This window comes from Silurus aristotelis, assembly GCF_946808225.1.
Source record: "Silurus aristotelis genome assembly, chromosome: 14".
Lineage (NCBI taxonomy): Eukaryota > Metazoa > Chordata > Actinopteri > Siluriformes > Siluridae > Silurus > Silurus aristotelis.
This window is the reverse complement of record NC_139587.1, coordinates 3,298,555-3,558,857: the sequence shown is the minus strand read 5'-3', so window position 1 is coordinate 3,558,857 and position 260,303 is coordinate 3,298,555. Positions and strand designations below refer to the sequence as shown.

Sequence of the window (260,303 nt, the reverse complement as noted above, 5' to 3'; positions counted from 1 at the left end):
GCAAATTACAACTGAGCAGGGGAGGGTTAAGGGCCTTGATCAAGGGCCCAATAGTGGCAGCAGGATTTAAACCTGTGACCTTCCAATCCAAAGTCCAATGCCTTAACCACTGAGCTACCACCTCCCTTTTTATAGTCTTGGCAAGCCTAAGGGTTATTTCCAGACTGTCAGGCATTTTCCAACGGTCCACAGCAATGCCACACTAGCATTCTGAGGTGACATAAGTATGTTAATTGCAGGAAAACGTGTAAAAACAAAAATGGGGCATATTTATTGCCTGCTTATGCTGGACCAGTAACCAAATTCCACCTTGACTGCAAAAAGGAGTGTACTAAAGGAAAAGAATTGACCCCCAGGCATCCATCAATTTCCTACTTACTCTATAACCAAGCACATGGTCATCATTATCAGTGTCTGGCAGTATCCGTCTTGGAAGCAATTGGAAAAATGATAGCCAGGTCATTCCTTCAAAGGCTATATTCACATTACATAACAAGATTATTTAGAATAACTCGTGAAATGGCGCTGTGATTGTGAATTCTCAAGTCAGTCATTTTGTGTGTGTGGTCTTAATTCAAGTTAAAAAAAATATCGATGGAGAGCGATGTCATGGAGTTCAGCTTCCAATGCTGAAGCACAGCTGGCTGACAGGCGGCTCAGTCTCTAACACCTGACCTACATCTGATTTTGCTTTTGCTGGCGTGGCTTAAATAGAGTCTGTGGTTATTGTAGGCACTGTAGGAAGCCCAGGTTTATGTTTCCTGCTGTATTATGGGGCTGTGATCTTATGACTGGAGGGCAGGCTTTGGAGCCACAAGTTTCAAGGTCTTCAGGAAAGACTTATTTTAGCCAAGTCTTGAGCATGTGTCTGTTATTAAACACTGCCAACTTTGGTCCTGCCTTTTATTCCATATTTAGGTGCGCAAGCAAATGGAAGGAGCGCAGTGGAAAAGCAGAAATGGTCCAAAGAATGTTCACGTGGGTTTGGAGAGATATTTGACATCCTCAGGAAATGCCCATATAATGGGATGATGTCAGAGAAGTTTATACAATGCCGCAGTTACTCTATTTACAGTTTGCACTTCAAGAATGTAATCAGAAATACAGAAAATAATGCAAAATAAACAAATAAATCTATAAAAGAAATACATTTATAATAATCAGATTCTTCACTTTTATTCTGGTCTGAAGAATTTGAGTTGGCATTAAAAAGTTTAGAGACGAGCGCTGTTTACAAGAAAGTACATTATTTATCTATGTTTACACACTATCATCTTCAAAACAGTCCCCTTGCCCAGCAATACAGCACCCCCAATGTTCCTGCCATTCCTGGAACATGTCCTGGAAGTCTTTTTTTCAAAGCGTGTCAAGCATCTTCTGCGATGCATGCTGGATCTCCACAATTGTGTTAAAACTATGACCTTTGAACTGGATCTTCATCTTTGAGTAGAGGGCGATGTCCACAGGAGCTAAATCTAGCCACTAGGGTGGGGACTCACGTGTGAGGGAGCGTGGTGACACGACGCACGTGTGTTTAGAATAGCAGACGTGGTAACGTGGTCAGAATATCACCAGTTGCCCAGCTCCAGATGTACACAGGATGATGTCTTTTGGCACACTGACTTGTGAAGGTCGGTGCTCTTTGTGACTGCGCGTGCAGCCTCGTGCTGCCATCTGTTGGCGTGTTACAAAACTAGTCTTAAGACCTTTTGATACCACCTCATATTCCAGGAACAATGGTGACTAGAGGGAGTCCATGTCCATGTCCATGTGACAATACTAATTGCATGGCACAATACAGTACACATGTTATACAATTGTTCACATCTAAAATGCAGATTGGCCAATTTAGACTTACTGGAATGATGTGGAAGGTGGGGGGGAAGCAGAGAATCCTGAGGAAACCAATAATGACACTGGGAAAAAACTTTATATGGACTCAATAGGATATCTCTGGATGTGGTAGCATTACATTTTCCCTTCATCTGAACTAGAAGAACCAAATCTGTTCCAGCATGGAGATATGCTTTCCATAAGTTGGAGTGGAAAATCCTGCAATAAAGCTCTGACCTCAACCCTACTGAACACATTTGGTTGAATGTGAACTCTAACTGCACCTCAGGCTTCTCACCTCACCTGCATCAGTACCTGATTTACTGACACCTTGTGGTGAATGAATCTCGACAAGCACACTCCAAAATCTAGTGGAAACATCTTCCCAGATGAGTGGAGGTTATTTTATCATCGAATGGGGACTAAATATGGAATGGGATGTCCGGAAATGTCCACCATATTGTCTAGTCAGGTTGTGTCTACTAAATATTTTCTCATTATTGTATTCGTCTATAATTAATCCCAAACTTTCAGAATCTGAATGATAACCGTAATTTAAGGAAAATACTTAAACTGAATGAAACCTGATGCACATATATTATAAAAGAAGACCTGACTCGAATTTGAAATAAAATGGGGACACTGTACAGCCAAGGTAAAAAGAGGAAGGCAATCTCATCTCTCGCTCCCTCTCGTAATCCAATAATCCTTCCTTTTTATTTGCCCTGTGGCTCAGGCAAGCCCACACAGGAACCTTTAGCATATGCTGCTGATAGCCCATAAGCCGAGGTAGAAATGAGCGCACAGGTTCCCAACGTTTGACGTTAAGGCCCGTGAGAGATCTCTTCGCATTCATTCATCGGGATTACATGACAGTAATTGGCAGGAGGAATCTTTTTTGACTAATTTCTATGATTCTAATGCAAACCTTTTCCTGAAGTCATCTAAAACTGTTCAAATATATTTGTAAAAATTGATATATAGATGTGCTTATTCAGTAGGTTCTCTCTTACTGTGTTGTTATATTTAAGGATACATTAACGCTGATATTAAGATTGGAGCTCAATAGAATGCTGATTTTCTCATAAGAAAAAAAAGCTCTATAGTAACATTGACATCTATAGTATTTAACATTAAATGAAACTATGTGATATCCAGTATGGAACGATGCTGATTTAAGTGTCACAATCAGCAGTTAGGCTCAGAAAAGCATAATATGCTCTGGGAAATTTTCACTAGGAACGACAGCAGCTTTTTTTTTTTACATGTAATCTGATTTGATCTCATTTAACAAAATTTAGCACCAGGAATAAAAGCAGCCAATAGGATATTAATAAAATAATGAATCTAGCAAATCTGACATTCATTATAAAAGTACCTTAGACGCTGACGTTTTTCTAGCTGCTTGTGCCTCTTCCCCAAACTGTTGCCACAAAGTTAAAGACACAATTGTACAGGACGTCTTTGGATTACGAAGCATGAAACTTTCCCCTCATTTCAACTAGGAGACCCAAACCTGTTCCAGCATGACATTGTGCACAAAGCCAGCTTCATGAAGATATGCTTTAGATGGTTTGGAGTGTAATAGAGCTACAGAGCTTTGACCTCAACCCTATTGAACACCTTTAAGAAGAATTGGAATGCTGCACTCCAGGCCTCCTCACCCACGTCAGTTCTATCTGACCTCACTAATGTTCTTCTAGGTGAATGAGCACAAATGTATTTCTAGTTATAGTGAGCACGCATGCAAAATTGAATTAAAAAATTTTAACCACAGGTTTTTTTCAAAGCTAACTGTCAATCAATTGACTCTATGGGGTTGATAAGATTCACCAATTCGCATTGGAGCATCGGCATAAAAGTTACCAATGTGATAGATACAACTTTATTGTCATTGCATTGTACAGGTACACAGCAACGAAATGCAGTTTGGCATCTACCAGAAGTGCAAAATGTAGCAGTCGTGCAAAAGTGCAGATAAATATCTAGCATATTTACAGTGCAGATAACTATCTAGCATATTTACAGCAAGTGGTATATATGAAAGTATATACAGTGAATAAATATAAAAGCTATTTCAGTGCAGAGATGTGTGGACATTCAGAAGTACAGTGAATAAATATAGAGGCGTACAGTAATTAAGACAAATGTGCAGAAATGAAAGGTTACAGATCACAAGATTATGGCATTAAGGAGTAGCAAGCTACTCGATGAATCTATATAAGAAGTGTGCATCGGATACATGTTGGCATTTGTATCGCAAAGCATATTTTTTGACATATTTACAATTTAGTTATATATAATTATCAGTAGAGGCGCTATACTTCTATTACTTAAAAAGTGAGCAATAGTTTGTGACCAATATTTGATATGTAGATTGATTTCTCTTCGCTAAACTGTTTCTCGAGCGCGTTCTCTCAGCACCGCTGCTGCTACGTAAACATGACGTATCACAACACTACAGAGACCGAGGCGTGTCCTGAGAGTTACATAGAATACAGATTAACATGGCAGAGGTAGAGCTGTAACTTCCTGGAGACAGAACAGGAAAAGAACTTCTGCTTTTATTTTATTGATTTTCTTTCCTTTTTCTTTGCACTATGAAGGCATGTTTGTGAAAGGGAAATGCTTTAAAAGTTAGAAGGTACTTCAGTATATTTATGATTTGCTGAAATAAATAAAAGAACTAAAATTTAACTATCTGTACCATATTGAATTGCAAAATAATCTAAATCGGATCACACTGCATCGTAATTGGGGTGAAACGTATCGCATCGTATCAGTAGCTGCATCATATGTATCTTTAATGTATCGTACCATCAGCTATGCATCGGGATGCGAATCGCTTTGGCCTCAGTTATGAAGGTGCACATCCCTAATACAAGACTGGAATTGTACTGTGCATTGATTGTTTCCATGCTTCAACACTTTCAATATTCCACAGGGAAACATCACAAAGGGTAGCAGTTGTGTCTTGAAGCAAATTCTTTCTTTTTGACTTTTGGATACTGTGCAAAAATTCCAAAACTTTAGTAGGAAAAAGTGAAGCATTCGAATGGCAAGACACATGATGAGAATGAAGATGAGAATTTCTTTCATCAAATTACACTTAAGAATATTTTCGAAGCTAGCCATAATAGCAAAGGATATCACTTGTTTATTATAAAGATGCATGAAGCTGCATGAAGATGCGACGCGACGCAACGCAGCTCTTTTGTTTTTGCGCTTTGTTTTTGTTTTGCCAAGGATTAATAATGGCCTTGATTCTCTCTTCGTGGACCAATCACATGTCTCCCCGATGCACCTTTACTCAGTCTAAAGTGCTGTTGCTGAGCAACGTGCGGTCTGGTGTTGGAGCTCGCGCCTGTTTGTTCCCTTCAAGCGCTGCCGAGAAGAAGCGGAGACCCGTATACCCAGGGGGCTCTGGATCAATGTCTGAACAAACAAGCTCTGGCGTTGTTGCTTCCTCCGCTTCTCTAGCACACTGGCACTTTGTGTCCTACCTTTTCTATGCACTCGCCACACACACCGCTAGCAAATACGCTGAACTTAACTTTTAGAATTTACCTCAAAACGCTTATGCAGACAATGTCCATTTGCATTCTTTTCCACACAGTCAGCTTAGAGAGAGTTCATCCATCAGCTGAAGAGGATCCACCATCTTATCGACTTTATCACACACATGACCTAGTATGGAAGATAAAACCAATACGTTGATGTTTTCTGTGTGTGTGTTTAAGCAGTTCCAACTAGCTATATACAGTATCTTGCATAAGAATTCACTTCCACTGAACTCATCCACAGTTTTTGTAATGGCCTCTTCATTGCTTTCTTTGATTAATCCTAACCACCTCAATTAGCAGCAATATACTAAAAAAAAAATATTAACTAGCTAAACAAATACTGCTAATTTCTTATAAATAAGCAAGCGTAAAAGAGTTTGACAAATTGTGAAGTCTAGATGACTGGGTAAGAGCATCTCCATAACTGGAGCTCTGTGGGATGTTCCCAGTCTGCAGTGGTCAATTTTCTATCAAAAGTGCTCCAAGGAAGGAACAGCGGTGAACCGGCGACAGGGTCATGGGCAGCCAAGACTCATTGATGCACAATTTGAGCTACAGTGTGCATCAATGAGTCTTGGCTGCCCATGAACATGTCGCCGGTTCACCGCTGTTCCTTCCTTGGAGCACGTTTTTTCAAACCAGCCTCGTTAATTTAGTTTTAATCTTTTGGGTGACATGATCAATATTTATTCTTCCCATTGCGCACAGTTTTTTGGCCATCAACCTATTTCTTGTAATTGTGCATCTTTTTCGATCTACCACTGGTGTATCATTTTCTGTCTCTCACACAGACGTTGGCTAGTCTATGAAGATAACAATGTGCAAGGCAGAAGGCAACAAGAAGTCTGGGGTTAACATGGATGAGACAGAGGGAGTCAGTGATGTAAACATGACTGAGAACAGAGACTTTCCTGATCATCATCATATTTTCTCTGCTTGTGTTCTATATGGTGGATGTTCAGTCTAGATTCATTAGGTAACAAAGTTAGAAATTATTTTGTATTAATATATTAATATGACATGAGGTCCAGTTACCAGCGTGACACTAAAACAGGTTGTAGTAATGTTTACCTTTTACTTAAATACATGTCAGAGCCCAAACTTCTCTACTCTATCTTGAGTGAAAAAGTGGAGTTAGAACTTTTAAAACATGAGTATCCGTACTTCTACTGGAGTGAAGGATGTGTGTACTTTTGCCATCTCTGAAGTGGACCAACACAATATTACGCAAATGGTTTTACAATTATGCCTGATTGGTGTGTAACCAATGTGTAAGTATTCATATGATGAATATGACGAGATTTCTTTTTGGAGAAATGTGTGTTTACCATTATTATACTACACCATTAACCAACACCATTAACTTGCCTCATGGACGTTCCAGAAAACCAAAAGTAACAATAAATGGATAAATAACACAATGTATAAATAAGTAAGTTGTTAAACATTATGAGTGTTGGTGATTTTCTAGATGATCTATGGTCATCTGGAAATAATCCAATTCTGAGTGATTCAAGTCAACTGTGATTATTTTCCTATTGTTACAGAGAGACCACTCCTCTCCTCTGCTGGAATCCCCTTTCTATTTTTTTGAAGATCACAACTCTTTTGCAGCTGCTTACAATTCTGAACGTTGTTTTGATCTGCACACGTCTTTACACTAAACCCTGAGCCTATGCAGTTGGTCCATTCCACACATTCTTTCAATGACAGGATAAAATAAATAAATACCATTGCTAATTGTGTTTGCTGTAATTAGGAAAGTGATGTATTTAAACTTAACCAACGGCAAGAGATTCAGTCATTTTCTATCAGCGCCTGTTTTGGCCTTGACAGCAGGAACATTGGGGATTCATTAGCGTTTTACTGTGTGCATATATTCCTATTAGGTTATTATATTATTATAATAGATGTCATGAACAGATTTAGTTGGCTGTTTATTCATTATCTCATCAGTAGATCTAATACACTTGTAACAAGTTGCCTGAGATACCACCCAGCTTTATGCTCTTGTTGGAAACACTTCACTTTTATGGCCAATTTTATGATGGAATTAATTATAGTGATTATCTAAATCCGGATCATTCAAAGAAATTGATGAGTTTAGAAGAGTTACATCATTTGCTGAATGTAGGATTTGAATATTTTATCCAGTAATTTAGAAAGGATCATGTATTTATGAGCCAATGATGCAGCCTAATATTCTAAATAAAAATCATGTAGAATCATTTTTGGAGGTGCACCAAAACTTGATATGATGAAAAACTTATAATATATATATATATATATATATATATATATATATATATATATATATATATATATATATATATATATATATATATATATATATAATAATTATATATTTAAAAGTACTCTTTATATATACTTATATTTATGTGTTCGTTTTTCCAGGTACTTTCGAGCCTGTGAAAGGCATTGGATGCAATTCATTCAAAGACCCAAACTTGTTCCAGCACGGCAGTGTTCCTGTGCACAATCCCAGCTCCATGAAGATATGTTTAACATCAGTTGGAGTGAAAGATCTCCTGCTATAGAGCGCTGACCTCAACCCTATTGACCACCTTTAGGATGAATTGGAAGAAACTCTGCCTCCACACCAGGCATCCTCATCTCACCCATATCAATACCTGATTTTACTAATCCCCTTGTGGCTGAATGAGCACAAATCTTCACAAGCACAATGCAAAACCAACATAAAACATCTTCCCAGAACAGTGGAGGTTTTTTTTTACAGAAAATAGGGATTAAATGTGGAATGGAACTCAAAAATGTATCCATATTTGTTTAGAAGCAAAATAATCGGTCTGTCAAAATACTTAAAGACGAGACTGAAGCATTTCTTTAAAACATGTACCACTGAGGAAAATTTATTTACGTTTATATTCCAGGAGAAATTATAGAGACAAAAGTGTTGCCCATGCTCTCCTACACCACTGGAACACCATTCTCTTCATCTCGTCTCGCTTCGCTTTTACTCCGGTCACTTTTGTCCCCTTACACCACGAAGCCTTGAGGTTTTTAAACGACTGCACAGATGGACCAGACTATAATTAAAACATCTCTGAGTATTATACTTGGAGCACTTTTGTCAAAACAAACACCAAGGCCACGGCTGGACAGAAATAGACTTGAGGACAAACAAAACAAAGGAATGAAATGTGGTTTGCTGGACCGAAAATGTCATTCAACAGGATGTGTCCTCATAAGTAAGTTCATGAACTGCTTCTAGAGGACACATTTTTTCCTCAATGCTCTCATTAAACATCAAATATAATATGTTGAACTGAACATAACAAACTTAAATGATTTTATGGTTGTTTTTCCCAGTTCCAGATCATAAAGCTCAGCGCCTCCAGATGGTTCCAAGTGAGTACAAGACACAACTCTTACCCTGCCTGTCTCACCCTCTCACTCATCCCTATTAATCTTTCTGTTTGGATGAGGATCTCGTCCCTCCCAGCATCCTTCTGTCACTGCGTTGTGCTGTGAAGTTGTTAGTGAATGCTTGGGTTACGTACGGTGTCTGTATAAATCTCCAGAGTAGTTCCATATGCAAAGGAGTCTGGGGCGGAGAGCACACCACACGAACATAACAAGCCACAGGAGGAGCAGAAGGAAGGAAAAAGCTCTGTCTGTCTGTCTGTCTGTCTGTCTGTCTGTCTGTCTGTACGTCTGTATGTCTGTCTGTACATCTGTCTGTCTGTACGTCTGTCTGTCTGTACGTCTGTCTAGTTGGCTACTTATTTTGCTAAAATGTGCAGCTGCAAAGCCGCTGTTGAATGCAGATCTAAACCTTTTTTTTTTTCCTGAGCGATGCAAATAGCTTTTTGAAATTCCAAGAACGTAAATGGAATATGTGCTAAAACTGGACCGGCTTTGTGTTTATTCGTCTTGGATTTGAGTTTCACACACATTCCTCGTTGCTTTTCTCTGCAGTTTTGTGCACTCGCATTTGTATATTTAAATCAAAATCAGAATCTCTTTAATGCCAAGTGTCATGGGTTTGCACAAACAAGAAATGTGTCATGTGTGTTGATGCTGTAAAAATATGTAAAAACTGTTCAAAAAATAGGAAAATAATAAATATACTGTAGATAAAGACATTAACTAAACAGTGCATGGTATGTAATGGTATGTAAAGTGAGGCAGTGCAATGATAATTTTTCCTGAATAAGATCAGGTTGCAGGGTTGCAATATAGTATGTCCCTTGTTGACAAGTGGACGAGTGGAAAGTAGAGTTATAGTAAATATCCACATGGTAAAATATGACTCCAGTAAACGTGTCCCATTAAACTTTCACTTAAATAAAAGTACAAAAGTATTTGCTTTTAAATGTACTTAAGTATCCAAAGTACTGTGATTTATCATAACTATAATGTTCCCATTATCATTTTTGTCACAAGACTCTTCACTTAATCAACTCAGTTTATGTGAAAATATGTTAATTTAATGTTAATCTATTAATAAAATGATATTAATGAGTCAAAAACAAATTGATTTCCATTGAAATGATCACGAGCCCAAAACTTCTTTCCGACAACAAAAGAAAAATTGTGCAAATAAAGCCACTTGAGTTCAAGTCTGGAGTTTCTACCATAATTTATTCCTCTCTAAATGTTCTGCTTGCTGTTGAACTGATGCTGAACTGTATGTTGGTGATAAGTAGATACGCTGAGCGCCAATCAAAACAAGTTCAGAACAGAGAGCGTGCTCGATCCTGATTGGTCGCTTGCTGCGTGTTTGACCGGTTCGGTTTTTATCCTCATAAATAAAAAGGAATGTTGTTAAGTAAACTTTGAAGTTAAAGTGAAAGACTCCCCAAATGGAAATACTCCATTAAAGTACAGATATGCAAAAAAGTTACTTAAGTACAGTTATTGTTTATTGCTGGTTGTTAATTGTGTTAATGTAACACATACAGTATAAAATGAACTGCAATGTTTGTTTTTATAGATTAGAGATGATGATGATGGTGAATCCTTGGTGTTATTGATGAGGTCAGGTGCAGGTGGGAAGAAGATTTTTTATGGCTTGAGGTTTTCTTCCTGAAGGTCTGCAGCCTCCTGCCAGAGGGGAGTGACTCAAAAAGTCTGTGTCCAGGGTGAGAGGGTAAAAAGGGTCAACCACCATCCTAGTTGCCTGCTTTAGGGTCCTGGAGATATACAAGTTCTGTAAAAGTGGAAAATTGCAGCTAATCACCTTCTCAGCAGAGTGTATGACACATTGCAGTCATAGATCGTTTTTCCAAATCCCAACCCAGACGATGATACAGAGACTGACTGACTCCTGCTGAAATAAGTTCATGAGACTCTGTGACAGCATCCTGATCTGTGGCTTTAATGTACTTCATCTCACCAGTGGCTCTGGTTCATGCTGTTAATAATCACTTCAGTTAAATATGTCAAAGAAATATGTGTTTAAATCATTATTATTTTTCTCTATATCTTTGTTATATTATGTAGTTTATTAGTAATAATTATTTATTTTTTATTTCCTTAGGCCTTATCTCTTTATTTCTATCTCTATTTTATCTCCTTAAGTTTATCTCATCTTTTTCTAAATAAGCCATATATTTTTTTATATATTCTAAGCTGTTAATATAATAATAATTTTAATTATTATTATAATTATTATTATTTATTGTATTATTATTGTGGTTGCAGTATTAGCAGTATTGCTGTGTTGCTGATTGGTTCCTATCCAAGATTAAGTTCAATTGCAAATCAGCTTTAAAATTAAATAATTAATAACATTATTTTTATCCTTTCTTTTTTTTTTCTTTTCTTTTTTATTCACCAAACCTGCACATGTACGATATCAGGATATTGGGTTTTTGTCCTGGACTTCTGGCATACCTATCTGCTCCCCTGCCTGTCAGCCGAAGCTCAATAAACTCTCAGCGTGTGTTTTATGAGAAGAAGAACAAAAAAAGAGACGGAGAGCAGGAGCGAGACGAACGAGGACAGGAAAACAGTCTGGACTGCGGGATTCGGCCAGAACCTAGCTGACATTTTGATAATGAACTGGTCTCAGCTGAGAGAAATGAGGAGCATCACACAAACACACACACACACACACACACACACACACACACACACACACACACACACACACACACACACACACATTTATAAAGCATGGTCTCCTCAACATTATTAGCAAAGTAAGTGCCTTGTGTATGAGAGAAAGGAGGCAGCAGAAATATGGATTTCAGCCCAATTAGAGCGTTTTAATTAATTTTTTGGAGAACGGGAGAAAAACAGCACATAGCAACCGTGCTGATGTTTTCTCCACATCAGCACATAAACATGAGCATGTGATGCTTTTTCACTTCAGATGTATGTCAGTTAGGCATATTTGCCTGGTCTGATGGAGCACTATTGCTTTTGAGCAGGCGGAGGTCTGAAGCCGGTTAAGAAAAGTTGGACGTATAAAGTGTTTTGGGAGTGCTCTATTGGATTCAGGCTGTTATTGAACTGACGTGCGTATGATTCAGCCAAACACATGGTCAGGGCACAAACGCACCGCACGTGGTGTGCAGATGTCACCTGACTTGAAGAGAATTATCTGTACTTCAGGTTTAAAGATGATCAAAATAATGCAGACATGATAAATAAATCGGCTCATAAAATATTCAAATTTGGACATAATTACAAAAACAAGTCCCAAACGCTAAAATCGGACCTTTGAAGATGGGAAAGATCTGTCCAGTTTGGATGAGTTTGCTCCACACGCAGCATTGGAATCCTGTTCCTGACTGATGTAAAAGAAACCTGATGATGTCTTCTGCTTGTGTAGCTGATCCACCTCATGGTTGGACATGTTTTTCTACTCACCACGGTTGTCAAGAGTGGTTATGAGATTTTTCAAAACCTTCCTGTTTGTTTGTCTTTTCTATATTCTGTCATCCTGAAGAACTGCTTCACACTGGATGCATTTCATTCCCTTTAATTGTGGTTTGGGAGAAAATCACAAGAACCAGCACTTCCTGAAACGTTCAAAGCAAACAATCTGGCACCATCAGCCACATCGTGATCACTGAGTGAGAATTCGCATTCTTTCATTTCCATATATGATGGAAAAGAAACCTGATGATGTCTTCTTCATGTGTAGCCCATCTAACTCCTGGTTGGACATTCTGAGATGCTTTTCCACTCACCACTGATGTCAAATGTCAAACTGGTGTCCGTCATCCTAAAGAACTGCTTCTCACTGGATGCATTTTATTCTGCGTATCATTGGTTTGGGTCAAAATACCAAGAAACCAGCACTTCCTGAAATGTTCAAAGCAACCAATCAACTGCACTGCGGTTACTGAGTAAAAACTCATTGTTTTTCTCATTCTGAAATGTAAAGAAAAACTCTTGCAAAGCTCTTGATCTGTTTCTCCATGACTTTAAGCATGAATAAGCAAGTGTACAGGTGTTCCTAATAAAGTGTCTGGTATGAGTATAAGGTTAAAGTATTAACGTTTACATTTTATTTCAACTCCACTTACTAACGAGAGTGATCTCTCTGGGAAAATCTTGCTCTCCATGCGAGCGTGTCTATGATATAAAAGTGCTGTCGAATACCCTGTATAACAAGAGCTGAAGCGTGACCTTTATTTTTGACCTTGATTCAAGATGGATTGTTTTGACTTTCGGTTGTGTACATGAACAAAAGTGACCCAATGTTCCAGTTTACAAAACACACCCTGTCCTTGAATCCTCCTCCTTTCCCTCAGGGGTTTCCATAGAAACCAGTAGAGTCAGCCTGTGTGTGTGTGTGTGTGTGTGTGTGTGTGTGTGTGTGTGTGTGTGTGTGTGTGTGTGTGTGTGTGTGTGTGAATTCTGCAGGTAAGAAAACTTTGTCTCATTAAGGATCTTAATTTTAGTCAGCTAAAAAGTATTGGGACAAATGACTTTTCCAGTCGTTTGTGTTTCTTCCCCAAACTGTTACCTCAAAGTTGGAGGCACACAATTGTACAGAACGTCTTTAGATGTAATGGATTTTCCCTTGGAGACCCAAATAAGCTTGTAGATCTTAAGTGGCCTTGACAAAAGCTTGTGGACACCTGACCATAAGATTTAAATGTGATTTTCTGAACATCTTCTCAAAACTTCATCTCCAGGATCTTAGCTGGTCCATGAAATGTCTATGAAATGTCTGAACAGAAGCACATCCAAATGTTCTACTACATGAGCAAAAGTTGGTGGGCACCTGGTAATATGATGTGCATATGCTTTTTGAACATCTAATTCCACATTTTTGGAGCTCGTTGGCGGGAGATCTTCCACTCCAACCCATGTAAAGTATACGTTCATGGAGCTGGCTTTGTGTACAGGCGCATTGTCCTGCTGGAACAGGTTTGGGTCTCCAAGTTCCAGTGAAGGGAAAAGATTTCTTCTGATGACCAGAAGGTTGTTTGGTGTGTCTCATTTTAGAGGCGTAAACTCTACATTTGTGTAGCTCTAAACTTCTCTAAACTGTTGAAGCAAACTCATTCTTCATTCTGAAGAGCATTACAGTCAGTTAAATTTCAGATTGAGGGAAGAATTCTCTTGGTGTTGCACGCTGCTATATTTTCTCGGGTCAAGATGACAGGTAGATGAAGATGTTATCCTGACCTGGAAAACAATGCTGACATTTTCTCTTCAAGTTCTGCACAAAAAGTCAAAAATAAGCTTCAATCCACACAGAAACTGCTTCATAAACATTTTCATTTGGCTGCATGCAATGTTCTTCACATTTTTGTGACCTTAGGCTGGAGATTGGCTGTTCTTCCGAGAGAACCTCTGGGACAAACACGAGGATATGGTTCAAAGATTTTAGCCGTTATGTTGTATACCTTTCCAACTTTTTGTTTTCATCAGGATTTTCTGAGACTTTCTGTTGAGCTTTAAAGACCTTAAGCTGGATCTACTGACAAAATAGTCATAAATTGTAAGCTACAATGAAATCTCTGAGCTCTATCTGTGATGAAGTATGAACTGTGATGAATTGAATATCAACTGGCATTAGAAAGTACTATATATTGAAATAAAATACACTGTATTTACAAATGTATGTGGACACCAGACGATAAGATTGGTGTTAGTATGATGTTGCATTCCACATTTAGTTCCCATTTACTGTTATAATAACCTCCACTCTTCTGGTAAGATGTTCCACTAGATGTTGGAGTGTGTTTGTGGAGATTTGTGTTAATTCAACCAGGTACTGATGTTGGTGATGTGAGGAGGCCTGGGGTGCAGTCAGCGTTCACATTCATCCCAAAGGTGTTCAGTAGGTTTGAGGTCAGAGCTCTACAGCAGGAGATCTTCCACTCCAACCTGATCAGGTTTCGGTCTCATAGTTCCTATTAGGGGAAAATGTAATACCACAACATCCAAAGATTTTCTATACAATTGTGTGTCTCCAACTTGGTGGTAACAGTTTGGGGAAGAAACACAAATAGTGGAAAAGTCAGGTGTTTTAGGGCTTTTGTCCATACATATATACTGTATATATATATATATATATTAGGAATTTTGATAAGTAGAACATACAGTCTGATATGTAGCCAGTACAATTTGTACCATGTTTAGCTGAAGCTGACTCTTTTTTATAAATAAACGTTCATTCTATTAAAAAAACATTCGCCTCTCTGTTTTAATCTGATTCTTTTTTAAATAGAAGGTCATGATTTAAAGTCGTCTCTGCTTTTATTTAAAGCTGACATTTTAAATGATTCGTTTTATGTTAATCTTATATTTAAAGTTGACTCTTTTAAAGTAAATTTGACTCCTATCTATCTATCTATCTATCTATCTATCTATCTATCTATCTATCTATCTATCTATCTATCTATCTATCTATCTATCTATCTATCTATTTGTTTATATTGTATTATTATTATTGTTGTTATTATTATTATTGTTATTATTATTGTTGTTATTATCTAGTTATATTTGATTTTGAAATCGTTTAGATGACTCATCTGATTTGACTCTTTTTTGGTGACACTTTTTATGCAAAGTCATTTCCTTTTTCCGTTTGTATTTATTTATTTGTTTGTTTGTTTTTATTAATTAATCATTGAATTTCTTTTTGGTTGAAGCAGAATCTTTCTTATATACAGATGACTCTTTTGAGTCGACTGTCTCGATTTAAGCACGATTTTGTTTTGTTTTTTATCTAAAGTTTGGTTTTTTTATCAGACTTTTTTTTTATTGATGACTGTTTTAAATTGCAGTTCTGAGGACCATTTGCATGTTTCTATTTCTGCCAGTCATTTCATCTTTTTTCCCCTTTGAACAATTGTCTATTTTTTTTTACAAAAGCCTGTTTACATCTGAGATGTCGTCATGCTAACAATACATAACTAAATAAAATGTTTTTTTATTTGTGGTATTTTTATGAAATGTTTATTTATTTATGATGGACAGAATTAGAAATAAGAGTTTATTAGAGGGACAGCGCATGTAGGACATTTTGGAGACAAGGTGAGGGAGGTGTGATTGAGATGGTTTGGACATGTGCAGAGGAGGGACATGAATTATATTGGTAGGAGAATGCTGAGGATGGAGCCAGCAGGTAGGAGGAAAAGAGGAAGGCCAAGGAGGAGGTTTATGGATGTGATGAGGGAAGACATGCAGGTAGTTGGGTAGAAGCAGATGTAGAGGACAGGGGGGTATGGAGACGGATTAACTCTAGAAGACTCATTATTAAAAATAGCAATTCCAAAAAATGTGAAATAAAAAACAAAAAAAACCAGAATGCAATGATTTGCAAAACTGTTGAGAAGAAGAAGAGCCTCTCTTTGTCACATAGACAGTACAGCACAGTGAAATACTTATCTTTGCATATCCCACTTAATTTTTTTTTATTTGAGGTCAGAGCACATGGTCAGGCATGATAAAGCGCTCCTTGAGCACAGTGGGCTAAGGGCCTTTTTCAAGGGCCCAAGAGTGGCAGCTTGGTGATACCAGTGCTTGAATCCCCGACCTTAACTACTGAGCTTCCACTTCTCTCTCCTTTTTTATTTATTTTTTAATTGTAAAAAGAAGACTTGATGCTACACAGTGGCTTAAACATGAAACATGGCCCAACTTTTTAATAAAAGTAAAGAATCTTTTTGAATTGATTCGAATTTGATTTAAAATCATTGCATTTTGTTATTATATTTACGTATTACAAAGCATCCCAATTTGTCTGGAATTAGAGTCACAGCATCACACGTGGATTTGTAAAGCTCATTTATTTCTCTATTTCTCACCACGTCGACTTCTCAGCGCAAGACCTCCAGGTTGTTCTCGGTGCAGCTATCAGACTCTGGTTAGGATCGTTTGGGAACTGATTCCAACAAGCTGGTCCTGGTCTGTATGGGAAGACGGATTCTAGACATGCTGGATTGTAGTCACATAACTGCAGCATGACCAAAACAATGACATCTGTCGCCCATAAGACCCTGCAGAACTGCGACAGGCCCTCAACGCCGAACGTCCAACAACCCTGAAAATGAATTTCATTAAAACAATCTGGGGTAGAAAAAAAAAAAAAAGCAGATTGTTTGGGTTGTCTGTGGATCAAGTTGTCAAGCTTCATTTAATTCATGTTGTGTTGATTTATTTAGCGATATGAAATCAGGCCATTTCTATAAATCTGATTAATTATATAAGTCATAGGGCATTTGTAGGACAGTAACAGAAATATAATCTATGATGATTGGTTTAATATGGGGCCGAATTATTACTAAAGGAAAGTTTCATTTCAACACATCCTGAAGCGTTTATTTGAGCTCAAACCACAGCATGTCATACTTTTATCTGTTTATAGTTACATTTAATGTTATAGAGCATCCAGTCTTCACTTATTATGTTACTAAGAAACCAGAAAATGTAAAGTCTTCCACTTTTTACTGGCAGAAAAAATTTGCAATTCACACTGGAGACTCCTTGCGCAAAAAACATGCTACATAAACTCATCTCCTCATCATCTAAACTGTTGCTATAGAAACGCTAATGAGTAAAAAAAAAAAAAAAGTTTGTTGTTTTCATTCAAGCGGAATTGAGGTTTCAACAGCGCTGTGGTGTAAAATTATTAAATAAACAATTTTATTTAAAAGAAAAACATGATTTCTTTGATTTATATGGTTCATATGTGGTTCTTTAACAAATTGCTACCACAGAGTTGGAGAAACACACTTAATGTCTTTGGATGCGGTAACATGAAATTTTCTCTTTACATGATCTAGGAGACCAAACCTGTGCACAAAGCCAGCTCCTGAAGATATGCCTTATGGGTTGGAAAGTCAGATCTTCTGCTATAGAGCTCTGACCTCATTCAAGACTATAGGGATGAATTTCACTGTTCCTGCCCCTCTCCCCTCCATGGATCTTTCCACTTTGTCCAGGCCTGCCTCTGGATAGTGTTCTCTTCGACTGGAGGCCACTCTGTGCAGCTTGGGACGGTTTCTTATCAACGCCTTGTGTGGTTCCATGAAATTTCGGAGTAAGAACGGGAGCTTTGAGGATGGATTTGGACTGTAGTTAATGTCAACAGTCGACTCAGGACTACTTTTCGTTTCTGTTCATCATCACTGCACCCCGCAACATAGTATATCTGCTATAAATGGACATTCGGGGCAGCCCAGATGAGGATGGGTTCCCTCTTGAGTCTGGTTCTTCTCAAGGTTTCTTCCTTATCCCATCTAGGGTAGTTTTTCCTTGCCACAGTCTCCAACGGCTCACTCATCAGGGACAAACTTACACTTATAAAGAACATGTTCACTTTTAATCACCACATTATCTGTGTAAAGCTGCTTTGAGGCAATGCTCATTTTTAAAGCGCAACACAAATAAAATTGAATTGAATTGAATTGAATTGAATTGAATTGGAATACTCTCTGTATCTCAGGCCTCCTCACCTCACCTTCATCAGTACCTGACTTTAACAACATCCTTGTTACTGTATGAGCACAAATCTGCACAAACTTATTTAAAAATCTAGTGGAACATCTACCCAGAAGAGACCCGATAGTTGGTTTCAAATTGAAATCAACATCTTCGTTCCACTTTTAATAAGCAGTTATTAACTGGCGTAAATAAAGGCATACTGTATGTGTTATGCAACAAAAAAAAAACCCACACAGAATGCTTAGAAATGATTAGCTTGGTATCGTAAGCTATGTGAGTGAGCTTCATTTCGATTCATGAAAGCTCAAAAACACTCATTAACTGTGCATACAAACACAATATGTTCGCGCCGATGTTCCCTGCAGATAATGCAGTGTCTCCTAGCAGCCGAGGTAGAGGCATGATCAGAATGCAGCGCTAAAAACCAGCCACTAGCTCCTAATGTAACTGTTCTTTTAGTCTGCGCTCAATTTACATACAATTTAGATTCATCAGTAGCGCAAGCAAATATCGAACCCCCCCCAAAAAAATGCTAATAAGTCATTGTATGTATTGTAGGTATTGTATCCCCCTTGAACTTCAGCATTTACAGTTTTTCTCAGTTGCTTTGGAGCATTTTTTGAATCATCCTTAAAATTTGCAAACCAGTAAAGTGCATTTCTCAGAACAATTTGTACAAACAGCACCCTTTAGATTTCTTGCTTAAGCCTGTACTTTTCTCAAAATCCTTAGTTCATCTGTCAAAAGTATTCGTGTCAATGAGCATCTCATTCCCATCAGAATAAAAGATGGTCAAAATGTCATTAGTCGTGTTGTCAGTATGTTGCACGGTTTCTGTATTTCCTGATATAAACTACAGTTTGGATCGCAGTGATTGAAAATGGACAAGACTGAATTTCTTCTATGCATTTCAACAGCACACATTGTAAATCTGTCACCAATTGAAGAACCACAAGATTCACTTTTGACCTATTTTAGAGGACTAGTTGATTATTGGTTGATCCGATGGCGTACACTTGTAACATTAGTGACACAATTCATCACGTTAAGACATATTTACACAAAAAAAAGTTTTTAATAGAAGTTTAATCTTGACGGATGATGATCACTGGGTTACCATTTTGCATTCAATGATTTATGCAATGAACTGATGTTGAGATGTTTTGGGGGTTAAAGTGAGAACCAGTATAGTATTTTTTTCATCAACATGACAAAAACAACTGATAACGTAGCACCCACCCTACTCGCCAGATTTGACTCCCATGGACTTCACCCTCTTCCCAAAGATGAAGATGCAGCAGTCATTGTGACACCATTCTGGAGATCCAGCGCGAATAGCAGAAGGTTCAAAAAGAAGACTTTCAGGACACGTTCCAAAAGTGGCACGAACACTGGGGGCGCTGTATTGCTGTGCAAGTGGAATATTTTGAAGGTGTTGTTGTGTAAACGTAGATAAATGAAGTAATTTCTTGTAAACAAGCTTTCTTTGTCTCAAAGCTTTTTGATCTGAGCTCGTAAGCAGGACAGCAACCCTGTGCATACTAAGCTACATTGGAATGAGTCAATGAGGCATCTCTGTGGTGCTGGGGTTTGAACCCATGACCTTCTTATTAAAAATTCCAACATTCTATAAACGAAACTACCACTTCCCCAAGAAAAACAGGAGACTGTATATGAGGCTGAAGCTTCCTCAAGGATTCAGGAGTGGCAGCTCTGTGGTGCTGGGGTTTGAACCCATGACCATCTGATCAAAAGTCTAAAACCTCATCCATGGAGCTACAACTTCCCCCAAGTGAAATAGAGGCTGGATGCAGGCTTTATATGATATCTGTCACTGGTTAAAAACAAATGCCACCTTTCACCATCTCACTTCCATCCTCCTGAGCTCCCAAAATAAATACAGACTTTACTTAAGACTAAATATATATTATAATGTTACAATATAATGAAATGTTTTTTTATTATTAATGCCTTATTGATTTTGCATATCATTAAACGTGCAACAAGACTCTGTTGGGAGTTTCAGGCCGCCTTGGCTAAGCTTTATAGATGTTTCTGTCTGTTACCGTGGAAACCAGATAATGAAACTGGCAAGGATGTAATTTTAGAATGAAAGGTAAATGCAGCTCGATTTAATAATAGGCCTGGCTAATAAATTATTTACAACACTACATGTGTTCTGTATGAAATCTATTCATTCATAATCTGCCACTGACTATGCACCTTGTTTCAGACGAGCGTGTAGTTCAGTTTTCCAAACCGCTGCTCAAATTCGGTTTGCTCTGAAGTCGCTGAACTCCGAGAGCGTGAACTTGTGAACTTGTGAAAAAAAGAGAGACGAATGTGGAACGATGGCGAGGAGGCTGGAGCGACAAGGTGACCTGCATGTCTGTCTGTCATTAGGAGCTATCGGAGGATGCTCACCATGGAGACGAGACACTTAAGCGCCTGTGTCGCACCACTGGAGGCCCCTTAAGCCCTGACTGTTGTTTATGGTCGCTAAGGCGGCCTCTGCGTTCATATTTTACGCCATGGTTGCCGTGGAGAACCAGCGCTCCCGGATCACCCTTTGGCGACAGTTAATCCCTGAAAGTACAGGTGGCACTGGGTACCAAGGCGATGGCATGCTAACACCGGCATCTCAGCGTCCTGGATGCTGGTAATTAAACACAAGACCTTTTCATTTTCACATTTATAGCTGATCTGGCCCCGGAGAGGTTTCATACAAAGTTACGGTCATAGCTCATCTCAGGTAATGACAATATTAGTCGAGGTGGTGAATTAAAATGAATAAGAAATGTAAAGTATCATTCTTTTCACACTGAGACAAAATCTGGACTACTGTTAATATCTATGTTTATATACATACACATCCCTTGCTGTCTTATTGGTACAAGATAGATATATAATTACTTTTATTTTTATATATATATATACACACACATGTTGCAACAGTCGTATTTCACTACGTAACAAGCAGTTCTTAATGTCGTATTATGTATGCATGTTTTTGACAATATTTGATTTGATTTGATGCAGTAAACTGATCTCCGTATTGACAATAAGGTTGGACAGATTTAAAACAGCATGTAACAGTAAAGCGTGACTAAATCAAGCCTGGTGTCTTCGACCACATGGCCAGATCTTTTTATTATCATACTGAACTATTATTCAGACACTTAAACTAGTCTCTTCGCCTCCATCCATGTTTGTCCCTACACAATACACCCACTGGCTACTTTCATTTAATAAGTACATCCAATCAAAAAAACTAAACTAACAGTTGTCCCTGTGCCTCACCCTGTATCACTGGACCTCCTCATGTTAGTTCTCACTCTCCAGTGTTCTGTATTGTTTAAAGACTATAATCACACTCTTGATATCACCCAAATGAGGATGGGTTCACCTTTTGAGTCTGGTTCCTCTCAAGGTTTCTTCCCTTATAACATCTAAGGTAGTTTTTCCTTGCCACAGTCTGTTCATCAGGGATAAATACACATCGTTCACATTGACTGTTCATTTCTGTAAAGCTGCTTTGAGACAATGTCTGTTGTGAAAAGTGCTAAAGAAATAAACTTGACTTGACTTGTATCTTGTTCTTGGGTGACCAGAGGTGTAGTCTTTTGCTGGTGAAGATCATCCACCTCAAGATGTGATGTGCTGTTTATTTTATGCTCAACATTGTTGAAAAGACTGGTTATTTGAGTTAGCACAAAGTTAGCTGTTATATTATTAGTTAGCTGTTAGAGCTACGGAAGTAAATATACAGACTGGTGTGGAAAAATAATAATAATATTAAGATCTAAAGGAGGCTAAATCTCACATCAAACCTTGGAAAAAAAAGTAATTGATGCCACAATTTTTGTTAAATGTTTGCACATTTAAAATATTGTGATTTTTATAATTATTTACAGTACATGTTTATTCATTCATTTTCTCCCACTTATCCGTAATTCGGGTCGCGGGGGCACCGCCTTCGACTGCTGCCCAATCCTCACAGCACCGTCCCTTACGGTCCCTCCTGCAGGTGGTGAGCCCACAGGAAGGCGGCCCCACGTCACTCCGACGTCACGGACCTTGATATTTCCCTCGTAAGGGACCCCCGGAGCATAGAGGGTTAAGGGCCTTGCTCAAGGGCCCAAGAGTGGCAGCTTGGCGATACCGGGGCTTGAACCCCAGACCTTCCGATTGGCAACCCAGCGCCTTAACCGCTGGAGCCACCACTCCCCCCTACAGTACATGTTTAATGTCTATTTATAGTCCATTGTTAAATCAGCTTGCATTCAGTCCAAAGAGTTACTTATATCCATTTTTTAGTAGCAAGAGAATATCGGCAGTAATATCTAGAGTGGTGAATGATACTAAGTGGACGTGTTTCATAGACTTTCTCTTAATTGTAATAAATCACCTATTTATTAATCATTTCAATCTAACAACATCTTTAGGCCAACATTTAAACTTATCGAAATTAAACTTGCGGATTTTGTTTCTTGGTAATAAATTGTGTTGATTTAGCATTCTTGTGACGACTATACCTACCTGACTTCTCCAGCCATATGTGGATCTTCTTCAAACTGTTACCACAAAGTTGAAAGCACACGATTGTACAGGACGTCTCTGGATGTGTTAGCATGACATTTTTCCGTCACTTGAACTCTTAGACGCAAAGCTGTTTCAGCATGACGATGCCCCTGTGCACAAAGCCAGCTCCATGAAGATATGCCTTACTTGGGATGGAGTGGAAGATATCCTGCTGTAGATCTTCAGCCCTAATGAGCACCTTTGGGATGAATGTGAATGCTGACTGCACCCCAGTCCTCCTTACCTTCGCACCTACATCAGCACCTGACTTTACTAACACCCTTGTGGATGAATGAGAACAAATAAGAACAAATGGAGACTAGATGTGGAATGGGATGTTCAAAAAATCAATCATCAGGTGTCCACAAACGTTTGTTCATATAGTGATTATATACAGAACATAACATTTTAAAAGCACTGAATCACCATTGCTTTAGATTTGGAGTGTTAATCGTTTGTTAATGATATTTGGTCTGTTAATCATTTACAAATACTTGATGAGGGTTAAATCTGATCAAGCAAAAAAAAACATCTGGCATGAGAAGATTTTGTAAGTTTTGCACGAGTGCTGTGGTGAGAAGGCTGTCACTAGCAATCCACAGCTATAGACTTTATAGCGTTCGAGGATGTAAACTGAGGTCGTATAATCCTTTCTGTTATGAGCAAAAGACATTGATGAATGAAAGAAATCTCTTGGTGCCAGCTCCTGTGTTTGTTTCTACTGGAGAAGCAGGAGCTGTGGCTTTCCACCACTTGGCCTCTTTCCCATCTTGAGGGCCAAACCCACTGTATATCATGTGTGAGGAGACTAGGTCATGTTTTCCATCGGTGCCGGCATGAACTGTGGTCAGATGCAACAATAAAAGCAGTCGTAATTGAGGTGGGAGGGAGTCAGCATGTGAAAGAGGAGGGGTTGAAGAGGGGGATACATCTGCTAACGCTTACCGAGACGTCTCGCTGCCACGTCAGTCGCGAAGCATAAGAAAGCTCCAAACAATCAAAAGTGATCCAAATCATGTCTGGGAGAAAACGAAAAAACCGGTGAGAAAATGTGGCGTAAGCTACTGCACGACTTTCGAATAAATCATAAGACGTGAGTTGAAAAACATCAGAAGTCCATGTGTGCTGCTTGAAAATTAAAAATCGGACCAAATAACTTCTCGTTAGAATGATCCAGACTTCACAGAACGGCATTCAGTTCAAAGAATTTGCCAATAAATCCACGCCGACTTGAAAAGATTTTTTTTCCCCCACACACCCAGGCTGGTTTTATGGCTCTCACCTGCTTTACACCTGCACTGGAAAAGTTTCCCAGAATTTATATGAATACGTTGAAAATACACTACAAGGACAAACGTTTGTGGTCACCTAATCGTAAGAGTCGTATGTGCTTTCTGAACATCCCACATTAAGTGTCTATTTACAGATATAATAACCTCCACTCTTGGGAGGGAAGATGTTCCACTAGATTTTATGGAGATTTGTGCTCATTCAGCCACAAGGGTGTAGTAAAGTCAGGTGTAGGAGAGGTGATGACACATATATATAATTTTTTTTTTCCCCCAAAAATCGTTTTATGTGACCTCTATAATCGAGCATGTTCCCCTTAGTGTCCATGTGGGTTTCCTCAGGGTTCTCTGGTTTCCTCCAGCCATCCAAAGCATTCCAGTAACCTAAGGTTGACCAGTGCAATCTGCATTTTTGATGTGAACAATTGTATAGTGTGTATGGTGCTGTGTGACAGACTATCATCCCATACATGTCACACACACCCTCGCATCTTGTGTAACTGCATCCAACTTTGCGGTAACACTAAAGAAAAATTACATATGGCTAAAAAAAAGAGTCGTGTTTATTATATCCCAATATATTATATCCCAAAATTCTTATTTTCCTGCAACAACCCAACCCCTAGTGTGTTATTCTTATCTTTTGAAGACGTTTTAAATCTTTGTCTACCAGGTTAAAATCTATTTGGATCTCAATGAACACAACTGTTGCTTTAGCAGGTCTTGTACAATACTGATAGTGTTGGCAATTATTATTAGAACTTGAAATGCAAAACAATGAAAATTTAATTGCATGTCGAGCTGCTTGTCTTTTCAAGGCCATTCCTTTAAGCCACATGTACATAAACAGGACTTTATTTATTACTTAGGATCATTGTCTTCGCTTTGAGTGTGGACCTCTCTCTGGACAAAGAGCACCCCCTTGTGGATCAGGGGTGGAATTAAAAACACTAACCGGTCACAGGAATTAAAATGCATCTCCATCCAGTGGCGCCTGTCAGCAGATGGAATATATTAAGCAGCAAGTGAACAGTCTGTTCTTAAAAACGGTTTGGAAGCAGGAAAAATGGGTAAAGACAATGTGACGGTTAAACAACTGGATCAGTGTGCAGTGTTCCTGGTGTCCAGTGGCTAGCAAACTTCCAAAAGGTGTCCAAGACAACTGGGATGTGGTAACAGGATCTTGGACTTAAGGTTCATTGATGTATGGGGGGAGTGAAGGCTTGTGCGTCTGGTCCATTCCTACAGAAGAGCTAGTGTCACACAAATTACTGAAAATGTTGATGATAGAAATGTCTGAGCTTACCATGTATGGGGCTGTAACACCACATAGAAGAAATGGAGCAATGGAGGAAATGGGGAAGAACCCTGGTTAAAGGTGGAAGTGTAATGGGATCTTCTGCCAGGAAAACCTTGATTCTCTGCATTCACGTGGCGGTTACTTGGTACGTACCACCAAGCCACACCCTCTCATGGCAACCGTATTCTGGCCTTTGTTCAGCAGGATAATGCTGTGCGTTAATACAGCAAAAGAACTGCTCAGAACTGAGAAACATGAATTCAGAAAGCCTCAAAATGATCCAAATCTCAATCCAATCAAAACATCTGTTAAATATGCTGGTTTGATGAAACAAGTTTGATCCATTGAAGCCCCACGTTACTGCTTACAGGGAACACCTTCAGAGTTATTGTGGACTCCAGGCCTCAACAGGTCTTACATTAAGTTTCATCCACATTATATCATGAAAGTAGTTTTAAAGTTACAGCTGTGTATTTCTTCGTATGTTCTTTCTTCTTACTGGAGAGATGAATGGAATAATCAGTCATTTGAGGCTGAAGTAAAGGTGCTTGGCCCCTAAATTTCACAGCTCATGGAGAATCCGTGGGAGCTGAATTTATCGATGTGTAGAAAACAAGTGAAGGAAGCTTTTTTAAAAAAAAAAAAAAAAAAAAAACAGACCCACGAACTCTATGCACTCACGCACAAACACTCGAAGGCAGTGTCGTTTATAGAAAGAAAATATGCAATACACGGTTTTTTTATTCACACTTTACAAAAAGCCACTAAAATCTACAATCAGGGGGGGAAAGGAGTCATTTACAATACATTAAAAACGATGTGGTGCAGAAAAAAGTTGTTCAGAATTGAAAAATCAATTGTCCTGCTGGATCCGGAACTGCTAAAAACGATTTACAAATCAATCATGTGGTGGAAAAAAAAATAAATAAAAAAACACCGGACCGGTTCAAGCTAAAACAGTTACTAAATTCATCGGTTCGAGTCAACCAACAAGTGCTAACTGATGCGATTCGTCTAACTTTCTAAAAAAAAAGCGTAAAAGAAAGAAAGCGCGGTGGCGATAAACCCGCCGTCGAGGTTTACCGGACTGCAGTTTGGAGTTTGGTCCTAAAGCTTTGAACGTGTCGACGGAGATACTAGAAAACAATAATAAAAAACAAACAAACAAAAAAAAAAGCCCCTTGTCCCTGTCCACTTCAACAAAAGGAAGTCAAAGAGGGGAAAATCTACGCTAAATGGCTTCATAGAAGAACGCACCACGTGGCACTATACAGGAGGGAGAAAAAAAAACAACAACAAATAGATTATGGCCATACTAGAGCTACTACGGCAAGACACCAACAGAATCGGGATGCGGTTATTAAGCTGTTTGTAATATACGGGAAAAATAAATGAGGGCGAGACCTACGGAACATGCGCGGAACAAAACCGACGAGTGGCGTTTCAAAACTAGGTTAAGATATACAGAGCCCTACCACAGACGCTTTAGCTACAAAAATAACTCTTTTGTCGTAATATTACAGACCTGATTCCTTTGCGTAGTACAGTAGTTCAGGAAAAAATAAACTAAGTGTTATAAGGGAGCGGGAAATGACCAAAATGGTTTAAAAAAAAAAGGATGAGAGGTTGTACAGGTGTTCACTGGTAGTGCAAGATAAGGACACACCGAGGCACGATGCGGGTTTTTATGAAGGGTTGAATATAACAAGAAGGAACCCGGGGAGAACGAAAAAAACAAAAACAAAACAAAAACAAAAACAAAACAAAAAAAAAGACGAGAGTGCAAGTGTGTGGCGATGACACCATGGAACAACCTCTTCGACCCTTTGTTGTTGTTGTTGTTGTTGTTGTTGTGTGTTTTGTACAAGCTGGTAAATTTTATTCCTGTGTTTAAAAATGCAGTCACACTTAAACAATACAATCTTTTTTTTTTCTTTTTTTTTTTTTTAAATCCAAATCATAATTTATCCATAGTACAAAACCAAAAAAAATCTTAAAAAAAAAAAAAAAAAAAGTTCTCTGTGAGGCTCATATACAATCAAGTGAAGAGTAAAAGGTTTAATGTATGTATACATTATATAATATATATATATATATATATATAAAATTCGTAAATTATTTTATATATATATATATATATATATATATATATATATATATATAAAAAAAAGCGGGAAGGAAAGCATAAAACTACTGGCCGCATAAGACAGTGCTACACACCTCGAGGAGTTACGAGCGGATTGTAAGGGGGGAAAAAATACGGAATGTTCTCCACTTTTCCACAAAACACAGTGAACGGATGCTGGTTAAATACAGACCCGCTGAAGACTTCTCCCGGCATCCACGATGCCTCTCTTCTCTCCGGCGTGTGGGAGCACCACAGTGACCTCACATCCAATGTTTTTCGTAAAAGCTAAAACATTCCCAGGTGCATAGCTCAGTCACGCAAAAAAAAAAAAAAAAAAAAAAAGAATGATAAACAATTAGCAGAATCCAAAAAAAACAAAAAAATAAAATGGGCTATCAGTGATCGAGCCAATGGAGTCAAATACTTTGCTCCGAACAGAATTTCATGAAGCCAATCGATCGCTGTGTTAGTAACCCTTTCGGAATAAGTGCACTGGAGGAATTTTCGCGTTGGAGCTCGTATAAAAACGTTTCTCGCGGCTTTCGCTTTAAATGGATAGAATATTGCACCTTTTTAAAGGAGTGAACGTGTGAGAGCTCGAGACACTACTCCAGGAGTCCCACAGGACGATAAAAAAGAAAACAAAAAGACTGGCACCAACACTTCCGCTTTTTGAAGCTTCTCTAAAAAGACAATTAGAAGAAGGAAAGCTAAAATCTGAGCACACGTATATACAAAAAAAATTAACAAAAAAAAAAAAAACGGATGTGAGCTATTGCTTGTCAGATTTTTTTTTTTTTTTTATCCGTTCAGGTCTTAGAAAGGAACGAGGCGGTTTAATGCACTTGGGTGAGGATTCAGGAATCATTGCTGGCTTTAGATTATTAAACATCTGACTGCCATTGGCATTATGACCTCCGTTTCCTTCAGCCCGGGCTTCCTTGAAGTGTTTGTGGCGCACGCCGGTCACAAACCTGACGTGTGCGAGCTAAACTACACAAACTGCATCCTGATACGAGACCATGTGCCTACAAACTACTGACGCCTTTTTGTTTTGTTTTCCGGATGAGAACAGCGATACTGAAGCGATGTAGAAAAGTAGTGATCGGAAAAGAAACCCTTCCCCATGCATACGACTAGAAAAAGGAGTGTAAAAACCAATTGGGAAAGAAGAAACCGAGCCTCTTTTAGCGTTTAGAAGCAAATTTGGCTCCGTTGAGTTTTAAAAAAATAAAAAGAGAGAGAGAAAAGACATTCATGAATTGAAAAATAATAATAATAATAAGCACAAAGAAAATGGCGTAGTTAGAGGTTCGGTCGTTTTTCAGTAAGTTGCCAGAAGAACGTGTCGGAGCTGGAAGTGTGCAGTGGCGCCCCCTGACTACCTGCGCGCAGGCAGGTGCACCCCATTGATGGGGGAATGCTGGGGCAGGAGCAGCTCCAGCTGTGCAAACAGGGAGAAGTGATCCGACGGGATGTGGGGGTGCGGGCAGCCGCTGACGTTGTTCTCCAGAAGCCACTCGTGATCCAGAGGTCCCAGGACACCCAAAATGTTCAGCTGAGGCTCAGAGCAGAAGATATAATCAATCACACCCTATAGAAAGAAGAGAGTGGAAGACATAAAAAAAAAAAAAAAAAAGATTTTAAATGCTGAACAAGTCATAATATTTCCAAATGCAAATATTTACCAGGGCTGCTGATATCAATTATTTACTAATTGAGTTTTTGGTGATTATTTCGACTATTAGTAGAAATACTTCATTACAGAGCAACAATAAATATACAACAGAAAACAAGACGCGTCTCTTAAAATGAACAAGTTATTCGTTTCCTTTTTTTTTTTCTTTTTTTTTAAATGTACATTTTATTGATGAAATTGCACAAAACTAAATCCATTCTGTGCATTTAACTGCCACATTCGATCAAAATGCAAACAAATATATAAATAATAGACTTATAAATATAGAGGAAAACACACTGTACGGTATTTTCTTTACGTTTTAGTTTGAAATGATCCCAAACTTTGGAAACTGTGTCGTTTTTTTTGGCCTGAATCCTATGGAAGCCAGTTTCTGCGACTTTCCCCCCCCCCCTCGCAATTCCGACTTAATTTCTCGTAAACATCACAAATTTCTGGTGCATCCACCCTTAACCATGTTGTGGGGGAAGTTTGAATCTGTTGGTGTTTAAACAAAGCTCCACTGCTTCATTTGTCTTGTTCCGTCTCCGCCAGAGCTGATTCTTAGACAGAGTTCTCTCCAGTGATCGGAGGATTAGTTTCATACCATGCGATTCTATTGATCGTTGCCCATTTCATTTTTAATGTGTAAAATTTTCTGTTACTACAGAGAGGGTGACGGTGGCTGATTGGCCAAAAAAAAAAGGCGGAATTGTGAGAACGTCGGAATTGCGAGAAAAAAAAACTTGTATTTGCTAGAAAAAAGTGGGAACTAGGCAAGTTTTTTTTATGTGGTAGAAACAGGCTTCCATAAGAATCTTCTGCTCACCAATCAACAATATGTTTCAGCACCTATCTGATCAAATTCAGCATCTATACGATTCATCAATTCAATTCCGTTTTATTTGTATTGTCCTTTAAAAATGACAAACAGTGCGTGGTGTCAGTGACTCGCCTCTAGAGGCCGCTCTTGTAATGACAGCAGGCTGAAGCCCAGAAAAAAAAATTGTCCTTAAAGTAAAACAGAGATTTAAATTACAGTTTTCAAAATATGTCTCTGGCTCTGAACAGAGGGCTGTTCCAAAAGTGGGGCTGTAGTTTGGGGACCCATGCTATACAATATGATCCTTAATTAATCATAATAATTATAATAAGAAGCCAGACCCTACAGTGTAAGACCTGATGTGACTGACCTTAAAGTCGGCGGTGTAGTTGGTGTAAGGCAGGAGCCCGTTCTCGTAGGCACTCTTGAGCTTAAAGCCGTGCGTGATCCTGCCGGTGGATGAGCTGTTCTTCCCATTGCAGTTGAAGTTGGTCAGACTGTCGCTGTAGCGCAGCTCTTTAAAGTCTTTGTGCGTACAGTCTACGCCGCCTGTGCTCAGGAATTCCACCACACCTGGAAAACACACCGCGTCACACACAAAATCAAAACACAACCACTGACACGAAGCTGAAATCGATTTGACGTGAAGCCGTGAAACTGCGGCAAAAAATAAAAATAAAAAGTCTCCAGGGTCACAAACTTATAGAAATGATTTAACATTTGGATTCTAAATAAAAAACTACCACAGAACAAAATTCTATCATGGTTAACAGAGAAAAAAAAAACACACAACTACACAACAATCTTTATGTGCAATTCTGAGACATTAAATTTAATGAGTGAGGACAAACCAGATTCAGGCAGCGAGTTGAGATCAGCACACAGCACCAGAGGGATGGCGTTGGTTTCTCCAGAAATGGAGGAGAGCTTGAGGCTGCGTGTGGCTTTATCCACAATGTTCTTCACCTCAGACAGGAACATCATGGTCTGGACCAGCTTCACGTCAGAGTACTCAGGGTCCCAGTGCATGTGGGCATTGGCCACCAGAAGGAGCTGTTTCTCCAGGCTGAGTAGAGGTTTGCCCGCTATTCGCATGGAATAGAAAAAAAAGGGGGAAGAAAAAACATAAAAATTCGAACATAAACTCCAACATTTTAATTTAGAGAGACTTACATGACATCTCCATGATTTCCCTGCGTAGCTCCAGCAGCACCGCCACTCCGATGTTGTCCTTGGTCATGACGCGGTTCAACATGGCCTCCGAGCCCTCCGAGTTCGCCATGGCCAGCTGGTTAAACTCCACCGTGTGCTTCTGCACCACACTGAACCTGAACACAAAAAAAAAAATAGATAAATTGTAAAAAATATATTCACCGATATACATATTACATTATGACCTCCTGCCTAATATTGTGTTGTTCCCCCTTTCTGCTGCCAAAACAGTTCTGAACCATCGAGCATTTACAGCATCAACTTCTGCAGCAGGAGCTCATCTGTTGGATCGGACCACACGGACCAGCCTTCGGACCACACGGACCAGCCTTCGGACCACACGGACCAGCCTTCGCTCCCCACGTGCATCAATGTACAATGAAATTCTGGCTATTTTTTTATTCCTGGATCAACCGAGTTTCTGTGGTTGGGATTATATGTCTGGATTAAATGTCCGGTCAAACCAGCTAATAATGAGAACTCAATAATAAATATAATAGCAGAAATAACAATGCGGTTTGTGATTTTCACCACTGGAATGATAATCACTGGAGTGTATTTAAACTGTATATAAAAACCTTCATCTCATGAGTGTTATAGTACTCGTCTTGCAAGTTATAGGATCTATTAGAAATCGGTTGTACCCACTTCTCGGTCTTGTAGAATATTGCACACCCGTCCACGTGTTTCCTGTCGGACTCGGACATGGTTCTTGCTCGGGACTTTGGACTGAAGAATCCCTCGTAACCCTGCACTTTCAGCTCCACCAGGAAGTAGTTATAATACTGTTCCGTCTCCACTTCCTGAACAGCAGAAAGCAATGGATTTCGAGAGAAATGCATCACTCGGTATAATCACACTGTATCCTACTACTACACGCTGAATGTCCTATTACCAGGATTATAGCGCTATTAAACGCTCCATTAGAAACTCGAACCTGATTGATCAAAATGTGTGCATTAGATATGCATCACAGCACAGGTAGTTCTGGAAGATCGTCTGGCAAATCGGTGTGATAGCAGAATGACGCACTCGTTATACAACACGCATTTTAGTCGCGAAGTTTTTGCCTTTATCCGCTTAATTTTAGGAAATTAAATATTATAATCTGCCGTTCCAAACAGCATTACCCATTTGGAGTACCTTCGAGTCGCATCATACCACCCCCTATTTTCTAAAACCATTCAATACCTGTAGGCTGATGATGTCAGCATTGCAGCTGAGGATTTCTTGCATGATGGACTTCTTCCTGTACTCCCAGTTGAGAGCCCAGGGAGGGCAGTATCCGTAGAGCTGGCGCGTGGCGTACTTATCGCACAGTACGTTGTAGCACATTACTGAGAACATGGCTGTGTGCAAAAATAAATAAATAAGTAAATAGAAATTCCAGCGAGCATAAAAACAAATTTTTTTTGACTGTCTGCCAACCACCTGTTCAGTTAATACTTTACCACTGGCAACATGCAAATCTACAAGCAGTGTAAACAAAACACACCGCTGTGGTTCTGAGAAATGAGTACCTGCAGGTGTGACTCTCTCCGGCTCCTGCAGTACAAGCCATGACCTGGGCGGCGGTTGCTCAGCTGGGACTAGGGGGAAAAATAATTATGTAATATATATATATAGAGTCACCCTGGTTGTATAGCGGTGTTGTATTCTGCTCCGTTATTTCCACTAACATCTCCATTACTTTAATGATGGATCTCTTGTTAATATGGGTGTCAGAAAAGAGGCCCCTGCTCTTTAGTGCGAGATCGTGGAAATGTCAAACTAGCGGCGTCTCTGGGTGCTGTTTAATTATAGCCCACACATCACTGGATGTTTCTCGGATGCAAACGAAGTATCGATTTGCATAAATAATAATATTAAGAAATAACCCAAATAGTGCAGTGAGAAAACATACTGCGTTTTATAGCACCGGCAAGATTGTCCAAAAGGTAGTTCAGCAGCCGGCGGGTCCCATCTGGTTCCTGGTAGAGGCTCATGAGGTCCTGTGCAAGTGGATTTCCTGTAACGAAAAAAAAATATATATATATAAATAAATAAATGATTTGCACCATAAAAAAAAAAGAGGAGGAAAAAAAAAAAAAAAAAAAAAAAGGTAGCAGGATGCAGAAAGTGTTGCTCAACGTCATTACCGTTGTGATCCGTATAACCAAGGTGGAGGCTTCAGGATGGAGCATAACCCCTCTTACCTTTTAACCCCAGTGTTTGCAACTGAAACAGTTTCCCCAATTCAAAAGGTAGAACCCGCAACTGGTTGTTGTTTAAAAGCAGTTCCCTGGAGAGGACAGAGGGACATGGACAATAAGACAAACTTATTTCCAATTTGAAACAACTTGCTTTTATTTTTTATTTAATGCAGTGGTACTTAATTATTCATATATTATGTCAATGTTCAATGCTATAAATCTCATTAAAAGCACAGCGCTCTGTTCTACTCCGATTGGTCACGTGGTATCTTTTACTTAATAGCAGCTCTGACAGAAGTTCCAGCTACCAGGTCTATATTAATGTTCGTATTCAAATTCATTATGGTTTCTACAGTAAATCGTATGGTGCACTTTATGTATTCTGTAAGGAGGTGTTCATTTAACTAATGGAAGGAGTCTCTAGTGTCAGCTGGAGTAACAATGCAAACATGGTCAAGCTGAAACTTGGAAAGGACTCTGCTGCCTTAACTCATATTTTACACACAAAATTTCATACCTCCAGCACTGAGACATTTCGGTATGTTCTACAAACTCGAAAACTACAAACGTCTACGCCGTGCAGCTCACCTGAGAGACACCATGTTGCCGAGCTCAGCTGGCAGGCTCCTGATCTTATTGGACGACAGGTCAAGGTACACCAGGTTGTGTAACTTAGCGATGTCGGGGGGGATACGTGAGAGCGAGTTGTCACTGAGATACAAAGCGCTGAGGTGAGTGAGCGACCACAGGGCAGAGCTTAGACTCCGGACTTTACCTGAGAAATGAAGCGAGATAAAACAAGTATAATTATGATGCAGCCTGATACGAGGTGATATCAAAGAAAGTGGAGAGACTAGCTCTGTTTACAAGAAAGTGGTTTCTTCATCTAGGTTTACACGTGAAGTATTTAATACCACATTACAATAAAACATCTGGATCCTACATATAACATCATTTTATTTAATTTTGGATGAATTAATGGAGGAAAAAGAAAAACAAACAAAGTGTCTGACGATAATGACGATAGTTGTGTACTGTATATATCGTGATATTACTAATATTAGATTAACCAGGCTTTGGGGTTAAGGCATTTAGGAAACTGTCGCTCCTGGGCCCCTGAGCAAGGCCCTTAACCCTATAACACTCACCACTTATCTCGAGCTCGGCCCAGTGAGATTTTTTCCCACTTGCTGCCTCCTCGCTGGTCATTATCGTGTACATCCGCCTGGGATCCGGCGGCTCATATTTCTCCTTGGGCATCCCTAGACCACTGTTACAAAAAAAATAAATAAAAAAAATAATAATTTATTTACAGTACAGGATGAAGCACCGTCACATCCATCTACTAATGAGGAAATAATGCACAAAAAGCATTAACTGCTGTCAGAGAGCCGGTCTGAACCAAGCGAGATCTCTGAAAGCCCTGTATAGGATCTCTTCCCCAGTGGTTCCCAAACTTCTTTGCACCACAGACCAATTTCATGCAAAAACCGGGGTGGAAATAACTAAACAGAATAACGTACATATCATATAACTATTACACACATTACATGATTATATTATTCATTAGTGCATATATAATGAAATTGTAACTCAAATTACCATAATAGGGAATCGGTGCAAGCTTAATTAAAAAAACATTTCATTGGCATAGGCGTAAGAATTATTCAAAAATAAATAAAACGCTCTACAGACTGCACAAGTCAATAAAATGGAAATAAAAGGAACGTTAAAAGATTTTTATTTATTCTGTGTCCCCCTGCGACCGCCTGATCCATGGTCTGTGGGTTGGAGACCTCTGTACAACATGACCTTACACCATAATGCTCCTAAATTATTCATTCTGCCTGAAAGCATGAAAAATCATCACCGTCATTATTATTTGGACTTCACACCGCTTTATCGTTGAATACTTTCCTATACCTGCACTACCTGAGCGTTCAGCTTCGTTCGGCCCTTGTTTATTTGCTAAATGGTATTTTTTTTTATATATAATTTATTATCCTGGAGTTATCCTGAAGATCTCAAATGATGCTTTTTTTATTATTATACTTTTACATATTTATTTATTTATTTATTTATTTATTTATTTTCCCTTGCTTTTCATGTTATTGACAAACACATGCTTTCAAACCTGCATTAGTTTTGTGCGAGACTGAACTTGAACATTGCTGAACAAACAATAAATACCTGAAGTTGTTTGATAACTAAAATGAACAAAAAATTACTGAAAAGATCAATCAAATAATTTTTTTAATGCAAGAAGAAAAAAAATGAAGACAAATGTCAGAAAATGAAGAGTTTGTATTGTATTGTATTGATGGCTTCCTTTACTCCTATATAGTAAACTATAACTATATTCACTTGCACAATACATCTGAAATATCATATTCTTTTAAAAAATACTTGTTTTAATTATTTAAATTATAAAAACTACCATATTTTACACCAATTAATAACAAAAAAATACTCTAAATAGTATCCCTAACCATAAGCCTGCCCCTGTTTACTTCATGAAGCTAGCTGTTTATTTATCGAACTAACCCTTTTGTAAAACACAACCATCCATAAAATACACAAAAACATTTTATTCTAACAATAAAACGAATTATACGCTTAAAAATAAATGTATGCGAATATTATCTCACTTACATCAACGTTACGTAATTCGGCTAATCTTTAGCACGCTAGCGTTGCGCCTAGGGAAGCTGTTAGCATCCTGGAGCTAATGCTAATGCTACGAAACGGTTCGTGTAAACAAAAATCGAAAGAAAATATCACCTTGCTCGTTTTTATGTCGAATTAAAACAATTCTGGGTACATTAAATGTGTAAAGTCGATATAAGGATTATTATGTCTTGCTAGTCAGCGAGTGCGTTGTATTAGCAATCGACGCGTAGATTAGCTAGCTAGCTAGCTAACTAGCATATAGCTAAAGAGCTGATATCTACAACCAGAATCATACACGCAATTTGTAGAGTCGATTTGTTGATTTTAATAATGAAAGTGATTAAAAAAAAAAGGGTGTGATTTATGTTCGTGGATGAAAATTCGTGGTTTTAAGATGTTTTTTTGTTTGTTATGGATACCAAGAGCTAGCAAGACTGGTATCTAAAGAGCAGGCAGGTCAGAGATTAGCCGTGTTATTGAATGATAAATGTGTAGTGTTGGGTATTTACCTTTAAAAGCATGCCAAGCTCCTGCTGTGAGTGAGCTGTGTGTCCGGGTTCGGGTTCGGTGTGAACTCGTTTTTTTTCCGCTGCCTGGATTAAGGGTACAGTAAGAAGAGCAACATGATGGCGTGTGGGTGCTGTTATTTCTGCCTACATGGCACTGAAGTGAAAGGAAGCTCGCTTTAATTGAGCCCAATTCACTCAGGTAAAGCAGCAGGAGCATCATTATTATCATCATCATCATCATCATCACCACCATCAACATCATCATCATCACCATCACATTGGATCTGCTGCACATTCATAACTATATGCACTCATTATATTAGAAATCCCTTCTGGTTCTGCACACAGACTGGAAAGTCAAACCTGTCTAGAATATAGGTATCAATACTTTTTGGACCTCCGTATGGTCCAAGCACAGAGATGGGAGATCTTGCATATGAACAAGTTCCTCCTTATCTTCAGGATCATGTAAACAAATCAGGGTCAGGGTGGATGCAAAATCTATTAAATGACATCTGTATTATGGATCACCTATCCATTGTTTTGAGTGCAACCAGAGAACTCTGGGGGGGGGAATTAGAGTTAATAACCCACCATTCCAACATGGTTTTGGGAAGTCGAAGGAATCCCGTCTCAAGAAGGGAGGAATAAATACACGATACTTTGATCAATAAATCCAAAGATGTGCTCAATGTCCATGGTAAAGTCATTTTTTCTTCTAGTTTCAGAGCACATAAACATTTTGTGGACCTCATAATAATCTCAGCACAGACAGCACAGCTATTCATGTTGTTATATCCACTGATCAGAACAAGTTCCTCATCATCCTCAGGTTCATTTCTATAAGTCAGGGTCACAGTGGATGCAAGATCGAGCAGAGGACATGATGTACAATGAATTCCTTCACACCAAGGGGTGCGTTAGGACCACCAATCCATTTGCTTGTTTTCATGGAGTTGAAAGAAACCAGTGAACTCTGAGGAAACCCACACAACGAGAGTTCCAAGGGCCGAGTTTGGACCACCAATCCATTGGCTTGTTTTTAGGGAGTTAAATGAAACCAGAGATCTCTAAAAAAAAAAAAACACCTACAGGAACACGGTGAAGTAACCAGAGTTCCAAGGGTCAAGTTTTTGGGTTTTTTCAACTTCTTTTCAGAGTGTAAAAGAAAACTAGAAATCTGTGAAGAAACCCACAGAGACATGCTGAATAAATATTCATCAATGACAGGCTTTAGAGCATCATATTTCCCACACAAGGGAAATTCCCGACTAAAGTTACAAACTGTAGTTTCAAACTATAAACAATTTCAATTCATCCTCAGCCAGGTCAGGGTCATGACCAGTCCTGGGTCTGTCCTGGGATCACAGGACAACAAACACACGTTAATTCACATTTTATACACACCCATTAACTCCAAGGGGCAAATTAGAGTTAATAACCCACCATTCTACCATGGTTTTGGGAAGTCGAAGGAATCCCGTCTCAAGAAGGGAAGAATAAATACACGATACTTTGATCAATAAATCCAAAGATGTGCTCAATGTCCATACAAACAAAAAACATTAACTGCGTTTGGAGAAGCTGGTGTTTTGATTGAAGCGATTTGACTTTTACAAAAAGGTCTCACTAAAGAAAAAAAAACTCCCAAGAATTTTCTCCACACAGACATTTCCACTTTGTAAATAAACGTTTACTCTCGATTATCTCAATACAAAAGCATTTTATTTTCTTCGAATTCAGCAATTTAAATAACAAAATGACTCACAAATACTTCAAATAGAATTCTTTATAAAATTATAATACTATGTCCAAAAAATAATCTCATATCTTCATATGTACACGCTGATTTTTTTTTCTTTATTGCACAGAGATGCTCAGTAAGTGTTCCTGCAGCTGGGATAACGACTCTTGGATTTGTGAGGGGAGATCGTGGCCGAGATCTTCCACGGCACGGGACAGGAACGCCTCGCCCGCTTCTTGGACTGCATCTCGGGTCACCTGGTCGTTCTGCGTCCACATGGGAGTGCGGTTCAGCTTAAAGCGCTCCGTGATGGAGTAGCGGAGATGACCTGATGGAGAACAAAAGGCACATCGTGTATATAAACCTCGAGTTTGCTGATGGTACTGTATGAGGAGAAGGAAGGATCGAGTTACCCGTTATTACTTCTTGATAGCTGATCATGAGCATCCACACAAGCTGCAGGAGCTCATCCCACCTTCTCCATCTCTCCGTGCCATCCTGATAGACAAAGGAACGACATGCAGTGGCATGAGAAGTATTGGGACATCTGACACCAGCTGTGCGTTTCGTCCCAAAATTCAACCACAAAGTTGGAGGCACACAATTGCATAGGATTTGGATGGAGCTCACTTTGTGCACATTGCAATGGTGGAACAGGTTTGGGTTTCCAAGTTCAAGTGAACGCAAAATTTTATTATACAGCATCCAAAGACAATTCCCACTTCCTGGTAACATTTTGGAGAAGAACCACAGGCAAGTGTCTTTTGTGGCCTAAATACCGTCTATATATCGTATGTTCTCACCGATGGGTCCGGTGCCGGCGTGGATGTGCGCAGGAAGTGCAGCAGCAGATTAAAGGACATCGGCAACACTCTCTTCTGAGAGGAGGACCGGTCCAGCAGCAGCTCCACCATCTTACACCTTAGCAGGTTGCTCTGCATTGTGCTCAACAACAAAATCCTAACAAACCCACCAGAAAAAAAAAAAGTATGAAAAGGTTTGGTTTGTAGAAATAAGTAGGCATGAAACACAGATTTACATTCAGCCACAAGGGTTTAGGTCAGAGCTCTATAGCAGGAGATCTTCCACTCCAACCCATGTAAGACATATCCTAATGCTGAAACAGATTTGGGTCTCCTAGTTCAAGTGAAGGGGAAATTTAATTCTACAACATCTAAAGTCGTTCTATACAATTATGACGCTCAAAAACAGGTGATTCGAAATCACTTTTACTGTGTCTATAATTTCATTAATACACGCATGGAAGTGCTGAAAAAAATGTTCACCTCCTTTGAAACTCTAAATCTGCTAATTGTTATGAGTTTGGTTTGACCCAATTTAGATCGACTGATATAAAAGATTGATTTGCACATCATCCGGTTTGCTTCTCTTGCGTTTTTACCTGAGCCGCCGGCACGGCGCCATGCTGTTCAGGATGTTACACAGCTCCTCCGAGAGCTTACTGGAGCTGCAGGTGGGCCTGAGGTCCACCTCCATCGCCAATAAGAGCATCCTCTGCAGAATTAGCAGCATCCTGTGTACAATAAAAAACCCCAGCATATTTATATATCTGTGCTGATCATTTCACACTCTCAATGCTTTATAATGCATGTTTCAAAAGACTACATTTGGGAGCCAGTGTATGGGTGACGTATGAGCATTTGATATTGATGTATAGAAATAAATCAAATCAATTTTAATGAAAATATAACGATTACACGGAACTGTGCAAAATACATTTCATTTTCATGTCAGCCATACTGTGCATACTTAAGACAGCAGTCCCGCTCCTTTTTTTGAATAACTTCATCCTCGGAAGTACAGAATGACTGTTTAGCTGTATCTAAAAGCCAGGTCACGAGTTCCCTAAGAGAAACAAAGTTTAAGGAATTATTAAAAAAAAGAAAAAGAAAATGACAAACATATGCACAATATGTAGACAAAAGTATTGGGACACCTGACGTTTCCAGCCATTTACCACAACGTTGGAGACACACAAGTGTTCAGGATGTAGGTGTAAGTACCTCACCTACATCGGTACTGTACACCTTCCTGAGCCCAAATCTCCACAAAATCCAGCAGAGCGTTTTATAGGAACAGCAAATTAGGATTTAATGTGGAAAGCGATGTTACATATACCAATCTTAGTCAGGTGTCCACAAACTTTTGTTCATATAATAAGAACGCAGTCACTGTGATGATCTTTAGAGACTGGGACTCACCTGACCTGGCTCATCCTGTAATCACACGAAAACATTTGGTTAGCGATTGAGTTGGGAAGCTGCAGCTTTAGGAGCTTGAACTGGAAGTCGTCTTCTAAAACCTGTAGCACGTACTGAAGCAGCAGACATCGTACTTCACTGCGTAGCCTCCTCGACTCGTCCTGACAAACACCAAACCATGTAAAGCAAAAGCTTAAGAAATGCAGAAACTGTGATAACGAAGCCGTTATGCGGTTTCTAGCTTTATTTCCTACCTGTTCAGACATCGCTGATGATAGCAGCTGCCAGTCCCACGGGATAGTCGTCGTGTCTGCAGGATGGTATCTGAATGAGAAGTTTTCTTGATTTAGTGGCCCATGACTTTTTCATCATTCTCACACACTACTATATTCCACATATTTAATCACAGGGTTTACATTATCCAGCATTTAATATATGGTGTTTAATTTAATGCAAATCAGTGCACAAAACAACCAGTTTAAGGTGTACTGTTATAGAAAAGTAATCGTTTAGGTGGTACAATAAATAAAGCTACTTTTACCATCCGAAAGTGGATCATTTTTCCCATAGTAGTACCTCCTAAAGTGTGTTATTCATCCGCAGCAATTAGACAAGACACGGCAAACATTACCATACAAAATTCTATTATTAGATTTGCCATACAGGTCAGGTTGATACTAAAGAAATGGTAACATGTTTGTCGTTACAACATCGTTACATACTTATAGAAAAATAATCGACAACTTCTGACTAATCAGGATGAAGAATCAAATAGTACTGTGATAGTCTGGTATTGCTCTTCCTTACTAAATAGGGGATCTAATTTTGGTACAGTTGTTAAAGACTTAATATAAGTTCACATATATACATTTAGGGACAAAGTGGCCGAGCACAAACCACCTTTAACAGAGAAAGATTCACCTATTCGCATTGGCGCACAAATGTAAACAATGTGATAAAAAAAGTGTGCATCGGATACAAGTTGGCATTTGCATCGTTTTAAAAAATATTATTCATAAAAAATATATATTCATATGTAGGATGTGAAATTGAAGGTTATGAAATGTTAGAAACTACAATATTAAATAGGATCTGGAGATAATACCAGGAATACAGTGCCCCGTAATTTGGAATCACGTGAAAACGTGTAGAGAGGGAGAAAATGAGATGCACTGTTTAATCCGTTGTAGCTAATCTAGTGTGAGTTTCACTTCACACATACAGTGCAGTGCAAAAGTATTCATACCCCTTGAATAGTTCCACATTTTGTCACGTTAAAACCACAAGCTTGAATGTATTTTACTGGGATTTTATGCGAGAAACCAACAGAAAGTTTCGCATGATTGTGAAGTAGAAGAGAAATTATACATGGTGTTATAAAGTTTTTACAAATAAAAATCTGAAATATGTGGCGTGAAATATTCAGCTTTGCACATCTAGAGACTGTGCATTTATGCACATTCTTCTTTGCAAAACATCTCCAGTTGAATCAGATTGAATGGAGAACGTCTGTGAACAGCAACTTTCAAGTCTTGCCAAAGATTCTTAATAGGATTTAGGTCTGGACTTTGACGGGGCCATTCTAACACATGGATATGCTTTGATCTCAACCATTCCATTGTAGCTCTGGCTGTATGTTTCGGGTCGTTGCCCTGCTGAAAGGTGAACCTCTGCCCCAATCTCCATCCATCTTCCCATCAAATCTAACCAGCTTCCCAGTCCCTGCTGAAGAAAAACATCCCCACAGCATGATGCTGCCACCACCATGTTTCACGGTGGGGATGGTGTGTTTAGGCTGTGTTAGGTGTCCGCCACACATAGAGTTTTGCATGTAGGCCAAAAAAGTTAAATTTTGGTCTCATCTGACCACAGCCCCTTCTTCCACATGTTTGCTTTGTCCCCTACATGGCTTGTGCATGTCCCTCAGCAGGATCTTGCTACTTAGGTAAATTGATTTGAAAAAAAGATTTGCTATCATTAGCTATGATCAGTACCATACTGACTTGCAAAGCATCATATTTTTTCCAATGTATCGTATTACATTAAATTGCATTGTGTTGAATTGAATAAAAATCGCACTGCATCGTAATATTAGAGGATTGTATCACGCTGCATCAGTAGCTCCTTAATATGTATCTTTATTGTATCGTATCGCTATGCGTAGCGATGTGAATCTAATCGGCCTCAGCAATAGAGGTCTATAAATCTCTAACACCCAAATAACAATGCCAAAACAAACCAAAGTTATTGGGACTTGTAAATCAGGCTCTGCTGTCTAAAGTTCTATCTGAATAATAGTGTAATGACGGGAATCACCAAGACATCGCCACTCACCTCTGCGTCCTCATCAGCAGGTTGTAGGCTTCCAGTGCCAGCACTTGAGAGCAGCGTGGCTCCAGCAGGATTCCTCTTAGGAGGTGAGAGACGATATTATCAGGGGGGTAATAACAAGGCTGGATCAGGTCAGAAAGAAGCTGTAAAGTGCCCTCGGTGTAGTTTTCTTCGATGGTGCTGTAGACCAGACTCAGGCTCTGCCTACACAGAGGCTCGGCCATGCCGAATTGTTTGTTGTCCTCATCAGCTGTGTGCTAGTAGAGAGAAGATGATTTGATTTGACTCTTTTTTTTGTCTTTTGTCTCTTTTTTTTTTGTCTCAACAAAATCAACATTAAACATTGTTTAATCAGCATAACATTATGATCACCTGCCTAATATTGGGTTGTTCCCCCTTTCTGCTGCCAAAACAGTTCTGACCCATCGAGCATCAACTGCATAAACTTCTTCAGCAGTTTAAACTACAGGAGCTCGTCTGTTGGATCGGACCACACGGTCCAGCCTTCGCTTCCCATGTGCATCACTGATCCTCGACCGCCAATGACCCTGTCGCGGGTTCACCACTGTTCCTTTCTTGGAGAATTTTTTAAAAAGATACTGATCACTGCAGACCAGGAACATCCCACAAGAGCTGCAGGTTTCGAGGTGCTCTGACCCAGACGTCTAGACGTCACATTTTGTCAAACTTGCTCAAATCCCCACGTTTGCTCATTTTTTCTGCTTTAAACATCAACTATTAATATAAAATGTTCACTTGCTGCCTAATAAATAAATCCACCCACTAACAGGGGCCATGATGAAGAGATCATCAGTGTTCTTCACTTCACCACCCAAATTGTTGTGCCTGATCAGTGTACATTACATTCACATTACGCTACATTTAAGGTGAATTGAACGCGCATTCTGTGAAACATCAAATCTCCAAACCGGAGAAAAAAAAAGATCTTACGTCATTACTAGCCAGCTAATACGAGCAAAAAACATTTACAAAACACTCAAATAAGCAATGAAGATATTTACCGCATCCTGAACTCGTCGTCCCCCTAATAAATGCTTTAACTTCTTGAACTGCCCCAGAGAAATCTGCTGTCCATTTTCTGCGTGGAATTCAGACCGATCCTCGCCATCACCATCATCCTCACCGATCACCTGTAACACTGAATCTTCAATATCTGACACCAAGTGTAATGGTGAACAGAGAGTGTAAGAGGACTTTGAAGGACTGATGAGTGGACTCTCTATGTCCAGATCAGATCCTGTTTCTGGAGAATCGCCGGCGAGGAGCTCTGTAGAGGTTGGACTGGGGGGCTCAGGTGCTTGTTCTGAGGTAGGCAGGGTCTGAGGGGTGAGCTGTGTTTGACATGATAATGTGTGCAGTTTTTCTTGCGCTTCTTCACTTTTCCCAAACTCAAAAGGGGATTCAAGGGGGCACGTGGTGTATTTCTGGTCATCGTCATAAAGGATGAGGGATTCATCCGAGAACACGGCTTCGTCTATTTCACTCGGGCAGTAGTACGGACTGTCGAGGCTAAACGGCGAGAGCGCTTCGTTCAGCCAGCTGTGTGGAGATTCTGATCTTTTGTCATGGTCGAGGTCCTTCTCAGCAGGTGCTGACGTTTGCTGATTAATCTGTTTAGTGTTCTGTGTTTCAAAAAACTCCCGATATCCAAAAGAAGACTGAATAGCGAGTGAAATATCCTTCGGACTTGAGTTGTGAGAAACCGACCTTCGGTCTTGTAAACATGACTGAACTCTGTTGTGTTGGTTCTGGTAATACTTCTCCTGGTCACGTGACACAGGAACGGGAGACTGAGGGTCTTTTTTCCCGTCACCGGACTCCAAACAAATCACGTCTTTCTCAGGATTCACTGTAAAAGACGACTGAACCTTTCCGGCGATGCCGACACGTGATTTCGAAACGCTACTCAGATCGATGAATTCTATAGTGGAACACGGTAGTTTCTTCAGTCTTTGTAAAAGTCTTGGTTCGTCTGATGAGAAGGGGTGATCCGTGATATCGATAAGAACCTGAGATAAACAGGAACACAAAAAATATAATAGAAATATAATACAAACACAACAAATAACTGCACAGCACCGCTTTGGTTATAAAACAGTCCAGCGAACCACTGAAAAGTTCGGATTATGAGTCCGCTTTCGTTCTCAGGATGATTGTAAAAACTCTCCTTTTGAGGTTGATTTCACACACGGCTATGATAGGCCCATTGGAATATCTACCGGTAGTAGTGGATAGATTTTTATAAATGGGTAGAAGCTTTTCCAGTTGTAAGGAAAATCCAGAGTAAGGAAATAATTCCTAGATTTTGGATTCCACTGTCTATTGACTCAAACAAATTCACCTCCCCCCAAATAAGTTAATTTACAGCCTATTATGATAATGCTGTAAATAAAAATGTGGAAAGAAATGTGGAATTTTTTACGTGCTTTAATAATGACTTAATCGCTATTAAACAGAAACTCTGTATAACTGATCTCATACAACAAGAATGAATCAATTAATCTATCTATCTATCTTTCTTCAGTAATCAGTTCATTTTCTTTACTTGATCACATAACAGAATATTTAACACTATAATATTAGCATTTGATGTTAAATCATTCCTTTCCTTCACAACATGAATGAAGTCTCTCATGCAACACTACATATCGTGATGTAGTATATCGTGCATCTATATATCACGATATGATGTTTGGGGAAATATCGCCTAGTCCATACATGCTTCCTATCAGATGTAAAACACTTGAAATTGAAAGTCAGGAGTCTGGACATGTCGTGTGTCGTGAATATGGATGTTTTGTTTTTCAAAAAAGAAAGAAATACAACCGAACAGAGGATTTTCTGTCCACGTGTGTCATCAAGGAAGCAGGTCCTTATGAATTGGCGAGATAACGGATTGGAATAGGATTGAAAGCGATCAAAATCGGATTAAATGTGGATTTATTGGAGAGGATTTAGAGGGATATCGAGAAGGATTGGACTTACAGGTGTAACAGGCAGTAGCTCGGCTCTGATAAACGGAACGCCGCTGGAACTGTCATCTCTGGAACTACTCACAAACTCAATATCCGAGTCCTCTTCACTTCCCGAACTGAGTGAAATAACTTCATCCATTGTGGAAATGCCCGGTTTCGAAGTCTAGTGTAACCATTGAGCCTCTTAAAAGAGAAATCCACTAAACCGGGCTGTAATCGGGGTGAGCTGAAGGGCTAAAAACAAACGGAAGTACACTAAGCACTCCCACATACACAAACACATAGAGCTAGCATGGTAGTTCAGCTTAATACAAACCATTAAACCCATATGGTAATAAATAAATTGGGTTTTTATACACATAGCCTAGTCGTCACACGTTTTATATTATATATAAAATAAAAAAAAAACTCGGACATTTCGTTATACAATGGCGAAAAGGAGCCGGTTAGCTTGCTAGTCGACGGCGCAAGTTGTAACGCTATTAGAAGTGAAATTGAAAGCGACTGACTACAATGAATTCCTCCACTTTATAAAGTAATAAATTATAAAGTTTTATCAATTATTTTACGATTACGTTCATTAGCTTCAGTCTAGGCGCGTGCAATTAGCTTAATTTGTCATTTAAATATAATTTCTTTAGAATCTCTATGGCTGGGGATGTAGCTCAGTGGTAGAGCGCATGCTTTGCATGTATGAGGCCCCGGGTTCAATCCCCGGCATCTCCAACCTTCTTTTGTTGTTTTTTTTTTTTTTTTGTAAGTAGATTAACAAATTTTTTTAAATATAGATAGAAAGTATACAAAAAAAAATAACAATTAATCTACACTATAAAGACCAACGTTTGTGGACGCCTGATTTTTGGTATGTGTTTTTAGAATATACCATTCAACATTTATTCCCCATTTGCTCCCATAAAGACCTCCACTCTTCTGGGAAGATGTTCCACTAGATTTTGTGGAGATTTCTAGAGGTTCATTTAACCACAAGGTTGTTAGTAAAGTCAGGTTCTGATGTAGGTGAGGTGAGAAGACCTTAAGTGCAGCCAGGCCTAACTATCATATTAAAAAAGACATGTAGTAGCATGGGTGTAAGTACATACAGACAAATCAAAGATAATATTCAGGATAACATCACTTTTATTCATTTCCTCATGTTGTGGTAAAACCAGCTGCTTAAATTCATCGTAATTCCTACATTTAGACCCATTTGTGTTATTCAACTTGTAAGGCGTAAAAAAAAGTTACCAGGTGAAATTGATTATTTTCTAATAACAGCAGTGATCCATTTACTTAGTGTTTTATTCCACTTATATTTCACAAAAAAAGGCAATTAATTCAGTGCAAACTTTGCTTTTAAATGGGCATGTATGAAAATATTGGTTAAATATTGCTACTTGCATAGTATTTAGTATCTACATTATGCGTGTTATCTATCTATCTTTTTTTCTTCTTCATCTTTTTTTTTTTTAAGTTGCAGTAACCTCGTATGTGATGAGATGGTTTCCCCTCCAACACCTGGACCTCCGTTTAGTTTGACTTCTCTTCTCTCTGTAGAAGCCGGTTTATGCCAGTTTTAGATTGCACCTGCAGCACAGTAACCACATGTAATCCTGTCTTCACTCCTCGTTTGTGAGATTGTGAAATTACATTTATGAAGAACATGAAGTAAGAGTCTTCTGAATGGTTTTTGTATTGTATTTCCCAGAAAGTCTGAACTCATTTTTTTTCTATGGGAAAACACACACCTTTTAAAACACACCACAAAGCTTCTAGAGTTTATATTCGCCCTCCATCAGTTGGACAAATTATATATATTTCTATTATATATATATATATATATATATATATATATATATATATATATATATATATATATATATATATATATATATATATATATATATTATATAAATCAACACTGATTTAAGATATCTCTAAACAAATTGACAATTTGTGTACTTTTAATGCAAAAGATCTGCATCTAAACCTGCACATAACACGTCAGATTAAAGGCAATTAGGAGTTCAAAATTAAACATCGTTTAATACACTGATCAGCATAACATTATGATCACCTGCCTAATATTGTGTTGTTCCCCCTTTCTGCTGCCAAAACAGTTCTGACCCATCGAGCATCAACTGTATAAACCTATTCAGCAGTTTGAGCTACAGGAGCTCGTCTGTTAGACCGGACCACACGGACCAGCCTTTGCTCCTCATGTGCATCACTGAGCCTCGGGCCACCCACGACCCTGTCGCCGATTCACCACTGTTCCTTCCTTGGAGCACTTTTGATAGATTCTGACCACTGCAGACCAGGAACATCCCACAAGAGCTGCAGTTTTGGAGATGGTCTGACCCAGACGTCTAGACGTCACAATTTGTCAAACTCGTTTAAATCCCTACGTTTGCCATTTTTCCTGCTTCAAACATCAACTATTAAAATAAAATGTTTGCTGCCTAATAAATAAATCCACCCACTAACAGGTGCCATGATGAAGAGATCATCAGTGTATATATATATATATATTTACAGTACAGACCAAAAGTTTGGACACACCTTCTCATTCAAAGAGTTTTTTTTTATTTTCATGACTATGAAAATTGTAGAGTCACACTGAAGGCATCAAGGACTATTTGACCAAGAATGACCTGGCCTCCACAGTCACCGGACCTGAACCCAATCGAGATTGTTTGGGATGAGCTGGACAAAGTGAGTGAGGGCAAAAGGGCCAACAAGTGCTTAGCATCTCTCGGGGAACTCCTTCAAGACTTTTGGAAGACCATTTCAGGTGACTACCTCTTGAAGCTCATCAAGAGAATGCCAAGAGTGTGCAAAGCAGTAATCAAAGCAAAAGGTGGCTACTTTGAAGAACCTAGAATATGACATTTTTCAGTTGTTTCACACTTTTTTGTTATGTATATAATTCCACATGTGTTAATTCATAGTTTTGATGCCTTCAGTGTGAATCTACAATTTTCATAGTCATGAAAATAAAGAAAACTCTTTGAATGAGAAGGTGTGTCCAAACTTTTGGTCTGTACTGTACATTGATGATCTCTTCATCATGGCACCTGTTAGTGGGTGGATTTATATATATATATATATATATATATATATATATATATATATATATATATATATACAGTGAGGAAAATAAGTATTTGAACACGCTGCTATTTTGCAAGTTCTCCCACTTAGAAATCTTCGAAGGGTCTGAAATTGTCATCGTAGGTGCATGTCCACTGTGAGAGACATAATCTAAAAAAAAAAATCCAGAAATCACAATATATGATTTTTAAACTATTTATTTGTATGATACAGCTGCAAATAAGTATTTGAACACCTGTCTATCAGCTAGAATTCTGACCCTCAAAGACCTGTTAGTCTGCCTTTAAAATGTCCACCTCCACTACATTTATTATCCTAAATTAGATGCACCTGTTTGAGGTCGTTAGCTGCATAAAGACACCTGTCCACCCCATACAATCAGTAAGAATCCAACTACTAACATGGCCAAGACCAAAGAGCTGTCCAAAGACACTAGAGACAAAATTGTACACCTCCACAAGGATGGAAAGGGCTACGGGGAAATTGCCAAGCAGCTTGGTGAAAAAAGGTCCACTGTTGGAGCAATCATTAGAAAATAGAAGAAGCTAAACATGACTGTCAATCTCCCTCGGACTGGGGCTCCATGCAAAATCTCACCTCGTGGGGTCTCATAGATCCTAAGGAAGGTGAGAAATCAGCCCAGAACTACATGGGAGGAGCTGGTCAATGACCTGAAAAGAGCTGGGACCACCGTTTCCAAGGTTACTGTTGGTAATACACTAAGACGTCATGGTTTGAAATCATGCATGGCACGGAAGGTTCCCCTGCTTAAACCAGCACATGTCCAGGCACGTCTTAAGTTTGCCAATGACCATTTGGATGATCCAGAGGAGTCATGGGAGAAAGTCATGTGGTCAGATGAGACCAAAATAGAACTTTTGGGTCATATTTCCACTAAACGTGTTTGGAGGAAGAAGAATGATGAGTACCATCCCAAGAACACCATCCCTACTGTGAAGCATGGGGGTGGTAGCATCATGCTTTGGGGGTGTTTTTCTGCACATGGGACAGGGTGACTGCACTGTATTAAGGAGAGGATGACCAGGGCCATGTATTAAGAGATTTTGGGGAACAACCTCCTTCCCTCAGTTAGAGCATTGAAGATGGGTCGAGGCTGGGTCTTCCAACATGACAATGACCCAAAGCACACAGCCAGGATAACCAAGGAGTGGCTCTGTAAGAAGCATATCAAGGTTCTGGCGTGGTCTAGCCAGTCTCCAGACCTAAACCCAATAGAGAATCTTTGGAGGGAGCTCAAACTCTGTGTTTCTCAGCGACAGGCCAGAAACCTGACTGATCTAGAGAAGATCTGTGTGGAGGAGTGGGCCAAAATCCCTCCTGCAGTGTGTGCAAACCTGGTGAAAAACTACAGGAAACGTTTGACCTCTGTAATTGCAAACAAAGGCTCCTGTACCAAATATTAACATTGACTTTCTCAGGTGTTCAAATACTTATTTGCAGCTGCATCGTACAAATAAATAGTTTAAAAATCATATATTGTGATTTCTGGATTTTTTTTTTTAGATTATGTCTCTCACAGTGGACATGCACCTACGATGACAATTTCAGACCCCTCCATGATTTCTAAGTGGGAGAACTTGCAAAATAGCAGGGTGTTCAAATACTTATTTTCCTCACTGTATATATATATATATATATATATATATATATATTAGGGATATGCATCTCCATAACTAAGGCCAATGTGATTCCCATCTCGATGCATAGCCAAAGATACGATACATAAAGGACACATATGGAGCAGCTACTGATGCGATGTGATACGATTCACCCCTGTTACGATGCAGTGTGATCTGATTGTCGTTTAATGCAATGTGATGCAATGAAAGAAAATATAGTGCTTTTATTTCTTTGGTTCAGACAGACAGCTCTACCTCTGCCATGTTAATCTGTATTCTATGTGACTCAACATCAATGTTGTGGCCTAAGCCATGAATAAATTGCTATAAGGAAATTTCAGCTTCCCAAAGTCCACAAAAGAAAGCTGTTAATACAGAGTCTTCTTATTCCCTTTTCACTCTTCGCAACTCTGACCTTTATCTCCGGACTCATGAGCACATCATCCGTCTGCATCCTCATGCTGGTGTTTGCGTTTATCATTACACGTCATGATCGGTTACAGATTCGCTCGTTCTCCTCTGGTCCTACACATGTTGCCTGTGACACTCACAATGGCTGCCTATATGACTGCAGAGTTCCTCCTACAGCACTCTGAGTTGTTAGGGAGACCCGAGTTCACATGGTTCTTTGTGGCTTTTCGATCATTCTGTTTCTAACACACAACCCTATTCACACACACACTCTCACACACACACACACACATCCTGCCTTTTCAAACAGGCTTAAAATACAGTGAGCACTACCCTTTTGCCCCTCGAGCCGACGCTGACCTTTGACCCTGGTCAGCCTTGTCACCGGGAAGACAAGGGCAATAACGCAGCCTCTTAACAGAAAAGTGGTTTTATAAATGTGGTGTCTAAATGCTGTTTCATTATGGATACTCTGCTCCAAAATAAATAATACCTAACGTTCATTTAAAATAATGCTAATATTTATTGTACGGTTTGTCTCTCGGAGTCTCATCCCACTCGTTATCATTTGTATTTATAATTTGTCATAATAAATAATAATAATAATAATAATAATAATAATAATAATAATAATAATAATATAAAAATATTATAATTATAAAAAAATTTAATCAGTTTTCTATAAGTGTGAAGGTTATGAGTATAAAGAAAAAAACATAAAATATATACACAGTGTATACATTCATTTTCAACCTTGTTTCAGCAGCATATCCATCCAATTAAAAGTAAATGTTTTATTATTATTATTATTATTATTATTATTATTATTATTTTATTTAAAGTTTTCCAGACTTGCTTAGCTTTAAAATAGTGTGTTTTTTAAAGTCAAAAGTAACATGAACTACAAACACGTGTACTGTTTTATTGATTAAGCAAGGAATTGAGTCTTAGTGTCATTAACACTTTTGCAAATGAATTAGTGGTTGTGGTGTTTTCCACATAGAAAGTGGTTGGATCACTTTCAGTGCTCAAAGGCAAATATTTTAATATTAAAACCTTTTGGTTTAGTAAAAAAAGTCAAGTCAAGTCAAGTTTATTTGTATAGGGCTTTTCACAACAGACATTGTCTCAAAGCAGCTTTACAGAAATCAACAGTCAATGTGAATGGTGTGTATTTATCCCTGATGAGCAGCCGTGGTGACTGTGGCAAGAAAAAACTCCCTTAGATGTAATGAGGAAGAAACCTTGAGAGGAACCAGACTCAAAAGGGGAACCCATCCTCATTTGGGTGACAATCAAGAGTTTGATCATAAATCTTTCAACAATACAGAACACTGGAGAGTGAGAACTAACATGAGCACTGGAGTATAAGATTATAAGTAAATGTTCTTTCTACAGTCTTTGGTATAAAAGTAGGAGCTACTGAGCTCAACATTTGTGATCATCACAGATCCAGCATCTGCTTCTCCATGCCAGAGCCTTTAAACACTCCAGGAGGTCCAATGTCAAAACTCCACACATGTAGTGTGATCCATTTGGCACTGGTACGTCTCTAGATGGTTCAGGATGTTTGCGAGTTTGGCATCTACTTCTTTTAAGTCCATAATCTTCATGAGGAGGGACGTGACTGGAGCTGGCCAAACCTCAGGATGCCTCGGGATGGGGAGAGAAAGAGAAGCAGTGGAGAGAAATTAGCGTAGCTGCTGTTCATGATTCTGTTGATAATGTGCATGTGATCAGATGTTCTGGAGCACAAGGTTATGATGTGATGTGTGTTATGTGTAGGCTTTGCTAAAAAGATATGTTTTTAATCTACACTTAAACTGGGAGAGTGTGTCTGAGCCCCGAACACTGTCAGGAAGACTATTCCAGAGTTTAGGAGCTAAATGGGAAAATGCTCTACCACCTTTAGTGGACTTTGCTATTCTAGGAACTACTAGAAGCCCAGAGTTTTGAGATCTCAGGGAGCGTGGCGGATTGTAGCGTGTTAGAAGACTGGAGAGATACATGTTGTATAGTCTATTCGAAACTTAACCGGAAGCCAATGTAGGGACGATAAGATCGGAGTTATGTGGTCATATTTTCTTGACCTTGTGAGAACTCTGGCTGCCGCATTCTGAACTAACTGAAGCTTGTTTATTAATGACGCAGGACATCCACCTAGTAACGCATTACAGTAGTCTACTCTAGAGGTCATAAACGCATTGATGAGCTTCTCTGCATCGGATATAGACAACATATTTCTTAGCTTAGAAATATTTCTAAAAAAGAAAAAGAAAAATGTAACACACGGAATTAACCACTTGCCTATTAGTAGAAGTATCAGTAATAGTAGAAGTATTAGTAAGTGTAGTATAATTATTAATAGCAGTAGAAGTTGTAGTAGTACAGGTTTTAGTAGTTAGAAGTAATAGTATAAGTAGGAGTAGTTGTTATTAGTAGTAGTATTAGTACAAGTGGTAGTAGTTTTATAAGTATTTCAGGTAGTAGTAGTAGTTGTAGTATAATTACTAGTAGCAGTAGTAGAAGTAGTAGTAATATTAATAGCAGTTTTATTATTATTATTATTATTTATTATTATTTGTTGTTGTTGTGGTTGTAGAATAAGTAGTAGTAGTAGTAGTTGTGGTAGAAGTATTATTATCATAAGTAGTTGTTGTTGTAGTATAATTATTATTATTATTAGTAGTAGTAGTAGTTGTGGTTGTAGAATAAGTATTATTATTATAAGTAGTGGTAGTAGTTGTAGTTGTAGTTGTTGTTGTTGTGGTTGTAGTAGAAGTATTTTTTATTATTATCATAAGTAGTTGTTGTAGTAGTATAATTATTATTATTAGTAGTAGTAGTAGTTGTAGTAGTACTAGTATTTGTTGTGGTTGTAGAATAAGTAGTATTGGTATTATTATTATTATTATTATTATTATTATTATTAGTAGTAGTAGTAGTAGTAGTAGTAGTAGTACTAGTATTTGTTGTGGTTGTAGAATAAGTAATATTATATAATATTATATAGTAGTAGTAGTAGTTGTAGTAGTAATTGTAGTAGTAGTATTTGTTGTAGTTGTAGAATAAGTATTATATAATATTATATAGTAGTAGTAGTAGTTGCCGTTGTAGTAGTAGTAGTAGTGGTAGTAATTGTAGTAGTACTAGTATTTGTTGTGGTTGTAGAATAAGTACTATTATTTAATATTATATAGTAGTAGTAGAAGTAGTAGTAGTAATTGTAGTAGTAGTAGTTGTTGTGGTTGTAGAATAAGTAATATATAATATTATATATTAGTAGTTGTTGCTGTTGTTTTCGGTGTAGTATTAGTGATACTATATCCTCATGTATCCTCATGATACTATATCCTCCTTGTGTTTTTTTTCCAGGTTCTACATAAAGACATTTATCAAATAAGCTTCTGTGTAAGCAGCTTCCATCCTGCTTGGCTGTCCGGAGTGTGCTTTTCTGATCAAGCCGTTCCCTTCAGACTCACACACACTGCTGCTCTGCCAGAAAGGCTGACATCACATCTGGATTTACAATTATTCTGTTATAATCCTAAACTCATCCAAGAGATCATGTAAGACTCGAACATGCCTGAAATCACTTATCTCGAAAGTGCAGCGTTCAATCATTTCTGTCCTCTCTGTCAAGTGATATTTAAATTTATGGTTAAAAATAATAACGGAGAAATGGATAGTAAGATATGTAGCAGGGGTTTCGGTGAGATAGAAATATGTAATGCAGCAGATCAGATGAAAATCAATTTTCTCTTATATTTTAAATCATTTCGTTGAGAGGATTTTGGGCAAAATAGTAAATGCCCCCCCCACCCACCCACCCACACACACACACACACACACACACACACACACAGCTGCCCCTGTGTGTTCCACTGGGGCGGGGAAGCCTGTTTTTGGGGGGTGTTTAAAGGACTATTGTGTTAGCAGGGCGGTCGTGAGAGAGGAGGGAAAGAGCCCAGGACATGAGAGGGACACATCTGTTCCGAGAGACAGAGTCGGAGGGAGTGAGGGACAGAGTGGGTGAATTGAAGCCAAAAGACACAGAGTTCTAAAGACAGAAGGAGGGTAAGGGATCACTTGTTTTTTTGTGCTTGAGCATGTAGTTTAGTTTTTTCTGTTTTTCAAATCTTTTTTATTAAATTTTTTAGTTTTGATATGTGTAAAATTATTATTATTATTATTATTATTATTATTATTATTATTATTATTATTATTATTATTTTTCTTTATTTTATTTTGTAGTTTGGCATGCTTCAGATTTTATTGTCTTGGGGGTTTTTTGTATTTTGAGTCCTTATAATATAAATAATATTTGGCTAGTTGGAATAAAAACAAATTTCATTATATTGCATCATATTGCAGTACCATATCTGTATCTAATCAAGCAAATAAAAGCTTCAGGATGTATGACATTATTCACACCAGGCCCCATTACAGAAATTTAACTTTCGTAGATTTTGGCTGCAATTGAAAGTATTTAAAGAATTTACTATTACATTTTGTATTTTATATATTGTTACCTTCAACTTTTTGGAGCATCTGCGAAAATCACAAAAAATTATGGCATCTATACTCAGTTATTCTCTCAGTAGCCTCTTTTTTTTTTCTATTTTGAAGACATTATGATAAACAAATAAATCGCAGCTTTTCTTGTCATTGCCAAACTGGAAAGCACATCATCCCGACTCCATCCTGATGACTTTCCCGTGTCTGAAAACTTACAGCTCTGACTGTGTCAAAGTGCTGACACTGTGATCTTCAGGTTTAAGACTTTAGATTATGTGAATTCTCCTTTATAAAGTTTCTGCATACGTTTCTCTAATAGAAACAATATTATATTAGGTTATATTATCAGATATAAATTTAGGAATGGCAAAACTTTACACTAACATTATATGAGCAAAGGTTTTGGACACCTGACCATAAAATAGGTAGTTTTTGAATATCCCATTCCTCATTTTGTCCCAATGTCCTGCTATAATAACCTCCACTCTTCAGGGAAGATGTTCCAATAGATTTTGGAGATTTATGTGCTCATTCATCTACAAGTGTTTTAGTAAAGTGATGTAGGTGAGATGAGGAGGCCTGGGGTGCAGTCAGTGTTCATATAATTTATCCCAAAAGTGTTTAATAGGGTTGAGTTCAGAATCTATAGCAGGAAATCCTCCACTCCAACCGATATAAAGCAGATCTTCATGGAGTTGCTTTGTGCACAGGAACAATGTTATACTGGAACAGGTTTGGGTCTCCTAGTTCATGTGAAGGCAACATTTCATGCCACCAAATCTACAGACATCCAATACTATTGTGTGCCTTCAATTTTGTGGTTACATTTTGGGAATTCACATTGGCAGAGGAAAGTCCCAGTAGTCTATTTATAGTATATAACAAAAGGAATCCCAGGAATGCTTTAATTCCTTCTCGTTCCTGTCGAGTTTTACAGTTTACTATATAATTAATACGAATCATAATAAGTGCATTTTTATGTTCGTGTGTATAAAAGAGCTCTTATAGCAATCTCTCGAATGCTGCCGGGAAGTTTTGGTAGTAAAAATGAGTAAGTGGATTGAAGATGGACGGATTTGCATGATCGAGGAGAGGAGATGAATGGGTCGGAGGCGTAGTCGGTGGCTTTCAATTATGGAGAGGACAACATTGTGTAAGGGGCACTGAGAAAGCTTGTAGGACGTGAGGATGTAATTCAATTACCGGATTTCATTACGTGAGTAAGCATATGGCCCAGGTATAGGAGGTATGGGGGGAATAGTGTCTGCGAGAGAGTGTATGAAAAGATAGAGTTATAGAATGAGGGGAGGTGAAGTCGGAAAGCACCTCTTCGATGAGGAGGAGTGAAAAGAAAAAGGTGTGGTGGAGACACAAAGATACCATTGTTGGACCTCTTTCTTTCCGTGTGTGAGTGTATTCACTCTACAGCACGTCTAACAGCTTTTTGATGAGCTCTGTTCTTGTGCAGTATAAAGAATATAATATCGGTCGTATGTGTACGGGTAAGACATTTATTTGAACAATACACAAGGAATAAAACATCTGTGGGGGTGCAGTTATAGGAAACGAATCAACAATAGGGTGGTGCGAAACGGCTCAAACTAACCGCCACAAAAAATAAATAAATAAATAAATAAATAAATAAACACAACACAGTTTCGGCCATGTTAATCTCATGCTAATCTGGAGTACTTATAGCGTAGTATTTCACCCTTTATATCCTGGAGAGTTTTTTTTAGGTTTATACATGAACATTAGAGATACACACGGTCAAATATGACTCCAGTGAAAGCAAATGTGCTCCGTATAAACATTCACTCAATAGAATTTGCCTTCAAATGTACTAAAGTATCCAAAGTACTATGATCTATTATAGCTATAATGTTCCTATTATAATTTTTTGTCACAAAACTCTTGTTTAATCAACTTATGTGAAAATACTCTAGCTCTCAGCACAACATAGATTGATAGAATGATATTAATGACACAACAATGATGAGCCCAAATCTTTGTTTTCAACTACTTAAGTAAAATCGTGTGTCGTGGCGAGTTCGCGTCAAGAGTTTCTTCCATCATTTATATCTCTCAAGATGTTCAGCTTGTTGTCCACCTCTGGGCTTCTAAAAAAAAGATACAGCTTTACGCTTCTCTTCGCAACATTTGAGCTCCTGAGTCATCAAGAACAACAGAAGCAACAATGACTTCAACAAACTCACACATTCTTCTCCGGAGTCCTGTGCAGCGCTGCCGATGACTTCCGTAACCGAATGTATCGCTGTGATGGGCGTGCTTTTGCTCTCACTCTGGTTGCTTTTCCCAACAAGGAATTCTGCCATTCATGATGTCATGAAGAGCCATATTTGTTTTTAAATATTACGAAAGTTACGAACTTTACCAAGAAGTGTATCTGGCACAGAAATTCTCTGTCGTACGTCCAAGTCATTTTTCTAAAACTTTGGCTATGAGAGACAACTTCAACAGTGTAAATAACTCATGAATACAATGAAATAGTGATGAATTGTTAAATGGCACTTCAGGCTTTTTATCTGTTTATAGATGCCTATTCTAAACATCCATACCAGTTTGTTACTGTATAACATGTGCTTGAGGATGATGCCAGGAAGTGTCGTGAGGGGATTTTTCTTTCTATCACACTCTCTAGGATGCACTGATGCACTGAATAGGGGTCCTATGACATTTCCTCCTGCTGAGGACGGTGTTCTTCTTGAAGGGTTTCTAGCGTCTCACCATGAAGCTGCTGCAGTGGACAGTGCTGACACTCAGTCTGTGTGGATGCAAGTGGGCAGTCTCGGTCTCACTGGCTCGGCCCATTGCCCCAATAACACCGGAAACTCCATCCTTTGTTACGCCTACAGTGGATGATAGTGCACGACTAGTGGTGAGATTCTTTGGATAGCGTTCTTTTTTTTAGCTACAGTTCCTCAGGATCATGTGGATAATAATGGGGAAGTGGTAACTCACACTGCATGGTCGAAAAGGAAGTGCAAAAGTGCTCCCTAGAGTATTAGTCAAATGAAATATAGTGCCCTCTAGGGTGCCATTACATTGGAGAAAATGTAATGAGGTATAGTGATGAAAAGATTGGATCATTTTAGTGATTTGGGTCTTTGGGTCTTCGTCAAAGTGAACAAATCTTTTTTTTGAGTCGTTTAGTTCATTTCGTTCCTTTGATCAGAATTTAAATAAAATAATCAATTTTCCCCAACACGTCTACACGTACACCAATTTTTACAATAAACCAATTTGATAATAAACATAATGAGTAGCTCATCTCTCATTTCCTGTGGTCAGTGTCATTAGTTTTTTTGTCACGTAACTCCCCCAGTTATTATCAAGATTCAGACAAAAAAAAAAAAACACGTAATAAAAGAACGACGACTCGTTTCCTGTGCGATGCAGTGCATATCGTATATGGGAGTCACTTGACAAAGAAAAGAACAACTCAGACCAGAGGAATCATGAGATTAACTACTCAGTTCTGTTTCCTGTCTATAACCACTGTGCTGTAATGAATATGTGACAAATTAATGCTATTCTATTCTATTCTAGAGATTTTGTGACACTTTGCTCATGCGCCTCCAGTAGAAAATGATCGAATCACTCTATGAGACTACTCATTCTTCTGAGTCACATTAAAGACTTGTTCAAAATTAACAAAGCACATCATTAACAAGGTGCCATTTTATGGTGCTGCCTCATGCAGGAGAAAATAGTGGTGCTCTAATAGGTTTAAGGAATAGATAGAGAACGCCTGACAAAGTACACTATAGGGTAATAAAACGATCCTGAGTTTTCCAAAAATTTATTAAAAATGTTAAGTTAAAATGCTCTGCATATAAACCAACATTTCCTGATATACAAAGCAATAAGAGGGAAAACAAAACATTTCAATGTTAATAAAAGCTTAATAATAATCAAATGCCTCATTGTGGTCCTTGAACAGGATTGGCTTATGAAGTATGGCTACCTGCCCCCTCCTGACCCCTCCACAGGTCAGCTTCAGGCCTGGACTGCAGTCACACACGCTCTAAAGGCTATGCAAAGATTTGCTGGATTGCACGACACTGGAGCGTTGGGTAGGAAAACATACCTTTTTGTTCTCTCCTTAACCAGATTTGTATTGAACAATCACTTCTCTTTATCTCTCTCTTGTTCAGACGAGGAGACGCTGAAACTGATACAGACACCACGCTGTTCACTTCCTGATGAGGAAGACAGTCAGATTCCTGATTCAGACTCGGATACTGAGCTCCAAGGAAAGAGGGTGAAGAGAGCCGTATCGAGCTGGGCTCAGAGAAACATCAACTGGAGGTTTACTTCATTATGAGCTGATTTTTCTGGACGTTTGTACAGTTGAGAGGGCACGAGGAGGCTTCTATACAGAAATACCATTATGAACACTATGATGGACTTTATATCAGTTTTCCGGTGCACATCTTGGAAAACCAGGGGGTTGGAGATATGGCATCCATCTATCCATCCATCCAAATTTAAATACACCTATTTAAACTTTTATCAAACTTTACAATCCATATAACAAACATTTAATTTATGAATCAGTCTAATCCTCAGTTAATCCATTTACTCAGCCATACATTTCTCTGTATATCTGTTCATCCATACTTACATACAACCATCAACCAGTCCGTGCAGTCAGTTTCCATTTATCCTTCCATCTATCAATCAGTCAATCACTCGAGTAAACACTGCAGCTTGAATGACAGGAGAACTGTATAGGATGGAAGACACCAGTGCAAAAAGTCTTTAAAAAAACTTCTCTAAAACCTCTCTTTTTTTCTCTCTTCACACTCTATCTCTTTTCCTCGCTCCCAGATTGCACACCTATCCCACCTCCTCAGCTCTATCCCATGAGATGTTCCGTTCTCTGGTATTCTATGCTCTGAAAGTGTGGGCCGAACCAACAGCTCTTGAGTTTCATGAGGTCAGATGTTTCATATATCACAATCAGTATCAGAATCATTTATTGTAAACTAAAAGAGTAAAATTATAGAAAGGATTAAAGTAAAATAAAATATTAGAACATGTATGTTAATATGTTCATTACAATGTGCATCAAAATTGATAGGTTGGAGGACCAGATGGGGCAGATCTTCTGATTGATTTCCTGCATGGTTCACATGGTGATGAATACCCGTTTGATGGGTTGGGTGGAGCTGTTGGCCACGCCTTTTTTCCTTCTGACCCGAACAGAGCAGGTGAAGTTCATTTGGATGCAGAGGAAGAGTGGGCATTTAGACAGCCAGGTAACACACACACACACACACACACACACACACACACACACACACACACACACACACACACACACAAAAAAATCAGACCTTGAAACTTATCTGCTTTGTTTACTGAGAACTGCATGTTCTTAATGTACCCGCAGCTTCTGAAGGTACAGATGCATTCACAGTGCTGGTGCACGAACTCGGCCATGCTCTTGGACTCTCTCACTCTTCAGCACGGGGGTCTGTTATGAGGCCGTATTACCAAGGGCCCTTGGGAGACCCACTCCACTTCAGTCTGGGAGCTCCAGATCGAGAACGCATCACCGCTCTCTATGGTAACTTTCACCGGACCAATCAACTAATCAGCCAATCAGTTAATTTATTTATCCCTCCATCCAGCTATCTATTAATTTATCTGTTTTTACAGTGATCTACTCAAGCATTTTCTTATACATAATTAATCACACCATCCATCTATTCAATCCAGCCTAATCAACTAAACCAAAAAAATCCACCCATCTATACATCTATCTGGGTCATCTATGCAATCATCCATCTATCTATCCATTCAGCCGGCCAACCATCTGTCACTCTGTCTGTCTCTCTCACTATCTGTCTGTCATCTTACTTCCTAAATGCATCAAACAATACAACTATTTGTCTTTTACTTTTCTATCAATTAATCAATCAAACTTTTAACCCCCCATCATCCAACCATCAAATTAATCCACAAAACCATCCATCCATAAATCCATCCATCCACTTATTAATCCATCCATCCATCCATCCATCCATCCATCCATCCACTTATTCATTCATCCATCGTTCCACCCATAAATTAATCTATCTATCTATCTATCTATCTATCTATCTATCTATCTATCTATCTATCTATCTATCTATCTATCTATCTATCTATCTATCCACTCTTGCATTCATCCATCCTTTCATCCATCATTCCACTCATCAGTTAATTCATCTATCCATCCATCCATCCATCCATCCATCAATTCATCAATTCATCAATTCATCAATTGATCCATCCATCTTTTCATCCATCTATCCATCCATTCTTTTATTCATCCATCTATCAATTTATCAATTAATCCAGCCATCCAGTCATGCATTCATCCATTCTTTTATCCATTGTTACACCTATGAATTAATCCATCCATCCATCCATCCATCCATCCATCCATCCATCCATCCATCCATCTATCCATCCATTTACTCATCCATCTATCAATCTATCCATCCATCCATCCATTCATCCATCCATCCATCCATCCATCCATTTATCTGCTTTTCTCCATATCTACAAACACAAGTTTATTTACACCAAATTCTATACATTTCTTCTTTTCTAAGAGAGAATTTTCATATCATGTATTTTGTTTAGGGAGGAAGGGTGACCATCTACAGACTCATCTTCTACAGGCAGAAGCTGAAATGAAATATCCACATAGAGGCACACACAGACTCACACACCGTCACCGGCACACACACAGTCCCCTCGACAGGTATAATAAACATTCATGCAGGTGGAGTGCGTGTCTTTGTTAAAGTCTCTGATATTTGAGAGAAATTTCAACATGATGAATAAGAGCATATTAACAGTGTTGTGTTTTACTCCTTTTCTGTCCAAATTCAGTCCTTCTGAGGATCGCTGCAACACCAGTTTCGATGCGGTTGCTAAAATCCGAGGGGAGGTGTTTTTCTTCAAAGGTTTCCAGGAGCGAAAATTACTAAACAAAAGCCATTTCACCTCTTCACAAGCATGTTTAATGTGTTGTTTTTTTTTTTTTACGTCAATCATGTAGATAGGATTTCGTCCAGCCTGAAAAATTAGGGAATGTAAAGAGACACAGATTCATATCTGTGCTTCGGTCTCAGTATTATGGCACAGCTCTGCTGATTTCATACACAAAACAGTGTAAACGAATTAAAAACTCAGAAAAGTGAGCAATGTGGCAATTTTATTTATTTAAAAACATTATAATTTCTACAGTAGGCAGGAAATTAAGCAGCAAATAACATAAGAATAAGAAAAAAATTTTTTAAGAGACACATTTATTTATTTTGTGAGGAAAAAACTTAAATCACTTTAAATGCAACACTAAATGGATAAAAAGTCATTTAGTAATAAATTATAACTACATTTGCTGGACAACTTGGAGAGTTTTCACTTTGAATTTCACTTTTTCTAATAGCAGCATGTCCTGTTGAGTTTTATTCCTCACACACTTTACATCTCTAATACTCTATACCTCGATTGCTATCAAGATGCTTCAACTGGAGTCTGTTCCTAGGTATGAGTATGTGGAGGGTAAACACAGGAGGTCTGGTCTCTCGGAGAGCCGTGTCTGTGCGTAAACTCTGGGCTGCCTTGCCCACATCTCTGCCCCTACTGAGGGCCGTACTGGAGAGGCATGAGGATCATGCCATCATCTTCATCAGCGGTCAGTGTCTCCAAGCGTCATCATCCTGCATATAACATCTTACATCACATCTGATTGAGTGCATGATCAAGTTAAAATCATGTATGTTTTTTTGGTGAAGCTGTGAGAGCATTGTAGATGTTACTGCGAAGTGAACACTATATATTAGAGACGTGCATCTCCATAACTGAGGCCGACGCGATTCAGCAATGCATTAAAAATACATATAAAGCAGCGGATGTTCTTTTCCTGTTCTGTTTCCAGAAATGTACAGCTCTACCTCTGCCATGTTAATCTGTATTCTATGTGACTTTTAGGACACGCCTCGGTCTCCGTAGCGTTGCGATACGTCATATTAACGTAGCAGCAGCATTACTGAGAGAACGCGCTCGAGAAACAGTTTAGCCAGAAGAATTTACAAAAATCTGTCACAAATTATTGGTCACTTTCTAAATAATAAAAGTATAGCATCTACGCAGCTACTAATAACTATATATAAATAAAATTGTTTTTACCGATGCAAATACAATAAAAACAATTAAACAAATTCATACAACTTTAGTCCCCATTGACTAAAATGTACCAAATTTAGCTCGAAAAAAAGGAAAATATTCATGAGAAATTATAACGGGTTATGATTAACCATAAATATTTAAATAAAGTTTTACAATTAACGGTAATGGAATAAATGTTACAATTATTTGGTCTGTTCCTCCACCAAACAAACAGTATAATATTTTATTAATTCTACAGAAGGGTTATCTCCCCGGCCGAGAAAGACACGACCTCCCCTTTTACTTTATACCGTACAAGTAATTTAGCATGTAGCAAGATCACAAGTATGCAGTGACCTTGAAATAAGAGCGGCACTCAGATACAATCACTTATAAACATACGGCGTTTAATGAATTGAGACCATGCAACATAGAACTAAACTACACAAACATACATAAAAAGAAAGAGAAATTAAGAATATGTAGAGGGGGAAGAGAAGGAAAAAGAAGAAAGAGAAAGAAAAGGAATGGCAAGTTTAACTTCAAATTGACCACAACCTCAATAAAAATCATCAAGAAATTCATCTAGCAATCTATCTGTCTACCCATCCATCCATCCATCCATCCATACATCCATACATCCAATTATACATCCATCCAAGGAGTCTCTGGTATCAAAGTCAGAGAGGACCTTTAGGGTTTTCACTGGCTTGACTAATATTTAATTTTTTACTTTTGCACTCACACTAGTTGTATTTTACATGGTTATCTGTACAGGGTGTGTTAAAAACTTGATCACTTGCAATCCTTACAAAAGAATGTTTTTTTTAGGGTCTCAGTTCTGGATCTTTAAGGATCTGTCGCTGCAGGATGGTTTCCCCCAGCCACTGTCTGCTCTGAATCATACATCCTCGGACAGTAGAGAGGAACATGGTGTGCACTGGGATCCTGAAAAAGGAGTGGTGTGGGGGTCGGAAGGAGAGCAGGAACAGAGAGGACAGGTGTGGAAAGAACTCATTGACGGAGGAGTGAACGGAATTATTACAGAGAACGATGGTGAGGAAAAGAACCCTTTTCACACAATCAAATCTCACAAAAAAATCCTCAGACCCCTCTCACGCAATCAAACCTCTCATGCACTATTAAACCTCTCTTACCATCAAATATTTCAGACACTCTCAAACCTCTCTAACACATTCAAACCTCTCACGCACTATTAAACCTCTCTTACCATCAAATATTTCAGACACACTCAAACCTCTCTAACACATTCAAACCTCTCACGCACTATTGAACCTCTCTTGCACACCACCAAATATTTCAGACACCCTCAAGCCTTTGTCACACAATCAAACCTCTCACACATCATCTAAACATTCAGACACTATCAAACTTCTCTCACACAATCAAACCTCTCTCAAACAATCAAACCTCAAACCTCTCTCAAACATGATCATACCTCTCACACACCATCAAAAATTTCAGACACCATCAAACCTCTCTTACACACTATCAAATCACAACTTACTCTTAAACATCAATATACCTCCTACACACCATCAAAACGTTCAGACACCATCAAACCTCTCACACACATCATCAAACCATTTACACACCCTCAAAGCTTTCAGACACCATCAAAACTCTCTCAAACATCAAACATCTCACAAACACCATCAAAGCTTTCGGACATCATCAACCCTCTCATACACCATCAAACCTCTCTCACACAATCAGACCACTCACACACACACACACACACACACACACACACACACACACACACACACACACACACTCTCTGTCAAATCTCTCAAACATTCAAATGCAATCAAACCTGTGTGTTTTCTTTGTCTTATTTGTCCATCAGGTTCTCTCTTACTCTTCAAAGGCTCTCACTATTGGAAATTTGCCCACCCAGGCGTCGTCCCTGAGGATGGATTTCCCCGCCCTGTGGCTTTGGATTGGTTGAACTGCCCCGACTCTTCCCCTCATCATTCTAGTGATATCTCTCTGATATCCACTGCTGGTCAACAGGAGCTTTTAGAGAGAAAAGAGGAAGGAGCTTTGGAGCAGATGAGGCGCAGGATCAAAACCGCAACAAGACATGTGGAGAATCCTCAGGAATGTCCATGTTCCAACGGCGCATCACTAGCTAACACAAGTCTGCTTTTCCTGACGATTAGCCTGCTCTTACACACTCTGACTTCTCAGACATCTGTGTCACCTTTTAGGTCACACTCACATCCTGCTCAGTTTCAGTGAACCTGTGCCCACTGTATCACACTATTCAATGTGTTATGTGATGCTTTACTGCTCAGCACGGTTGTGAAAAGTGGCTGGTTGATTGACAATAACTTTCCTGTCAGCTCAAACCAATCTGAATGTTCCTAGACCTCTTGGATTACAAATAATAAGGTGTTTATTTCTGGCTTTACTTTAAGGGGGCCAAGCACAGAAGGAGCTTCGACACCTATTGATATTCTACCTTTTCTTGGGGCTGATGCGATTCGCATTTCGATGCAAAGCCAATGATACTATATATTAAATATACATATGAAGCAGCTACTGATGCAATGTGATACGATTCTTCCCTGTTATGATGCAGTGAAATCTGATTAGAATTGTTTCAACGAGTGGTAGCTCAGTGGTTAAGGTGCAGGCTTATTGATCAGAGGGTCAGGGGTTCAAGCCCCGGTATCGCCAAGCAGCCACTCTTGGGCCCTTGAGCAAGGCCCTTAACCCTGTGTGATCCAGAGGCGCCACCGTTTAATGGCTGACCCTGCACTCTGACCCAAGCTTCTGAGCAATCTGGGATATGAGAAGAACTAATTTCACTGTGCTGTAATGTATATGTGACAAATAAAGGCTATTCTATTCTGCAATATGATGCAATGGAAAAAAGGGCCATCTGACTTCTGATGCATGGCCCTTTCACAAAACAGGCATTTGTAGTGCAAAAAAAGAAGAGAGAAAAAAGATTCAATAAAACCAGAATGTTTTTTTCCTGTTTTGTCTCCCTGAAGTTACAGCTCTACCTCTGCCATGTTAATCTCTATTCTATGTGACTCTCAATACACGCCTCACTTTCTGTAGTGTTGTGATGCGTCATATTCACTTGCGCTACTTAAAAAAAGTTTAGTGAGGAGAAATCAGTCTACACAGAAAATATTGGTTGCATATCATCGATCACTTTCGAAATAATAAAAGTAAAGTGCATCTACTAATAGTTATATATAAATAAATGTATTGCTTATATATACTCTATAAATATATATTAAATCGATGCATCTCATTGTTAACCTTTATGACGATGCACCAGTGAATCTTACTCAATTTGAGGGGGTCTAAGGAACATTCAGACTGAATTTGGGCCACCATTTGTTTAAAATTAGGCCTGGATGTTAATAGCTTTTGTGTCCACAATTTAAAAGCCTATCACTGTATTTCCTGGGAGAAGACAAGCCTCATCGTCCAAATATTCAATCAAATCTTTTCCGGATGTGGTTCACACCATTTGGCAAAATGCTGCCCAATTGTTCCAGTCATTTCCTTCTCCAGAACACCAGAACTGTTTGTAAAACAAATGCATCAAGTGTGAAATTAAAATCACTCCTCCTCTGCCTAAAGCTATAGCTTTTTGAGAGTGCTTACTGTAGGAAACAGCTGTTCAGTTTACAAATGCTTGGCCACCAAAATGCTATTTCCAGCCCTAATGTTTGGTTTTACAAGCTCTAGAAAATAGAGTGCATAAAACAAAAATCCAGATTATAGTTATGTCTAGTTTCTGAAAAAAAAAACAAACGATTCATTATGCCACTAACAATTAAGTAAACATTAATTAAAGCTCTTGACCGCGATCATTATATGTATATGATTAGATTCCTATATCGAGAATTGAGAGAAAATTGATTCATGGCATTAGTATTTATTCAATCAAACCCCACTGGATAACACTTGACATTTGGTATGTTATCAACACTGAATTTTCAACCCTGGTACAACTATTAATGATTAATAAATTGCAGAGCGTGTCCATTGCGTGTCCACCAATTATATAAGTCCTGGAACGTTTTTTTTAACCGAAGCTGCTTCAGCATTAATCTTTACACATACAATACAAACTTTATAGGTATTTTTCTACAACAAGCCATTTTTTGACAACCATGATCTCTTTTTCTATATTTTCTATATAATGATGCTGGATATCCAGTACTTAAAAGGTGGTTGCAAATGGATTCAACCAACCAGTAAGAAGAAGAAGAAAAAAAATAAATAAATATTTAAACCCTTAGTCTTTTTTTACATATCTATTATTTACAATCAGTACAGTAGATGTTTCGAACCAAACAGAGCACTTAAAGTAAACCTTGAAACTGTGCCCAAATTTTTTTTACGCAGTTCAGGGTCAGTACAGATTGGTTGGGTGTTTTTTTTCCCATACAGGAGAAAGTTAAAACACTGTTGCATCACTCTGAAGGTGAACTAGACCAAACAGACAGGAGTATAAAGTTCCTGCTGGTGTCCAGTTTGCAGCTTGAGGATCTGACATGGCTTTCCTGATTCACACCTTCGCTTTGGCTCTTCTGAGCGTCCTGGCTTTGAGCTCCGACGTTAATCCGAGATGTGAGGATCTCATAAAACCACTGGACATGGAGGGAAACTACAGTTCAGTAAGTGTGTTGTTTGATTTTAACACATTACATGACGTTTTAAATACTGCACGTTTTTTTCAGGGAACCTGAACCTCAGCGGTGAATGTTTTGTCTTGTTTTTTTATTTCACACAACAAGTTTAAAAGATCTAAGGAGATTGTAAGTTAGTAGTTATGCCATTTTCTTTTGGATCCAAAGTTTAAATCCCAGCCACACCAAACTACCACTCCTGGGCCCCTGAGCAAGGCTCTTAACCCCATAGATCCCACTCTGGATAAGAGTAATTATAAACACCTAGAATTGTTGTAATCAGACAGGACACAAACAGGGTCTCCTACATGTGTAATTAATTCATGCAATAATTTAATTAAGTGCAGTTTGGGATCGTGTTTATAAATGTGCATTAAATCAATGATATGCATTTTAATCAGTTATAGGATCAGATATAACATTATGCTCATTATCACTTGCTGGTTTTTGTTGCTTCTACACATCAACTTTGAGGACAAAGTGTTCACTCGGGGTCTAACGTATCCCACGCACTAGCAGCTGCCAGGATGAAGAGATAATCAGTGTTATTCACTTCACTGATAATAACGTTATAATGTCAAAGAAACGGGTGGTTGGTGTATGTTTTTCATTGCCATAGTGGGCAACTAAGATTGCCCAAGATTGGAAAATGGAGAAATCACTATATTCGTCAGATGTGATATCATTTACATTTACATTTGAGGCATTTAGCAGACGCCCTTATCCAGAGCGACGTACAAAAGTGCTTTGCGTCTCTAGTAATGAATAAATCTACACTGGTACGCAAGATTACAAACTCAATATAAATATGACTCTTGAATCCTACAAACTTGGTAAGTGCTAATTCAAGTGTTTCAGGAAGTGGTAGGTCTTCAGTCGTCGCTTGAAGATAATCAGGGACTCCGCTGTACGGACATCTAGGGGAAGTTCATTCCACCACCTCGGTGCCAGAACCGAGAAGAGCCTTGAAGTGTACTTAGTACTGAGTACTTAGTGTACTCAGACATACTAAGGCACCAATCAGAATAAGCGAACTCCCTCTTTACCTTCACCCCAGAAACAGAAAAAACATTGTGACATTGTACCTGTTTCTTCCCCCAAATAATGGATATAGTTAATTACAGTTAGATACAGTAAGAAGTTTGTATAAAAAGCTGCCTGTTTATTACACTATGGTACACTTGGTGGAGTTCAGGACACTCGAGTGCTTCCACTCTTACCATGTCTTCATGGAGCTCGCTTTGTGTGCATTATAATGGCCACATACTTTTCACCATGCAACAACAAAATCTTCTCATCCCATGAACATCTTTTGAATTTATTTATATATGTATATTTAATGATTATAAAATATAAGATTTATGTGTATTAAGTCGGTGCCTAAAGACTTTTTGTTCACATTTAAAATTATTGAATATTTCAGACCATGGGAAAGTGGTTCCTTGTTGAAGGAACTTCTGAAGGTATTGTGGGAATGATCATACAGACGATGGAGACATTATGGATGGAGCTCTCACCAGGGTCGAGCAACGAAACCATCCACATGAAGGGAGCCTACAGGTTTAAATATTATATTTTTCATTGCTATTTGTAGGTGGAATATCAATCATTAGCTGATTACTCAATTATTTGACGTCTTTAACCAGATATAAATACCAGTGCAGGAATTACGCTGCGTATTTAATTAAAACTTGGAAGTTGTAGGAGGGTGACTGTGGTCAAAGATATATGTAGTATATCTTGGAAACATATTTGGGTTTGTTTGTCGATGTGTCAATTAATAAAAAGAAATGAGAAAAATTACACTCTAAGTTCATCTCAGTTCCTTTCCAGCCTTCTTTTTTTGAAGTTTATTTACTTCCTATCTTTGGTGATGGGATTTAAACTCATAACCTTCTGGTTTAAAGGCCAATGCCTTGACAAATGAGCTAAAACTTCGCTTATATTGGTTATATTGATTTCCTTCTACTGATTGAACTCATACAGGAATCATCTCATCACACTGTTAATGCTTTCTAGCAGGCCGACGTATTTGTCTTTCGATTGTTTCAGTCTTTGTTTCTTTTCCTCCACAGATTAGACCACTCTTGCAGATTTGAAAGCATGGATCTCCCTTATAATGGCACTTTGCATCAGACTGGTAGGTTCTAAATCATTTCCTGGTCCATGCTAAGACAAATAAATGAAATTTTTTTTGTTTTTATTTTTAATTTTCCTTAAACTTTTTCTTATTTTTATCTTATTGACAGGCATTGATCAAAAAGTCCACTACTATTTATTGCCATCCTGCCCCACCTGCCTGATTGCATATTTTGCCGACTATTACCAAGACACCACCAGCAGAGTGTTATTGCTGTTTTGTAAGTCATTTCTCTGCATCTTCTCATAACTGTGTAAAAATTATATAAAGGTATATTTTGTCTAGAAGTGTATTCAATATCAACTCTATACTCTAAAACTCTAATATTTAATATAAAAATTATATGAAATAATAATAAGAAAACATTTATGCTAATTATAGTTTTTCTCAGTCGCTTTCAGATCAGAAATTGATTTCTCAAAACTACTGGTTCAACCATCACATCATGTAACCGGTGGTGCACATCATTAAAGCAATTTCTCGTCACCTGAATAGTCGTAACCCCCCGAAACATCTCTACATCGTTTTATTGTGTAGTTCATTCAATGCAAAATGGTTAAACCAGTTAAAATCATCTGTCAGACGTGAATCTTGTGGACCTTTGATTGGCGACAGACAGTAAAACACAGAATTACAATTTCTGAAAATGGATGAACAACCAGATAAAGAGCGAACACTATTACAGTACAGTAAAAGTGTGAATCCTGTCTGGTCTCTTGCAATCGATGTCTCACATACAGTAATGTGTTTATTTCGGCTGCTGAAATTCATACATGCCATACAGAAGGAATTAAGCCTTGTGCATTTTCAATCATTGTAATACAAACTGTAGGAAATACTGAAACCGTGCATACTGACCAGACTATACATTTTGACGATCTTGTTTTGTGTTTGTTTGTTATTCCGGTGGATATGAGATTTTAATTGACAACAAATACTTACTTTTGAGAGATAAACTAAGGATTTTGAGAAAAGTACTGGATTGTTGTGTTGTGCTAATTGTTTTGCATTTTCCAGTTTGCAATTTTTAAGGATGATTTAAAAAATGCGCCAAAGCAACTGATAATTTGTGGAGACGCCACAAGGTGGCACTGCACACACACTCTGAGCAAGTGCCTCTGAATCAGTGCTGCATGAGTGAGATTAGTTTCTAAACCGGGCATCATTAAAATCCTGACCTCACCTTAATGCTTTTATTTAAAAAATCATCCACAACATTCAGGGTGACATGATACAGCAAGACAGGAAGTCGATTATTTCCCCGTATACACACATACAACAGCAGTTTTCCATTGTGAACCCTCAACAAAACGTCATACATTCGATCCATTTCTAGTTGCATCTCACGTTAATGGACTTTTGATATCCATTATCGCTTACGTTACAGCAGCTTACTGCAGCACCTTCTGTGTTATTGCATTTGAGATGCAATAATGTGTGTGTGTGTGTGTGTGTGTGTGTGTGTGTGCTTGTGTGTGATGTTGTAGCTAGGGAACGAGGAGCTCCAGAAGCGACGAGGGATTTGTACCGAAAGCAAGCTGGGTGTCTGAAATTTCCTCCATTAATAACCACCTACAATGTTGATTCAGGTCAGTACGAGTGTCGTACTGTATATTCCTGTAAAAATTCATGTATAAACACAATCTATTGAAAGGCTTTAGAGATGGTTTCAAACACCACCAAACACCTTCACCACCTTACATTGTGTAAACTGTATACTGTAATTATATACAGGATACGCTGGAAAAATGCAGATACTAACTGTATTGCACAATTTTACGATTTGATTCATTGATGTATTTGTGTGTTTTTGTTGCTGTTTTGTTTGCAGAACTGTGCCCTCTTGAAAATGAGGCTGAAGCTAAAGAAAAGTGAAAAAAGTTCAACATTACCTCGACGAATCCTAATAACAACGCCAATAAAAAGCATTTTGATCTGTGAAACCCGATTAAAGTGTTTTAGAAATAAATTGCTCAACATTTCGTGTTTCAATTCGCCTCGACATTTCAGATGAACCCGTTTCAGGTATATGTTTTAAAAAGACACAACCGCATCACAACTGTGTTTTTTGGCCTATTGTTATTACACAAATGCAAAATGGGTTAAAGAACATTTAGGTGATGTTCAACCTCAACAATGATGGAACTATAATGAATGAACATGCAGTGACCCCCAGCTGAAGAGAAGTTTCTTTAAAGGTTTCTTCTAAATACATTAATGGCATTTGGAAGGCACCTTCATCCAGAGAGACGTTTATCAATTACACATCAGAGTCTCAAGAACTCAGCAGTGATGGTCTGGTGGTGCTGGGATCTGAATGCACATCAATCTGGACCAAGGTCCAATGCCCAACACCTGCTTTAATATCATCTCAGGGAGTTTTCGCCTCACCACCATTGCTTCTTATTAGGTTTTTCATTAGGGATAAACTCAGGGACTAATTCATGCTCGAATCGAGGTGAACTGAATTGGTTTCGTGCACTAGACGATTCTTCTTGCTGTCCCTAAAAAAAATGCATATATGATATATGATAGCTATAAGTTAATTTGTTGAACTTCTGAGTTGTAGTTCTAACACTGTCAAGCTGTCATTGCTGGATCTGTGATCTTTGCCCTTTACCATCAACTGCTCAGTGATATAAATGAGATAAATGTCACCTTTTTGGCAGTAAATACCATTATTCTAAATGTATTTGCCTGCAAGTGTTGAAAGATTTTCCAGTATAACAGCTCTGGAAAAAATCCCGGCTGCAAGACTCATCCAAAACGTCATCACAGACGACTGAAACTAAGACCTGCACACAAATGCACGTGAAAGAAGACAAGCCAGCTCAACAAGAGACACTAAAACAGGAATGTGGAGTAAAGTGCAAAGTTTTTGCTATATAATCATAAATAAAAAAACCTCTGTATGACCCTGACCACTGTACTGTAAGTTTCAGGGTGGGTTTTTTTTTTTTATTTATAGCCTTGGCATCTTCATGGAGAGCAACAATCCTTATTCTCAAATCCTCAGAGTCATGCTGAACATCCAGTGGCCAGTATGAGAGAATTGGACTCAAAGCACATTTTAACTGCTCTAATACGAGATAGCAGACAGAAACATGAACATGATGAACAGGACGTGTGGCTTGGCATCGTTACATATCTATTTAAACAATAATGGCTGTGTGTTGAGATATTTTTAAAGGACAGTAAATCTTTACTGATATACAAACTGCACATTCTAAAATTTTCACTTCTATAGTTTTGTCCCTTAAGAAGATGCTAAAATGGTTTGTGAAATGTGAGCACTCACGTTTATCAGATACTGTATATATATATATATAATTATATTAAGATATTAGTGTGCGACAAATATATTTATCTATATGATTTAAAAAATGCTGGAATATTAGTTGATTGTAAACGTTTATATATTTATTTGTTATATATTTATTTTATATACTATATATTTTATTGTCTTTTTATTCCTTATAAGTGCTCCGAATTGCAAAGTGCATCCAATGTGGGACAATAATAATAAACTTTGCCTTACTGTATTTTACCCATTTTTTTTTGAGAAATATTACGAATTCATTGAGGACTGTGTATATGTATGCTGTATAACTGATTGTTTTCCAAAACCTGCACGCCCCTGAGAGTGTTCATCTCATTTATTTTTATTTTTCAAAAAAAAAAAAAAAAAAAAAAAAAAAAACACTGTACATAAAAAAAATAATAAAAAATAAATTAATAATTACATAAATTTTAAAGTTTTCAGAGCATTACATGTTTTCGGTGCTTTTTTTTTTTTTTTTTCTTGTTTCTTTCAAGAGATTCACATACAATTCGAAGTCGTTAATAAAATGGGAAAAGTTTGGTCTACATTGAGCCCAATTTTTCTTATGACTTTGTAATTTTCCAAATAAAACAAACAAATGTATAATATATTGTTGTTCACAATTCAAGTTTTATCTTTCCAAAATAACCTTGAGTGAATACAATGAAAAAAAAGATGCAAAATGGTTTCTTTTTCTTGACCACAGAATTCACAGAAATATGAAATATTCATCTTAAGTATTTTGTAAGACACTTTCATAATTTTGTTATTTATACAAAACTTGTTTGGCAGTTTTCATACTTCAACCCAAGAAATACAACCAAATAAAGAAGACCAAAAAGTCTTTGCTGCAGGTGTGTTCATCTCTTATTCTGCTGTCTCAGATGACGTCAGAGTACAGGTGGAGAAGGAGGAGGAGCTTCTGCGCAAAGTCCTAAGTGAAGACAGGGCAGGAGGGAAGGAACGCATGATGCTGTTCCGCTTCACTCTTTCCTTCTGTCTCTCTTTCTCTCATACACATCATCATCATCATCATCATCGAGTGAACTTCTTGGCATGTTTGGAGATGCCACCAGCTCGGGGATGTCACGCGCTCTCACTGAACACCAGTCCTGAACCAGAAGTATGAAGAGAAGTAAATCCTGTTCGGGGACAACTTTCGTTTCGAGGAGCGGAATTTAACGCAATCTTTTGCACACCAGAGCACCACGGGCTGGAATGAGATGCTTTGAGAGATTTATCATACTCACAGGTCTGCTGTGTGGAGGACTCTTCATCCTCACCTCCTGGCATGCCACGAAAGAGGGTGAGCGCACTCACGCGCTGTTTCTTGGGTTCCCCAGGAACAGAGATTCTTACGTCATAACACACAACTGCGCGTTTATTCATTTAATAATTATTACATTATTATCATTTTTACTTTTCTATTTCCATTACATATTTCATCCAGGAACCACTGATACAACTGCATATAAAACAGAAAAAAACTGTAATTTGTAATTTCTGAATATCTCCTGACACTGTCTTGCATATTAAATGCGTTATAATATAATATGCTTGACATAGCACACACTGAACTCACACACACACACACACACACACACACACACACACACACACACACACACACACACACACACACACACACACACACACACACACACAACTTGCACATCTTTCCTGAACTGCTTCTTGTGTTGTTTTTCACTGTCTTGTGTTGTCTCTGCACTGTCTAGAGTTGTCTCTGCACTGTCCTGTGCTGTCTTTCACTGTCTTGTGTTGTCTTTCACTGTCTTGTATTGTCTTTCACTGTCTTGTGTTGTCTTTCACTGTCTTGTATTGTCTTTTACTGTCTTGTGTTGTCTTTGCACTGTCTTGTGTTGTTTTTCACTGTCTTGTGTTGTCTCTGCACTGTCTAGTGTTGTCCTGCACTGTCTTGTGTTGCCTTTCACTGTCTTATGTTGTCTTTGCACTGTCTTGTGTTGCCTTTCACTGTCTTATGTTGTCTTTGCACTGTCTTGTATTGTCTTTGCACTGTCTTGTGATGTTTTTCACTGTCTTGTGTTGTCTTTGCACTGTCTTGTGTGGTCCTGCACTGTCTTGTGTTGTCTTTCACTGTCTTGTGTTGTCTTTCACTGTCTTATGTTGTCTTTGCACTGTCTTGTATTGTCTTTCACTGTCTTGTGTTGTCTTGCACTGCCTTGTGTTGTCCTGCACTGTCTTGTGTTGTTTTTGCACTTTCTTGTATTGTCTTTCACTGTCTTGTGTTGTCTTGCACTGTCTTGTGTTGTCCTGCACTGTCTTGTGTTGTCTTTGCACTGTCTTGTGTTGTCTTTCACTGTCTTATGTTGTCTTTGCACGTCTTGTATTGTCTTTCACTGTCTTGTGTTGTCTTGCACTGCCTTGTGTTGTCCTGCACTGTCTTGTGTTGTCTTTGCACTGTCTTGTGTTGTCTTTGCACTGTCTTGTGTTGTCTTTGCACTGTCTTGTGTTGTCTTTGCACTGTTTGCTCCAGCTTGCACACATGCACTTTATGTGTCGAAGACACTTACTAGTCCTTAACCCTGGGTTTTCTGTTTCTGTGATTGTTGTTTAATGTAGTGTCGGGGTTCTGGAGAAACGTTGTCTCACTTCACTGTGTACTGCGTCAGCTATATATGGTTGAGATGACAATAAAAGCTTCTTGACCTGACTTGACTTGACTCGATGGCACAGTGTGTCTAGATGGTCAGTCTAGAAGCACCTGGGCGTGTTAAATGCCAAATCTGTATGAGGAACAGCTTATGTTTCTCACGAGAATAGATATAGTTTGTAGTTTCACTTCTCTCTCTCTTTATACCCTATTCAACTTTGAAGCTCTCAAACTCTAGATATATTTGAATAAACTTTATTTGACAATATATTATTCAGCCTAGAAATTCAATACCGTATGTAGTGTCCAATATTTCAATCTAGTGCACTATAAATCCAATAGTCTAGTGCACGAAAAGTCTTTTATACAGTTAATTCCAGACATTCCACAAGAGTGCAGATGATAATTGATAAAGCCACGGGGTATTTCACAATTTGTATCACGCTGCTTGTGTGTTTAGAAATCCCAAATTGAGTAATAGTTTATTCATTTGAGACCATTACCACATTTACACGGTGTCAGTCTAACCAGCTGTGGATATATCCGTCAACTATTTACATAAAAGGAAACAAAATATACATTTCTAGCCATTTCGTATTTATAGAACGCATGTAAAAATCTTCAAACGTTTTTTTTCTCATCGGTTTCGATGCAGCACATGGAATCTGTAAAATAGCTTTGCATCTGAAAGAGATGGTTTATCAGGTTGACCGGCTCATACCAGTTTTTCTACTTGTAGTTTGGCAGACTGAGTAGATGACGACCCCGCAAACGTCCCGAACCATTTAGAGACGTACCAGCGCCAATTGGAACCCACCTCATGTGGAGTTTGGACACTGGACCTCCTTGAGTGTTTAATGGCTCTGGCATGGAGAAGCTGGTGTTGGATCTATGATGATCGCAAATTATATTTTTATTATTTTTATTTTATAAGTTGCTCAGTAGCTCCTGGTTCCATAATCTCAAATGACTGTATAAGACTGTAGAAAGGACGTTACTCATAATCTGTGCTCATGTTAGTTCTCACTCTCCAGTGTTCTGTATTGTTGAAAGATTTATGATCACACTCTTGATGTCACCCAAATAAGAATGGGTTCCCCTTTTGAGTCTGGTTCCTCTCAAGGTTTCTTCCTCATAACATCTAAGGGATTAATGCACACCGTTCACATTAACTCTTAAAATTCTGTAAAGCTGCTTTAAGACAATGTTTGTTGTGAAAAGCGCAATAGAAAAAAACCTGACCTGACTTGACTTGACTACTGTAATCTGAAAAATCTCAAGAACTTTATGTGGTCTCCAAAACCATTTAACGCTATGATGAAACAGGATGTCATGAGGACTATCCCAGGAAAAGAAGGCCAAGAGCTACGTCTGTTGCTGAGGGTAAAATTACCAGCCTCAGAACCTGTCGAATTAAATAAATGCTTCAAGTGGGAGACATATTTCAACATCCACTGTTCAGAGGAGTCAGGCCTTCATGTTAAAATTGAGGCAAGAAAACAATTACTTCAGAACAACAGCAAACAATAAAGACTTTTTTAGGCCACATAAGGATCTGATGAAATTTGGTCTGATGCGTCTAAATTTTAGATTTTTGGTTTAAACTACCACGTCTTTGTTAGACGTACAGAGGGTGAACTAATGGTTCCTGAATGTGTGATTCCCACTGTGAAGCATGGAGAAGGCGGTGTGATGGTGTGGAGGTGCTTTGTTGGTATCACTGTTGGTCACTTAGCCAAAATTGAGGGATAATTAACCAACATGGCCACCACAGCATTTTTTCCATTTAGTGGGACCACTATTTGTTTTAGTTTTTCAAGAGGACAGTGACCCCAAACACACTTCTAGGGTATGTAAGAGCTATTTGTTCAAGAAGGACAGTGATAAAGTGCTGCATTAGATGACTTCAATCACTTGATCTAAATCTTGGGATGAGTTGGACCAGAGAGTGAAGGAAAAGCAGCCAACAAGCACATAACACTTCTGGGAACTCCTCAAGATTGTTGGAAAGCCATTCCATGTGACAACCTCATGTTATATTTTGCTAGTTCAATACACTATTTTGTGGATTAATTACTGTCCAGTGGCCAAGAATCTTTAACACATTAGATAGCGTATAATATTGTGGCTTGCAAACACTGAACATGCGATATTGTTACAAACTTCAACTGTCCAGTTCAGGCGAGTCTGTGCCCACTGCAGATGGTCTTATTTTCAAGGTCTGGCTTTATGCGATACTTAGCACTTATCACGGTTGTAAAGACTGGTTATGTGAGTGACTGTAGCTCTCCTATAATCCCATAATCAAACCAGTCTGTCCATTCTTATTAAGAAGGCGTGTCCAGGACAGAAACGTGCTTTATGCAATGAAAAGTCGTCTGCATGGGGGAGAGTAACAAGCCTTGCAACACAAGATCTGTTAAGTAGAAAAAGAACTTTAACTCTCATTGTGAAGCAATTTCTGGATTTCAAAAGTCTCGATTGGAAACATTGACACATCACTTACTCCATGTGTAGGTGGAACCCAGAGCCCACAGGTGAACCACAGATCTGTGTGTCAGTACATTTCAAAATAAAATCTTACTTAGGACTTAAGTACATTTTGTGAAATCAGTCGTTCCTTTTTATTTATAAGGATAAAAACTTAACTGCTCAAACACGCAGCTATCCACCAATCAGGGTCGAAAACACGCTCTGTTTTGAAATTGTTTTGATTGGCGCTTGGTGTATCTACTGATCACCAACATACAGTTCAGCATCAGTTCAACAGCAAACAGAACATTTTTTAAGGGAATAAACGACGAAAGAACCTCCTGATTCGAACTCGTCACAACACCCGTGACCTTATTTGCATGATTTTGTTTAAGTAGTTAAAAAGAAGGTTTGGGGCTCATGATAATTTTATTAGATATCAATCAGTGTTTGAGTCATTAATATCATTCTAATAATAGATCAGTGTGCCGAGAGTCACATTACAGTCTCTTCACATAAACTGAGATGATTAAGTAAAGAAAAAAAAATAATAGGAACGTAGTAAATCATAGTACTTTGGATACTTAAGTAAATCTGAAGGCAAAAACTTTTGTACTTTTACTCAGGTAAAAGTTTAAAGGGACACTTTAACTGGAGTAATATTTTACCTACTGTATCTCTACTTTAACTCAAGTACATTGTTTGTGTACTTTGTCCACCACTGTTTAAATTAGGAAGAGGATGATCCCAGGTAGCCCATGAGAATATTTACTGTGGTAATGAATGATTTAATTATATATTTCTGTCTGCTTGTTTGACGTTCTGATAGCAAATTTGAGTTTACTAATTTGAGTTTACTAAGCTTTAATGCCACACATCATGTCCTGGTTTTTTTTTGTCTGACAAATTCTTCTCTTCAGCTTCACCACATGCAAATAAATGTATATGTAAGCTTATACTGTGTTACCCGTCAGATGTTAGGACACACCCGCTTACAGAAGGTCGTGACATTTTCTACCCTACAATAACAGAAGAGTATTTAATCAAAACTATTTTAAATGCTTCACATTTGTCATCTATGAAGCTTTAGAAATTTTTCTTCATTAGGAGGTTCATCCAAGATGCTTCAAAATAAACAAAGAGGTCCTCACTTCTTCTCATTGATTGCGTATCATCTGTCTCCGTACCCCCCTGTCCTCTGCCCCTTTCACCCCAACTACCTGCATGACTTTCCTCACCACATCCATAAACCTCCTCTTCGGTCTTCCTGGTGGCTCCATCCTCAGCATTCTCCTACTGATATACCCCATGTCCCTCCTCTGCACATGTCCAAACCATCTCAATCTCACCTCCCTCAACTTGTCTCAAAAACATCCTACATGCGCTGTCCCTCTAATAAACTCATTTCTAATCCTGTCCATCGTCGTCACTCCCATTGAAAACCTCAACATCTTCAGCTCTGCTACCTCCAGCTCCACCTCATGTCTTTTACTCAATGCCACTGTCTCTAATCCATACAACATCTCAGGTCTCACCACAGTCCTATAAACTTTCCCTTTCACTCTCACAGATAATCTTCTATCACAAATCACTCCTGCTATCACTCTTCTCCACCCACTCCACCCTGCCTGCACTCTTTTCTTCACTTCAGTGACTAAATCAACACTGCTTCACTCGGTTGCAAACTTCAGATACCAATAGCCTAAAACTTGGGAGGAATTAATTGGAATTTTTTCTTTTACATTTTTTAAATAAAAAACAATTGTATAGTTACATTTAATGTTAGTGAACGTTTATGTGGCGAGTTATATCCTGTTTTATTTCCTCTTTTGAAAGTACTGTTCACAGACTGCTCTGTTTCTGCGTTAACGCACAATAAGGAAGTGATAACTGATTCGTTCGACTCTAGCCTAACAGGTGAGTTATACAGGTTCCAGGAAATGTCCTTCGACTTTGGTATTTCATGAAAATACAGTCTTGTTGTCCCATTTAACTTTATCAAAGTTAGTTCTGGCAAATAGGCAAAAAGAAATACATTAAAATAATTAGTAATATTTATTAATCATTTCGTTCTATAATTTTGAGAAGGTCATGTTGGGTAAGAAAAAAAGCAAACAGCTGCAAAAAAGTAATAATTTACTCAGTAAATTCAATGTTTAAATGAAGTTGGTGAAAAAGCATGAAAAGCAGTCTGTCTATCACCAGGAAGTGATGAAGTTCGAATCCCAACCATGCCACAGTTATTCGTAGATGAGAATTGGTCCTGATCTCTGGGTGGGAGGAATGGCATGACATTCTGTGCAAGTGTTTTACCCATTTACGTTGATGCCATTTGTCAGAAGTCCTTATCCAGAGTGACTTTTGACGGATCTATCAATGAAAACATTCTTATTTTGGTTTATTAGGACACAGACTAAGAATACCATCAGTCTGAAAACTCTGTTGGGAGAGAAAATAAAATCAAGGTTTATTTTATTTGTTTTTTTTCCAGAAGCGATAGGATGAACTTCTGATTGGAAGGTCATGAGTTTTAATCCCAGCATGATCCAACATAGGGCCTTAACTCAACATGGGGTCAACATGGGGACTTAACATCCTTCACTCTCAACTACTCATGTGTATAAATGAGATCGCTCTGGATAAGGGCGTTTGCCAAATGCCATTAATGTAAATGTAGGTGTCATTTCAAAATGGCAAGTGACTCAGCTATTCCAACATCAAGACTAAGTTCGTTCCCCTACCTAAGTGGCAGAACAGAGAACCTTCTTGAAGCATGTCTTCCATGTTCTATTAAAAGGGTGAAACATGAGTCATTTGAATTGAGTCAGAATTGTACTTCATGCTGTTCGATTGTGCTAAACATCATAAAGCAGGTTTAAAGCTGTAGTTATAAAGATAGATACGCCTTCCTGTCCTTGTGAACCAACATCAAGCAAATATTTTTGTGGTTTCTTTTATGATACTATATATGATTCTTTCTATGTCTATTTATATCTTTTATATGCACAGTTTATTGGAAGAGTAAAACTTACCAGCCGTATTGTCGTACTGGGAGGGATTTTATACTCATGTATAGAAAAGTGGGTCGTAATTAAATTTGTAGTCGTAATGATATCGTGGTTGGCTTGGAGTCTCTGAAAGAAAGCATGTGTCAGCCTTTTATTTTCCATGACTGGCAGCCGTTGTGTGATAGGGAAGAGCCGGCTGGTGGTGGCAATCGATAACAAAAAAAAAAATGTAATATGCTTATCAGTGGTCACCAGTGCTCGAATTGAGCCGGGGCTTGGGGTGGGAGGGGCGGGTCGGGGACCCCCCAATGACAAGTAAAAAAAAAAATATTTTAGTAAAAAATATATTATACTATATATGTGTATGTATGTATATATATAATTTTCATTATTAATAGGCCCAGTTAGGTGCTCAGATAAAAGTATTAGAAGAATTAGCCAAAAATCCAGTAGATATTTGAGTTTGCGCTCAAAAGATTCCTGCTCAACTGCAGGAAGGAAAGCACAGACGAAACCAGACAGACCACTATGTTCTGTTCCAGGTGGAAGAGTTACACATTAACATGTATGTCTTTCCCTGACATCGCCTGATACTTTGCCATCCTTTTGATGTTTTAACTAATAAAAATGTCCTTAAACAGGCTCTTAAACACTTTCACAATGTTTTGTGTTACATTGTAAATATCTGAATCTGACAGAAAGAACCCCCCACACCCACCCTGACAACTGGGAAACCCCCCAACCCCCCCATAAGACTTGAGTCAATTCGAGCACTGGTGGTCACCCACATGTTCTCTTTGGGGACAATCTAGAGAAAACAAGACTTCCTCTAGTCACTGGGGCGTTTCTGTGTGTCCTTAAACCCAGCCTGAAATTACATTTTTAGAATCAAAGGCTTTCATTTGAGATTTAATATGATGTAGTATGAACTTCCAAAAAGCTAAAAATGACTCAAATACATCAACTCTTAAGCTGAAATATGTGTCTCATGTGTCCTAATGTGTGCTGCACTGTGTTATTTCCAGCGGCGTGAGGATGCAGTGCTTTTAACAGTAACACTGTAACAGTACAGTGAATATCGACACTTCCCTAAACTCTGTCCTAAAAGGGAAGAAGAGGAGGAACTGTTGTTAAATGTAATATTGTAAAACTTTTGCATTTGACAGAACTTAATGTCTTTTGGTTTTATGGTCTAGGTTACACTCCTGACCAATTCCACAATGTTTACTGGAGGCTAATAAGAGCGGAGCAGCGTGGGGAGGAACTGTCATACAGGCTGTCTCAAATGCTGGAGAAACTCAAGTACCTAAACAGCACCAATGCTAATCTAACTGTCAGCAACTCCTCAAGGAATATCTTAGTGAACTACACAGGTTAGTTCTGTTTCGGGAGTACAGCAAGACCTGTTCATCCTCACTCATTCACTCTCTTACTCACTTATTCATTCACACATTCACTCACTCACTCACACATTCATTCACTCAGTCACTTATTCACTCTCTTACTCACTTATTCATTCAAGTCTTACTCACTTATTCATTCACACATTCACTCACTCACACATTCATTCACTCATTCACTCTCTTACTCACTTATTCATTCACACATTCACTCACTCACTCACACATTCATTCACTCAGTCACTCATTCACTCTCTTATTCACTTATTTATTCACACATTCACTTACTCACTCACACATTCATTCACTTAGTTACTCATTCACTCTCTTACTCACTTATTCATTTACACATTTACTCACTCACACATTCATTCACTCATTCACTCAGTCACCCATTCACTCTCTTACTCACTTATTCATTCACACATTCACTCACTCACTCACTCACACATTCATTCACTCATTCACTCTCTTACTCACTTATTCATTCACACATTCACTCACACATTCATTCACTCAGTCACTCATTCACTTTCTTACTCACTTATTCATTCACACATTTATTCACTCAGTCACTCATTCACTCTCTTACTCACTTATTCATTTACACATTCACTCACACATTTATTCACTCAGTCACTCATTCACTCTCTTACTCACTTATTCATTCACACATTCATTCACTCATTCACTCTCTTACTCACTTATTCATTCACACATTCACTCAATCAGGCATTCAATCACTCATTAACTCGTTTAATCACTCATTTATTCAGACAACCATTTACTTATAAACTCCTTTTCTCACCCATGTTCACTCACTCATTCACTCACTCTCTCAACCACTCATTCACTTACTTAATACATAATTACAATACAAAATCACATTAATTGACCCAATCACTCACTCATTCACTCACTCACCTATTTGTTTACTTATCACTCATTTATTCACGCACTTAATCACCTACTCAACCACTCACATTAATTCACTTAATAACTCCTTCTTTCACTCATTCATTCACCCACTCACTCACTCACTTATTACTCATTCATTCACTTAATAACTCATTCATTCATTTATTCACGCACTTAATCACCTACTCAACCATTTACATTAATTCACTTAATAACTGCTTCTTTCACTCATTCATTTACCCACTCACTCACTCACTTATTACTCATTCATTCACTTAATAACTCATTCATTCATTTATTCATTCAATAATTAATTTACTCACTTACTCACCTAGTCACTCACTCATTTACTCGCTCATTCATTCACCCACTCACTCACTTATCACTCATCCATTCACTTAATAACTCACTCATTCATTCCTTCATTTACTTATTAATTCACTCACTTACTCACCCAGTCACTCGCTCATTCATTCATTCACCCACTCACTCACTTATCACTCATCCATTCACTTAATAACTCACTCATTCATTCCTTCATTTACTTATTAATTCACTCACTTACTCACCCAGTCACTCACTCATTCATTCATTCACCCACTCACTTACTTATCACTCATTCATTCACTTATTAACTCATTCATTCCTTCATTCACTCATGCATTCTCTCACTTACTCACCCACTCACTCATTTACTCATTTATTCACTCTCTCACTCATATATATTTACACATGCATTCACTCACTCACTTACTTATTACTCATTCTTTCACTTACTCATTCATTCAGACACTTACATAATCACTCACTCACTCTCTTACTTACTCTCTGTCTCTGTTTCCTTTTCAGCTAGATCATTTTGGTCTCCAAAATCCTATGCACTCCTGTACCTGCCCCACCTCAAACAGAACCATGATAGCCTTCAGCCAAGGGTTTACCTGGGGCAAAGTCGCAGCAGAGGTCAGTTTATTTTTGTCTCAGCATCTTCTGTTGGAGCTTCTTCACTTTATGTTTGCAATGTGCAAAATTCTAATGCATGCAATGAGAAATCTTTACTCACGTTCCAAAACTACATGCAAATTCCAACATGTAAATATTCAGATCTCACTTGATGTCACCTGCTACCTGAACATGATGAACCTTCATAACCTTCATCTTTATAAACCATAAATTCAATAAAACAATGGTTATGGGTAATTTGTGGCATGCAAATATTGGCCTTTATAATAAAGTTACAAATAAAGTTCATGAGAACATTAACTGAGAAGAAGTTCTGAATTGAATTATCATTAGCGCATTAATCAGCACAATCCTGGACATACAGTACATGCTAAACGACTGCAAACAAAAGCCAGCAGCATTATTTAAGACACCATTAACCCTGGTTTTGTCCTTAAAAACATTAGGAAAGAGGTACAGCGCCATCAAGTCACATGCAAAAGACTGAGGTGCAGCTTCTTTTCCAAAGCTGTAGTTGCCATCACCAAAACAATCCCCTAATCCTGCTACAGTATTACAGTAAAAACTATTTTTCACTAAGCTTCATTTACTGTAGCTGCTGCATGCACTTTCACGTTTTTTACTTTAATATATCTATAATGGTTTTATAAAAGGAGACTAGCTCTGTTTACAAAAAACGTCTTTTATTTGTCTACGTTTTCACACTGTCACCTACAAAATAGTCCCCTTGCACAGCAATTCAGCGCCCCCAGATTTCCTGACACCACTGGATTTCGGAAATAGTGTCAAAAACAGCGACCTTTGCGTTGGAGCCAAATCTGGTGAGTAGTGAGGAGTAGCGTGTGAGGAGAGCTCGGTGACAGGGTGCTCACGTGTTCAGAATAGCAGAAGTGGTATGGCACGTGCTTTTGCCACACTGGCTTATAAAAATCGGTGCTCCCTGTGACTGTGCGTGAGGCCTTGTGCTGACATCTGTTCGTATGCTCAAAAACTAGACTCGAAACCTCTTAAAACCACTTCGTACACACTTATGTATATTATCTTGCAAATCTTTTAGTGTATTCTGCCTATTTATTCCTAATTCTTCATTTCTAACATTTCTTGAGTTAATCTCGAACTCACTTTAAATTCACGTCGATGTTTAAATGCGTAAACGTCCTTGTTGCTCTCTGAGAGCTGCCAAAATTCATTTTGTAGTATTGTATACAATAACAGTCGAGTGTCTTACTCATAAAACCGAACTCTCCGGGATCAAATTGCACATATTTGACTGCATCCCACATGAAAGTGACTTTTTTCCTGTATCACCGTACGCACGTGAATCTCATTTGATCATTAAACCGTACTCAAATTGTAGGTAAAAGAGGAACAGGAATCTAACAGGAATCCAGTTTAAGTTCATGTTGCTGTTTCTCCGCTGGATTGTAGCTCCAGTGGTTAAATAGGAACCGTCAAGCTGTGGTGAACAGGATCTAATGTTTGTGTGTGTGTGTGTGTGTGTGTGTGTTTTCGTAGTGTCTCTAGTGTTCGGGATTCCCACGGTGCGCAGACAGAAACAGAGTTATCTCGTGAAAACAGTGAGCTCTCTGCTTTTCGACCTCACGCCTGAGCAGAAGTCGGACATTGTCATCATCGTCTTTGTGGCAGAGGTAATTGACGGTTGGTGTTCTTCTAGGGTTTCTCTGGGGGTCCTCTGGGTGATGTTCCTCTGAGGTTTCTCTAGTGTTCCTCTGAGGTTTCTCTGGGGAGTTTACTTCTGCTTTTGTGGGATTACATACATATATTAAGTTGTGAAAGCATGAAAGACAAAACAAAAAAGTTGTAATGCACTTTCTGAACGTAACCTAAAGTAGAATGAAAATACTATAATATACGATAATTATGAAACGGCACACACTTCTCTCGCTGCTTTCGCACACCATATTTAGATTATTTCTTGACTTCCTCTACTATAGACTATAGATGTGCTCCATACACGTAAGTGTAAGTAAAGCATGCGCTGTGGGCAAATATTGACGCCCCTGTTATTCCTCCCACCATAAAGTTCTAGCATTTACAGTAAATGTGCTTCCTGAACCATTTGATTTCTTTTTGTATTCCACAGACAACTTCTTTTTTTTTTTTTTTAAGATGAACAAAGAATGACATTACATCCATTTCTGATTACTGATGTTAAAGCAGCTCTAAACATTTTTCTCTTATTCAGCTCTTTTTAAAAACTGAAAACCACCAAAAAAAAAAACAATGCGTCACATTAATAAGAAAACCGGAAAGCAGCTGGCAGAAAGTGCTGACACCTTTAGTGGTTTTTAAAGTTCCAGAAATGATAAAAATACTTCTTAATAATCACAAGAATCTGCTTTATTTACAAAATGTTTTTTACTGTAGTAAATCATATATATATATAAATATATATACAGTGAAACCCCAGTGTTGGAGATGAATTAGTTCCTAAAAAACTGCTCGTGTTCCCATATGCTCATGTAAAATTTTTAACCATAAAAATGAATGTAAAAGCAATGAATCGGTTCCCAGACCTCAGACGATCGCTTACTTAAAAAATGCTTCATGCCTAAATCTAATGTTCTTCATGATTGTACTTACTGTTGAACTAGACATGCATATTGCAGACAAAGATCTCATGTGTGTACGCCACCTTCGTGCTTTTCTACAATTTCTTTCTTTATTTCAATGGTTATTCTTTTTACAACCTTCTTTCCAACGCCATCGCCATCGCCATCACTACACTATTTGGGCCCATGATGCTAAATTTATAGTGAAAAAAAACAAAGACACTATACAAACAGACAAAAAGCACAATATTCACACAAGAGAATGACTAGAACGCACTCAGAACAATGTCTATGAAGCGAGCGAGCGTGAAACATGGGGATGAGCAGAATGCGTGACTGAAAACAAACGAGTCAAAAGAAATGCGTCTTACCGAAATATGCTCGTATTCTTACAAAGATTTTTACTAGTAAAAACGCTCATACACCGATATTCTCGAGCTACAAGGCACTCGTACACTGGAGTTCACTGTGTATATATAATAACAAAAAAAATAAATTAAATAAAATACAATTATGACTAGTAAAATAAAACATTTTTTAATTAAATATATATATATATATATATATATATATATATATATATATATATATATATATAAAATATTATTTATTATATAATATTATTATAATTTTTTTTCATACAAATTTGTGACCCTTGATTTTGTGATGAAACATGTAGGATGGTGTAAAAAAAAAATAAAAAATCTGTAAAATATCACAATTACAAATAATCACACTGCAATCACATATACAAAAAAATCTGATGGTCTTATCTGAGTGAAGGACAGAACTAGTTTGCAGAAACTCACAACTTTCTGTCCACATCTGTGACCTTTTCCTTCTGCAAAAAAAAAAAAAAAAACAACAAAAAAAGTTTTTTGCTGAGGTTTGCTATTTTTAGAAGCTTTTCTTTTTCAGAACAAGTTCTGAAACAGGTTTCAGAACAGGTTTTATCTCCCCGTCTAGAATCCGAACAAAGCCATTACTCATTGCTATATGCTGTATATTTATATGGTATATTTATATGACCATTTTATGTAGTGAATTAATATTTACATTTACAATATTTATTTGTATGTGTTTTTCTCCTCCCTCACAGACAGACAATGAATTTGTAAAGAGTGTTGCAAAGACCATTCAAGAGAAGTAAGTCTTTTTAAAATTATAATTGTGTTGCTAGTAATAATATAATACTTTTGCTACAATCAAATGTTTTGTAGGCAATGTACTATTTATGTATTAATCTGCAGCTGCACTCATTCACGCCTTGCAATGTTTTCAGAAAACGAATTCTGTGATGCACAGGATACTACAACACAACCGGCGTGTTTTTTTTTCATGGTTTTTATGTAAAAGCATAATATTTCTTATCAGAGCAGACAAACTGACTTACAAGTGCAATGTTTTTTACTGATATGAAATATACTTGCAGTTGGAGGGCCATGTTTGTGGGCGGGAGACAAATTTGTTTTATGTGGTCTGTATTTTAAAGCCTTATATATTTTAATGGATGAATTTAGTAAATATTGTAAACAACATAGGACAAAGTTTTTTGTGTCATATGGCTCATCCATAATCTCAGCTAAAAAATGATCATATATGTAAACTATTGTGTTTACTCAACTGCAGTGATGGATGAAGTAGACCATTGCTGTACTTACACTATATAGGCAAAAGTATTGGGACACCTGACCGTGTCACACAATTGTGTAGGATGTTTTTGGCTTTCATTTGAGCTTGGAAACCCAAACCTGTTCCAGCATGACAGTGCTTCTGTGCACAAAGTGAGCTCCATGAAGCTCTTGAGTGGTCTGCTATAGAGCGCTAATCCTCAACCCTACTGAACACCATTGTCACACTGACTTACCTCACCTATATCAGTAGTCGTCTTTACTAACAAATGTCCACAAGCACACTCCAAAATCTAGTGGACGTTCTTCCCTGAAGAGTGGAGGGAATTATAAGATCAAAGTGGGACTAAATGTGGATTGCGATGCTAAAAAGTAAAAGCTAGTAAAGTCTTAGCTTCACTGGTACTGATGTATGTAAAGAAATGAGGAGGTCTGGGTGCGGTCAGTGTTCCATCTCACCTCAAAGCTGTTTTATAGGGTTGAAGCTCTAAAGCAGGAGATCTTCCACTCCATTCAATGTAAAGCCTACATACCGTATGGCTGCCAATTCTACTATGGAAAGAGTTTTCTACAGACACATACGTTTTCACTTTAGATTAGCAGCGAATCGCAGGTTTTTCTGAAATGTTGTGGGGTGAAAAGTAAAATATTACACATTAAAATACAGTAAATGTTTCCTCAATATAAAATTACTTTTTTTGTATTATATAAAAAGGCAATAACAAAGAAAATGTAAAACATCATTGGTGTCTGTGCTAATGTATGTAGAACAGGGCAGATAATTGTAGCACGTTTTCGCCCTGGAAAACTTTCCCCCTTCTCCATTGGCTTCCATTTGACATGTATAAGGAGGTGGTACCTCAATGGATAAGGCACTGGACTATGTATCAGAAGGTCACAAGTTCAAATCCCAGCACCGCTATGTCGTGCCGCTCTGAATAGAGTTGTCTACCGAATGGCGTAAATGTATAAGCAGAAGAAGTGAGGAGAATGTTTGCATGTTCTAAAGTTCCAGTTTGGTGAATCAACTTATCACATGAAGGCATGATACGTCACAGCGTAAACTTTACTTTATGCAAGATGAAGGAAGCACAGAAATCAACATTGTCGTAGCAGGTTGCTAAATATATTTGCGGCAGGTAAACAATAAAAGTTTGCATTCTGAAACTCTAGTGTGACTCTAGCCAGCCTTCATGCTTTTTTCTATCAGTAGCTGTTGTATTGTATTAAGGACCTGAATGAAGGGTGGAGGCAGAAAGAAAGACAAAAAAACCAAAAACAAATAAACCATTCGGATTCCCGGCTATGAGATGAACAGGAGCAGCAGCATTTAGCGGTTTTTCAACACCTGCTTCACATGTTGCACAACATTTCTTGACGGCTTATTGTGTGGGTGTATAATTAGAGGCTCATCATTTTGCATGCAAAGTGTGTGTGTGTAGGTGTGTGTAGGGGTGTGTGTGTGTTCATGGCCTCGCCTTTATCGGTGTCACATTCTCACCACAGCAACATCGCAATACCTGAGACACACACACACACACACACACACACACACACACACAGACACACACAAACACACACACACACACACACACACACAATAAATTATTAGGACAGCGTTCCTGTTATGTCAGGAATTGTAAATATATGGTTTATTTATATGTGTCATTGTGTGTGTGTGTGTGTGTGTGTGTGTGTGTGTGTGTGTGTGTGTGTGTGTGTGTGTGCAGTTTTCCAGAGGATGTGAAGTCAGGACTGGTTGAAGTAATCTCCCCATCTCCTGCCTACTATCCAAACTTGTCAAACTTAAAGGAAACCTTTGGAGACTCAAGTGAAAGAGTGAAGTATGAGCTCGCATTTTTTTCCTTCTTTTTCTTTTTTCCCTTTTTCATTCAACAATATATATATAAAATAAATATTGATAGGAAGTGTGTGTTTGTGTATCAGGTGGAGGACTAAACAAAACCTAGACTACAGCTTCCTGATGATGTACGCCCAAGACAAGGGTGCATACTACGTTCAGGTGAGGACCTGCACATCGCACGAAGAACGTAGCAACCACACCGAGCATGTGTCGTGTCGTTTACACCTCGGCAGCGAAACAAACAAAGGGTGGAAAAAGTATAGAAACTATGCGTCAGGCATTTTACAGGCCTGAGGAGAATCGTGTAGTGAGGAGATCTTTCTGAAAAAAAAAAAGACACCTGAGAGAAACTTTCAGAGTTTTTTTTTTTACTTCAAGTGAAATCAAAACGAGGCATTTTCTTTTTTCCTTTCTTTTCTCTCCTTTCTTTTCTTCTCCTCTTTTCTTTGTTCTCTTCTCATCCCCTCTTTTCCCCTCTTCTCTTCTCCTCTCATCCTATCTCTTTGTCTTCTCTTCTCTCCTCTGATCGTCTTTTCTTTTATTTACTTCTCCATTCTTCTCTTGTTCTCTCTTTCGGTCTCTACTATTCTCTTTTACGAGTTTTTCTGTGTGTGTGTGTGTGTGTGTGTGTGTGTGTGTGTGTGTGGTCATTGCAGTTAGAGGATGACATTGTGGCAAAGTCGGGATACAGTGAGTCTATAAAGGAGTATATCAGCAGAGTTCACATGGAGCAGTGGATTTTCTTGGAGTTCTCACGCCTGGGCTTCATAGGTACGTTTCTTCTTTACTCCTCTCTTTTTTCTTTTCTCTTCTATTTTCTTCATCTTTTCTCTGCTCTTCTCTTCTGATCTTCTCTTCTCCTCTTCGATCTTCTCTTCTCTTCTGATCTTCTCCTCTTTTCTTCTGATCTTCTCCTCTTCTCTTCATCTTTTCTCTGCTCTTCTTTTCTGATCTTCTCTTTTCTTCTCTTCTCTCCTCTTCTGATTTTCTCTTCTCCTCTCTCACCTCTACTCTCTTCTTCTCTCCTTGTCTCTTCTCGCTTCTTCTTGTATTTTTCCTCACTCTTATCTGTCAGCCTTTCTCTTCTCATCTATTTTCTTCTTCTTTCTCCTTGTTTCTCAGTTCTTTTTTACATCTTCTGTCAGAGAAAGGCGGGACAAGATGCAAGGCCAGATTATTTTGTCAGAAATCACGGGTGACTGGGAGAGTGAGGACCCAAATGCAGGATGCGAGCAGGAGTATGGAGAAAACAGACAGGATCAGGAACAGGATCAGGAACAGGATCAGGAACAGGATCAGGAACAGGATCAGGAACAGGATCAGGAATAGGATCAGGAACAGGATCAGGAATAGGAAAAAACTGGAAGCGCATGCCATGTGCCCGGAAGATCCTGACATCTCTCCCTTTCCAATCTCATTCTATTTATTATTCTTTTCTTTTCTCATCCTCTCATTTGTTCTCTCAGTTTTTCTCCTGTTATTTTTTCTCTTTCTTTCTCTCTCTCTCTTTTTTTCTTTACTGTTTTTCTCCTCATCTATTCCTCCTCACTCCTGTTATATTTCTTCACTCATCCCTTCACCTCTTCTTCCTGCTTCTTCCCAATTGTACTTTTTGTTTTCTTTCCTTTACCTTTGATCACCATTTCTCTTCTCCTCTCACGTTTTCTGCTATTGTATCTGTTGTTTTCTGGATTGTCGTTTCAGCATCAGTTTGGTGGATTCTCACCTTCCTTTAACAAAGCAGAGAACTGAACTGATACGATGGGAGATGCATTTTTCTTTAACAGACAGAACCTGAGAACACACACACACACACACACACACACACACACAAACGCACACAGTGAGACAGAGAGTACGGCGTCAGTGTTTCGCACGTATTCATGAACTCACAGTTACATCGTGTTTATCGCCTCCGTCTGATACGAATTGAACAGACACTCCCTGACACACTATACACTTTCCGCTTGCTTTACAGGGAAGCTTTTCCGAACGGCGGACCTGCCCACCATTGTGGAGTTTTTTCTGATGTTTCACAAAGATAAACCCATCGACTGGCTGCTGGATCACATCCTCTGGGTCAAAGTGTGTAACCCCGAGAAGGACAGCGTAAGACATTTTAGTTTGTTTTTTTTTGTGTGTCCCTTATGAGGTACAATGCAATCCATGGACATGGGGTTAAAGAAGACGTCAGATTCCAATGAATCATAAAACAATTGCAGGAACTCCAAAGTGCTCATTGGACTTTTTCCTAATATTCTTAAAAATGTGCTAGTGGATAATACAAATCAGTTCTTGCCTTTCTTTTTCATTTGTTCTTACATTTTTCGCTCATCTCATCTCTTCTCTTTTTCTTTCATTTGCTCAAATATTTTCTTGTATTTTGTTTTCTCCTCTTCTCTTCTCTTCTCTTCTCTTCTCTTCTCTTCTCTTCTCTTCTCTTCTCTTCTCTTCTCTTCTCTTCTCTTCTCTTTTCTTGTTGTTTATTCTCCTCATTTCTCTTCCCATCTTTTTCCTTCCTTCTTTTTTCTTTTCTCTTCTATTTGTCTGTTCTCCTCTTTTCTCATCTCATTTCCTCTCTTTCATTCTCTTCTTCTCCTGTCTCCTCTTTTCTCTTTTCTTCTCCTCGCATCTATTCTCCTCTCGTTTCCCCTTGCTTCTTTTCATCTCTTCTCTTTTTGTCCATCATCACATTCACATTAGAATCACGCTTTTCTTAGACTATTTATTTCCTGTAAAATCACACAGAGAAACCTGATTTCACTACACTGCACACAAGTAAACACATCAGACGCTTTTGGCTATAATGTTTCAGATTATTTATTGCATCGCTTTGAGCACTGTGCACCTCTGAAATGAATGACTACAAATGTGATTTAGCTTTTGAATATTTCTGTTTTTACATTACGACATGGGAAAACATGAAAAAAAAGGAGAATCCAATTGAGAGAGTGTTTTCAACCTGCTCAATTGTTGCTGGAATAAAAAATTCAGCGTAAAAAGAAAGCGGTGTTTTTGTGTAACTCAGCATTAGATACTTAAGTTCATCTTTCTCCACTTACTGTGCATGTTACTCATTGACATGCAAGGTGCAAATAAATCTGAAGGTCTACCTTGATAACTGAGGCATAGCCAATGATACGATACATTAAAGTCTGTCTCCAGGAAGTTACAGCTCTACCTCTGCCATGTTAATCTGTATTCTATGTGACTCTCAGGACACGCCTCGGTCTCTGTAGTGTTGTGATGCGTCATATTCACGTAGCAGCAGCGGTGCTGAGAGAAGGCACTCAAAAAGCAGTTTAATAAGGAGAAATCAATCTACGTATGTATTATCGGTCACAAACTATTAGTCACTTTCTAAATAATAAAGGTGTAGTACATCTACTAATAACTATATATAAATAAATAAGTTTTCACCGATGCAAATATGTTAAAACCGATGCAGCATGTTATAAATGCCAACTTGTATCCGATGCACACTTTTTTAAATCCATGCATCAACTTTTCCACAGATAACTAACAGGCGCTTACGCTTAGAAAAGTCACCGTATTTTGAAGGATCGTTATCAAGGCGAAATTGGCGAACATTTACAGAACCCGAAGTAAAGGAAAAATAAATTTCAAACTTTTGGATGGATCAAGCAGATCCGTCCAGATCAAGCAGAAAGTGTGTAAACATAAGACTTGGAAAAAGAGATACTTCATGAACAGGTTTCTTCTTGTCTTACAGAAACACTGTGACAACGAGAAGGCAAAGATGAAGCGCATATTCAAGCCCTCTCTGTTTCAACATGTGGGTCTGCACTCCTCCCTGCCTGGAAAAATCCAGAACCTGAAAGTGAGTTTTCTTCTCCTGCCTTGTTTTTTTCATTAATTTTTAACACGTCTTAATCTAGAAATAACATTGACTAATCCTGATGAATTAGTAATGCAGATTCTGTCTGAAAGTCTATCTGACCCTGTGTGTGTGTGTGTGTGTGTGTGTGTGTGTGTGTGTGTGTGTGTGTGTGTGTGTGTGTGGTATTTTACAGGATAAAGACTTCGGGAGCCAGGTCCTGTTTAAAGCTCATTCCAACCCCCCTGCTGAGCTGAGCAGCAATTTGAAGTTCCATCAGAGTCATACTCTGGACAGAGCTTATAGAGGTGAAGACTTCCTGTGGGCTTTCTCACCCAGCGCAGAAGATTACATCCTGATCCGTTTCATTACGCCTCAAAACGTTAAAAGGTGAGAGCATTTAAGTCAGTGAAACTAACTGTCCTCAGAACAGAGGTGTGGACTTTGTGCAAGTCAGAACTGTAAAGAAGGTGTGGCCTTTAATTATATTAGTATTGTAAAGGAGGTGTGGCTTTTTTATTTGGTCAGTACTGTGAAGGAGGTGTGGTCTTTTGCTTAGTCAGTAAAGGAGGTGTGGCCTTTGCCCATGTCATCATTTTAAATTATTTTGCATTTTTGCAAACCTGCATGATGTAACTACTGTACCTTCCAAGTTTTCAATCATCTCCAAGGTCAACATATTTTCCAATGAACCCACTGTCACTTTCATTTTACATAAATGATTGATATTCTGTTAACCCTAGGTTCTGCATTTATTTTAGTTTAGTCATTATAATCATTGTGTAGGTCCAATGTTTTCCTTTACACACTGCACGTTAATCATATTTGAGGTCGCCTCTGTGACCTCACTTCCAGAAAACACATTAGGATACTGAAGGGGGAAACAATCATAGAGAAAATGCAGCTGTTTTTGAAGCCGATTTTACAAAACAAATCCTTTAAATTCTTTATTTTCAACTTTGGCATCTCCTGAGAACCTGTCTCGATGTCCTCCCCCTCCAGGTCTGCGTCTCAAAGAGCAACAGAGTGAACCTACGATAAATCGTAGCAGCTGAGTATATTTACTTAGGGGAGTCGTTGGCAGAGGAGAATGTGTGTCCTACAGTAAACCAGAGATCAGATTTTTTTTTTTATGACATTTCGAATGCAAGCAAGAGGAAACACGAAAGGGCCGTCCCATGGGTAGTGTTTCTCTTAGCAGATCGCAATCAATACGCAGTTAACGTGTGAAATAAGGACATCTCTGAGTACAGGATGTTTACCTCTGGCAACAGCACAAATCTGTGTGTGTTTCTCAAAGAGCGTGATTTTAACACGCAACCAATTACGCAAATGTGTGTGTGCATTTAAACTCCATACAGTTTCAACATATTCAAAAGCTGTGATTCGTAAATGGCCGCATCGTCCATTCTGCATTCTATTGAATATACAATGTGACACTTACAAGTCTACTTAAATATAAACTACACCGTGGCAGCGATGTAAACAGATTTGTTTTCTGCCTAATGTTTCAATCTACACCACCGAACAGTCAGTTTAACTGGTAATGAATCCATAAAGCAGTTCTAGTTAGTAACAAATAACAAGTGCAATATATAATGTCTAGATTTTACAAATGTAAAAATGCAAAGATTTTATAGCATAACTTGTATTATGTATCATAAAAGTATCTACCGTATTTTCCCGGACTATAAGCCGCTACTTTTTTCTCACGTTTTGAACCCCGCGTCTTAAACAACGAAGCGGCTTATTTATGGATTTTTCCTGGGTTTTTTTCCGGTTTCACAAACTTCAAGCCAAAAAAACACTGAGCCCCATAACATTAGATCAATGAAATTTCCGAACGGAAACGAAAAAGCGCACCTCACCTGTGTTCTGAGCTGCACGGCTTCGGGAGAAAAAACGTTGCCAAAAAAAACTCCCGAGAGAAATAGTTGTGAAAGGAAGGAGAAGGACAGTGAACAATGACTTTCTTGGTAGGCTACTGGATACAAGTCGTTGTAACGCGTTGAGTCTGGGTGAAGGGAGAGCTCGCTAACTCCAGTTGCAACAGAAATCATATAAGCACAGACAGGTTTCCAAAACTCGTGCTTTTTTCTTTTTCTTGGCAACAGCGTTACGGTTTAGTCAAAGAAACTTAGAAATGAGCATCAGAAAATAATAAGGACATAATCCTCGTCTTGAACACACGCAGTAATACCGGAAATGCAGTGGTATGCTATTCCCAAAATACCGCTATGCTCCTAAAGGAAGCGCAACATATTTTACCCGTTACACCGTGTAATGTGCCTTTCGTTAAAGCCTGTGTAAAGTTCATTAGTTTCAGTGTAGACAGGTGCGGCTTATAGACAGGTATAGACTTATTTATGTTCAAAATAAAAATATTTGTACAATTCAGTGGGTGCGGCTTATATATGGGTGCGCTTTATAGTCCGGAAATTACGGTATATGAGATAATGTTAATAATCTAAATGTGTTTAATATTGAAAAGCCCAAACTTGTATCCATTTGTGTACACATTTTCTATAGCACAGATGCCCAAACTAGGGCCCCTAATCCAAAGTTGGCCCTTTGATTTGACCCACCATGCCATATATGAGAAGAGAAAATAGAAGAAAAATTATATAATGGACACAGATCTTCATTTCTACTTTGAGATAACTTTTTTATTAACTGAGAGAACTACAGTAGTACCTCCATCTATAAGCTGATTAAATTGAACACGAGTGAACTGAGAAGCAATCTCACTTTCATCTCAGCTACATCATAATTCTGAAAATGTTCATGTCTTTTTTTAGAGGTCAGTGATATTACAAGGTAATGGTTTAGGTGTATTATAGCTTGAATAGCTGTATTACGCATTGAACTCTTTTGTACCATAAATTTAATTGAATATGTTTTTAGCCATGCTTGCTGTTTATTTATTTATTATTTATTATATATTTGAATAATATAAAATGATAAATGACAGGAGGTATAAGTAAACATTCACTTTTGGCCCACAGCTTTCATTCAAGCTCGATTTTTGGCCTTTCACTGGAAAAGGTTATTCTGTTTGAACTGCTTTATTTTATCATTACCCTCAAAAGGATATTCCCTTTTTCTACTGACTTTATGGCAGTCGGTATTATTTCGTGTTTCGAATATTTTTTTTTTTTATATAACGCTGTTGATGGTCTTACAAGAAAAACAAGCTTGACTTAAGTAAAAAATGAATTTATACCTATATTCATGATACAGTCACTGTGTTGATTCTTGCACATGATGTGATTTGTTGGTTGTTTTTGTTTTGTTTTTGTAGGAATCAGAAGGTGAAGTGGTATTTTAGCATAGAGTATTAGCAGATTAGGTTGTTCAGCAGCTGTTCCTGTTTCGTTAGCTTTTACGCGGTCATGAAGCTTAGATCAGGTTTCCTCATGCATATGAGTTATTGGCTCGGTGCAACTTTTTTAATAATTGGTCTTTTCAATGAGCTGTTTATCAGCTGCTACCCATTTCTGGACTCGTAAATGTCATAAATGCATAAGTGCTTGGCCATTGGGCGTTTTCTGTCATGTATAATGTACCTGTGTGTGTGTGTGTGTGTGTGTATGCGTGTGTGTATGCATGTGTGTGTGTGTGTGTGTGTGTGTGTGTGTGTGTGTGTGTGTGTGTGGTGTGTCTAGGTACCGCTTCAGGAGTGGAAATATCGAGGCAAATGGAGATAAGTTTTACAACACCAGCGTGCAGGTGCTACCTAGTGATGTAAGTGGCACTTTTTTCACAAACTCTATGCACTCTATGTCACTATCTATGCATGATCTATGTGTGTGTGTGTGTGTGTGTGTGTGTGTGTGTGTGTGTGTGAGGTTTTTCAGTTGTAGGTGGGGACGAAGTATTCAAAAAATTAGCATTAGTTGGCCTCATTAGTAATTATGCTATAAGTAGGTTCTCAGAAGTACAGTAAGTGTATGTGTGTGTGTGTGTGTGTGTGTGTGTGTGTGTGTGTGTGTGTGTGTGTGTGTGTGTGTGTGTGTGTGCTTGTGTGCTTGTGTGTGGGGGTATGTGAGTGTGAGTGCTTTGACTTATTATACTAGAGTGCAATTTCCTTCCACACAGAGAGAGAGACACAAACATACAGCAAGGCAGCGTGTCTGTGGCTTCGGGACGCTTCCTGTTGCACTTTAGCTTTACTGGCATTGTACTTTCAGTTACTGCCCCATATCTAAACTCTGTGTGTGTTTGTTTGGTGTGTGTGTGTGTGTGTGTGTGTGTGTGTGTGTGTGTGTGTGTGTGTGTGTGTGTTTCAGTTGTCTGTCAGGGAACATGTCAAGCAAGGACTTCTCCCATGTTGCAAACCTTCCTCCGACGGCTTCATTGTAATAGGTATTGTCATTTGTCAAGTTTGTTTTAAATTTGCTTCAGGTCACTCGTGTCTTCTTTTGCCTCCACATAACATTTGCATGACACAAGGATTTGAATGGCTTCTTTATGACTGGGTCAAGAGGCTGACGAGACCAGAGATTCACTGTATGCACTGTAATATTTAAAAAAAAAAACAGGTACGCTAAGATTACAAGTCACATGAATCAAAATATTTATTATTACTTCATTGATTTTTATGACAATCCCAATTCCAAAAAATTAGGGACTCACTAAAATGTAGGTAAAAACAGAATATGAGATTTGCAAATCTCATAAACTCATGTTCTATTCACAATGAAGCAAAAAAAAGTTTTAATAGAGACTATATACCATTTAAAGGGATAAATAAGGTCATTTTGAATTTGATGGCTGCAACAGATCTCAGAAAATTTAGGACAGGACCATGTTCCTCACCGTGTAGCATCCTGTCTTCTGTGCGTATACATCTGCGAACTGGGGAGACCAGTGGCTGAGGTTTTATGAGACAATTGTTGTCCCATGTGTCTGATACAGGATTCTAGCTGCTCAACAGTTCAGGGTGTCCTTTGTTGTATTTTTCATTTTATGATGCGCCAAATGTTTTCAAATGGTATTGGTATATTGGAATTTAAATCCAAAGGTCATGAGGTCATTTCGGAAACAACCACGTACAGCTGAAAAAAAAGGTGTCCCAATACTTTTCTCTATAGAGTCTATAACTCTTTCATTGCATGAAGTTTACATTTACATTTACATTTGCGGCATTTAGCAAACGCCTGTGTCCAGAGCGATGTACAAAATGCTTTGAGTCTCTAGCAATGAATAAATCTACACTGGTACGCTATATTACAACTTAATCAGACTACAAATCTGGATTTTTACAAAGCAAACTTGGAAAGTGCTAATTTAAGTGTTTCAAGAAGAGGAAGGTCTTCAACCGTCGCTTAAACATAGTCAGGGACTCTGCTGTTCGGACATCTAGAGTTCCGAAGTTCATTCCACCACCTCGGTGCCAGAACAGAGAAGAGCCTTGAAGTCTACTTACCTCTCATTCAGAGAGAAGGTGGTACCAGTGGAGCAGTGCTGGAGGATCTGGACAGCGTGGTGCAGTGCGAGATGTGATGAGGTCTCTGAGGTAAGATAGTGCTGGTCCAATTTTGGCCTTGTGGGCAAGCATCGGGAGAACTTGGGCAGATTGAACACAAATCGTGCAGCTGCGTTTTGGATCATTTGCAGTGGACGAATAGCGTTCAGGGGAAGACCTGCCAGGAGAGAGTTGCAGTAGTCCAGTCTCGAAATCACATGAGACTGAACAAGCACCTGGGCAGCCTGTGTTCAGACATGGTCCTTCGGATGTTGTAGAGAAGAAATCGACAAGAACGAGCCACATTAGCAACATGTGAGGAGAAGGACAGTTGATTGTCCATAGTTACCCCAAGGTTGCGAGCAGTGGCTAAAGGGGAGAGCAGAGAGTCATGAAGAGTTATTCTGAGATCTTGACATGGAGATGAATCACCTGGGATAACCAGCAGTTCTGTTTTGCTGGGGTTGAGCTTTAATCGATGAGCACTTATCCATGCAGATATGTCTGTCAAGCACGCCGAGATCCGAGCAGACACTGTGGTATCTGAGGGAGGGAAAGAAAAGATGAGTTGAGTGTCAGCAGCATAGCAGTGGTAAGAAAACCCATGTAAGGTTCTCCTCCTTCTATTTGCTCATTTAAGGCAAAATAGCGGAGGAAAAATATGCCATTTCATCTGCAATCATTCCAACTGGGTTTATTTGCAAAATACCACGCGCTGGTTCTAAACAAAACCATTTCAGTTTAATAGTTGAGTCTATATTTTAGCGAAAACAGCTGAATAAAAAACAACACCCTCTCCATGCCCTGTATTGATGGTTAGCCTGCAACCAAAAGATTTTAATAGTAAATAAGCGGTTAAATAGTGTTTTTTTTTAAGCCACATGCAGTATCTATACCGAATATTTCTAAAAATTTCTCAGCTTTGGCTACAGTTTGCATACCACCAAACCAGCTGTGTTTGCTTGCAGGATATTTACTGAAATAGATTGTTTCCTGCACCTCGTTTCACTTGAACGCATATGTTATACAATAGTAATGCAGATTTCCAGTGAAAATACACATTTGTGAGCAAGCTGCGCAAACTCATTGCTTTTGGAGAACCGCATTTTGTGTACACAGCAACGTTTAGTTTTTAATACACAACAGGATAAAGTTTCAAAGGTGTCAGTTAAAACTCTGTGACCACACCTGGCCACACCTCAACTGAGAGAGAACATAGATAAGAGCATAATTTATTGTTTTTAAATGCCACCAAGCTATTTACCCTTAGGTGAAACTAAAATAACCATGTCTGCTTGAAAGATAAACCTCATTTAATTTACCAGGAAATGAACTTTTTGATGCCATATTCTTTTGAATCATCTAACAATCTTTTAAACTAATATAAAAAATGTATTAATAAGTGGAAAATTGCTACATATTTAAATTTCAATAAAGAAACTTCAAAAAAGAGAAGTCAGGAGAATTATTATGAGGGGCCAAAGCTCCCACTGGTGGGTTGTGCATTTGGTACCTGGGCCTTCAGTGGGGACGTACCTGACTTAATCCACCTCTTAATACCACCACTATCACATCACAATTTTAGAACCATCAATACTATATAAAAACACGATATAACAACAAGTGGCATTACACATATGGAGGATTAATCCTATTTTACTAAAGCAAGAAACCCAGACTCCAAACCTCTACACTACAACCACAACTGTGCACCTACATCATCTGGAGCAGTTCAGAATCAATATTTGTCTAATAACATGACAAAAACCTACAAAATAAATACAATACAACCTAATCTAATTGCACCACTTTTCAGAGGCTGTAATCCAGTGGTACCGCTCGTATTCACTGGTCTGGAGGTGGTGAACAAACCCTTCCCTGGGCTGAGACACGCTAGCTAGCTTCAGGGTTTGGCCGATCTCCTCACGATGTCTAGCTTTTCTTCAAAATGGATTTTTAAGTATGTCAGAGACCAAATCAATTTCTCTTCATCTGTCAGCCATTGCGGGTGTAAAAAAGTCTCACTCTGATGTATTAATATGTGCATATCGCTACAGACATGTTTTCTTAGTCGGCATGTTGGGTTCCTCCTTCGTCTTTGTTTCTTTTCTTTTAATTGTCACCAAACTGGCGATTCCAGTTTTTTCCAGCGAATGAGAACGAAGCCACCAAACAGGAATTGAGTTTGTACCCAACAATTTTATGCTCTCACAAAACTTATCAAAGGAATTTTTCAATTGTTTGCCTGTGACTCACTGACAAATGCAAGGTGAAGGTGAACATGTAGTAAAGCATGTAAGTATCGTCACGATAATCTTCAGGAGCAAGAACGTCCTAAAGAATGTGCCGGAGAAATTCTGTGAGTGCGTTACCTTGTGGTCAAATATAACAACGTTTTCTTCTTTTCTCAATTCAAGAAATGTGCAATTTTTCTCTTATAATTATTATTTTTTCTTATAATTACCTTGAATCTAAAAAGAAATCTAAGATTACGGGAATAAAGTCGTAGCACTATGAGAATAAAGTCATAATTACGAGAATAAAGTCGAAATTGCTCAAGAGATTATTCTTATAGTGCTACAACTTTATTTTCGTATTGCTACAACTGTTTTCTCGTAGTGCTACAAATGTATTCTTGTGTTACTACAACTTTATTCCCGTATTGCTACAACTTGATTCTCATTGTGCTATTAATTTATTCTCGTATTGCTACAACTTTATTGTTGCAATCTTAAAATTGCAACAATATTTTCGTGGCACTAAAACGCTATCGTAGTATGCTGAACTGAATTTATACACATGTGAAATTTAAGTGTACTTCCTGTTCATCGTTGTAAATTTTGTCATTTGTCTTTTTTAGCTATTACTTCTACCAATCTAATTACTAATTACCAAAGCCTAAAATTCTATTTAATAATAATGTATCGAATCTAGTTTCAGTTTCAAAGCATACTGATTCTAAGAAAGACTCTAAAACGGAAATCAAGATTGCTCTTCGTGGTTTGTTTGCATGCGAAGCAACCTGGGTTATTTAGCAAACCCTGCTAGCTGTGCTAAAGAGCTTGACGTGTAACTCCTCAGGCTCAAGTATTGATGAACCTGTCATTAAAGAGCTAAAAAAAAAGTGCTTGGCCCCCCAGTAATCGCTGCTTCGAGCCATTTGTAATAATAGTAATAAGCTTGAATTTATAAAATATTTCAAACTAAATAGTACATTCATTAACAAGAGCAGGTGTGTGTGTGTGTGTGTGTGTGTGTGTGTGTGTGTGTGTGTGTGTGTGTGTGTGTGTGTGTTTGTGTGTGTTGCAGCTTGTAGTCTGTTTTCACCAAACCTCAAAAGTCCACAAATGAAAGTGTAAATCTAGAAACTAGAATATCGTATCCCTAATTTTGTCTCTGTTTGACCATGTAGGTTTGTAAAAATTAAAAGCAACATGAACAAAACAGGAAGTGGAAAACTTTCAAAAATAACACCCCACTTCTCTACTGTTCAGTGGACATTTTTTTATTAACATTTCTTTCTGAAACCAGTTCATTTCAAATCCTCTATGAAGGATCTAGGCTGTAGAAAGTAGTTCATTCGTGTAGCGAAATTAGAGCGAGCGTGAACTAGAGGAAGTGAGACGAGCATGCAGTGGTCTTTAGTTTGCGGGCAAAAGATTATGCAGACAACCTCAACCAAAGCACGGCTCTGCGTGTGAACTGTGAAAATACCTATAATACTTACATTCATGAACAACAATTTCGTCACAAACCAATTCTCAGTAGCAGTGTGTTTAAACTGTAATTAAACATACACCACATTTACAAAAGTTTCTATACCATTCCACATTTAGTTCCCATCTGCTGTTATAAATCCCTCCACTCTTTTGGGAAGATGTTCCACTATATTTTGGAGTGTGCTTGTGGAGAATTGTGCCTTCAAGAGTGTTATTACTGATCAGTCAGGTAGTGATGTAGGTGCGGAGGTCCGGAGTGAAGTTGGCGTTTACATTCATCCTAAAGGTGTTCACCAGGGTTCAGGTCTGAGCTCTGTAGCAGGAGATCTTCCACTCCAACTTTCCCAAAAGTATATCTACATGGAGATGGATTTGTGCACAGGGGCATGCTGGTTTGGGTCTCCTAATTTAAATAAATGGAAAATTGAATGCTTTCGCATCTAAAGACATTGAATTTACTATGTACAGTTTGGGGAAGAAGCACACATGGCTAGAAAAGTCAGACATCTTAATACTTTTGTCTATATAGTGTAGTCTTGAAGAAATATACATAAAAATGGTATTTGATTCATTAATTGTGTTTCTGTGTGTGCAGGTTCTTTTGTGAATGGAATAGCAGAGGGACCGGTTGACCAAGCGCTAGGTCAAATAAACGCCATGCGCCTTCTTGTTCATTCCACTGCAGACTTCTGGGCCGTCCTGAGTGAAGTGAGGCTCTTGTTTTTCTTTTATGCTCCTTGATGTTTTTTTGTATACAGCAAATCCACCATCCTGCAGAACAGATTCTGTAGAACAGATCAGAGACTCCACAGATGTGGAATATTTTGAAATCTAAATATTAAGCTTTAAAAAGTTTTAAATCATATTTTAATCTGTCAATTTCTCTTTTCTCTCTCCATTTCTTTCTTAGCTTCTCTCTCTCTCTCTCTCTCTCTCTCTCTCTCTCTCTCTCTCTCTCTCTCTCTCTCTGTCAGTCTCTCAATATCTCTCTTTTTTCTCTGTCAATCTCTCACAATCTTTCTCTCTCACTCTCTCCACCTTTTTTATAGCTTCTTTCTCTTTTTCTCTGCCAGTCACTCAATATCTCTCTTTTTTTCTGCCAATCGCTCTTTCTATCTATCTTTCTCTCTCTCTCTCTCTCTCTCTCTCTCTCTCTCTCTCTCTCTCTCTCTCTCTCTCTCTCTCTCTCTCTATCTCTCTCTTTATCTTTTTCTATCCTTCTCTTTCTCTCTCTCATTATAGTTTACATACAATATTGCCAAAGCATTAGTATAAAAGAATGGAAAGGAAAATAAAATTTAAAAAATGCAAAATGTACATGAATGAAGTCAAAAGAAATAAAAAAACTCTGAAAATAAACAAACTGCTCTCTCCCTCTCTCTCTATCTCTCTCTCTGTTGCACTCTCTCTCTCTCTCTTTCTTTCTTTCTTTGACAGATCTTTATTGAAGTTTGATGAGCTGTGACAGCGTGAGATGCTGAGAGACTGATGGCTCCTCCTCCTCTCTGCGCAACAGTGCCCCCGGTGGTCAAATGAGTTGAGGAACAATCACATCATGAACCTTTTTAATCCTTAGTTTTTCAGGGTTTTTGGATTGCCACAGATGCTTACTGTTACAACCAGCCCAGCAGGACAACATCTCCTGAGCAATAATCCCAACCTACGCCTCAGTTTTTACCACTAGAGCAGGATCCTGATGTGACCTAAATGCTGCTGAACCTTTTTACTTGTTTTATAGCGCTGTTTGAGTCTCTGATCAAACATGCCTCCTTTTGCACGAGAGGCTACTAATCACAGGTGATTACATATTCTAATTTTGGTGCGTAATTTGGACTATTTTGCTAATAATTAAGAGGTTTTGACAGCGGATATACGATCAAAATACCTGAGACAATACATACACCACAGTGCTTACTGTATTCACCAACACTGAAATCATCAACCCAACAGAATCTTCACCCGATTCCAAGATGATCTATTGTCATTCATGTCACACTTCGGTTCAGCCTCATATCCATCTCATTTCCATGAAACACACCTTAACTTGTGTAACAACACCAAGCCAAAAAAGAACACACAATTAGCAGGCATATCCAAGATCCCTTGAAAACAAAAAAAGAGAAGAGAAAGGAGAAGAAAGAATGAAGGAACAACTCTGTCAGTGAAACTACTCTGTTAGAGGTTTATGGGTATATATTTAAATAAATATTTAGATTTCATTTAGTTGAACAGTAAACATGTGGCATTAAATCCTTTCTTTTTTGTGGTGTAATTAATTCATTTATATTTGTGTTTTAATTGGTAGAACTTTCCTAAGGATTGGATTTGCCTTTAAAAGAAATACATGTAAATGACACAAAGCTTATAGTTTTGAGAATTCAAAGTGAAATAATCTTCGCCATTCAAATGAGTTCTTATCAGATAGCTAGCAAAATGCTACAGCATTGTTGACCAGGATCCTGCCTCGGACGTGGTTAAGATGTTTCACTTGAAGGTTCAAATCCCAAACACCAATCTTCTACTGCTGGGCCCTTGAACAAGGCCCTCAACCCTCAATTTCTATTTTATCCAACTGCTCTGTTGTATAAAACACTAACTGTAGGCTGCCCTGGATAAGAGCATCTGCCGAATGACATATCCATAAACATACAATCAGCAGAAAGTCATTATCCAGCTGGCACGCTGTGGAAACCCTTGACCTTCAAACTTTAAATGAGGTCACCATAAGTCAGTCTGGAAAAAGCATCTGCAAAATGTCTTTTTTACTGGGAACCTTATTCCATTTGAGGATCTCAAAACTACTCAAATTCAACTCAATTCAAAATATAGGCATTTTAATGCATTAAATTCACCAAAGAAAAGAAAGAATTTTACTTTATGTCATGTGTAAATAATTCACAATACCCAAAAATACATATTAAAATATTTTTGCAGAATTAAAGTTCTAGTTTTTCAGCCTAATTTGCTGCACATACAGAAGGCAGTTATAAAAGTGTGCACCACTTCCTATATATATAGGAATATATATATGTGTGTGTGTGTGTGTGTGTGTGTGTGTGTGTGTGTGTGTGTGTGTGTGTGTGTGTGTGTGTGTGTGTGTGTGTGTGTGTGCAGGTTGTTATGTGAAACGGGGTTTTTATACTTTTTGGAATTTGAATAGGTCAGATTTAATGATTGTTGTTGTTAAATATTTATTTATTAATAACAAGTGAGTCAAGTTTCATCCTGAATAAATAAGTCATCACTTCTTCATTTATACATGAAAACACTGGAAGAAAGTCAACACTGACAAGAAGAATACCGATCGGAATCATTTTTGTATTTTGTATTTTTTCGAAAATGTTTGTCTTTATGTAAATCTGCTACTCAAATGAAGAACTCGTGTGCAACCAGATGGGATTCGTTGTGTGCAGTTGTGATCATCAGTGTTAGTATTTTTATGGTCATGCTTGACATCGCTGTAGAGAACAGAGTGAGATTGATTTTGTTCTTCTCGGTTGCCATTTTGTTCGTTCTTCCTCGCTGTTCTTTCTTCAAATTGGGTTTAAAGACAAATTCTTTCTTTTAGCATTTTTTTTTTTGCAGGACAAACTCAAATTCTTATATATTTCTTAAAGTTCTATTTGAAAAAGAGGTATAGTTTCTATGCTGAATCCACATTGGTTTTTTTTTCCAAAATGTATTCTTTTGAATATTGTCTTTACTTGATTAACGGTAAACTTGAAAAACGTGTAAACAGATGAATAAGCAAATTTCAACATTATAATTTAGAATATTTTTCATATTGGATTTTATTAGTTCAGAAAACGAATTTCTGATGTTTTGTGTCTACTTATTATTATTATTATTATTATTATTATTATTATTATTATTATTATTATTATTATTTCTTCCAAAAAGTCACTGTCCAGATCTTACCTTTTACCTAGGAACATTTCTGTGTCATATAAAGCACCTTTAGTCTTATAAAGTCTTTTTCAGTATTTACTCTTAATTTATTATTATTATTTTTTTAACATTGACCATTAATACTGAAGACATTCAAACTCTGAAAGAACGCATATGGAATGATGTAGTAAAAAAAAACGTTAAACAACCCGTGTTAACATTTTTAGTTTTAATGACGGCAATTAGGCCATGAAGCCGTTTTATATATATATATATATATATATATATATATATATATATATATATATATATATATATATATATAAATAAACAGTGATTGCATGCTACATCATAGTGACATCAATCCAGTTGAGATAATTTGAGATGAGTTGGTCAGGAGAGTGAAGGAAAAGCAGCCAACCAGCACTCAACACCACTGGGAAATCCAGATAGTTGGAAAAGCGTTCCAGGTGACGACCTCATGAGGCTGACTGAGGTAATGCAAAAAGCTTTCATTAAAGCGAAAGTTGGCGACTTTAAAGAATCGGAAATATAAAACATTCTGGGTTGTTTAACATGATTTTTGTTGCTACGTGTTCTTTCATAGTTTGGATGTCTCCAGTATTAATGTAGAATGTTGAGAAAAAATTAGAAAAACCATGAAGGAGAAGGAGTGTGCAAACTTTTGAGTGGAATATCAAGAACTTTGAAGATGGATTTTGGACTGTAATTAATATCAACAGTCTCCTACCATGGCTGAGGAGCACATGTTGCACCTTAACAACAATGGAACTGTAATAAATGGACGGTCGTGATGTAAATGATGAGGACGGGATCCCTTTTGAGTCTGGTTCCTCTCAATGTTTCCTCCTCATTCCGTCTCAGGGAATTTTTCCTCACCACAGTTGCCACTACCTCACTCATTAGGGATAAACTTACAATTATAAGGAACAAACTTATACATTGTTTTATAACTGCTGTATCTGCTGTAAAGCTACACACACACACACACACACACACATTAAGGAGCACCAGATGTCAAATGAAAGCATATTTTTATTAAAACAGGCATTAAGAAGACCAAGCGATGTTTTGAATGCTATCACAAGAATGTTAAGTACAGCTCAGGAATGTTGTGCGTGTTACACACAGCTGTTATTGGCGGCCTGTTGAAGCTCCTCGGTGAAAAAGCACCAGGAGATCAGAAATGTTATTTCCCTGAACAGAAGCACCTGAAGAACTCGACCTACGGTAATCGATCAGGTTACCTAAAACACGCGGTGGCACACGGCAGTTTCACAGGCACCTTCATCACTGCTGTGTTGTCCACGAAATAAAAACCAAAACGAGCTAAAACACGACTCCCGCACGATGAGAAACACAAATGACGGCCATCAATAAATTAATGGAACTGTTTAGCACTGGAGGTTTTAAAACCCTGCCCTAACATAAGGCAAAAATACTTCTAACATCAAATATAAATTAAAATAACGAAAAAAGAATAAATCCATGATGCGTAGCGAACACAATGTCATCGAATACAACAGCTTCATGAATGAAGAGGATCGGTTTAGTCGGGTCTTATACACTAGGAGCAGATTCAAAAGCAACCTGTCAAAAACAACAACCGAACATGTAACAGTGGCATCTTGTAGAACGTCTAGACGTGGAAACAATTAGAGAGGATAAAGTAAACTGAGCCGAGTTATTGAACTCTAGATGCCGGGGGGAAGAGGTTTAATCATCCTTCGTTACTTCCGCTTGCTTTTGGAGTCGGTGGTCTGAAAGACGCTGGAGGCAGACATCAGGTTCTCGATGTACTGACCTAGAACTTGGTTCTCGGACTTGAGCTTGAGGTTTTCCTCTTTCACGGCGTCCACTCGTGCCGAGAGATCTATAAAAAATTAATAGATCAATTATAATCATAGATAAATCTCTCTCCAGATGATAGGCTGTTTTCTTCTGAGAAAGGCTTTTCACTAGATTTAAAGTGTGACTGTGGAGGATTTGTGTTCGCTAAGCTACATGAGCATTAGAGAGATTAGAGGTCGCCCGATACCGATACTCAACCGATTCTCAACCGATACTCAACCGATACTCAACCGATACTCAACCGATTCTCAACCGATACTCAACCGATACTCAACCGATAGTTTTTCAAATGGATACTGGATTAAAAAATTCTAATAAGAACACTCCATATAAAATACAAATAAATGTCATTTCAATGCTCTGGCTTTTGTGAAGACATTTGAAGATGACCATTTAAAGCAGGACTGTTTGGATTATTGTGAAATGGTAATGCTTTAAAGCAGGGCTTCTTAAACCTACCTTTTTTTGCCATTTTCCACTTGGGGAGAGGATTTTTAAGCACCATCTGTCTCCCATCAACCAAAAAATATATTAATGAAACACTTCCAAGTTAAGAAATGATCTCAGAGAATCTTCTTCTTCTTTTTTCGGTTTCTCCCATTAGGGGGCGCCACAGCCGATCATCCGTCTCCATACCCCCCTGTCCTCTACATCTGCCTCTTTCAATCCAACTACCTGCATGTCTTTCCTCACCACATCCATAAACCTCCTCCTTATTCTTCCTCTTTTCCTCCTACCTGGTGGCTCCATCCTCAGCATTCTCCCACTGATATACTCCATGTCCCTCCTTTCCACATGTCCAAACCATCTCAATCTCTCCTCCCTCACCATGTCTCTAAAACGTCCTACATGCGCTGTCCCTCTAATAAACGAATTTCTAATCCTGTCCATCGCCGTCACTCCCAACGAACATCTCAACATCTTCAGCTCTGCTACCTCCTGCTCCACCTCCTGTCTTTTACTCAACGCCACTGTCTCTAAACCACCACTGTCTCTAAACCAGGTTAACTTGTCGAGAGTAAACCATTATTTTTGTACAATGGTTCCACTTTTTCCTACCTGTACCCTAACTGATGTTGTTTTAATTTATGTGCATAAGCGACCTAATTGTTTGTCTGTTTGTTGCTTTGAGTGTATAAACTTTATAATAGAGAAAATCATTCATGTAGAAATAATTGAAAAATGTTATAAATCCCGCCGATTACTGCGACCCACCTGTAATGTCTTTATTCCCCACTAGAGGGCTGCCCGCAACATTTTGAGAATCACTGTAAGATTCTATGTAACATTGTAACATTATTTTCAGTTAATACATGTTTTAAATTATTGTTTGTTTGTTTGTTCACTTCAATATTTACTTTTACATTTTTAAATTTAGTTCATTTTCATTTTATTTGCTACCTTAGGTATGAGATACAGCGTGCAGTCTGGCGTGTCAAAACGAACTGCACGTGATGGCAGCGATTCGCCACTAGAGGCTGCTCTCGTATTGACTGCGGACCTTTTCAGCCACAAAAGCAACCTGGAAAAACTGTACGGGTTTTTGTTGTCGATTGTGATTAAACGGCAAAACCGATTAATCGGTCGACCTCTAAAAGAGATGATGTTTGAGCAGGTTGATGATCTAGAAAAGGTGTTCAGTAAGGTTGAGAATGTCAGGGATCTGTGCAGGACACTCAGGTTGTTCACCTCTAAACTTAACACATAATGAAGTCATGGAGTTTAAATAGTGCACAGGAACATATCATGTGGAAAAGGGTTTGAGTATTTTCATATTAAGTGGAATTAAATGATATGTTTACAGACATATAAAGACATTTTACACAATCGTGTGCATCAGACTTTGTGAAAACAGTTTGATGAAGAACCGTATCTAGGTTTTATGGTCAGGCTGAAATTTTGCATGGTGCTTTTCCATATATTCACATTTGTGGAACTTACAATTATCTAATTTAAACATCTGAGCAGTTGAGGTTTAAGGGCCTTGCTCAAATGGCTCCTTGGTAGTGTTGGGATTTGAACTCACAACCTTCTGGTCAGAGCACCTTACCCACTGTGATATCACTTCCATTTTATAACTGCAAGATAACATATTAAACTAGTTTAACGCTTTAACTCGTTTATGATGTTTTACCTTCCAGGGTGTTCTGCAGCTCCAGCACCTGGTTTATGAGCCTGGTTTTCTCCTCCAACTCCACCTGGTTTTCCAGGTCACCTGAAACCCAGAGCATCTCTGAGAGCATGATCATGTCTCCCGTCCCACTCGTGAAAATACACTGGGACGTGGTTATGGATGACATCATACTTATGATTTAAATATTATAATATGCTTAGTGACGTCATACCATCCACATCAGAGTTCATGGTGAAATAATCGTCTTCCTTTTTGGGATGCAGGGCTGCGGCTCAGGTGCACTGGACATGGAATTAAGGATGCATTTATAGCAGAAATAATTAATTGATTGATGAATTGAATAATTAATTAAGTTGCCCGTTTATACAGGTAGATATTTTAGCAAGAAATATTCAAATGAAGTATGCAAAATAGTGATCTATATGAGTGGGAACAGCTACTGAGCAGCAGCAGCATAAACGTTATTGTGTACGCGTCAAACAAACTTGCTAAGCATTTACTCGACCGCTATGACTTTTGCAGTGTCCAATAGAAGGACAGCTCGTAACATGACCAACCAATCATTTCAGAGAGGGGCGGGATTTTTCCGGATATCACGTAAAAAAGGGGTAGGTAAAAACAAACGTATGTTTAATCAATGGACGGAACAATTCGATGTAATATTTCAGGATATAAATGATAGACAATATAATAAATCGGAGAATAAAAAGCATTTCACAGTGTTGAACATTGTCATTAAACCCTCTATCTCCTAGGAGAATGACGTCAACAGCTGACATGATTAACAGAGGGTTCTATCGGTAAATTCGCAATAAATCACTTAAATAGATGCCCAACCCTAACCAGTAGATTAAATATAATTATTAATATATTTTAAGGATGTATACTCACCCAATCAGGAGATTCAAATGGATCAGCAGAGATCTGATCAAAAGCAGGATGCTGTACAGACCTATTACAGGGTTGCCAGTTGCATACATCTGAATCCCTCCTCCCAGTCCTACACTGAGACACATACAGTGCATTAGAAAAATTATTATAATTATATTAAACATTACTATTAAGTATGATTTAAATGATAGACTTGTTCTCGGTAGTTGGTTAACTTTTTTAATTCATATAGGAAGGTAATCAATTCATATTGAAGATATTTAATCGATTTATTGTTTCAGTATTTTGTGTCAGGCTGTACAATTTGCATTTTAGTTCAGGAAACCACTTAAAATAATAATAATTATGTTTGTTTTTATTTCCCGTGATTTTCTTTTAATATTAAAGTGGAAAATGTGAACAGGAATATTCCAAATATTTCACAGGGGTGGATGTGTTTAGTTTACAAGGCTGAGGGAATGCAGTAAGACACACAAATGTAATTTATTTCATAATCTATTTAAAATTCAACCTGCTATTACATGGATTTGTTAAAGGTAAAAAAATATATATATTTTATATTATTACAATGTCGTAAAGTTGTAATGTACACTGGGATTTGTTTTATGTGGGGGGGGTGGGAATCTAAGTTTTTTGTTATAGTTTTTCATTTTTTTGTGAAAAATTGAGTATTAAATAAAAACATTTTTTAATGTGTAAGAGGAAAATTGACGGAACCACCCCTCCCTCCATGTATTGGAATCGCCCTTGTGTAATGCTCTGGTATGTGAGTGAGTTCAAAAACGTAGATTAAAACACTATTATAGGCGGGAACAGGGGCTGGAAATGATGTAAAGATCGCAGCGTGCAGTCTTCCGGTCAGCGGTCTGCATAACACGAATGAAGTAACAACATCCGGGGAATTTTTGCAGCGTGCGTCGGTGCGAGTGCGCGCACGTACGCACGCTGGAACGGTGCTTGACATGGCGGCTGTGAATTGAAAAAGCGTGTGGAATGCGCGGGCATGTGCGTGTGCATGTGTACGCTGCGGTCCGGTGAACTGAGACTGTGTCCAGCGCAAAATCTTGATTTTATTTTGCTTTTATTTCACAAACTTGGCGAGAAACTGCTCATATAAAACATGGACAGCGATGACGACAATGTGGAGGAGATTGTAGAAGGTAAGATCGCCATCCATATTTATAAAGGCTTGGGGTTTTTTTTTGGCGGTATTGAGTCAGGGCGTCGGAATTTGTAATAAAATTATATACAAACAATATAGAAATTTATTTTAATTCAGTCTAAAAGAGGGAAAACATTAGTCTTATTTTGGCTATTCATTTGTCCTGGTCAGAATTTAGGAAATACTTTCAGATTTCTTCTTTTTTAATAACCTCATTTGCATGTCCAGAATTTGTGACGTCATAATGTCAAGCCTTTCGTGTATGGCTGGGATTTGATATTATTTCAACTTTATTATCCTTTTTAAAATTCCTAAATCAGAGTTGTCTATATTTATATTTTTATTTATTGATATTATTCATTGAGTGTGTGTGTGTGTGTGTGTGTGTGTGTGTGTGTGTGTGTGTGTGTGTGTGTGTGTATTTTAATGGAAGGAGTCTCCAGCATCCGCATGTTTTGTGGACTAACTCAGAAGAGTGTAAAAATAAACAGGCCGGTGATAGAATGGAGAATTACAGCTGTTACAACTGAAGAAATAACAAGAATTAACTGTTTTTTATAAATTTAGGATTTAATCAAGTAGAAATTGTAGATGTACGGGTGGTACAGACATCCCCGATGTGTTACTTCGCCTCACAGGCAGTAGAGGTGCGTCACTTATTTACATTTATGATATTTGGAGGACGTCTGAGCACAATTCCAACATATAAACCAGCCATGACCTGTGATTTTGACCGTGTTTATTCTTACCATGATGTACTTTTATCATTACAATAATGAAATTTGGAACAATGCTTAATGCTCAATTGACTGACTGTAAATTAGTGCATCCATGAACAAGGTGTAGGATTTGACCTGAAAACTTTGGACAGACCCTTAAAGCCGTGTACAACTTGTTGAGCAGACTTTAGAAATTATTCCCAATTATTCGACACTGTTGAATATATTTCTGTTCTTTTAGGCACAATAGTCCAGTTCATGGTCAATTTTAAGCTCTAGAGCTTGTGTGTGTGTGTGTGTGTGTGTGTGTGTGTGTGTGTGTGTTGGGAAACGAGGGGGGTTGTTTTGTGTGTTTCGTCTGGCTGACGTCGTCTTGTCTCCACAGGCCCGTTAGATGAAGATGAGCTCCCACATGGCTTCTGCACCGTCACCTGCTCGTCTAGTGACCGCTTCGAAGGCCGTTTTGTTCACGGGGAAAAGAACGGAAAGGGCAAATTCTTCTTTTTCGACGGCAGGTGCGAGACTCGCGCAGTGAACTCGTTTTAAAGGCGATGGTTTACAGCTCTGTGTTATTTTCGACACTTACACAAGCCAGAACTTCTCAGACATGTTCATGACTCATATTTCAGATGAGTCAGTGTCTTACACACTCATGCACACAAACTCACAAACACTGCGTATGCACAGACACTCAGACAGACACTCTCACAGACAATGTAGCTGTAATTGGCTTAAAGTGAGTCATATATATATATATATATATATATATATATACTGTAATAAATATATATATATATCTCTCTCTACTGCAAGTCTGGCGATAACTTTAAATCAATAATTATCAGCACGTCGAGGAACTTTGTCCTTGTCTCATGCTTACTGACTGTGTTTTTGTCTTTGTCTGGAATACATACGAGGTGGTATCAAAAAGTTTCGGGACTAGTTTTATAACACGCAAACAGATGGCAGCACAAGGCTGCACGCGCAGTCACAGGGAACACCGACCTTCATAAGCCGGTGTGCCGAACGACATCGTCCAGTGTACATCAGGAGCTGTGCAACCGGTGCTATTCTGAGCAAACCCCTGTCACCGAACTCTCCGGAAACGACATGATCTCACTTCCGCACCCACCCTACTCTCTGGATTTGGCTCCTGCGGACTTCGCCCTGTTCCCGAAGATGAAGATGAAGATGCAGCTCGGAGGTCGGCGTTTTTGACTCCGTTGCGGAGATCCAGCGCCAATCGCAGTCGCTGCTTGAGACGCTTCGAAAAGAAGACTTCTAGGACACGTACGATGGGGGCGCTGTATCGCTGTACAGGAAGACTATTTTGAAGGTGATATTGTGTAAACTTAGATAAATAAAATCGTCTCTTGTAAACAGAGCGAAACTTGACCACCGCATTCAGGAAGAAAAAAAAACATTCCTTTCTATAAAGAAATTGCAGCAGTGTCTACCTAGTGAAGGAAGACTGTGACTGGTATGTGCTTTTTCCACATCCCATTCCACATTTATTCCTCCTTTACTGTTATAATAAGCTCCACTCTTCTGGGAAGATGTTCCACTAGATTTTGTGGAGAATTTGTGCTCAGGTAATGATGTAGGTGAGGTGTGGTGAAGAGGCTGTTCCAATTGATCCCAAAGGGTTGAGGTCAGGAGATCTTCCACACTACTGTACTTGTACTGTGTGTACAAAAGAACCGCGTGGTTTAAAAAGTCAGGTGTCCCAATACTTTTGTTCATATAGTGGTGTATCTGGTTATTAAAAAAACGAATGTACAAGAAAAGTCTTTTACTATAAGAAACATCCTGTTATTTTATTTTTTGTATTTTGATAAATCGTGTCACAATATGTTATTTTTATTGATTTGGCGCCGTCTTACCTCGTTCTTATTCGTGCAGCACTCTAGAGGGCTTCTACGTGGACGATGTGCTCCAGGGGCAGGGTGTGTACACGTACGAGGACGGTGGAGTTCTGCACGGCACCTACGTTGACGGCGAGCTGAACGGTCCTGCTCAGGAGTTCGACCCAGACGGACGTCTGATCTTCAAGGGGCAGTACAAAGATAACATCCGCTGTGGTGTCTGCTGGATCTACTACCCGGTATGGTTTACTGCGTCGTCGTCGTTGTTGTTGTTTCGAGGAGATGCAGGTCTGTAACCGGACGCTTGTTCTGGCGCGTAGGACCGAGGCTGTGTGGTGGGCGAGGTCAACGAGGACGGCGAGATGACGGGCAAAGCCGTGGCTTACGTTTACCCTGACGGACGCACAGCTCTGTACGGGAGCTTCGTGGACGGCGAGCTCATCGAGGCCCAACTGGCCACGCTGATCGCTCAGGAGAACGGCAGACCTCATTTCACTGTTCATTCTGACAGTCAGTAACACTGCAGGCTCCCTTCAGCGATCGGATTGGGTCTTAATGGAATATTTGAGAGTTTATCCCTTACAAATAGCACAGACGTCCATTAAATGATCATTACCTCATATGAGACCTATAGGACTCCTTGCGATCCCATTGCAAAAGTTTGGCACCATATATCTTAAATCCTCAAGCTCCATTATGATGTCATACCAGATATATGGAAACCTTATCCAACTGTTACAAACCGCTGACAAGAGCAAGCCGGTAATTTACTAAGCAAGATTAATATTTTCATACTGTGATCGGGCATCGGTACAGACTCTAAAACCAGTTTAGTTTTTGTCCTCATAGGGTTGCTTTTTTTTTCTTTTCTTACAGAGCCTGCCAGAAGTTTGGAAAGACCTAGGCTTTTATGGTTTTCGAGACACACACACATGTTCCTTTCGTTTGCAAAAAAACACAAGAATTGAATAGTGAATGACTGAAAGTTCTGTGGAGTCCAAATTTCACTTTTTGGCTCTAACAAGAACTTCTATAAGAGAGAGATAAGATTTACAGACATTTATGGACATTTATAGAGCTGTTTGGTCGAACCGATGACCGAGTTTGTTGCTTAGAAACTAAAGAAACATGCACGTGTCTTCTGAAAAAGCACAAACTTCAAATTTGTATGTGGACTGGAGTTTTCTAATCTCTATGTTGAACAAAAAAAGTTTTCAATACTGATGAGAACTTTTTCCCTTTTTTTCCTGCCTCTTAGGTCCTGTTTACTTCTATGACAAACCCACTTCCTGTTGTATCGCTGCTCACAAAACGCTACTCGACCCCTATGAGAGCCAATGGTTGGTATAATCCAGAACCTTTAAAATCGTTTTCAACCAAATGAGGGAGTTTCGAGACTAGCGCGCCACAGATCCGGTTGTTTTTCACCGAATGTCCTCCCTCAGACACATTAAAACCTGCCAGTAGATGGTCTTTCCTTTGTCCTGTTGTGAAGGTCTTCCTGATCTCTCGTCATCTTCCGCTTAAAACACTTAGAATGACTAATTGCACCATCGCCTTAAACTTTCGAAACATGTCAGACGTTTCCCAATTTCTTTGTTCCAACATGCTGTCCATGATGAAATCGCAGACGTGGAAACACACATGGACAGAATAACATCATGTACACAGGACGATGTCTTTTGACACTCTGACTTATGAAGGTCGGTGCTCCCTGTGACTGTGCGTGCAGCCTTGTGCTGCCACCTGTTGGCGTGTAACAAAACTAGTCTCGAAACCTTTTTGCTACCACCTCGTAGACATATTATACAATAGCTATATATATTTATACACCCCCCCCCCCAATTAAACTAAATCATTTTACATAATTAACTTTATTAAGTAAAACGTGTAAAGCAACTAGCTAGTGATTTGTGGGGAAACTGATGTGCAAATGAGTCACTAATTAGGCTAATTGGTTCTTCATTGTTTGTAAAGGGGGGAAAAAATCAGGAAAAATACGTCTCTTTTTTAAAATCAGCTTGATAAAGGAGGACCAACATGGCAACCAAGGTCCATAATGTAATATACACAAACCTCAACATCACAATTGATTTGTCTTTATTTCCTGAATAAAAGCTACGGCTGTCTTTGCTCTGAGTTGTGCCAGGTTCAGGCTTTAACTCGGTGACTCCAGAAAAACAATTGTCCATGGTTTTAATGTGATTAATGAGCGATTTGGCAACGTCTGCATTGTTCTAACGAGTCAAACCCGGCTTGCTTTTTCTGAAATCCACTGGAGGTGTCATACCCATATTACAGTGTACTGGCAGTGTACTTTATTCCTTCGTATAAATGGACTGTATGTGTATTAGGGGTGTAAGTATTAAGAATTTCTCTTTAAAGGAGAAAATCCTGACAATTTTCATATCGAGAGAGTGATATCTAGTATAAAGGATGAAATTAATGAAGACATAATTAAAACAGTTAAGTAGATCATATCTTTTAGAAAATCAATTGTAAAACACACACGGCACATCTGTAATACCCAAATGGGATCTAACAAATGTAAACTATTTCATTGGATTTTTACTATTTCTATCATTTAATTTAATCGATTTAATTTGTGCCAATTGAATCACTTCATTTAAACAATATAATCGTGTATTGCATAAATTTTATTTGTTCTATTTTTCATAAAATATTATAAATAAAAAATAAATAATACTTTAAAAAATTTAAACTGTTAAAATTTTGATCAGAAATATTAATAATACAAATTTTTTTTAAAATGTTAATAAAAAAATAACCATTTTATGTTTCGCATTTCATCCCCGTTCACTGAATCGTGAATTTTGTGTGAGGTTACACACCTAATGTGTATAATGTAATATATTTTCATTACATCAGCTAAAGTTGTATGTAGATGCACTATATGGACAAAAGTATTGGGACACCTGAGTTTTCCAGCCATTTATGGTTCTTCCACAAACTGTAGCCACAAAGCTGGAGGCACTTTGGGACGTCCCAAAGTGCCGTCCCAAAGTGCCTTGTCCCTTCACTTTTAAACACCTATGGGATTAATTTGAAAACTGACTGCACACCAGGCCTCCTCACCTCACCCACATGTTGCACAAATCCCTATAAAATCTAGTGAAACATCTTCCCAGAAGAGTGGAGGTTATTCTAACAAGAAATGGAGACTAAATGTGGAATAGGATGTTCTAAAAGCATCAATCTTCAGGTCAGGTCTCCACAAACCTTTGTCCCTATAGTGTAGTATGAGTGGAGACTTTTTACACTCACCCTGTAACACTTTCTAATACAAGTACACCATGGATTAAACACACTCCTGGCTACGTGTGTGTGTGTGTGTGTGTGTGTGTGTGTGTGTGTGTGTGTGTGTGTGTGTGTGTGTGTGTGTGTGTGTGTGTGTGTGTGTGTGTGTTTACGACAGTGCGTATGTGGGGCAGTCGCTGATCTCTGGAGCAGGAGAAGGTCTGTTCGCCAAAACTGACGCAGATCCCGACACAATCATGGCCTTTTACAACGGAGTGCGCATCACACACACTGAGGTGTGTGTGTGTTTTGTGTTATTATTATGTACATCAAAATTTGAATATGAAAAATTTAATTATATGTTTTGTTGTGACTGGAAATTAAACTGCTTCTTCCCCAAAACATTTAAAGCTGCAGTTTGTCATTTTAAAAACCGGCTCTTGATCTATATTAAACTAGCTATACAGCTATACAAAATCTAAATCTGTCACAAAAATGTTATTCTCAAATCTCATATTTCTTCAAAAATATCTATCGAAAATTGCACCCAATTGGATTTTGGTTCATGCTTCTGTTTAGACTTTTCTGGCCCAGAAATGGTCTTGATCTCTTCTCCCAGCCGAAGCAGAGCCATGTCTGTTTTTTTTAATGCAATGCACATGTGGTTATTAGGAGTTTTAGAAAATGGGTTATATTTTCATTGTGTTAAACCTCACAGGTAGCAGGGGAACTCCTAAAATGATCATTTTCTCTACACTTGTACTGATGAAAATTAAAACTATACGAGTTTTGTCGTGTTTTGCCAGGTGGACGCTCGTGATTGGTCCCTGAATGGGAACACCATTTCGCTAGACGAGGACACGGTGATCGATGTTCCTGAACCTTTTACCCGTACAGAGTATTACTGTGCATCCCTTGGACACAAAGCCAATCACTCGTTTACCCCCAACTGCAAATACGACCCGTGAGTGTAAAATGATGTGTGAATTGAATGTAGTGTGTTAAGCACTGCATCGTTCAAAAGCTGTTGTGGAATTCAGAGAGCATTGTGCTTAATTGCGTGTTTAGGGCTTTAAACACAACAGTAATCATAATAACTAAATAATAAAAATAATAAATACTGTAATCATAATAACTCGGTAAACTTGTGGTGCCGTGACCCAGAACACTTGGTAATTAAGGTTATAATCTAATCACATGTTTGCAGGCAAATTGATTCAAGAGGGAATAATTATTTTTGCCATTTCCAAGGGTAAAAGGCTTTTTACTTGTCACATGTACATTACTTCACAGTGAAATTTATTTTTCGCATATCCCAATGATGTTAGAAAGCTGGGGTCCGAGCACAGGGTCAGCCATTGTACAGCACCCCTGGAGTACAGACGTTTAAGGGCCGTGCTCAAGGGCCCAAGAGTGGCAGCTTGGCGATGTTGGGGCTTGAACCCCCGATCTACCAATCGGTGACCCTTAACCACTGAGCTACCATCTTCCAGTTTTCAGCAAAGGTTTTTGCACATCTCCTCTCTATGCCACTACCTTTTTATTTTTAATTTGAACCATCATAGATGTTTCTGTATCTATAAAGATTAAGATTCATATAGAAATTCACACCAGGTTTTGATGTTTTTTGCAATTGAAGAACATTCACACTTCACATCTATGGTTTATTGTGTACTGCTTTTGGAGTGGGTTTTATACTAAGTTCTAAACGCTGACTATATTTGGTTGGAGATACAGTGCCTTGCGAAAGTATTCGGCCCCCTTGAACTTTGCGACCTTTTGCCACATTTCAGGCTTCAAACATAAAGATTATAAAACTGTAATTTTTTGTGAAGAATCAACAACAAGTGGGACACAATCATGAAGTGGAACGAATTTTATTGGATATTTCAAACTTTTTTAACAAATAAAAAACTGAAAAATTGGGCGTGCAAAATTATTCAGCCCCCTTTACTTTCAGTGCAGCAAACTCTCTCCAGAAGTTCAGTGAGGATCTCTGAATGATCCAATGTTGACCTAAATGACTAATGATGATAAATAGAATCCACCTGTGTGTAATCAAGTCTCCGTATAAATGCACCTGCACTGTGATAGTCTCAGAGGTCCGTTTAAAGCGCAGAGAGCATCGTAAATAACAAGGACCACACCAGGCAGGTCCGAAATACTGTTGTGGAGAAGTTTAAAGTCGGATTTGGATACAAAAAGATTTCCCAAGCTTTAAACATCCCAAGGAGCACTGTGCAAGCGATAATATTGAAATGGAAGGAGTATCAGACCACTGCAAATCTACCAAGACCTGGCCGTCCCTCTAAACCTTCAGCTCATACAAGGAGAAGACTGATCAGAGATGCAGCCAAGATACCCATGATCACTCTGGATGAACTGCAGAGATCTACAGCTGAGGTGGGAGACTCTGTCCATAGGACAACAATCAGTCGTATACTGCACAAATCTGGCCTTTATGGAAGAGTGGCAAGAAGAAAGCCATTACTTAAAGATATCCATAAAAAGTGTCATTTAAAGTTTGCCACAAGCCACCTGGGAGACACACCAAACATGTGGAAGAAGGTGCTCTGGTCAGATGAAACCAAAATCTAACTTTTTGGCAACAATGCAAAACGTTATGTTTGGCGTAAAAGCAACACAGCTCATCACCCTGAACACACCATCACCACTGTGAAACATGGTGGTGGCAGCATCATGGTTTGGGACTGCTTTTGTTCAGCAGGGACAGGGAAGATAGTTCAAATTAATGGGAAGATGGATGGAGCCAAATACAGGACCATTCTGGAAGAAACCCTGATGGAGTCTGCAAAAGACCTGAGACTGGGACGGAGATTTGTCTTCCAACAACACAATGATCCAAAACATAAAGCAAAATCTACAATGGAATGGTTCACAAATAAACATATCCAGGTGTTAGAATGGCCAAGTCAAAGTCCAGACCTGAATCCAATCGAGAATCTGTGAAAAGAACTGAAAACTGCTGTTCACAAATGCTCTCCATCCAACCTCACTGAGCTCGAGCTGTTTTGCAAGGAGGAATGGGCAAAGATTTCAGTCTCTCGATGTGCAAAACTGATAGAGACATACCCCAAGAGACTTACAGCTGTAATCGCAGCAAAAGGTGGCGCTACAAAGTATTAACTTAAGGGGGCTGAATAATTTTGCACGCCCAATTTTTCAGTTTTTTATTTGTTAAAAAAGTTTGAAATATCCAATAAATTTCGTTTCACTTCATGATTGTGTCCCACTTGTTGTTGATTCTTTACAAAAAATTACAGTTTTATATCTTTTTGTTTGAAGCCTGAAATGTGGCAAAAGGTCGCAAAGTTCAAGGGGGCCGAATACTTTCGCAAGGCACTGTACCTGTAGGTTAAAACTTAGTTTTTAATATTGTGTTATTTTAGTTTTGTTCCAAAAACTTTCACGTACTCGACAAATTAGAAACATCCAACAGGTAAACATTTTGTCCTCAAAGTTGATGTTAAAAGCAGGATAAATGGGCGGAAGGATTTAAGCGAGTTTGACAAATTGTGACGTCTAGACATCCAGACGTCTGGGTCAGAGCATCTCCAAAACTGCAGCTCTTGTGGGATGTTCCTGGTCTGCAGTGGTTAGTATCTATCAAAAGTGCTCCAAAGAAGGAACAGTGGAGAACCGGCGACAGGGTCGTGGGCGGCCGAGAATCATTGATGCACGTGAGGAGCGAGGCCTGGTCAATGTGGTCCGATCCAACAGATGAGCTCCTGTAGCTCAAACTGCTGAAGAATTTCATGCTGTTAATGTTCAGAGGTTCAGGAGAGTTTTGGCAGCAAAAGGGGGACCAAAAACAATATTAGACAGGTGGTCATAACGTTATGCTGATCGGTGCATCTTCACCTTGCCTTTTGTCTTTCTCGTTGTTTTTTAGGTTTGTTCATCCTCGCTTCGGGCCGATAAAATGCGTCCGGACAATCCGAGCAGTTAGAAAAGATGAAGAACTCACAGTCGCATACGGTTACGACCATGATTCTTCTGGGAAATCGGGTCCGGAGGCTCCCGACTGGTACAAACGGGAGCTGCGCGGGTTTCAGCAAAGAGAAGCAGAAAGGGAAGCGAAGGACTAAAAACAAACAAACAACTTTTTCATGCCAAGCATCACCTAAACCTGCCTCTTTTACTGTCTTGCTGTTAGCTAAATAACTTTGTATTTAATATATTGTGCATAACCTGCTCTCTTTATCGTTCTCATTTGGTAGGAAGCAAAATGCTTGGCTTTTACAGAATCTTGTACTAAATAACGAAGGTGCTACGATGTGTACAGATCTTAACAACCTGCATCCTGAATGCAGTGATATATAACGACCGACTGAAGCACAGCATGACGTGAATTAGCTCCATGGCTCCTCTTACTCATCCGAAGTGAGAACTATGCACTACCGAGCCCATCGGGTGCTCTTTGCTGCTACGCTAAACCTCTACGAGTCACGGCAATGCAGCCACTTAGTATGTGGTTAAACTCCAATAGCTATCGCTAGTCTCGTTTGTGCGTCAGTGCAGTTTTCACAATGCAGCATTGTCTCTTTGGCTTCGGACTACTTGAACTAGTTAACTCTAGATTCTCTTTACAATTCAATCAACAGTATTAGAACCGCACAGTAAATGTTTCATTTTTGCCTTTGTATTAAAGTGTGAAAGTGAGTGAAGTGTGAAAGCGTGTCAGAGTGAGAGAAATACGTAGCAGATCAAAATAAGAAATGAATTCAGGTCTTTGATATGCAGTATCTCTAATCCGGGATTTATCAATAAAACTTTAAAACATGACAGTCGTCGTCCTTTTATTACAATGTACATATTACAGCGGAACAACCGCTTGTTCATGCAGATACCCTCTCATTGGTCAGCAGTGCAGATTGTACTGTATAATCATGCAGATACAGGTTTCAGATGTTTACTTAAAGCAGGGGTCCAAAAAACATTTTTTTTTTTGAGAGGGCCACAGAATTTTTCCTTTCTTTAATGGGGACCCGGGTCAGGGTGACTTGCCAGTATTATAGTGGAGATTTAATGATTTTAAATGTATTTATTTTATACAATGAAATAATACTAGATAAGTTTTTGTTATGAAATGAGCATTACGTTTCTGAAAAGCAAAAGATTATTATTACTCATAATAAAAACCATTTCATTAATTAATATTGAAATCAAAACATTTACTTATGCACATGCATAGAGGGCGAATCGAACAAATAACTAAATTATGTTAATAACAAGAGGTCGACAAATAGTTGATTTTACCGATAGCTCGTTCGGATCGTACTTGCGGATAGTTTTTCAAATGTATACTGGATAAAAAACAAACATAACACTCGATGTAAAATAGTATTGAACTGTCTCACAAAAATAAAAACGGTACTAAATCATAAAAAATTTGCTTGTCTTTAATAAATATAATTATATAATTAATCAATTAGCAATAATACATATAATATAGCGCTCTCCGTGCAGCACGCAGTCTCGTAAAAACTAACAGCACGTGGCATCAGCGATTCGCCTCTAGAGGCCGCTCTTGTAATGACAGGCCGACCAGAAAACGGAAAAACTATTGGTATGGATTTTTAATAACTAATGGACATTTCAGTTTGAAAGCCAACCTTTATTATTAAATACAGATATGAAATAAGTAATTCAATTAAAAAAAATATGTCTCTGGCATTGTTTAGAGGGACGTTTCGAATGTGGGGGCAGGCAGTTTGTTGACCACTGACTCAAAAAATATTTCAGTGCCTATTGGGATTTTTCACCTACAACAGTTTTAGGAGTTTATATAGAAGGGCACTTAAATAACCTTTTTTTTACATTTAAGGTGAGCATAAAAGCATCTCAGAACACACAACTTGTTGACGAACAAGGCTACAAGAAGACCAACTCAGGTTGCACTCTGGTAAAGGGAAGCTGAAGCTACAGTTGGGGGAAATGAAATCTGGTAAACCAAAAAGGTATAGAAGATACAGATTTATATAGAAAGTCGCATTAGGTTTTGTCTTAACTTTGGCATTCGAGGAACATTCACACTATTCAGCTATGGTTTACTGTGGAGTAGTTTTTCAAACTGAGATCTAAATCCTGACTGTATTTGGTTGGAGATACACATGACCTACATAATACTGTGCTATTTAAATCTTGCTCCAACCATAGAACTTGAAACCTCTGGCCAGACTAGACAGTTACAGATTAGGAAAAACTGCCCAGTGCCATTGAGTAGTTTAGCCCAAATGTGAGTGTATAAATGAAAGAATAGTATGGTAGCTATAAATAATGAGACAAATTGGTTGATAATAAAAGGAAAATGGATTTAGATTGGGTGAGTGTGAAGACCAAGTCATCTGATGCAGCACTCCATCACCGTCCTTCTTGAAGATCTCTTAAATAACATAGATGTCTGTTTGGGGTCATTGTCATGTTAGAAAATAAGTTATTTTCCCACTTAGTGCAAACCAGATGGGATAGATAGCATTTTTACTAAATTAAATCACCAACAGCGTCACCAGAAAAGCAACCCCACACAATCCCAAACATGGACTCAACAGAACAAAGCAGTTTTCCACTAATCTAGTAGCAAGTTTCTTCTGCCTGTTGTTTTTCCAAAGTAATAGTTCCTTTGCCACAATTTGACTGAGTAGGCTTGACTCATGCAGTCTTCTCTGAACACTGGATGTTGAAATATGTCTACCACTTGAACTCTGAGAGACATTAATGTAAATTTGTTGGTTTGGAGGCTAGTAATTCTTATAATCTTATCGTCTGCAGCAGAGGTAGCTCTTGGTATTTCTTTTCTCAGACAGTCTTGATTTTCTGCCATAATACAGATTTGTACAGTAGCACTAATAGGGTTATTGACCCTGTATTCACTCTTTCCTCTGCACAACATAACTGACAGTCTAAAACACTTTAAGAAGGCAAGAGATGTCACAAATGAACTCTCGATAAGGCAATCCTGAACTGAAAACCATTCCAGGTGGATAGCTCGTGAATGTGATTAGGGAATGCCATGAGTTTGCCAAGCTGGCATCAAAGCTAAGTGTAGTTAATGTAATGTAAAATGTAATTATTGTAATGTATGTATCTAAAATATACAACATATTCTGGATTAACACTTTTTTGTTTGCTACATAATTCCATACATGTTCTTTAATAGTTTGGATGTCTTCAGAATTAGTGTAAAATGAAAATAATACAAATAAAGAAAAAAAAAAAACATTGGAGGAGAAGGTGTACACAAACTTTGGACTGGTGCTGTATAGATATGATCAAATACTGTGAGTCAACCAGGTTAACCCCGCCCACTCCGACGGAAAACAGGGAAGGGGCGTGGCCTGTACGCTGCACCTGCGCTGCTTGTAGGTAAATGACGCGCTGGATTCGGATCCCGGAAGTGACGAACCGCTGTGGAGAGAAGAAGTGGGAGGTAAAGTCGCTTGTTTTGTGGTCGTCTTGGGTCTCGTGTGTGTGTGTGTGTGTGTGTGTGTGTGTGTGTGTGTGTGTGTGTGTGTGTGTGTGTGTGTGTGTGTGTGTGTGTGTGTGTGTGTGTGTGTGTGTGTGTGTGTGTGTGTGTGTGTGTGTGTGTGTGTGTGTGTGTGTGTGTGTGTGTGTGTGTGTGTGTGTGTGTGTGTGTGTGTGTGTGTGTGTGTGTTTTGAAGCTGCAGTGAGTACTTGTGGACATTAATGTGCAGCTGTAGGTGAGTTTCTTTTGTCAGAAGAGACAATAAGAGGGTTCAGGTACTTTGCTTTCATATATTTGGACTAATTAGAGGTAATAATCTATTTAAACCCTATACACACACACACACACACACACACACACACACACACACACACACCCCAATACCAATCAGTCTGCCAATACAGTTATGACTCTTTGATCATTATCAGCCTGAACTTCTTCAGCAGTTTGAGCTACAGAAGCTCGTCTGTTGGATCGGACCACACGGACCAGCCTTTCAACGATCCTCGGCCGTCCACATCCCTGTAACCGGTTCACCAATGTTCCTTCATTGGAGCACTTTTGATAGACCACTGCAGACCAGGAACATCCCACACCAGCTGCAGATTTGGAGATGCTCTGACCCAAATGTCTAGACGTCACAATTTGTCAAACTCGCTCAAATCCTTACGCCCATTTTTCCTGCTTCTAACATCAACTTTGAGGACAAAATGTTCACTTGCTGCCTAATAAATAAATCCACCCACTAACAGGAGCCATGATAAAGATAATCAGTGTTCTACACTTCAAAGGTTATAATGTCATAATATCTATAATATAAACATTATGTGTATATATGTGTGTGTGATCCAGTGGGAAAGTGTTTATAGGAGAAATTCAACAAGAAAATATACGGTATACTAAAAATCTTTTATTTTCTCTCATTAGATTTCCTGGTGTGTCTCTGGAGCCCTGAGAGCATGGAGCGTTACAGATACTACATCCTAAACCAGAAGCTGGCGGTGGTGGTAGGAGTCCTGCAGGTGGCGTGTGCCGGCGTGTGTGTGGTTTGTGGTTTTATAGACGCGGTGTTTCGTATGAACACGACCCTCAGTGAGACCAGAGCTCCACTGTGGGCCGGACTGGTGAGTAAAAACCGTCTCGGTAATTAGTCACACGCTCTGGACCACGTCATGGGCTGTGAATCATTAACGTGATATGTTTGCTTTTGTAGGACTTAATAACTGTGCTTCTTTATTGTTGTTTTTGTTTAGATCATGGCCATTCCTGGGGTGTTTGCGCTTTTTGCCTCACAAATGAAAAACCCAACGCTGGTGAGTTTCCGATTATCGTGCACTGTGGTCATTTATAGTTTATCTGTTTTGTCTGATTAAAGTTTGATACTTTATAGTAAAATTAATCCTAGACGTTAAATAAAGTTTAAATTAAAATACACAGAGTTTTTGAAGAAAGCATTTGAACAAGAAAATGATCAAGAAACCATACTGCTACTTTTTTAATAATATTTAATGCTTTTAGTATAAAATGTAAACAAATCTATCTAACTACTATCAACATTTTGAATAAAAATCTCTTTAAGAATGAATGTAGAAGCTCTAGAAGCTGAGATGTTTGATTCTGAACTAAAACATTTTTTTACATTACATTGGATGCATTTGGTAGAATAAACTTTTCCCTTCACTGAGACTATGAGACCCAAACCTGGACAATGCTCCTGTGCACAAAGTCAACTCCACGCAGATATGGTTTACATGGGTTAAAGTGGAAGTTCTCCTGCTATAGAGCTCTCACCTTATGAAATATTTGGGATGAATTTTTCCCACTGACTGCACCACAGGCCTCCTCAACTCATACCCACGAGTACGTGACTCTACAGGCAACCTTGTGACTGAATAAATCTCGCAGATATTTCCACAAAATCTAGTGAAACATCTTCCCAGAATAGTGGAGGTTCTTATAAGAGCAAATGGGGATTAAATGTGGAATAAATGTGGAAATCTTATAGTTGGGTGTCCACAAACTTTTGTCCGAACAGTGTATATAAATGGCAGTAAGTGTATGATGCAAATATTTCACGTTGAGCACTCGTTTTTGGAATAATGTGTTAAAAATGTGTTGAAAAATTTTAATGAAACCACTAATCTTTTACGAAATATTTACAGTGCCATGTATAAAATGCTCAACATCAACTGTTTTTGGACACTTACTTCGTCTAGCAACCAGTAAACTTGCTGATTTGTGATTTTTTTACACAAAAGCCAAAGCTGGAAGAAATGAGCTTGAAAGAATTGATTACATTTTATATATAGGATTCCCTTTAAAGAATCTTTTAAACCCGTCTATTTCTCTATCCGTTCTTTCAGGTCTCCATCATGATCATTTCGTGCGTCGTCTCGCACGTCGCCACTGTGATCGTATTCGTTTACGCTGGCGCAACGCTCAGTTACGGAGAGGAAGATGATGAACTTTTTCACCCCCGTCACATCACTGAAGTGGTACAACCTTTTTTTGCATTACACTATTTTGTGTATTTCGTTCCCTACGAACTGACGGATTTCTGTAATGGTACAGCTGCTGAGATTTATTCTTGTGCGTGTGTGTGTGCGTGTGTGCGTGTGTGCGTGTGTGCGTGTGTGTGTGTGTGTCCTGTACAGAAGTTTGTCCTGAGCCGCATGGTGAAGGGAGCAAACGGCACCATGGTGTTAGCCGGAGTCAGTTCTCTGATCTTCTCATCCCTCATCATGTACGTGGGATGCCGCAGTCTGCCGCTCTGTGGCTGCTATGATTCAGTCACGGGCATGGTGAGTACACGTGCACACACACTCACGTGTGTGTACCTAAATATAAAACACAGCATCAGATATGAAGCAGATGAAATATATTTTTGTGCGAGCAAATACACACACACACACACATCTGATACTGTGATTTATATTATTGGGTGGAAATGTCTTGGATATTTATTACATTCCTGGGTTCATTGAGGGCTTTTTCTAGAAAGATTTATTCCAGTGTCTGTTTGTGTGTCTGTTTTATAGGAGACACTTGTTCCTCAGAGTGATCCGAGTACTTCAGGTGAACTGGTTTGTTCCTGGCATGGTGAGTTTATTTTGTTTTTTGTGTGTGTGTGTGTGTGTGTGTGTGTGTGTACGTACAGATTGTTGTGTATATATTTTTATTAAAAACCTTTTAAGATGTAAGACGGTTAACAAAGAAATGTCGAAAACAAAGTTTATAAAAAAAAAAAAAAAAAAACGAAATACTTTAAAAATAGAATATGATGAAATAACGATTAAAGAACATATTAAATAATCAAATAAAATATTAAACCATTTATATTATATAATTAATAATCAATAAATGTATTTGTTTCTAATTTCAGTGTATTTGCAACATTTCTGAATAATAATTTCTTACTTATATTACTAACAATTTATTGACATTGAATATTAAAATACAATTATAACTAACATAAGCTACAATATTTATTATATATTATAGTTTATTTTATATTATTATATACAATTGTAATAGTTTATATTTTTCTAATATTTTTACAAATGTAATGAATATTATTATTATTATTATTTTTACAATTTCTTTTGCATAATTTGATTCAATTATTTGTTTAAAAAAAAGTTTAAAAAGAAAAAAAAAGAAATGACCCTTCAGGTGAATGTGTTTGGAATCAGTGATGAGACGCTGCTGTACGTCCTGCAGGTGGAGACGAGCGGGTGTTGAACTCTCCCTTGTCGTTCATGGAAATCTGCCCCGGACAGGAACAGGAACTTTCTGCACTTCCTCCATACAGCAGAATCGCGTAGGCACTGAAGTGCGCAGTCCTGAGCGCCAACACGCGATGGAGAGTGAAATCTTGTCTCAGGAGATGAAGCCTCTGACTTCCATTCCAAACATTTCCTTCCTCATGCACTACTTTCTACTGACTGATGATCTTAAGTGCCATTTTACTGTATGCAAAGTTTGTTTTTATCGTTCTAATTTATGTAATTTATATCCAGATGCCTGTATATATTGTGAAATAATCACCGGATTTGTAATTAATAGTTTTTACCAGTTTTGAGACGTAAAGTCTTTTTCTTATAGGATGAAATCTGAGCGCTTTTTTTTATTGCTATTAATAAAAAATAAAAAAATAAAATAAAAACAGTTAACTCTGTGATTTTTCTCCATACAGGTGAAGTAATTCATAAAAAAAAAGTTGAGTTAAAGTTTGTGTCCCCTAAATTAGTTGTGGGCTACAAATTATATTCATTTCCAAAAGTTGAAAATGTTTGTTTTTATTTTTAATTTCTGGAAATGAAAATCAAAAAACGTGTATATTCTCTGGCCATAATTCATAATATGATTATGCATGATATCTGAATTTTAGTATAATTGAACTATATAGTGACAAAATATCACAAAAACACTAGATAGAGAAAAGTTTGTGGACACCATAAGATCAGCATGTGCTTCTTTCTGAAGGTCCTATTCGAAATTTAGTCTCCGTTTGTCATTATAATAACTTCTGTGATGTTCCACCAGATTTTGGAGTGTGTTTCTGAAGATACATTTAGATCCATTCAGCCACAAGGGCTTTAGTAACTTAAGTAAGGTAAGGTACATTGAGTTTTTTATATATATATATATATATATATATATATATATATATATATATATATATATATATATATATATATATATATATATCTCATTAATGACACGTTAATGCAAATAAAATTTAACGCCACTAATTTTATTCTGTTTAACCATTTTTACTAACGATAAAGAAATAAATATAGGGCGAAATTAAAAACATCGCAACACACATTTATTCACGACGTCAATTCTATACTGAGATTAAAAAATTATTATAAACTCCACCACTCCAAAATTATTTTCAATCACTAAATATTAGTTTTACTGACGTACCAAGACTCAAATCAAGCACCAAAACCCGCCACGCCGCAAAACGTCCGGCAATTAAAACCGTCCGTGTGGAAACGCAGCAAAAGTTCCGTTTGGTGTCCTGATGATTCGTGTAATTTAAAACACTATCATTACTTTCAAACTTTAACAAGAATATTTAGTCTTTATGCTCTATGTTGAGTTTGGTTTCACTAAAAATAAACATATTAAAGCATAAATAATCGTCTGTGTACATGTTGATTAGAGTATTAAAAATTTGAAAAGTATTAATTTATACAGATAAAAATGTGCCATTAAATTAACTTATTAACTTAAAATATTTTAATCGATTGAGAGCACTAAGATAGATAGATAGATAGATAGATAGATAGATAGATAGATAGATAGATAGATTTTTTTATTGAAATCATTACACAACAATCATATATGAAATGGAGACTCCCCTTTACTACATATGTTAAAATAAAAAAATACAAGCAATGACCCTCAAAACACAAAATTTACAATAATCCTGAGGCAGACGTCATGCTTTCGGCTTGTCCCATGGCAGGAATCAGACAGAAAATCAAGAACTTCACAGCAAAACTGGACGATTTATGATCGTGTGTAAGACAGATGATGCAGAGACATCGAGTTAAACTGTGTGTGTGTGTGTGTGTGTGTGTGTGTGTGTGTTTACTCACAGGTTTGGCTAAACAGAAAACATTATCGAGGATGAAACGAAAATCTGTTCGACGTCCTGAGAAACAAAATCACCCCCGAGGATTTCAGAGGGTTCGTGTTTTGTGTTGTTTTTAGCCACAGAAATGATATCACATGAAAACGATAAACAAAATGAAGCACTTTCACAAAAAAGCAAAACACATTTCACAACACTGACCCAGAGCCGGTCTGCCCCAAACCGAGTGTCTTCACTGTTATTTATTTATTTATTTCTAAGCATAATCCTGCAGTTAAGTCCAAAAGTTTGCACACCCCTACAATAAAACTTCTATCTTGAGACATCTTAAGTGTATCAGTAACTGAGAAAATACCCAAATAAACCTGCCTCTCAATTTCAGCTTTTAGATCTCCTAAGATATTCATTTTGCCCCCATTGAAGCCCAAATAAAGCAGATTCCTTATACCACATCTTCACCTATTCTCTCTACATTAGATATAAGAGTCAATCCATTCACATGTCGATTGGTGTGCTGATTAATGTTGTTGAATTGTCAACAAATTGAGTTGTTGAAATGTGTTGCTTGGCATGTTTATTGGCGTGTTCATGGGGGTGTGAAAATGCGTGTTCATTGGTGTGTTCACTGGCGTATTGATTTGTATGTTCATTGGCGTGTTCACCGGTGTATTGATTTGTATGTTCATTGGCGTATTGATTTGTATGTTCATTGGCGTATTGATTTGTATGTTCATTGGCTCGTGTATTGGCGTAAACCCAGGAAGAGGGAGTGTGCACATTTTTGCCTTCTACACTCTGCTCTACATTATTAAATGCACACTTCATTTCCACTGCAACACAAAAGTGAATTGGACGCTCAGGGCAGGCAGAGATATCGCTGTACACTCGCAGTACAGTGAAGTGCAACCACAGGACATGCTGCGGCGACTTCACAATAACGAGCTGAGAGACCGAGACAAATGTAGACGAAACAAAACTGTATTCAGATCTGTAACGCAGACATGCAATGTGTGGGCATGATTTAGCAACACACACACACACGCGGTTGTGGAACCGAGAAGCGAGGTTCCTCACGACGGCAGTTCGAACAGCCTCGATATTCCCTGGTGTGTGGGCCGTTCATCACCACCTGGGGACTTCTTTTTTAAGGCTGAACCTATTTCTTCAAAATGACACACCGATGTTGTAATCGTATTAGCAAAACGGTACGCGATCATGACGTCCTAACTGGTAACGACACAGATATTCTCTTTGCGCAGCACTTACACTATCACCATTCTCCATTATAACCATTATGAACGGTTTGAAACCAGCTCGCACCGGTTTCCAACAATCAGCGACACCACCAGAACTCCTAGTTCCAAAATTTCCTGTTTCCCAGCAGATAAAACTCTAATTTTATCTCTAAAAATGTATGTGGACATGTAGCTTAAGGTCTCCTTTATTTTAAAGAAAATGTTGCAGTTCTATACTTAATAGAGTCGTTTACAAAACCTAACGCTCGCTAGTTCTCCAATATTTCTCCATTGCATTACAGTACAAATCTTTTTTTCCGGAAATCAAACAGTTTAAGTGCTGAGGAACAACAGACTAATCAGCGCCACCCTATGGACAAAAAGTGTTGGGACACCTGACTTTTCCACCCATATGCGTTTCTTTTCTCAAACTGTTACCACAAATTTGGAGGGGCGCAATTGTAGCATTGAATTTTCCCTTCTTGAACTAGGAGACTTCCTTTACAATGACAATGCCCTTGTACACAAAGTCAGCTCCATGAAAATGTGCTTTACATGCTGGAGTGAAAGATTTCCTGCTATACAGCTCTGAACCTCAACCCTATTGGGACGAATGTAAACGCTGACTGAATTCCAGGCCTCCTCACCTCACCCTCCACATCTAACCTGACTTTACTAACAAAATCTAGTGTACATGTTCCCAGAAGACTGAAGGTCATTCTAATGTTCAAAAAGAAGCATTTTATAGGCAGGTGTCCACAAGCTTTTTTTTCCCCACATAGAATATTAAAGGAAAAAAAGGCTTTTTCCAGCCAATGGGAAACGAGAATTTCTGTACACAATACTGACATTTTGCATAAACAAGATGCAGCTCAGAAGTGTTTTTTTGTTTGTTTTGTTTTGTTATCAGAAAGTCTGTTTTATTTGGAAAGCAGCACAGGATTCGCCATTTTCAGCCCTCAGTATCCGTAAGCTACAAACACATTTACAGGTAAAACGCTAGCGGGGATATACGACTGCTTGGTCTGGGTTTTGCGACGCACCTTTCACTTTCTCTTTACCAGCTTTTTTTAAAAAAAAGGAAAAAGAACAATATGACAGACATTTTCATTGTTCCTATGGTTAGGTTTTGGGAATCAAAATTCCGGTTCAGGACGTCGGTGCGTACGGCTCGTTTCTACGACGACGCTTCAGTGCCACGTTAAAATAAACGGTAAAATCTTAGATTACGAGATTAACGTCGTAGAAACAAGAGGATGAAGTCGAAATATTTCGGGAATAAAGTCGAATTTACAGACGTCACAGAACGTCGAGAAACCGTTCACTGTTTTTGTATAAAATGGACGTGAAGGATTTGTTCAGGCGCATCGTCACGAAGTTATAATCAGCAAACGGACACTGCAGCGGTTCTCTGTAGGAAACGTAATTTATTCAGAAGTAAGAAATCAGACAGATTAAGAAAATCGCCTCGTGTGTGCGGTCTGAAGGATGCCGACGGTTGCGTGGTTTTTAAAGAGGATTTTGTTTCTCACGACACAATCGACCGTGAAGGATTTGAATTCGCCAGGGACTCAAATATGACTCGAAATAGTACGACTTTAATCTCGTAATCTTAGATTTTTCAAAAAAATAAAAAAATAAATAATACATTTAACTTGCCACTAAAACGCAGTCGTACGTTTCATCTTCTTGTCTTGTTAAAAATCCCAATTCAATTATTTAATGAAATCTCTGCACAGGACTGATGGTTCGACCGTTACAAGGAGCTTATCTATAGTATTTTGCGTGTAATTAAAACACCGAAATCCGAACTCGTCTCCGATTATTAAATACGACTGCATTCACTGTGTAATAAAAGCAGACCTGTGATTTATAACAGGCTTCAAGTCAAAGCGATTTGTTTTCCTGTGCAAATTGCGTAAGCAGTTATATTCCTAGAGCGGTGCGGGATTCGAAAGTCCAATATCCAAAAAGAAAAAAGAAAAAAAATCAAATTTTCCTCGTATGGTGTTTGCATGCGTGTTAGGTGTTTTGTCCTTCGGCTATTACGTTGCCTGGAAACGACAGCGTTATTCAGCCGTGATGAGTCTCACAAGCAGAATCGTTCGTTTTCTCTCGGATTAAAACTGTCGATGTCCCGTCCATGAGTTATAGATTTCCACAGAAGAGGTAAGGTCCAGTTAGATAGATACTGAAGTCGCTAGCATCGTTGTCACGCCTAGGATGCGGTTTATCAGCCGCGTATCCCCTTGTCCTAGCCGATTCGTCCTCCGTAACCTGTGACATCCCCTTTTCCAGGCATCTAGTAAATTCACCGATTTATCCTAAACCCCTTATTAGCTCCTCCAGCAACCGCAGCCCCAGCTCCCGCGTTGCTCCTCCTCCTCTTGGTCCCGCCCCCTCAGCGTAACGGTGTTGGCCGGCTGGCTCAGCATGAGCGGCTTCTGCGACTTCAGCTTGTGCGCCACCGTCATGAAGATGGCTTCGACATGGTCGCTGTCGTTGCTCCCTCCCTGAGGACTCTTAGCGGACGTCTCGAACAGAGGCATGGAGTGGGCGTCTGCGAACTGCTGCGCGACCTCGGTGCTCACCTGGGCGGCGTGACGCAGGTCACATTTGTTTCCCACCAGGATCCGAGGCACCTCGTGGCCGAGCGCGTGCTGCCTGCACTCCTCGATCCAGGCGGGGAGGCTGCGGAAACTCGCCGCACTCGTTACGTCGTACACGAACACCACGGCGTGGACGTTTCTGTAATAGTGCTGCACCATGCTCTTACGGAAACGCTCCTGACCCGCTGTGTCCCAGAGCTGGACCTGATACACATGGAGAGAGTCAGCAAATGGAAATTAGAGACAGAAATAAAAGTGTGTGTGTGCGTGAGAGAGAAAGTAAACATTGTTATACTGTGTTGGAGGCAGAAAAAGCGATGGAAAGAGAAAGAAAGAGTGTGTAGTAATACAGAGGGAGTTAGTGAGTGAGTGAACGAGTGTGTAAGTGAGTGAATGAGTGTGAAAGTGAGTAAATGAGTGTGTAAGTGAGTGAGTGTGTGAGTGAGTGTGAGTGAATGTGTGTGTAAGTGAGTGAGTGTGTGTGTGTGTGTGTAAGTGAGTGAGTGTGAGTGAATGAGTGTGTGTGTAAGTGAGTGAGTGAGTGTGTAAGTGAGTGAGTGAGTGTGTGAGTGAGTGTGAGTGAATGAGTGTGTGTGTAAGTGAGTGAGTGTGAGTAAATGAGTGTGTGTGTAAGTGAGTGAGTGAGTGTGTGAGTGAGTGTGAGTGAATGAGTGAGTGTGGAAGTGAATGAGTGTGTGTGTAAGTGAGTGAGTGAGTGTGTAAGTGAGTGAGTGAGTGTGTAAGTGAGTGAGTGAGTGTGTGAGTGAGTGTGAGTGAATGAGTGTGTGTGTAAGTGAGTGAGTGTGAGTAAATGAGTGTGTGTGTAAGTGAGTGAGTGAGTGTGTGAGTGAGTGTGAGTGAATGAGTGAGTGTGGAAGTGAATGAGTGTGTGAGTGAGTGTGAGTGAATGAGTGAGTGTGGAAGTGAATGAGTGAGTGTGGAAGTGAATGAGTGTGTGAGTGAGTGTGAGTGAATGAGTGCGTGTGGAAGTGAATGAGTGTGTGTGTGTAAGTGAGTGAGTGTGTGAGTGAATGAGTGTGGAAGTGAGTGTGTGTGTAAGTGAGTGAGTGAGTGAGTGAGTGAGTGTGAATGAGTGAGTGTGCGAGTGAGTGAGTGTGTGCGTGTAAGTGAGTGAGTGTGAATGAGTGAGTGTGTAAGTGAGTGAGTGTGAGTGTGTGTGTAAGTGAGTGAGTGAGCAAATAGAAATTAGAGACAGAAATAGAAGTGTGTGTGTGTGTGTGTGTGTGTTTGAGTGAGAGAGAGAGATTAAACAGAGTGATACAGTGTTAGAGGCAGAAGCGATGGAAAGAGAAAGACAGAGTGTGTAGTGATACAGATGGAGGTGTATTGATGTAGTGATTGAGACACACAGTGCATCCAGAAAGTATTCACAGTGCTTCAGTTTTCCACATTTATTATGTTACAGCTTCATTCCAAATAGATCAAATTCATTTCAATGTTCCTCAAAATTCTATTAAAACAATATCCCATAATGACAATGTGAAGGAAATTTTTTTTAAATATCTTTGTAAACTTATTAGAAATAAAAAACGATACTTGCTCAATACTTTGTTGAAGCTCCTTTGACAGCAATCACAACCTCAAGTCTTTTTGAGTTTGACGCTACAAGCTTGACACCTATTTTTGAGCAGTTTCTCCCATTCTTCTTTGCAGAACCTCTTAAGCTTCATCAGGTTGGATGGGGAGCGTCGGTGCACAGCCATTTTCAGATTTCTCCAGAGATGTTAAATCAGTTTCAAGTCTGGGCTCTGGCTGGGCCACTCGAGGACATTCACAGTCATCCCATAGCCACTTCTTTGTTATCTTGGCCGAGGTCTAGAGAGCTCTGGAGCAGGTTTTCATCAAGGATGTCTCTGCATTGCTGCATTCATCTTTCCCTCAATCCTGACAAGTCTCCCAGTTCCTGCTGCTGAAAAACATCCCACAGCAATATGCTGCCACCACCATGATTCACTGTAGGGATGGTATTGGCCAGGTGATACGCGGTTACTGGTTTCCTCCAGATATGACGCTTGGCATTCAGGCCAAAGAGTTTATTCATTGTTTCTCATGGTCTAAATCCTTCAGGTGCCTTCAGGTGGGCTGTCATGTGCCTTTTACTGAGGAGTGGCTGCTGTCTGTTCACATACCATACAGGCCTGATTGGTGGAGTTCTGCAGAGATAGCTGTTCTTCTGGAATTCTCCACAGAGAAATGCTGGAGCTCTTTGTGTGGCCATTGCGTTCTTGGTCACCTCCCTGACTAAGGCCCTTCTCCCCCAATCGCTCAGTTTGGCCGGGCGGCTCCACTCTAGGAAGAGTCCTGCTGGTTCCAAACTACTTCCATTTACGTATTTAAATGTTTCAGTCCCATTCCCCAGATCTGTGCCTCGATACAATCCTGTCTCGTAAGACAATTCCTTGGACTTCATGGCTTGCTTTGTGCTCTGATGCACTGTTAACTGTGGGACCTTCTATAGACAGGTGTGTGCCTTCAAATAGTGTCCAATGAACTGAATATACCACAGATGAACTCGAATCAAGTAGTAGAAACATCTCGAGGATGCTCAGTGGAAACAGGGTGCACTCGAGCTCAATCTTCAGTATCATGGCGAAGGCTGTGAATACTGTCAATTTGGGGTGTTTCTTGTAGAATTTTGAGGTAAATATGAATTTAATCCAATTTGAAATGTAAAATAACAAAATGTAGAGAAAGTGAAGCTCTGTGAAAACTTTCCACATGCGCTGTAGTGTGAAAGAGGAACAGAATCTTCAGGCAGAGAGACAGAAGGAGAGAACCAAAGTGAATAGAACACTAATGTGATGTAGTGATACAGAATGCAGTGAAAAGAGTGAGAGAGAGACTGTGTGTGTGTGAGAGAGAGAGAGACTGTGTGTGTGTGTGTGTGTGTGTGTATGTATGTGTGTGTATATGTGTGAGAGAGAGAGAGACTGTGTGTGTGTGTGTGAGTGTGTGTGTGTGTGTGTGAGAGAGAGAGAGAGAGAGAGAGAGACTGTGTGTGTGTGTGTGTGTGTGTGTGTGTGTGTGTGTGTGTGTGTGTGTGTGTGTGTGAGAGAGAGAGAGAGAGAGAGAGAGAGAGAGAGAGAGAGAGAGAGAGAGAGAGACTGTGTGTGACTGTGTGTGTGTGTGTGTGTGTGTGTGTGTGTGTGTGTGTGTGTGTGTGTGTGTGTCACTACAGGTATTGATCAGATACAGAATCCCTAATCCGATATAGATGTGATGATATTTCAATATGAATAATAATTAAAGAATGGAAAAGGTGCAGTGCTCAAACACATAATAGAATAAAGAGTGTAGCAGAAATATAATTAAAATTAAAAAAAGAAAAAACATTTGCATTTGGACAAGATTTTTTTCCTCCATCAATGATATCTGATCCGTCATGTTTTCAATGGTATGGGATCATTACTTCTTCTGCTGCCAAATTATAAAAAAAACCCTGAGGCACGATGGAGGCAGGTGTGAAGGCAACTTGTCTCAAATATTCTAGTGTGTATAAAAAAAACTTTCTTTTCGGCTTCTCCTGTTAGGGGGCGCCACAGCGGATCCTCCGCACGTTTGATTTGGCACATGTTTTACGCTGGATGCCCTTCCTAACGCAACCCTCCCCAATTTATCCGGGCTTGGGACCGGCACTAAGAGTGGCTGGGGATGGTTCCCTGACCGGGAATCGAACCTGGGTCGCAGCAGTGGGAGCACTGCATCTTAACCACTAGACCACCAGGGGACCTCCATTCTAGTGTGTATAAAATGCAATAAAAACACCTATTTGTTATAAATTGAATAAATCATTTAAATAATACTGATACTAATGACATTTATTACATCATCATCATCATCTTCTCCCGCTTATCCGTATTCGGGTCGCGGGGCAGCAGTCTAAGCAGATTCCCCAGACACTTCTCCGTGTCCAGGGATCGGGCTCTCAAGGCCCCCGCCTTCGACTGCTGCCCAATCCTCTCAGCACCGGTCCTTTACGGTCCCTCCTGCAGGTGGTGAGCCCACGGGAAGGCGGCCCCACGTCGCTCCGACGTCACGGTCCTTGATTTATTTTTTCTCGTAAGGGTCCCCTGGAGCATAGAGGGTTAAGGGCCTTGCTCAAGGGCCCAAGAGTGGCAGCTTGGCGATACCGGGGCTTGAACTCCCGACCTTCCGATCGGTGCCTTAACCGCTGGAGCCACCACTCCCCCACATTTATTACATAATAATACAAATAATCGATCAAACTAATTGGAAATTTAAACTCAAAACATGCCGAGGGTGACGTCACGAGATGCAGCGACGATCGAGAGTGACGTCACACGTCGCAGCAGCAAAACAAGGAAAGTGACGTCATTCTCTTAAGGGTTACGTCATTACTCGCGTCCATCTCACCTTGATCTTTTCGCCGTCGATCTCGATCACCTTCTCGCGGAAGTCCACCCCGATCGTGGCCTCGGTTTTGTCGGGGAACTTGCCGGCGCAGAAGCGGTAGGTCAGGCAGGTTTTTCCCACCCCGGAGTCTCCGATCACTATGATCTTAAAGATCCGGGTGCGGGGAGGAGGCAGCGTGGAGCTGGTCAGGGAGCTGCTGAACTCCAGAGAAGACTCCATATCCACCACCTTGTGTTTGTGTGATCAGATGATGAGGAGGATGAGGATCAGAGCGGCATTGATAATGAAGCTTCAACCTGAGCTAGCTGAGTCACTCTGAGAGACACGATAAATCAGTGCTAATGATAAATGCTCTCCTCTATTTTGCACATGAAACACAGCCTGATGAATCTCCTGAAGCTCTTACATTGCTGACTTCTCTCTCTTTCTGCTTCTTCTCCCTCCCCTGGTTCCTGCACCGCTCCTACTCCTGCTCCTGCTGCTGCAGCTGCACTGTTTTGGTTTTCAGCCACGTACTGAGGCAACGCAGGATCTCGCGAGATTTTATTGTGCGCGCGCGCGTGTGTGTGTGTGTGTGTGTGTGTGTGTGTGCGCGCGTCAAGCCGAAATCTCGCGATGCTTTAACTAGACCAGAAGGTGTAAGTGCATGTATAAAGTGTGTATGCAATAAATAGTATGTACATGTATAAAGTGTGTATCTGCATGTATAAAGTGTGTATGCAATAAATAGTATGTACATGTATAAAGTGTGTATCTGCATGTATAAAGTGTGTATGCAATAAATAGTGTGTATGTATAAAGTGTGTATCTGCATGTATAAAGTGTGTATGCAATAAATAGTGTGTATGTATAAAGTGTGTATGTACATGTATAATGTGTGTATGTACATGTATAAAGTGTGTATGTGCATGTATAATGTGTGTATGTGCATGTATAATGTGTGTATGCAATAAATAGTATGTACATGTATAAAGTGTGTATCTGCATGTATAAAGTGTGTATGCAATAAATAGTGTGTATGTATAAAGTGTGTATCTGCATGTATAAAGTGTGTATGCAATAAATAGTGTGTATGTATAAAGTGTGTATGTACATGTATAATGTGTGTATGTACATGTATAAAGTGTGTATGTGCATGTATAATGTGTGTATGTGCATGTATAATGTGTGCATGTACATGTATAATGTGTGTATGTAGGAAACAGTATGTGCATGTATAAAGTTTGTATTTTGCACTGTAACATCGTGAAAAAAAAAAAAAAAACAATGTGCAAAGTCCAGCAGAGGTAAATATTGGATATTTTGCATGTACTTAAATCTCTCTTTTTTTTTTTTTTTTTTACCTTTTTTTTTTATCTTTTTTTAATAATGGTAATTCTAATAATATTTTCAGTTGTTTTATTTTGTAAAACATTTCAAACAACGAAAATCATTCTAACTCGTTCATGCAAATGAACATTCTCAAAAATAACTCTTTCTTTCTTAAAATAATCGATTAGTATTTTTAAAGTCATTTCCATGTAGCTGATTTGAACATTAACCTGGCTTTAAATTCCCAACTTGAATTTACATACTGTCTATAAAGATTTAGAAGATAATTAAATAATTAAACAGATTAATGAGTAAAAAAAAAAAACACAGCTGATTTTGCTCATGTCTGGTTTGTTGCTTTTATTACCAGCCAGAAGTGCGATGACCCTTACCAAAGTCCAACTCAAGAGGGACTGAGTGCTGGGCAGAATGCTGGTAAGTGTGTTCAATTTGTTGTTTTTTAAAGCATTATTATATTAAAAAGCAATTGCATTTGAAAACTCAACAAATGTTAAACTTTGCTCTTTATGTGTACCTAAAATACGCTGTATAATCGTAACCTGCAATGAACAGTATTGCAGTATTATAACTAAACCATTGGCACACAGGCACCAAACAGCATAGAAGTGGAGCCTCCACCTCCGGGGCTGCAGACGGAGTTTGAGACTCTGTTCAGCCCTGAAGCTCTGCACTTTCTATCAGATCTGTGCTCCAGGTTCCAACCAGACGTGGATAAGGTGATGTAAAAAGACACGAAAAACAAAAATGTTGGCACTGACATTACTAATGTGCTCCACATTCCAAACAATCAGCTCATAACAAGTTTATAACATGATTTTATATTCGAGTTGAAAGAGTCCTCTATTTATTTGTATTTTTTTTTTTTGCAGGTCCTGAAGACCAGAATCCTGCGCAAGGTTCAGCTGGATCTTACTGAAGAACTGCCCGGTTTTTTGGAGGACACGGCTCACATCCGGAACGATCCGTCCTGGAGAGTGAGTCCCGTCCCTGTTCGACTGCAGTGCAGACATGTGGACATCGGTGACCTTTCACCCTGTGACACGCAGCGTCTCACGCAGGGCCTCAAATCAACAGCACAAGGAATACAAGTAATGCGCAATTCAAAATAACGCTAATATGGTTTATTTCAGTGTTTTATTTGTTTGGGCTTCATACCCAGTTTATTTTCTAAATGAACACACTTGAAATAAAAAATTAATAATTGAGTTGCAATATTTGAGTTGTGTGACAATATTCCTTCTGTGCGTATCGTTGACATAAGATTTGTGTTTTTCCCCTCTCAGCTAAATTATTGTTTTTAAGACCCCCTTCACACTCCACACAGTCTTTTATTAGATTGGGGTCTCTGAACCTCCATGGAATTTCATATTCTTGACATCTTCATCACATCTTTCGCAGGTAGATTTTGATGATGGCAACTGTCCGACTTACTACAATCAGATAAAAGGCATCTATAACGTCTATAAGGTCGTGCATAATCAGTTTCCGGGTGAGTTTTTGCTGCTTCTCCATAATTTACAATAAATTTGATGTTCCGATTCGGCTGCTGTGGAGTCAAATTTACGGTAAAATGTTCTGAAATTAAATCAGTGAACAAATCATTTGTCATTATTCATTGTGAACTTTCGGACTATTTATAATTAATTTGGAATTGTAAAAATGTTGTATATTTTAGATTTTTTTTCTTTTAATTGTCTAAAATTACGTTTAAAACTTCCCTCCCTTATAATTCACTTAATATGATGGACAGACCTGGATCAAAAAGTTCCAACCCAAAGCAGAATACATGCTGTAATCCATTGTTAGCCAGGTTTGCTAGCTAAAAAAAACCCCCACAGATATCCCAATTAGCCATATTTAAAGGTGTGGTAATTGGGATTGATTACATTCCTTACAGAAAAGTATCCTATAATGAATAACACAAAACCTTTATAATTTCTTATGAACAATAGATTTTTTTTAAACTTCTATGGTGCTGATGAACGCAGGTAAAGAACATGATCAGTGAACATGGAAAGGTCGGGAGATGTACAGTACAAACAGCATGAACTGGGATTGGCAAAGAGCAAAGGCGAGGAAACTAGAAGCAAGATCAGAACGAGAAGAAACTGTTACTAAATAAATAATGTGTAAAAAAACTGCAGAGTGTATACTTCACAACAACTTGAATAAATGATTGTGAATCCTTATATACACTGAGTTGTGAAGTGAGTTTGATTGTGCATGTAAGGGAACTGGATCTTTTGCCAGGCAAAGTACACAATACAAAAAACCTCCAGGATCCCTGGTCCGGTCCGAAGATCGTGTTATAGTGCGTACTGATGCATGTTCTCTTTGTTAGCATGGATTTCCTCTTGCCTTTCTTCCCAAACTATTTGGTGGATAGTTAAATGGTGTGCTATTATAAATTGCATCAGTTGTGGATGAGTGTGTAAATGAATGTGTGTGTGTGTGTGTGTGTGTGAAAAGATTATGAAATCAATATCAGCACCGTTTCGAGGCATAGGCAAACCAGGTCTTAGCTCGTAATTTTGCAACAACGATTAAATTCGTTTAACCTTTTTCATAATTGCGAATGATGTATATGTAGTGTGGGTGGAGCATTGTGGTGGGAGGGCGGAGCCATTGGGTGGTGGTGGTGGGGGTGGGTTGTAGGAATCTTGCTAGGGTGCCACAAAAGCCTAGAAACGGCCCTGATCACAATTCAAGAATGCATTGTCTATGCAGTGCAATGTGTTACTTTGCTCCCTTTTCTTCAAATAGATGCCCCAGCCATTTCCCAGGCCCCGATTCTTATGCTCCGCCCTCGTGCCTGGAACATGGTGGAGCACAACCTGTTGGTAACAAACAGTGCTTCTTTAATAACACAGCATGTAAAGGCTATTGAAGAGAATTGTGTCTTGTAGAATTAGGTTTGAGTTTGTTGTATCAACAGGTAAACGGTCGTGAGGTTCCAGGTCCGCTCTTCGATTTTGGTTTGCTGATGTTCCATAATGCAAAGCTGCTGCTCGAGAACCAGAGCGGGCCATTTTTCTACCTGTCTAAGGTCAGAGATTTTTGAAATAATAGAGACACGTACAGTGTGTTTATATATTACACGTCTTTCAATCAGAGGAAACCTAATACCTTTTTTTTTGTTGTACTGTGATTATTATTTCTGTGGATTGGATCTAAAACTTCAGCGTAACGTAGAGAAATGATTCTGTACTTTTTAATGAATATTACACTATATGGACAAAAGATTTTGCTGACACCTGACCATAAGATTTGCTTTTTTTTTTTTAACATCCCAAATTTAGTCCCCATTCGCTGTTATAATAACTTCTACTCTTCTGGAAAGATGTTCCACTAGATTTCCGTGGGTGCTTGGGAAGATTTGAAGGCCTGGGGTGCAGTTAGTGTTTCAATTCATCCTAAATAGAGTGTTCAATATGGTTGAGGTCAGAGATCTATAGCAGGAGATCTTCCACTCCAAATGTTATCATCTAAACTTTTTTTTTTTTCATGGAGCTGGCTTTGTGCATAGGGGCATTGTCATGCTGGAACAGATGTGGGTCTCCTAGTTTAAGTAAAGGAAAGATTTCATTCTCCCACATCCAAAAACGCGTATACAACTGCGTGTCTTCAACTTCGTGTTAACAGTTTGGAAAAGAACCACGAGTGGAAAATTCAGGTGTCCCAATACTTTTGTCTGCATAGTGTATTTGTATGCACCTGAAATTAGAGCACAAACCAGAGATAATAAAATTAAATGTTTAATATTCTTGAAGGTTGAGAGTTACCTGGAAGCCAGATTGTGGAATCAGATTTTTCTCTGGACTGAGGAGAGGGTGAGGACATACACCTGTATTTTGGTTACACAGTGCAATTATTTTGAAACCATCTTTAAAGGACTTACTTTCATGAAATACCGTCCTAATTTAAATTAGGAGTATAAAGGTATGCATTAATAATAGCCAAAGAAAAATATAAAGACTATTGTGTTTGTGTTTTTTGAAGTGTATGTATCCCTTGATATTTGTCCTTGTGGGGATGTTTGTAATACGTTATGGTCATAGTTTTAAAACATAAAGCTGCATTAATTATTGCCAATGAAAAAATATGAGGGGTGTGTGTGTGTGTGTGTGTGTGTGTGTGTGTGTGTTTAAAGTGTGTGCATGTCCCCAAAATAATAGGGTCTTAATATTCACCCTTGTGGGGACTTCTGCAGTAAGGTTATGGTCATAGATTCGAGACATTTAGCTGTATTAACAATGTCTGATTGTAAAATATCGAGCTAAATGTGTGTGTGTGTTTGTGTGTGTGTGTGTGTGTGTGTGTGTGTGTGTGTGTGTGTGTGTGTGTGTGTGTGTGTGTGAGTGTGTCAGTGTATATTTCCCCAAAAAAATAGGGCCTTAATATTCGGTTTTGTGGGGACATTTGTAGTAAGGTTATGGTTATAGATTTGCTACTTTTAGCTGTATTAATAATTGGCAATGGAAAATTTACAACAAGTGTGTGTGTGTGTGTGTGTGTGTGTGTGTGTGTGTGTGTGTGTGTGTGTGTGTGTGTGTGTGTGTGTGTGTTTGTGTGTGTGTTTAAATTGTATGCATGTCCCTAAAAAGACAGGGTCTTGATATTCGGTTTGTGGGGACATTTGCAGTATGATTATGATTGATTTGAGAATTTTAGCTGCATTATTAATAGCCAATGGATTGAGATATTAAATATGAGACAATTTGTGTGTGTGTGTGTGTGTGTGTGTGTGTGTGTGTGGTAGCTGGGCTTGCCAGTGGGCAGTATCAAAGCGACTGTTCTGATAGAGTGTGTACTGGCGACGTTTGAGATGGACGAGATCCTGTACGAGCTAAAGGAGCATTCTGCCGGTCTGAACTGTGGCATCTGGGATTACTCAGCATCCTTCGTCAACAAATTCGGTGTGTGATTTTTCTCACATTTTCCTGACTGTAATTACGAGTTGAAGTCCAAGTGCATCTGAGACAAACAGACACCTCTGTTCTGAGCAGGTCATCGTGGCAAGTTCCTGCTCCCTGACCGCAGTAAGTACGTAAACATGGAGAAGCGTTTCCTGCGTAGCTACATGGAGCTGCTGGTGCAGACGTGTCATCGCAGGGGCGCTCTGGCCACCGGGGGCATGGCAGCGCTGCTGTTACCCACAAACACCCACAGCGCAGAGTATACATCCGTCCTGAACACCGTCACCAGGCAAGACATCAGCTGTTAAAAATAAAATTATAATAAAAGAGTCAGGATTTGAAGTTATGTTATTGCATTCTGGACATTTTAGAGCTTTTGAGGATTTTATTTCAATTCTTTGGTCAAATTTTCCAAAAGTACTCTGTATGGACAAAAGTATTGGGACACCTCAGTTATCCAGCCATATGTGCTTCTTCTTAAACTGTTACCACAAATTTGAAGACGTTTGAAGATGTTTTTTTTTATTTTGCCTTAACTTGAAATCCAAACCCTGTTCTAGCATGACAGTGCTTCTGTGCACAAAGCCAGCTCCATATGAATATATGAACATATGCTTTACGTGTGTTGGAGTGGAAGATCTGCTCTAGAGCTCCGACCCTTTCGAACACCTTTGGGATGAATTTTTCTCTTTGACTGCACCCCAGGCCTCCTCATCTCACCTGCCTGAATGAATCTCACACAAATCTTTACAAAATCTAGTGGAACATCTTTCCAGAAGAGTGGACAGCAAATGGGGACTAAATGTGGAATGTTCAAAAAGTACAAAATCCCATGGTCAGGTGTCCACAAACTTTTGTTCATATAATGTACATCAAAAACATGTGCTCGAGCAAACATGTGACATACAGTAGCTGATTGAGCACTGACGTTTAAGAAATCTACCAACAGGTCTACTGACATGGTTGATTTGAAAGACGAGATAATGTTAGCTTTATATTTTGCTAGCATTAGCTAGCTACATGCAGGTGTGGAGCTCTAAGTGTAATATTTTTCTATTTTGTAGTAGAGGTTTTTTTCTCAAAACTACAAAACTGTGATGTGGAATATCTAAAAAAAATAAAAATAAACAGATGTCAATGTCACAATACTGCTGCTGTTTGTCTTCTCATGTCACATGTCCTGTTGTATCTGGATTTTTTAGATTAAAGCTCTTGGAAATCAAAGCAGGAGTCGACGGCTTCATGGTGTATGACATGAACCTGATTGAACCCATGCAGAAAGTAAATTCCACATCACATATCTGACACTTTGGTACACTATGTGGGCAAAAGTATTGGGACATCTGACTTTCTCAGGCATATGTGTTTCTTCCCCAAACTGTTACTACAGTGTTCGAGAAACTTTGTCTTTGCACATGGTAGCATAACATTTTCTTTTCACTTGAACCAGGAAACCCAAACCTGTTCAATTATGACAATGCCCATGTGCACAAAGCAAGCTCTATGAAGATATGCTTTACATGAGATGGAGTGGAAGATCTCCCGTTATAGAGCTCCAACCCTATTAAACACCTTATTTGGGACAAGATTTTCACACTGACTGCACCCCAGGCCACCTCACCTACATTAGTACCTGATTTTACTAACACCCTTGTAGCTGAATGAGCACAAATCTCCACAAAATCTAGTGGAACATCTTCCCAGAAGAGTTGAGGCTACTATAACAGCAAATGTTCAAAAACAAGCACATACCCATTTTACGTTCAGGTGTCCACATACTTTTGTCCATATAGTGTAACTCAATGTAACTTCGACTCAGCAACATTCTGATCCTCTTTATTTTTATGTTTTCTCTGTCTGTTTTTCCTCACAGTTGTTCCAGCTCCATTGTGAAGGACAGAACCAGCTCCAGGAGCTACGCAACGATGTCAACATAACTCCTGAAGATCTGCTTACTATGCCAGCGGTCAGTCCCTTTCTTTTTCAAGTATAATGCTGTTGAAGCATCACCTCGAGACATGTAGAGCCAGATTCCTGAGAGTTTTGAACACTTCCAAATTCATAAGCACCACCCTGTTTCCTGCTTAACCTCTGTAAGGTCATTTGCATACTGGAACATGATTGGCTCTTCTATTTTATGATGTAACAACTAGCTCAGATTTTTTAATTAGTGGATTCCTTAAAATCAAGGTTTTGCTGAAGTCACTCTGGTGCTACACCATTTGGACCAAAGTTTGTGGACATCTGAGCATACGATTTGAATATGCTTTTTGAACATCCGTTCCACATCGAGTCTCCATTTGCTCTTATAATTATCTCCACTCTTCTCTGAAGATGTTCCACTAGATTATATGGAGATTTGTGCTCATTCAGCCACAAGAGTGTTAGTAAAGTCAGGTACTGATGTTGGTGAGGTGAGGAGGCCTTGAGTGCAGTCAGCATTCACATTCATCCCAAAGGTGTTCAATAGGGTTTAGAGCTCTATATCAGGAGATCTTCCACTTCCACTCCACCTCCCTTTGGGTCTCCTAGTTCAAGTGAAGGAAAGATTTAATGCTCGCGTGTCAGTAGACGTCTTAAACAAGTGTTTTTTGTGGGAAGAAACACGTATGGCTGGAAAAGTCAGACGTCCCAATATTTTTGATTTGATGTAATATGTGCTATTATGAAGAAACATCTCTTTGCAGGGCGGAGTAACATTGTACGGATTGAGGCACAACATTGCAGTCGGTGTGTTGTTCATCGAAGCGTGGCTCTCAGGTGCAAATACAACAATCTTTAAAAAATTGCACAAATGTTGCTAAAAAATAATGAAAGTTTAACCACTTAAAAGAGCCGAATTTCAATGGATTTGCAAAAAGTAATTATAAAAATAATACATTTCTTTTTGCTTTTAATTTATTTTTTTATTTTTTTGACCAAACATTTAATTTTGCTCACTTTTTTGATAAAAACTTTTCACTTTGCTCTATTTTGAAATCATGTGTATTGATGTAATTGTGTATTGAGTTCTCTTTCTTGCATTTGTGATGTCAATAAACGTACATAATTTTGGCCTTAAAAAAAAAAGATATACAAAGTAAAGGATTTTTTTTGGGCAAAACAACTGCATTTGCAGCAATAAAATAATAAAAATAGCGACTTTTCTTAAAACTAATAAAAAAATTGATAAATAGTTTTAAACACTTTCAATGGTTTATTTTAATGGAAATATTTTAGCATTATTCTATTATTAACTATACTTTTTTTTTAACTCTGTGTGACTCCATTTTATTGTGCAATTATGATCTTAATACCAAAAAAATAAAAAATGGAAAGAAATAAAAAAGAATTTTGCAGTGGGCAGATTCACACAATTCTGCTTTTCTACTGTGTTTATGTTTCTTGTGTCAGGTAGAGGACATTTCTTCTATAAGGGGCAGGTGGAAGATTCAGCTACAGCAGAAATCTCTCGATCTCAGGTTGGTGTCACGTTTCATATGATTTCATTGCACCTGGATTTGAGTTGGTTTCAGCTGCCCCTCTGTGGTGCAGGTGTGGCAGTGGATCAGACACCAGGTGAGACTAGAGGATGATGGGAAGACCGTGGTGACTCGTGGGTTTGTCCGGAATTTGACACAAAGCATGATGTTTGATCTGAGGGCAGAAATGTGCTGTCAGACCGAGAGGTATATTCAATATTCATTCCTGATTTTTACTATAAGATGTTTGTTTGGTTATTAGTTTGTTATGGGGAAACGACCTCAAGCCAACAAAAAATTTTCTCCCATAATATGACATACACTAATCAGGCATAACATTATGACATTGTAAGTTTCTGAGTGGTGAAGTGAAGAACACTGATGATCTCTTCATCATGCCACCTGTTAGTGGGTGGATTTATTTATAAGGCAGCAAGTAAACATTTTGTCCTCAAAGTTGATGTTTGAAGCAGGAAAAATGGGCGTAAGGATTTGAGCAAATTTTACAAATTGTGACGTCTAGACGTCTAAGTTGGAGCATCTCCAAAGCTGCAGCTCTTGTGGGATGTTCTGGTCTGCAGTGGTCAGAATCTATCAAAAGTGCTCCAAGGAAGGAACAGTGGTGAACCGGCGACACGATGGTGGGCGGCCGAGGCTCGGTGATGCAGGTGAGGAGCGAAGGCTGGTCCGTGTGGACCAATCCAACCGACGAGCTCCTGTAGCTCAAACTGCTGAAGAAGTTCATGCTGTTAATACTTGAAGAGTCACGACTGTTTTAGCAGCAGAAGGTGGACCAACTCAATATTAGGTTGGTGGTCATAATGTTATGCCTGATCAGTGTATATTGACATAGAATTTGAAAATATGTTTTGCAATTCATAAAACATAATCAACATTTTTTTCATGGATATGATTCAACTTAAGCAAACCCCTGTCCTAGTCAGTAATGGTCCCTAATTAAATCACATTAAATTCTTATTTCTTCAAATGTCCTACTGTATATATGAAGGGGGAAGTTGGCAGCTTAGTGGTTAAAGCATTGCAATTTGGATCAGAAGGTCATGAGTTCAAATCCCACCCACACCAAGCTGCCATTCCTGAGCCCCTGAACAAGACCATTAACCCCATAGCTGCTTAGTTACGTAACATTACATTCCAATCGCATACGGCTGGAAATTCAGACGCTCCAATACTTTTGCTCATATAGTGTATCTGTCGTTAGTAAGGTTGGGATCTGAAAGGGATTGAAATGATTTGCCTCACTGAATAGAATCGAGAATGGTGTAAAGTTTGAGCTGTGTTTTTTTAAACCTATCATTCACAATATGTTCTTCAAATTGTCCTCAAAGACATTCTGAATAACTATTCTGTCCAGCAAAGATGAAGAGAGATTAATCACAGCAGTGGCCATGTTTCTGGAGCTGGTCCAAAAGAGTGAGTTCCCAGAATTCCTTACGACACACCTGTACCTGGACCACACGTTCCTGAGCGCTCAGGGTCAGCGTGAAGAGAGCAGGACGCACAAATCTCTCCGAGCCAGGCTTTAATCACAACGCTAATTTCTGTAAAACTACCCGATCTCAACCTTCTTATCTCCTGATGAATGAAATAAAGAAGGAACATATCAGTGACCAGAATTATGAGTGTCTTTTCTGTATTTATTAACACCTTTGGTCAAATATGTCTGAATGGAGCTTGTTTAGTGCACAGAGGCTTTGAAACCTGGGCCTCTTAGTTCCAGTTAAAAAAAATTTAATACAACATATAAAGACTTGCTAGCATTGTGCTGTTAGCTGTTTGCGGACAAATCATATACGAGAGTGATGGCCAGGAGTCCACATACTTTTAGCCATATAGTGTATATTATATTCTATAGTCTGGGCTTGAAAGAAAATCACTGTTTCACCCATCACCCATTCCACAGGCACTAAAGCACTCAATACCATCTGAGATGTGGCTTTTTGAAATGAGCGCTGAGAAGGCAGATGGTCCCTATCCTCTTTAGTTCGGAGGACATGTTGTCCATGGTTTCCAAAATGAAATCGTCTGACTCCAGAACTTTCCAGTTCCGCCACTAAACATTTTTAACGAGCTACGGCCCAGAGAGGATGACTGCATTTCTGGAGCACGTTCATGCATGCTTTCTTCTTTGCATGATAAAGATTTAACCTGTATTTGAGGCTCACATGCAAACTGTTAATGAGTCAATGTGATTTCCATTACAGAATAATGACTTGTGAATGCACCTGAAGATCACATTGATTTTCATCCTTGTCCCTTGTGCAGAGATTTCCCCACATTCTTTGAAACTTTTGATATTTATTGTAAATGATATATAACTGGATATCTTGGAATTTTATGACGAAAATTGTAGTCTTTCACAGACTGGTGAAGCTCCGCCCATCTTTACTTCTGACTCTGCTGCTCTAAGATACACTTTTTATTCTTACTGACCTGCTGACAATTAACCTCATTAGTTAAAAAAATTTTTTACAACTGTTTCGTTTACACTTACCTTTTCCAGACTTTTGTTCGCCCCCTCAAAAAAATATTTCTATTTTCTATTGTGAATAAAATATGGATTTAATTTGCAAATCGCATTGTTTACATTTTACACCATTTTTTTTGGAGATATAAATAACACATGAACTGCTTGTTACATAAATCTGTGTTCTTTATTTTTGTCCAAAGGGTGTGCAAACGTCTGCACTTCAGCGTATTTGTCCTCATATCCTCTGAAATTCAATTTGTTTTATTTGTAAAGGTGTCGCGTGGACGATCCCGAGTTTAGACGGTGGTATGAAGGGCAGGGAGGCTCATGTTCTTGAAATTATGGCAGCAGATTCCAAAACAAAACAAAAAATGAACAGAGGGTGTTGGATACGGTTATGAGCAGAAAACACTCAAAGCGTCGGGACACCGAACAAATTTGGAAGACGATGAAAAGAAACCCAAAAAAAAAAGACGAAAGCAGACAAAAAAAAATTAAGGGGGGTAAAAAAAAGAGAGAGAGAGAGAGAGAGAGAGAGAGAGAGAGAGAGAGAGAGAGAGAGAGAGAGAGAGAGAGAGAGAGAGAGAGAGAGAGAGAGAGAGAGAGAGAGAGAGAGAGAGAGAGAGAGAGAGAGACGTCACAGTCTTTTCTTGTAGCAGCTGTGCAGGAAGTCCTAACCGGATCTTTAACTCCACCCCCTGCACACACCTTTACCTGCACCCTGTTATAAGCTCCGCCCCTCACACGTTTGGTACTCGGCCACCTGACTCGATGAGCGCTCCTATTTTTTTGTTCTCGAACATTCTTTTATATAAATTACTCTTAAAATCATAAGAAGCAGGTGCGCGTATCAGCCGTCTTCATCTACGCTCTGTTCTCTCGGGGGTCGGTTATTTTTTTTTCTTTTTCTTGAGAGTAGTCGTCAGCAATGTTAATAATAAAAGTAAGAAAGAAAAGGAACGGAAGAATGAAAGCAAGAAAAGAAAAGAATCAAAATCAAATGTAAAAACAGGCGTACTGCCGTGCAGGTGAGAGTCCCGGTCCGGTTTCTACAGTAGAGTCACATCTCAGGCATATTGAAATCCAACCACACAAACCCAAACACAATCCAAACTCCCCCCTTCCCCAAACGTCTCATATCTCGTTGGTCACGTCCTCGTGGTCGCCGGAGGGCAGGTCTCCATTGGTGGTGATGGCAGCGTTGTCCTGGTAACCGGGTGGCATAAAGGCCAGGCAGTAAGGGTAGAGCCCGTGGCAGAAAGAGCGGTACGACTCCAGGACATTCTGCTGCTCTGAACCCAAGCTGCCGTCCTTTAAGCCCTGCAAGACCTCGGTGCATGTCTGACAGGTGCGCGCACACACACACACACACACACACACACACACAGACAGACACAGACACACACAGACAGACACAGACACACACAGACACACACAGACACACACAGACACACACAGACACACACAGACACACACAGAGACTTACGTGAGCACAGAATGAAACAATTTTCAAATATTTGTATGAGGTGGTATCAAAAAGTTGAGACTAATGGTGTAATTGGTGCTGTTCTGACCACGAGCGGTACCACATCTACAATTTCATCATGGACAGCACGTTAGAACAAAGAGCAAACGCACCCTAACTGTACCGAAATTCAACTGAAACATGACCTAAAAACTAGGGATGCACCGAATATTCGGCCACCGAAAATTTTCGGCCGAAAATGGCCCAAAGGAAACAGTTTGTTGTGATGACGCAAACAGAAGCCACTGCCTGCACGTGCATGTCTAAAACAACATGTCTGCGGTGTGGACGTATTTCAGTATATATGAGAAAGACCCACGGATAGCGATTTGCAAAACATGTAATGCCAAAATTTCAAGATAGTTTGCGTCTGCAAAGACTTTCTCCACGTCGGGTTTAACTTGAAATCCAAACATCCCGATCCCTATGCTGAATATGAGAGAAACGCAAACGCACAGAAAAGCAAAACCCCTCCGAGCACGCGCACTCCGTTTGTGGACGTTTTTGAAAAGGCAGGAAGTTTCGCAGTGATATTGTTGTATTGTATCTTTAAGCAGTTGCACTTGTTCTGAATGCACTTTGTTTTTATGAAAGAACATATTTAATTTTACAACCTTTCAGCAGGCCAGAGGGCCTGTACATTATTATTTAATGTACACATCAGTGCATTTAAGTTAAACATTTAAGTTTGAATTAAAAAATGTTTATCCTGTGCATTGTTGCAATGTGCTATAAATAAATATTTTCATAATTTGTAATTGATTTATTCTTTGAAACTTTAATATTTAATTTATGCAATTGAAATGCCTTGATTTTAGTAAGTTTAGTACACAGTCATAGCCATAAATGCAATAGTAATAATAATTGGCATAATTTCTTTCGGTGTTTCGGTTTTCGGCCTTGCTTTCCTCCTTTTTCGGTTTTCGGTTTCGGCCAAGAATTTTCATTTCGGTGGTTCTTAACTGTCCCTAATGTAACATGAGTCCAATTATTGGTACCTTGATGGTTCTGCCGGTGAGAGACTTGTCCAGGGATGTAGCCAACTCGGCGGCTGTGCTCTCAGTGGAGGGATCCAGATACACCATCATCTTAGCACCTACAAGAAACACACACACATGAATACTGCACATATTTGACCTTAGATTCCAAAATATGAAGAGCATCTCTGTGATGCAGGATCACAAGGATAAAAATCTTATAAAATCCAGCACTGGTGTTGGATGAGGGGGTCGGGGTGCAAATCAGGGTCCCATTTCATTCCAAAGGTGTTCAGTGGGATTGAGAAGGTCAGGACTCTATGTGTTCACGGAGATATCGACATGGAGGTTTGGGCCAATAAATCCAGCAAAGTGAAATTTTGACACGACAGGGTACTTTAGAGAAGTCTCTACACGCTTGGGTGCCTTCCAATTCGCAGGAGAACTTCTATTTGTGTTATGAAAGGTCCATCAGATCCTACGTGCATTCTTCTTCAGCAGCTTTTCCATCATGTAAAATTTTGTTCTGACCCCTGCTTTGGCTGAATATGGAGCATTGTATAGTTTTCAGGGGTGTGTGTGTGTGTGTGTGTGTGTGTGTGTGTGTGTGTGTGTGTGTGTGTACCTGCTAATCTGTGAGGTATGGAGCTGGAGTGCTTGCTCAGAAAGTTCTTGTTGTAGGTTTTTGGGTCACTCTCTCCAAACAATCGTGTGATCTCCTGCTTGAGAACAGTGTGTACGGGCTTGGGCAGATTCTTACCGTCAGCCACTGTCAACACACACACACACAGCAAATGAATGAGGTTGTGATACAGAGTCTATAATCATGACTGAGTGGAGAACAGAATATACAACACTGCTGCTTGTGTGTATCCACACACACACACACACACACACACACACACACACACACACACACACACACACACACACACACACACACACACACACACACACACACACACACACCTCCTTTGAAGAATCGGATGAGGCACTGGTGAAGCCAGGGGTGGTCAAGGTCTAAAGTGTACGCTCTCTTCACTGACTGCAGCATCAGCAGATACTTTTCTGTGAAAACACACACACACACACACACACACACACACACACACACGGCGATGACACTGAGGCAGATGAACGAAACAGAGTACATGTGGCTTTTACACAGTTACACAACATACAGCTATCATCACTGAGGGGGTACTCACTTTTGTTACCAGTTATTTAGAGAATAATGGCTGTATGTTGAGTTGTTTTTAGAGGACAGTAAATCTGTACTGGTGTACAAGCTGCACAACGACTCCTTTAAACTTTAAATGAAAGTTAAATCTCCAACTTTCATTTCTATAGTTTTGACCCTTGAGAAGATGCTAAAATGGTTGCTGAAATAGAGGGGTGCACTAACTTTTGTAAACTGTATATTACTTCATACAAGTTTCATGCAACGTCAGGCTCTGAACCAAGCCTCAGCTCCACGGCTTGTCCGCTCACCTTTGCGGAAGTAGATCTCGAAGGCCAGGAGGTGCGTCTCGATTCTGTTCTTTACCAGGTTCTTCAGAGGAATCAGGAACTTCACCGCTTCTTCTAGGGGATTCTCGATCTGCCGAAGTCAGCAGTCGTCCATAAGTCATGCATGAGTATATATTAAAGTTTCATTTCTATAGTATTGTCCCTCGAGTAGATATGCTATAATGGTTGTTGAAATGTGAGGGGTGCACTCACTTTTGTGAGATATACACATTTATACAGTGAGGAAAATAAGTATTTGAACACTCTGCTATTTTGCAAGTTCTCCCACTTAGAAATCATGGAGGGTCTGAAATTGTCATTGTAGGTGCATGTCCACTGTGAGAGACATAATCAAAAAAAAAAATCCAGAAATCACAATGTATGATTTTTTAACTATATATTTGTATGATACAGCTGCAAATAAGTATTTGAACACATGTCTATCAGCTAGAATTCTGACCCTCAAAGACCTGTTAGTCTGCCTTTAAAATGTCCACCTCCACTACATTTATTATCCTAGATTAGATGCACCTGTTTGAGGTCGTTAGCTGCATAAAGACACCTGTCCACCCCATACAATCAGTAAGAATCCAACTACTAACATGGCCAAGACCAAAGAGCTGTCCAAAGACACTAGAGACAAAATTGTACACCTCCATAAGGCTGGAAAGGGCTACGGGGAAATTGCCAAGCAGCTTGGTGAAAAAAGGTCCACTGTTGAGCAATCATTAGAAAATGGAAGAAGCTAAACATGACTGTCAATCTCCCTCGGACTGGGGCTCCATGCAAGATCTCACCTCGTGGGGTCTCAATGACCCTAAGGAAGGTGAGAAATCAGCCCAGAACTACATTGGGAGTTTGCCAATGACCATTTGGATGATCCAGAGGAGTCATGGGATAAAGTAATGTGGTCAGATGAGACCAAAATAGAACTTATGGGTCATAATTCCACTAAACGTGTTTGGAGGAAGAAGAATGATGAGTACCATCCCAAGAACACCATCCCTACTGTGAAGTATGGGGGTGGTAGCATCATGCTTTGGGGGTGTTTTTCTGCACATGGGACAGGGCGACTGCACTGTATTAAGGAGATGATGACCGGGGCCATGTATTGCGAGATTTTGGGGAACAACCTCCTTCCCTCAGTTAGAGCATTGAAGATGGGCCGAGGCTGGGTCTTCCAACATGACAATGACCCGAAGCACACAGCCAGGATAACCAAGGAGTGGCTCTGTAAGAAGCATATCAAGGTTCTGGCATGGCCTAGCCAGTCTCCAGACCTAAACCCAATAGAGAATCTTTGGAGGGAGCTCAAACTCCGTGTTTCTCAGCGACAGGCCAGAAACCTGACTGATCTAGAGAAGATCTGTGTGGAGGAGTGGGCCAAAATCCCTCCTGCAGTGTGTGCAAACCTGGTGAAAAACTACAGGAAACGTTTGACATCTGTAATTGCAAACAAAGGCTCCTGTACCGAATATTAACATTGACTTTCTCAGGTGTTCAATTACTTATTTGCAGCTGTATCATACAAATAAATAGTTAAAAATCATACATTGTGATTTCTGGATTTTTTTTTTTAGATTATGTCTCTCACAGTGGACATGCACCTACGATGACAATTTCAGACCCCTCCATGATTTCTAAGTGGGAAAACTTGCAAAATAGCAGAGTGTTCAAATACTTATTTTCCTCACTGTAGTATATAAATTATCTTTGGATGTTGTAGCATGAAATTTTCCCTTCACCTGAACTAGGAGATCCAAACCTGTTCCAGCATTACCCCACCCCTGTACACAAAGCCTGCTTCATGAATATCTGCTTTACATGGGTTGGAGTGGTTCTCCTGCTATAGAGCTCTGATCTCAACCCTAATGAACACCTTTGGGGTGAATGTGAAGGCTGATTGCACACCCAGGCCTCCTCACCTGCATCAGTACCTGAATTTACTAACATCCTTTTGGGCACAAATCTCCATTAAATCTAATGGAACCAGAAGAGTGGCGGTTCTTATAAGAGCAAAATGGGACTGAGTGTGTTTTAAATGGTTTTAATATCCACAAACATCAGCCACGTATTCGAGATCCTAAAATCTTGTTATTCGAAGAAAACACAATATAGTGAAGCGAGGCTGATTTTCTTTCTATCTCCATAAAGATCTGATTTACATGGGTTGGAGTTAAAGGTCTTAAATGGCCACCTATAGAACTATTTTTGTTTTCCAACAGAACACACCTTCGCCAGTTTCTCGGGTACGAGCTCCTCTTTGGGCCCTCCGACCTCCTCCTCATCCTCCTCCTTCTTTTTCTTCTGGTTTTTCAGTTGTTTCTCTTTCTCTGCGTTCTTCTTCTCCTCTTCCAGCTGGGCTTTCTTCTGCGCTCGTCTCTGTTTGTTCCGCAGTTTTTTCATCTCCTTGTCAGTCAAGTTCACTTTGGAGGGGGGGAGAGGGGGAAGGGGGTGAAGGGCAGAGACTTGCATTAATAAATATATACATTAACAGTCCAAAATAAAAATTCAGTACTAAATCATGAAAATGTGCTAAAGGAAATAAATATAAATATATTAATTAATAAACATAATTAATAAATTATAAATAATATACAATATAGAGTGCAGCACGCAGTCTCTCGTGTAAAAGCAAACAGTGTGTAGTGTCAGTGATTCGCCTCTAGAGGCCGCTCTCGTATTGACAGTGGACCAGAGCCCGGAAAAACTATAGGTATGAATTTTTTGGCCGATAGTTCCAGCAATTAACTATTGGTGCCTCAACCCTTATTGATAATTCATGGAAATTTTAGTTTGAAAGCCAAACTTGATTATTAAATACAGATATGATTTGAGTAAAACATATAATTAAATCTTTTAAGATATTTTTGGGGACCCCTGGCATAGACTGTGAAAAGACACAGATTCTTTGTTGTATGAATTTTTTTGCTGTGATATTTATACACAAGTTTTGAGTCTCTGAATCTCTCAAAGACTTTGAGTCTCTCAAGCTTTTTACATTGTAATTCACCTTTCAGACAGCAGAGGGCTCTAAACATTGATAAAGTGCTCCTTTAAAGCATGTGTGTGTGTGTGTGTGTAGATTTACCGCTGTCTGCCTGGGACTCCTTGCTGTCGTCGCTCAGCGGGTTGTCGTGGAGGTTGAGGTAGATCTGGATTGCAGTTTGCGCAGTTTTAGAGTAAAACGGGTGCATGCGCAACCCGTCCTCCAGCTTGAGCAGAGCCACGTAAGAGCGCAGGGTCATCTTCCTCATGCAGTACGTGTGGAAGTCGAACTGGTCGTCCGTTATCTCTACAAAGTGCTGCAGACACAAAGGAGGAATTAACGACCACGCCGCAATGTTTGCGGTTAAAAACAAATTTCCGAAAGCCTGCGGTTTAACTTACTCGCTCGATTTCGTGGCACTTCTTGAGCGCGTCTCCGTATTTGTTCATGGCCTTGTACGCCAGAGCGCACTCGGTCTGAAACCACATGCACTGCATCTCGTTCAGGTTCTCCACCGCAGACGTGCCTTCCTGAAACGCGCACACGTTTTCAGCACAGATCGTTAGAAAAGCTTTTGTTGTTAGAGGACGAACGATAGTGGATTATATCGTTAGCGGTAGCTGGATTGTACTTGCCAAAAAACGATTAACCAACCGATTGTTTAGAAAATGGATACTGGATAAAAATAAAATAAAAAATAATACAAATTCCATGGCCTTTGAGAAGACCTTTAAAAGACGGCCATTTTAAGCATGACCGTTAGGGTAAGATTCCCTGTAACATTGCAATATTAACTGAAGTTAATAAATGCTTTAGAAGTATCGTTTTGTTAATTTCAAAATTTACTAATACATTTTTTTATTAAGTTAACGAACATGAATGAGGTGAGAACTGGAGGGCGTGTCAAAACAAACAGCACATGATGTCCGTGATTCGCCTCTAGAGGCCGCTCTAGTACAGTATAATGACAGTGGACCTTCTCAGCCACCACCCGGAAAAACTATTGGTATGGATTTTTGCTGATAGTTCCAGCAAACAACTATCGGTGCCCATTTATCGGCAAACCCGATCTCGGGTAACCTCTATTATTAAAACATTGCCAAAGTTTCCCCTCAGTGCTTTGGTCTAAATATTTACAGTATGGCTACGACCACTTTTTCACATGCACCAACCCGGGTAAATTTGGAGCACATCTCCTCGGCCTCTTTGACCAGTCCAGCTCTGAGCAGGTATTTGGCGCATTTAGAGTTGATGAAGCGATCCGCAGTGTCGAGTGCCTGAGCCTCATCCATCCATCGTGCAGCTTCCTGTATATTTCCTGCATGCTACAGATGACGGAGAAAAAAAACAACCAGAAATAAGAAACAGATTTAGTTAAAAAAAAAAAAAAAAAACGAGAAATCACATTCTAACCTCAAACACTGGTTGCTTTTCTCTACAGGTGCTTACTTTATAAGGTATAACATTTATGCTTAGACTCTACATAGTGCAGAAAACCCAATATACACTATTGAAGTATGTGGACACCTGACTATAAGAGAGTCATATGTGCTTTTTGAAAATCCCAATCCACATTAAATCCCAATTTGCTGTTATAATAACTTCCACTGTTCTGGGAAGATGCTCAACTAGACGTTGGATTCATTCAGCCACAAGGGTGTTAGTAATGTCTGGTACTGCTGTAGTGGAGGTGAGGAGGCCCAGGGTGCAGTTTGCATTTTGATGTAATATGGCATTAAATGGGTTTTCACAGATATTCGTTTATGCAATTTCAGCAATAAAAATGGAAAAAAAAGGAAACAAAATTAATTTTAAGAGAACCGTCTTATTTTCTCTTGAATATTTAATGTTGCTCTTTCATAAAGAAAAAGTACTTCTTATCTGATTACTCGATGGAATAATCGGTAGAATACTCGATTACTAAAATAATCGATAGTTGCAGCCCTACTTGAAATAATAAATCAACCTAATCAACCAAAGTGAAGCATGGTGGGGGTAGCATCATGCTGTGGAGATCCTCATTCATAATCAAGGCCTGGAAAATTGCTCAAGATTGAGGACAAAATCCTGTTTCCTGTCTGTGACAGATTTTAAGACCAGGATAGATTTTCTAAGCAGATCTACACTGGAAAGGTCAACCTCAAAACCTTCATTCTTATACGATACACAAAAACACAGCATCTCTTTACTGTAAATATACAGAATAACGCTTCTCGAACTCATAACAAGTCTGTGTGTTCTACCTTGTAGATCTTGGCCTTGATGAGAAACAGCTCTATAAGTGTCGGGGTGCTTTCGATGGCCGCGTTGATGTACTCCAGAGCGACAGCGTGCTGTCTGAGATAATCGAAATGCTGAGCGAGGAAATACTGAACCCACAGCAGGGTGGTTGGAGGTTCAGTTCTTCCATCATCTGCACACCACACACAAATTAGGAGTTACTACTGACGTACTTTTGGTCTGCATAATAGATGCTTTTAAGAGTATTTGAACATAATATATTTGCATGGCAACTTCACAAACATGCATGGCAACTTCACAAACACGACTTTTATAGTCCAAAGAAAGAAAAAATATTTTTAAACCAGACGTTTTTTTTTTCCTGTTCCATCTCCAGGAAGTTACAGCTCTACCTCTGCCATGTTAATCTGTATTCTATGTGACACGCCTCGTTTTCTGTAGTGTTGTGATACGTCATATTCACGTAGCAGCAGCGGTGCTGAGAGAACGCGCTCGAGAAACAGCGAAATAAAAGTAGCGCATGTACTTATGCATAAATAAAATTATGCGCATATTTTAAAAACGATGCATCACGATACGAAAAGCTTTAATGCAGATGCACTTTGCTGAAGCTTATCATCACTACGACACACAGTAAATCAACGTATACCTATAAGAACCTACATATGACTATACAACCAAAATCCAAAGGACTCAACACTTTGACATTTTAATAGAAACACCGTTATTTCACCGAGTATTTCCCAAACTTGTGGAAGCCTCCAGACTGAAACCATAAAACATCCATTGACTAAGAAGCCCTGTTGATGGCAGAAAGCAGAGTAGGATGGTCCGAGTGGTTCGAGCTGACAGTAAGTCAAATAACCAGAATGCAGGTAATTTTTATTTAAGTGTGTGTGAAATCCTTTCTGGATCTGGTTTCGATGGTGATTTAAACACCATGATCATTGAAGAAATTTTTCAACATTTGAGAAGGCAGCAGATTTTATGACTTGTTTTGCTGCCTGCAATTATTCTTGTGGTTTGCTCTCACACACACACACACACACACATCCAAACAGAGCTACAATCCTTGCACGAGTGAGTTTGTTTGTTTTGCAATCTCCTAGTAACAGTGGAGAACATGTTCTACTGTGTTCGGGTTGGTTCAGTTACAGCTCTTGTATGCTCTTCTGGGCGGCTGTAGTGTGCTGTTATACTTCACATTTCACATCCATACACTATTTTTTCCACACAATCCACAGATGCCCAGTGTTTTATTCTGTGACACTGATGACTTACCATTTTGGCTGAACATCCTGGAGCTTCTCAAACTCGCCTCATACCCAACCACCATCTGCTCGATGACTGACACCTGCCATAAGACAAATTACAAGCAGGAGCATGTTCAGAGTTATATCTTCCAACACACACACACACACACACACACACACACACACACACACACACACACACACTTTAACTCAAATCTGTCTCGCACCTTTTCCTTGTCGTGATAAAGAGATTTCAGCGTAGTGAAAAGAGGAGGACATCCTTTACTGAAGTTGACCCTCAGGTAATGATCCAGACACTCCCTGAACTTCTCTCCTGAACAGATCCAAAGGAGGGGGGGGGGGGGGGGGGATGTCCATGGATTAATGGAGCAGTCTACTTTTTATAACTAAACAACAGCCATTAATAATTTGATTCCTTTATTTTAATGAGTCAATAATGAATGTGGGTCGCTGCTGATTCCTATCAGGTTACCGGTCTTTACAGAATTGCAGGAGCTTTGGACAAAAGTTTGAAAATGTCAATAGTGTAATATAGTAGTCAGATATTTTTGACACTGTGTGATTCCCTCTCTCATATCAGTCATCCTCAGACTCAATGGAAGCAGCATGGCTTTAATATCTACAGTGCATCTGGAAAGTATTCACAGCGCTTCACTTTTTGTTCTTCAAAATTTTTGTTATGTTACAGATTAATTCCAAAATGAATTGAATTCATTATTTTCCTCAAAATTCGACAAACAATACCCCATTATGCCAAAATCTTCGTTACTTTATTAAAACATTTACTTAAGTATTCACAGCCTTGGCTCAATACTTTGTTGAAGCGCTTTTGACACCAACAATATTTTTAAATTTGATGCTACAAGCTTGACACACCTACTTTTGGGTTGTTTCTCCCATTATTCTTATAAAGAGGTGTTGCCTCAGTGCCTGTCAGTCCCAGTAAAAACAATGTTGCTTGAGTGCCTGTCAGTCTTTGTAGAAGAGGAGTGATCTCAGAGCATGTCAGTCTTTGTAAAGGAGGAGTGGTGTCAGAGCCTGTCAGTCTTTGTAGAGGAGGCGTGGTCTCAGTGCCTGTCAGTCCCAATAAAGCAGGTGTGGTCTCAGTGCCTGTTAGTCTTTGTAGAGGAGGAGTGGTCTCAGTGCCTGTCAGTCTTTGTAGAGGAGGAGTGGTCTCAGTGCCTGTCAGTCTTTGTAAAGGAGGAGTGGTCTCAGTGCCTGTCAGTCTTCTTAGAGGAGGAGTGGTCTCAGTGCCTGTCAGTCTTCTTAGAGGAGGAGTGGTCTCAGTGCCTGTCAGTCTTCTTAGAGGAGGAGTGGTCTCAGTGCCTGTCAGTCCCAGTAAAGGGGTGTGGCTTCATGGATTGTCAGTATCCTTGAACGAGAACATAAAACACTTACCTGCGAGGAAGTTGAGCGGAAGCCTCCTGGGCACTAAACTTTTAGGGAACTTCACCCAGACGTCTTCATAGATCTGCTGCCTCTCCTTCACATTTCCTAACACACACACACACACACACACACACACACACACACACACACACACACACACACACACACACACACACACACACACACACACACACACACACACAGTTAGGCGTCAATAGTGAGGAGATGCTGTAATCAGGGAGTTTGTGTGCGCGTGTTTGGGTACCTGGTTTCAACGCTTTCTCCAGCCCCTGGTAGTAGCTCCAGTTCTCCGGGTTTCTCTCCTGCAGATGGCGATAAACCTCAGTGGCTTCACTGGCTCGATCCAACACCAGCAACAGCTCTCCTATGTTACGTTTGAGAAGAGAAATAAATGTATCAAAGAAACAATGGTGACAAAATCTACGCTCTACATTTACAAAACATTTCCGAGTCTCCAAAAAAAGTCAGGGGTCATTATTGTGTGTCCTCAGTAACATGACAAAAATGAAACCCACCTTTGGTTTCCTCCACAGCCAGTTTGTCACAGATCTGTTTCTCGTAGGTGATCAGGTGATCGAGAGCTTCTTTGTAAAGCCCGGCCTCTCGCAGCACTTGATTCTGATACAACAGCAGCTCGCTGTATTCGTAGTCCACTTTATCTGGAGAGGTCTGAAACGGAAAAAACGAGTACTGTATGTTAATATAGAACTTCTACACACACACACACACACACACACACACACACACACACATACGTCGTGTAAAAGAATATAAAAATGTTATCATCCTCAAACAGCGAGTTCACAATGATGAGACGCCACCATGAATCCGGAAACTTTTCTAAAATGGACTTGATCACACTGTACAACTTTTTTGTAACAATTAATAATCCTTTAAAACAATTTCTTTCTCCCTCTGTCTTTTTTTCTCTCTCTGTCATGTTAAACATGCTCCTGAGGTACAAGTGACCAGAACCGTACCTCTGCACTCTGAGTTGGAATTTCCAAGACTGAAAACTTCAATGGGAATTAATGGGAATAAACTGGGAATTTACAAAATTGCAAGTTAACAGGGAGCTTAATTGTAGTGAAAAAAAACTTCTTAGATGAACAATTAAATCAAAGTCAAAAATGTCATTTTGTAAATCTGTATTAAATTTGCACGCGTTTCATCTTATGACCAAAAATTTTTTTCATATGGATGTTCGGATACGATACAGTTTATATAAATTCCCAAACATTTCTGATTAATTCCCATAAATTCCCATCTTGGAATATTTCCTAGATTCCTCAGATGAAGTTCCCATTGAAAGTTTCTGGAAAATTACCAGATTTTTACTCATACATTTTTACATTTCTCTTCTTAAGCACCAATCACTGAACTGTACACCTCAACAATGATGGAACTGTAATGTAAGGACATTTGGTGCCACCTAAATGAATATGGGTTCTAGATGTCTGGAAAAACTGCAGCTCTTGTGTGATGTTCCTGGTCTGCAGTGGTCAGTATCTATAAAAAGTGCTGAAGGAACAGTGGTTAAAAAGGTGTAAGCTTGCGACATGCCTGCTGGGTTTTGCGGAACTCCTCCACGATTTTGGCCGCCATCTCGTAGTCCTGCAGCAGGTGATAGGCGATGGCGTATCCGATCCATGAGGCTCTCTGAGCCGGACGCAGCTGCAGCAGGTGATACCTGGTCTCCTAGGAAAAACGGAAACAACGCAAAAAAGGAATGAGTTTGCGCACCGCTGGTGCAGAACGCATTCGCTCGCTCTTTCTCCGTCTTCCTCACCCTGTATCCCTCGAGGTCCCTCATCTGGATCTGCAGCAGCGAGAGGTCTCGCAGGATCTGCAGGTTGTCTTTGTCCCATTTCAGTGCGTTTCTGTAGCACTTGATGGCTTCGTCATATTTCTTATCGGAGCGCTGCAGCAAACCGTATACGTGCCAGCCTGTGGGGTCGGAGTCAAGGACAGGAAACCACACACACACATACATACTACGAGGTGTTTTTTTTGTCGTTTATGGTAGTTCTTTAAAACCTTGTTCCTGTTTTAGAAAATACAAAGAGAAATTACATCCGAACAACTAATAAACAAATGATCACGCCCAGGCGCTGTTAAGGATACAGACATGACTCTTCAGGTCATTACGGAGGCCTCTTCTGACCAGATCGTACGCCTCGTCTTTTCTTCCCAGACAGTTCAGAGTCAGTCCTTTCATGGCCAGTGTCTCTGATAGGAAGACGGTAAACAGTACAGAGACAGTGATTTCATTCACATGCATATACATACATACATACATACATACATACATACATACATACATATATTTATTAATTTTTTTCTCGCATATATACATATACATTTAAATCAGGGATGTAACGGTACAGTGTTTCGATTCTGTGTTCTAAATTCAATCCTTTTTACGTGAGGAACAATAGTTCAATTCAGTGTTACCTCAGGAACATTAAGTGGCGGACCGCAAGTTTGTTTAGTCTCTGCCTCGCATTGTAAACGACGTGACAAATGTTTTTTTTTAATAATTATTATTAAACTTACACAACAATGCCACAGGTTAAAAAAAAAAAAGGGAAAAAAAAAAAAAAAACTCGAGTTAGCGCAGTGTCACTGTGGCTGCTCGCTCCGTACCGGAAATACGATTTGTATTGCGTCGTAAAACTCGGATGTTGCTGTGAGCACTCACGAAATCGCTGACACTTCCGTTTTTACCACAGTCTAGCGCTATGGATTCTTTTGTGTTTTATGTCCAGCTTCAAGAATTTCTCTTAAAAGGAGAAAATCCTGACAATTCCACGTATCGAGGGAGTGAATGAATGAAGGATGGAAGCAATGAGGACATTTGTTAAAGTCTGCTGAATGAAGTTAGCAGATCATATCTTTAGAAAACTCAATATCAAAATGTGCAACACACACAAGCACTTATATACACAATTTTGTGTACCGTTAGTTAAACCCCTTATATACATTTTATATAGCATACAGACAGGTCTAAACAATCATACGTTCACAGCGAACTCACCCCCATGCTCTGCAAACTTGGGGTTGGACAGGATCTGCTTGCAGAACTTCAGGCCATTCCTGTACTGCTTGTGCTCGTAGCATCTCTGATGAACATGAGAAAAAGAGAAAGCAAACACGTTACTCAATATCTCGTAAAAATACCATGGATTTGGTCAATTCTCCAGTCTGCTCGATTCTGATTAATCAGAACGTAGAATAAGAGACGTAATTACACCGAATTATTTTAATGACAGACCTTTGAAATGACAAACATCAATCTGCAAGTTAATCCACCTACGGCGACCTACAGACAAATTTCCAATTGCGCGATTTGTCTGCGCAAGTGATTTTTCTTTTAAATGTGCGTCGAGGATTTTATCCGGCAGACGTGTTTGGACTAACGCGCTTCACAGACGTCCTATAACCAAATGTATCTATAAGCAGATAAAAAGCATTTTGTAATCAGCTGAAATTTGTATCACAGTGCCTAAAGCTACTCCGTGTTAGCGGAGTAAACTAGACATACCAAATCATGCCAACAGATGGCAGCACAAGGATGCACGCACAGTCACAGGGAGCACTGACCTTCATGTCAGTGTGCCAAAAGACATCGACGTGTGGACATTAAAAACTGTGGTGTTCTTTTGACGTGGGTTACTACATCTGCGATTTCATCATGGACAGCAAGTTAGAACAACTTTTTGACCCTGTTGCAGAGATCCAGGTTGAATCGCAGAAGGTGCACGAGGTTCTTCAAAAGGACTTCCAGGAGATAAATGGCAGGAAGAGGACTATTTTGAAGGTGATAGTGTGGAAACCTAGATAAAAAGTACTTTCTTGAAACTTTTTGATACCACCGCGTAACAGTAACTCCACTTCATCACTCCACACCCTGTCGTTCGTCGATGATTATGATGATTTTCCTAGGACGACACCCGTCCAGGTGTTTTACTGCTCACTTAATTCCTCCGTTCTTCACTTAACACGATTTGATATGCAAATGACACATGAATATGCAAATCAGCTTGTGATGTCAGAAGACTCGAAGCACACTTGCGATGCAAACGTTTTTAATTTCTACAAGAAAATTAATAAAATGTCTTTTTGCTTTCGTATGAGATTAGATTTGATTAATTCTTCACGAATTTTTTTTTTTTTTTTTTTTTACTTATTAAGAGGAAGTTCGATGGGAAGCGTCAGGTAACTTAGCAACTTGTCTGGATTAGTTTAGACTTTATACATAGATAAAATAATAATAATTTGGTACAATAAGTAAATATATATATCTATATTTATACATATTTTAACATATATTATAATGTGGAAGTGTAACAGAATAAAACAGGTCAGGGACTATTTAAACCATTGCTAACCAGATGGGCCAATTCCAAATCGCTTTCTAATGACTATATAGTAGACCTAACTAGTGCGCACGAGCCACTTAATCATCACCTATGTAGTGCACTGGGACAGGGGACTTCAAGTCATTTGCACTACGCCCTCCGACTTCTACACTTACTCGATTTCTCCGTCTAAATAAAGAAAAAGCGCGTTCCCGGTGACATGTGGTTAACTCTAACCCGGTGAGTTAACCAGCCCTGAGGTGACCTGTTGCCCCCTGAGGCGGGCAGTTTGCTCAAACAGCCCATAACTTACCAATATTCTCTTAAAGAGAGCGTTCTCTTTGGGCGGCAGTGTTACTGAGGGCATCGCTGTCACTGCTCTCACTGGCCTGTCGACATGAAGCAGAGCTGTGAGGAGAGAGGAAGGAGGAGAGAGCAGAAACGATCTTCTCCTGCACTAAGTTCTGCTAATAAAAATAAAAATAATGATCCGCCCCCGGAAACTTCACTGGCTTTTGGATCAGGAGTCTTCACGTGGTGACGGAACCAACATGGCGGCCTCGGCTTTTCTCCCGGACAACTCGCTGACTGCGCATGCGCAACGGGCCGAGCTTCTCTTCCGGGGAAGGTCGTAAAAGTACAAAGAAAGAAATGTGAATATTATTATTATTAATAATAATATTATTATTATTAATAATAATAATAATGACAGTGATGCTTTTTAAACACCGATAATAATAATGATAATACGAATTATTACAATAATTATAAATAATAACAATTCACTATTAACTAGTTATAATTATTGAATGAATATTTGACCAGTCGATTATTGTAATTAATAATAATAACAATTTTTCCTTCTTCTTCTTGCTATATATTTTATATATATCTATATAAATATTGTTATAATTAATATAATAATACAATAAATGATTTAATGCATTATTATTGTTATTATTATTATTATTACTATTATAATCGTTGCTATAGTAATTACTTGTTTAATTAATTAATTGATTACAATCATAATAATAACAATGATATTATCATAAAACTATAACATAAAAAACATTATAAATATTTATTATTTATATAAATAACTGCTGTTATATGTCTGCTATAATAATAAATAATAATCCATTCTAATGATAATCATTAACTGCTGCTGTACCACCAAATGTTTACAATGTTTATTTATCAGTATTCAGTAGGTTTTTTGCACTAACACACATTAACTGTACCGGTCAGTGCTGCACTGTCACCGTGTCTACTGTCTGACTAAATACTGCACTGTATGTTTTATTCATAATTTATTCTGGAGGACATAGGTTTGAAACGCATAGGGGTCTCTTCTATTAATGAATGTATATACTATTGCTTTTGTTAATAACAATCTGGGATGTGGAAATCGACCTTAAAACGTGCTTGACTTGAAATCTTACTTTACTTGAAAAGGCTATTTGACTTGAAATGCCTATTTGACTTACATTGACCAAAAAAAACATTCTTGACTTGACCTGAAAAACCTAAAGGGGGGATCCAGGACCCCACATAAGGCATTAGAGACCCCCCATGACAAGTAAAAAAAAAAAATAGACTTAAGGGGTCCCCAATATTATTTTAGTACCAAAATATATAAATAACACAAAAACTGGGGACCCTTTATAAGACTTTAACTCGAGCACTGCTCTCTTATAGTGTCTTCTGTCTTTTTTTAGGTTAATCCAGTTCATGTTAAAGGCATTACTCAATATTTTATAACGTAATATGTTTAAAACCACGTTATGTATTCTGAAATAATATCTTTATTCCTCGTTTTTAGTTTTTTTTTTTGTATTTGAAAAGCTAATCGATTGCTCGATGTGTGTTTGAGTGTCCGTTCAGACGCGTTTAATCGAACACTGATCGAGTCGAACACCGCGTCCTTCTGCTCCGGTGTGGAAATGTCTGCCAGTCGGTTATTACTGCAAACTGCAGCTTTCACTAAGAGTAAGTACTGATAGAAAGGTAATGTTTGGACTGGGGGCATGTTTTAAATTGGTTTTATTTGAGTACAATGTTTGTAAAGACGTCTTGTAGGTAATATGAACTGATTGGGCCTGTATGGTTGACCTTAGGGGATGTGTGTGTGTGTGTGTGTGTGTGTGTGTGTGTGTGTGTGTGTGTGTGTGTGTGTGTGTGTGTGTGTTTTGAATTATCTATACTGATCGGTCAGAAAGTGTTGATTAGAAAAAAGAAACATGAGCATTAATCTAGTGCAGTTTTCGCAGTAAGAAGGCGTTTATTCAACGTCCATGGAAGGAGTCTCCAATGTCAGTGGTCAGTTTTCAGGACAGGATTTGGACCATTTACTCACTTTCTTCTTATAGTTTGGATCCATTTCCCCCTCCATAGACTCGCTGCAAATCAATACATACAACATTTCTGTCCTCATGGGACAGCTGAAGGACGATCTTCTGTCTCTGTCACTTCGTCTTATTAACATATGCACCTTATAACGAGGTTCAGGAAGTAGATCTGGTGGAGGTCAGTCGTTCAGAACGCTTTATTTCCTTTGAGAATGTTGATGGAGAAGTATTGAGTAGATCAGAAGAAGTTGCATTGTGTGTTTGTGGATTTATAGAAAGCGTACGACAGGGTGGAGAGAGGAGTTGTGGTATTGTATGAGGAAGTTTGGTGTGTTAGAGAAGTATGTGAGGGTGGTGCAGGACATGTATGAGAACAGTGTAAGAGCAGTGAAGTGTGCAGTAGGAACGACAGACTGGTTTAAGGTGAAGGTTGGACCGCATCAGGGATCGGCTCTGGGCCCTTTCCTGTTTGCAGTGGTGATGGACAGGTTGACGGACAAGGTCAGACAGGAGTCTCCGTGGACTATAATGTTTGCGGATGACATTGTGATTTGTGGTGAGAGTAGGAAGCAGGTGGAAGAGAGCCTGGAGAGGTGGAGGTACGTGCTGGAGAGAAGAGGAATGAAAGTCAGTAGGAGTAAGACAGAGTATACCAGTAATAGATTATGCACGTTATTGCTTGTGACAATATGCAGGTGTGTGTGTGTGTGTGTGTGTATATATATATATATATATAAGGGAGGAGTCAGTGCCTTGTAGCAGCATGTATGTGGATTTTAGGCTGCTGTTTTAAAAAAATAAAAAGTCTTATTGTATTTAATTTTCTCCACTGAAGGATTTTTAGTAATAAATCTGCCGTTGTATTTTTTTCTTGCAGTTGTAAGCAGAAATGCTTTCACCGCAGTCAAACCAGATCCGTCCAGACCCAATATGCTGCGAGTGGGTCTTGCCTTCGGGACCACAGCGCTCCTGTGGGCGATGGTAATCCTGACAAAGTCTTAAAGTTTTTTTTCACAATTATAACTTTATAATTTCACTGCCGTTCCTGTTAATTCTAATCTGTTTAGAGTTTTTCTGATTGACCACAGTAATAAAAATACATGTATTTCTTGATTGTCTTCAGCTCTTCAGACAGAACCAGAGCGACGTGCAGGTCTACAAAGAACGAAACGGACTGGAGTCGTAACGTGTAAGCGACATTTCAGATTTCAGCTCCTTTCTTATATTGATTGGATTGAATCTAAATCCAAAGAAATAATCTGACTAGGTTTTGTCGATTTTTATCGATTTGGTATTGGTATCATGATATTTAATTCAGGAAACGTATCAAAGTCAGAATGTTGGTATCGTGACACTACTGCAGACTGTTTCACTGATGATGTGTATATTATTAACATGAAGTAAATGTTCATTTCAGTGAAAGAAGAATCAATAAACATTTAAATATGCGTGGAAAGATAATACTATTTTTGTTCTTTCTTTGACAGATTTTCGTTTCCTGTACCTTTGCCCTTCACTTCTCCTATAGCTTATGTCTAATAAAGATGTATATGTATGTGTTCATTATTTCTCTGCCTGTTTGTCTTCATTGCTTCACAACACTACATGGACAAGAGACAAAAGTTACCTGACCATAAGATTGGTATCAGCTTTAAAAAAAAATGTGTATAAATTTTTCTTCAACATTAAACATATAGTCGCCATTTCCCATTATAACAAGCGCCACTCTTCTGGGAAGATGTTCCACTAGATTTTGTGGAGTTTCTTTTGAGAGTCATTCAGCCACAAGGGTGTTAGTAGAGTCAGGTACTGATGTAGGTGAGGTAAGGAGACCTGGGGTGCAGTTAGCGTGAAAAAAATCTTTCCAATGGTGTTAAATAGTGTTGGAGCTCTATAGCTGGAGATCTTCATCTCTGACATCCCCATGTAAAGCATCTCTTTATGGAGCTGGCTTTGTGCACAGGGACATTGTCATGCTGAAACAGGTTTAAATGTCCTCTTCAAAAATGAAGGATAAATTAAATGCTATTAAATGCATCCAAAGACATCCTGTACAATCGTGCGCCTCCAACTTTGTGGTAACGGTTTGAGGAAGAATCGCATATGACTGGAAAAGTCAGGTTTCCCAATACTTTGGTGTAAACGAGTGCAAATTGTAATGTACAGAAGGCTGACACATGGAAGGGAGGAAATTGATGGACTTGGGGGTGAAATTGACTAAATTTGCCCTCATAGTTTGGATGCAAAACGATTTAGCTTTATGATCTGATGAAACGTCCCTCCTTTTGTAACAACTGAAAAAAATCCAAGTTTTAAATATCATTATGTCTGTCAGCAGCGATGGACAGTAAGGAAGCAAATGTTATTCCTTACTGTACTTAAGTAGTTTTCACGTGTCTGTACTTTACTGAAGTATTTCCATTTGTAGAGACTTTTAATGTTAATACATTTCAAAGTCAAATGAGGAGGGACATGGGGTATATCAGTAGGAGAATGCTGAGGATGGAGCCACCAGGAAGGAGAAAAAGGGGAAGACCAAGGAGGAGGTTTATGGATGTATTGAGGGAAGACATGCAGGTAGTTGGTTTGAAAGAGGCAGATGTAGAGGACAGGGGGGTATGGAGACGGATGATCCGCTGTGGCGCCCCCTAATGGGAGAAGCCGAAAGAACATTTAAAAGTCAAATATGTTAGTGGATAAAAACTAAACTGGTCAATCACACAGCAAGTCATCAATCAGGGTCGAGCAACAACATACAGTTCATACATACAGTTCATATCAGTTCATACAGTTCAACATACAGTTAAGCATCAGTTCAACAGCAAGCAGAACATTTAGAGAGGAAGAAACTCCTGATTTCAACTCGCCACAACATCCATGACCTTGTTTGCACAATTTTTTAATAGTAGTTGAAATGAAGATTTTGGGCTCATGATTCACTTTAATAGAAATCAATTAGTGTTTGAGTCATTATTATTATTATTCTATTAATAGTTTAGTGTGCTGAGAGTCACATTCGAGTCTTTTTAAATTAACTGAGTTGATTAAAGAGTCTTGTGATAAAAATGATAATAGGAACATTATATGTATAATAAATCATGGTACTTTGGATACTTAAGTACATTTAAAGGCAACAACTTTTGAACTTTTACTCAAGTGAAAGTTTAAAGGGACACTTTAACTGGAGTCACATTTTACTGAATGAATTTAATTGAACTCAAGTACATGGTTTGTCATTTGTCTACCACTGTTTGTCATCACCCTCATTTTATCTCATCATCTAAACCTTGTAAATCCAGCTTTTAGATTTTATAGGCAGTGTATTTATAGATCATGAAGCCTACACACATTTGTACTTATGATTGCTGTTATTACTCTGAGTGAAAAAATGGCACCCTGAAGGTATTTGTATGCACACATGTAAAATGTGAAGTTTAGGTACCCATCATTAATTTATATATTTTATAATTTACTTAATAAAGCTTAATGAAGAATGGGGCGATACTGCAAGTTGCGTATGTACAAGATGGCATCAAAATGTTTTGAGACTCGCTCTGTTCAACTTTATTTATCTACATTTACACACTAACACCTTCAAAATAGTCCTTGCACAGCACTACAGCAACCTCAGATTTCAGATTCGCTCTGGATCTCTGCAGTGGTGTCACATCGGAAACTTTTGAGCCGCATCTGGCCAGTAGGGTGGGTGAGGAAATGAGATTAAGTTGTGTCCAGCGAGATACTCATGTGAAGAGAGCTTGATGACAGGGTGCACATGTGGTCAGAAAAGCACCGGTTGCACAGCTCCTGATGTACACAGGACAATGTCTTTTGGCACACTGACTTATGAAGGATGGTGCTCCCTTTGACTGTGCGTGCAGCCTGGTGCTGCCATCTGTTGGTGTGTTAAATAACTACAATCGAAACTTTTTGATACCAACTTGTATACACACACACACACACACACACACACACACACACACACATTTATTAGAGCTATCAATCAATTGAAATATTCAATTGCACATTTACATCCGTTTTAAATGTACCTTAAATTAATACTGTACTTTTTAAATATTGATGCTTTATGCAAATGTTTGTTGATTATTAGTGAAACCAGACTCAACATATGAAAATTATGACGATGAAAATGATTAAATCTTAATAAATATTTTTGTTTTTTATGACAAAGCAAAATATCGTCCAAATGCAAGTGCATAAAGAGAGAGAGAATTCAAAATTAGTATTACAATACTAATAGAATAAATACAACTCATCTAAAAATTTATAATAATAATAATTAAAAAAAACTTAATGATTTTTCCCCCTTTATTAATACTTTAAAAACCAACGTACAAATTAAGAAGACTTAAGTAGAATCTACTTCCGGTATCCGCGTGACGCAATCACGTCCTGCGTCTCCCAAATTATATATATATTTTTTGTATTTTGTCTGAGAAATAAAAGAAATAAAACTAAAATATAATTAATTGGAAGAGAAACAAAAAAAAATAAGAAGAAGCAAAAATTCTTAAAGTAATTTCCGGGATGAGCGTGACGCGTTCACATTCTGAGTCAGATTGGACGTATTAAGAGCCGACTCTTTTGTCAAAAGGTTCGTTGTTATTTTAATGTTACTCAGTTTAGAGAAAAACAAATCTATTCTCAAATTGTTCCTTTTTACCTGTGTTTAACGCACTGTAGGTTTCAGTGAATGTTTAAACAAAATACTGTGCATCAAGCGACTACAATGTGCGAGTCGACTCATTAGGTTCACTTAAAAGAGTCGGTTTAAAGAGCCGAATCGTCCCTCGTGCTGCCAAGCCCCCTTTCCCCTACAGATCTGCCCTGTCTGGTTTAGTCCTACATGACCTGCTGAGACTGGTTGTGCTTCCACGCTTCATTCCTCCTCCTGGGGCATTAAAGAATAAAAAGAGAGATGAATTTGTGCAGAGCTTTACAGAGGTTTTCTCCTCTGACCAGAAACTCCATGACACACCGGGTAATCCTGCACAGAGACGGTGAGGACAACCATGCACATGTGACTAATATTGAAATGGTGCATTATGACGTCTTAAAATCTTTACTATATTATGACAATTGTTTTGTTCTTGTTTATTGGATAGAGTGAGTATGGAACGTGAAGTTTTTGTGTGTTAGAGCATAAATGTGTCTTATGCATGTCTGCAAAGGAGAAGTGAAGGTCAGATCACTACATGGACACAGTGTGCATGCCTGTGCATGGAACTTCATCGAAGGTTCGATAAAAGGATTCAGTTCAACACCGGTTCCTTGTGTAGTCTAGAGTTTCAGTTTGAGTTTCGTCAGATTTGACAGTTTCAACAGAACACAATGTTCTCTACTACCACATGGGCGATTCAGCAAAATAGATCCTGCCATGTGCACATGGACACTTGGATCCACTGTAGAAGGGAATTCGTTCTACTTTTATATTTGGAGACTGAGGATCAGGTTGTTTCCTGCGTTCTGGTTGTGGAAAAGCATGAAATAATGCACATTTTCTAGATAGAGGAAGACTTTGTGTTATACCATTACATATTATAATATGTTAAAATATAAATATTACATATTAAATATAATACAAATATAAAATGTTAGAAATACTATAACATTTATGACCTTCATTAGACCTGGGGTGGGGGTTAGTTGTGAAAATGACTGTGTGTGTGTGTGTGTTTTTTCGTTTTTTCAAAGGTGAAAACATATTTTTATCATAAAGTTGCTATAAATATGCAAATGAGCCCTGAACTAATCTGCACTATTCTCTCTTCTGATTGGTCAGACGAATCACGGGTTTGTTTTTTATTTGCTGTTTGCTCCCGTGTCAGTGTAGCGTAGGTTTACCACCACAAAAAAAGTCTTTAGAAATAATCATCTAATCTTTTTTTCTTTCTTTAATTCTGAGGTTATAGCAATCACAAATGTCTGCTTCTTCGTCAGACCCTTTAGTCACATCGTATTCTCTTTAGATTAGATATATATATTACACACATGTGCACACACCTATATCTATACTTCATCATTTATACTTTTATACTCTACATTATTATTTTTATATATTTCTATTTACATTTCTTCAGTATTGGACAGTCGTAAAAAGCATTTTACTGCATGTCGTACCCTGTATGTATGCATATGTGACAAAATTAGATTTTATTTGATTTGACTTATATAAAAAATATATATATTCCAAATCGCCACCTGACACAAACGTCACACGTCCCCTGTAGTGTTTTATTCTTGACATTTGAGTGACTTTTCAGCGCACTTGAGAGTGCACTAACCTTCAGATAAATGACCTCGTCACATCTCCTCATTGACTAGCAGCAGATCGTTCCTTACAAAAACATCACGCTTTGAAACATTTCCCTGTCCAACATGGTCAAACTGAGAGAACCGCTGAAACGTAAGAGAACTTTGGAAAGCACTGATAGCGGGATGTTCTTCTAAAAACTGTGTTGGTTTAATCTGTCGCTACGTGACATCTCAAAGGCAAACACCAGCATGTGTGTGTGTGTTTGTGTGTAGTACTCTTGAACTCTTAAAAGATTATCAGATTAACCTGTAAAAAAAAAAATCTTCCGCCTAGATGTGGTTAGTGAATGTGTGTGTGAGTGTGTATATGTACAGTATCCCACAAAAGTGAGTGCACCCTCACATTTCATCAACCATTTCAGTACAAAACTATAGAAATTAAAGTTGGATATATTTTAGGAGTCAATGTGCAGCAGTACAGATTTACTGTCCTCCTAAAAATAATTTAACATACAGCCATTATTCTCTAAACAAAAGTAAGTACACCCTCAGTGATAACAGCTGTACCCGTGTAAACGTGCAAAAACACACGTCCTATTCATCGTGTTCGTTTTTTTTTTTTTTTTTTTTTTTTGCTTGACACGACCATACAAATTTGTGTACTCACCTTTGTTGCCAGTTATTTACACCATAATGACTGTATATTGAGTTTTTTTTTTTAGAGAGGACTCCTTTTAGACTCCTCTAAAATATCTCCAACTTAAATTTCTATACTATTGTGAGAAGATTCCTCAAGTTGATGGTGAAGTTTTCGATCTTAAGATTGCGATACGAAACAATAAATTTTCGTGCTGCGTTTTTAAAATTTTTTCGTATGATACGTTGGGACGTTGCCAGGATTCCTTGCTCTCGCTCTGAAACAGAGCACGTCCAGCTCCGGCCTCCATTCGCGAACCGGCGCTTGTTCCACGCGTCCTCTGTTTATATATTATGGTAGTGTAAATTGCACTGTTTGGCTAAATTATTTCTGTAACGTGTTAAATTATTAATGAATTACAGTGTACTACTCCACCCTGATCATCATTTTTAAAAATGACTACTGGGTAGGCCAGGCCATGTCTCATGTACCACATTTACCACGTTTTCAAGTTACGATGTGGTAAAAAACATACAGTGGAAGCTCGATACTTTTCATTTGGAACCGGAATAAGTGTAACTCGTGAAAAATCTGATAGAATGTTCGGAGTAACATTTCAAAATAGAGTTTGTACTAATAAGTTACATAAAAATGTTTAAAAAAAACGATTTTATTGTTGAATTATTTATTTAAAGTAGTAAAAAAAACATTCACAGTAATTCATCATTTTTGTTGAGTTGACACTACAGTACATGTAAAATTCCTCAGTCATCAAACCGCACAATTTTTTGTTTCTTAGCAAGGGGGCAAAGAACGTAACCCCCGCGAGTATCGAGGTTACACTGTACGTATTTCTAACGCTCTTTTTGTTTTCTCTGTAGTTGTTCCTCGGAGGCTCATGTCATCGGTTCCTGGTAGTTCAGGAGAGAACCTGATTTTCGTGGTGATATGTGGCGGAGCCTTCGCTGCTGCTTCGACTTACGTACGTTCTTCATCGTTTCAGGTCTACACCAACGTAAATCAGCTTCATGTGATAATCATATCTAATGTGTTTTTGATTGACAGGCGTACAGGACCGTATCCACGGACAGCGACCGTTTTACCGACCGCATTACAGAGATCAGGGCGCGACCCAAAGACGAGTGGAAACCCAAACCCTGGCCACCACAGAGTGAGTCCTGAGAACATTTCACAAACCGGTCAGCTTTCTGTTTAACGTGCAGAGTATAAAACTGAAATTGGGGGAACATGTAGCTGAAAGAACATATAAGTTGTAGTTTATATAGTATTAATATTCATGATTTTTTTGCTACTATACTCCAGTTAAATAGGATTGTAATGACACCAGTGACTCGTATTGTAAAATACGCTATATTGCCAAAAGTTTGTGGACAAGGTTGGGATGCGGACATCCAACTCCCCATTTGCTGTTATAATAACCTCCACTGCTCTAGTAAGATGTTCACTTCATTAAACTAACGTTTTCACGTGACGAGGATTATACAGTTTTTGCTCACCGTGCTGATGTTTCGCCTTCATGCGTGACACCAGTGTGTTTTCTTTTCCTGCTGCCGGTTGACCCTGAACTCTCGGCCATTTCACAAGTGGGCGTGTTATCTTGCCGTCACGCTAAACCATAACTTGAGCAGCAACAACTACTCCATAATGGCATTCGTTTGACAATGAATTTCGATAGCGATTAGTTGTTGCAGCCCTACTTGGGTGTGTGGATTTATTTATTTATGTTAAATGTGTTCCCAGATCCCCTGGTATTGTTGCATCGTTCACACACACCCTGTTTGGTGTCCTTTCAAGCTGGCCGCATTCCTTCTCCTTTTCAGTTCAGTAACATGACCGATCACATCTATCAGACGTCTGAATAGAAGCGGTGCGCCTGCGTTGGCGCAATGAATTAACACGCCGCTTTCGATATCCATCATGGCTGTCCGCTTCGCTAACGGCAAATTAATTTAGGGCAGGATAATTTTATTTTATGTCTTGCGTGTAAAATAGTTTCTGCATTCCTGCTTGATTCTCGATTCTGATTGGCCAGAATGGGTTGATTCTTGTTTTGTTTTTATTGTTTTGGTAACAGCAGCTCAAATGGCTAGAAGGCAGATCACAAGTTTATATTTAATACCTCCATTCTAACACGTGATTATTTCTTTAGCAAAATTTATTGAAATCTTTGGAAGGAGTCTCCAGTCGCAAACGTTTTCCGCTCCAAAAAAGGAGGTGATGGAACAGCAGTTTGTAGCCACAACGATATAAGTAAAAACTAGATAAAGGTAAATATAAACAGGTAAAATGTACACCATGAAATTCTTGGTGTAATGGGAAATTACAGCTATTACAGGAAAATCTGTATATTTTTGATGCGTATATAAGTGTGTGTGTGTGTGTGTGTGTGTGTTTTACATTTTAATATTTAATTTTCTAAAGTTTTGTTCTACTTAACTGTTCTACTTATTTCTATAATGTATATTGCTGTAATGTAAGTGAGAACAGGAACGAACGTGTCTCCTGGACGTTCGACAAAATTAAAAGTACCTATAAATAGAAAAAAAAAAAAAAGTTAACATTGTGGTTTAATAGAAAAAGAACCCAGAATGATCCAGTAATGCAGTTCACTTTGCATCAGCATCCTGTCATTGAGGATTTTCTCATGAGATCACGACCTGATCACGACCTTTATTCTGTATGTTGTCGAGGTTTTATTGCTAACGTGTTGGAATGTGTGTGTGTGTGTCACATTCAAAATTCAATTCACAATCAATGTCAAAGCCACATGCACAAGTTTCTTTCTTTCCTAACTATCTGTCTTTTCTGACTCTTTTCAGAGGATTAACTAATCTGGGGGCAGTCGAGACTCTGCACTCGTAGCCGTCGCTCTTGGGATCTGTTTCTCTTCCTTCTCCTGCACTGCTGCTACTAACTCCGAATTTCTGCTCTCGGTCCTGCTCTGTAATGTCCCTCATCCATCTCCCTCATCTCTCTTCTCGCTCCATGTCTCGACTGACTTTAGAAATTCTAGATCGTAATCTCTGGATGTGATTTTCAGTTTTCTCTTCGGGGAAAAAGTCACGTTTCCCCTTTTAAACTTATTAAATCTGCAAAAAATAAAAAAACTTTTCTGGTTCTGTCTCTGTGGTGTTGCACTTTTCCTGACACACTGATTGATTTGAACAGATGCTTTAGTTTAGTACACTGTTCCTGTCCTCTTTACCTTCCTCATGTCTCTTCCTACTTCTTGCCAAACCTTATTTCCTATTCTATCATCTTTCTCGCATTCTATCTGCTCCTTTATGCTGTTTGTGGCAATTGGTTTGTATTGTAATGAATGTAAAGGAATGTATTTGCCTTGTGAGAAGATGAAGAATGTGGTTAGGAGCATGAGGAGGTGAAAGAGGGCTGCATGATATTGATGAAAAAGCATAACAGCATATATTTTATACATGTACACTATATGGACAAATGTATTGGTACACCTGATTTCTCCAGCCATGCAGAATGTGGTGCTTGTCTAAACTGTTCCCACAAAGAGGTTGGAGACACACAATTGTATAGAACTTCTGGATGTGGTAGAATGAAATTTTCTATCTGTTTCTCTGTGCATAAAGCCAGCTCCATGAAGATATGGTTTATGTGGGTTGGAGCAGAAGATCCCCCACTATAGAGCTCTTAATTCAACCCTATTGAACGCATTTGAGATGGATGTGAATGCTGACTGCACCACAGGCCTCCTCACCTCACCTACATCACTACCTGACTTTACTAACACCTTTGTGGAAATCTCCACAAGCACACTCCAAAATCTATTGAAACATCTTCCCAGAAGGGTGAAGGTTAATTATACAGCAAATGGGGACTAAATGTGGAATGGAATGTTCAAAAAGCACATACCAATCTTATGGTCATTTGTTAACAAATGTTTGTCCATATAGTGTATATTGCTCACTTTCACACACATGCAATTTTATTAAATAAACCCAGAATAGTATGGACACTAATGGTACACCTGTGTAATTCACAAGGCTCTGTTTGACCTCTTCCACATTAAAACGTAGATGCACATGATTGGCTTGTGTTGCTGTGATTGACAGGGGAGAGAGAAAGCTCCTCCCATTTCACTACCCAAGGTTCTGCATTATCTGGTTCCAAATTTGTGAGATCTTAAAAAAAAAATGCTGTTGTCCTACCTCGGCAAGTCCTTGTTTAAGACTTAGTTTAATTGAGCACATCATAATTTCTGCACATTTTTCAAACTTCTGAATTTTTCCAAATTATTACTGGTCCGAGGTTTGTTAGGCCATAAAATTCCATCTCACATTAGTTAAGCTAATTTATTGGTAATTTGCACACACTACAGTATATAAAGAATATGAAGTACATGTTTGTATATTGGATTAACTATGAAAAGGATAAGATAAGAGTCCTACACATGATTTAATACGTGAGTATAAAATTGGAATATACAACCCCATAAAGCCATAATCTATTCACGGTAGCACATAGAAAACATATCAAATGTTTAAACTGAGATTATATACCATTTGAAATAAAACAAATAAGGACAATTTAAATGTAATGGCTCAAAAAAACATTAGGACCATGTTTACCACATGGCAGCATCACGTCTTTGCTCCGTGTTGATCTGGGAACTAAGGAGACAAGTTGCTGAAATTTTTGTGAGAGGAAAGTTGTTCTGTAGGTGTCTGATACAGGGTTCTAGCTGCTTAACAGTTCTGGGTGTTCTTTGTTGTGTTTTTCGTTTTATGATGCGCCAAATGTTTTCAAATGGTTCAGCACCCAAACCCAGGGGAACGATCAACAGGTGCCCGTCATGAAATCCAGAAGTGGTAATAGTCACAAGTAGTGATGGTCTAAACTAAGACAGTTGTTAAGTGCAATAAAATAACAATAACATCCAAATACTACACATTTCATGCCATGTTCAGTGAATCCAGACAAGCTTGAGAAAATCTGCTGAGGAAAAAATACAGCGGTGCAGATTTAAAGCAGAAACGGATGATTTCTCGAAAAATTAAATAATATAATATTGGGTCAATATTTTACAAATATTGAAAGGATTTACAGAATTATTATTACAGTTCTAAAGATTTAAAAAGCTGCTCAGATGATAGTGATGAGTATGAGGCAGTTGAATGGGCAAATCCTGGATTATATGTTCTATAATGATAAAATTGAATATTATCACACTCAAAAGTGGGTGCAAATGGTTAAAAAAAAACCCAGAAATGTTCCCATGTAACTGTGGGATCTTCTTTTCCGTTTCCCCTGCATGTGAAGGTGCTGAGGAAGCATCAGAAGTTGCCGAGGTAGAGTCTTCAGCTGATGCAGAAGAGGTAGTAGAGGCAGCACCGGCGGTCATAGAGGTCGTCGCTGAAGCTAAAAACGAGAAGGCATCATCCGTGGTGGAGACGGTCGCCGAGACGGTTGCCGGGGTGGCGGAGGCGGTCGTCGAGGTTGCCGTCGTCGTCGAGGAGACGGCCGAGGAGGTGGCGGCGGTGGCTCACAAAGTGGAGAAGATAGCGGAGGAAGTGGAGGCTGCAGCCAAGGAGCTGGAAAGTCCTGCACTTCCCGTCGTGGAGGAAGCAACTGCTGAGATCAATGGTACGGAAGCAGCTTCACAGGAGAAGGCGGTAACAGAGTCCGCAGTGGCGTGAGGAGAGTTAGGATGCGCGCACACACACACACACACACACACACACACACACACACACACTTAAAAGTTATAGAACCTAAATGATAAAAAGACACACTGCAATGCACACACACTAGATGTAAGTATGTATTTGTTGAAAATAGACATTTTAGTGTGTTTTGCAGTTATTTATTAAATCAGAACTACAGGACTTATATACTGGATAACTCATGAACTCATTTTAATAACACCGAAACATGATTTGCAATTAATTAGGTTTGAAAACGAGTGGACTTTAATGCATTTTACAGTTACTGAAGCGAACACGTGTATTTTTCACTGGACAGTTTTGAGATATGCAAAAATCTTTCAAGTATTTTCCAATTGTTGACACGAGTACCTCTGTCATTATTGACTGTGCTAATTTAAGGAACCTTAGAACCCTGTACAATGTGACCAAAAATCTCACCAGCAGTCCTGTGTCGCTTTTTCCCTGAGTTTCTCAATGCTTTATTTTTTATTTTTTTGTCCGGTGGCCTTCCACATTTACACAACCTTTGACTGTTTACAAACCTGATCCACGACCGTAATACTGCTAACCTTTAACCTGCCTTTCTTTCTTCGAGTCTCTTTAACTGCATGTGAAAAGTGTATATCAGTTATGTTTTGGGGGGTTCTGTTGTACAATTGTGTCCTGCTTTGTCTAGATTGTGTTAAGGCTCGTCTGCCAGATATCACTGAGTTGTACACGCCACCATACTGTTAAAATCAGATCCCAAAGATCTCATTTTTGAGCTATAAATATAAAACCAAATAACTGCCAGTTGTGTGTCTGTGTCTGTGATTGTGTGATTTATTTATATTATTTGTGTGTGTGTGTGTGTGTGTGTGTGTGTGTGTGTGTGTGTGTGTGTGTGTGTGTGTGTGTGTGTGTGTGTGTGTGTGTGTGTGTGTGTGTGTATACACACCAACCAGGTATAACATTATGAGTGGTGAAGTGAAGAACACTGATTATCTTCATCATGGCTCCTGTTAGTTAGTGGATTTATTTATTAGGCAGCAAGTGAACATTTTGTCCTCAAAGTTGGTTAGAAGCAGGAAAAATTGGCAAGTGTAAGAATTTGAGTGAGTTTGAAAAATTGTGACGTCTAGACGTCTGGGTCAGAGCATCTCCAATCCAGCAGACGAGCTCCTGTAGCTCAAACTGCTGAAGAAGTTCATGCTGTAAATGTTTGAAGGGTCAGAACTGTTTTGGCATCAGAAATGGAGAACAACACAATATTAGGCAGGTGGTCATAATGTTATGTCTGATGTATCTAATATATAATTTAATGTGTGTATAATATACACACAGCATGTTACATGTTCTACTATACAAAATATTGCAACTCATTAACAAGTCAGTGTTTCTCAAACTAGTATAGTCATGTATGTACTGGGATGTGGACAAGAGGATTCAAACAATTAATAAAGTGTTCTTAACTCAATACTATGTTTTGTGTTCATTTCTTTGTTCAAACCAAACATCTAAAATACCTCACGTTTCTCCTGGAATCCTTGTAATTGACAGACAGTAAGATTTCTGTTTCATATATATATATATATATATATATATATATATATATATATATATATATATATATATATATATATATATATATATATATAAAACATTCCACCTTTTCTGAATAATGTGTGCTTAGTGATATTTGGCAGTAAAGTCCTGTATGTTGTTTTACGTACTGTATATTGCTGTAGTGGTTTGAGTTGCATGCTCGGGGGAGTGTAAGTTGTTTGTGCACTAACACAAGTAATCATTCAACTTCTAATCTGGGTTTAGTTTTTTTTGTTTTTTTCGTTCTGCTGGGTTTACCTTCGAAATCGTTCTTTAGGTCCCGTTTGAGCTTTGTGTTATAGATTTAGAATTTCTATAGATTTATATTTTTGTCTTTAATAAATTGTCATGTTGAGTTACAAAATTATTTGATGACGGATATTTTGTAAAACCATTTGTATCTTTTTATTTATGAGGATAAAAAACGTAACCGGTTAATCATGCAGTTATCCACCAATCAGGATCGAGCGCACGCTCTGTTTTGAACTTGTTCTGATTGGTGCTTGGTGTATCTACTGATCACCAACATACAGTTCAGCATCAGTTCAACACCAAGCAGAACATTTACAGAGGAATAAATGATGGAAGAAACTCCAGACTCGAACTCGCCACAACACACATGGTTTTATTTGTGGAGGTTTTTTTAAGCTTTTGTTCTCATGGTATTTAATAGAAATCAATTAGTATTTGACCATTAAAATAATTGTATTAAAAGATCGTGTGCTGAGAGAAACAGAGTCTTTTCACATAAAATCAGTTGATTATTTAAAGAGTCTTGTGAGAAGAATGATAATAGGAACATTTATAGTTATAATAAATCATAGCACTTTGGATACTTAAGTACATTTGTAGGCAAATACTTTTGTGCTTTAACTCAAATGAGCATTTAAAGGGACACTTTTACTGGAGTCATATTTTACCGAGTGAATCTGTACTTTAACTCTGAAACTTTTAATCAGTTCAGTTCCAGTAAATCATTGCCAAGACATACTGAAGGTGACGGATAGAAAAAAATAAGTACACCCTTTAAATTCTCACAATGACAATTAAAGCAGAGTGTTAAGCAGTTTGGTGTTCTGGAGAACTCCGTTATATGTCTGCATCACACAAGGAGGAAAGGTCATAAGCCATGACCTCAGAGAAGCAATTGTTAGTGTTAATAATTCTGGGATGGGGTTATAAGGCCATTTCCAAACAAATTTTAAATCAACGATACATGGTTTAATTGTGGATAAGCAAAAGTTGGTTCTTTTTACAGAGACCACAGTTGAGGAGGCACCAGTTACCCCAGCTGTAGAGAAAGTCCCAGAGAGTTTGATTGTAGCAGCAAGTGAGGATCAGCTCTCAGGAAAAGCTCAGGTGGTGGCTGATGTGACTACTTCAGATGAAGCCACAGCACCCCCTGCTGTTTTGGAGGAGCCAGAGCCTAAGCATGAATTTGTGGTAGTGGTGTTGGAGGGAGCCCCCAAATCAGAAAAGAAGCACAAGGTTTTGGGTGTTTCTCCCATGGTTGGTAGGATCATCCCAGCTCCAGAGGATGCGGAACCAGCAGAACAGATAACAGGTAACCAGCATTTACATTACAGTGTTCTCACTGACTTCATAGTCCAGGCAAATCATTCTTTATCCCAGCAAGTCAGAACCGGTTTGAAATGATAATGTATTAAATGAACCGAATCACAGGAAAATATATTTCAACAATAACATTTACTATGAAGTGGTATATAAAGATTAAAGCTTACCTGAAATATTTCTACAAATAATTCTCCATTTATATTCTCGTGTGTTACACACTATATGGACAAAGGTTTTTGGACACCTGATATGAGGAAGGATTAATTTCTCCCTTCACTTGGAGAACCAAATCTGTTCCAGCATGACCTTGCCCTGTGCACAAAGCCAGAACCATGAGGATATGCTGAATTTGGTTTGGAGTGGAAGATCTCCTGCTATAGAGCTCTGAACCCAACCCAGGCCTCCTCACATTACATCAGTACCTGACTTTACTAACGCCAAATACAATCCGACATCTAGTGGAACATCTTCCCAGAAAAATGGAGGTTTATAATAACAGCAAATGGGGAGTAAATGTGGAAAAGCACATATTATATGGTTAAGTGTCCACAAACTTTTCTCCATAAAGTATTTGTATATATACATTTGATAGACAGACAGACAGACAGACAGACAGATGAGCGGATTTAAGTGTAAAATTACTGTTTGAAAAGTCAGAAATTTGATGATAATTAATTTATTCCCCCAACAGGGCAAGCTCCACGTGCCTAAGATTCCGATGCTCTGATACGAGGGTTAATAAGGTAATACATTACTATAGATTTATCAGTTTTTACTCAAATATTTATGCAGATGTAGTGTTACATGTACCCTATTAAAGTGCATTTGCCTATTTACCTAAAACTGATGTACTGTAGAGAACAGTGTTTTATGCAGTCTTGCTGAAGTCAGCATATTATCAGTTTATTACATTGTTTTGCTTGTTTTACGTCGTTAAACGTGTCTCTTCCGAATTAAACAAATATAGAATTAAGCTAAAATTTTAAAGGAATAATTGGTTCAGCTGAAAAAACATTACACCCTTGTCTTAGGTTTTTATTTCATTGCAAATAGTTGTGAAGTACAGTAGAGGTTATACTGTACATACATGTTATAAATAGTGACATGCCCTAAAAGCTGCCACTTTTGGGGTCCTTGAGCAGGGCCCTTAACTCTCTGTGCTCCAGCTTTCTAACATCGCTGGAACATGCAAAGAAAGATTTTTACAGTGCTGTATTCTAAATTCTCCAGTCGTCCTGATTATTGTCATGAGCTCTGTACATTTCTAAGCTAAACTATAAGATCCAGAAATATGTTATATTGTCTTTGTAGTACCGATGCAAAATTATTGCCGCAAACATTAGCCATTAAACATAATTTTGTTGAGGAGCTACATTTCAGGAAGGTGACTTTTTGTTTTTCTCTCATACCAGAAGTCCTGTTGTTGTTCTCACCTGTTTCTTGATGAAGGCTAAAGGATGTGACTTCCTCTGTTTAAAGCCCCATCTGTCACTTAGACATTACTTTCAGATTGGATGGATTTACCTGCACTGCATGGATTAGACCCAGACAGACACTGGAGCCTCTTCATATGATACGCCGTTATTCTGTTTACTTGTAAGATGAGACGAAAACTGAAACCCGTCATCTAGTATTAGACATCATTAGACATCATCTAATTAACAGCCCTAGATGAAGTGTGTGTGTGTGTGTGTGTGTGTGTGTGTGTGTGTGTTAGAGCTTAACACTCCAATATGAAGAACTAGTGAAGATCATTTCATATTCGATATTTATTCTTATTTAATCTCACATGGTGAAGTTTTATTTATAACTCCTGGATGATGATCCTGTAAAATGCTGTGTAATAGGAATTTGGATGTTCACCAGCTTTCTTTTCTATCTGTGAAAGATCTTTTTGTGGTTAGGTTCAGATTTTTATATGAAACCCAACTATTTTATAGTATTTAGAAAATTTCTCAGTGCAGCTGGACTGGATCCTGACACGCCCCGGTGTATTACAACTCAGTTCTACCTCAAAAGAAACCACTGTTTCACTTCTGATCTCTTTCATTTCCCCCTGTATATGTTTAAAAAGAGTTTAGGAACCTAAATGTCATCTTGTTTTTTTTCCCCCCTTTTGTTTCACATGTAAAGGGTTTTTTCAGTGTTCAATGGATATGTCGAGTTTTTTTCCTTGCTGTCATGAAGTGCAGGGATTACACGTAAATGTTGCATTTTCATGTTCTCAGAAATAAGAAAGTGTATAATGGTGATTTCTGTGGTGTAAACGGTTTCTCGATTTGTTGACTTATGAATCCAAAATTTTGTATTTTATCATGACTCAAAGATCGAATCAATTTTGTGGCAGATTCTGTCACATCTGCAAATTCCTTATAAATGCAAAACGAATCACTGTAGCAGATTCAACTGAAAATATATTACTGACTCGTATCGTGTTGATGAGATACAGCGCCGTCGTCGAATATCGATTGGTTTCCTTATGAATTGAAATTCTCTGTAAAAGCAATCATAATGTCAAAAAAATCCATTCATATATCAGATACGAAGGTATGTATCAGATCATATAACGTAGCAGCTTCACTGTAAACTGTATAATAATTTTGTGAGATTTCAGTCTAATTTTGCGTTGTTCCTTTGAATCTACTCTTTTCGTGGCAGATTTAAAGCCTATATACTGTAAAGGATTGAGTTGTATTTGTCAAATATTGACTCAGATATTGTTTTTTGAAATAACAAATGAAAACATTTTAGTAGATTGCTTTGTAATGTCAAAAATCAACCTGTAGAGGTAAAAAAACAGAACGGCATCATAGCGGTTTCACTGTGTAAATTGTGTAAACATTTCGTATGAATTTAAATGTCCTTAGTGTTGTGTCGTCTCCTTAACAAAATTAACTCGTATCGTAACAGATGCGAAACGAATGTACTGTACAGGATTCGGTTTGTATCGTCAAATATGTACATGATCTATACGGTGAAACCGCTACGAGCCGTACGATCGATATATGCTCTTCGATACACTTTGACTTGTTTTCTGAATCAATACAAAAAAGCAAGTTGAATCACAATCACGCGCTTCAGTCGATTTATGTACAAATTGTGTATGTAATCTAATATTCTCAGTGTTGCGTCTTAACAAATCAACTTTTATAGTAGCAGATGCGAAACGAATGTACTGTACAGGATTCGGGTGTATCAACAAAAACGTCAAAACAGTTTCAGTGGATACGTCGTATCACTCCACGATCATGACCCCCTACTTGCCGTATGGGTCCCTTTTTTTTTGTCATTACAGCCGAAATTGGTAAAATATTATTGGTTACATTGTTTTTTTTTACCTTAAAGGTCAACACGACACTGAGGATGGGTAAATTGTGTACAAATTCCGTAATGTGCAAAGTCTATAGTTTTTTTTTTTTATATAGTTTGTCAGATTGTAGGAACATGATCCCCTTGTCACACTGCAGGATCTCGGTTGTCATAATGTCAGACTGCACACACAAGAAAAAAGACTAGTCTGAAATTTTACGTCAATCCATGTCACGTTCAGACCCCACATTCTCTCATTCGCACTAGCTAGCAGCAAACAAAAACATTTAGTTAATAACATGCCTCGATAGTAAAAAACGTCAAACAAACACTTATTTTTGCTCTAAATTCAATTAATTTCTCTTCTTGCTGTACTGTCCATCTGACTCGACATTTTCCCTGAGATGGTTTGGAGTTCGCGTCATCAGGTCCGGCGCTCCTATTGGTTCTTGGTTTTGACGATCGTCGTAGAAGTCACGCTGCTGCAAAGAGTCTGAAACCTTCTTACACTGATAGAATTTTATAAAAGGAAAAAAAAAAAGTTGCGGTCGTTAATCTAGAAACCAGCTATCAAAGACTACTGATTTAAATCATAAAAATCTTATAAGATTTTCTAAATTTGCCACATTGTGGCCAAAATCGCACAGCGTGAGCTCGGCATATGACTAATATCCTTGGTGTCGTCAATACAGATATTTAATGGCATTTGGCAGATGCTCTTTCCCAGGGACACTTACAGTTATCTCAGTCATTAAGGGTTAGGGGCCTTGCTTAAGGGCCCAGTACTGGCAGCTTGGTGATGTTGGGCTTTGAACTCATGGAAGTCCAACATCTTATCCCCTGAGCTACTTCATCGGTATAAAAATTGTATCGACTCTCGTCGATCGCGTTTTATTTATTTTATTTGTTTATTTTTCTGTTTTTTACGTATTATCGGCTCGCTCGTGCCGTCCTTGATGACGTCAGTGCGAGGGCGGGGGCCGGGGTATGGGGGCGGGTCGTGTGATGGGAGGAGCTTCACTTCTGTTCACTTGAGTCCTGCAGAAACGCCAGAGAGACCCAGAGAGAGGACCAGAGAGTAAATCAAGAAATAAGTGAATTTAACACACGGTTAAAAAAAATTATAAATAAAAAAGCCGTGTTGAAGGATCTCCGCAGGGTTCCGCGGTAGATGTCGGTGTAACAAAAAACTTTTGTCAACAGTCGTGCTAGTGGTGAGCCACTGCCGCCGCCGGCTGCGCTGTTAGCCCGGCTAGCTGTTTGTTTACGTCGCAGGGCTCGAGGGGGGGCAGAGAGAGAGAGAGAGAGACCAGCCCGCCGGCTTAGCGTTGACGTTTTCCCCGGATTTTACCCTGAAGATCCGAAATTAGACCCAGGAACGAGGTAAGAACCGGGTAAGAGTGTGTGAGAGAGCGGTTGATCGCTAGATAATTTCCTCTGGAGCTCCTGAACTGACAGCAGGGACCGAGCTGTGGCCTGCTAGTGCTAGTTTTCATGCTAGTTTTCATGCTAGCTCCTGCCAATTTCGCGTCTCTTTTTTTTTATTCCGTTTCTGTAGCTTTAACCTTGTGGTGAATTTACAAAACGAGTGCGCGCGTACACATGTGTGTGTGTATATATATGTTTTTAATACGGACACAAAACCGGGAAGCTGAAAACGGATCGAGATGCATCGCTTTAGCCGCTTCGCCTTTTCACGAACTGTCAGGATCCAGCAAACTCTCATCTCATCTCATCTTCTGCACCACAGGCTCTCAGTGATGCCCATGTTTTCCAGAGTTGATCACAACATTCATCTTTAACTCATATTAAGTAATTTATATGCTTGTAATTTTGTATAATGTAATGAATTCGACAAGCCAACCAAAATACATTAAATAAGTGGTTGAGATCTGACATTTTATTGACCATGAGTCAGGAATATTCATAATAATAATAATAATAATAATAATAATAATAATAATAATAATAATAATGCACTATTTCATTTGCACAATTTCCAAACACATCCCATCCTTGCACAAGGAAAATTAAACAGGATTCGACAGGTTGAAATGAGAAATCTGGTGTTGAAGTGATGGACTGATCTGTTTATACTATACAAATACTCCTGATATTAAAACAACAAAACAAAGAAATGATTCATGGATTCGATCTAGGGTCTGACCAGCATTTAAACCGAACACGTACAAGCAGGTTTATTTGTGAAAATGATTTGTACGACGTAAACATAAAAAAAAAAGTGGGAACATTTCTTCATAAAAATCCTGCGAATTCGACAAAAACATGTTTAATCTCCTTGTGCACCTGAATGTGTGTAAATGTACAGTATTTAATTTAATCCCAGACCATATTGGTGAAATGATATCATTTACATCAGAACCTCCAAATCAGGAGTTGCAAGATCTCAAGAATGTAAATAGATAGTTATTTTATTTAATGTACAATTTGTCCTTTGTATATATACACATATACATGCATCCATAGATCTATAGCTATACAGCACCTGTGAAACTTACCAATGGAGTGGGTATAGAGGGAGAAATGAAGGGGACCAAGTACTGAGCCTTGTGGGACACTAGTGGTGAGTCTGCATGGGGCAGATGTGGATCCCCTCCATTTTACCTGGTATGAGCGACCTTCCAGGTAGGAAGAAAACCCTATTCTCGACAGTTTGTTTCTCCAAACATTCAGCTGAAAACTTGCCAAAGATGCTCTTTACTAGTTGGAGATTTCTTTATGCGATTCGGTTCATCCAAGAGCAGTTCACTAAGATTGAGGTGCGGTGACTGGGCAGGTTACAGAGCTCGGGCATGCGCTTCGGCTCGTCGCTATGTATGGTCAAGTCGTTTCTAATGCGCCACGGTCCAGACAGATTTGCACGGTGTGAGTTCAAGTACGGAATGGTAGCTGTGTTGAACATCTGTACAATTGACCTTTTATGGGGTTTTGTATACATCGATCTGTGCAGTTGAGCTGCACCAGGAGCAGAAAATCTGTGCTTTTGCAGTAAAACTTTTACAAACAAATCTATAATGCATGAACGCAACATGTAGGTTTTTCAGACGATATTTTTTGCAGCATTCTGTCTACAAATTTCTGTTAATGAAGCGCCAATAAAAGATGTTACAAAGTCTGAGCTGAACTTTAGTACTTAAATATTAATCATTACATTTTACTGACGTCCTACACGGATCGACGCCACGAACATGGACTTATCCGTGATTCGTTGACCGGGTGAGTGTTTCTCAGACTGGTTTCAGGAAATTGTGGAATCGAGCCACTATTCGATCCAGGACAAACAAAATCTGTGTTAACTAGCCAGGCAGGAAATAAAGTCGAAATAAGCCCCCCCTCCTCTATTCTTCTTACCTTCTCATGTTTCTCCACCCTTACTTTTTTATCCTTTTCACTTCCTCATCAGACACATGTCTCGGAGTCTGATCTGTCCTCACACACGCATATTAGCGTGCGAACATTCACCTGATCTTCACTGGTCGTTGCATCTGCGTGGTTGTAATTGTGGTTATTTATAATTGGATGTAAATACTCCACAAATATAGTGCTGTGTGGAGAGAGTAGGAATATTTTCTCCCACCTTTTAACGCAATAAAAGATTCAGAGTGTAGAATGAAAGCAGCACGAGTGCAGCCCACGTGACTGGACTGGGAGGAAACAGATCTCTTCCTCTTTTTGTGTCTGTTGTCCACACATGCACACTTTTTCATTCTGGAGGGAAATGATTGATTCATCAATGGATCCTTATTAGATTAAAATGCTGTGTATCATGTGTATAAACTAGGCTGAAGTTGGCTTGTGGTGATCTTTAATTTTAGCCCACCATGCCTTGTATATTAATAACATAAATAAAATAAAATAAAAACATGCTATTTGTAAAAAACTTTAAAAACTGGACGATAAATTGGATTATTTCTCGTTGTACTCTAAAAAGATTCATGTTTTTTGTGTATTTTTATTCGGGCTGTCAAAATGAACACGAACGAATTAAAACGTCACTAATTTAATAAACCATTTGTGTTCAAAATAAAAGAGGGAAAATCTAAACTTTAGAACGCAACGCAAAAACGTTTAAACGACATCCTTTCTTTACTCTAAAAATACTTTAGAGTTCCTTTAGATATAAAAATACAAAAATAAACGCCAACGAAAAATGATTTGTACTCGGGAACCGGGAAATAATTCTTAAAGGAGCCACGTACCGTATTTAACAATAAATTTAACAATTTAACAATTAACACCAAAGGAAAAAAAAAAGAAACATCTTAAATTCATATTGAAATAATAAATTCCTAAGTGTAAAATTAATTAAATAAATATAAAATCATAACAAAGGTTTGTGTTTTTATTTATATATATATATATATATATATATATACTTCATAATTTTATTTTATTTTTTTTTTGCAATTAATCTGTTATAATTAATTACTGTATTCTTCGTGTTAATTTAAGGTACATTTGGAACAGATGAAAATGTGCGATTACGTTGCCATTAATCACAAGTTCAATATTTTAATCGATTGACAGCCCTAAATTTAATACGATGTTCCGTATAATGCAACATTTATTTCAGCTCTCAATCAACAATGGACATTGTCCCACATCAGCCTCACAGAGTTAAAAGGTTATGAAGTTTGTATTTGTAAGTAGCTTCAGGTATTGATAATATTTTGAAAGACCAAATCGTCTGGACACAGAGAACACACTGATTTATTAATAAATAAAAGCCTCCAGAACAGAAATTTGGGCTCTAATCTTTTTCCAGAAATTCGTTGTCACACACATTTCACCAGAAAGGAAAACACACCAGGGCACATATTCGGTGTGTATTACCCTTAATTGTGAATGTGTGTGCGCCGTGTGATGCGCCGGCGTCCAAACCAGGTTGTGCTCCACCCAGTGTCTTTAGGATCATCTCCGGCTTCAGGATAAACCTTTCCTGAAGACGACCGAATGACCACCCCCCACGATTTCCTTCCTGGTCCTGCGTGGTAGAGATGCGAGAACCTGGTCCTAATCGGGATCTCGGATAAGTATCTCGGATCTGGGCATTGCATTATGGAAAAAAGTAAATACAGTGTGTAGGTGCCAGTTTCCATGATTGTATTTATCGTACTGGGTAACAGCGACGTTGAAAATGAAGCAAAAACACATACAAGTCACTACTTTGCTGATATACACTGAATTTGTTGAATGAAGAAAAAATACATTTGAAATGACCGGAGCGTTCATGGGTATGTTTTTTCGTCTTGTTTGCATGTAGCTTTTGGGACGAATATTTTAACCCAGCACAGATTAAACGTCCTGTGTCAAACATGAAGGGCCCGTTGAGTTTTCTGTTTAAAAATGAGTCACATCTGCCCCACCCTGCTCTGTCTTTCTTTTCCCCCCCTCTAATACATACACACACAGACACACACCACAACAGTCTGTCTCTTAAGAGCTTCCATTTCACACCAGCACCAAGTGAGTCACGGGTGTGCGAGTTCACATTTGTGAAGGAAAAAACAAACATTTCTGGAATAGGACTGAACTCGTTGAAACGGATCGTAAGCATTTTAATTGATCTGCATGGTCCTGTTAGGTTCGCTGGATAAGCGGCGCCGACCTACAGGACTGCGCGGTACAGAGGGAATGAGTCATGACCTCGGTGGTGGTAATAGACGGTGGAGGGAACGTTCTGGAGTATGTCACCGGGGACGAAGAGGCGCAGCAGGTAGGCAACATCATCACACACCACAAAACACCACATGCACATCCCTCTTCATACAAATAAAACACTGCACTCAGATCTGGGAGACCATGGAGGTTGGACTTTAAAGTGAAAGCACCAGTCTGGTTCAAAGAGTACGTTAGGAGGCTAGATCTGTACAGAACTTTGTGCTAAACAATTTTTTGTTTGAATATGAACATGATGAGACACAAATGCTGAGCATGCTGAATGAGATGGAGTTCAGAAAAAACTTTAAAAAACGAACACGTAATTCGAACAAAACATTTTCTTAAACAAAATCGAATATCATGTATTTGAAATGACGTGAACGTGTTTCCTGTGTTAAACTAGTTTATTTATTTTTTTAAGAAAAGAAAAATATACTATATGAGGAGGATAAGGTTTGGATCAACTCTCCCTACGTCTCTTATTGCACTTGAGTCTAGAGGTTAACCGATTCGATTCGATTCGATCTGATCGTTCGATAGTTAATTGCTGGCAAAAATCCGAAGCGATAGTTTTTCAGGGTTGCGTTATACAGTACGAGAGTGGCCTCTAGAGGCGAATCACTGACATCATGTCACATCATTTTTTTCTATTCATTTTGGATGTAAATATTCTTATTTATTTGGAGTGTTACTTTTTGTTTCAGTGTAAATGCATGTCTTATTTACTTTAATATTTATTGATAATATTATTTATTATAATATTACATATGTTTTATTTAGCACATTTTCATGATTCAGTATGTTGTTTTTGGGTGGTAATAAAGTTCAGTACTATTTCACATGAAGTATTATAATTTTTTTTCAGTATTCATTTTAAAAATTGTTAATTAATCACTTGACCTCTAATTAAGTCTCCCTGGGCTTCAGGGTGCAATCAAGGTCTAAGTGAGAATACTTGCGAGTTATTTTTTATTTATTTATTTTTTTCGCGTGTCCTCAGGAGGTGTGCTGTGAAGACACTGTGATCCACGAGGACGAGGTCGAGTGTCCCGCGGTGATCGTGGAGCAGGTAAACAGCGCCGAAGTGGAGCAATGCTACGCCGCTCAGGTGCTCGTCTGCGACGACGAGAACACCTACCTGATGCAGGAGGTGGTGGAGGAGCAGGTGGTGGAGACCGAGGTGCAGGACTCGGATATAGGTAAGCCGTCTCTGATTTATTTATTTTTTTCTAGAGTAGATCCAGAACTGTTGGCCCAAAATGTAGTCAAAACAGTGTTTAAGAAGCTCATGCAAGGAGACGAGTTTGTGATTTGACGGAGTTGCTGAATATTCGTTGAAAATAAAATGAGATCAACTTGCTTTTATTAGCAGTTGTTGTTTTTTTTTCTTCAGACACATGAAACCAGGAATAAATAGGATTTATTTTAACAGATTTATTTACATAAGTTTTTAATTGATGATAGTTGTGAACATCTGATTGTACCACCTGTAATTCGTCCAGAGGGTCTTTTCTTTTTTTTTTTTTTTTTAGAAACTACATGCATGTTCCTTCTGTTCCTATTTAAAAAGATTTCTTTGAACCAGACACAAATATAAATGTACAAAAACTGGACTGAATCTTCATTGAAAAAAAATCCTCCTTTAGCACGAATAACGACTTTACAAACTCTCGGCATCCAGACAGTTCGTGTCTCCAAACACTCCTCCTGGAAAACCTGCCGACTGTGTTTTTCACTAGTTGTAGATTTTTTCTAATGATCCGGTGAATCCCAGAGAAGTTCAATGGGATTTTGGTGCGGTGATCAGGCAGGCCATTCCATTATAGATACCACTCCAGTCCACTGTTTGCTCTATAAATTATGCTAACGGGGCTCGGACATACGCTTCGGCTCATCGTCTTGTTGTATGGTAAAGTCGGTTCCACTCAGTCGCAGTCCAGACAGGGGTTGAAGTATGGGAATAACAGCCATGTTGGTCCAGTTTTCCTTTCACCTGGAATAAGCCTCCAACCTTTTTGGCTTTAAAAAAACGCTACCACCTGTTTGTTATAATTTGTTAGAGATAAATAAAACAATTGAGGGATTATGTTATTAAACATCAAACTGATTCCTTTGTTAACTTCATATTGATCTAAAATAGTATACAAACTTTTGTTTTCTTTTATTGGTTGTAATTTTGGTGGCTCAATGGCGCCCTCTGCTGGTGTTTTAACGGACATTCGGAGAACTTGTGCCACTTGAGAAAGGAAATAATAGCGTTTAAACAGTACGGTTAATGTTTTAATGATTATCATTATTATAATTTTTTTTTTTTAAGTGGAATGAGTGAAGATACTTAACGAGATCCGCTCGAGTGCGTGTATTTATAGTGCTGGAACAGGCAGCATGGCGTCGAGACGGCGGAGGGATACACAGTGACGCGAGGGAGGGGGGAGGTAAAGCCTCGCGGCGGTGCGGAAGTAGTCCGTGCTCTAAACTGCGCGCAGACACACACACGGGGGGGGGGAAACATGGCGGCTCGAGTTCACGCGGAACCCGAAAACCAGCTGGACCTACTCCTCAAAGCGGGTAAATAAACGCGGTTTGAATCCCCGAAACCCCTAATCTGAGGGGTAAAACATGGCGGTTTTAGAGCTCCGTTTCCGTGCATGTCTGCGTGCGCGCACACGGGGTGGGCGGGTGGATGCGTCCCTTTCGGAAGCGCAGGATGCAACGGTGCTGGGTTTCTTTTCTTTTTTTTTATCCGGAAGTGCGTGCGTGTAAAGAAAAACGGATTATATATAAGATTAGTTCATATAAATATATATGTGTGTGTGCGTGTGCAGGGATTGCATCCTGAATGTGTGTCTTGTAATGTGTGTGTGTGTGTGTTGTTCCCCGCTAACGGGACAGATGTGGTGGGAAAGCCGGAAGTTCAGATGGATGTTCTGTATTGTTTTTTTTTCTTTTGAGGGGGGTTCCCCCCCTTCCTCGTCCTCCTCTTCGTCCTCCACCTCTCTATGGTTAAACGCGTTTCCCGACTCGTTATTAATCCAATTATGGTCGAAATATTTTTCTTTTTTAATCCTTCTTTATTATTCAACTCGTTTTATTCTTCATCTAAAATCAATTCAATCATATTAATTAATTTTATTATATGATTTAAGGATTTAGTTTGTGTTCCCTCTATTTTATTTATTTTTATTATTTATTTATTTATTTTGGTTTATGTGATGGCGGAAGTGTTTTAGACGTAATGGGTGTTTTTTCTTTTTTTTTTTTCTCTCTTCCTCTCGGGGCTGACGTATATTTTTTTCAAAAATCGTCACTCCGCCAATCAGAAAGCAGGAATGCAGACAGTTGAGAGGCAGACAACCAATTAGATCGAGGGGCGGGTCTTAATGGACACTGGCGTTGACTCATGTCCGGAGAGAGGGAGAGATTGTAAACACGGAAGTTTGACTATTGTTTATCTCCGACGGAAGTTTGAGCTTCTAAAATCAACTTTTCAATCAAGAAGTGACGTTATAATGTTGTAATGTTTTCTTTATGATGTGAAAATGGTTACAGTTTTATTTATCTTTTATTTAAAAAAAAATATTAGAGAAAAATAGGTCTTTATACATCATTTACAGAGAGAAACACATCTATTAGATATACACAGTTAAGTTATATAGGTTATATATAAGGAAGCAGGTTTTTTTTTTTTCCCATTGAAATAATTGTATATAATTGATCATAATTAAGATATCTCAATTAAAAAAGTGTATATATATATATATATATATATATATATATATATATATATATATATATATATATATATATATATATATATATAAAAGCATTAAGGCAAATTATTATTCCCATGGTCCATTATTACTGACGCACCACCTGCTAAACTCTGAACCATTCCGGGGTCCAATTTATAATCGTGGCTTAAGCACACTTTCCACACAAAGATTGTGCACGCTACGTGTCACCAGTTCTTCTCACCTTCCATGTTTTCACATTGTGCGTACACAGGGCTCAGGGTTAACTTACACCCTTTTTTTTTTTTTTTTTTTTTTTGCCCACTTTCTCAAACTTGTTTTTGTTTATAAATCATGACCTTTGCATGGAACGTGGTATACACACGTTTTCAGGCTCGTTTTGTGTGTACACCATGTTTTTAAATGAGACTCTCAGACAAGGAACACAGAAGACACTTCAGAATGAAAACTGGAGGAACAGGGGAAAAAAACAGCAAGGGGTGAGGAGATTTAGGCCAAAGAACACAACGTTTGGAATCATTTCAAACTTAAACATAAAGGCCCTTAACCCTTTCTGCTCTGTAGTTTCATGGCTGGTCCTGTGCACCGACTCCAGCTTTCTAACTAGTGGGATACGTGAAGGAAGAATTCAACTGTGCCGCAATGTTTGACCTCTTACAGTCATAGTCTCGACTTATCGTCTCATTGTGAAATCATTGTGAACATTGTGAAAATGTTCCCAGTGTGTAATCTGTTGAATCTATGAATGCAAGCTTTGGAAAATAAATAGCTAAGTTTGGTGAAAAATAATTAATAATGAGTAATAAAGAATAATAATCGAAGTAAGAATTATAATAAGATGCCATCAGAGATTCACATCTGCTTGCTGTTTCTTTTGTTGTTGTTTTTCCAGTGGAGGTGTCGGTTAATGACAAAACCATCGAGGCGGCTGAGGCTCTGCTGCACATGGACTCTCCAGCAAGCCTTCAAGGTGACCACAGCCCAGGTACACAAGTGCAGACACACACACACACACACACACACACACAGCTCAGGGCTACCTCACATCCAGATGTCTGTGAGCTTGCAGATGTACCTATCTGATGTTTTGTAAAGAGATGGGAGAGATGGACACGCCCACAGAGCAGAAAGAGGAAGCTTAGTGATGAAATACTCACTGCGTCTGTTCTCAGGATGTTTGTTAAAAGTCTGTGTAAGGTTTTTACGTATTAGAGGTGTGATATCACAACAAAGAGGAAATAATGGTAAAAGAGGACCGTGTTTGAAATCAGTGTGTCTCGAAGAACAGATGCGATTTATTTTATCAATGTTATCAATTTCACCAGTTTGGACCTCAGTGAATGGATTTGGCTTTACGTTAAAGTATTTTAATCGTCACTGTCCTTTTTGCTTGACTGGGAGAAAAGTGGAACACGGGAAGAGAGAAAACCGGCTATTCTATTTTTGAATAATACATTTTACAATATAAAATATACATAATATATGCATATCTATATATTTAGCTATCTGATGGTTGCAATGTCTAAATGAAAGATGAATAATAAAAACATAAAATAATATAAAACATTTACAATTATTCATAACCCCTACTAGAGCTGTCCAAGTCTTTGACATATTGGTCTGTGTGTGTGTGTGTGTGTGTGTGTGTGTGTGTGTGTGTGTGTGTGTGTGTGTGTGTGTGTGTGTGTGTGTGTGTGTGTGTGTGTATATAGAGGAGTTCCTGTCAGAGATGGAGGTGGAAGTGAGCACAGAGGACATGGGACAAGTTGTGGAAGATTCCCACAGCACACTGCAGCAAACCAATCTGCAGAAAAAGAAAAGAGGTAGAACACTTCGAGACTGAGATCTCTCTTTCACTCACTCACTCACTCATACACACTCACTCACTGACGCACATGGATGGATGGATGGATGGATGGATGGATGGATAAGTAGGTAGGTAGGTAAGTGGAGGTATGTGGGTAGATAGATAGATGGGTAGGTAAGTAAATACGTGGGGTAGGTGTATAGAAAGGTAGGTAGGCATGTTGATGGATAGATAGGGATGTGGGGTAGGTAGGTAGTTAAATGGATGGATGGATAGATACATAGATGTGTGGGTGGGTGGTTGGGTAGTAAGATAGGGGGGTGGGAAGGTACGTACATAGATAGGTGGATGTATGTGCGATAGATAGATAGATAGATAGGTAGGTAGGTAGATAGGTAGATAGATAGGTAGATAGATAGGTAGATAGAATTTTTACTCGTTGCTCTGAGTTACTCTGAGCATGATGTACAGCTGTGTGTGTTCCTGATCTCAGTTACTCTAAACGTGATGTACAGCTGTGTGTGCTCCTGATCTCACGCACTGGTGGGTTTTTTTTTTGCAGGGCGGAAATCCAAGCTGCCTCGGGGCTGCTGCGACGGCTCTCTGGATCTCATTTATAAACGGAAATCGAGGGAGAGCAAGGGTAAGGACGTGTGCAGTAACTGTTAAACAGCAGCGGGTAAAAGGTTGAGCAGCGGGTGATCAGCTTGTGCTCCACTGGCAGATTACACAGCAAAAAAACCGAGTTATTAGAAGAATTTTATATATATATATATATGTCACAAAAGCTATTAAGGACTTGGACATTATTCAGGGAGTCATAAAGGACTTGTAGATTTTGAACAGTATTGTAAATCTCAACATGTTTAACAAGAGGTCAGATATGATGATCTCTGTGCCGTACACAGGAAAACATCACCTGCTGTATAGTTGTTTGTTAGTGTGGAGGCTTGAAAAATGTCTGTGGATTCTTTGCATTTGTAAATGTTCACAAGGTGGCGCTGTTATCACTGACTAAGTTTTATGAAGGCATGTGCGGATTTGTAAAAAAAAAAAAAGATTTGATCTCTTCTTTTTAGGTACCACCACGTACCTGTGGGAGTTTTTGTTGGATCTCCTTCAGGATAAAGAAACCTGCCCTAAGTACATCAAATGGACGGAGAAGGAGAAAGGCATATTTAAGCTGGTGGACTCCAAAGCTGTGTCCAAGCTGTGGGGAAAACATAAGAACAAACCGGACATGAACTACGAGACTATGGGACGAGCACTCAGGCAAGAGCACCGGGAATGTGTGTGTGTGTGAGAGAGAGAGAGAGAGAGAGAATAAGAGGTGTGTGTGTGTGTGTGTGTGTGTGTGTGTGTGTGTGTGTGTCTAATGAAATCTGTGTGTGTGTAGGTATTACTACCAGCGAGGAATCCTTTCCAAGGTGGAAGGTCAGAGACTGGTGTACCAGTTTAAGGAGATGCCCAAAGACATCGTGTTCATCGACGACGAGATGGAGGACGGAATGGAAAAGGGCAAAGTGCAGAGCTTCACGGCAGCCAACTGCACGAGCCCCAGGCGGAGAAAAGAGAGACTGTCTCCCATTTCATCCTCCACGTCTGTCATCAGCATCGCATCAGGACCCGAAGGACTCAGGACTGTGCAAAAAAGTCCGGTCGCCACGACAACGGGCCCCAGGTAACACAGAAGGCAACGACGTCTGACTTACCATTACTTTTATTTATTTATATATATATATATATCACATCTCTCTCTCTTTCAGGACGGTAAGGCTGGCCATGCAGGTCCCTGTTGTCATGACAACGCCCCAGGGTCAGAAGGTCTCCACGATGACCCTGAACTCCCCCACGAGCATGCTGGCTGGGGGCAGCAGCACGGGGAAAGTGGTGCTGCAGGCCGTGCCGACGCTTTTGCCCACGCAGGGTCAGAACGGAGAGCGGATCACGCTGCAGCTCATCACCATCCCCACCACCGGGGGCCAGACCAAAGCGGGCACGCCCATCACCCTGCGCACGCTCACGCCGCTCGCCGGGACGCAGGTCCTCCAGCTCGCCATGCCTTCTTCCACGAACACCCCCACCACCTTCACGCTGCCCGGCGAGGCGGCGCTCAGCACGCAGGACATCAAGATCATCAAGCTGGATACTTTGGAGCAGAGCGCGTTCGGGGACCAGACAGTCACGCACAGCTGAGACGCCGTTCGCGCGTCTGTGCGAGTTAACTCCCGCGAGTGCTCGCGAGGACTTCAGCAACCAAAGCAGCACTACGGTGAAACCTCCTCACGTCCACGTCCCAACACTACGACTGACTTCAGAAACGAAGCAGCCGAGGACGTTTCCAGTCGCCTTTCCGAGCTTTCGCGAGACGCCGCTGAGCCGGCGCTAAAACGCTGGGACGCTTTGGACAAACAGCGAGGGGGACGAGAACTGTCCACCAGCATCGACGAGCATGGAAATGACTCTGTACGTAACCCGAGTGCTCTCTGAAATGTAAAGCAGCTTCTAATTCTTTCTTCTTTTTTTTTTTTTCCTCCGACATTGTAAATATAAAATATAAACTTTTTTATATTTTGTATAAGGCAGTGCTTTTGTTTGTTTGTTTGTTTTTTACAATCTAAAAAGCATCTTAAAACTTTGTAGACTTTAAAACATTTCATTTTCTATATATAGAATATATATATTTTTCTTTTCGTTGCATTTATATCCGTCATATTCGCTCTTTATTTGTCTCATTTACAATTGTATACAAAAAAAGGGAGAGAAAATGTGTGTGTGTGTGTGTGTGTGTGTGTGTGTGTGTCTCTCTCTCTCTCTCTCTCTCTCTCTCTCTCTCTCTCTCTTTCTTTTGGACTGTTTGGACAAAAATTTATTGAATGTTCAATAATTGAAGCATATATTTTTCTTGTATTTCCTATTCAAACCTTGTATCCAAGTAGATTTAAATATACAGGACATAATTATGCAAAAAAAAAAAAAAAATCTTTCTTTGATGTTCTTCTCATGGTAAAAAAAAAAAAAAAAATACATTTTTTACTTCTTTCAAAACAAAAAAACAAAAGCAGTCCGTTTACCTGAATGTAATCCAGGATTGTCCTCGTTTCTTTTAAAATATATTTTATATATATATATATATATATATATATATATATATATATATATATATATATAGCGTTTTTATTCTACTTCACATTTTATAAACTCATTGGCTTTTTTTTTTTTTGTGTGTGTGTGTGTGTGTGTGAACGTATAAAAGCCGCCAACTGTTTGATCTTGTGGAACAGCGTGTGCTCCATGTACGTACCCGTGTACGCAGGGAAATCATCTGTACAGGCTTGTCGAGTTGATGGACAGGAACAGGGACGGAGTTACACACCGGTCACCTTCAGCCCTCAGTTCATTCTGGCTTGAAATCAGGGGGTCTCATGTTACCACCAGTTCGTCTCACAAGGACAGCAGACCCGTATCTTTATTATTTATCTTGACTGAACTTTGAGAGTGAAATACAAAGAACTAAATCACTTTTCAAAGAAATGACACTTTTATAACATTAACATTTAAATGTAGAATGAGTTTAAAAACTAAAGAAGGTGAAGAACAGGGTGCCGTTAATGCATAAAAAATAAAAAGGTCATGATGGGGCGTGTATGCAAATTATAGCTCAGTGGTTAAAGCATTGGGTTACTGATCTTAAACTCAGCAGTTCAAGCCACTGTTGGGCCCCTGAGCAAGGCCCTTAACCTTCAGTGCTCATGGGGGGGGGGCTGTATCATGGCCCTTCCACATTTAGTCCCCATTTACTGAAAAGAAGATTTAGGGCACATTCCAGAAGTGGCAGGAACGCTTGGGTGCGAAACCGTAGCTAAATAAAGTTCTTGTAAACGGAGATCATCTGAAAGCTTTCTGATGCCACCTCGTAGTAAGTCATGTTTAACTCCAGAACTGGTAAAACGTTCGGAAAAAAGTTCAAGAACTCAACAGCACTGTGGTATAAAATCTTTAATGGTGCAGTTTTCATTTTGTCATTGGAACATAATGAAATCGGTGCGTTTGAAAGGTGCAGGAATTATTTTTTTCGCTGGTTAATGACGTCGCAGGTGAAACTTCCCTCCGATCGTTTGATAAATCAAGCAATTCGTTTTAAATAGAACTCGTTAGAAGAATAAACAGTGTGCGTGTTAAATAATACATTTTTTTCTGAACAAATTACATCAAATAGTTAAGGAAAACACCGTCTGAACCATCTGTCCTGAGATCCGCCACGCCGCCAAAATAATAAATTAAAACGTTATTGCACAGAACATTCAGGAAGCGTCAAGGACGCTGAAGTTTTTCGTCCTCGGGCCTGTATTTGTGGCGCTCGTGTGAGGTACGTGAAGACCTTCTGCCGCTTCGGGGAAAAAAGGTTTTGGAATGTTCGAAGTTGCCCAGTTGGTAGGTCACATGAGCCTGTGGGGCTCCTGGATGAAGCTGAAGTCGCAGACGAGTGAGAGATGGTCTGATGGATAGTGGTATGAGGGCAGGCGGTCAGGGCCGATCTGCTCCTCAGTAGGCATGCTGAGAACGGCGTCGGCGGTGAAGCCATGGTGCGAGTACCACACGTAGTCGAGCGTGGCTCGGCTCTCTCCGCTCGGGCGGATCTTCCAGGTGGTGTAGGACGGCTCGGTGACGGCATCGGCGCTCAGGGCCCTGTACGCGCTATCGAGGCCGAGCGGGGAGTTCAGAAAGCGGCGGTAAACCTCCTCTCCAGGCTCGGCGTTAAAATCCCCGCACACCATCAAAGGCACGGCTGCTTCCTGCTGTGCACTCAAGATGGCCTCGAGCTGCTGCAGAAGGTTGGCGCCCTGGGCTCCGCGGAAGCTCTCCCAGCCGCTCCTCGCTTTCAGGTGCGTCACGACGACGCACAAGGCCCGCCCCGTCACCTGACACTGCAGCGTAGCTGCTACGGCCACCTGGTTGGTCTTGAGCGCCAAGGCGGACAGACGTAGGTGATGGACGCCGAGCTGACGGAAGCGTTCGCGGCTGAAGAACAGGGCGCAGCCGTCAGGGCCGTTGTTGCCACGGACGTCCAGGCACGGAGAGAACGGCTTGGGGCAGAAGCTGCTCTGGTAGCCCAGACTGGACATCATGGGCTGAAAGGTGTCGTAGTAGTGGTCCACCTCCTGAAGACACACAATGTCTGGTCTGTAGGTCAGTATCTCCTCCAGGATCAGGTACTTCCTCTCGGCCCAGTTTAGCGCCTCCATCGGGCAGCGAACGAAACCGTCCTTGCCCTCGCCCAGAGCTGCAGGTCCAACACACAGACACACACCAACCACATCTTTAACCACCACATCTATTTTTCATATATACAATATAACCCAAAAGTATTGGGACACCTGACTTTTCCACCCGGATCTGATTCTTCTCTAGACTTTTGTCCAACGCACATAATTCTACAAGATGTCGATAGACGATGTAGCACAAAATTTTCCCTTCACTACGAGGCAAAACCTGTTCTGGCATTACAATGCCACTATGTACAAAGCCAGCTCCATGAAGATCTGCTTTACATGGGTTGGAGTGGAAAATCTCCATCTCTAAAGCTCCTACCTTCAACCCTAGGCCTCCTCACCTCCATCAGGACCTGACTTCTGGCTGAATTGCTCCAAAATCTAGAACATCTTTCCATCATTCGAATAGATGGATATCAACGCACGTACCTTGTGCTAGAATGTTCCACTGCATGACGCGGATCTGCGGGTTGTGTGCGGCGCTGGCCCTGGACCTGATGAAGTCTCGACGCGGCCGCGGCGGCCGTGTCCTCAGGACCTCCTCGCACTCGCGCAGCAGCGCCTCGGGCTCGACCTGCTCCGGGTCGCTCCCCTCGGCGTCGGGGTGTGTGTGCTCCAGGGGTGCACTGCTCAGAGGCTGAGCTAAAGAACTGAAGAATCGGACACTGCTGCTCCCCATCTGACTCACTGAGAAACACACACACACACACACACACACACACACACACACACACATATAAATAGAGTGAATTTGCTGAGTTTAGTCACATTTATCCCACCGCAGAACCAGTAGAGTGAAACAAACAGAATCGATTTAGTCCAATACACAAGTCCTCACTCTGTATCTCAGCCGTCCTCAGATAAACTCTGATTGTGTCTGTCTCAGCAAGTGTGTGTGCACGCGTGTGTGAAGAAGATATAAGAAGAACAGAAGGCTCTTAGTAACACCTCGTGACTCCGGGTCCGTCTACCCTCATTACTGAGAAATGAGATCAACGCAATATGACGTGCATCACATACGCTCATATATACCCCACACACTAGTCCCCTACATCACATACGCTCATATATACCCCACACACTAGTCCCCTACATCACATACGCTCATATATACCCCACACACTAGTCCCCTACATCACATACGCTCATATATACCCCACACGCTAGTCCCCTACATCACATACGCTCATATATACCCCACACGCTAGTCCCCTACATCACATACGCTCATATATACCCCACACGCTCGTCCCCTACATCACATACGCTCATATATACCACACAGGCTCGTCCCCTACATCACATACCCTCATATATACCACACACGCTCGTCCCCTACATCACATACGCTCATATATACCCCACACGCTCGTCCCCTACATCACATACGCTCATATATACCCCACACGCTCGTCCTCTACATCACATACGCTCATATATACCCCACACGCTCGTCCCCTACATCACATACGCTCATATATACCCCACACGCTCGTCCTTTACATCACATACGCTCATATATACCCCACACGCTCGTCCCCTACATCACATACCCTCATATATACCCCACACGCTCGTCCCCTACATCACATACGCTCATATATACCCCACACGCTCGTCCCCTACATCACATACGCTCATATATACCCCACACGCTCGTCCTCTACATCACATACGCTCATATATACCCCACACGCTCGTCCTCTACATCACATACGCTCATATATACCCCACACGCTCGTCCTCTACATCACATACGCTCATATATACCCCACACGCTCGTCCTCTACATCACATACGCTCATATATACCCCACACGCTCGTCCTCTACATCACATACGCTCATATATACCCCACACGCTCGTCCCCTACATCACATACGCTCATATATACCCCACACGCTCGTCCCCTACATCACATAGGCTCATATATACCCCACACGCTCGTCCCCTACATCACATACGTTCATATATACCCCACACGCTCGTCCCCTACATCACATACGCTCATATATACCCCACACGCTCGTCCTCTACATCACATACGCTCATATATACCCCACACGCTCGTCCTCTACATCACATACGCTCATATATACCCCACACGCTCGTCCCCTACATCACATAGGCTCATATATACCCCACACGCTCGTCCCCTACATCACATACGTTCATATATACCCCACACGCTCGTCCCCTACATCACATACGCTCATATATACCCCACACGCTCGTCCTCTACATCACATACGCTCATATATACCCCACACGCTCGTTTTGTTATATGATGTGTGTGTGTGTGTGTGTGTGTGTGTGTGTGTGTGTGTGTGTGTGTTTGTGTGTGTGTTTACACTAAAAAAGCTAATCCGAGAAATGTTTTGCAACTTTCTAACCATCATCAAGTTAACCTTTGCACTTGCTGGATCGTTAGGTGTACTTTCACTCGCTTTCTATCAATCTACACACAGACACACACAGACACACACACACACACACACACACACACACACACACACACAGAGTCGTCTGATGTTCCAGCTGCTATATTCCTGAAAATGCCTTTGCTGGAAAAAAAGACCAAGCATTTTACATGACTAGAACTGTGTGTGTGTGTGTGTGTGTGTGTGTGTGTGTGTGTGTATTCATGCTCAGATGCCACAATGGTTCACTTTGAAAATTACGAGGTTGAAATGGCAAGACACAATTGGTTCAATCAGATGTCCACACTTGAGAAAAGTGTCCTAATGTCTCCCATGATGAGGAAACTCTTGGGTTTGGGTTGTAGCACACACACTACTTACACACAGCTCACACACAGCTCACACTCCTGTCCTGCATCATCTGTGCAGCGAGGCGTCTCGGGTTTCCGTATCAGGGCAGATAGTAAATTTCACTCGATGCCGAAGGGTCAAAGGCCGAGTATGTGCTGTAAATATTTACACCACAGCACAGTGCTGTTAGATCCTGTGTTCTGATTGGTCAGGAGGTGATAGTTAACTTTCTATATTTTCAAAAACATTTCTGATATTGTAACACTGTACGTTTTCAGAAGGAGTCTCCAGTGTCAGACGTAAAGCTGTACCTGATGACGTGGTAGACTTTTGCCTCAGAGGTGGTGACATGACCCTCCATTCAACATGCTGGTAAGAAGTAAAAAAAAACATGGCTGCCTCACGTGTCGATCTCTTTTCTTAATCGTTAAAACAATTTCGTTTTGACGCAGCTCTGTAAACTGGGAGGAACTCGTAGCTGAAAACGACAAGACAACTAGTAGGAATTTCATGTTGGGGAATAAACACTGAGAGAGAGCCTGTGAGAACTTTCCTACAGATCATCCACAACACTAAACGTAAGGTTAGATCTTATTTCTGTGTTAATGTTTCCACACCGGGATGTTATCTGATCAGTGTAATCTCACAGCTCCTGATTGCAGAGATTCACATCTCTGTGACATATCTGTGACCAATCAACATCCAATCAACATCCAGACTCACATCTCCAAGCCTGTATTCGAGACGGTGCAATGATGCGACTGGACCTACTGTTTTTTTTCTTCACCCAAATATCCCAATCAGCACCTACAAGCAAACAAACTGATGAAGCTCAGTTTTATACAGTCAATGCTCCGTCCTACCTCACGGCGTATGCGTGGTCGACACACAAACCCGTATCTTCTGCAGTTTCTTAAATCTCCAAGCAGGCAATGTGGACCGACGTTTTTTTCAACGTGATAGACGAAGTGCCTTCTGTGACGAGTTCTGTTTGGTTATAAACATTTACTGCTAATCTGGTGGTTAGGAGAAGCTGGCGATACACACAGCTCACAAAAACACATCTTTAATATAATGTCTAACATCTCAAGATGGGCGTCTTCGGCGCTCCTCAGCATTCAATGCAACTTATGGACAAAAAGGTCAAAGGCCAAAAGTTTCCTTTTCAAGACTGTATGTTCTCCAGAGACCGCCTTCACGCTAAACTTGTCTTGCCTGCATTAATACCCTGCTCACGTTACATCCCGGGGAAAAACACAGATCTCCGGATAGATGTGGATAGATGTGGACAGTAATGTAAATAGACAGACAGACAAACAGACATATTGATAGACAGACAGATATACAAATACATAGACAGACAGACAGGTAGACAGATACATATACAAACAGACAGACAGACAAACAGGTAGACAGATACATATACAGACAGACAGACAGACACATATACAGACAGACAGACAGATACATATACAGACAGATACATATACAGACAGAGACAGACAGACACATATACAGACAGACAGACAGATACATGTACAGACAGAGACAGACAGACAGATATACAGACAGACAGACAGACAGACAGACAGACAGTTTATAAAGTAAACGCGTCACCAACTTTGAATAATGGAAATGACATCACGTGACTAGCCAGCTTCAATAGGAAAGAAATTGTAATCGCGTGAGTCACTTCGCACAACGTGTACAATCTACAATCACCATCATCATCATCACCACCTTCATCATCACCTTCACCATCACCTCCTGCTCCAGGTTGTTTTAAATCACACCTCTCCACCTGTTACAGTTCCCGGTGAACACAAGACTCACCGTGTAGTGATGGAGATGAGCGGCTGGGTTTCAGCGGCCTCGGCGCGGTACAGGAAGCTCGTCCACAGCGGCTCACTGAGGGACCTGGTGTCAGGGAGAGCCCGTGTTTTAGCTCAGCGGCGGGTGTGGGAGCGGACCCCAGCGATGAGAGGCAAAGCACGGCCAGATGTGAGGAGCAGCGCCTTACTGGATACATTATACCTCAGCTCTCATAGAGCACGAAAACACCAGCTAAATACACAGCTTTGTAATCCCGTGACCCACAAAAACCGACCAAATATAAACCAATAAAAGATATTTATTTGAACTGAAACTGTTTCTGTTCACGAAACCCGGCGCAGTAAAGCCGGTACTGCTCTACTCAGTTTCATCATTCCCTTAGAGACACTCTCCATTCTCATCACAGAGGGAGACTCAATCCATATGTTCACATAAATACAAGTAAAAGAAGGTTTCAAGTTGTATTAATGTATTTTTAAAATAAAAACAAGTATAAAAGACGTTTATAATCGTAGTCTTTTACTGTTGCGTTACATTTTTAAAAGTCGAAATAGACCCGTTGTTAGAGATTCCCCCTACATACCGTGGTAAATGGTTCGTTCCGGATCGCAGCGTGATTTCGGGGTGAAAGAGAAAAGCGGAGGGGGGGCTGATTACGTTGGCGATGACGTCAGAACGTTTCCTTTTCTGTTCTTCCCTTTTCCGGTTAATTTACCCAATGTAAATAAATAAACAAACAAACAAATAAATAAATAGTGTTACTTACGGAAGTCCTAAGAGGCCACGCGTTATAATATATTGTTTATTTCTTGTTTTCTCGTGATCACGACTTGATTTTCACGTGAACTCGACACAACAAAAGTTTCCTCGTGATCGTGACGTAACAAACGTATTTATGGTTATTGTTTTTCCATGATGCTGCCTCTAGACCATGCTTTTATGCCGAATACACAGAAAATTTAAGTACTGATGTTTCTAATATTGAGACCATGAGGAAACAGGAAAGAAAGAAATATTATAATGCATGGCCTCTTTGGACTAACAACAACAACAATAATAATAATAATAGTGTTTTTTTTTTTTTTTTAATTAGCGTTATACATTACTACTTTATCCATCCAAATCATGATAAAAAAACGTATGAAATTATGCGTATTAAACAGTCCAGAATATGATTTATATTTTAGATAGTTCAGAGTAACAACATTTAATCTTTGATGCCATCTCAGCAAACTCATGGTATTTTCTAATCATATTCACGATGCAGTCACCTGGAATGGTTTTCAGTTCACTGGTGTGTTTTATCGAAAGCTTATTTTGTCTATTAGTGCTACTACAACTATTGTACACATCCATATTATGGCAAGAAACTCTCAACACAGAAAAGAGAGTCCATCATTACTTTAAGAAATAAAGGTGAGTCAAGTCAAAAAATCTCAAAAACTTTAAATATATCCCCAAGTGTAGTCACCAAAACCATCAAACTCCATGATGAAACAGGCTCTCGTGAAAAACCGGTGCAGGAAAGAAAATCCAAGAGCTACCTCTGCTGCAGAAGATATGTTTAAAGGAATTACCAGCCTCAGAAACCAACGAGTTATACAAATGCTTATGGGATTTCAAGTCTCAGACATATTTAAACATCCACTGTTCAGAGGAGACTTTGTGAATCAGGATTTCATAGTCGGTTTTTAGTAAATAAAACATTACTTAGGAAAAACATCAAGTAGAAGAGACTTGAGAAAAATAAGGAAAGGATCAGTGGAAAACAGTCCTTTGGGTCCAAATTTGAGATTTTGGGTTCCAACCGCTGTGTCTTTATTAGACATACAGAGGGTGAATTGATGGTTTCTGAATGTGTGGTTCCTTCTGTAAAACATGGAGGAGGAGGTGTGTTGGCATGAAGTGATTTGCTGATGACACTGTTGGATATTTAGTCAATATCAAGGGTACAATTAACCAGCATGGTTGCCATTGCATCTGGGAACGATCATTTGTTTTCCAGAAGAACAATGACCCCAAACACACTTATGTAAAAGCTATTCACTTTATTACACACTGGTTTTTCCATATATATGTGTACATTTATAGATTAAAGCCCAACAGTTTCCACTGTGTACTAATTATCCTCCACCCTTTATCACTGTCATTTCCTGAGCACAGCATCGCTGTGATACTCTTTAAACTTAGTTCTGACATTGGCACTTTCGTAACCCTCTTAGTCAACAACATGCAATAAGCAAACCTGCAATAAACTTCCCAATCCAACCCTGAACAATGTGTGTTTAATAATGAAGTTATTGAAAACATGGTCATGGTACTGATTTCTGAAACCATCAAATGTTTCACTCAATGTACCAGGAAATGTTGTGGGGAAATCTTTGTAACTATATTTATCTAGAAGCTCTTCACTGTAAAACAACCACAAAGAACTTTAAAAAGGGAACCAATATGGCTTTCATTTCAGATAATATAAATAGTGTAGATGTAAAAATAGCCTGGTGGCATTGTGTTTAAACAGTGATGTAAAGTATTTGAATAAATGTACCTCGTTACTGTAATTAAATTTTTTAAAAATTAATTAACTTTCTACTCAACAACATTTACGATTCAATAGATGTATTATTTACTCCACAATATTTTGACAATTATTACATGTTGCACCTTTGTTGAAGAGATCATTAAGGCTCAACACTCCCCTACCTGCATCTGCTGATGAATATTTGGCTTTAATTTATCCAAAAAACGATTGACTTTCGTTTTATTTGTCAACTGAATACTAATAGTTCTTCTCAAGTTAAGTCAAGAGTCAAGTCAAGAGGCTTTTATTGTCATTTCTACTATACACAGTGGTACACAGTACACAGTAAAAACGAGACAACGTTTCCCCAGAACCCTGGTGCTACACTAAACAACAACATAGAGCTACAACACAACACAAAGCTACATAAAGTGCATCGAGTGCAACCGAGTGCAAACAGTGCAGACGACAAACAGTACAGACAGACCGTACAGACAGAACAAACAGACAGACAAGACAACACACATAACACAGATAGAAGAGATTCTACTTTGTGTCCTGATACTATAATTTTATTCATTAATTAAAGATCCCTTTTTGAAATCTTGCTTTATTACTTTGCCTTTTTTTGACTGACTCGTTTGTTTCATTTCCAGCATGTAGAAGTGGCTGTTGTGTTGATCTTGGTTAGTGTTGAGGTGTACAATTTAAGTATTTTATAAAATAAAACCTCACAAAAAAAAACTTTGCTTTTCACAAACATGTATCTTGGTGTTGAGGACTACATCTTTAAGCCTACGTTCAATAGGAGTCAAACACTCGAGTACTGTTTAAATCAGATACTCTTCCACTATAGACTTGTTATGGAGTTTTGGCATAAGCAATCAATAAAACTTATTCAAGTATTATTTTCAGGTACACTTTTGAGCTCTGCATTTAAATTTCCTGTATGTATAACAAGGCCAAGTGCTTCACCAAGGCCTGTGTGAAATCCTTCTGGGGTTTGTACAACTCTAATATATCACATATATACTAATATATCACATATACAGATTAATATTGAGGAATATATGTATGTTTCTACAGTTTATTTTGTTCTTCTTTTCTTTCAGAGTTAAATCAATGTCAGAATTGTTGCTATGTGTGCACAGTAACATTGTATTAAATGATCATTTACAGTTTCAAAACTGCTGGAATTAAGACAGGAGACCCTTCAGTAGACACCTTTTTCTTCACTATGTTTCTCTCTGTAGCTCACAAATCCCATCCCCCATCATCTTCTATCATGTTCTATCATTCATCATCTCCAATCAGCCTGGTTCCTTATCAGTCCCCATTCAATCCCCATCATCAGGTGGTGGGGTGGTGATATCTCAATGGTTAAGGCTCTGAGTTTTGATCAAAAGGTCAAGGGCTCAAGCCCCAGTATCGGGAAGTTACCACTCTTGGGGCCCCCGAGCAAGGCCCCTAAGCCTCAGTGCTCCAAGGGTGCTGTATCATGGCTGACCCTGTCGGTTAGATGGGGTCTGCCTCACTTGCCTCATGGGAGGGTATTTATTCTTACATGCTAGAACATCTGGTATCATGAAATCTTAATTTTTTCTGATCTTGGTGTGAAAATGTGGGGTAAAGAGAAGACAATGAATTCATATAAAACAGAATAATATAATAAGAATAAAACTCTTTTTTTTTTTGGCAAAAAGAACAAACATTTTACATCCCTGAAAACGAAGAATACTCACTTTCTGAAAACATTTGACCTACAATGTTATAAAGAACGTAACGCAATTAAGAATTATGGTGAATTTCGAGTGGACCGATTGAAAACGCATTTCTGCTGGCCAGTAAAATTTTCATCAGGAAGAATCAGAGCCAGCAGCAGAAATATTCCTCTGAGGAATCTGGTCTGCATAGATGAGAAATCCCGTGAACATGCTGTCAGTCCAGAATGGATCAAAGAACAGACCATTCTGCTCAGAGTAGAAGATCTGAAGCCACACCTGGTCTTCTTTCTGGAGCCGGAGAACAGTGGAGCCTGATGCTACATCGTGGTTCCCCGTGTTGGCATCGAAAGTCTTGATCTTGTACTGGCCGTTGTGGACGAGGCCGATCGCCAGGTGCTTGTTAGCCAGCGTGATGTCGTAGCTGAAGTAGTAGACGCCTGGGACGGCGCAGGTGAACTTGCCGTTGCTGGTGTTGTAATGGCCACCTTCGTTCATCAGGATACGGTCGAAGCGGATGGGTGTGCGCTCCTTGGGATAGCTCTTGCTGATTGTGACTGAGAAGGCTGAGCGTGCTTGCGTGCCGCACTCGCATCCACCGGGGACACCAGCTTCACCCTGATCTCCGGTTTCACCCTTCAGCCCCACAGACCCACGTATACCAGGTGCCCCCTGTGCCCCCTTCAAACCTCTGGGCCCTGCCCTCCCTATAACCCCTTGGCGGCCTTTCAGTCCTGGTTTCCCAGGGTTCCCTGTGCGACCTGGTTCTCCTGAAATTAAAGACAGTGGAGTTTTCACCATATTTAACTGTTAACAGACGACTATTATACACTATATCGCCAAAAGTTTGCGGACACCTGGCCATAACATTAGTATGTACTTTTTGAGAATTGCATTCTACATTCAGTCCCCATTTGCTCTTGTAATAACCTCCAGTCCTCTGGTAAGATGTTCCATTAGATATTTTGGAGATTTGTGCCCATTCAGACACATTTAGTAAAGTCAGGTACTGAGGTAGGTGAGGTGAGGAAGCCTGGGGTGTAGTCAGTGTTTACAGTTATGCCAAAGGTATTGGTTAGGGTTGGAGCTCTATAGCAGGTGATCTTCCACTCCAACCCATGAAAACAGATCTTCATGGAGCTAGCTTTGTGCACAGGGGCATTGTCATGCTAGAACAGGATTGGATCTTCTAGTTGAAGTAAAGGGCAAATTTCATGCTACTGCATTCAAAGACATCATGTATAATTGTGTGCCTTCAGCTTTGCAATAACAGTTTAGGAAAGAACCACATATGGCTGGAAAAGTCAGGTGTCCCAATACTTTTGTCGATATAGTGTACTTTACAATGTTGTAAAATAAAATTTTCATGTTGCTCTGTGTTACTCTGGGGTTCTGGTTACAAAGCGCTCGTTAAGTAATAATTAAATAACTAATTAAACATTACACGATTATGCAGTTAATTTAAACATAATGTTCTGTGTTACCTTGCTCTCCTTTATCACCCTTGTCCCCATCCGTGCCGTCCTGTCCATCGGGGCCTGGAGAACCCATCTGTCCTGCTTTGCCGCTGGGCCCTGCAGGCCCCGGGCTGCCCGGGGTTCCTGGAGGTCCCGGTAAACTGCACGCAAGCTGGGATGAGTGAATTGTAAAGTTGTGTTGTTTCCTCCCGGTGGTTTTCACAGTTAGGACAAAAGAGAGAGACAGCAGCAGGCAAGCGGCCAGGAAGAGCAGATTCACGGCACAGCTGTGACTGCAAAACATCACCAAGTTTTGTGTTGCAATCTTAACATTACATTATGTGTGCCCTTTTTTCAAGTGTTCTCTAGTTTTTAAATGACTCTCTGCTTTTATCAAGTGTTCATCTTTCTTTTTTGGCAAAAAAAACACCAAACATGAGCTGCCCCTTCCATTTTGTTTTTGCCAAATTACGCTTTGGACAGTGTGGGTCATGCATGCGCACCTTCAGGAACTCACCGCAGGTCTCGTCCACGTGCGATGCCAGGCCCCATCTGCCCTCAGAGGATTTACAAGAAGTCGAAAAGTCTTCAAAACTGTTTTGTAGCGTGATAATCCTCGTTCTCCAACACACTACAGCAGCAGCATCCACCCTGCTTTGACACACTCGCTCCAGATGTTTTGGACATGATGTAACAAAGCAGATATGAGGGGGAGGGGACTTTTGGAGGAATCATGTAATTCAGCTGGTGTTCAGCTATTGTGACTCTAATATTGATGCGTTTAGCAATGCTCAGTACGAGCTGGTAGTTTAGTGGTTAAAGCATTAGACTTTTGATCCAAAGGTTATGAGCTCAAATCCCAGCCATGCCATGTTACCACTTTTGGGTCTCTAAGCAAGGCAAATAACTGCTCAATTGTATGAGTGAGATAAAAACCCCAATTGCAAAAAAGTTGGGACACTTAGTACAATAAAAACAGAATGCAATGATTTGCAAATCTTATAAATCCATATTTTGTTCACAAACAAAATCTAATGCTCAAAACTGAGAATATAAACCATTTTAAAGAAAATTATATATTTTTAAAATTTGGCTGCAACAGGTCTCAAAAAAAGTTGTAACAGGAACATGTATTCCTCTGTGTAGCATCATGTATTCTGTCTGTACACATCTGGGAACTGAGGAGACCAGTTGCTGAAGTTTTGGAAGAGGAATGTGGTTCCATATATGTGTCTGATACAGGATTCTAAGCTGCTCAACAGTTCTGGGTGTCCTTTGTTGTGTTTTTAGTTTCATGATGCACCAAATGTTTTAAAATCTTGAAAGAGTCAGTATACAAAATATGTGGTAGAGTTAAAGAAGAGATCCACTCCGTATAATGTTACTCCAGTAAAATTAAAACTGCTTCCTTTAAACTTGCACTTGAGTAGAAGTATAAAAGTATTTGCCTTTAAATGTACTTAAGTACTGAAAAGTACTGAAATGTAGTGAATTTAATGTAAAAGTCTCCCCAAATACCTCCATAAAGTACAGATATGCAAAAAAACCTACTTAAGTACAATAACAAATTACATTTAATTCATTACTGTCCACTGCTTACAGGCAGACCAGTTCAGCACCCGGACTCTTCCACTACGAGATGAAGTATGCAGTTGTATTTTCTAGCTCAAATATGCAAGGTCTTCCCTGAAGGTTTTTCTGGATGGAAGCATTTGTTGCTCTAAAACCTGTATATACCATTCAGCACTGATGGAGACTTTCCACTCCTGTAATATCAGACATGTGGCTTTTTTTTCATCTGAGCGCTGATAACAAGCCGGTCCCTCTCCTCTTTAGTCCAGAGGACGTGGTGTCCATGGTTACCAAAAAGAAATACAAATTTTGATTCGTCTGAATGCAGAAGTTTTTCCTCAATAAATAAATATTTTTCTCTCCTATGATTGATTGTCTACTTTCATGTGAAAATTGGATTAAATTCTCAGTTTCACAATTTTTCAACCCCACTGTTGGTCTTTAATCTTTTAAACACTAGTTCTTAAATAAATAGATACATTGTAATATGTGGAAAATTGCTGATAAAAATAATCAACTGAGGAACTGATATGAGGAACTACAACTCACATCAGGCTCCATCGCACTTCCTCATTGTCAATTATCATCCTCTTACACAGTACACCCCAGGCGATTTTTTAGTATTATTATTATTATATACATCCCTGATACTTCAAACACAAACAATCAAAACCAGAATAAAATAATTTCTATTTGATGTGAATCTTTATATTGTAAAAAAAAGAAAAAAAAGAAAAGCACATCGAGCTCACACGGTGTGTTTTGCCATACATGTGATACAAACAACTTTCTGTCACATTCGGATCATCGAGACCGAAATGTTTTAAAATAATACACTGATATGGGAAATGACTGGATTAAACCGGTTTAAACGTGTGAAATAAAAAGCGTCGGAAAACTTAAAGTACGATTTATTGATTAAGGAAGGAGGCCATGGGGTCGTCGGGTCGGGCGCGTTTCATCCGGAAGGCCTCCATCTCCTCCTCGGTGGGTTCGCGAACCTCCTTCAGGCTGTTGTACGGCCGCTTCCTCTCGTCCAGCTGCATCATCTCGGCGACTTGCTTCAAGCGCTGCTCCTCTGCGCTCAGAGCCTGTAACGTGATGAGGCGGGGTCAGAAACGTTGAACTTCATTTTATACGCTAATAATTACACAATTAGTGTGGCTGAATCTCTACCTTTTTCAACTTTTCTTTCTTTGTGGCTTCGTCTTCCTCGTCGCTGCTCTCTTCGCGTTTCTTCTTGTTCTTTTTCTTGTGCTTCTTCTTCTTCTCTTTCATTTTTTCTTGGTGCAACTAGAAAAACATTGAGATGAAGCCCATAAAAGCTGCTCTGTTTTTGCCTTGTTACATCAGAATCTCTGAAGTTTCCCCATGTGTTTATTTGCACGATCTCAAGTCGCGCTGTATCGTCATGGCAACTGCTGCCTCAAAACGTAACAACCAATCACAACTGTGCAGATCTTTTTTTGTCAGTGTTCACATTAACACGTTTTTTGTTTGAATTGGGCAATAGTATGGAAACACAAACAATATTCAATACTGTCACAATACCTCCAACAGTGTCTTTGGTGCCTCCTCATTTTCTTCTACGTCTTCATCGAAGGGGACGCACAACGTGTTCTATGAAGGGAAAAAAACAAAACAATTAGCTGCATGCATTCACCGGTTCTGCCGATTCTCCACGTACGCAGAGACGATTCGCTGAAACGGGTCATGTATAAAAAAAAAAAGGGATAACTCACTGCTGTTTTCTTGCCGGCGTCTCCGGTGCAGTAGCTCTGTTTGACCAATGAGTGGCAGCACTTGTATCCCCAGCTGCCATCTTTCCAGTACGAGCCCCAGATGCACTACAAAAAATTAATGATAATTACTTGTTCAAAATTGTAATAACATTACACACACACACACACACACACACACACACACACACTTTGTATGGTGAGGTCGGGTGTACTCACGGTGTGGTTATTAATTAGGACGTCCTCTTCGTATTTCGAGCGGGCGATGGCTTTCTCCTGGCCTTTGAGGACGGCTCCGTGTCGAGAGTACTCCACGTAGTCCTCGGTTTGAGCGAGCAGAAGTTCTCGTGGAGGAGCATCGAGATGCTCTTCACCCCCGTACTGCAAACCGGATGTAGACAAACAACACTCAAGTAGATGGATAGAAAGGGAAAGAAAAAAAAACCCCAAAAAACGAGAAAACCGAATCGGTGTAAGCTATTGGTTTGGCTATACCTTATCTAGGATGCTTTCTTTCTGCTGGTCTTTGAAGCTTTCCTTTTTGACCTTGAACGATTGATGGAGCAGCTCCAGCTTGGTCGGGTCAGTCTGCAGGTGGACCTCTGTTCCCTTCTCGTACGCCTCCCAGGCAAAGACTGAAAGCAAAAACAAACAAGCAAACCAAAATTTGTTTGTGATATATTTGTTTGGCTATTATTTACATTTACGGCATTTGGCAGACGCCCTCATCCACTTACTTTTATCTTATTTACACACCTGAACACCTATAGAGTTAAGGGCCTTGCTCAGGGGCCCAGAAGTGGTCCAATGCCTTATTCACTAAACTACCACCTCTCTCACCTAAATTGAGATTCTTGTACATTTACAGAATTTCAGACTTACAACTGAGCAGTTGAGGGTTAAGGGCCTTGCTCGAGGGCCCAGCAGTGTCGAGATTTGAGGTAATTTACAGGGTGTTACGGCATAGTGAAGGTACTTACGCTGCGTCTGCGCCATGCCGATCGTGTCTCCGCTGTAACGTACGAAGTTGTCTCCGGCGTATCCCACCCTGAAACACACAAAACGCTCGTATTTTCCGACCGGATCGGCGCTCACGCCTCTACATTTACCTAAACAACACGTTTATTACGTTTACTGCCAAGTAAACGTACTAAAGTGCTTATTGAATCGTGAGCTGAAAGAAACGTACTCGTCTGGGTTCTTGCCGGTGTTGGAGTACGGGTTTTCTCTCATTGCTCGGGTCTTCGGGTCGTAGTACGCCGAGTTTGGGTCCAGGTTTCTCAGGTACTGTTATATAAATAAATGAACAAAAATTATAACACTATATATATTTATATTTGCTGTGAAACAAATACGCAAAAAAGCCGGCAGTGTGTTAGATGCAGACCTTACCTTAGCGGTGTCCTCTCTGATCCTCAGGTTCCTCACTGTGATTCGTCTCTTGGAGTCAAAGTTCTGCCCGGGCATGTCGATATCGTCTGCGTATTTATCTTCGTCCTCGTCTTCGCTGTTGTGTTCACGCTCCTGTGGGAGAGAAGAGAGGAACGAATGATTGTGGGGGGGGGGAACATGCAGACACACATACATAACATTGACATGACACATGACATGACATACGGTCAGTGAAATCATACGCCAGTGGTCTGTTTCCCCCCAGTAAATAGTAAAAAATATAATTGATCTAAATCAATAAAATAAATAATTAAATGAAGCTAAATCAATTAAGACAAAACAAACACAAAGATAGGAATCGTAATATAAAGTTGGAGGAATAATTCTAAAAACTAATTAGCTTCTGTCTTGGAAACATATATAAATGCTAATATTTTGTATATTTTTTAAAAATGTGGATTTGTAGTATAAAAGTCTCTTTATGATCATGACTTGATTATCCCTCCTCCTCCAGTGTCTCTAAAGTGTAGGTACGTACCCCGTGATCCAGCTTCCCGGTGGCCAGCTCCTCCTGCAACCTCTGGGCTTTTAAAGTACGCTTTGCCTGTGCCACAGAGAAGTACAATGATGTCTTGACTTAATGACATTCGGCATAAAAAAAAGTTTTTTTCCCCCCCTACAAAATCTATTAGGTGAATATTCTATGTACCAGGTCGACTTTGGAGTACTCGTCCACAATGCGCATGTGGTCCTCGGGGTCGTAGCCGTTCCAGCGATCCCGCTTCCCGTCGTAATCCAGGTTCAGCTGAATCTGACTGTGCTCATCCGGGGCGAAACCTGTACCCGAAAACTTGGCTCCAACCTTCCTGGGGCGCTGCGAAAGGAGGAAACGAGAAACACAAGAGCAGAGCGGTCGTCTGAGTGGGGGTGTACAAACTTTTGCACACAATATTTCATTATAATGATGGGCCTTGTTTATATCTGTTGGTGAAGTTGCGTGCGAATGTTTTATGCAACTTTAGACACCGGATTTTCACTGTATTCGCGAATTGAGATGCCTCATTTGCATATAGCCACGCCTACAGAACTCCTTTAAAGGGCGTACAGACAAATGAGATCATGAATTAAGCACTCAGGGTAAAGACTGAAAGGCAGAACAGGAAGTCATTGTGCCACAGTTTCTATTTTAATAACTGAATGACTCCTTTTTTTATTTGTATTCATTGATGGTATTGTCTTTTTTCCAATCGTGCCAATAAAATAAGAAGCTGTTTCTTGTGCCAGAGGGTGTGGCCAATGTTTACTTAGGCTACACTTATCTTATCAAATTTCAAAACAGCGTTTGTAGCTAAAAAACAAACAAACAAACAAAAAGATAAATCATTCATTTCCAAAAACTTGCTCATCCACACCGCTCTTGATGTACACAGGACGATGTCTTTTAACACACTGACTTATGAAGGTCGGTGCTCCCTGTGACTCTGCAGGCACCTTGTGCTGCCATTTGTTGCTGTTTTACAACTCGAAACTTTCTGATACCACCTCATATAAGAATACGCCCCTCATAACATTTTTTTTTATAAAACAAAGAAAACGATGGATGATGAGGCTAATAGATTCCCGAAGGGTAAAAAATAAATAAATAAATAAATAAATAAAAATAATCAACCGTAAGTTACGTCTACAGAAATAAAATAAAGTTTGACAAATTCGACGTTACCTCGAGACAGTCCTTTTTCACGTGAGTCATGGCCCCGCAGTTCTCACACGCCCCTTTCCTGTATTTGGTGCTGACGGATTTCTGCAGGCGACAGATTGTAAATCCTCGAAAAAATTTCGAACAGATTTTAAATTTCAAAAGTAAATTTTTTTATTTTTTATTTCAAAGCCGCTTACCTCCTGTACACCTCTTTTATACCACTCTCCTATAGCCGAGAACTCGTACTGTTTCTCCTCCTGAGGTCTCTGGTGCTTGAGCGTGGGTCTCTTCGAGGGGTCGATGTACCACGGCACGGAGGAAATATACTGCGGAATGTGAGGGTTGATGTCCCTGCGGAGGACAAAAAAAAAAGACACATGACATGGAAACGAATCCGTAAGCTTTAAAACCTCAAGTGTGTGTGTGTGTGTGTGTGTGTGTGTGTGTAATAGCAGGAGCTTGTTCCTCTGCTGGCAGACGTACTTTCCCTCCTCGTCGACCTCAGCAGGAGCGTTTCCCAGCTTCCTCTGTTCCTCTAGCTCTTTCTTTTTCCTCCAGTCTTCTCTGGTCATTTTCTTCGGTTCTTCGAGGTCAATGACCCCCTCCTGACCAGAACTGGTCTCGACTTCCTTCGACATGGTTTCCAACCTCAAATCTGGGATTGGGAAATCCAGAAGCACAGGATTGACACAGAAATTATTAATGTATGAAATAATTTATCCATAATAATCATCATCTGTATAATCTATTTTTCTCGCCACGAAATGCAACTACCATACAGCATTTATGGAAAATACGGAATTTCAAAGGGGCCGTGCAATTTATATTTATATTTCTTGTTTCCTCATAATCGGTACTTAAATCTTTTGTGTATTAGCCATAAGAGCATGTTCTACAGGCATCAACATGGATGATCACATTCGCTTTCACTACGATCAGAGACTCAAACTGAAGCAGCTCTGTGCCGCAAACCATTTAAACACGTATCTTTCGCGTGCATCATTCGGTAGCCATCCAAACTTCCAGGTCCCTCAAACTGACTGGCAATGAAGAAGACTACATGTTCAGACCTGACAGCCTCCTTCTCAAGTGTCAGACACTTACACTGATCAGGCAGAACATTATAACATTATGACTTGTGAAGTGAAGAACATTGATGATCTCTTCATCATGGCACCTGTTAGTGGGTGGATTTATTTATTAGGCAGCAGGTAAACATTTTGCCATCAGAGTTGAAAAATGGACGAGCGTAAGGATTTGAGCGAGTTTGACAAATTGTGACCTCTTGACGTCTGGGTTTTGGGATTAAAAGTGCTCCAAGGAAAGAACAGTGGTGAACCGGCGACAGGGGGGACGAGGATCATTGATGTACGTGAGGAGCAAAGGCTGGTCAGTGTGGTACAATCCAACAGACGAGCTCCTGTAGCTCAAACTGCTGAAGAAGTTCTGTTTAGGCAGCAAAAGGGGGGACTAACACGATATTATGCAGAGGATCATAGTGTTATGGCTGATCTGTGTATATGGAAGTTGTTAATCAGTAAAGGACACAAAACTATTTAGAACTGCCATAGAACTAGAAATACCAAATACACAGAAAACAGCTTTTTGTATATCGGGATCACGAGAAAACAAGAAAGAACGAAAATATTAGAAATGGCCTCTTAGGACTTCTGGAGGAACGAGTCTCCTGTTTTAGGGTCTGGTTTGAAGTGCAAGAAACTGGATTAAAAAACTTTGCACATTAACTAATAAATTAATTGTTAGAATCAACAAATTTTTGAATCTTTACTTTCTAAAAAAACAGGAAAATAAAAACTTCATGAGGTGCTGTGGTGAGAAAATCCCCCCTCTACCCTACCACACTGAGGGTATAACCAGCATTTATTAAATATACACTTTACGCTTGTAATCAATATATAATGATGTAAAATACAACAAACCTAAAAAATAAATTGCAATCTAGTAAACTTATTTTAAACAGCATTATATAAAGGTTACAGTTTTCTGGCTAGTCAGAATTCTTGCTAACATTAAAAACGCCGCAAAAAAACCAAATCCTTTTCCAGAAAGCATTAAACAATCACATTTTTATAAAAATACTTGTTCTTTAATCACATATTTACCTGCAATCTCGGTGACTGGATTAATAAAATCCTGTGTTTAATATTAATGTAACTTACCAGTACTGCTAACGATTTGTTTACAGGCAGAAACCGGAACCGGAAATATACTTTAGAAAATAAAAGTGACGACGCCGTCATTGTATAATACAGGTCCAAGCAGCGAAATGCAATTATAATACATATAGAGTATAATATAGTATAAAACATAGCATATATGTATAATATTGTAATTATAGTATAATAAATACTATACTAATAATAGATGAATAATAAATAAATATGGTATATCAATTGCAGAATACAGCAAACAAGCGTACAAAGAACTAGCAATTACAGATGATGGCTAGATATTATATTGCCTTTAATGTTATAATAATAATAATAATAATAATGATAATAATAATAATAATAATAATAATAATAATAATAATAATAATAATAATAATAATTATTATTATTATTATTATTTTTATTATATTATTATGCTAATTTATTATTGTTTTATTAATCATTATTTACCTTTTTAATGTCAATATAATTTTCAATCGAAATTACACACTATTTGCATTCTAATTGATGTTACATTCGAGTATATTATAATTTTTATTATTGTTGTATTATACTCATTTATTTTTGTACTATGTATTAATAATTATTTACCGTTTTATTGTCTATATCATTTAGCAATTGATTTTACACACTATTTCTATTCTATTTTATACTATTTTTTTATGTATTATTATTATTACTATACAATTTGCTGTTATTAATCTATTATTGTTATACTGGAATATTAGGGTATTATTCACTACACACTATTTTATTGTTAATGTCTATATTCTGCAATTGATGTTCCACATCTATTTATTATTATTATTATTATTATTATTATTATTATTATTATTATTATTATCATTATTATTATAGTATTTTATATACTATACTTACAGAATTATACATACATGCTCTATGCTGTTCTATAATCATACAATATATACTCTGTCATTATTAATCTGGTATTATGCTATTATATTATTGTACTTTTCATTACTTTTTTTACTGCATTTATTTTATTTTTTTATTATTATTATTAATTAATTATTTAATTTACTGCTATAAAAATACAGCCTGCCAGGGTGATCTGTATTTGCCGGTTTGTTTACTCTTCGCACTGGTAAATTATTACCTAAGATGCACATTTCTATTTTTCCCAGTATTTCAAAGGGAATGAGGGATGTTCTGACCTCAAGCACAAGTAAAGCTAAAAGTCAAGTCAAGTCATGTAGGCTTTATGGCATTCCAACCATATACAGTGCAGTACACAGTCAAACGAAACACCGGTTCCCCAGGAGCACAAACCTACAGAGAACTATAAACTAACAACACAAAGTGCAAAATTCAGTGCAAAAAAACCCAACAACCCAGAAATACGACACAAAAAATGTCAAAAGAAATGGTGAGGTGAAACACAGAAAATCCTCAGTGACAAAACTTGAATTTATTGTCAATTTAATTCTACTACATGCAGGGCATCTCCACAATTCTTAACCCAAAATAAAAAAGTACAGAAATTGGACACTAGGTGGCGTTATACAAGTACGCATTAAAAGTACATCGTTTAATTAAGGTAACGTTTTCTGTGCATGCACAGCATTTCTGGTATATGCATGAATTTCCTCCTGGATCTCCAGTTCTTTGTGTGTTCAGGAAGTGATTCATCAAATTCATGTCTCAAATGATTCATCCAGGGTGTGTCCCCAACTGTGAAAATTTGTTTCAGAAAGAAAAGTCATCTTTCTAAAACTTTGCAAACAAAAAAACACTTGCCAAAGAAGTTTTTCACTTGTTGGAGATTTCTTTCTTGTGATCCAGTTCATCTCAGAGCAGTTCAGTAGGATTCAGGTGCATTGACTGAGCAGGCCGTTCCATTATAGATATCACTCTAGACGACTGTTTGCTCTCTAAATAATGCTTACAGAGCTCAGACGTATGCTTTGTAATAGTCCAGACGGCGCTGAAGTATGGAATAGTAGCCATGTCGGTTCAGTATTCCTTTCACCTGGAATAAGTTCCTTTCACCTGAAAAATTTTCAGCTCCAAAACAACCAGAAACAACAAGAGCATAAGTAAAAATGAACATTTATACGTTTTCCGGTATCTGGAATTTTTTATAAACAATACAGAAAATGCATCCTTATTTACCCATACAAGACATCTTATTATTAACAGACCAGCATTGTGGATAAGTACTTCATTAAAAATGTCAGTATCTACATTATATTACAGTCATACACTAGCTGATATGTGTGAATAGTAGTTAAAGTGTAATTTATTAACACGCTTTTCTTTTTTTTTTTTTTTTTTTTTATCTCTAGGGACCTGTCCAAAATAGAGTTTTAGAATAGACATGAACCCAGCCTCATGTTTCTGTCTCGGGGATTTCCTGGTTTCGTCTTTATCCTTTTCACTTTATACAGCCCTTAAATTCGACTAATATAGTAGGTTTAATGAGTCAAGGATCATATTTATTTTAATGTTTTATCTTTGAGAAGCAATAACACTTATAGAAAGCAAACACTGAAAATCAGGAAAACACTGAGTCTTTCCTAATTAAAGTGAAATTCATACAACAGCTTGGAAACATCCACATCTTTCCTGCCCTCCTGCTCTAAAACCTAATAGCTAGCTTGTTATGTTAATGCTAGTAAACTAGCTCACAAATTGGTAGGACCTCTGGCTACTTGAATCTGAAGTACACCGTCTCAGTAATTTATAAAACCATCACCAAATTCATAGAAATTATACTGTAGAAGTCAATATTTTGTTCAGTGACATTAGATAAATTAGGGCTCTAGCTAGATTAGCCTACACTGTATGTAGGGCCTATCTAATGTAGGCCCTACAGGATCTGTGGCTAAAAGATTCAAAATAACAATGTATAAAAGTTTGCCTTTATCTACAATAGGGGTTCAAATTCCCCTAATCAGAAGCACATATATTTGGGTGGAGGGTCAACAGATTTGGTAAGTTGCTCATCAGATTTATTTTTTAGCTTTTGTTCAATGCAATAGTTTGGGATTTGAGTCATAACCATATGCTGCATTTTACAAGTGCTGCACATTCCTCCCCGATAAGACGACAGCATTCGCTACACTGCTGTGATCGTGAGGTTAAAAGGCATGAGGGAAAAACCCAAATTTATTACAGATCTCCAAATGGTGTACTACTTATACTACATATAACCCTAAAACTAAAAGCACTGCACAGAAAATATACTTTCCTATATATCATTTGTGCTCAAAGTAAAAATGTAGCTTAAAAAAGGATGTTGTGAGGTTAATGCTTTCACTCCGAGGAATTTCGCTAATAACAAATTTAGATTTTCCTCACTGATTTCTAAAACACATCGGAACAGCTAGAATCAGATTTCAATGTTTGATTTCTTTTTTTTTCTTCAAAACTGATACACGCTCAAATGCTAAATGCTTCTTCTTCTTCTTCTTTCGGCTGCTCCCATTAGGGGTCGCCACAGCGGATCATCCGTCTCCATACCACCCTGTCCTCTATATCTGCCTCTTTTACACCAACTACCTGCATGTCTTCCCTCACCACATCCATGAACCTCCTCCTTGGCCTTCCTCTTTTCCTCCTACCTGGTGGCTCCATCTTCAGCATTTTTCTACCAATATAATTCATGTCCCTTCTCTGCACATGTCCAAACCATCTCAATCTCGCCTCCCTCACCTTGTCACCAAAACATCCTACATGTGCTGTCCCTCTAATAAACTCATTTCTAATCTTGTCCATCCTCGTCACTCCCAACGAAAACCTCAACATCTTCAGCTCTGCTACCTCCAGCTCCACCTCCTGTTTTTTTTACTCAATGCCACTGTCTCTAATCCATACAACATCGCAGGTCTCACCACAGTCCTATAAACTTTCCCTTTCATTCTTGCAGATACTCTTCTATCACAAATCACTCCTGTCACTCTTCTCCACCCACTCCACCCTGCCTGCACTCTTTTCTTTACTTCCCTAACACACTCTCCATTACTTTGCACTGTTGACCCCAGGTACCTGAACTCCTCCACCTTCTCCACCTCTTCTTCCTGCAACCGCATAACTCCACTGCCCTCCCTCTCATTCACACACATGTACTCTGTCTTACTCCTACTGACTTTCATTCCCCTTCTCTCCAGCGCATATCTCCACCTCTCCAGGCTCTTCTCAACCTGCTCTCTACTCTCACCACAAATCACAATATCATCTGCAAACATCATAGTCCAGGGAGACTCCTGTCTGACTTCGTCCGTCAACCTGTCCATCACCACTGCAAACAGGAAAGGGCTCAGGGCCGATCCTTGATGCAGCCCAACCTTCACCCTGAACCAGTCTGTCGTACCTACTGCACACTTTACTGCCGTCACACTGTCCCCATACATGTCCTGCACCACCCTCACATACTTCTCTGACACACCTGACTTCCTCATACAATACCACAACTCCTCTCTCGGCACCCTGTCGTACGCTTTCTCTAAATCCACAAATACACAATGCAGCTCCTTCTGTCCTTCTCTATACTTCTCCATCAACATCCTCAAAGCAAATAAGACATCTGTGCTAAATGCTAATCCTGTAATAATCGTGTTTTCATTGCGTGTTTCATTAATTGCGATCGTAAACTAGAATCCGTTGGAGCTAAAAAAACAAAAAAAACAACAAAAAAAACGCATGTGAATGATGGTAGAGTAAGAAAAAAATATGTCCTATAAATCTTAATCTTTGAGTCCCAACTGTCGTCCACCCCAAGTATTCAGGAGCACTGCAGTTTCCTGGAGAACGCTGATTGTAAGGTCGCATCTAAGCCGCTTTAGCAGCTAGCGGCATGTGTTTACGCGGCATGTGTAAACTTCGAGGGCGTACTAAATATAACATAAGATCAACTTCTGCACCGAAGCTCCCAATCCATTTTGTATTTACATTTACATCTTATTTTCATTTCCTGTAAAGATAGCGAACATTCGTGATATTCTAGCGTTGATATTCACTGCGGTGTATGAAACTGAGCAGGCTGCCATTTTGCTTGATCTGGAATACATTTTGGTTGAAAATAATTCAGGTTAAAATAGGATTCGGATATGGGTCAGGTGTACAGATAGGATTAAAATCCGTCTTAGAATCATGGATCAAAATGTAAATACAGCCTTTGTACCACTACCAAATAGGTGCTTTTCTGCATTGAGCTATAATTAGTGAGGCCCTGTGACTGCTAGCCGTTAGTGTCAGATTGCAGTTTGCTGTATCTGGACTGGTGTAGCACCTGCTGCTAGCTGTAACACTCTCTTAAGCTTAGCACAAGGGTACAGGGATACTGTACATCTAATATGTTTTTTTTTGTTTTAAAGCATCACGGGCTAGTTTTTGTAAAAAAATTCTAATAAAAAATTACGATTCCTCTGGCGTCAGGTTTGCGCCGGAGCTCCGTGGAAGCGAAAGGTTTCGGGTGGATATTCCAGTTTCCAGTTTTATGGTGATGGTGAGGGGGCTGGACTTATCCCAGTGCTGAGTGACCTGACTGGATGAAAGCACAATCATTGAAGCACAGAGAAACTCATACTCCCCGTTGGACCTTCATCTTCAGCTCTGCGGTACAGTACATGTCTTCTGTGTGTTCTATTGATTTGAGCAGCCATTCAAAATGGCGTGATATGGTGTAGCACTAAACTGCAAGTACGTATCGAACAATGATTTTAAATGAGGTGACAGATACGAATTGTTCTGAATCCGCCGGGTTTTTCCACGTAGTCTACTTTGTGCACTGGGAATCATTGCATGATCAATCGGTTTAAAACTTGCTAATTTAGCCATTGTTGCTGAGAACGTAGTGTACACCTGAATGAAAAACCAAATCAGAATAAAATTCCCTGTAGTTTCTTCGTAAAACGCTTGAATTTCTGTGTGCGGATATTAAAAAGTGAAATGTTTGCAAATATATGATCTCTTTTATGAAATCAATGATCTCTCTTCTAATAATAGAGAGCTAGCATATTTGTAGACTTCATAGTATAATAGAAATGCAATAAAAAAAGAAGCATCCACAATGTATTTTTAGCAAAGCAATATTTAAAAATATCTCTCCGCCTTATCTTTGTCTGTACGTTTGCTTTTGATCTTTCCAGCTCCAAAACCTGTTGGTGTTTGGATGCTGAATATGGAACGATGCCGAGTTTCTGAAACACAAAGGCAGTCCAACGGCAGTTAAAAAACAGTCCCCTATGCTTGGAGCTGAACAATGGAAAGCTGGGTTCTTGATGGAGACAGCTACTCCTTCCTGCGCAGTGCTCCACGTAACATCAACCTGCAGCACCTGGATGGGCCCAATCGTGTGGAGATCTTTGACATCACTAATATCCCCAGCCATCGTAGTGCGATATCTGAAACGACTTGCCTTTGTGACATTTTTGGGGATGATTGTGAGTCTCCGTCTCTCTCGAGCAGCCCGGCTGCTGCCTCTTCACTAAAAAAGGTTGCGGATGAACAGTGCGAAGATGTCAACGATTCATCAGGTTCTTACCATACAGCTAACGGTTCGGAGAATCTGAGTGACGGGAGTGACGCGTTTGAGGATTCGAAAGACACAAAAGATTCAATTTTATCTGAGACTGGGAAATCAAACACACAAGCATGTGATTTAACACTGCCAAATGAAGAAAGGGAAGATTCTTCCACTTCAAATGGCTCATTCAAGCCAGAAGGAAACTGGCAAGAATCTCAATTGTCGCAGGACACTGGCTTAGAGCGAGTTGAAAATTCTTCTGACCAGCAGCTAGTAACGTCAACGTCTGAATTTAGAGACACTAAAATTAGAGTAACTGGTTCCACACAAGAGATAATCTCTGCTGACCTCTTATCTGAAATCAAGGGTATTAGAGACCACACTACCTCGACTGAGCTTAGGGAAACCGATTCACTGGACTCTTCACTTGCAAATAGGGATATACAGAGGAACAATACCACATCTGAGGAAAGGGAAAATGATTCACCACAAGAGAATAAAGATTCTTTAAAAAGCTTGGTATCTGAGGATACTCCTGAGGAGAATAATGATCTCAGCTGCTCTGGAGAGGAAGAAGAACAAATCTCTTCGCCCGACATTTTACTTACAGAAAACAACCCGACATTAGAAAGCGACTTTTCTGTGTCTCTGACCAACTATTTAAATGATGGCCTTGACTTTACTTCTCTTCAGAAGACTGATCTTTCTACAAAAGATGAAATGCATGATCTGAGAGGAATGTCGGTGCCACTAGAACATGACAAAGTACCAAATAAATCAACATGTGTAGGTACATTTCTGTGTGATGATAAAGCAGGAATGTCAGACTTGAAAGACTCAAACACTTTATCTCCACCTACTTATGTGGAGGATAACTCTGGAACAGATGAAGCATCTATGCCTCAACACTTCACTATTTCTTCTGAAACAACAGAAACAGTACTCTTCGATGAACAGAGAAGCCTGACACCTTTTTCAGTCCCAACAGAAAAACTAACATCATGTGTGATCAGTGAGTCATGCTCCCCCTCTGGTTCTTCAGTAGATGTGGACTACTCAGAGCCACCAATAATAATACACTCACCTGTGGGTTTCAGTCTTTGCCCTTCACCAGAACCCAAGAAGACTTGTTTAGCTGGACCAGAAGATTTTGAGTTCACACCTGACAGTCCAGAAAGCGAATACAGACTTACACCTACAGATAGAGGTTCTGTTTCATCTTTCGATTCCAAACTATGTCCTACACCTGAGTCAAGGAGTGTTATGTCTACACCAGAGAACAATCCAAATTCCTTTATATATGAATTGAGTCCTGCGGGTTCTTCGGCTGAACTGAGATCTGCAAGCTGTTCTCCTGAAATGAAAATAACCACATATAGCTCCCAGAATCAACAGTCACTTCAGATTGAGAACAATGACTTTCCATCCCAAAATGAAGTTCTAGCACAAAACCATGATTTAGAGGAAATAATTTGTGCAGAAGGTTTTATGCCAACTACACTTCCTGGGAAGGAATTTGCAGATAGGACTGTTCCAACTATCTACAACCTTTCATCAGCACATGGAGAAATATGTAGTTTATCAACAACTTTACCAAGAGATACCGAGTCTCCTGATCTCAAAGGAACAAGATATGCCAAGAGCCCTATGTCAATTATGCTTCCGACAAACAAGACTATCTCCTCTAACGTTTCAATGGACAAGTGCACAATTGTTCCACATTCAGCCGAAAGAGCTACAGTATCTCCTGATGTACATGAAATAACATTTGTGGAAAATTCCATCTTAACAATAATAATTCCTGCAAATGAAACAACAAACATGGCCACCTCACCAGTCTCCAACCTTTCATCAACAGAAGAAGGCATAACCAGATCACCATTCACTTTAGGTATATCAGGAGACACATCATCCCCTGATGTATTCAGAGCAAAATCCACTGAAAACTCTATACCAAATACACTTTTCACAAAGGATAATGAAAATATGTCCAGCTCTCCCATTTTAGACTCTTTATCAACAGAGGGAGGAATTTCAAGACCCTCAAATGGAAGTGCACCAAGAGACACAGGATCTCCTGATGGAATTGTATGTGTGGAAAATCCTGCATCGACTACACTTCTCACAAATGAGCCCACATTTTTGGCTATCTCACCACTTTCCACCCCTTTCCAATGTCCAACAGCATCAAATGTAAGTATACCAGAAGATACAATGTCCCATGATGTTGAAGCAACAACTGTTCAAAACTCCATGTCAACTATTCTTCCCATAAACGAGATTGAAAATGTGGTCATCACACCAATTACACACCTCTCATCAACAGAAGGAGGTATATCTAGATCACCATCAACTTTAACAAGTTTAACAAGAGATGCTAAGATCCCTGATATAGCACCAACAAACTATTTGGAAAGTCTTCTGAAACCCATAGTTTTCACAAATGATACTACAAACAAGATTTCTTCAACAGAGGGAGCGATATCTAGACCCTCACCAAGTCCTGGTGAGTCAAGAAATACAGTATCCCCTGGTATAGATGAAATAAGGTGTGAGGAAATTCATACATCAACAACAGACCTAACAAATATGGGCAACTCACCCATCCAGCTTTCAGTAATAGAAGGCATACCTAAATCTTCAGGTGATTCGTGTATACATAGAGATACCATGTGTCTTGATATAGAAAAAACAACATACATGGATGGATCCAATGAGATTTGGACAAACGAGATGACAAATAGGCCAGATTCAGCCATCTCCACCAAAGGATGCATATCGAGATCACCATCACCACCAAACATATCAAAAACTACAGTGTTTAATGCTGCAGATGGGTTGCGATCTATAGAATGTCCTATATCAACCATACTTCCTGAAAACAAGGCTCCAAATATAGAAATGTCACCAACTGATGGAGGTCTACCTAACCCTGCATTTATTAAACCAAGAGATACCATGTTCCCTGATTTAGAAAAATCAGGATACGGTGAGAGTTTAGAAGAGATTCTCACACAGGAGATTGCAAATGATGCCATTTCAAACATCTCAAACTTTTCATCAACAGAAAGAAGCAAATCTAGATTGTCACCAACTTCAAATGTACCAAGAGATACTATGTGTCCTGAAGGAATTAGATGTGTACAAAGCTCTACGACAACCATACTTCCCGCAAACATCTCACCTGTTTATAATTATTCCTTAACAGAGGAAGGCATATCTAGACAACCAGCAAATTTGTATACACCAAATAGAGATTCTACATCTGCTGATTATGAAGGAACAACATACAATGAAGGATCGAATTGTATTTCTATAAATGAGATCAAAAATATGTCTTCATCCATCTCTAAACCCATACCAACCTCCGTTATAACGACAGATCGGCTGTCTTCACTTACAGCGATATATCAAGGAAAACCTAACCACATTTTATCAGCACCAGAACCGTGCATGCCTTTGGGATACATAGATAATCACCTCTTATTCAGTAAGAAGGTCGATAGTCCATTAATGGTACTGCCCGATGTAGGTCAAAAAGATGATACTGGCTGCAAAATGTCACTTAAAAACGGCAAACTACCTCAGGACAATTGTACAATCATAACTTCATTACCTCATAGCCAAACTGAGAAAATAAATGATTTGTCCCCTGAACCACCTGCTCCCAAATTGTCTGTAAAACAAATCAAAGCAAATTGGGAAAAGATGAACGAGAACATTTTAAATTCTTTGAATCCGTGGCAAAAATCCAAAAAGACTTCAACGGTGCCTGTTGCAAAGGACAGTAATGACAGTGGAAATGTTTCAGAAAGAGAATTAGTAGGTAGTGCAAAAACTTTTGGGCCGATTGGTATGAGACCCGGGGAAATCCCCGGTGTTCTACATAGTAACAATCATAGCATGTATGAAGGACAGTCATGCAGGAACAAGGGGTGGAGCGGGAAAAGGGTGATACAGGAGGAGCATGCATTAGAAAAAGGGGTGGGGAATTTAGCAGAGGGTAGTTACAGAGAGGAACAGGTTGACCTGTCATTCAGTACCAGGAATAGAAAAGGGCCTGCGAACCACAGCCCTGCTCCCTCAAGCCGAGACCCAAAGTCTGGAATTCCACCTCGCTATTTTGAGTCTCCCCTGGCAACTCAGGAGCAACAGAGTCTTCTCAGAGCACAGAACTTACAAAAAGAGAACAACAACAGTGCCAGGAGGGTCCGATCGTCTTCTCAAGGCAATTATCGTGGTGCTCGTTATCTTTCTTTAGAATCTACTAGCGAGACTTCCAATATGGGAAGTGAATTCGATGCCACAGACACAGAGGTGAAGTGGTTCACGGACCAGGCCTTTAGGGGCCTATCTAGCCCTCAGGTGGATTACTTGGATGTTTACAATTCAAGCCGTGAGTCATCGACGAATGTTTCGCAGCCTTCTACAGTGGACAGTCCAGGTTCTGCTACATGGATTTCCTATGCAGATTTGCATGACTCATTACATGAAAATGACAATGCTTTATGTCATACTGCTGCTTTTTTACCCAGTGGTACACTCAACCCAGCAAAGCGTTTCGAGATGGGTAGTTTTGAATGTGTGGACGTAGCAGTGGAGAGCAAGGAGGAAACCAAGAGAGGAAAAAAGACGGTACCAAAAAGACAGATCCAGTTTAAGCGACGAAACATTGATGAGAGTGGTGTAAAAGCTATGGATTCATTGTCCACAGAGACCTGTGCAAGGGAGGCATTTGTTCGTCAACATAGCACCCCAGCATCCATGCAGGAAGATCTGGCTAAAGGCAACCATGAAATTCAAACTGGTAAGAAGATGCTCCAGAAGTCTGCTTCGTTAGATGAATGTCCACCCAAAAGTAAAATAGCTTCCACTGTTATCAAGAGTGTTCTTTCTAAGAAGATGGACACGGCTACAAATGAATCGTTAAAAAGTGAACCATGTGAGGATAAAAAGAAATACAATGAAACACTTTCTTCCATGGAACTGAGTAATGCAGAAAGGCCAAGTTCCAGAGTTCCCTCTGAGTACAGTTTGTCTTCTGAGGACTTTGCAGGCAATGAGGAAAGAAGCCCTCATCCTTCTAGGAGAAAGTATGGGCCTCCCAAAGTTCCTCCCAAGCCATTCTTCAAACCTAACAGTATACCTTCTAACAACAACCCTGCAGGTGTTGTATTTCAGGATATACCATTTGTGAAGGATCAGATAAAACCCATAATGGTTGATGCCATCAAAAGCAAAATATCCAAGCAGCAAGGAAGTACTGAAAAGGAGGCAAGTAAGTTGGGAGAAACATTTAGCAGTGAATCAGGAAGTGCTAGTAACCGAGCACCAAACTGTACTGCAGTTTGTGTTGCAAGTACACTGAGCAGTGTTAACAACCACCGCATGACACCAGAAACCTGTAAACAACAGGAGAGCAGCAACAGTATGTTCTTGTCAAAAACCCCTGAAATCACTCTCAAGCCTTGTGCCATCAAAGATAAAAATAAGTCTTCCACAAAGGCATCTGTTTGTCCTGAACCGCAAACATCCAAAGACACCTTATGTGAACCTCAGTTAGAGGAAACACTTAAAGAGCAAATGAGTTTCAAACCAGGGCGTGAGTCGGAAAACGAAGAGGATATTGAAAAAAGCAAGGCAAAATCTGTTATACATAAAGTAAGGGACGTCAGGAAACTAGTCAAGAACACCTACAACCTGTCCTTTAAAGCATCGAATACCACTCATGTGGAGGATGTGCAGCAAAAAATGCAGCCAGAAAATCCTCATCCTTTGCAAATTGAATGCAAAGCTATCAGCTGGAAAGACAAGACATCATCTTGCAGTAAGTCAACCACCCAACAAGATGTAGAAGAAATGTCTAACAAATCAAAGCATTCACAAATGGATTCACCACAAGAAAATGATATCTGTATTACAAAAATAACAGCCAAAACTTCCTTGCCAAACGTTCAATATTCTGACATGGACTTTTTGGATAAATGCAGCAAAGTATCAAAATCTGGCAACAGTGAACGGCCGGCACAACTAGAAACGCCTCCAAGACCATCAAGTAAGGAGATATCAACATTAGTTTTTCTGCAAGATAGCACACCCAAGTCTACGCAGAAGCCAACAATTCCTGCCTCCCCTAGTGCAAAGATTGCCAACAATAGCCATTCTGTGTCAATGTTACGGAAAGAAAAGGGGATGCAAGCCGACATTGGGGTGTGTGACGTCCTGAGTGAAGGAGCAGGTGCTAAACCTAAGCATATCAACAGGCTAGAGGTTCCCTTGCAGACCTATGCATCACAGGAAACCTCAAGTGAACTGCAGAAAGAAGAAAAAGAAGTTGTTGATTTTTCTCCTGAACAGAAGACATCCCTAAACAATGGTCTACAGACGAGTAGAGGGATCTTGCAGGTTAGGAGTTCTCCAAAGCCAAAGGAAGTGAAAATTCTTCCTACTGGAAAAGCAGGTGTCAACCAAAGCCAACCTGCAAACGAACAAGAGATTACATTTGCCACTGAAAGCAAGGCAGAGGTAAGAACAATTTCCAACAACGCAAAAGTTCACGCAATGGCAATTACAACATCTAAAGAGATTGAGTTACCTATTCAAGTGAGGTCAATATCCAGTGACAGGCCAAAGCCATCTGTGATGCCAAAACCAAACTACAAACAGCCATTAGCAGAAATTAGATCAACATCAGCAGACATCACACCGTCTTTTTTAAAGGATCAAACAAATTTAAAGAGTGATGTTAAAATAATCGAGACATCAGCAACAGTGATACACAATGAGCAGTCTGACAACACTGCCTCGAGCCATACCAAAACTTTAGCCGTGTCTGCTGTATCCAGCCACAAACCTCAAACTACCCCACTTACAACAATGTCAAGTTCTGTGCAGAAATCAACAGCTTCTACAAGTAGGCAAGAGGTATCTATCACTTCGATACAAAACTCCAGCAACCAGCAACAGCAAAACAATCAAAAACAAATGATACCCGCATCTATTTATCAAACCTCACCAGTAGTTTCACAAACCGATACCAACATGCAGCATACAATAAGAACGCCAACTAACGATGATTTTCGTTTCCCTACATCGGACGATCCACCCAGCTATGATGAACGTGAAAGTTTCAGCCCCTTGCACGTTTCCGATTTGCCCCCAAGGAGGCAGAACAGATATCATCCAACCACCAAACATTCTGTTTGCTCATGTACATCTTGTGCCCAGCCTCAGTTTGGCCATCCCTACCATAGCTCCCAAAACCAGACACCCCCAGTTCCTCATTCACCAGGCCAGGTGATTTCATACCCAGGTGCACCACCACAGGCGCAGGTTCGTCCTCATAAGTGCCGGCCAGATGGCCAACCCTTAAATTATACATCTGTATCACCAAAAACTGCAGTACAACAGTCTCCGGCCATGGTTCAGCCAATGCACCACTCTCATACTTGCCCTGCGCCAGGCATACAACTCTATGGTAATGAGCAACAGCAATCTTCTACTCAGCACATGGAAAGACGTTCAGGTAATCAACGTTCACCACAAGCTCCAAGCGGTGCAACGTATCGGGAGCACAGTCGTTCACCCAGTATCGCTGCACTGGACACTAGATCCCACTTTTTTAATCCACAAGAACTACCACCAGCTTTTGGTAATGAATATGGAAGTGATGGTTCTGGGAATGGAGGCATGTTGTACCCCGAAAATGCAAGTGGGCTCGGGTATGGCCAAGGCCCCCGTCGTGTTCTTCTTGATCCTGAAACTGGGAAATACTTCTACATTGAAGTGCCAATGCAGCCATTGAGAAAAATGCTGTTCGATCCAGAAATCGGCCAATATGTAGAAGTTCTAATACCACAGCAGGCTATGTCCAATTCTAGCATGTATCCTCCAACTTCAGCTCCATACCAGGGTCCATACCATGGTCAAGGGCTATATGCATCCCAGTACCTTCCTTATTCGATGCCACCCCATCCTCAATCTGCACAGCAACCGCGACATCCAGAGCCCTCCGTCCCGACATCGCTCCATCAAAACACCATGGGATATGGAAGCTCAGCAAGCCAGGCGCCAAAATCAGATGTAAAAGGACATCCATCGTTGGATCAGAGCTATTTAGAGAGCATGTATTACATTCCGACTGGGTTAAATACAAGCCCAAATTCTACACCTTCAGACTGCTACCACAAACCAGCAACAAATATGCCTGCTGCTGGTGGCAGGAGGGCATGAAATAGCTCTAGATTTTGCATTTGTAGTGTGTGGTGCTATGCAAGCTTCTACACTACAGTTTCCAGGAGCTTGTGACAGATTACACCCAGTAAAACTATTTCAAAGTACTGTAATACAGTGTAGGCTGTTCTTCCTTTGTTTCTAGCACCAAAATCCTCCTTAATCTACAAATAAATTGTTGCCCAGCTGTGGAAAACATTTTCAATATACACCTTTACAGCGCTGCAGTGGGTTGTTTGAAGAGCTAATGCTAAAATGAAGCCTATTTACAAATCTAGTCATCAGTCCATTTGCCAGAGCTGGTGACCAAAGTACTTTGATGTGTATGTTCTGCTTCTTAACTCAAAAATACGTTTGTGTCAAGCCAATATCGTCTATTTGCATTTCACTGAACTGTTAACCCACAACACATTTTACTGACCATGAGGAATTGAGCAGTAATGACTCAATTTACACAGATTTTAGACAAAGAAGCTTAAGGTGTCTTCTAAATCTCAATGTGTAGATATCAAATCCAGATTTTAACACAATTCACTGTAAATGACTGGTTTTCTAATGATTAAAAAAAAATTATTACACACTTTTACCAAATTAAAGGTATTTGTTCACCACTGCAATTTATGCATTCTGTCTTTTCTTTATGACCGCTTTGAGCTCATTAACTTTCAAGTAATTTGTCAGATAATTTGGTATATGAATTTGTCAATCCAGTGACCTAGAAAATTCAGTGCATTCAAACCATTCGAATGGATGGAAACTCGATTAACAAATAATTGAACACAAAGTGTAGCTTGATTGATAGTACTACATTTCAATCCATCCATCCAAATGGATTGTTTTTGCTCAATATAGAAATCATACAGTATAAATGTATTACATTATTAATTTATTATTTTTGACTTTTAAACGAAACAAGTGCATTTTCAAGCATATGTTGAGAGGTGGTATTTTAGAAGAATATCCTTCATTTGTCACATATACATTAAAGGAAAATTATTTTCTTCATATATCCTAACTTGTTCAGAAGCTGGGGTCAGCCATGGCACAGCACCCCTGGAGGGCAGACAGTTAAGGGCCCAAGAATGGCAGCTCGGCAATACCAGGACTTGAACCACCAACCTTTCGACCAGTAACCCAGTACCTTAACCACTAAGCTACTTTACTCCCAAATTCCCAAACCCGAAGGCCATGATTTCAAATCCCATTTAAACAATGCTGCCACTCATTGGCCCCTAAATGAGTCCCTTAACTCCATAGTTGCATGAATAAGATAAGATGCTTTGGAGAAGGGCTTCTGCTGCATGTCGTAAATGTATTACTCAGGAAGTCATTGGTAGACCCATACTACCACCTGGTGGTGGCTGATCTATAAATATGATAAAGATTATTTTAGTATTATTTGATGTAATAAGTACAATAAGCATAAATAGCTATACATTTTACATTTTAATATGATTTTTTTTTTAAATGGTATGGAGGAAGCGCTTAGTTTGTGGTGAATCAATCGATAACTTTAGAGGCACACTGGCAGGGAATGGCCCATTCACATTTTCGGCATTTAGCAGACGCCCTTGTCCAGATCGACATACAAAAATGTATATGTGACAAATATGTGGCCTTAGTAGAACTAAGTACATGCTCTTAAACAAGTATGTGTAAGCAGGTACGCCTCTGATTACACTGCTGGATAAATGAAATGTGATTTAAAGAAACAGCTTTTTAAAATTAGTCCTGTCCTACTGATAGTGAAAAAAAAAAATTCTGACCAGTCAAGCACCAATAGAATTAACTTCTTTAACAATTTCAGCCTTGACCACCCACGACCCTGTCGTCGGTTCACCACTGTTCCTTCTTTGGAGCACTTTTGATAGATACTGACCACTGCAGACCAGGAACATCCCACAAGAACTGCAGTTTTGGAGATGCTCTGACTCAGACGTCTAGACGTCACAATTTGTCAAACTCGCTCAAATCCTTAAGCTCATTTTTCCTGCTTCTAACATCAACTTTGAGGACAAAATGTTCACCTGCTGCAATCAAAATGTTATCTCTTTCTGTCTTCTTACAGAAGTACTGCAACTGATCAGTAATCCATTTTGATTTGAATTCAACATGATTTTTCATTCATTTCTCATTAGGTTTAGATTACTTGGATTCCCTTAATAAACATATTAAATCATTAATATAAACCCATTAATGACTGAAAATGAATCACCACCTAACAACTCATCCGATTTGACAAATCAGCATTGCTGCGGTAAAACAATTGAGGAATCTCCCATCAAACTGCCAATAATAGATGTCTAAATCTATTTTTGGTAAAACAGCACCATCAGATTAGAAAGAATGACATCATATAACAAGGCAGGCATGATCACAGGGTGGTCCAGGGGGTGTTTTGGAGTTTTGTGCTTCCATTTTATTCTTCCACACAGATCTCAGAGTTCAGTCCCGTGCCCACCCGCATGCATCAGCCGCACCCTCGGATGACCGCATTGAGTTTCCTGGCTTGTCTGATTGCAATGCAGGACAGAGGCTGATGAGAACTCCCACTGCGTCCTTTCTGTGTTATTGATCAGATAACATTGGTATAAGGGTTCACCCCATGCGTGGGCTGCAAACAAAGAAATAAAGTTCACAGTTTACGTATGACTTCATTTGGCACATGTTGCTGTGGAAATAAAAATTTTCTATGGAAAGGCATGGCAGGGCTTTTTGGAAAAATGGATGCCAATTTTTAAAAAATGAAATAACAAGGCACAGCCCTAAAGGCAGAATTCTATGGTATGTTTCGTTTACACTTGTGAAATCATGGAGTACAGTATGTCCAAATTTGCATGGCCTTGAGACACAAGCTTTACCTTAGTGGTATAACAGGAGGAAGATAATACCCCTGCAATGAGACATGCAGGGTGCAAGACCATAAAAGGTCTTGTTCCGTACATGACTCGAGCGTGCTGTCAAACAGAAACATGAATGAACTCGCACAAGCTCAGCTTACCTGTGTCTCAGGTACACCTGGTATACAAAGAAGATTAGGAAACCTGTAGGATTCCGGATATGTTGAGTCTCTAGGCAACCCACATTCCAAATAAACCAATAGGCCAGGCATACACATTCCTCAGCATGGGGGAGGATTATTCAGACTATGAACCACCGGGTGGCGCAATCACAACCACTCACCCTGATGAAGTTTGGTTACATCAGAGTATGTAGGCAGCGATTTTGCATTATAGAAGGTTGATGACAAACTTCCTCATTCATCGAATGCTTTTTTTTTTTTGTTAAACCTTTAAAAAAAACCATTTAAGACTGACAAGATTCCAGAACGCAACGATTATACAGCTAGCTGGATCATGCTGAGATATCAGAAATACTGCTACTAATGCAATATACACCACTACTGAGCCGGGAAAAAACCTTTTTCTAATCCGTTCTGTCCAATAATAAGGGAAATGGAAAATCACTTACTGGCTAGTGAGGACTAGCAGCAGGTCAGACTGCACCGGGGACAATATGTATTACTACAAGGCCGGTGCTTGTCAGACACAACTCTCAGTGATGACAAATCAAAATGATTGATTAACCTGGATTGGAAATTGTTAGAAGTGCACTGATTGGGTGTCAGCATTCATCTTAGTTTCCTTCCCTGAAACACGTCGAGCGCATGGCTGGACGTGGCAGTGGATGATGTAATGGCCTGGACACTTTACTCAGTCTGAGTTACCAGGGCTTCTTTGGGACGAACTCCTGAGCTGGGTCATAGACTAATGAGGAATGGAAAGAATGTCAAACGAGACTAAAACACAGCCAACAGGATGGCCTGTGTGTGTGTGTGTGTGTGTGTGTGTGTGTGTGTGTGTGTGTGTGTGTGTGTGAGAGAGAGAGAGTGAGAGAGCGAGAATCACCCAATCATTATCATAGTGGGGCTAAGGTACAAATGAGCAAATTCCTAGAAGTCTTTAGTTATAACATATCAAAGGTTCAACTTTATGTCTAATCATTACAATGGTCGGCATGAGCTCTAATTAGAGACAGTAAACCATTGAGTGTAACGAGTGAGCAATAAAATGTCCAATGTTTTTAGCATTCACATGTGAAAAGTGAGAGTCCGTCTCCTTGGAAACAGCTGAGGCCGGTCGGGGATTCCCCTCTCAGCTCGGCGTAGGTCAAGTCCTTTCGGATGCGTCTCATCTCCCACACGAAGCTTGTGTAGTACCAAACCAGACACCAAGTCAAACAGACACACCATGTCTGGACAAAGATCTCACTGTCTCTGGAAACACTGTCTCCTTTTTTTTTTATTCAGATTTTTTAGTCTTGTTCAAAACCCAAGGGACTGGTTTTCCAGACACATATAACATTTCCAGGCTAATTCATAGACTAGGCTTCATCTGCATCCAGGGAGTAGCGGGACAAATGACAGAGCTCATTTGAGCACATGAGTAAGGCGTAGAAAGTCATGTGTCACTGCTTTGGAGGTCCGTGTTCAATAAGCAGTTAGCATTTTTACTTTCGCCTGCTGTAAACTGCTGGGAGTTTTTGTAGCTCAAATATCAACCGCATATATGCAGAGGCGGACAGACGCTTCTGAAATGTTAAACTTCATTTTTATTAGAAAAAACCTCAAATATATTATAATAACATTGTTCTTTGAATCCTTTGAACCATAACCCGGGCCTGTTTTTCTTTTTAATGATGGTGCAGTAATGAAAATCATCATCCATGACTACACAACATGTCATTATTTAGTTATTAATGCTAAAAACCTTACTTAAATGATTAACCTTACTTGTAAATTATATAGAGTGGGTTATTCAAAGTGGGTTCCTGCTTTGAAAACAGTATACGTGGTTGTCTAATTGGCTTGTTATCCTATTATTAATTTATTCTATAGACAGACAGACAGACAGACAGACAGACAGACAGACAGACAGACAGACAGACAGACAGACAGACAGATAGATAGATAGATAGATAGATAGATAGATGATAGACAGACAGACAGACAGACAGACAGACAGACAGACAGACAGACAGACAGACAGACAGACAGACAGATAGATAGATAGATAGATAGATAGATAGATAAAAAATAATAATCAAAAATAATGGTTCAGCGATATTTTTCGCATTCTTAATATAATTTCAATTTCAACTATTTCAGAAACTATTAATAAATTCATAAATAAACACGTATGTAACTTTAATGTCTTTTACTAGCTTCCTGCAGTCATGCACCACAAAAAAACCACTTGAACCACTCGTGCCCAGCTTCCCATATGACATTTCAACTTCCATTCTTCTTTTTTAATGCTTTTTTGCTGCTTGTAGGGACTTTTTCTTTTACGCTGGGGTTACTTATCCCAGTCAGGTATGGCCACATTGTTAGTTTTTTGAGTGTGTGCTATTGCTTAAATGCAAATGAACCAGTGTGTCATTATTTGTTGTAGGTTTAAGGAAGCCAAATATGTTAATCTCTTATGCTATATTTAATACATCATAATGAATCACCAGTTGAGGGTTTACAGTGCTTTCCTCAGTACTCAGTGGGTGAACATAATTTAATATATAATATAATAAGTGATTGGTTCGGGATTTAATATTTATACATACAAATATACAGTATACACACACACACACACACACACACACACACACACACACACACACACAGACACACACATATATATGTATAAATATGTGTGTGTACTGTATATTTGTATGTGTATACTCTATATGTCTATATGTGAGTGTGTGTATTTATAGCTGCAGTGATGTGAGTGATAACAAGAACTAACTTACTTCATCCACAACAGTGAATGTAACTATAAACAAATCAATCAATCAAAAATTACAACAGAAATCACACCCTTTCTTGTTTTATAGCTTATGTCATATATCTTTGCTCTGACTTAAGGTTCTTCCAACGAATTTATTTGAAGAAGTCGTGATTAAGACATTGGACTTCTGATCGAAAGGTTGTGAGTTCAAAATCCCAGCACCACTAAGTTGGGCCCTTGAGCAAGGCCCTTAAGCCTTAAGTGCTCAGGTGTACAGTAAAAATGAAAGAAATTGTTGCTCTGGATAAGGGCAGTTGGCAAATGCAATAAATGTAAATGTATTGTGTCTTGCCGTTAATGGTGTGGTTTAGTTTTGTTTTCAATCATCCAAACATGACCTAATCAAATGCCTGTCGAGATTTGTTCACCACTCCCTGTCAGTCCAACTAGCATCACGCTTGGAAATAAATTAAAGCTAATTAGTTGCAGTGAAGTTTGACATGTTTCATTTTCAACATCGCGCTATTCTTAGAAGCATGCGTTGTTTGCTGCAAAATACTTATCAGGCGAGGCGATGACTCTGGAAACTCTGACAGAGACCTTTCTGTTTGGTATCGTCCCCCAGGCTCCTGAAAAAATAAGCAGCTTTGTGTATCTGTCCACTCCTTCGCTTTGATGTAACACCTATCAGTGTTGAAATGTAAGCAAAAAAAAAAAAACCTGTAGTGTGTGGCATGCAAAGTATTATGACCACCCCACCAGCAAAGAACGCTGAAATTAAGTGCTGCGAAAAAAACATCAGCCTGTACAGGAAGTTCAACGCCATTGTGTGACTGAGATCATAAAACAAAATACATCCTTTAATAGGACAGGGCCCTGACACACAGTAGGGAAGATCTTTTCAGACTGCCATATTTTAGAGATCAAACAGGTCACCTAGAATGGTGATGCAATAGTGAGTAATCTTGTGATATGATCGCTGATGGCCAGTAAGAGCGGGTGCTGTTACCCGGAGAGGCATAAGGATGACATCAGCTTGTTGTAGTGAGTGGTTTTGAAATATCAGATGCACAATAAACCCTTCTCTCTTTCTCTCTCTCTCTCTCTCTCTCTCTCTCTCTCTCTCTCTCTCTCTCTCTCTCTCTCTCTCTCGCTCTCTCTCTTTCTCTCTCTCTCTCTCGCTCTCTCTCTCTCTCTCTCTCTCTGTTTCTCATGCACTCATTCACATTCCAATGCACACTTCCTTTTTATACACTTTCTTTCATTTCCTTGTGCACTCATTATCTATGATATTTTCAGAAAGCCCATCTAAAACTCGGTACTGTATTTTCTTTGTGTTTGTGATATTACACACTGAATTCTCATTTTCTGTTTTTATGCATAATAAAAATTCGCATTTTTCTGCACGATTTCCTGAACTGAGAAAGTAAAAAAAAAGAAATATAAGTATGACAACGTTAGCAAGAAGGTTTTAGGTTCAATTAAAGATTCATTATGAAGCAGCTTCTATTCACCGCTATTACGATGCAGTGTGATCTGATTTAGATTTGATACAATGCGATACGATGCGATGGAAAAAATATGCTTTACAAATTAATATGCTACTGATAGTTCACTTTTACTAGTGCATTCTGGCTTCTAACGCATGGCACTTTCACAAAAACGCCCTTGTAAAAAGAAAAAAGATTAAATAAAACCAGGCGATAATTTTCTGTACTGACTCCAGAAAGTTACAGCTCTACCTCTGCCATGTTAATCTGTATTCTATGTGACTCTCAGGACACACCTCGGTCTCCGTAGTGTTGTGATACGTCATATTCGAGAAACAGTTTATAAGGAGAAATTAACCTACATATAAAATTATTGAACAAATTATTGAACACTTTCTGAATAGTAAAAGTTATTATATATAATTAAATCAGTTTTTACAGACGCAAATATGTTAAAAATGATGCATCACGATACAAGTCAAGTCAAGTCAAGTCAAGTCAAGTTTATTTGTATAGCGCTTTTCACAACAGACATTGTCTTAAAGCAGCTTTACAGAAAACAACAGTGAAGGTGAATGGTGTGCGTTTGTCCCTGATGAGCAGCCGTGGCGACAGTGGCAAGGAAAAACTCCCTTAGATGATATGAGGAAGAAACCTTGAGAGGAACCAGACTCAAAGGGGAACCCATCCTCATATGGGTGACATCAAAAGTTTGGTCATAAATCTTTCAACAATACAGAACAATTTGTGATCATCATAGATCCAGCATCAGCTTCTCCATGCCAGGGCCTTTAAACACTCGGCATCTACTTCTCCATGATCATCCATAGGTCCATAATCTTCACGAGGTGGGACGTGACTGGAGCTGGCCAAACCTCAGGAAGCCTCGGGATGGGGAGAGAAAGAGAAGCAGTGGAGAGGAATTAGCGTAGCTGCTGTTCATGATATTAACAGCACAAGTTGATAATGTGCATGTGATCAGATGTTCTGGAGCACAAGGTTGTGATGTGATGTGTGTGATGTGTGTTATGTGTAGGCTTTGCTAAAAAGATATGTTTTTAATCTGCACTTAAACTGGGAGAGTGTATCTGAACCCCGAACACTGTCAGGAAGACTATTCCAGAGTTTAGGAGCTAAATGTGAAAATGCTCTACCGCCTTTAGTGGACTTTGCTATTCTAGGAACTACTAGAAGCCCAGAGTTTTGAGATCTCAGGGAGCGTGACGGATTGTAGCGTGTTAAGAGACTGGATAGATACATGGGAGCCAAACCATTTAGTGCTTTATAAGTGAGTAGCAGTAGTTTGTAGTCTATTCGAAACTTAATAGGAAGCCAATGTAGGGACGATAAGATTGGGGTTATATGATCGTATTTTCTTGACCTAGTAAGAACTCTTGCTGCGGCATTCTGAACTAACTGAAGCTTGTTTATTAATGATGCAGGACATCCACCTAGTAATGCATTACAGTAGTCTATTCTAGAGGTCATAAACGCATGGACGAGCTTCTCTGCATCAGATATAGATAACATATTTCTTAGCTTAGAAATATTTCTAAGGTGAAAGAAGGCTGTTTATGTAACTTGATTGATGTGATTTTTAAAAGATAAGTTGCTGTCTAAAATAACTCCCAGGTCTTTTACCGTTGAACTAGTAGTTACAGAACAACCGTCTAAATGCAGGCTGAGATGCTGGAGCTTCTGTGTACTATTTTTTGGGCCGATGAGCAAAATCTCCGTTTTATCAGGATTTAATAGCAGAAAGTTATGGGTCATCCAATCTCTTATTTCTTCAACACACTCAGTTATGCGAGCTAATTGAGCTGTATCGCCTGGTTTGGATGAAATATATAGCTGGGTATCATCAGCATAACAATGGAAGCTAATTCCATGCCTTCTAATAATATTTCCTAATGGAAGCATGTATATTGTAAAAAGCAGGGGTCCCAGAACTGACCCTTGTGGCACGCCATAATTTACTAGCATTATCCTGGATAGCTCTCCATTTAAATCTACGAAATGGTAACGATTGGACAGGTAGGATTTAAACCAGCTTAATGCCTGTCCCTGAATACCGATGTAATTCTGTAAGCGATCGAGGAGAAGATCATGATCTATAGTGTCGAACGCAGCACTAAGATCTAGTAAAACTAATAGGGAGATGTAGCCTTGGTCTGAAGCTAAAAACAGGTCGTTAGTGATTTTAACTAGAGCAGTTTCTGTGCTATGATGGGGCCTAAAACCTGACTGAAACTCTTCAAAGATATTGTTCTCCTGCAAGTGGTTACATAACTGGGCAGCGACAATCTTTTCTAAAATCTTAGACATAAATGGGAGATTTGAAATTGGTCTGTAATTCGATAGCGTGTTTGGATCCAGATTAGGTTTTTTAATGAGGGGCTTAATAACTGCTAACTTGAGGGATTTAGGGACATGACCTAACGATAGTGAGGAGTTAATAATATTTAAAAGAGGCTCACCAGCTGTATATAACACTTCCTTCAGTAGTTTAGTGGGAATTGGATCTAACTGACATGTTGTTGATTTAGCTTTCATAATAGCATCATACAGCTCTTCCTGTCCTATACATGTAAAACAGTGTAGTTGTGGGGTTGTAAGTACGATTGTGTCGGGAGATGCTGTCAGAGGTTGAACTGCCACAATTGTTTTTCGAATGTTATCTATTTTTTCAGTGAAGAAATTCATAAAGTCTTTACTACTAAACTGTGATGGAACACATTTTTCAGATCCCTGATTTGTTGTTAATTTAGCGACTGTACTGAAAAGGAACCTGGGATTGTTTTTGTTATTTTCTATGAGTTTGCTCAGGTGTTTAGCTCTAGCAGCTTTTAGCGCCTGTCTGTAGCTAAGCATACTGTCTTTATACGCAATTCTAAATACCTCCAATTTAGTTTTCCTCCATTTTCTCTCCAGATTACGTGTTGTTCTCTTTAGGGCATGCGTATGACTATTATACCAAGGTGCAGGTGCTTGTTCTCGAACCTTTTTTAACCGGATGGGGGCAACAGTGTCTAAAGTGCTAGTGAGGATAAGGTCTATGTTGTTCGCCATCTCATCAAGATGATCAGCATTTATGGGTTTAATGTGAAACTGAGATAAATCAGGCAGGTTATTTATGAATCTGTCCTTAGTGGTTGGAATAATAGTCCTACCAGGTCGATAACGTGGTGAAACACGGTTAATCTGCTCTACCGGTAGTGTGTACAGTAGGAGATAATGGTCTGTGATGTCATCACTCTGGGGTAAAATATCTATATCAGTGACGTCTGCTCCGTGGGATATTATTAAGTCTAGTGTGTGGTTAAAACGGTGGGTTGGTCTGGTGACGTTTTGTTTAACTCCAAAAGAGTTTAGTAAATCGACAAATGATAATCCTAGGGCATCGTTTGCATCATCTACATGAATATTAAAATCTCCTACAAGCAGCACTTTATCAAAGCTGATCAGGAGGTCTGAGAGAAAACAAGGTCAACAAAGGTCGACTTGTATATACAGTCGATCTGAAAGGAGTGACCCTTTATTTATTTACTCCAGACTGACCAATAATAGAAATCTGAAGGTAGTTAATGGGGTTTAAATACATATACCTATGAAAATCTGAACTCTTCAGGGAAAGATAGTGTTCAAACTGATAGATAGCATTAAATCGCAAAAAAAGTAACACGATCTGTTAAATGCAATGAGATCAAGGATTCATAATTTATTTATAAAAATAAAAAAATCTGGTCAGAACTCTAGTTCATCCCAAAACTACAGAGTACATACAGCATTATTATCAATGAAAACTTTCACTCAGTTTAATACTGATTTGTTGATGGTGTACTGTAGCCACAAGGGCAGCTATTAGGGCAGTTTATACGTTAAAACGTGTAGGTGAAGCAGGTATTTTTGTGAAACACTTATAGAAATTCTAACTAGTTTTGTTGTTCTGATTTCTTTTTACACGTTTGTGTTTATGCGTCAACATAGAGACATTAACAGGAAAATGAGCCAGTTTCCGCTTAGTGCCCCCTGACAAAACCCCTGGGAATGTGTGACTGACCAGTTTTGGTTTTAATGTCTGTCTGAACCTTAGGCAAATGATGTTAGCGTTCATCGCTGGTTTCAGTTTTGATTCAGTTTGATTATATAATGCACTAAAATACCCTTCAGACATGAATTAGTAAATGGTAGTAAATAGGTTTTACACAAAAGGAAGTGCTGGAGAAGGAGTACAAGCAAAGAAAAAAGATAAAAGGATTGATGCTATTTGTATCTGCATGTGACTCCAGTCTTTCCTCAGAACGCCTTCCGTCGGGATGACCTTACAAACGACGGTCCTGCTCCTACTTCCTGTGGTCATTGTAATCATCATTTCGTCTTTCCTCCTTTTCCTGCTCCTCAGGGCAAAAACATCAAACTCGCCAGTGCCATGACTGGACACCGCAATCTTGCCAGAACTCAGCTCGAGCTTCTCAGACACGTGCTGGATTTATCTCGCCGTCACTCGGCTCTTACGCAAAACAACTCACCGCACCGTTTTTTTTATTTCCAGTGGTTCGAAGCTCATGCTTTCACAGACAGCTCCTGGCCTCACGTTGCGCTTTTGAGTATTTATTCTAACAGTATATTTAGTGGCTGACGGTTTGCTCATACCATGCCGGCCATGATAATGAGGCGGGCCAAAGCTATATTTATCAGGGTGGGGGGGCGGTATTCCTCAGCGGCGGAACTCACACACCGAGTGACACACACTGAGGCTAACATCCAACTCACTGAATGCATAGAGAAATGACGGCTGTGTTTGTTCAGCCAGTCTGGGACGGTTCACTACAGCAATAAGAAGTTTGAGGTTTTGGTGTCTGGCCTTGTTAGTGAGTGTTAGGAAGAATGCTTCACGCTTCTTGCGTGGGTGAGTGTGTGTGTGTGTGTTTGCGGTGTGTGGTAGGATGCAATTTACCAGTTTGTAAAGAAAACCAGTTCGTATTTGTATCAGCTTGCAGATGATTCACTCATTAACACCTTTCGAATAGAAACCATATAAACCAATAGCCTGGGTTGCAATATGGGGAGGAAAAATACAGGGTACCAGAGATTTTAGGCGAAAGGGATACATTTCAGAAACCGGCAATGCACAAGAATTTCTCTAAAAACCCCCTTGACGCAGTCTGTGGCTATTTATACCTCCTGTCTGACCCGTAATACAATAAGCAGGAACTGAAAAGAGGATGAGAGTGAGACAGAAAGCTGACTTTACTAAGATGTTGGAAGTTAGAAGTCATTACTTTCAACCCCCAAGAGGTCTATATTATCATGCCGTCCCAAAATCTAGCCTTACAAAGCATAATGTGTTGTTTCTTTTAGTGAAAATGTTTTATCTGTGCTTAGAAAATTTGCAATAATATATCACCTGGTCTTCACAGAGCGGTCGGTATAGTTTTTTAGTAGTGATGGAAAGATCGAATCATTTTAGCGACTTGGTTCTTTGAATCTCGTTCATCAAAATACATAAATTTTTTAGTCATTTAGGTCATTTCGTTGCTTTGATCAGAAATAAAATAACCACATTTTCAATAAGCAGATCCCCAATACGTCCATATACACAGACCTTAGACTATAGTTCCGAGCTAAGGACAAATGATCATAAATACAATGAGTAGCTCATCTCTCATATCTTCTATAATGCAAAGATTCTGACCAAAAGAAAAAAAATCTGTTGCATTGTGTAGCGTCTGTGGAAGTCAGGTGACAAAAGAACAAATGACTCGGACTAGAAGAGTCGGGAGATAAACTACTCAATTATGTTTTCTGTCTATAACCTACAGAGATCTGGGGGGACTCATTCTTTTGAGTCACATTAAAGACTCGTTCAAAATACATGAATCGTTAATGAACGACCCTTTGCTAACTATCAGCAAGTCGGACAGAAGTGAAACCCAAAGTGCACTTTATTCCACATCCACACTTGTTCTGTGTACCGTTACGAAAATCTCATTTACTGTAATTCTTTGTTCTGTTGTTCAGTTGTTCTGTTGTTGTACTGTGTAAGTGCACTTGTGCACTTCCCAATGTGGTTAAAATGACAATAAAAAGCACTTGGCTTGACACTTGTAACCCATCTGCCTTAAGGTTCTGTGATGATTTTCTACTCACCATGGTTGTAAAAAGTAGATATTTTAGCTACTGTGGACTTCCAGGTAGCTTGGACTAGTCAAGCAATTTTCCAACATTCTACTTGAGAACTGATGCTCATGTTGTTTTTTTTTTTTTTTCGCCTCATTTGACGTAAACACAAATGACCGTTGGGTCTCTGAGAAGATTAGAAGTTTCATCCAGCACCAACAAAATCCCACGACATGATTTTATGTACACGCGTGGACATAAACTTCATCAGTTTCATAAATTCCAATAATTAATTTTTTTTTTTTTTTATTGCTTCTGTTAAATCACAATTTAAAAGCAATGTCTGATTTTCATTAATTCATTTTCAGTACACTTATTACAGTGACCATTGTGGGTTTTAAAGACCAACGAACTATCACAATAGACCTTGGACAGAGGTTTGGAAAAGTGTCAATCAGTGTTTGGCTATAAAAATGAGCCCAAACCTTTAACTTCCCCCAGAGCACCATTAAATCCCTTTATTTAAAAAATAGAGTGAAACACAACCTCGACTCTAGGAAGTTGTCCAACAAAATTCAGTTACTGGGTAAAGTGGGTGATCAGTCAGACAAGCAGAAAAGCCATGAGATACATTCTCAATTGAGGTCCAAGTTATATTACTACAAAATGTGGGAAAGAACAAAGAGGTTAAATATGTATGCAAGCCACTGTACAGAATAAATTCTCACAGCTTTATGTTATAGGTCCGGAAATGGTTCTGAAGTGATCCAATGCAGTGGTTTTGGCTCTGGAAGAATACTCTGTATACTCAAGATCTCACAAGAACTGAAGATTTATATGGACTCAACCAACAGACTGCGTAAATAAACTGGATTTCAGTTCTGGGTGAAAGTTTGAGAATGAAACAGCTTGTGCGGGTGAAACCGGTGGTCATTCCTGGAAAAACAAAGAAACATTTGAAACCATCGTTGAGGCATTTCATTCAAGCCAAACTGCAAGACTATCCGATTTGCTCTAGCAAGACTAGTTCTCACAACAATGACCAGCATAAACTAGCTTGGACCAGCATGACATGCATGAGCTCAAACAGGTGCTGTGGGCCTTTGACAATTACTTTCAGCTTTTCATGTCAGTAGCTGTAATTTAACAGCCGAAACAGTGAGATAAAACAAAGATAATAAGGTCAAACTTTGTGGTTCAACATCTTTATTAAGTACTAACTAATTTCAATTGAAAGCATTGTTCAGCCAGCATTATATTACAGTAGTAATGTGAGGTTATTTGAAGAGGGTAAGGACAATTCTTTAGTCTTATGAATCTCCCATTGGGGTCAGATTTCAGAACTTTCATTGCTACTTCACCAAACTCTCTTCACACGTGGGTTTCTCAACATAATTTCACTTCCGCACCCACCCTACTTGCCAGATTTCACTTCGCCTTCGTCTTCCCATAGATAAAGATCCAGCTCAAAGGTCGTTGTTTTGACATCACTGCGGAGATCCAGCGAGAATAGCAGAAGGTGATCGAAAGGCTTCGAAAAGAAGACTTCCAGGATACGTTCCAGAGGTTTCAGGAACTCTGGGAGCACTGTATTGCTGTGAAAGGGGAATATTTTTAAAGGTGATATTGTGTAAAATTAGATTTATAAAGTACTTTCTTGTAAACAAAGCGAGTCTCAAACCAATCATACACATATTTACACCTTGGGGACAATTTATAGTCACTGATACAACCAGGTGATTTATAGCTAAGGTCAGAGTGCAGGGTAAGCCTTGATGCTAGGAGCAGAGAGGGTGAAGGACTTTGCTGAAGAGCCCAACAGAAGAAGCTTGGCTGGGACTCAAACTTCTAATCTTCTAAATAGTAGACTTAACTGTTGTCTTTGAAGACAGTAACTCAAGTTAAAGCCAGTGATCGAGGAGATCTGACGAGGCAATTCTACCTGCTACACCAACAATGATGATGTTCTTTAAAATAAAGAACTGAAAAATAAACTAGAATATGAGAACAATATTAAGGGATGCAGTGCTTCTATCAAGAAATGAATGAAGGCACCAAAGAAAAAGAAAAGGACAGAGTGAGTGGTATTGTGAGACACCATACATTCATGAGATTCTTTTCTATGTGTACATCATGGAAGAAGTCAGTCAAGCCTGAACAATAAGATGCAATCATCTTCAGGAGAAAGAATTTAAGGCTGAAATCTTGATGGTTTTAGTCCGTCAGTATCTGTTCTATGAGGTTCGTTGTTGAACAATAGCTTTTTTGTAGCTGCTAAAAAGGTTGGCAGCTCTTATAGGTCAAGATTTGGTTCCTTGATCAAAGGTTTAATAGAATCCAGTAATTTCCGATGGCCAGTAAATTATACATGATACTTGACTTTGAAGAGATGCGGAACAAGATTGAAGCAATTGGATGAATTGAGTTCAAGCATTTCTAATGCTTTACAGCTCACTATACTGTATTAGATTACTGTATCAGATAGCAAGTTCTCTGAAGGCTGAAGATGTACTTTAACAGCCAGACTCGGGCCAGTCGTTCTGTTGTACCAGGGGGCAGTTACATAAGAAACTTTATTAAGGTATTTTGATATTTTAAATAACATCACATTGGACAACTAGGTATGATGGGAGTGTAGGGACAGACTGGATAGTAAACATTTTGCTCACCTGAAAGCATGGAAGGTGAGGTGGTGCAAACTAAAACACAAGGGCTGTGTGGGCTCGGAATCCTGAAAACCCCATGTTTGCATGAAGAACACCATTTAAACCTTTATCCAGACTGTAACCCAAAACTCAAGTACAAACTCTGGAGATGTGAATTGCCTGCGCTTCCAGTTGAATAAGAGTCCGAGATTGTTTATATGACTTTTGATTTCAGCAGATACAGTAAATATGATCAAGCTGCCCTAAGATGCTGCTAGTCAGTGAGGCTCAAAGTTATCTTGTACTAGACAGTCTGGATTAGAACATTAAATGCAACCTGGAAGGTCTTTATCTTCCATAAATCTTTGGCAACTGTATATATATATATTATATATGACATGAAGGGAAGACTGTAAGCTGTGAGTCAATTAATCAAGGTCTGTAGGATCAAATTACTTTTGAGAACTGGTTATTTTCTATACATGTTGGAGGTCATTGATGAAGCCAACATTGTAGGATATGTAATACAATGCTGGGCATAGCAGGAAGTGCATCAACAACTCTACAAATTATTGTACATTTTGGTAGTTCCACTGGGAAGTGTCCATTGTTTCTCCTTTTTGGAGAACATCATGCCCTCAACGGCAAACAGTCATGTAAACAAAGCAAAACTGAATGCTATTCTAATAATTAACGGCACAGTTCGTTATTTAAATTCCAAAAACAACATGTAGGTGTTCTGGAATGAGGCGTTTTTGCAGAAACAAGCTGGACTCTGACTCGGGGGAATTCTGTATGGCATTCCTTAGCTGTGAGCCATGTCTCCAAATGGGAGCTCCTTACGTGCCCAGGCTAGCCCTTTGCTTCACTTCCAGACATGATCATGCACTCACATTTAATGCATCACTGCCAATTCATAACACTGTGCATGTGCAGGGGTTGGGATTGTCATAATATTAGCATAAGCCTATGTAAAAAAACATATTTAGGCTATTTTTAAGGTTATTGTTCCTGTGGTTGTCTAAGAAAAAGGAAAGTATAGGATCTGTTTCAGTATAATGACCATATAGTAAGAGTCATACTCCATATGGACCAAGTGATTCTAGCATTTACACTAAAGACCCTCCCCTCCTCTCACAGGGGTCCCGGTAAATTCGTAAATTCCCAGCAAGTAGCCTTTCTAAAGAATTAAAACATCTGTGAATGATTTTAACCTTTAAAGTTTTGCATATGTTTTTGTGTTGTAATCATAGCCATGCTCGGTAAAAAACGTTGGTCTGTTCGGAATTCCAGCAGCGATTTCCTGTCACCAGTTTGAGATCCTTGTTGCCATGACAATTACATTTACTGATTTGGTTGATTTTTTTTTTTATCCAAAAGAGATACTGAATGTGGTATTTGCCAGCACACAAGCAATATATGTCCCAAAGTATCTGGACACCTGATTGTCACACTTATATGTTACTTCTCACCAAAATGTTGCCACAGATTGGAAACACATTTGGAGTGAATGACTTTGAATGCTATAGCAGTGCTATAGCATCATTTCTTCCATTATTAATGTTCTGCTTGCTGTTGAACTGATGCTGAACTGTATGTTGGTGATCAGTAAATACACCAAGCACCAATAAAAACAAGTTCAAACCAGATCGCATGCTCAACCCTGATTGGTGGATTACTGCGTGTTTTACCAGTTACATTTTTATCCACATAAATAAAAAGGAACGACTGATTTTGCAAATTGTAGTTGAGTAAACAGTGAGATATTTGACTTGCAATGTAGTGAAGTTTAAGTAAAAGTCTCCCCAACTGGAAATACTTAAGCAAAGTACAGATATGTAAATAAGCTACTTAAGTACAGTACGAAATTACATCGACTTCATTACTGTCCACTACCACTTCCAGTCAGTAGCGCCAAGCCTCATGGAAAATTATATGCCCCAGTAATATCCCCAATAAAGTCCAAAATAATAGAGTTCCAACATTATGGAAACACATATAATCCCAGGAGAGGACAAGTTCCCTTTTAAACCTGGGTTCTGTCATGTTCATGTCATAACAGTTAGTTAGGGATGTAAAACCTACATCTAGATTTCTATAAAAGCTGCTTTGTGACAAAGTCCATTGTTGAAAGTGTTGCATAAATAAATCTGAATTGAAATGCATTCAATTGGACTTGTAGAAATCCATTCACATCAAGTCTTAGATCATAACACGAAGTTAAACTTGGTGAAAAAAATACCATTTTTTTTTGTGAAGCGAGAAGACTTTTCATCAAGCAGGAAAAAAAACAACTCTCGGGACATATTTTTCTGTTTGCCCTGACTCTTGGAGGAGCATTCATGAAGGAGTCTATATGAAATGCTGCATTTGTTAGAAGAATCCTACTCTAAACCCTGTCATTGAATTTTTGATTTTCAAAGGCAGTATTGTTTCATGCTCAGGAAACTCTGTACAGCTGAGATACAGTGCTCTGCTCTGGCATTCTCGAGCTGTAGTGAGAAAATCTGGGCAGCTGCTGAACACTTTAGTCAACATGTCAAGCTGTAGAGAGAGAGAGAAGGTTCCACTTTAAATAAAGGGATTGTAGGGACTATAATTCCAGACATTTTGTCTTTCCTCCC

The 260,303-nt window shown here is 39.2% G+C and overlaps 17 protein-coding genes and 4 long non-coding RNA genes across 37 annotated transcripts in view; 11 read left to right on the top strand and 10 right to left on the bottom strand.

Moving 5' to 3' along the window:
- LOC310736835 overlaps positions 1–819 on the bottom strand; it is a 237,456-nt gene extending 236,637 nt beyond the window's left edge. The window contains exon 1 of the long non-coding RNA XR_014536689.1: positions 80–819. This is a non-coding gene — a long non-coding RNA (uncharacterized lncRNA). The remainder of the gene's footprint in view (positions 1–79) is intronic.
- Positions 820–26,172: 25,353 nt separating this feature from the next.
- cnot6b (CCR4-NOT transcription complex, subunit 6b) lies at positions 26,173–36,896 on the bottom strand. 2 transcript variants are annotated; one of them, XM_083560618.1, is made up of 12 exons: positions 36,682–36,896; positions 34,651–34,772; positions 34,091–34,277; positions 33,506–33,591; positions 33,214–33,318; positions 32,831–32,899; positions 32,502–32,659; positions 31,959–32,113; positions 31,272–31,426; positions 30,950–31,183; positions 30,469–30,671; positions 26,173–29,191 (listed from the first exon to the last, which is right to left on the bottom strand). In XM_083560618.1, the coding sequence occupies exons 2-12, from the start codon at positions 34,760–34,762 to the stop codon at positions 28,979–28,981; spliced, it is 1,677 nt and encodes a 558-aa protein (XP_083416744.1). In that variant the 5' UTR covers positions 34,763–34,772; positions 36,682–36,896; the 3' UTR covers positions 26,173–28,978. The 2 variants fall into 2 exon arrangements, with proteins under 2 accessions (XP_083416744.1, XP_083416745.1); XM_083560619.1 differs by having other exon boundaries at positions 32,831–32,893; positions 36,682–36,869.
- On the top strand, positions 36,177–41,366 carry LOC310736829. The gene is made up of 2 exons (XR_014536683.1): positions 36,177–36,249; positions 38,553–41,366. It is a non-coding gene; the product is annotated as an uncharacterized lncRNA (long non-coding RNA).
- Positions 38,353–46,479, bottom strand: simc1 (SUMO interacting motifs containing 1). Of its 2 annotated transcripts, none has more exons than XM_083560595.1 (10): positions 45,985–46,479; positions 44,001–45,008; positions 42,982–43,235; positions 40,902–40,971; positions 40,648–40,808; positions 40,196–40,291; positions 39,828–39,959; positions 39,229–39,385; positions 38,849–38,923; positions 38,353–38,753 (listed from the first exon to the last, which is right to left on the bottom strand). In XM_083560595.1, the coding sequence occupies exons 1-10, from the start codon at positions 46,111–46,113 to the stop codon at positions 38,715–38,717; spliced, it is 2,121 nt and encodes a 706-aa protein (XP_083416721.1). In that variant the 5' UTR covers positions 46,114–46,479; the 3' UTR covers positions 38,353–38,714. The 2 variants fall into 2 exon arrangements, with proteins under 2 accessions (XP_083416721.1, XP_083416720.1); XM_083560594.1 differs by having other exon boundaries at positions 38,839–38,923; positions 45,985–46,478.
- An 8,484-nt stretch (positions 46,480–54,963) lies between these two features.
- Positions 54,964–66,857, top strand: mmp17b (matrix metallopeptidase 17b). 2 transcript variants are annotated; one of them, XM_083560607.1, is made up of 12 exons: positions 54,964–57,451; positions 57,626–58,553; positions 59,619–59,751; positions 59,833–59,986; positions 60,509–60,617; positions 60,762–60,939; positions 61,074–61,250; positions 62,315–62,435; positions 62,567–62,640; positions 63,225–63,374; positions 64,679–64,903; positions 65,718–66,857. In XM_083560607.1, the coding sequence occupies exons 2-12, from the start codon at positions 58,404–58,406 to the stop codon at positions 66,110–66,112; spliced, it is 1,866 nt and encodes a 621-aa protein (XP_083416733.1). In that variant the 5' UTR covers positions 54,964–57,451; positions 57,626–58,403; the 3' UTR covers positions 66,113–66,857. The 2 variants fall into 2 exon arrangements, with proteins under 2 accessions (XP_083416733.1, XP_083416732.1); XM_083560606.1 differs by having other exon boundaries at positions 55,087–55,213; positions 58,317–58,553.
- A 1,477-nt stretch (positions 66,858–68,334) lies between these two features.
- On the top strand, positions 68,335–72,641 carry LOC310736821 (uncharacterized protein). Its single transcript, XM_083560677.1, has 6 exons — positions 68,335–68,520; positions 69,956–70,092; positions 70,608–70,672; positions 70,782–70,892; positions 72,160–72,261; positions 72,504–72,641. Exons 1-6 carry the CDS (start codon positions 68,398–68,400, stop codon positions 72,545–72,547), a joined length of 582 nt encoding a protein of 193 aa, XP_083416803.1. The 5' UTR covers positions 68,335–68,397; the 3' UTR covers positions 72,548–72,641.
- Positions 72,642–73,774: 1,133 nt separating this feature from the next.
- LOC310737231 lies at positions 73,775–74,214 on the top strand. Its single transcript, XR_014536787.1, has 2 exons — positions 73,775–73,866; positions 73,964–74,214. It is a non-coding gene; the product is annotated as an uncharacterized lncRNA (long non-coding RNA).
- Positions 74,215–74,851: 637 nt separating this feature from the next.
- On the top strand, positions 74,852–109,730 carry LOC310736789 (alpha-1,3-mannosyl-glycoprotein 4-beta-N-acetylglucosaminyltransferase B). 4 transcript variants are annotated; one of them, XR_014536668.1, is made up of 16 exons: positions 74,852–75,300; positions 83,303–83,479; positions 85,274–85,384; positions 86,900–87,033; positions 89,057–89,103; positions 91,319–91,432; positions 91,536–91,611; positions 92,109–92,223; positions 93,431–93,561; positions 95,186–95,293; positions 95,487–95,680; positions 98,956–99,034; positions 99,580–99,655; positions 105,072–105,184; positions 105,914–107,522; positions 107,591–109,730. XR_014536668.1 is itself a non-coding variant. In XM_083560622.1 (15 exons), exons 1-15 carry the CDS (start codon positions 75,213–75,215, stop codon positions 105,929–105,931), a joined length of 1,581 nt encoding a protein of 526 aa, XP_083416748.1. In that variant the 5' UTR covers positions 74,852–75,212; the 3' UTR covers positions 105,932–109,730. The 4 variants fall into 4 exon arrangements, 1 of the variants encoding a protein (XP_083416748.1); XR_014536669.1 differs by having other exon boundaries at positions 105,914–107,540; XR_014536670.1 differs by having other exon boundaries at positions 105,914–107,554.
- On the bottom strand, positions 109,403–113,369 carry scocb (short coiled-coil protein b). Its single transcript, XM_083560685.1, has 4 exons — positions 113,262–113,369; positions 112,582–112,651; positions 112,371–112,451; positions 109,403–110,258 (listed from the first exon to the last, which is right to left on the bottom strand). Exons 2-4 carry the CDS (start codon positions 112,598–112,600, stop codon positions 110,116–110,118), a joined length of 243 nt encoding a protein of 80 aa, XP_083416811.1. The 5' UTR covers positions 112,601–112,651; positions 113,262–113,369; the 3' UTR covers positions 109,403–110,115.
- Positions 113,370–113,515: 146 nt separating this feature from the next.
- setd7 (SET domain containing 7, histone lysine methyltransferase) lies at positions 113,516–125,071 on the top strand. Of its 4 annotated transcripts, XM_083560655.1 has the most exons (9): positions 113,516–114,421; positions 115,528–115,657; positions 117,045–117,246; positions 117,328–117,517; positions 118,266–118,347; positions 120,444–120,561; positions 121,072–121,229; positions 121,594–121,770; positions 124,179–125,071. In XM_083560655.1, the coding sequence occupies exons 1-8, from the start codon at positions 114,382–114,384 to the stop codon at positions 121,727–121,729; spliced, it is 1,056 nt and encodes a 351-aa protein (XP_083416781.1). In that variant the 5' UTR covers positions 113,516–114,381; the 3' UTR covers positions 121,730–121,770; positions 124,179–125,071. The 4 variants fall into 4 exon arrangements, 2 of the variants coding, with proteins under 2 accessions (XP_083416781.1, XP_083416780.1); XR_014536672.1 differs by lacking the exon at positions 121,594–121,770 and having other exon boundaries at positions 117,328–117,769; XR_014536673.1 differs by lacking the exon at positions 121,594–121,770 and having other exon boundaries at positions 117,328–117,769; positions 117,884–118,347.
- Positions 125,072–127,590: 2,519 nt separating this feature from the next.
- LOC310736819 (uncharacterized protein) lies at positions 127,591–131,828 on the top strand. 2 transcript variants are annotated; one of them, XM_083560675.1, is made up of 7 exons: positions 127,591–127,715; positions 128,679–128,875; positions 129,005–129,064; positions 130,115–130,246; positions 130,406–130,552; positions 130,790–130,826; positions 131,472–131,828. In XM_083560675.1, exons 2-7 carry the CDS (start codon positions 128,711–128,713, stop codon positions 131,573–131,575), a joined length of 645 nt encoding a protein of 214 aa, XP_083416801.1. In that variant the 5' UTR covers positions 127,591–127,715; positions 128,679–128,710; the 3' UTR covers positions 131,576–131,828. The 2 variants fall into 2 exon arrangements, with proteins under 2 accessions (XP_083416801.1, XP_083416800.1); XM_083560674.1 differs by having other exon boundaries at positions 130,790–130,850.
- Positions 131,829–134,784: 2,956 nt separating this feature from the next.
- rab33ba (RAB33B, member RAS oncogene family a) lies at positions 134,785–142,137 on the bottom strand. 2 transcript variants are annotated; one of them, XM_083560671.1, is made up of 3 exons: positions 142,005–142,129; positions 141,599–141,913; positions 135,513–137,407 (listed from the first exon to the last, which is right to left on the bottom strand). In XM_083560671.1, exons 2-3 carry the CDS (start codon positions 141,815–141,817, stop codon positions 136,931–136,933), a joined length of 696 nt encoding a protein of 231 aa, XP_083416797.1. In that variant the 5' UTR covers positions 141,818–141,913; positions 142,005–142,129; the 3' UTR covers positions 135,513–136,930. The 2 variants fall into 2 exon arrangements, with proteins under 2 accessions (XP_083416796.1, XP_083416797.1); XM_083560670.1 differs by having other exon boundaries at positions 134,785–137,407; positions 141,599–142,137.
- Positions 142,138–143,279: 1,142 nt separating this feature from the next.
- On the top strand, positions 143,280–152,938 carry ugl (ureidoglycolate lyase). The gene is made up of 15 exons (XM_083560620.1): positions 143,280–143,344; positions 143,518–143,646; positions 143,800–144,018; positions 144,329–144,419; positions 145,694–145,770; positions 145,866–145,976; positions 146,701–146,760; positions 147,690–147,846; positions 147,937–148,135; positions 149,049–149,127; positions 149,720–149,812; positions 150,534–150,606; positions 151,240–151,307; positions 151,381–151,514; positions 152,683–152,938. The coding sequence occupies exons 1-15, from the start codon at positions 143,339–143,341 to the stop codon at positions 152,852–152,854; spliced, it is 1,668 nt and encodes a 555-aa protein (XP_083416746.1). The 5' UTR covers positions 143,280–143,338; the 3' UTR covers positions 152,855–152,938.
- A 1,130-nt stretch (positions 152,939–154,068) lies between these two features.
- naa15a (N-alpha-acetyltransferase 15, NatA auxiliary subunit a) lies at positions 154,069–170,691 on the bottom strand. The gene is made up of 20 exons (XM_083560591.1): positions 170,398–170,691; positions 168,761–168,845; positions 167,848–167,952; positions 167,513–167,670; positions 167,287–167,421; positions 166,239–166,392; positions 165,968–166,087; positions 165,712–165,807; positions 164,520–164,626; positions 164,321–164,393; positions 163,042–163,211; positions 161,971–162,123; positions 161,200–161,328; positions 160,901–161,114; positions 160,042–160,235; positions 157,792–157,900; positions 157,270–157,368; positions 156,926–157,069; positions 156,322–156,419; positions 154,069–155,139 (listed from the first exon to the last, which is right to left on the bottom strand). The coding sequence occupies exons 1-20, from the start codon at positions 170,449–170,451 to the stop codon at positions 154,933–154,935; spliced, it is 2,604 nt and encodes an 867-aa protein (XP_083416717.1). The 5' UTR covers positions 170,452–170,691; the 3' UTR covers positions 154,069–154,932.
- Positions 170,692–177,246: 6,555 nt separating this feature from the next.
- mgarpa (mitochondria localized glutamic acid rich protein a) lies at positions 177,247–190,455 on the top strand. Of its 2 annotated transcripts, none has more exons than XM_083560662.1 (7): positions 177,247–177,456; positions 180,230–180,330; positions 180,414–180,519; positions 184,659–184,982; positions 187,887–188,192; positions 188,895–188,946; positions 189,653–190,455. In XM_083560662.1, exons 1-6 carry the CDS (start codon positions 177,375–177,377, stop codon positions 188,912–188,914), a joined length of 939 nt encoding a protein of 312 aa, XP_083416788.1. In that variant the 5' UTR covers positions 177,247–177,374; the 3' UTR covers positions 188,915–188,946; positions 189,653–190,455. The 2 variants fall into 2 exon arrangements, with proteins under 2 accessions (XP_083416788.1, XP_083416787.1); XM_083560661.1 differs by having other exon boundaries at positions 189,616–190,455.
- Positions 190,456–192,533: 2,078 nt separating this feature from the next.
- elf2a (E74-like factor 2a (ets domain transcription factor)) lies at positions 192,534–205,880 on the top strand. Of its 2 annotated transcripts, XM_083559900.1 has the most exons (9): positions 192,534–192,895; positions 197,118–197,249; positions 198,195–198,393; positions 201,839–201,931; positions 202,659–202,769; positions 203,316–203,396; positions 203,833–204,025; positions 204,150–204,434; positions 204,520–205,880. In XM_083559900.1, the coding sequence occupies exons 2-9, from the start codon at positions 197,175–197,177 to the stop codon at positions 204,947–204,949; spliced, it is 1,467 nt and encodes a 488-aa protein (XP_083416026.1). In that variant the 5' UTR covers positions 192,534–192,895; positions 197,118–197,174; the 3' UTR covers positions 204,950–205,880. The 2 variants fall into 2 exon arrangements, with proteins under 2 accessions (XP_083416026.1, XP_083416027.1); XM_083559901.1 differs by lacking the exons at positions 192,534–192,895; positions 197,118–197,249; positions 198,195–198,393 and adding an exon at positions 199,623–199,762.
- Positions 205,881–206,737: 857 nt separating this feature from the next.
- On the bottom strand, positions 206,738–213,024 carry nocta (nocturnin a). The gene is made up of 3 exons (XM_083560639.1): positions 212,630–213,024; positions 208,456–208,713; positions 206,738–208,037 (listed from the first exon to the last, which is right to left on the bottom strand). Exons 1-3 carry the CDS (start codon positions 212,823–212,825, stop codon positions 207,193–207,195), a joined length of 1,299 nt encoding a protein of 432 aa, XP_083416765.1. The 5' UTR covers positions 212,826–213,024; the 3' UTR covers positions 206,738–207,192.
- A 2,414-nt stretch (positions 213,025–215,438) lies between these two features.
- c1qtnf2 (C1q and TNF related 2) lies at positions 215,439–219,138 on the bottom strand. Its single transcript, XM_083560663.1, has 3 exons — positions 218,846–219,138; positions 218,356–218,621; positions 215,439–217,641 (listed from the first exon to the last, which is right to left on the bottom strand). Exons 1-3 carry the CDS (start codon positions 218,878–218,880, stop codon positions 217,007–217,009), a joined length of 936 nt encoding a protein of 311 aa, XP_083416789.1. The 5' UTR covers positions 218,881–219,138; the 3' UTR covers positions 215,439–217,006.
- A 1,448-nt stretch (positions 219,139–220,586) lies between these two features.
- On the bottom strand, positions 220,587–226,972 carry slu7 (SLU7 homolog, splicing factor). 3 transcript variants are annotated; one of them, XM_083560617.1, is made up of 15 exons: positions 226,911–226,972; positions 225,214–225,385; positions 224,928–225,081; positions 224,752–224,832; positions 223,741–223,905; positions 223,570–223,635; positions 223,032–223,163; positions 222,829–222,926; positions 222,620–222,687; positions 222,135–222,274; positions 221,859–222,020; positions 221,643–221,747; positions 221,452–221,520; positions 221,077–221,193; positions 220,587–220,991 (listed from the first exon to the last, which is right to left on the bottom strand). In XM_083560617.1, the coding sequence occupies exons 2-15, from the start codon at positions 225,366–225,368 to the stop codon at positions 220,812–220,814; spliced, it is 1,692 nt and encodes a 563-aa protein (XP_083416743.1). In that variant the 5' UTR covers positions 225,369–225,385; positions 226,911–226,972; the 3' UTR covers positions 220,587–220,811. The 3 variants fall into 3 exon arrangements, with proteins under 3 accessions (XP_083416743.1, XP_083416741.1, XP_083416742.1); XM_083560615.1 differs by having other exon boundaries at positions 225,214–225,378; positions 226,846–226,951; XM_083560616.1 differs by having other exon boundaries at positions 226,854–226,951.
- A 952-nt stretch (positions 226,973–227,924) lies between these two features.
- Positions 227,925–232,680, bottom strand: LOC310736831. Its single transcript, XR_014536685.1, has 5 exons — positions 231,475–232,680; positions 230,203–230,331; positions 229,757–230,149; positions 229,639–229,723; positions 227,925–229,459 (listed from the first exon to the last, which is right to left on the bottom strand). It is a non-coding gene; the product is annotated as an uncharacterized lncRNA (long non-coding RNA).
- LOC310736759 (uncharacterized protein) lies at positions 232,394–242,258 on the top strand. 2 transcript variants are annotated; one of them, XM_083560530.1, is made up of 2 exons: positions 232,394–232,501; positions 233,033–242,258. In XM_083560530.1, exon 2 carries the CDS (start codon positions 233,146–233,148, stop codon positions 241,639–241,641), a length of 8,496 nt encoding a protein of 2,831 aa, XP_083416656.1. In that variant the 5' UTR covers positions 232,394–232,501; positions 233,033–233,145; the 3' UTR covers positions 241,642–242,258. The 2 variants fall into 2 exon arrangements, with proteins under 2 accessions (XP_083416656.1, XP_083416657.1); XM_083560531.1 differs by having other exon boundaries at positions 232,499–232,583.
- Positions 242,259–260,303: the final 18,045 nt, after the last annotated feature.

Bases quoted from the DNA above. Each gene is read 5' to 3' on its own strand.
- cnot6b (XM_083560618.1), bottom strand. From the start codon at position 34,762: ATGCCCAAGGAGAAATATGAGCCGCCGGATCCCAGGCGGATGTACACG. The intron at 32,114-32,501 runs GTATTGAATGGT...TCTGCTGTTCAG, and splicing joins CTGACATCATCAGCCTACAG to GAAGTGGAGACGGAACAGTA. The intron at 31,184-31,271 runs GTAAGTCTCTCT...CCATGCGAATAG, and splicing joins GGAAATCATGGAGATGTCAT to CGGGCAAACCTCTACTCAGC.
- simc1 (XM_083560594.1), bottom strand. From the start codon at position 46,113: ATGGATGAAGTTATTTCACTCAGTTCGGGAAGTGAAGAGGACTCGGAT. The intron at 39,386-39,827 runs GTAAAAACGCAA...TGGGTTTGTTAG, and splicing joins GCGCCGTGCCGGCGGCTCAG to GATTTTGTTGTTGAGCACAA. The intron at 38,924-39,228 runs GTGAGAACATAC...TTTGTCTATCAG, and splicing joins CGCCGGCACCGGACCCATCG to GATGGCACGGAGAGATGGAG.
- mmp17b (XM_083560607.1), top strand. From the start codon at position 58,404: ATGAAGCTGCTGCAGTGGACAGTGCTGACACTCAGTCTGTGTGGATGC. The intron at 61,251-62,314 runs GTAACTTTCACC...TATTTTGTTTAG, and splicing joins ACGCATCACCGCTCTCTATG to GGAGGAAGGGTGACCATCTA. The intron at 64,904-65,717 runs GTGAGGAAAAGA...TTTGTCCATCAG, and splicing joins AATTATTACAGAGAACGATG to GTTCTCTCTTACTCTTCAAA.
- LOC310736821 (XM_083560677.1), top strand. From the start codon at position 68,398: ATGGCTTTCCTGATTCACACCTTCGCTTTGGCTCTTCTGAGCGTCCTG. The intron at 70,093-70,607 runs GTTTAAATATTA...TTTCCTCCACAG, and splicing joins CACATGAAGGGAGCCTACAG to ATTAGACCACTCTTGCAGAT. The intron at 70,673-70,781 runs GTAGGTTCTAAA...TCTTATTGACAG, and splicing joins TGGCACTTTGCATCAGACTG to GCATTGATCAAAAAGTCCAC.
- LOC310736789 (XM_083560622.1), top strand. From the start codon at position 75,213: ATGAGATGCTTTGAGAGATTTATCATACTCACAGGTCTGCTGTGTGGA. The intron at 87,034-89,056 runs GTAATTGACGGT...CCTCCCTCACAG, and splicing joins TCATCGTCTTTGTGGCAGAG to ACAGACAATGAATTTGTAAA. The intron at 99,656-105,071 runs GTATTGTCATTT...CTGTGTGTGCAG, and splicing joins CGACGGCTTCATTGTAATAG to GTTCTTTTGTGAATGGAATA.
- scocb (XM_083560685.1), bottom strand. The intron at 110,259-112,370 runs GTAAAACATCAT...AATTTTTTATAG, and splicing joins GCTGCAGAACACCCTGGAAG to ATCTCTCGGCACGAGTGGAC.
- setd7 (XM_083560654.1), top strand. From the start codon at position 114,382: ATGGACAGCGATGACGACAATGTGGAGGAGATTGTAGAAG. The intron at 117,518-118,265 runs GTCAGTAACACT...CCTGCCTCTTAG, and splicing joins TTTCACTGTTCATTCTGACA to GTCCTGTTTACTTCTATGAC. The intron at 120,562-121,071 runs GTGTGTGTGTGT...GTGTTTTGCCAG, and splicing joins TGCGCATCACACACACTGAG to GTGGACGCTCGTGATTGGTC.
- LOC310736819 (XM_083560674.1), top strand. From the start codon at position 128,711: ATGGAGCGTTACAGATACTACATCCTAAACCAGAAGCTGGCGGTGGTG. The intron at 130,553-130,789 runs GTGAGTACACGT...TCTGTTTTATAG, and splicing joins ATGATTCAGTCACGGGCATG to GAGACACTTGTTCCTCAGAG. The intron at 130,851-131,471 runs GTGAGTTTATTT...TACGTCCTGCAG, and splicing joins ACTGGTTTGTTCCTGGCATG to GTGGAGACGAGCGGGTGTTG.
- rab33ba (XM_083560670.1), bottom strand. From the start codon at position 141,817: ATGGAGTCTTCTCTGGAGTTCAGCAGCTCCCTGACCAGCTCCACGCTG. The intron at 137,408-141,598 runs GTGAGATGGACG...CATGTGTATCAG, and splicing joins TCGACGGCGAAAAGATCAAG to GTCCAGCTCTGGGACACAGC.
- ugl (XM_083560620.1), top strand. The intron at 143,647-143,799 runs GTGATGTAAAAA...TTTTTTTTGCAG, and splicing joins TCCAACCAGACGTGGATAAG to GTCCTGAAGACCAGAATCCT. The intron at 150,607-151,239 runs GTGCAAATACAA...TTCTTGTGTCAG, and splicing joins CATCGAAGCGTGGCTCTCAG to GTAGAGGACATTTCTTCTAT.
- naa15a (XM_083560591.1), bottom strand. From the start codon at position 170,451: ATGCCCTCAGTAACACTGCCGCCCAAAGAGAACGCTCTCTTTAAGAGA. The intron at 166,088-166,238 runs GTGGGTTTCATT...AACGTAACATAG, and splicing joins GGCTGTGGAGGAAACCAAAG to GAGAGCTGTTGCTGGTGTTG. The intron at 164,394-164,519 runs GTGCGAGACAGA...GTCTTATGGCAG, and splicing joins TTTATCACGACAAGGAAAAG to GTGTCAGTCATCGAGCAGAT.
- mgarpa (XM_083560662.1), top strand. From the start codon at position 177,375: ATGAATTTGTGCAGAGCTTTACAGAGGTTTTCTCCTCTGACCAGAAAC. The intron at 177,457-180,229 runs GTGAGGACAACC...TTTTCTCTGTAG, and splicing joins GGTAATCCTGCACAGAGACG to TTGTTCCTCGGAGGCTCATG. The intron at 180,331-180,413 runs GTACGTTCTTCA...TTTGATTGACAG, and splicing joins TCGCTGCTGCTTCGACTTAC to GCGTACAGGACCGTATCCAC.
- elf2a (XM_083559900.1), top strand. From the start codon at position 197,175: ATGACCTCGGTGGTGGTAATAGACGGTGGAGGGAACGTTCTGGAGTAT. The intron at 202,770-203,315 runs GTAGAACACTTC...TTTTTTTTGCAG, and splicing joins TCTGCAGAAAAAGAAAAGAG to GGCGGAAATCCAAGCTGCCT. The intron at 204,026-204,149 runs GCAAGAGCACCG...GTGTGTGTGTAG, and splicing joins ACTATGGGACGAGCACTCAG to GTATTACTACCAGCGAGGAA.
- nocta (XM_083560639.1), bottom strand. From the start codon at position 212,825: ATGTATCCAGTAAGGCGCTGCTCCTCACATCTGGCCGTGCTTTGCCTC. The intron at 208,714-212,629 runs GTGAGTCTTGTG...TGTGTTTCTCAG, and splicing joins CTCATCTCCATCACTACACG to TGAGTCAGATGGGGAGCAGC. The intron at 208,038-208,455 runs GTACGTGCGTTG...TTGGACCTGCAG, and splicing joins GTGGAACATTCTAGCACAAG to CTCTGGGCGAGGGCAAGGAC.
- c1qtnf2 (XM_083560663.1), bottom strand. From the start codon at position 218,880: ATGGGGCCTGGCATCGCACGTGGACGAGACCTGCG. The intron at 218,622-218,845 runs GTGAGTTCCTGA...GATGTTTTGCAG, and splicing joins GCACGTGGACGAGACCTGCG to TCACAGCTGTGCCGTGAATC. The intron at 217,642-218,355 runs GTAACACAGAAC...CTTTAATTTCAG, and splicing joins GGGTGATAAAGGAGAGCAAG to GAGAACCAGGTCGCACAGGG.
- slu7 (XM_083560615.1), bottom strand. The intron at 223,906-224,751 runs GTAACGTCGAAT...CTCCTTTCGCAG, and splicing joins TGAAAAAGGACTGTCTCGAG to CGCCCCAGGAAGGTTGGAGC. The intron at 221,748-221,858 runs GTGAGTACACCC...AATTTTTTGTAG, and splicing joins TCCTAATTAATAACCACACC to TGCATCTGGGGCTCGTACTG.
- LOC310736759 (XM_083560530.1), top strand. From the start codon at position 233,146: ATGGAAAGCTGGGTTCTTGATGGAGACAGCTACTCCTTCCTGCGCAGT.